General features: G+C 46.3%; 1 protein-coding gene across 2 annotated transcripts; it reads right to left on the reverse strand.

The window, feature by feature from the left end:
- Nucleotides 1–61021: 61021 nt before the first annotated feature.
- Nucleotides 61022–215695, reverse strand: ENSA (endosulfine alpha). 2 transcript variants are annotated; one of them, XM_069649735.1, is made up of 3 exons: nucleotides 215507–215695; nucleotides 115143–115268; nucleotides 61022–70082 (listed from the first exon to the last, which is right to left on the reverse strand). In XM_069649735.1, exons 1-3 carry the CDS (start codon nucleotides 215573–215575, stop codon nucleotides 69915–69917), a joined length of 363 nt encoding a protein of 120 aa, XP_069505836.1. In that variant the 5' UTR covers nucleotides 215576–215695; the 3' UTR covers nucleotides 61022–69914. The 2 variants fall into 2 exon arrangements, with proteins under 2 accessions (XP_069505836.1, XP_069505835.1); XM_069649734.1 differs by having other exon boundaries at nucleotides 61022–70085; nucleotides 215507–215673.
- Nucleotides 215696–288358: the final 72663 nt, after the last annotated feature.

Below are 288358 nucleotides of genomic sequence, written 5' to 3' on the forward strand. Positions count from 1 at the left end.
AATAGCCTCCCAACAAAGTAGTCCAGGTAAAGTAGTCCCAGGCCACCACACCCAAAACACTATACCGCATAGCTTAGTTCTTAGGAACCAAGCTATGCGAATGCTTCCATGTTAACTGCAGGCTTAATGAAAAGTAGTACCCCTTCAAACATGTTCTCCATAATGAATATGAGCCTGGCGCCTCAGGCGCCAGGAGTGACTCCAAGAGAGTCTTGGGAGTGGATGCAAGGCCTCCAAGGCCTTAATGGAACCCCGAACCCTGACCTTACCTGGCAAGTGGGCTTGCCAGTGGGGGTCTGGGGTAAGGGTCGTGACATTGCAGACCCATGCCAAGCTTTAGGCCCAATATGTTGGCTTTGATATTGAGAAACATCCTCTAACTGTTCCACAATAGTCCACGCTATTATAATGCCCAGAATCGATTATTGTAGTGCTTTATTGGTCGGGGCAAATAAGGGTTGCTTAAGAAAACTTAAAGTACTGCAAAATGATCCCGCCCTGATAGTGAAGAACATAATCCGGCACAAACCCATCTTGACACACAGGAGGGAACTACATTGGCTCCCAGTGAAAACCAGAATCCATTTTAAAGCCCTTACTATCATCCACAAATGTCTTTATGGTTACGCCCCTCAGTATATGTCATGACGCGCGCTCCATGGAAGCTATGGAGCCAATGGAAGGGCTGATCCCGTTCCTCCACCAGCGGTCTAGTCTCCCATGCACTGCACGTCACCGTCATGACGCATACAAATAGGCATCACACGTGGTAGTCGACGCGTTGCAACCTTGCTTTTCTCGCCAGGTTCGTACGCTAGTGCTCCTCTCTTTCTCCGCTTGTGAATTCCCGCTTGCTTCCTCTTGTCAGTCCGCAATGATTGCCCGCTCAGCTCCTAGCCCTTTATCTCTCATGGTGCTTCCTCCTCTCCTCTGTTCCTCCCGCTTGAGTAGCCCTTGTTCCTTCTCCCGCTCTAGTGCTTTTCTCTCCCTGTTTTGTGCGTACATCTACCATTGTACGCTCCTTCCCACCGCAGCCTTCTGCAGTCCTCTTCCTCCTTCCTCGGCTACTTCATCCATCCAAGCAGCGCTCAGGATACCCACGCTAGCCCGACTCCAGCAGTGTCTTCTGGGAATTGAAGTCCTCTCATCTACTTCAACGGAAAGCCTCCAGCCTTGACATCCGTAGTGCTGACTACATTCCAGCACACCAGGGTTTTTCAGCCACGCTTTTCCCTGGGTTTGGGGGCGGACTCCCTGAGGGCCCCCTCTGCCTTGCTGTCTGCCAGCAGGCAGGGTGGCTTCCAGTGGAGCTCGTCCCAAACTCAACAGGAAAGGACTGGACCTCTGGAGAGAAAGGAGAGCCATAGACACAGACGGTTCCTCAGAAGAACCCAGTACAGGTGAGGAGGAGGAGGAGGGAACCAAGGAGGGTATTTGTCAAGCACCCAATACTTCATCGCATGACAGTTTGCAACGCCAAAGGATGGCTAGCTTAGAGCAGTATCAAGAACTGGTCAATGCCATACAGGGGATAACTGCTGAGCTCCAAACCATGAAGGTAGAAAACACTGCTCTTAAGGCTGACAATGCCGTTCTGAGACAACAAATGATTCTGAGAGAAGAAGTTCGGGGACATCTCCCACCTATGCCTTTACCTTGTGGGAAGTATGAAGGGAACCCCATGAGGATTAAGGAATTCCTCAACGCCTGTAAGGTATACTTCACTTTTCGCCCAAAAATGTATGAATTCGACCAGGCAAAGGTTGGCTTCCTCGTCTCAAACCTTGGGGGAAACACTCTAGCATGGGCCACCCCGTTGGTTACAGAAGCTGACCCTGTGCTGAATGATTACAATGCCTTTGTACTACGATTCAGAGAACGCTTTGAAAGGACCGAAACTTTGTACGCTTCTTATGAAAACATACTAGACCTTAAACAGGGTCTTTCTGATGTACAAACCTATGCCTCGAACTTCCAGAGGATAGCTTTGGAGACAGGATGGCCTGACTCAGCTAAGCAAACTCTTTCGGAGAGGGCTACATGAAGACTTGAAGGATGAACTCTCTCGAGTAGCCAGACCCTCCTCCTTCCAAGAACTGGTAGCCCTGGCCCTCCAGATGGAATTTCGAATTTCCGAGGGACGAGCAGAAAGAAGAAAGACCAGACCCAATCCGCCTTCTACACCTTCCTCCTACTCGCCAACCGCTCCAGACAGATCTCTTCCCCAGACTGAAGAGCCCATGCAAATAGGTGCAGCGATGGGTCCCCTTAGTGCAGCAGAAAGAAAGAGACGAAAAGACCTAAGCTTGTGTATGTATTACGGTTCTGAGAAGCACCTTCTAAGAGACTGTCCGGACGTACCTCCCAGAAGATCGGGAAAAGAAAGACCCCGACCCTGAGCAGGGACACGGAAGGGGCTTTGCTTGCTAATCCCTGTGTTACAAGTCCACCTATAACATGTACCCCCTCAAACCAACTTATGGTCCTAAAGATCGTCCTGGAATGGACCTCAACCCAAGCAGTAGAGTGTCTAGCAATGCTTGACTGTGGTGCAGCTGGGAACTTTATGGACGACAGATGGGCCAGTAGATACGCCATTCCTAGGAGAGAAAAACCTCAACCCATACCCGTAGAAGGAGTGGATGGTACCCCCTTGTCTTCCGGTCTCATCCGACAAGAAACCACAGAAGTCATGGTTAAGATGAAGACTCACCATGAAACCCTGATATTTGATCTGATAAAGGCAGCCCACTTTCCAGTGATACTCGGGATACCCTGGTTAAGAAAGCACAATCCGGGAATTGACTGGGTAACTAACATTGTAGAGTTCAGGTCAGACCTTTGTATGCAGTCCTGTTTGAAAGAAGAAGGGCAACATTCACATCAGGGTGACACAGTGCCAGCGAGGAGTATTAACTCCATTCCTGTTACCTATCAAGAATTTACCGACATCTTTGCAGACACTCTTCCCAGACCTCTTCCTCCACATCGAGCCGAGGATTGTAAGATCGATCTTATACCTAATGCTGTGGTTCCATTTGGGAGAATGTATCTCTTATCCCTCCCGGAGAAGGAAGCATTAAGAGACTACCTAGCCAGCAATTTACAGAATGGCCTGATACAAGAATCAACTTCTTCGGCTGGAGCTTCTCTGTTCTTTATACCAAAAAGGGGAACCAAGGAAATCAGACCATGTATTGACTTCAGGGGCCTGAATAGCCAAACCATTCGAGATAGATACCCGATGCCTCTGATAAAGGAGATCATGGAAGCAGTACAAAAGGCAAAATGGTTTACCAAACTAGACCTCAGAGGGGCCTATCATCTCCTACGAATCAAACAAGGGGACGAATGTAAGACCACCTTTCGTACTCCATTAGGTCATTTCGAGTACAAGGTAATGCCCTTTGGGTTGGTTAATGCGCCAGCCCAGTTCCAGAGATTTATGGACAAAGTCTTCAGTGATCTTCTGTTTAAGTCCACGGTAGTCTACTTGGATGACATCTTGGTTTACTCTCACACTTTAGAACAACATCGTCTACACGTAAGGGAAGTGCTCAAGAGACTCCGAGACCACCACCTATTAGTCAAGCCAGAGAAATGTCTTTTCGAGGTTTCTACAGTTCCGTATCTGGGCTTTATTCTGTCAGAAGACCGCATTGAGATGGACCCTAACAAGACAGCATCTATTAACAATTGGCCTGTTCCCAGCTCAGTCAAGGACATCCAGAGGTTCTTGGGGCTGACAAATTTCTATCGGAAATTCATCACAGGCTTCTCCAACACAGTCCTACCTATAACAGCTTTGCTAAAGAAGGGGGTGAAGTTCCTTTGGACGCCAGAAGCAGATTCCGCTTTTCATCAGCTCAAACAAGCATTCACCTCTACACCTATCCTCAGGCAGCCTGATCAGTCTCAACCCTTTATCGTAGAAGCTGACGCCTCACAAGGGGCTATTGGGGCAGCTCTACTACAAAAGAAGGAGGATCAACTCGAACATCCCATTGCCTATTATTCCAGAACACACACCTCCAGTGAAAGAAACTATTCGGTGATTGAAAAGGAACTGTTAGCAATCAAACAGGCTTGTGAGGAGTGGCCTCATTTGTTGCAAGGAGCGAGATACCCGTTTCAAGTACGGACTGACCACAGGAACCTAAGTATTCTCCAACGGATGGAATGCAGGAACTCTCGTCATGCTCGTTGGGCTTATTACTTCTCCCAATTTGATTTCATACTCATATACCTACCTGGTAAAGACAATCACTTAGCTGATGCACTCTCCCGCAGCCACCAAGAAGGATGTCTGCTCAATCGGAAGAGATTCATAGGAACAGTAAATAAATATTTACAACAGGTTCTGGAAGCCCAAAAGACCACCTCTCTTCCAAGAGACCCCTCTCTAACCTACAAAGGGGAATACCTGTTTAAAGATGACTTGCTTTACCTGCCCACCCAAGATCTCCAGAACCAAGCTTATTTCGTGGTGCCATGATCTGCCCATGGCTGGTCACAAGGGACGTACTGCTACACTGGAACTACTGAAGAGGAATTTCTGGTGGCCAAAGATAAATAAGGACGTCGTGGAGTACGTCTCTTCCTGTCCGATATGTGATCAAAGCAAACACAGTACGGTTAAACCATTGGGGCTTCTACAACAAGATGAACTACCTGCCGGACCCTGGCAACATATATCTATGGATTTTATCGTTGAGTTACCCAAATCGGGAGGATGTTCAGCTATCATGGTAGTGGTCGACTCCTTCAGTAAGCTGGCTCATTTCATTCCCCTTAGAGGCACTCCTTCTGCCACTACCACAGCGGACGTATTCTTAAAGGAGATTGTCCGTCTCCATGGTCTACCATCCTCAATTGTGTCTGATAGAGGAACACAGTTCACCTCCAAGTTTTGGACAACCTTGTGTAAACAGTTGCATATTCAGAGAGCGTTGTCTTCTGGCTTTCACCCCGAAACAAACGGACAGACCGAACGAACGCCTCAACGCTACACTTGAACAGTTTCTAAGATGTTACTGCAACCAGACTCAGGACAACTGGTATCATCTCTTATCAGTTGCAGAATTCTCGTATAACACCAAACATACTGCAATAGGAATGAGTCCTTTCAAATGTACCTATGGGTATGAACCCAAACACATCCCATTTCCTACAGTCCAACCCACTAATGTCCCTACCATAGACCTACTACTGGACACTCTTAAACAAACTCATAAGTCTGCTCAAGAAACCCTGTTAGCCAGTCGCCAGACTTACAAGAGATGGGCTGACAAGAACAGAAGACCTAATCCCGATTGGAAGAAAGGAGACAATGTATGGTTGTCCACTAAATACCTCCCCAGGAGAGTCCACCCAGGTAAATTCACTCCGAGATATATTGGACCGTTTTCCATAAAACAACGGATCAATCCTGTGGCCTTTCGGTTAAACCTCCCGCACTCTCTTCGAAGAATACATCCAGTATTCCATACCTCGCTTTTTAAAGATTATAAACCTGATCCTTTTTCGAGAACCTCCAGAAGAAAGATACCCAGTGTGGATGATGACGCCCAAGAGTATGAGGTTTCACGCAATTTTGGACTCTCGTTACAAACACGGAGTCCTACAATACCTCATACTGTGGAAAGGATACCCTTGGACGGAAAGATCTTGGGAACCGGCCAAAAATCTACATGCCTCCAGACTCCTACGCATATTCCACAGACACCATCCAGGCAAGCCTGGAGGAAGGCCTTGGCGAAGGGGTTATACTGTCATGATGCGCGCTCCATGGAAGCTATGGAGCCAATGGAAGGGCTGTTCCCGTTCCTCCACCAGCGGTCTAGTCTCCCACGCACTGCACGTCACCGTCATGACGCATACAAAAAGGCGCACGCGGTAGTCGACGCGTTGCAACCTTGCTTTCCTCGCCAGGTTCGTACGCTAGTGCTCCTCTCTTTCTCCGCTTGTGAATTCCTGCTTGCTTCCTCTTGTCAGTCCGCAGTGATTGCCCGCTCAGCTCCTAGCCCTTTATCTCTCATGGTGCTTCCTCCTCTCCTCTGTTCCTCCCGCTTGAGTAGCCCTTGTTCCTTCTCCCGCTCTAGTGCTTTTCTCTCCCTGTTTTGTGCGTACATCTACCATTGTACGCTCCTTCCCACCCCAGCCTTCTGCAGTCCTCTTCCTCATTCCTCGGCTACTGTATCCATCCAAGCAGCGCTCAGTATACCCACGCTAGCCCGACTCCAGCAGTGTCTTCTGGGAATTGAAGTCCTCTCATCTACTTCAACGGAAAGCCTCCAGCCTTGACATCCGTAGTGCTGACTACATTCCAGCACACCAGGGTTTTTCAGCCACGCTTTTCCCTGGGTTTGGGGGCGGACTCCCTGAGGGCCCCCTCTGCCTTGCTGTCTGCCAGCAGGCAGGGTGGCTTCCAGTGGAGCTCGTCCCAAACTCAACAGGAAAGGACTGCACCTCTGGAGAGAAAGGAGAGCCATAGACACAGACGGTTCCTCAGAAGGACCCAGTACAGGTGAGGAGGAGGAGGGAACCAAGGAGGGTATTTGTCAAGCACCCAATACTTCATCGCATGACAGTATATTAAAGATTGTGTTACTGTACAAAAGTCTGCCAGAGTAACCCAGTCCGCTGACACCATTAGGATGACCTGCCCCAAGAGTAAGCGGGTCAAAGGGAATGGCTGTTCATTCCCAGTGCAAGATGCACAGGAATGGACTAAACTTCCAGCTGCCTTACGTACCATAAATGACCCCTTGAAATTTAGGAAACAATTGGAAACTGATTTGTTTGAATGATAATTTCTGGTTCTGGCTATGACTCTTCTCTTGATGCACCCTGATGCCTGCGGGCTCCAGCGCTATATAAATATATAAATAAATATACAGCAACTTAAAAGCGTGAAGCTTGTGTTGTGGTGCCATGGATACCCCAATGACTGACCTAAAGATCCTGGTCTACTGTTCCTCATCCAAATCCATCCCCAAGTCTACACACTGTTAAACCATATTCGCATAAATATTGTCCGATTATGAATATCGTCCTAAGCCATCCACATTTGAATTCAAACTTGCAGTTAATTAGAATTGACTTCAAACGCCATTTTTGAAAATATCCTCCATCTTGATTCTAACTTCTGCTCTCTGTTCAGAAATGATTAACGATGTTTTCAGCTGCCAGAGCAGAAACAACCTTTGAGCCTATGTCAACACTAGGGCTGGCAGAGCAGACTATTTGTCCTGTGCAGAGACCTTGTACTCAGAATGAACTCTCATTCAAAGTGTTATCTATGTCTACAAAACGCATCCTCCCTCAAACAGTGATATACAATGCATGTAAACTAATGCTATGAGTTTTTGAAGGAATCCTTTGTACATTTCTTGAAACAGGACTTACTCTGAAAGCTTAAGATCCACACAGCTGACTACACAAAGTTTACCAGTATGTTTAAGGAAGCTTGGAGTCAAACTGAACTTCAATTTAAAGTGTTGTCTGCATCAATAGCATCAGCCATATTCAAACATAAGAACTTGAATGGTAGACAAACTAAAACTTTGTGCCTTAGCCATAAGCTATTGAATTTGTTTCTTGAAACTAGGATCAATCTAAGCTGGAGAACCAACATCACCATTTAATATTGAAGGATGGGACAACATGTCAAAAGTACAAACCAATATTGTATATTTGTTATGTGAACTGGGCACAAACCCAAATTTGCAACCTATTAGTTTGGAGATGGGCTGGGCTATGACCAGGACTGTGTATAAATACTGCATGTTTTGTGATGACCAGTACTCTCACTCCTCACTGTGTCAGCTGGTACACACTTGAGGTGTTGGGAGCCAGATAGCTATCTGCTTTGATATTTGAATCTGTACAGAATAAGGTTATATTCATAACTTTTGACTTTGTGACTGGCGGATTCAATTGTTGGTGGTACTAAGCCTCGATATTCCTCGCTTGATCTTACACCACCATTGGCTTCTGCTACGAAGCAGTTCTGCAGTGACAATTTCCTGGTAAAGCATCAAGCTCAAGCCTCTCCCTGAGTCACAGCTAATCTGGATGTGTTCAAGCTGAGTGAGTTCCCTGCTCAGGTTATTACCCAAACACTTATCCATCATTACTCCCTTCATTTGTAGGTATAGGAACACAGAGAGAGCCCATGTTCAAGAGTTCTTGCAACTTCTGCATGGACCTAATCTCTCTACCCTTCCAAAACTGTCCTGCCCCTCTCCAAGCACGCCTCATATCAAACTGTAACGTGTCGAGATCCCGGAATTGTCCCTAATCGGAGGGGCACAAATGACACTCAAAGGTGAAGGCCAATGTCGGCAGCCATCTTGTGTCTGCCCCTTCTCGCCACAGATCCCAAGACATGCAAAAAAGGATGTAGGGGAATTATCTTACGTATCTTCTTTTTCAGGACCCACAATCACTCATTCAAGGTGACTGGGAAAAGCATTGCATTTTCATAGGGTACCCACTGTTTGGTGGTTGGGGGATCCAAGTGGTCAACCAGAACTCTCAATTGTGCAACTCAGAAATATGCTTGGAAATCTAGACAGGGTCGTGAAATATTTTGTAGGCACAGGGAACATTTGTAACAAATATAATAATCGTGGTATTTATTTATTTGTTTAAGCGCCGAAAGCCCACAGGCATCAGGGTGCTACACATAAACATGGACCAAGAAAGAGAAAAGGTGGGAGAAACAGGGCAAATGATTCAGTACAGGTCTGGAACCGATTTGGCACAAGTCAGGGGAGGCGAATAATAGTAAGTAGTTAATCTTGATCACCTTAAGACATGCTATCGATGAGAGAACCAACTTGTCCCATTTTGTCAGGTCCTTCTTTACGGACTCCCCAAAGGGGAGATAATTCTCTCTATATAAATCAGTGATTGGGTTTGCTATAGATACCCCATGATATTTAAGCTTACTCATGGCTAAGGCAAATGGGAACTTCATTGAGGCTGAGATCTTTCCCATGGGGACGAGAAGTGACTTGGATTCACCATGAAGCCAAAGCATGAACCATATATCCTCAATTCCTCTCTTATCAGGGGTAAAGTAGTCCTAGGTTCCCAAATATACACCATGAGGTCATTGGCAAAGAGGGCTAGTTTGTAGCTAGTCTCGTGGACCTGGATACCCTTTATCTCCTCTTTATCTCTCAGTTTGGCTGGCAGGGGTTCCATCTCCAGAGCAGAGAGAAGCAGTGACAGAAGACATCCCCACCTAGTCCCCCTCAGAAGTGGCATAGTGTCTGACATAATCCCATTGACTAGTACTTTAGCCTCGGGCAGAGTTTAATTTGCCAATCCAGCCCCCTCCCAATCCAAATTTTAACAGGACCCTCTGGTGAAATCCCAGTCGACCACCAATAATAATGAATCGGCTAGGTCCCTCGTTGGAAGCGCAAATAAATTAAAGAGTCTTCCATAGATTATACGCCCCTTACCTCCCTGAAACAAAAACCCTCTTGGTCAGAGTGTATTCATTTTGGCAAATAGTGGTGCAGTGTGAAAGCCAGGACCCTAGTTAAGACCTTTGCATTGATATTCAACAGGGATATTGGTCTGCAGGAGGAGCATACCATAGGCTCCTGAAGGCAAGTCCCCTTTAACGCACACTACAGAGTGAATACAACTCTGTAGGGAAATAGGCCGAGAGATAGCTTGCAAGTGTAACAAGGCTTTAATTGTACAGATTACAAAATATCAGCAAAGAACTCTGCTGCTCGAGAGCGCTCTGGCTCTCCTAGTACAAGCAGAAGCTTAAAAAGCGTCATCACATGCAGTACAAACTGGGACCCTACACATTGACCTGCTCCACAGGGGATGCCAGGCTACATACAATTGGTTGGTTCTTCCCCATCAATTAGGATCCACGTGGGTCAGCTGGGCTCATATTTGCAGTGAAGGTCGAGGCATTCATAAAACTTTATCTTGCTTTAAACTAAACAGGCTAATCCTGCTTACTATATCACTGTGGCATGCACCTGGGCAGCTTGGGGAGTTGGTGCCAGGGGGAAGGGAGGGTAAAATACAGTCATGCTGACCCACACATTCAGGGCTTCATTGATACTGCACCTCCCGCACTCAAGGTCTCCACCCTTGGTTTGATCTTTAATGTATCCCTCCTGTTACCTCGTGTTACAAAGCATGTATTTTATGCTAGGAGGGAAACAGTTGTGCATGCTTAGATCTTTTATGGACATTTGATTTGTGTTGGGCCAGGAGGGTAGCTTGCTTATCATGGAATGCAGAGGTATGGGGGTTGTGTCAGTGGTGTGGAGCTGACTGGGTGGGGGTTACAGGCCTGCTGGCAGCCTAGTGGTGATGAATGGATGCTGCACAGAGCCTGGTATTGTCTCATGCTCTTGCAGGGCGCATTCATCTGAATGATAATAAATTATTACAACAGTAAAAGGAAATGGGGGGAAGTGGATTCCCGTGGGAACTGATGGTGTGCATTTGCTCTATCGTGAGGGTGTTGGGCCTAGTAAAAACTTGTATTTCTTTCTATTGGTCTCCTACTGCCATACAGCTACAGTTCACGCAATATTGCTTTTGCACCGAGTTTCATAGTGTGGTTTTCTTCCCCCTTATACACTACCTCGTAGGGGATTCTCCTCACCTGAAAGCATGTAGGTGGGGTGGGATATACTCATTTCCATCCCAACAATCTGTGCCCTTGTTGGGTATAACCCCACTTAGTGGTTTAAAAAAATGAGGGGAATTTTTTGGGGGCCATAAGGAAGCTATTATAGAGCTTAGCCAGGAAGGAGGACACTGGGTTCAGGTAAGTCTTAGAAAAGACACTAGGAGATTTACCACCTTCAAGCTTTTGATTGCAGGAGCTTCCTCTCAATTGAAAAATAGGGCTTTCGAAGTGTGAGGATTGTTCCTCCAGCAACTTTGGGGGCGCGTGGGGGATATTGACTGCAAATAATTGGTCAGCACTACCTCCTGCCCCCTATTCCTCTCCCTATACAAACTGCCATAGTATGTATTCAGCAAAACAAGCAGAGATTTGAGGAGGGGCATTGGTCAGGCGATTGTTATGGCTCCTTCTCTGACTAATCCATCTGTTATTCGCCTGTGACCGCATGCAATTGTCCAGAATTGTTCCGCTCTGTCCCCTTTCTCATAGAAAGTTTGCTTCACCATTCGTAAAGATCGATACTCTCCTGCCAAACCCAGGTTGCCCTACTCTCTTCTTTTAGCTTGAATTGCCTGTGCTAATCCGTTTCAGCACCTCCAATGACCAATTGCCCTCGCTATGTCCTCCAGAAATCTGGCCTTTATCCTTGCCCCTTCCACTATGAGAAATCCCCTGAATTTGGCCTTGGAAGCCTCCCACACAATATTCAACTAAGCCTCCCCTGTATCGTTGGTTGCAAAGAACCGTTATATTTCTTGGTTCAGATCATCTGTGGAGGAACAGGACATTCAGTTTATTCCTCCTCACTTCCCTAGCCACATTGACCTCTTGGTCGGGAGTTCAGCCCCTTGACATTCAGTGTGGAAACAACACTACTATCCATGTCTCCACATTTGCAGTTGCCCTCCAAACAAGCAGCATGTTGCCTACACCCATTCCACCATAAAGGAAATAAGAATTGAACCAGTACGAACGCCCAGATGCTTGAGAATCTCCCCTTTATCACCTAATTGAACCAAACATAAAACGGATCCAACAATCATAACCAAAATACAACAGAAATTGTGGTGAGGAGTAGGTTTTCCCCTTCCTTTGAGATGCCTGGAAATGACCAGGCCACCTGGGGTGTGAGTTGCAGCTCCTCCAACACCTGCGTCGGATGTTCCCCTTCATTTTCCTCATCTTTCCTGGAGAAAAAACTTGACAACCACCCTAACACTTGCCTTGCTAGCGGAATGACAAGAATGAAATAGTCTCTCCCCTGCAACAACATCATTTCACCAGTTGGGAGACATCAGTTCAGGTCTTAAGCAACAGATGCGCTATATTTCTGAACTTCCAGACATCTTCATCTTGGCTCCCTTCCCTCTAGAGGCCTTCAGGAATTGTTCCTGCTTTTCCTGGTCCTTAATCATTGAGGTTGGCTCCAACTTCACGTTAAGATCCGAAAGAATCTTTGAAATATCCACGTCGGCGATCTTGTAGATGGTGCCTTTGAATTTGAAGGTGAGGGAAAACGTGAGGGATACCCCTTTCAGATAGCTAAATGGTCAGCAGTCTGCATGCCTTGCGCCTAGCAAGAGTGCCTCCCAAGATTTCCTGGAAGATCTGGATTTTGGAGTCAGCGTAAACAACAGAGATATTCCTCCTCGCCATAGCCATAGCCAGGATGTCCAGCTTATCTCTGTAATAGTGGCATTTCAACAGTACAGATCTGAGGCCCTTCCTCCCTCGCCCCCTCTCTATGTATCTGATCGAAAAGAAATTCTGTATTCTGCGTCGCCAAAAAGAAGATGCAGAAAGACTTTCATCTTGCGCTCCACGGCTGGTCCTTTTTCACCCTCCTCTTGTGTTAGGCAGGTCTCAAACTTTTTTATGCCTTTCACAGTCCTCCATATCATCCATCCTGAGGGTGAGATCTGTCCCTTTGTTCTACCTATTTAATACTCAAGTCTATGACCATTTCTGGGATATGACCCAATATTTTAATGTTTTCCAGGGCCTCCATTTTAACAACTTTCGCCTGAGGGTAGAGAGTGACGATTGCATGTCTGTTTAAAATATCTATTTTTGTGTGCCACTCACAATCCGCCTGGCCAGAGGACTCAATTGCAATGGCGCCCCAGAGCAAGGACCAGTGGTCCCTGGGCCCCTTAATTCACCTCCTCTCCTGCCCCACCGGGAGGGCACCCCGGCTTGCCACAGAGTCTCTGATTTCAGAATACATTGAGGAGAGGAAGTTGTATCAGAAAGTCACAGGGAGATCTACTCACCCAGGCCTTGCTGATTTCCTGCAGGGCCCAGCACACTCTCTCCTCCTCTAGCTTTGTTCCCGAGACAGGGCCACCACGACTTGCATCCCTCCAATCAGGGGTCTGCCACGTAGATCCTCACAGACTTCTGGCGGGCTCCAGTCACAAACCAGCAGGTTCCGCGTTGTCCATCCCCTCCTTATCAAGCGCCCCGCACTCAGCTCAGGTCCATCTCTGATGCAGTGTTGCTCCCACAGGCCCCTCGTCTTGTGAATTTTAAACTGTTCATATTTTGATGGGGTGAAGACAGCCCAGTCCAGTGTTACCAAATATGATTTTCATGAGTGTTATTTCACACCAACAGTCCCACTATGATGTGGGTAATGTGTCCTTTAGAAAAGACTTCAACCGTATCATTAAGGAAAGTCTTTTCAAAGGTGTATGGATGAATACCCACACAGAGTGGCTGTCCGCACAGCCATATTGGCTCTGCAAATATGTGCTTCATGTATATAATACTATGATCATCGTCATACAGCCCTGCATGCAACACAGTGATTGGAAATGGCAGGGATTATGTGAAAATCTGTTTGCCACCAATACCACAAATCCCTTATGAACTCCACTCTGCACTACTCCATTTAGTGAATAATTTTCAAAATTGCACAGACGTCATTAAACACACAGATAGTTTGTCTGTGTGGTTACCTCACCCAAGCAATTCTGCTAACCAAGGAAAATGAGCCCATGTCCAAGCTGAAAGTCACATCCATGGAGCTGTGTTTTCAAAACGCATGAGTGGCCACCCACATGCCTGTTCTACAGGTGACATCTAGTGGGACACGGCTCTATAGAGCTACAGAAACAGCTTTGGCTCTTAAGAGAGTGAGCGTAGATCCCTTTGCGAGAACTGCTTCCTGCCATAACTACCATTCTACGATGCGAGACCCCGCCCAGCAAGCACTGGATGCCTTGGGAAGACCACAATATGTCACAAAAGGGATCTATGGGATTATGTCGGAAAAACATTCTGCGGCCGAAAACGCAGAATTTTCTTTTTATTGTATTTTGCTGCATATGTATGTGGGGGAGATCCCCCCACATTTATTATTACCCTTTCCCAGCCACCACATACTTATGCAGTGAAATGCATACCTCGACATTTTCGGCCTCAGAATTATTTCCTTTATTATTCTGTGACGATTCCACAAAAAGTCTGTCTAAGTAGATGTACATTCTCCCACAAAAGTCTAAGTAGATGTACATTCTAGGTCGAACTTAAAAGACTTTTAAACATCGAGAAAATGCAGGATTTTGACTGCAGTGGAGGAATAATTGGAAAAGAAAGGCAAATAAGGTCCTTTTTGACAAGGAAATCTGGCAACTCTTCAAGGCACAGAGAGCGGACAGGTCCCAAGTAAACATTTGCCTGCGTCAAGGCCTGTCTGTGCCGCTTCTAAATGGCTTGACATGGGTGTATACGTTTTCCTGGAATTGGGGTGCCCACACCCACTCAGGGAACTTTGGAGTGGCAGTGGGTTCTGCCCAACAAGACCTTTGGTCACAAAGGAGCATTTTGCAGAACAATTGAAGGGTGAAATTGTATGTATGAATGTGCTGGGCTTTATATAAAGTACAAGCCTAGCTGTGAAACAATAACGCACTGTACAATGGGATTCAGTAATATGGATATAATTAGCAAAGCAAAAACTTGCTTATGGGATGATGGAGGGTGGGTGCCAAGGCCTACGTGCATAAGTAAAGGGGGGTTGGGAGGTATCCTCTCCCATCTCCCTCTACCCCATCACCCAGGTAGAAACAATGTACATAGTGTGTAAAAAAGATCAAGGAATATGCAGGTGAAGGTGAGGACGGCCGAATGGACCCTCCCCTCAAGTTATTTGCTAGAGCCCAAGGTTTCTGAGAGGTGTGGACATGAGAGATATGAAAACTGCACCCGCCCATTTCTCATTTCTTCTTGTGCAAGGGATAGCAGAGATCAAATGGATGACTCGCACAACCTTAAATTTTCTTTTTTTTTTTAAAGCAGATATTTCGCAGACAGTCCTTTAGAGGGAACACATGAACATTGCAATACTACAGATGTCAGTTCAGCAGGAGCATGTTGCTGCAACGTACCCTTCAAGTGACAATCAGAAAATTGTGCTCCAGAGAGAAGCACTGGATGGACAGTAGACACATTTTTCACTGAAATTGTGTCATTATAGTGTGCAACTTCAACACTTGGGAAACTTCACAATAGTATATCAAATGCCAGTACTGATTCCGCCAGTGTTAAATATGTCGAAGATTAATATTTTAATGCATATCATTGTTGCTGTGTTACATAACATGCCAGGTAACTATAAAGGCCAATCGTTCCGTTTAAACATTGCCTGGCCAAGTTCCAATTTTTTAAAAAATTGTATTCATTTGGTCTTTTAGCTATAAAAATAACTTTTGACCAAGAACAACTAAACAAATGAAATGTATAAAATATATCAACTACACAAATCATTTTTCCAATAGACTTCATAAAATTAATTCATAACAAAATTCATCACTGAATTCTGTCAATACACACAAACAATCAGTGCGGGGCAAGGGAGAAGATAGGAAGAGTGCAGTTAAAATACTATTAAATTGCACTCACCTATTTCCCCCCCCCCCCTTTTTTATATATAAATACATTACAAAAATGAGGCGTCAAGGGCCAAACTATCAAGGAAACCAACAATTGATGTGACAATAGAAATTGAATCCCCAGCTAGACAGGTCTTCCAGAAATTTGACCCACAGTCCTCATAAGAATGACAGCCCACCAAAAATCTCTGAAGGAAACAATACCTTTCACTTTCCAATGATGGGCAGAACATGAAGGGGGTAATTCATAGAATTTAGTGCACAAGTGGCGCACGCGGCTGGCGCACAGTGTGCGCGTGTGAATCTCTGCGCCAGCCGCATGCGCTAAAATCCATTTCCGCGCACAGCGTATTCATGGATTTTAGCTACCAAAACCAGCCATGGTGCACAGTGGCGCAGAGACCCTGCAGCAGCGCCAGTTACGCCCCCAAGAACGCCCGTTGCGCAGGGAAAAGCCATCAAAATCCCCAATCCAGCGCAAAGGGCTGCACTAACCCTGTACCAGCACGGCAAGCGGGGAACGTGTATTACTGGGGTTCGCGGGAAGATTCACACACGATTGGCCCTGTGCGAGTGGGGTATGTGTATTACTGGGGTTCGCGGGAAGTTTCGCAGCGATTAGCCCTGTGCGAGTGGGGTACGTGTATTACTGGGGTTCGCGAGAAGTTTCAAACGCGATTGGCCCTGTGCGAGTGGGGTACGTCTATTACTGGGGTTCGCGGGAAGTTTCACATGAAAGGGCCTGTGCGAGTGGGGTACGTGTATTACTGGGATTCGCAGGAAGTCTCACACACGATTTCAGCAGGGTACGTGTATTACGGGGGTGCGCGGGAAGTTTCACACGCGAAAGGGCCCTGTGCGAGTGGGGTACGTGTATTCCTGGGGTTCGCGTGAAGTTTTACACGCGAAAGGGCAACGCCCATGCACGATACATCACAGATGCGCTAAGAGCCTTTGGTCCAATGAAATCGCGTATGTGTGCTGACCCGCTTACGCGCTAAGGGCCTTTCCTCGAATTACACGCTGACGTGCAATTTATTCACGTGCCAAATCACGCCATATCAAGCTGGCCACGCATACACACCCAGAAGACCACGCTCCTGCCCTGAAGGCTATTTTCCTGCCCCCCCAGAGCCCTGAGCACACTCCCACCTGCTGCTGCCTGACTGTCTGCTGCCCACGTGCCCTGCTATTTGGTGCCTGCACATCAGCCATCTGCAGGGGTCCAGTTGCTGTGTCCACCCCTGCTGGAACAGAAGACTCCTGACTGAGATACCATCGCTCCACAGCCCAGCCCGAGGACCCAGTTGCCCACCCACTCCTGCCTCTGGGGTTGCCATGTCGGGCACATCTCCATCTGGCACCACTGGCAACCCCCAGCCAGAGAGGCAGAGGGCAACCAGCTTCACTGCCACCGAAGTTGGTGCCCTGGTGGAGCATGTCCTGGGGCATTATGATGCCCTCTTCGGAACATCACGCGCCAACAAGGAAGGACGGGAGAGGATCTGGGACGACGTAGTGGTTGCCATCAACGCGGAGGGGGTGGCAACCCGCGACATCAAGCACGTCAAGAAGCGCTGGTAGGACTGCTGGTCCAGGACCCTCCACAAGGCCCGGCGCCTCACGGAGGGGGGCTGGGCACGCATGAGTAACATCCAGAGGAGGGTCCTGGAACGCGTAGGCCCAGCGCTCCACGGCCATATCCTTCGGAGGCAGACCCGTCTGGAGTTGAGCGGTAAGTAGACAAGCATTGCTGTGTGAGACAGGGCATGTTGCAGTGTGTGGGTAGTCTGATGCTTGCCTCTGTGTGTGACATAGGCCATGTATGGATGTGTGTGTGCAGGGACATCATGGTCATGCATGTGAGACCAGTCATGTGTGAACCACATGGTTGGTGCATGTGTTTCAATGCAACATGGGGAGCTCTATGCGGAATGCACACATGAAAGCATGGCTGTCTGTTCCTGGACATGAAGGGGGGGAGGTGAGGAATGGGTGCCGATGTCATGTACATGTATGGTGCACATGTGTAGGTGGGTGTGTGTGCCTGAGAAGTGTGTGTGTGACTTTGATACGCCATGGATGCATGCGACTTTGAAGGCAACATCTTGGTTTACAGGGGTTTCCAATGGCGGAAGACGGTGTGGAGACATCCAGGTTGGTCGCCTCCACAGAGGAGGAGGAGCCCGCTACTGAGCCGCACATGGGGCCTGGTGGGGGGGTAGTACCACTGGTGCAAGTGGTGCAGTCCAGGGCCAGGAGGCAGCACAGGTCACCACAGAGGGGCCTGTGCATGTCGCTGTCCCTGACCCTGTGACTGCACCACCATGCACCAGCAGGGAGGCCCCGTCCCAGGCCCGTCTGCAGGTAGGGGAGAGTGCCATGTCATCTGCCTCTCCACTACCTGCGGACGAGGGGTCCCACGAACATATGGGCTCCATCCTGGTTGGTGTTGCGTTGCGCATGCGTGTCATTCGTGATGACGTGCGTTCTTCCTGGCCGGAGAACGCACGCCATCACAGTGAGCAGCGTCGTGACGTGGCACTGCTGGGAGGGGCCCTGGATGGTGGGTTCCTACATGTGTCACGCACTCTGGCGGACCTCTCCTCCTCTGTGGAGACTATGCGCCAGTCATTCTCCACACCGTCTTCCGGCCCAGATTCCGCCAGGGCCCCCTGTGGACCTGGCCCGACCAACACAGCCAGCTTGGTGGAGCTCACATCCCTGCCACAGTCGGGAGTCGGCGGCCCAGCAGGGGTGGACACCATAACTGGAGACCAGCTAATGGAGATTGTGCAGGCACCATCAGACACGGCACATGGACAGCAGGAGCAGGATCTAGGTGGGAGCAATGATGACTAGGGGCCATCAACATCGGAGGGGCAGGCATCAGCCAAAGGGCAGGCGGAACCAGGACTAGAAGTGTCTTCCGTGTGGCAGCGGTTAGGCCATGCAATAGATGCGGAGCGGCACCGGGCAGAAGAGGCACAGCTCACGATGGTCAGGGTGGAGAACTCCATGCGGAAGGCCCTCAGGCGCGCCGAGTGCCTTGAGGCAATTCGCAGGGAGTTGGAGGAGAACATGTCGTCCATGCGAAAACTTAGGGCCATGGAAGAGGACCGTCTCCACGACATTGAGCAGGCGTTCGATGATGCCCTGGCCCGGGACATCCAAAAGTGAGCCGTCGGACTAGCCCGCTGCCCTTGTAAAGTTTTTAGATTTAGGTTTCCTTTTCGTTTTCCTTTTATTTGTGGTCAATGGACAATGCCACACAAATTTGTATATAGTTATATTTTTAGGTAGTTTGTTAGGTAGGTTTCATTTGTTTGGTTGGGGTCATGGACCCTTTACATCCTTGGACAATGGATTGTATATAGTTTCATCATGTTTTCATTTTTGTTTTGTTTTTTTTGCATTATGGACATGGAGCAATGGATTTATTTTTTCCGGACAATGGATTGTAAATAGTTGGACTATGGATTGATTTCTCTTTTTTTTTTACTATGAACATGAAGCAATGGAGATTTTTTTTTACATTTCCTTTGGATTTGCGTTGTTGGAGGGTGACTTTGGACTGTTTTTCTTTAAAAAAATGTTGGATTGGTTATCATTTTCATTCAACCATCTTTTTCACATGCTTTTCATTTCATGTTTCCTATTTTGGTATGCTTTCATTTCATTTTTGATTTCATGTACATATTACATTTTCATTTTTTAGTTCCATGTGTGGGATTCACTCATTGGGTTGATGCATGTGAAAATGTGGGTTTACACAAGCAATGCCAACCAGTGTATGTGTGTGACGGACATGTGTTGATGTACATAGTTGACTTTTGGTTTGTGTCATGAGATCGGCATTTCACTGCTGGGAGTGCAGGGGACATGAGTGGGACATTAGTGGGGACCTGCTGGCAGGTGCCCCTCAGTGCTGGTGGGTGGGGTTGCAGGGGGACATGAGTGGGACATGAGTGGGGGCCTGCTGGCAGGTGCCCCGCAGTGCTGGGGGGTGGGGGTGCAGGGGGACATGAGTGGGGGCCTGCTGGCAGGTGCCCCTCAGTGCTGGGGGATGGAGTGCAGGGGGACATGAGTGGGGGCCTGCTGGCAGGTGCCCCTCAGTGCTGGGGGGTGGGGGTGCAGGGGGACATGAGTGGGACATGAGTGGGGGCCTGCTGGCAGGTGCCCCTCAGTGCAGGGGGGTGGGGGTGCAGGGGGACATGAGTTGGACATGAGTGGGGGCCTGCTGGCAGGTGCCCTGCACTGCTGGGGGGTGGGGGTGCAGGGGGACATGAGTGGGGGCCTGCTGGCAGGTGCCTCACAGTGCTGAGGGGTGGGGGTGCAGGGGGACATGAGTGGGGGCCTGCTGGCAGGTGCCCTGCACTGCTGAGGGGTGGGGGTGCAGGGGGACATGAGTGGGGGGCCTGCTGGCAGGTGCCCTGCACTGCTGGAGGGTGGGGGTGCAGGGGGACATGAGTTGGGGCCTGCTGGCAGGTGCCCCACAGTGTTGGGGGGCTGCAGGGGGACATGAGTGGGCCATGAGTGGGGGCCTGCTGGCAGGTGCCCCTCAGGGGTGGGGGTGGAGGGGGACATGAGTGGGGGCCTGCTGACAGGTGCCCCTCAGTGTTGGGGGGTGGGGATGCAGGGGGACATGAGTGGGGGCCTGCTGGCAGGTGCCCCACAGTGCTGGGGGATGGGGGTATTGGGGACATGAGTGGGGGCCTAACTAAAACAGTAGCTCACATGTGTGGGTGCAGCTACCTGGGCGCCAAGGGGAAAGACGAAAACGCGGCTAACCCCAAGTCTTTTCGGACAGCATAAATTGTAGAATTTTGCTCAAGTGCACACCATACAGATATGGGCCTAAGGTGTCCAAGCCACCAAGGGAAACAGGGAACCCCATACATTTCCAAAAATAGGACACCTGTGGAAATCCACAGGAGGTCTGACTTGTGCAAATCAGCCCAGAATTTATTACCCAGAAACCCTGGCGAAGTGCGAAATGTGTCAACAAAACCCCACAATTTCCGCAAATTTCACTCGGCTCAACCACCGAAACACGCCACCAACAACACATGGCCTAAATTCCTGCAGTCCCACAGGTGGCCGGAGGAAATGGTACCTAAGATGTGCTGGTGCAGCTACTTGGGCACCAAGGGGAAAGCCGAAAATGCAGCTAACTCCAAGTCATACGGACAGCAGAATTTGTGGAATTCTGTTCAAGCGCACACCATACAGACATGGGCCTAGGGTGTCGAAGCCACCAAGGAAAACAGGGAACCCCATGCATTTCCAAAAAGAGGACACCCGTGAAAATGCACAGAGGTCTCACGTGCGTGAAGCTGCCCAGAATGTATTACTCAGAACCCCTGACAAAGTGAAAGTCACCCACAAATGTATTGCCAACTCAGCCCCGAAATATCTAGCAGACAAATTTGCTAAAAAAAACCACATTCGATCGACCTACCTTACACACCCATTGTTTCAGGGTTCCTGGATGTAAGCTTAAAAAAAGCTGGAGGTAGGCAGCCAAATTGTGGAGCTCCTTACCTGTAGCCCCAAGATCAGCACCGTCACTCCACAGCTTCAGAACAAACGTTAACTCATGGATTGTCTCTCTGGATGTCTAACTCTGTATGACCACACCTCTCTTGTAAATATCTTAAATATAACCCTGTAATTTATAATGCCCAATGTTCATCTCAATAATGTGATGTATATATTTGGCTTGTTTCTGTCTCACCTGTATCTTTGTGACTCGTTTATATGTAACATGCAAATGCGCCCAGATACCTCTGGGTTAGGTGTGCTATGTAGATAAACAGCATTCGTCATAAACCGGTGGCTCATAGCACTGCAGAAGTGTCTAGAAGTGTCCTGTTGCCTGCAGGAGACCTTGCCTGGACGTTTTGTGCGCTGTGAATCCTTTGTGGCAAAAACTCACTGTTCTGGTGCTTTGGTATGCTCCTCACGGACTGTATATGCTCTTAGAAGCATTTGGACTCTGTACTTCACTCTATATGCTTCTACAATTCATTAACATAGTTTATTTCCTTTTTTTCCCCTTAAGTTAATTGGGCCCCGTCCCCTTGAACAGCACAACCTACTTAACAAGGCATGTGCGCGCACTGCGCAAGTGTCTAGAAGTGTCCTGTAAGCTGTTCGGGGTGAGCAACTCCAAAATGTATATGAATTGTTAACTCGAGACGCGCGAGGTACCGAGCTGTTAACCTGTATCGTCATCTGACGAAAGCGCGCCTTTAGTCTGGTTATTACTGTTCCACAAAGCCCCACTTCTGTCTTGAAATAGTACCAACTTGAACGGAAAGCAGTAACAGTCAACTGATACACTGCTATTCCGTGAATGTTTTGCAAATTGAATTACACGTCTTGTTACTCGCCGTGTGTTTTCAAAAGCTCCATCGCACACCGTTTGTATTCCAGCATTGCCGCAAATATTGAAAGGTGCATAAGTGTTAGTGCGATCTGGCTTCGCCTGGGTGACTATTGCCCATCCCTTCCCTCCCCTTTTCCTTACTAATACTGCAGAACTTGATGTCTGGCTGAAAGTATTGTACTGATGTACTCTTGCTGAGTCGTTTGAGAGAGGCGAGGATGGCAGAGTGTGCGTGTGGCTACGAGAGACAAGGTTGGTTACAGTAATGGTAGCCAACGGGGGTGGTGCGTCCATTGGGCTGTCCTAGACCTTTAGATTTAGTGTAGATGTTAGCCTCCCGTGAGGTTATACTCTCACTGATGCCGGGAAAACTCAGACCCGCACGAAAGCGATGGCCAGTCGTGGTAAGAAAACGCTATGGCTTACGCTCTCGCACAAATATGGGGGTGAATACCTCCTGCATTGAAGTTATCGGGACGCCAGTAACGGATGAAGTACAGATGGCACGGAAGGGTCCTCTTGATGCATATTTCCCTTCTAAAACACCAGCTGTTCCCAACAATCAGCCTTTGGCTGAAAATAAAACTTTGCCTGAACCAGCTACGAGTTCCACACCGTTGGATCTCAACAAAGATGCTGTGCTACAATTGTGCTATGTTCTACAAAATAGAGCATTGCCAACGTTACCCATTGGGAGAACAAGGATTCTTGTCCTGTTGTGGGCATGATGGCAGCACATACTGACTATTATGGATGCAGTAGTCGCAGTTATAGGGACAAGAGAGCAGAGTCTGGCTCTCCTGCCACATCCTACTACAGCCTCAACTGCCTCCCCTCCTTTAATTTTGGGTCTAGATTTTCCTATTTATACGCTTCCTTTAAGGCCAGCATGCACTCAGAGGCTAACCGCTGGCCCTAATATGCTTTACAAGACTAAGATCTCTACTGACACTGACCCTGATAATTACAGCATTCATGACACCTCGGACTCCCCACAAAGTATTGGCATACTGAAATTTGCTGTCAAAATACTTAAAACTTTGTGGGGCTATGCATGAAGATGTAAGAAACAGGCTCTGACCATAGCCACTTTTCATCATTTACTTAGTAGCTAGACGCCGTTGGGGGCTCAGCAACACTCGAACTCAATGGAGCCTCCTGTAAGTGGAAACGGGCACCCCACAGGTGGACCCCAACCATGGCAGATCCCAGTCCCAGGTGTGGTTGAGATTGGCGATTGTGATCCCCAGCAGGTCATTGAGTGTGGGTGTGGCGGGGTTATTGGCTAGCAAACTTTTTTCAATCTAGGAAACAGCTGCACTTGGCCAAAAGATTGCAAAGTAGGAATTAAAAATTGAAAAAGAACTTGGCCGTTTTTGAGGGTCAGAAAATATTTCTATGGATGCTCAGCCACTCAATTCCATACTACGACTGGATAAAAACATCCTCTCTAAGAAACAGTGTAAAAGAGTGGCTAGAACAAATCAAAGCTCAGCTCAGTCTGTGGGCACATTAACAAGTTAGTTAGTAGCAGAAGTACCTGAAAATCCCCAGGTGCCCCCTTCGCCCCTTCCCACCATTGTAGCATCAGTAAAACACCTTCTCAAAAGTCAGCTGTGCCACTCCCTAAGCAGCCGCAGACTATTGATAATGTGTCCCTGCTGTCTTGGACCCAAAAAAGTTTACGATTGCCCAAGGAAAGGATACCGGGAATGCACGCCCACGTAATTGGACTATGTTGATGATGCTGCTTAATAAAATTCTATCATTGAGAATCCAGAACACGGGAAACTTTTAATTTGTGGAACCACTCCAGCTTCAGCAGCCTAGGGTAACTAAGGTTCATTGCAGTTTGCCGGAGACAGCAACACTTATACGGTTCAATCAATTATCCTTAATGCACCTGGGATATGTATTAGATATCCTGGAGCAGGAGGAGGTGTTGCCTCGGGAGTGCACTGATTGCAAGTGCTCTCGTGGAGTTCCCAAAATATCAAATCATAAAACTGGCACAATGAGTGGGAACCTTGAGGATGCCCAAGGCTGGCAATGGTTGCAGCGCATAAGCCAAAAATGCCCCCCCCCCAGTGATACATTAAAGCACTTAGCTGGAACACTAGGGGTTTCAGCTATTGGCTCCAACAGGGTGGGATCCGAAGTCACCTTATAGCGTGTGATATATCTCACTTTTGACACAGCATTAGATGGCTATGTAGTATTTCAAAACGTCTGCACTTAAGGAAGATCGTGGACGCCCGTCAGGCAGGCTTATTATTAGTCAAAAAGGACTATAATCCCAGACCAATAGTACTGGGTCCTCCTGGTGGCAACATACTTGCAGTCAAAATCACTGTTCCTGCTGATGGAACATCGCAACAAAACATGTTGGTCATAAACATCTATTACCCGCCCCCCCCCCTCGGGCTGGATGTTGTCGAAGGACTGTTTGAAGCATTAGACTCAGTCCTGTCAGCTTGGTGCACTAATTCCGTCACAAGGAACAGTGATTTCGACTGCAAGTATGTTGCCACCAGGAGTACCTAGTGCTATTAGTCTGGGATTATAGTAGAGCATCGTCTCCATTTCCCACAAATGTCTCAATAATGTTGCACCTCAATACCTGAAAGACAAAATTATCCGCAAAACTTCCTCCAGACCTACTAGATCAGCCAACTCTTGCTGCATCATCACACCTCGCTTTAACCTGAAAAAGAGCTGGTCCTCTAGCTTCCCGGTTCAAACAGCCACAGCGTGGAATGCCCAACCACTCAACTTAAGAACTGACCAAACCTTCCACAGTTTAAGATCCAATACAACAAAATGGCTCCTTACAAACGTGTCTGCCTCCGCTGCCAGTGTTTGGTAACTTAGCCATTCCCTCCGACTGTCATTGACCTGTTATTTATTCATGTACTGTTCACCTTGGTCTATGCAAGTCACTGTTATATATCTCTGTAATTTTCATGCCTTGACCATATATTGTACATGTATTCTAAGTTGTCTTGTAATGCGTCCAGATACCTCAGGGTCCAGAGCGCTTTATAAATAATAAACAAACAAACCAATGCAGTACTTCTGTGCGTTGACTGGAATGCCAGATGTATTGACCAAGAAGAGGGAGCCAGATTTGAAAATGTGTTTGAACGATGTATCATGAAATCTGAAAGATCTAATAACAAGGTCAGGCAGTAGTTGGCATTCCTGGATGACTGGGACCTCACACTGTTAAATGGGCGCACCACAGGAGACCAGCCTGGCAGAGTTACCTGGTCCATGGGAGCCAAAGAGGCAACCTTGGATTATATGGCCGGGAATTTCAAGTTATTGGAACAAGTGAAATGGTTAAAAGTGCTTCTAAATGATCATAGTGATCACGCGATCCCCCTCTTGGAAATGAAATCCCTGGGTCACCCAGAGAAGGTCATCATCTGCAGGGGGGCCCATGGCAAACCAAGCAGGAAATCGGGGGGGGTGTGGGGGGGGAAATAATCACCAGGATATGTGCAGTTACTTTCCTTCACGTTATGGTTGATCGTACCAGCCTTGGAGGTAAAGACTCAACGGCTATCGAACTTTGGATTCACAATCTGGCCCACTCCATTGGCCAATCTGTGACAATTCCAGCACTGCATGGCAATGACAGGGAGAAGATGCCATTTGATGTAAACTTACGCAATGGCAAGCATAGGATACGTCGAGAGTTAAGAGCCCTAACTGCTCATGAACGTCAGCTGGGTTGCATATCCTCTGTACTGCCTGTGATAAAAAATTGCTAGGGCGAAATTTCGTGGGTGGTTAAAACCGTATTGCCAGTTCGAAAAGAGGAGGCTTGGCATTGATTTGTGCAGGCCACGGTCAAACAGGATTGCCGAAATATTTGGAAGATCCTGGCATCTGTTAGGGGCGATAAACTGGATAAGACCTTTTACCCGATTTCAGGGGTGGAATGGGTGGCACATATAACTGACAAATTTTACACTTCGAAACCCGCTTCTATGCTGGATAATTTTGTGGGACCTTGGCCCTTACCTATGAGCCATAGGAAGTTGTTGAACTTTATCATCAAGCTAAAGTCCTCCAGAGCTCTAGGTCCAAACGGCCTCGCCAATATAGTAGTCAAGATCGACCCTGACAACTGGGCCCAGATCCTCCTGCTCCTATTCTCTAGAGTGTGCAGAGCACGTATGAAACCAGCCTCCTGGCAGCAGACGGTCCTAATCCCGGTTTACAAAAAGGGTGTTCGAACTGTAATTACTAATTATCAACTGCTGTCCATGCTAGATGTCACGGGAAGAGAACTACAGTCATGGGCCGTCAACAACAAGGTTCTTAATTTAGCCCAGACTGGCTCTTGGCCTGTATCAGGCACTTAATATCAGGGTCTTGGACCATCTTATTCAGACAACTCGGAGCCGAAGGAATGTCACTTTGTACGTTGCCTTCATTGATTTTCGAAGTGCGTTCGATCAGGTTAACAGGAAAATGTTATGGGCTAAGCTCCGGGCCTTAAAATGCCCAGAATGGATCATACATATCCTGTTTCTCTTACATAGCAATAACAGTGCCAGAGTTAAGTTGGATCATGGGGGTGGAGTAGTCACAGACCCAGTTTCCATTTATATGGGAGTTAAACAAGGATGTGTCGCGGCCCCCCTACTATATAACTTGTATATAGCTGATCTTCCTACTTGGGGTACCAAACTGCCCATTAAGGATTGGCAAACGTCCCTTGGTGGGCATGTTATATGCGGCCAATCTGGTCTGGTTTGACCGCACTTTCAAAGGCATGAAGATCTTGCTTAATGAGCTCTCCAAATATGCCCTCGAAATGGGCTTGACCATCAATCTTGAAAAGACCAGCATTATGCTCGTCACCAGGAATACGGTAAATAAGAACAGGATGGACACAATTGGTACCATCGATTAGGCTGTGCCCTATCCATACCTGGGCTTGGCAATAAGTGTTTGTGCTGATTACGAGCTAATAATAGAAGAGGGAAGCAGCTCATACTCTAGATGTGTACATTTACTGGAGGATATGCAGGTTTTTCCCTTACAGCGGTTATCCTGCTCTACAAGCAATGCTTCACCCCATCGCTACTCTATGGCTTCGAGGCATTTGCAATGCAAGATTGCTCCTGGCTGATTAAATTGAAGGGACTGTTTTGGCGTGCTATGTTGGGCTTGGGCCCTTAGTGTTCAATGGAATACCTGTGCCTCGAACTTAGTCTTACATCTTTGGGAGGCATGGTGAGCCGGGCGAGAGGATGTTTCCATCTAAAGACTCTTTCTAACCCAGTTTGTGAGCTATTGGCAGCAGAGGGAAAGAGTATATAGGGCTTTCAACTTTGGCACAGTCAATGAGCAGCCTTTTGAAGGGATAGGTTGGTGTCTAAACTTAGTTAGAGGCACCCCACTTATCCATTTAAAGAAAGCTTTTGGAAGAAAAATTCAATAAGTGGGACTGGCGTTGCAATTACACCCATCTGGCTACCTGAAAAGGATATGATGCAGTATCTCATGTGGTCCACCGTTATAAAAAAAAATCAGCCTTCTCTGCTCCTATGCTCTGACCCGACTATAAGGACATTTATGCTGAAACTTCGAACCAACCAACTGTCGGTACAATCGATAACAGGATGACGAAGGGGCCTTTTGCCCAAGAATAGACATTGCCATATCCGTGCTGCCAAAGATAAGCCAGAATCTGCTAGGCACATCCTTACTCAGTGTGCCAAGCTGGGACACATATATATGACAAATCTGGGGAGCTTAGTGCATAGTTATGAGGCGATCCTTACTGTCTCTTTCTGGGATTATTGCCTAAACCCAGATCATAGTTCCATGCAAATTGCACTTCATCATGTGTGGTGTCATGTAGGACCTCTGCTGGTTGATTGAAGAGACCCACTCCTTGGGCCCTCTAGTCAGATAGCTGCAAAGGAAGTATGACGTTAAGCTAACGATTGGGCTGAAATGTATATTAAGAGCGAGTGGACAGTAATACATACATTAGAGTGTGGGGAATATTAAGGAGTCCGCTGTGCTACCATTTGGATAGTATACCAAAACCTATTTGGTTTGATTGATGCTCTGCTTACTGAGTTTGTAGTGAATTAAATAGTGTGACCATTGTGCATTTTTAATGTATTTTAAATATATTCAATACTTTTATTCGAGCACTCTGATGACATTCTTTGAAATATCGATAATAAATTAATATTTGAGCTTGGATCTAAATTTCAATATGACTTAACGTTCATGCTTATCTGTACATATGTATGTATATATTTCATATTTTAGATTGTATGTCTTGTACACCGAGCAGTGATTGCTTGTTTGATTACATTGTATGTAAAATTGATTTGTGTAAAGTTCTTGAGTGAACTAAATCACAATGAAGATTTATTATTATATTATAGCAAATAACTAGACCCTGTCCCTTTTGGAATGTCTCCTTGTTTAAGATCAGTTGCTGCAGCCACACTAGCAGTGAACAGTGTGAGAATATTATGATGGGATCTCGAGAGAAAGCCGCAGTACCACACTTGGTTTCCTCTCTCCTGTTAAAAAACAAAACTCAGCATATGCCCAGATCTCAAATGAGCAAATATGAAATCGTCCTTTTCAATTCCTCTATGACCACTTTGGTTCTTGCTGCTGAACCTGGCATCTTTGCACCCCACTCTCCCGGAGGGGGAGCTGCAACATACTGAACCTCATGATTGGGCAGCCATCAGCAATTGCTTATTGACAACACAAACTGATCTAACTGATGTACTCCCTTTTACTGGTATCAGAGTGGGAAATTGGTTGCGGGGTACATGGTTTGTGAGCCTTGGAAGGTGGTGGATAGCTACCTCACGTCCCTTCCACACAGGTTTGGGGGACTAGTGTCACGCACTAGGGCTTGCAGTCTAGCTACTGAACAATCATTCTGTACCAATTCCCAATACGCCGTTGGGGAAAGCCCGCAACATTGGTCAATTCTGGAAGCAGAGAGGGTTCCTGCTAAACAAGATGCGCTAAATCAAAATTGGCTAGTTTTTAAAGGGTCTCCTTGACGCCATCATGTTATCAAAAAAGATGGCCATCATTAAATCCCAATCGGGATTCCGACCAGGGCACATAATTGAAACAGCAACATTGCAGATGTTAGACGACATTATGGAGGATTTTAGATGAGGGGGTCCATTGCGTATTGGTTTTACTAGATTTGACAGAGGCATGTCATATAATTGATCATGTGGTCCTCCTCGATACTCTGTAGTAAAGAATGGGGATCAATGGCATGGTACTTAAATGGATCGAGTCCTCTAGTCAGCAGCAACAAATTTTAATTTAATAAAGTTACTCACCGTAGTAACCATCTTACTCCTATTCCATAGTTCCCTTTCCTCCATACTTTTGGGACATTCAGTCCAGTGGGACAGGACCAGAGCACTTTTGTAAAAAAAAAAAAAAGCCTCAAATTGAAAAATTTGTCCTCTTTTTACGCAGGGTACCACACGCGGCCTTAACCGTGCCCTTCTGAGCTCCGTCCGCGCATCGCCCTTCAGTCCTTTTCTTTCGCCAGGTCCGAGATCTTTAAGAAATAATAGAGGATACTTATTAGAGGGGACAGCGGGCGGGCATATGGAGGAAAGGGGACTAGGAGTAAGATAGTGACTATGGGTATACTCCTACTTCCCGTTCCCTTTCCTCCATACTTTTGGGAGATTACCAAGCACTCCTCACAGGAAAACGGGTGGATGGAACCCTCACTGAAAAAGGTTCTTAAGAGCAGCCTGACCAAATTGAGCATCGGCTCTGGAGCTCAGGTCTAAGCAGTAATGCTTACAAAAAAGCTGATTGGGGGGGGGGGGGGCCAACATAGCTGCTCTGGCAATGGTTTCCCAGGGAACATATTTCTAGAAGACAACAGCAGCCGCCTTGCCACACACAAGATGGGCATGAATTCCTTTTGGAGGCTGAAGGCCCCGAACAGTATACACCTCTGATATACAGGAAGCAATCGATCAGTAGATAGTTGCTTTCGAGGCCGGCTTCCCTTTTCGATCTCCGAAGGTCACAAAAAGCTGGGAAGAGTTCCTAAGGTTAAATGTTCTGTCCAAATAAAATTTAGGAGCTCGCCTGACATCCAAATTTTGCAATACCCTCTCAGCATCTGAGGCCGGGTCGGATAGAAAACGGGTAATGAAATAGACTGATTCAAATGAAAATCAGATACCACCTTTGGAAGGAAAGAAGGATTAGTCCAGAGGACAACCTTATCCTTATGAAAGGTGAGGAATGAATGTTCTACAGACAAGGCCTGAAGCTCACTCACACACCTTGCCGAAGTCACCACAATATGAAAAGTCATTTTCCACGAAAGAAACTTCAAATCAACTGTAGGGAATGGGCTCAAAAGGCTTATGGCATATGGCAATGAGGACCACATTCAGCTCCCACTTTGGATGCAGGTTGCGTACAGGTGGATAAAGATGCAATAGACCTGCAAAATGCCTTTTAATGACAGGGTTTGTCAATGAAAAGGAGCAGGCGTCCGTGGACAGGTAAGCAGCGATAGCGGATAAATACGTTCTACAAGACATGAATGCCTGAAGTTGCCAGATGAGAAACGAAAGACAGGACCGTGTCAATGGTAGCATTTTTGGGTCCAGCTGCTTAGCTAAACACCAGTCACAGAGCCGGGGCCACTTGCTCCTATACTTGTGGAAGGTTTTTTAGCCGCCTCGATAATACGCATATTATCCAAAGACAAGTTTAAACTTTCTAAGGATTTTAACTCGGGCACCAGGCAGCCAAGCTGATAGTGGGCAGGGGTGCCACATCTGCTGATCGCTCTGGTGAAGCAGGTCGGGAATCAGCAGAAGCCTGATCGGAGAGCACACTGACAGATGCTTAAGCTCCGAAAACCAGAATCTGGCTGGCCACCAAGGGGCTATGAACAGGAGAGTGCAATTCGTCATGTTCCTAAGCTTGCATAGCGCCCGGTGAATCAGAGGAAGAGGCGGGAAGGCGTAGGCCTTCATGTTGTGCCACGGTATCTCGAGAGCATCCCCCAGAGAAGAAGCTCAGAGTCCGGTCCTGGAAGCATAAAGAGGAAGTTTCCCGTTTGATGACGTCACAAAGAGGTCCACTTCTGGAGTGCCCCAATGAGGAAAAATATGTTCTTTTCCCACTCGTAGCTGACCACCGCTCGTCCGCTGAGAGAGTCCACAGTCACATTCAGTTGGCCCGGAATGTGCACTGCCAGAAGCCAAACACCATGCTGGATGGCCCATTCCCAAATCTGAAGGGGAGGTACCCCCTGCTTGGTGATGTAAAACATGGATACCGCATTGCCTGTGGGGATGCGGACCACTTTGTTACCAATAACTGGCTTGAAAGCTTTGAGCGCCAGGAAAATCGCCAGATGCTCCAGATTATTTATGTGATAATGTCAGTCTTGTGGCAACCATAGGTCGAAACTTGAAGATGACCTAACGTCGCGCCCCACCCCAAAAGGGAGTAGTCCATCGTAATGGCCGTTTGAGAGCAGAGCTCCTGAAAAGGAGCACCCAACGACAGATTGATGGAAGATGACCACCATAGGAGAGCTGTCATCATGCAGGGTGGAACCGGAATCTTTTTGGTGTCTAGGTCCACTGCCTGAAGCCAGGAGCTCCGAAGAGTCATCTGCGTGCGTCTCATCTTGAGACGCGCAAGGGGAAGAGCAAGCATGCACGAGGGCATGAGGCATAGCAGCCTCTGGAACCACCAGGCCGACATGCTCTGACTGAATGAAAACCTGACACGTGGCCAACAGATTCGCCATCCTGTCCACAGTCAGGTACACCCTGCAGTCGATCGTGCTCTAATAGAAACCCAGGTATATCAGGTCCTGAGAGATCATCTTGGAGGATTTCCGCCAGTTCACCGACAGCCCAAGGCAGAACAGGAGCTGGAGGAGAGACGGTGTAGTGAAAAAGGAGAACCCGCACCCCCCTGGGACTAGCCCTTAGTGCAAATAAATCACTCCTAAATCACCTTCCCACACATGAAGGTTATACGAAGCACGAGGAACTCAGTCTGGAAGAAAGCCAATCACACAGAATACATGATGCTATAGTGTCTAATGAGAACTAAGCAGCAATTTACAGTAATATGGGAATAAAAGTGCAAGCTGGATAATATCAATTGTCAGTCATAGATGAATATGCAATTATTATCTTACGCTCCTATAAAATGTAGACGACGGTACGATCAGATCACACCCGGGACCCTCGCCACTACAGGTGCCCGCACTCCTCGAGAGGGGGGGGGGGGGGGGGAGAGGAGGCCAAGCCCCCCACAGTCCTAAACCAGAGCGGGGATGTGATGCTAGGAGTCTCAGCCCAGATAGTCCACAGCTGGTCGTCCAGGCACTGTTCCTCTTCGTCCATGCGTCTCACCAACAGCCCAGGATGAGTCCCTCCCTCACTGGCCCAGGTATAGTTCTCTTATTAGGGGCTGCATGTCAATCATTATGACGTACCAGCTCTTCGAGAAGCTTCTAGAGTCACCTGTCCGGGCAGTAAACATGTTTTTCGCCTGGAAAGTTACAAGACTGGAAACAGCCAGTCTTGGCTCCCAGGCTTCGTGCACGTTGTTATGGGAAGGCCCGACATTCCTGCGTTATCAATGCACCTGACTCGCAGAGCGAAGACGAGCGAAGCTGTGCCTGGCTCCCAAGGGCTGCACAGAGCCTCTTGCAAATGCTAGATGTTTATGTCTTCATGAAGGGCCTTCGCAGTTAACCCCTTACAAGCATGTGGGCTCACCCAGTTCGAGGGGCCTGGCTGATTTCAGCATTTTCCTCCACGCTTCGAATAAGCTCTAATACACATAAGATAGCTCAATAGGTTAGTGCAAGTGCAGGTTACTGCAAGCGCCTAGAAGCTTATCACGACAGACGGAAGGTTGCTTGAGGCTTTCACTGGACAATGCCTGCACAGAAGCCAGTCGTCCAATACCCTGTAGCCGAAGAAAAGCTGCGATGTCCGACATAATCTTCACGAAGACACGCAGAGCTGGGCTGAGACCAAAAGAGCACTCGGAATGGGAAATGATCCTCTCCCAGGGAGAGCCGCAGATATTTCCGATGCGGGCGCCAAATCAGGATATGCATATAAGTGTCCTGAAGATCCACAACGCTGAGCCAGTCGCCCTTCCGAAGAGAGGACCTTATTTGGCAGGGCGTGATCATCTTGAATTTCTCTTGGGGAAGAAAGGTTGAGGATGGTGCGCAGGCCAGCCTGGTTGGGTTTAGGCACCATGAACAGACGAGAGTAGACACCCACCCCTCATTCCACTATAAGAACGGGTTCCACCGCCTGGAGGTCTAGAAGCTTCTGAACGTCTGCTCTGAGGGAGGGCGTCCCCGGCTGCTGAAAGGGAGGATTGAAGGGTGGAGTAGGGGAGGGGCAAGCGGATGCCCACCCAAGCCATGGACAAAACCCACTGGTCTTCGGTGATGGTTTGCCATGCCCCCAGATGAGACAACATTCATTCTCCAACCGGAGTCTCGTGCGAGTGCCAAAAAAGATCATAAGACTTTTCGGCAGAGAGACTACCTGTCCCTGAAGAGGAGGCTGAAGACCGAGAGAAAAATCGACCCCGTTGCTAGTTCCAACGATGGAAGCCACCTGACGGAGGATCAGCTCTGCGTAACCTGCGGTCCTAGAACCCTCTGAAACCTGAGGAGGACCGAGACTGGGATCCAGATCTCTGATCTTTGACTGGGGGCTTCACTAGAACCAACAGAGACTTGGCAGTTTGCATGCTCGCCTTAGTCTTTGTGAGCTTGTCATCCGTTGAGGAATGAAACAACTCTTTGCGGTCAAAAGGCAGGTCCAGAACTTTATCTTGGACCTCCTTTGTAAACTTCGTTGCATAAAGCCAAGCTTGACGAAGTGTCCACCCCCAACATGAGGCCTCGAGCTGAGGTATCAACATGGTGCACAGCAGCCTACAGCAAATCCAGCGCCAATACCCTGCCGTCTGACAAACCACCTTTAAAGTCTTCCAGCCTGTCCCCAGGAATGAACTAATGGAAATCCGCCAAATCCCTCCTCAGTTTCATATTCGCTGCCACCAAAATGAGCTCCGCGTTAGCCTGACACAATTGCAGCGCCGAGTTGGGAAAAATGTTCTTGCCCAAGGAATCGAGCAACTTGTCTCCCTTGGCCAGAACTTGAGCCGCAGCTGCAGAGGCCAGCTTGGATTGCAGAGTGGCGGCCGCTACCACCGTTGAGGAAGGAAGCGGATGTGACAACAAGGCTACTTCCTCAGAGGTGTGAAGCTAATGGGCGTCAATTCTCTTATTGATATGCAGCCCAGTGTGGGGTTTATCCCAGACCTTGCGGGCCTCAGCCAGAACGTCCCTCTGAAGGAACAGGCCGGTGCGCTCCTGCGGAGACAAGGTGAGCGCCCCCGAAAGCACCCCTTCCTGTGGAGCAGGTGCCTCAGGTACTGGTATGTCAAGCGGGGCTGGTCCTCAGTATGCTGATCTGCCTGGGGGTCATCCAGTACGTCAGGATCCGCTGGTTGCGATGCGACCAGCGCCAAATTGACATCTCATTCTGCTGGAGTCTTGTCAACCGGAGACAAAGGAGGCAGAGGCAGAAGAGTTGAAAGCGGCCCGGGAGGTAGAGGTCGTACCGCTGCTGGAGCGACAGTTGCTGTGACTGGAACTGTCGGGCAGGATGCGGCACCGGAGGGCAGATATCCCTAGAAAGACCTTTAAAGTACTCCCTCATGGGATCAGAGTTCATAAGACTCTGAAAGTCCTGAAAAAAGCATCCTCTGCCGAAACTTTAGGCACTGGAGTGGGCAGAGGCCGCACATGAGGGGCATACCCCCACTAACGTAAAGAGGAAGGCTGCCAAAAGGGCCGCCACCCACTGGGCCTACATAGACCAATGGGAAGAAGTAGGAGGAAGCGAGACTGTATGCGGTAATGGCATCCGAGCGCGCCACTCATAAGAGGGGCAGAATGGATACACACTATCCCGTGGAAAAGGTTGTCCACCAACAAGAAGGTTCCGAGCACCCACCGTCGATAGCGTGGGTGTGAGAGAAGAATCCAAAATGGCCACCGTAGACCACGTGGGAAGGCCCAGGCATTTTGTTAGCATCTGAGGAGAACTGCGCCACATGTATGGATGAGGTACACAACTCTACAGACTGGTCAGGGGACTTGATGGAAACTTTAGCCTTGACACAAGGATCCTCGGTAGAGCCAGTACTATGGTGCCTCAGATGTTTACTGGACATCCTGATGTGACCCCTTGAATTAGCCTCCAAAAGAGGAACCTCGGCAAAGCCGGTAACAGGAGTTACGGTCAGCGACCTCTCCCTGTGCCCCCTCAATAGAACCGGTAACACCAGAGCGCGGGAAGGTTGAGGAAGCCACCTCACAGACAAGACCTTAACGGGTCTCTCAGTTCTGTCGGTACACACCTTAGCCTCAACCTCGGAACAGAGTCCAATCTGTAAAGCTCCCTCGAGAGGGGCCTCGAACCGTGGTTCGGTTCAGAAAGCCTCAATGGAGGCCTCAGGGCGCACCCCGGTTTCTGTATGGGAAGCTCCAGACAAGGAGACCTTGGAGCGATACCCAAAGCTACAGCATGAATGGGCTGGCTATTAGCAATCCAGTGTCAGCAGCCCCTCATGGGAACCCTCTGAGAAAACCCTGGTATGCCCACTAGGCCTGCGAGGCACCTCAGGGGAAACCCTGGTAGCGGAGCTCTTGAAGCCCCTCCCGGACCTGGAGGATGTCTCATCTTTTCCTCCATGAAGAGTTGAAAATGCGGTGGAGGAACTCTAGAAGACCTCTTCCCACCGACGAAGACAACGCTAAAGTACCCGGACCAAAAGGGAGTCGCATTAGAAATATGAGTCCCAATGGTGATCCAGTCCCAGACACTCCAAACAGAAAGAATGGGGATCCGAAAAATCCCGATCCGACATAGACGGGGGACTACGCGACCACAGAACCGGAGCATGAGAGAAGGACAAAGGGAAAGAAGAAAAATTTCTTCCCGGTGATGCAAGTGCGCCCAGCCCCGACTGCGCGGAGAAAAGGACTGAAGGGTGATGCACGGGGCAGAGCTCAAGAGGGTGGAGTTACAGCCGCATGCGGTACCCCGTGTAAAAAAGAGAAGGATACATTTTTCAATTTGATGCTTTTTTACAAAAGTGCTCCAGTCCCGTCTCACTGGACGGAATGTCTCAAAAGTATGGAGGAAAGGGGACGGGACTTAGGAGTAAATCAGGAACGCTCACTGCTAATTTGAGTATCGCAGGTTTCAATTTGATAACCAACACATTTTAAGCTCTATATGGAGCCTCTAGGGAATATCATAGCTAAACAGAATACCTCAATGCACCAATATGCAGATGATACCCAGCTCTATTTAAAATTATCATCCAATGGAGATCTAAAGAATTGCCTACTGGAGGGTTGGATGTCCTCATTTGTAAACCTGAATATCCAAAAAACTGTATTTCTTTTACTTTTCCATACAAATCAAGAACCCGCTTTTATTAAAACGTTTCAGGGAGCAAGAATGTTAGGTGCCCCTTCTCAGTTTGCAACAGCTACAAAATCCTTAGGGTTTTATCAGGATACTGTGAAGCTGGAAATGCATCGGAGGGAGAGGGCCTCCATGTCCTTTACTGCCTTTTATCGTGTGTTCTGTTGTGTTTTCCGTGCAGGAGTTCATGTGGGACTCCTAGCGGTGCAGCTCTCTCTTTTGGCTTGGTGTACAGACCCATGGGATACCCTTATGGCACCAAAGGGTGGCGGTACAACCCTGTGCCCCTACTGTATCTTTTTGGGCACCTGTGTGTGGCCCACAGAGGAGGGTATGGGCTGGTAGCAGCTCCATGCTGAATTTGACAGGTGCTCGGAGTATCCTCCATTTTGGGATACCCAGGCCTTGCCATCGGAATCAGTTGATTCCTGATAGGAAACGAGATGGCCCCTGTGGCCCCTTGCTTTCTATTGCCCGTTACCTTGTTTTCCCAAAGTCTTGGGAAGCCCTGACTCTGCCCCTTCTCCCCGACTGGCTGCTGGGTGGAAGTTCCATATATGGTGGTGTTGTGAAGTCAGGCCAGACTGGCTGGAGCCTTCCCAGTGACTGTATGTTGTGGGTAAACCCTGTGGGAGGGACCTAGGTGAATGGAGTGTGTGACGAATACGCATTCTGTGTTGTGGAGGTCTAGTATCTGGTGTTTGACACGACTGAGACAGCCCTGCCCGAAACTGGTATGGAGTGTTAAACGGCTGGGTACTTGTCGCAATACACATACATTGTTGGGAGTGCCTGGAGAGAAGTGAATGACCTGAATGCACTATGCACCCGATTGGAAGCCTGCCTGCATGAATGCCCTTCTGACCGATTGGTTGCCTGAGTGTGTCCCAGCAGAATGAATGGGAGATCAACTAGTATATCTGGGGGCCTCTCACTGCTAGAATTCGTGTTCAGAAGCTGAAGAGAAACTGGAGTTGAAACTGAAACTTAACCTTGAAGCCCTGCTGGAAGAGAAGTCTTGATGCTGCTCTACTTCATCAATCTGAAAGCTGCTATGTCTTCAACGACTGACCCAGAGAGGACCTGGTAAGGCACCCTCTTCTACGAGGGACCATCGTGCACCAGCTGACCTTTGCCAAAGCTCCCTGGCAAAGCAAAAAACAAGGAAGTGTCCTGACAGGTTCAATAGACATTCATATAAATTAAATTAATGGTAGTCTCCTCAATATCAAGGGCATAACTCAGAGAGCGTGTATATTACTCAACTGATCGAAAGTCCTAACTTGAACTTCCTACTAAATGAAAAAGCTCCTAGATATGTATTTGTTATTAACATATCCACCTACATCCTCATTCTGGTCCTTTAGAGTCTAAGGATCCACAGAATTCCAATTCTGTTAGCAATAAAAAAGCTATTTTTTGTAAATTTCCTAACACAAAACGCAGTTAATACTGCTTATAGTACAGATAAAAAAAGTTCAACGGCAAACACAATATATACAAATTGAACATAAGAGTAACAGTATTGATATACACAATTTTCATACAAAATCAAAATACAATTATTCAATTGTATCAAAAATGTTCAACAAATAAGCACAATATGTATAGAATAGACCATTCACCTCCTCTTGGAGGTTGAAGCTAGACTTAATTTCTCAGTTCAGCTGTGGGCATTCTGTCAATTATTTTCCAATTGCAGGAATTGAATCTTGATGACTAAACTCGAGTTTAGTCATCAAGATCCAATTCCTGCCTTGACAGAGTAGGGAACTACCCTCTAGTATACTACCAAAGCTCCCTGGTAGACAGACCTACGACAGGCTGCCGACCGGAGACGGGGACCGCTGCGGAATCATAAGGAGAAGCGCCCGGACACTGTTGTCCATCATCGTCGCCGGCCGTAGCCGCTGTGCTCCCTTTGAATAAGTAACATTTCATCCAAGGATGCTCTCGCCTGCACCATCGAACGCTTTGTCCCGCCGGAGAAAGTCGAGGCAGCTGATGCGCCGAGGAGCATCCACCAGTGGGTTTCCCGCCATCTGATGACCGTAGAGACGCCAGATGACTCGGCGCCATTGCTGGGCCACAGTTCTGCACAATCTCTTTGCGGTCCTGAACTATCATCATCGAGGCGCCCCGCACACCTCTTACTTGCAGGACGCCAACGCTCTGTCATCACCGAGGACCACTAGGAACGAAGCTACCGCCTCGCCGTCCTTGTTCAGCCCTTTTTCCTCGTGGAATCTCGACGATCCGTGGCTCCTGTCTTAAAGAGAGCCGCTCAAGAAGGATTCGTCGATGACCCGATGACAAACTCTGCTATTCCAGATACATTGTGGTTGTAGAACTATTTTAGAAGGAAATAAGACTCTTTTGAACAATATATGGACTGTGCTTGTACGATATATCGTTATTTACAGGTTGCCTAGGTGGGGGGGGGGGAATCTCCACACAGAATTGTGCCTAGTTGGTAGGGGTCAATATTCTGCCAATTGTTCTAACCAACTGCTTTCCTCCTAGATCTATTGTTGGTTACTTTTATTCCTTGAACTGTGTGACATTTGACCAGAGTATAGTTGATGCACTTTATGAAGATCCGATAATAAATGTGGTACCACTTTAGAACTGCATATATTTGCCATTGTAGATTTTCTGAGCACAAAGTGAGTTATTGTAATAGTGTACATAACCCTTGAATATTAATTATATAAAGACTGTTTTAACTAATAGTGTGTGGACATTGCTTTGTGGGGGTTTGGGGACTACACTGTAATTAAGAACCAGCCTGCATCACCTCCTGAGAAGCTAGGCCTTGATTGGTCGTCCATTGCTACCTTATAGAGAATCTTGGCTGGGGTCCTCGGTGTCTCTCCTCTACCATATAGAGAGCAGAAGTACAGAACCCCCTCCAGTCTTTACAGATACACCTCTCTCATTCACTACACACATAAATGCTAAAGAAAAATCTGCACATTTTCAGCTATTTTCATTAAGAGCAGTCGCCCCAGAGTCTCATTTCCGTAGTTAGTCCAGTCAGTGGTAATTTCTCGGATCAACACAGGCAACTAACTCTTTGTTAACATGACTCCCAAAAAATATCCTGCTTCCATTTAAGACAGTTTTTAACGCAGCCACCCAGTTAATCTGTGGATCTCGAAAATGTTATCACAATTAGATTGCAATGGTTTCCTATTGATTTTAGGATGCATTTTAAACTGCTATGCATTGTGCACAAAGCACTTTATGCTCGATCCCCTGAGTATTTGGCATGACAACTAAGTCTCTTGTGGCCTAAGAGGGCTATGGAGCCAGGAGTGCTTGCAATTGAGGTCCCAGGATTTAAACGAAAAGATCTTTCTCAGGGGCGCCGTTAAACTTTGGAACTCACTTCCAAAAGTTATTTGACTGACTGAAAATGATCAAGTTTATGAAGAAAGTTGAAGTATGGTTGAAGTATGGTGCTGTGGACAGGCCTTTTAGATTTGCCAGCCTGTAGTTATAGGTTTCTATCAATTGAATGGCTCCTTTTTCTGAATGTTTTGATAGGTCATAAGTGTTGTATTTAAAATGTTTTAACCAGATTCCAGGCTATATAATTCTTTTAGGAAAGATGTATTTATTGATTGCTGCGTGGTTTTCACATTATGTACTTATTGTATATGTGTTTTGTAAATCGCTCTGATGCCCAAACCAGCCATGATCACGGTATGGAAAAAAATTGTAATAAATAAATGCGCTGCACACCAATCTCTAGATGATGAAATTAGTTGTGCGATAATTTTGCAGACCAACCAACTCAGAAGACAAATACATTCTCCCTGTTAAAAGTAATCCCATCCTTCTCAATGCAACACCCTGGAAGATTTAGCTCAAATGCAAGAAAATGGCCCCTTCAGTGAAGAGGATAATTGGATAAGGAAGGCGTGTCAATTACATGGCTCTCTGTGGCGAGATGATGAAAGCCAATTAGTGGCACCAAATATATTGTCCCATCTGGTCACGATGTAACACGGTCAGGCTCATTTGGGGAGCCGGGGGATGGTTAGGTCACTCTCAGAGGTTCCATAGATGCTGCTCCAGCTCCCCGTTATCCCGGTTGAGTTCTCTGGGTGGGTGGAAGCATACTGCATCTGCCCACAGGGCGGGGGTAACCGTTGTTAAAATTCTTGCCAGTGATTTTGTACCCAGAAATGGAGTGCCGGTTAGCCTCAACAGTGACAATGGTTCATTTCATGAATGGTGAAAGCACGTCTGTCTTCTTCAAATGACCAGCACAATTTACACTGCACACACCATTCCCAGTCAGCAGGAGCAGTTGAGAGACTGAATAGGGTGATTAAACACTGGGCTGAAAAATAGGGCTTGGTGCATAAAAGATATTGTATGGTCGACCTATGGGATAGCCTTTATCTCCACCTGTAAAGGTTGTTGATGAGAATAATAAGGTTACTCACCGTAGTGACCACCTTACTCCTAGTGCATAGTCCCCTTTCCTACATACTTATGGGACATTCCTCCATCCTTTGGGACGGGACCGGAGCACTTTGTAAAAAGCATCAAATTGAAAAAAAAGCTGTGTCCCTCCTCTCTTTTTACGCGGGGTACCGCACAAGGCCGTAACCCTGCCCTCCTTAGCTCCGCCCAGCGTCCATCAGTCCTTTTCTATCACATTTATGCAATAACAGAGGAACCTTATTAGAGGGGATGGCGGGCGGGCGCATGGAGGAAAGGGGACTATGGACTAGGCGTAAGGTGGTCACTACGGTGAGTAACCTTATTATACTCCTACGTCGCGTCCCTTTTCCTCCATACTTATGGGAGATTCCCAAGCACTCCTCACAGGAATTACGGGTGGATGGAAACTCCTTACTGAAAAAGGTTAAGCACAGTCTGGCAGAACTGAGCATCAGCTCTGGAGCTCAGATCCAAACACTAACGTTTACAAAATGCCGATGGGGATGTCCAAGTAGCCACTTTCGCGATGGTCTCCCAGGGGACATACTTTTGAAAGGCAACAGCAGCTGCGTTGCCCCGTACCAGGTGTGCGTGAATCCCTTTAGGGATTGGAGGCCCTGAGCAGTGTAAGACTCCATAATACAGGCAGCAACCCATCTGGAGATAGTCGCTTTGGAGGCCCGTTTACCCTGCGGATTACCAAAGGTCACCAATAGTTGAGAAGAACTCCTGGATTCAGATGTTCTGTCCAGATAACACGTAAGAGCTCTTCTAACATCCAGGCAATGCAAAACCCTTTCAGCTTCCGAAACCGAGTTTGCGAAGAAGAGGGGCAAGGAGATTGACTGATTTAGATGAAAATCAGAGACCACTTTTGGCAGGAAAGAAGGATTCGTCCTCAGGACATCCTTATGGAAGACCAAGAAGGGATGCTCCACCGATAAAGCCTGGAGCTCACTCGCACATCTTGCTGAAGTCACGGCGACCAAGGACACCTTCCACGAAAGGTGCTTAAGATATACCGTAGCCATTGGTCCGAAGGACTTATGGCACAAAGTCATAAGGACCACGTTCAGATCCCACGTCGGATGCAGTTTGCAGGTCTAATGCGTCTTTACCCTCCTGTTCGCAAAGTGCCTTTTAACAACTGTATTTGAAAGTGAAAAAGAGCACTGGTCCATTTTAAAAGTAGGTGGCAGCAGCCAAAAGATGAGTCCTGCATGAGAGGACATGAATGCCCGACTCTTCTAGGTGAGAGACAAAGGAGAGCACTGTGTCGATCGTAGCCACCCTGGGGTCCAATTGTTTAGCTAAGCACCAGTGGCAGAATCAAAGCCATTTGCTCCTGTATTGAGATCTCGTCGAGGGCTTCCTGAATAATGCGAATGTCATCAGCAGACAGGTTGAGTTGTTCTAAAGATCTGAACTCAGGCACCATGCCACCAAGCTGAACGATTGTGGGGTGGGGTGCCACAGCTGCCGATCACTCTGGTGAACCAGGGCGGGAACCAACGGAAGCCTGATCGGTGCACAGACAGATGCTGAAGCTCTGAAAACCAGAACCTGGCCAGCCACCACAGAGCTATGAGCAGAAGAGAACAGTTCATCGTTATCCTCAGTTTGCAAATTGCCCGATGAATCAGAGATGGAGGCGGAAAAGCATATGCCCTCATTGTGCCAGGGAACCTTGAGAGCATCCCCAAGAGAGGAGGCTCCCAGCCAGTTTCTGGAGGCATACAGGGGAAGCTTTCTGTTGGCCGACGTCGCAAAGTGGTCCACTTCTGAAGTGCCCCAGCACTGGAAGATTTGTAAGAGGACCTCCACTTTCAACTCCCACTCGTGGCTGACCATTGTTTGTCGGCTGAGGGCATCTGCAGTAACATTCAGCTGGCTCGGGATGTGCACAGCCAGATGCCATGCGGCACCGCCCATTCCCAAATCTGAATGGCAAGATCCTCAAGAGGAGGGGACTTGGTACCCCCCTGCTTGTTGATGTAAAATATGAACATCACATTGTCTGTGCGGACACGGACCACTTGGTTGGCAATGACTGGCCTGAACGCCTTGAGTGCCAGGAAGATCGCCAGGAGCTCCAGGTGATATATATGAAGGAGCTTGTCTTGGGGCAACCAGAGATCAGAAACTTGAAGAAAGTGTAACGTCGCACCCCACCCCAGAAGGGAAGAGTCCGTTGTGACTGTCACCAGCGGAGCGGGGTCCTGAAAAGCCGCGACCACCCACAGATTGCTGAGACGCGACCACCACAAAAGGTCCGCTCTCATGAAAGCTGGAATCAATATCATTTTGGAGTCCAGATCCACAGCTTGACGCCAAGAACCCCGAAGAGCCATCTGCGTCTGCCTCATCTTGAGCCGAGCAAGAGGAAGAGCCAAAACACACAAGGCCATGAGGCCCAGAAGCCTCTTGAACCACCAGGCCCACATGCTCCCCGACTGCGTTAAGACCGGACATGTGGCCGCCAGATCCGCCATTCTGTCCCCGGTCAGGTATACTTTGCAGTTAATCATGCTCCAACAAAAACTCCGGAAAATCAGGTCCTGAGAGACCGTCATGGAGGATTTCCATCAGTTTACCGACAGCCCGAGGTGGAACAGCAGCTGGAGGAGAGACTGAAGGTTGCTCGAGGCTTTCAAAGGACAAGGACTGCGTAGCAGCCAATCGTCCAAATACGGATTCACGTGGATACCTTGAAGCCGAAGATAAGCTGCGATAACAGACATCGTCTTCGTAAAGACACGCAGTGCCGAGCTGAGGCCAAAAGGGAGCACTCAGAACTGAAGTGCTCCTCTCCCACAGAAAACCGTAGGTACCCCCCGATGTGGATTCCAGACCATGATATGCATATACGCATCCTAGAGGTCCACCACGCTGAGCCAATCGCCCTTCTGCAGAGAGGACTTTATCTGACAGGGCTTGAATTTCTCTTGGGGTAGAGCGAGATTGAACTGGGAAAGGTCTAGGATGGTGCACAGGCCAGCCTGGTTGGATTTGGGCACCGTAAATAGCCGGTAATAGAAGCCCTCCCCTCGCTCCCCTAAGGGAACGGGTTCCACCGCCCTGAGATCCAGCAACTTCTGAATCTCGGCTCTGAGGGAGGGCGAGCCAGACTGCTGGAAGGGAGGATTGATGGGTGGGGAGAGCGGAAGTGGAAGCCCGCCTGAGCGACTGACCAGACCCACCGGTCCTTGGTGATGGTCTGCCATGCCTCCCGATGAGACGCAATGCGTCCTCCCACCGGGGTCTTGTGCGAGCGCAGAGAAACTTCATTTTGCTGGTTTTTCGGTGGCAGTGACACCTGAACCTGAAGGGGAGGCTGAGGAACGGGAGAAAAAACAACTCTGTTGCTGCCTTTGGCGGGAATTTCCCAATGGGGCATCAACCCTGCGGGACTTCGGTCCAGAAATCCCCTGAAACCAGAGAAAGGCCGAGGCTGTAAGGACGTTCTCTGTGCCCTGAAAGGCAGTTTCAACAGGACCGACAAAGACTTGGCAGTCTGAGTATTATCCTTAGTTTTGGTCAGTTCAACGTCAGTTGAGGAATGAAAAAGCTCCTTGCCGTCAAAGGGCAGGTCCAAAACCTTATCCTGTATCTCCTTAGAGAACTTGGTGGCGTGCAGCCAAGCCTGACGAGAGATGTCCACGCCAAGCATTGGGCCGCAGGGTTGACATGATGCGTCGCGGCCTCCAGCATGTCCTGCGCTAGGACCCTAGCATCAGACAAACCCGCTCTGAAATCCTCTAGCTTTTCGGTGAGAATAAAGTCCTCAATTTCCGACAGACCTTTCCACATTTTCATATTCGCCCCCGCTAACACCAGTTCTGCATTCGCTTGACGTAACTGCAGAGCTGAATTAGCGAAAATCCTCCTTCCCAAAGAGTCAAGAAGCTTGTCCTCTTTAGCCAGAACGTGTGTAGTCGTTGCAGAAGACAATGCAGCAGGTCTGGATTGTAAAGTGGCCGCAGCCACTACCGTGGAGGGCGGTGGACATGACACTAAAGCCACCTCTTCTGAAGAATGGAGCCTATAACGTGCGTCAATCTTCTTGTTGACAAACAGTCCAGAGTGTGGTTTTTTTCCCCCAAACTTTACAGACCTCGGCCAAAACGTCCTTTTGCAAGAACAAGCTACGCTCCGAAGGAGACAAGGTGAACACCCCTGAAAGCACACCCTCCTGCAGAGCGGGTGCCTTAGGTACTGGAACATCGAATAAACACATGTCCAGCACCCGGTCATGAAAGGCTCTGACAGAGCGGGCTGGTCATCGCTGTCCTGATCCTCTTGTGCGTCATCCAGCAGATCCGGTTCAGGCTGACTTGCACCAGGCACCAGTGTAGACTTGTCCAAGGGGGACAACAGAGGAAAGGGAGGAAGAGTTGGGGAGGTCCAGTCGGTAAGGGCGGCGCTGGCGGAACCACAGGTGCCGCAGCTGGCACCGGAGCAGGCGGGCATATCTCCCTAAACAAGCCTCGAAAATACTCCTTCTTGGGGTCCGAATGCATTAGTCTTTGAAACTTTCCGAAAAAGACGTCCTCTGACGATGATTAGGCGCGACTGGAGGAGGCCTCTCATGAGCGTGCTTTTACGGGAAGCTCCAGCCAAGGAGACCTCGAAGCAAGCTCCGTTACCCGCCGCCACAGTAGAGCTGGGCCCAAAAATAGTTCCCACGGGAGGGGCCTCAAATAGTAATCCGGTGTCGATAGGTCCCTTACCGAGACCCTTGGAGAAAACTCCGGTACACTTTGAGCCTAGAAGGCACCTCAGGTCAAGCCCCAGTAACAGAGCTTTTGACGTTCCTCCCGGACCGGGAAGACCCCAGGAAGGAGTCCCCCGGCCGGGGTGCACCAAAAAGTAAAGAACACACCAGGTGTTTTCTTTTCTTCAATGAAAGTAAGAAAATGCAATGAGGGAGTGTGCTGGACCAAACGACGTTGAAGCGCCCGGACCGAAAGGGAGACACAGTAAAAGTACGAATCCCACCGGTGGTCCAGACCCAAGCATTCTAAACAAAGAGGATGGGGGTCCGCCCTAGCGAAGCGTCGCTGACGAGAAGAACAAGTAGGAAAATCTAACTGAAACGGCGTCGACAGACTCGCGACCGCTAAGCCGGAGCAGGAGAGGACGACACTGAAAGGTAAAAAATCTTCAGAAGATGCAAGTGCATCCAGTCCGATCGAGCAGAGAAAAGGACTTATGGGCGATGTGCTGAGCGGAGCTAAGGAGGGCAGGGTTACGGCCTTGTGCGGTACCCCACGTAAAAAGAGAGGAAGGACACATTTTTGAAAAATGTGATGCTTTTTACAAAGTGCTCCGGTCCCATCCCAGAGGACGGAGGAATGTCCCATAAGTATGGAGGAAAGGGGACAGGACGTAGGAGTATCTGTATTTAACAGATGACAAGTAATTGAGGTATATTACACCCTTAATCTGTCAGTTTGATCCATAACCACGTCAAGGCAGCTCTGCCTAGACAACCATTTGTGCCCATTCAATCTCTGCAACCAGGGAGTTTGGTGCTATTGAAGATACAGAGGAAGTTGGCTTTGGACCCAATGTGGAAGGGGAAGCCTCAGGCTCTTTTAGTATCAAATTCAGGTGTCAAATTGAAAGGGCACATGACCCACTGTAGCGGGCTACACCACCTGTAAACTAAAAGTAAACATGTATTTCGTATGCATTTCTACTCTTCTGGTTTCCCTCCTGATTTACAATGTCTTGTTTTTCTACAAATCTGTAACAGAGCTATAACCTTTCAAATGTGGTAACCACCTTGGACATTCAGTCCTGGAGCTAGTATAAAAAGAGATTTGTTGTACACTTTCAGGGAGGAATCTGCAATATGAATGCTAGTTGGGAAAGTGAAGTAGATATGTGGCTAGGATTTCTCACAAGATATGCTGTGTGCCCCCATGGTGTTAACCACTATCCATGTGAGGCACACCCAAATTGTTTGTCTCACACCGACTAGCTTTGAGTATTAAACACTGAATTTCTGTCCACAAAATTAACTCCCACTCCAAATGTGTTACAAATGCATGCAACCACCATTAATACACCAACCCAACTTCGAAACTGTACCCCAAACCATCCGAGATCTCAGATTTAACTTCCTACTGTCACTCCGTTTTACACCGTTATCCATTGGTACAGATAGCAGACAAACACAATGATAGTGGTCAGAGAACAGTTGCTGAGTGGTAATGGGAGCAGGGTTAATGATATAGCGTCCCTGCTGCAAGAATTTCACTGTGTGGTTGTACTGGGAGAGTGCAGTAAAGAAGATCAGAGTGCAGCATAAGGAAATGATTATAATAATTCCAATTAACTGTACTGCTATTCACTAACCACTTTGAATCCTAGAAATAACACTGAAGTAACTAGGGTGAGCATGAATACCACACGGAAGACTCACAGAATAGACCATGTAGTCAAATAGTGTCTGTGCACATACATCTTTATCCTGAGAACAGGGAAATATTCTGCACACGCCAAAGCAAATGACCCTTGGACCACAATGGAGAGACTGAGGTCACCACCATATTATGCTCAAGGAATTATGTGGACCATTGTGAATAACGTACCTAGTGATTCAAGCATACAACACTTTGATCACAGATACCCATGTCAAATATAAAAATCTATCGTCATTCTTATAGTCACAAAATGTGCTTTGATTTTATGCAAAGCTGGTTGAACCCTCACTGGCACCTTTTGTCCCCTTCCACTTTCTCAAATGGGTATTTCAAGAATAGAATAGGTGTGTACCAGATGGGCCATCTTTGAATGTTAACCTTTCACCAAAAAACTATCAATTTTCTAGGTTTCGATAACATGCTTTGCTCAGGACAATAAGACAAATATGATGTTATTTTAATAGAAACAATATATACTGGAAGTGATTAGAAATTAAAGTAACATTTTAAAAAAGAGGTAGTTTACACTGATAGTAAACTAAACTTTCTTAAAAAAATAAAAACTCCTTTTGAAAAACAGCCCCATCCCCTCAAGATAGCAGTTTCTCTGGCCATGAGGTGGCCAGTGATGGATGTGGCGGCTTTAGCAAACACGGACCTTATGACTATCAGCCTTAGAGGACGAGAGTGCAAGACACAGCTACAAAAAGTCCTAAAGACAGCTGCGGCAATCCAACATCATGTTTCGTGTCATTATCTTCAAATATATCAATCTGGTTTTTGACCATGCTCTAGTACCAATGCTCAAGCTGTTTGATGATGCTCAGAGGATGACACACAAGGGCGACTCTTTCCCCTGGTCTTCCTGAATCATGGCTGACTTTTTCTCTGCCATGAAACACGTCAAAGCATACTCACAATGCAGGCACATGTTAATCAATGTGGTCCACAGTGCAGCAAGAGGTGAGGTTACATTTGTAGTGGGAGACTCTGTATAAGGGAAATATTATTCATTTGGACAGTACGTTAATATTCCAATTGGCATTCCCAATTCCGTTGGACTGTGGGCTGTAATTTAAAAGGAGCATTTCCTAAGTTTGTCAACGCCACCTTTTTATACTTTAGGTGACAATATTAATGTTCTTATTTCTTACCCACTTCCTCATTTAAAAAAACAAATCCATCTTTGTATGCGTATAGACTATCAGAATATAAAGCATCTAATCTGCGCTTACATGCATTAAAAACGTAATGTAATCAATCACCTGTTGCCTGTAGGTATATTGTATAGTTATGAAGTTTATGTCTGTGTCCACCAAGAGTATGTGAACATGCAGTGCATGGTTCAAACTTAATGTGCTCCAAATGTAAGGTGCATTGTGTCTGTATGTGATCGGCTGCTTTGTGGTTTGTGTTCACAACATGAGTGGGCCTGTGCATATTCCACCTATATGATCAGTGTGTTCGTTTCTGAGCACAACGTATGCGTTTGTTGGCTGTGCATATGTATATTACATAACTATGATTTGTATATTTGTGTTCAAACTGTGTGTATGCATGTTTGGAACACATGATCCGTGCTTACTTTAATACCGAACAATGTATGCGTGCATTGTCTATGTCCTACTTGCATAACATTTGTAATCTTGTTTGTTCTAAGCATGTTATGAGCGTATGCGAGGGATCTGTACATGTTCATAATATATTTGAATGTATATTACCTGCATGCTGTGTGCGATGTGCATACATGTTAAGCATGTGACAGTCATCGCATACTTGTGTATGTATGAGTGGAATAAGAGGTTGGAGTGTGCTCATTTTCCTTGCAATTTTGGGTGCTCAAGTTACACCCATGTGTATGGCGTGTGCCCATTGTGGCCCTTTATATTCCATGCATATTGTGGGTTTGTAAGTGTACTGGGCACATGCGCTTGTTGCCGATGGTGTGAATATTTACATGTCTGATCTGCAACCATGCATATTCACAACTTTTGTTTTTGTTAGTAAGTAACAGTGTGTGTGCGCGCGCCTATGCATCCGGAAATCAGAAAATACATAGGCTAACTTATACCACTTGTCTAAACTGAAATTATGTAGGTCTAAACATCTAGCTAACTGCATGTCCGAATATAACATTTCAAAACCTAATACCTCGAGTTTGGTCCATTCAGGTTTTGAAATGGTTTTCAGCATGCAGCCCTTAGCAGGCAAGGGCTAGGTGGGTTTGAAATAAAATAAAAACTACAGACAATTTCGAGCTATGCCTCCCCAAAGGCTGCTTTTCCTTGTAGTCTGCTGGAAAGCCAATGTAAAAAAAAACACCTATTTTCAACATTTTCCATTAAACTTAACCAGATTTGCTTGGAAATTTAGTACATTTTCATGGACAAAGTCCAAAGTTAAGAAAATTAGAAAACGTTGTCCTTCAAGTAAAGGTCATGTAATCCTAACTACAGCGACACCATGTCAGTGGAAAATCGCTGTTCAAGAAATGATATTGTTGCAACACAAGGTTATAGGTGAAAGTATCTAAAACAAAAGGATCGAATGCCTTTTTTTCGACACCAAAAGTGTGGGGAAAAAAAGTTTCAAATGCATTCTTTTTTAATGGGGGGGGGGGGGTTGCCCCCACCAAACCCCCCGTTTTCCTTTTAAAAAAACTTTTTTTTCGGTCCTTTTGGTTTTGTGAAAAATCAGATTTGATCCTTTATTTTCGATCCTTTGACCGGACACCGCAACACAACCCCACACATTTAGCATTTATGGTTTCTAAAGCAACCATTGCTCAGCCACCTTCCTAATTAACAGATTATAAATTCAGTCAGCGATGTGTTCTGGTTGGGACATCTCGCATACTGGATGTATGGAAAATTGGGTCTTCAAAGAAAATGTCTAGCGTCTTTGGCATATTTTTGTGTTGACCCTGCGCATCTTACTCAAATGGGCCACAACAAGTAATTTATTTTCTTTACTCTTTTTGTCATGTCATGTACATGCATTTAATTTATTGTATTATGTTGAAACATGTGGCGTCATGAACAGTAGAGGACAAATATCTGGTTGTTTTAAGGTGGCAGTGGCAGAATTAGATTGCTTGAGGAACCCTAACTGGCAAATTGGCAGGGCCATTTCAACCTGCTACTAAAAGAACCCTTAAAGTTTTTTGTGTGCTGTTCTATTAATGATATACACCATCATACGACAGTACAATGCCTTGTACCATAGTCGTACCCTCTTTGTCCGGGACATGGCCATTAGCCATGCCTGGGTGTCCCCCAGTGGGGTCACTAGACTGCGGCCATGCCCATAGGTCATTTTGCCCATGGAATGACCCTCGAGAACACACCATATAACTCCAGTTCATGACATTTTGCCAAGCCCTGGCGGTCCCTTGCAATACACCCCAATTAGCCACAAGTCTACCAAAAGCTCTGTAGGGCTTAAGAAGTAGCCAATGTGGGTTCAGAGGGTACCACTGGACACATGGCCCCCTGACTCATGCAGAGTTGCAACTGGAGTGTGGGTTTTGGGCATTTGTCCAACACTCTAATGGCCCTGATAATGCTGTAGGTTACTACTATACATCAGTTCACTGCAACCCCAGCAATAAAATAAATCTTTGCCATTTGGGGACATACTGTACCCCACTGACCTTAAGTATGGATAGAGAGCCGTCCAGGTGGATGCAATATGCTAATTTCATGTCAGAGATAGGTCTTGCTATACACTGAGAAAAGTCAACAAGTAACAAAAAAGGTGGCTGAAGAATGCTGTGGGCCTCAAACAAAATCAGACTATTTTTCAACTAGCCAATCTGGTTGCCCTACACTAAAAGTTAAGATGGTGCTGGTCCACTAAGTAGTGTCCACCGAAATTAGTCCCATTTATGAGCAGATAAACCCAGGCATCATTAATGGCTTTTTGGACAGAGTTAAGACAAACCGTAGGGCAAACGTGTGAGAAACAAGTCAAATGTATTTGATACCCAAGACCATGCCATTTTAATAAAGCGTCTGAAACAGGTGGAGGCTGTATCAGACTCTGCCTATCGTTTGTTTGAAGCTTTCTTGATTAACGGAATCTCTAGAGTGAAAATCAAGAAGCTCTGCTCGCCATCCCCTCAACTATTTCATGTTTATATTAAACCTATGCATGAGCTTTTGGAGGAGTCGGCAAAATTGTGCAGACTACACCCGGTTATTTTTCAAGTTGAAAGGGATCTTCAAAATAACCAGAGTATGATTCAATTGACTTTTCAGAAAAATCACATGCTAGTGTTCCAAGTAATTGGTTGGGGTTAAACCAAGAATAAACGGAGATACATGCATCTCATCGAAAAAAAAATGGGATCATCAATAAGTGACTCCTTTTGTGGAAATCTTCTTGCTTGACTGTCACATACACATTTCATATAAGGTTAAATCTCTCAGGATGATTATGGATGTTTCTTGGTCTGTGACACCACAAGTTAATAGTATCATTAGTTCTATGAACTATCTGAACTATCATTTATTGATTGCTAAGCAACAGAGATAATTGTTGTCCAAAAACACTGTACTACTAAACTCCGTAGAGACTATTACTTTTGTCAATTTTTTCGGTCCAATAGAACGATTATTGGGCCGAAAATGGGCAAAAGTAATAGTCTCTACTGAGATCTGACTAAATGAGACACCCACAAACTTCGAATTATTCAAACCTCGCAGCTAGACCCGTTTCTATGAGTTTGTAATAGGACCATAGTATGCCATTATGTGCAGATTACACAGGCTTCCACTGTGCACAGATCAAATTTAAACTATTAATATTGATCCACAAGTCGGTCTCGCGTTCTGCACCTCGTTATCTTAAAGATCGATTTATCCGATACGAACCCATGAGATATTTAAGATCCCAGAAATGGACCCTCTCAGTTGTAGATTTCAAAGGAAAACCTGTTTTGGCAGGTCTTGTGCAGTCCTAACCCAGGCTCTGGAATAAGCTTATTTTACATGTTAGAGAAATCCCAGATCTTTTACTTTTCAGAAAAAAAAGATTAAAACCCTTCTTTTTGATATATAGTTTGTAGTGTTTCATTTCTGCCGTTTGATTGTATTGAGGCGATCATCTGAGCGCTTAGAAACCATTTGGTGGTGGTCCCTTGAAATCTGGTTAAATGGAACTAAAAAAAAAAAAAACACCTTTTCATGACCAGACACTGTCACTTACCATATGTTCAGGATAAATCTGTCGAGTGGGTCGGGCTGTAGGTGAGTGCCCTATGAAACATTAATAGGATAACATGGAAAACCTGGAAGGTTGATCCTTTAAAATCTCTTGGACTTGCAAACCCCAGACCCCACCCCTCTCCCAGTCAGTGTTCACAAAGGATAGACCTCTGCTCTTCACCATCTATATCTCAGTCATTGCAAGACGTCTCATTGTATGGCTTCCTTTAGCACCGTTTTGCTGCTGACAAAACATGGTTCTCATTTGCCTCCTTCACCCCAACCATCTCAGAACAGATTACAAACTGTCTCACTGCAAATAGTCACTGGATGGCTCTCCACTGCTTAATCAACAGCGTAATATTTCTGCCAGGTTCCATGCTAGCCTTACCACCCACCCCCTCTCCTATCTCCTTGTTCAGCCACCTAAGGCTCACAATTCATCACTATCACTGCGCCTCACGTTAACCTCAACATTCTGAATAAAAAAGTTACTCACCTGTAGTGACCATCTTACTCATAGTCCCCTTTCCTACATACTTTTGGGACATTCCGTCCAGTGGGACGGGACCAGAGCACTTTTGTAAAAAAAAGCATCAAATTGAAAAATGTGTCGTCCTCTTTTTATGCAGGGTAATGCACGTGGCCGTAACCCCGCCCTCCTGAGCTGCGCATCGCCCTTCAGTCCTTTTCTATCGCCAGGTCCGAGACCTTTTAAGCAATACTAGAGGATACTTACTAGAGGGGACGGCGGGCAGGCGTATGGAGGAAAGGTGACTCTGAACTAGGAGTAAGATAGTCACTACGGTGAGTAACTTTGTTATACTCCTACGCCCCGTCCCCTTTCCTCCATACTTTTGGGAGATTACCAAGCACTCCTCACAGGAAGAGCGGGTGGATGGAACTCCCTTACTGAAAGAGGTTCTTAAGAAAAGCCTGGGCGAATTGAGCATCGGCTCTGGTGCTCAGGTCTAAGCAGTAATGCTTACCAAAAGCTGATGGGGGGAAAAACCCACGTAGCTGCCTTGGCAACGGTTCAACGTGCTTACAGAGCGACCAATAGATAGGAGGCAATGAGGGGGAAGCATAATCTTTCATGTTGACTCACAAGCTGCAAAGACGACCACCTCTGGCGTGCCCCATTGCTGGAAAAGTTGGAGATGATATTGCTGTTCATTCACACTCGTAACCGATGCCGACTGGCGACTGAATTAATATGTGGTCACATTGAGGTGACCCAGGATGTGTGGAGCCTGGAGCCAAACAATATACTGGATGGCCCAGCCCAAATTTGTATGGCAAGATACACGAGAGGAGAGTCTGCGTTGCCCTGCTTGTTGATGTAAAACCTTGCTTTAAGGGAGGTATTCAAAATGGCCAGCATGGCCCCCAGGAGGTTGGGCCCGCCATTATCATACACCAGGGGCGAACTGCGTCACAGGAGCAAGTAGAGCAATAGTCTCCCCAGAGGAGTCAGGGGTCCTGCGTGCCATCCTAGCCTTGAAACAAGGAACCTCAGCAGAGCCGGTACTGGCAGATCTAGAGTGTTTACTCAACACGTCAGGGGCTTTCTCAGAATTGGCCTCTAGTGGAGGATCCTCGTCAGAGCCAGTACTGGAAGTTCTGTGGTGCATGACCGCCTTCTTTCGCCGCCTCAACACACCTGGATTCAGCACGGCCGCGCACACGGAAATGCTAGGGATATACCTTACAGCCAGGACCCTCGATGAGGGTCTCAATTCTGTTGGTGACCGATTAAGCCCCAAGCAGGGGAACCTCAGGTTTAACCCTGGTCTTATAGCTACCTCAAGAGGGGCCTCGAGCCACGACTCAGTACAGTTAGCGCCAGATTGAGAAGCCTCAGGGCGAAACTGGTATCCAAAGCCACAGCAGAACTAGGGTCAGCCTTGGCCCCAAATAGTGAACCTTGGAAGACGATCTGGTATTGGCAGACAACTGCAGGGCCCCTCAGGAGTTTCTTGTGCGTCTCGCTGAGTCGAGACCAAAAGGAGTACCCAAATCTGAGGTTTTCTGCTCCCACAGAGAACCGCAGATATTTCATATGCGGGCTCCAAGCCAGGATGTGCATTTACGCATCCTGGAAGACCACCACATTGAGCCAACCACGCCTCTGAAATATCTGGCAGGGCGTGATCAACTTGAATCTCTCTCGGAAAGACCGAAGACAGTGCGCAGGCCAGCCTGGTTGAGCACTGTGAATGGACAGTAGTACTAGCTTCTCCCTTGCTCCATGAGGGGAACAGGTTCCACCGCTCTGAGGTATAGAAGTTTCTGTGCCTGTGCTCTGAGGGAGGGAACCCGATCTGTTGGAAAAGGGGTTTGAAGGGTTGGGTAGGAGGAAAGGGCAAGCGAAAACCCGCCTAAACGAACCCCACCAGTCTTCGGTTATGGTTTGCCATGCCTCCAGATGAGACGAGTTTCATCCTCCCACCGAAGTGTAGTGTAACTGACAAAATTATAATTTGGCGATTTGTCGGCAGGGAGATTACCTGTCCCTGTAAAGGAGGCTGATGGCCGAGAGAAAAACCAACCACCTTGCCGCTTAAGGCGGGGCTACCAACAGGAGTTTCAGATCGGCATGCACAGCGACCCTGAAGCCCCCTGATCCCAGTGAAGGACCGACTCTGGGACCCTGACTTTGGTGTACAAGAGGCCTTAGCTGAAGCTGTCGCCAGGACCAACAAACGGGTCTTTGTTGTCCAGATAGCTTGGAAAAGCTGCTCAGCCCCAAAAGGAACGCTCCCAGAACCAGTCATGAAAGTTGGTGTAAGGGAGGTATCCAAAATGGCCACCGTGGATCAAGGAGGTTGGGCCACCATTTCATCAACACCTGAAGAGAACTGTTTCATAGGAGAAAATGAGGCAACTGTCCCCCTCAGGGGAGTCAGGGGACTTAAACACTTAGCCTTGAAAGAAGTATCCTCGGCCGAGCTGGTGCTGACAGATCTAAGATGTTTAGTGGACAACCTAGGAACTGACCCAGAATTAGCCTCCAATGGAGGAATCTCGGCAGAGCCGGTACTGATGACCTGTTGCTGATCACCTTCTTTGCCCCCTCGACAGAATCGGTACCACCACAACCCTGAGCGTGGGACAGTCGAGGAATGTACCCTACAGACAGGACCCTTGGAGGATCCCTCGACTCCGTCGGTACTATATTTAGAGGAACCTTGGGTTTTAACCCGGGACATATAGCTCCCTCAAGAGGGGCCTTGAGCCGTGGCTCGATGTGACAAGCACCAGAAACAGAGACCTCAGGAAAAACTGAGGTGAACCTTAGCACCCAAATGGTGAACCTCAGAGCCATGTCCGGTTTTAACAGGTCCTCCGAGGGACCCTCAGAGAACACTCTGGTGCGCCTATTAGGCCCTTGCCTCAGGGGAATCCCTGGTAACAGAGCTACACAAGACCCTCCCAGTCATGGAATTCTCTCACCGAGCGGGGCTGCTCATCGCCGTCCTCATCCGCTTAAGGCTCATCCCAACGAGGCGGGAACAGAAGACTGGTCCTCCACACCTACCGCCTCAGGTTTTAAAAGAAAAACTAATCGGAGCGGCCGGGGTGGAATAGGAGTGAAAAGACGCTTGAAATACATCCTCATAGGGTCAGAGTGCATGAGCATCCTTCCCAAAAAAAAACTCATCCTCAACCGAGGGCTTAAGTGTCGAAGAGGAAGAAACCGCTCGTAAGGGAACTACCCCCACCGAACACAAGGAGGATGGTTGCCAGGAGGGTCCACCACCAGCCGGGTGCACATAGATCAGTGGAGCAAAAGCAGGAGGGAGTGAGACAGTATGAGGCAGCGGAGCCCAAGCACGCCGAACGGGTTACTATTGCTGTAAGGAATGCTCCCAGCACCAGATGCTGCAAACGTAGGTGTAAGGGAGGTATCCAAAATGGCCACCGTAGGCCACGCAGGTTGGGCCGCCATTTTGTCGCCACCTGATGAGAACTGCGTAGCTGAGGCAATTGCCTCCTCAGGAGAGTCAGGGGACTTAAGTAACACTTTAGCCTTACAAGGATCCTTGGCAGAGCCAGTACTGGGTGGTCTCGGATGTTAAGCCGACATCTTCGAACCAGACTCAAAATTAGCCTCCGAACCTCGGACAGGCCGGTGCCAGAGGGAATGCAGTCCAGGGACCTCCCCCCCCCCCCCCCCCCCCGACAGAACCAGTACCACCACAACCCTGAGCGTGGGACGGTTGAGGACAATACCTCACCGACAAGACCCTCTGAGAAGGCCTCTCAGATCTGTCCATGTAGACTTAAGCCTCCACAAGAGGAACCTTAGATCTCGACTGTTACGTAAAGCTCCCTTAAAAGGGGCCTCGAGTCGGGACTCAGTACAGACTTCAGCCTCCACAAGAGGAACCTCAGGTTTCCACCTGGTTACAGAGGTCACAGCTCCAGAAACTGAAACCTCAGGGTGAACATTGGTATCCCAGCACCCAGATACACTGGGCTCGATTTTAGCACCGTGATGGTGAACCTCAAACAATGACCGGTACTGGCAGGTCTGTCCGGACCCTCAGAGGAATCTCCGGTACACCCGTTAGGCCCTTGGGGCACCTCAGGGGAAACCTGGTGACAGAGCTACAAGAAAGGCCCTTAAAGTACTCCCTGATGGGGTCAGAGTGCATAAGTCTCTGAAACGTCCCGAAAAAAAAAGGCATACTGTGAAGAAGATTTAGACACTCAGGTGAGCAGAAGCCGCTCATAAGGGGCATATCCCCAAAAACGTAATGAGGAAGGCTGCCAGGAAGCGATACCGTATGCGGTAGCGGCATCCGAGCACAGCTGTCATAAGAAGGGCGGAACAGATTTGCACTAACCCGTGGAAACAGTTGTTCTACAAAAAGAAGGTTGCCAGCACCAGTCATCAGTAGTGCGGGTATAAGGGAAGAATCCAAAATGGCCACCGTAGATCACGAGGGAAGCGCCCCCCCCACCCCATGTTGTCCACACCTGAATAGAACTGCATCACATGTGTGAATGAGGCAGGTATCTCCACAGGATGGTCAGGGGACTTGATCAAAACTTTAGACTTGACACAAGGATCCTCGGCAAAGCCGGTACTGTGGGGCCTCTGATGTTTACTGGACATCCTGAAGGGGCCCCTTGAATTAGCCTCCAAGAGAAGAACCTCAGCAAAGCCGATAACAGAGGCGATACGGTCAGGATCCTCTCCCTGTGCCCCCTCAACAGAACCGGCATCACAGGAATGTTCAGGAATCCACCTCACAGACAAGACCTTCATGGGTCTCTCAGTTCTGTCGGTACAAACCTTAGTCTCAATGAGAGGAACCTCGGAACGGAGTCCGGTCTGTATAGCTCCGCCGAGAGGGGCCTTGAACCATGGTTCGATACAGAAAGCCTCAACAGAGGTCTCCGGGAGCACACCGGTGTCTGTATGGGAAACTCCAGACAAGGAGACCTCGGAGCAAACTCTGGTACCCAAAGCCTCAGCACAACTGGGCTAACTATTAGCATCTGATTGGTGAACCTCGGATCGTAATCCGGTGTTGGCAGGACCTTCGCGGGAACCCTCGGAGAAAACGCCTATTAGGCCTGCGAGGCACCTCAGGGTAAACCCTGGTAGCAGAGCTCTTGAAGCCCCTCCCAGACCTGAAGGACCCCGGGAAGGAGTCCCCCGGCTGGGGAGCCCTAAAAAATAAGGCACTTAACAGGCATCTCTTCTTTTCGTCTATGAAGAGCTGAAAATGCAGTGGAGGAACTTGTTGAAAGATCTCCTCCCACCGACGGAGACGACACTGAAGTGCCCGGACCGAAAAGAAGTTGCAGTAGAAACACGAGTCCCAACATGATCCAGTCCCAGACACTCCAAACAGAAAGAATGGGGATCCGCCCTAGCGAAGAAACGTTTGCAAGAGAAACAAGAGACAAATCCCAAACGATCCGGCATAGACGGAGGACTACGCGACCGCAGAACCAGAGCAGGAGGTAAGGACAATGGGAAACAAGAAAAATGTCTTCCCAGTGATGCAGGGGCGTCCAGCCCCGACCGCACGGAGAAAAGGACTGAAGGGTGATGCGCGGGCAGAGCTCAGGAGGGTGGGGTTACAGCCACGTGCAATACCCCGCGTAAAAAGAGAAGGACACATTTTTCAATTTGATGCATTTTTACAAAAGTGCTCCGGTCCCATCCCACTGGACGGAATGTCCCAAAAGTATGGAGGAAAGTGTACGGGACGTAAAAGTAAATGTATACACTCTAGTGCTCAGCAAACTCGACTACTGCTCAAGCCTATTTTTATTAGCCAGGCGAGTGGGTCCTTTGGAGCCTCAGTGCTCGCACATCCATTTTGGGCAAATTGGGAATAATGACCTGTGCCCCCAGGCACTAGGAGCCCCCCCCCCATCTAGCCTGCACTCCCTCACCCCGCTCCTGCTTCGCGATTCGAGCGCTCCCCGCCTTCCAGACCAACCCCCTGCCCTGATTGGTTCACCCAATGGCCAGAAGTGACCCTCCCAGCGCAGCCCACTGCGGCGCAGGGCCCAAGGCAAAGGGCCAGCTCCTACATTGGCAGCTCCAAGATGTGTCTGCAGGTGTCAGTAGGGGAAGCCAGCAGTCAACAGACACCAACAAAAACTAAGTGTGGCAAGGGTGTGGTGTAGAGCAATTACTCTACACCAGAAAGCCCCCGCCACGCTACCTTAACCTTCCCTTCCCATAACAGACTGCCATAGACTTAGCCCATGCATACTTAGAAAGTTTTGTGACCACCGGCCACATTTTATCCATGACAGTGTTTGATATGTTGCCTTGCACTGCATCCTAACACTAGTAGTCAATGTTGACAAGTGTCACACCTGGAGGGAAGTGTAGACGCTAGCCTGTGTCGGATCTAGATAGGTTTGTGAATGTCGGCATCTGCGTACTTTGATGGCATTAGGAAGGTTAACAAACACCACACTTGATAGAACTCTGAAAAAAATGATAGAAATATGAATGTTAGCATGCGCCGCACTTAGTTACAATTATTAGCTTTGGCCTGCCTCGCACCTAGATGGGATTATGAATGCTAGCACATGCCACACTTAGATGGAACTTGAATGCTAGCATGTGCCACACCTAGAATTGAGAACTTTAGCCTGCGCCGCATCTAGATAGTATTGTGAATGTTAGCTTGCGCCACATCTAGATAAGATTATGAATGTTAGCACCTGCCACACTTAGATGGAACTTGAATGCTAGCATGTGCCACACCTAGAATTGAGAACTTTAGCCTGCGCTGCATCTAGATCGTATTGTGAAGGTTGGCGAGTGCCACACCTAGACAGAACTATGAATGTTAGCATGTTAAATGTCATTTAACCCACTAACCAATATAAACTCAAACTCTCTGCATACTTATCTCACCCAAAAACTCACAACCATCTCGAGCACAACAAGCCGCACGCACTTCACCACACTGCAACAACACATAAGCCGCACCAACAGCATACGCGGACGGACACCGATCCAATACTCGCACCAAAGTTCAGCACCCAGTGTCTACCGAGTTGAAGCTGCCAACAGTACACCACTCCTCACTATCCTACTCCCTCTTCACCTCACTAACCCATCCCACCTTCTCGTTTACAGATCCACCAGAGCGCCTAGGAACCAATTCCGTTGGTGACTGTGCTCTATATAAGTACCCAAAACATAACATACTTGTAGAGCACCGAATGTCTGCAGGCATCAGGCCGCATAACATAAATCATACAATCGACTGACAAAGCAGAAAAAACACCACACACAAACGGCTGGGCAGTAGTACAAAAGAAAAGGAGCAGAAAAAGCAGAATAGTAGGACAGTACAACTACAGATAAATAGTGATACTGCACCAGTTGGCTACTTAAGTCAAAACAAATCTCAGGGCTGTAGGGGGAACATATCTGTTGTGAGGGTAATATTCTACTCTAGGTCATAGCTGCTCAAATTGACAACGCTGGTCTTCATTTAAATACAAAATAAAATTGACGTCAGGTTTTGGGATCCCACCCCCTAAACGGAGCCCTCCCTCCCTCCTTAAAAGAACCATGAAACCTTGCCCAAAAACAAAAATCAGCGCTCCCGTCTATATTTGTTGGGAACGGTGTAAAGACTCAAATGGTGCTAAAGTGATCTTAAAAAGTGAAGTCCATCTTCTAGCTACTGCATTACATCACCAACCCTGTAACACACACAATTTTAGAACATGTCTCCTTGTACATTGTATTCTCAAATTACATTTTACTCGGAGTGAACAATGGGTTTTTGCGCAGGCCATCGCATAATTACTATTGTGCAATATCAAATGTAGTTCTCATATCAGTACAGATGGTAAACATAAAATAAATGTCAAAAAACACTAGACTTTAAAAGATGATGTAAAAAAATTATATATATTTATATGCATTTAGGCATCATATCTATTTACAATGTGGCTGGGATAAACAGGAGAACTGTGGATACTGTACATTATTTGAATTGGAGTGCAAATGTGATAAAACGAAGGAGAACATTGGAAATGAAACATTTACAAAGCAGACACTTTACACTTCATACATTGTTTCCAGCAAATGAGAAGATTTTCCTTTGTTACAGTATGTGCAACAAAGAGTTAGTCTACAGAATAGGCCAGGTTCAACCCAATGCAAATGGCAGCAGTGCTTCATAACTCCCACAGTACAAGAACAAAGGCAGGGAGGCATGCTTGGAACGGTTGCCCTTCATAACAGAAACTTCTGAGACACTTACTGGCTTTTCCAAAATGTGACTGCCTCTCTCCCAGCCATAGATATAATCCAGATATGTTACCGACATTGCACCACCCATAACTTACTTTCAGAGACAATATAGGGGGGGGGGGGGGGCTGAAGAAAGCCATCTCATGACATTCTTGTTGTTTAAAGTATGGGTGCGAATTCAAGCATTTGAGGGGAAGATTACAATCTACCTATTTAATGTGATAACTAATTTTTTGGGGTATTCAGCGTTCAACTTGGAAAAGTTGACAGCACGTTTCCTGTAGTTCCCAACAAGGAAGGCATTTCAATGCATCTTCGTCACTGACGCTACAAGTGTAAAATCGTAGATCATTCAATCCATTTTAAGGACAACCTTGAGCCCACAATCATCAAGTTCTCTGAACCTGCCTCGTAGAGTGGAAAAATCCTCTGTATCCATGACCCTAAACACGCATATGGATGTGTGTGCGTATATAAATATTACACACACACACTTACTTTCAGGCACTTGCGTTTTCTGTGGAAGAGAGGACCATACAAAACTCACTAAAAACGGGCCTGCTTGTGTTATAAAACAGAAGCCTTTAGAACAGAGAAGTGTTGGGCTTGCTCCAGTAATGAGTATTCAGCGATATCAAGGGGCAATAAAAATAAAAACGATCCCTAAGAAACACTTTTTGTATTCATAGCAAGGTAGACCTTAATGTTTGAAAATGATGTTCGTTAGCAGCTTGAGAAGTGACACAAGTACAAATGAAGGAAGTCTGAATACTTATCCCAAAATCATTACTTTGAAATCACCAGACTGCAACAAAAGCCCAGAGGCCAGTTTTCATTTATCCCCATCTAAGTATTAAAAAATGTGTATTCTCCAAAGACCAGAGCGGTTAAATGAAAACATTTTAGTTGCTGTTGGACGTGAGGTAAGCTAGATCTACAGCTATGCAAGGCAAAAAAGTGTATTAAAAGAACACCTGCAAAATGGAAGACCATCTACTCTGGTGCAAGATGGACCTTCACTGACACTTCACAGAAATATTGACTTATGCGTCAAAAACTGGGGAAGCTGGTGATTCTAACACTTCACTGTTATACCCTGAGGGCCAGATTTACAAAACGTTTTCAATGGGATTGCGCCATTGTAAAATACGTTGGTAAAATCAGGCACTAATAATTTTGAATGTATCCCTTTGAACTGGAGAGAAAATTAAGGAGTTTACCCGAACTTACTCACCATTGTGAGGATCTGTGATAAAATTCTGCAAGCAAGGTGTAGAACATACAAATCCCAGTTTATGTTTCTTGGCCGCCAGTATTTTCTGTGATCATGCATATCATCTTGCAACAATGTATTTAGCAGTTCTGAATGCAGGGAATCGACCTACCACACCACCATCCTTTGCTTTAAAATCACAGTGCTGATGTAAAAAAGAACTTTCTTCTAAACTTTGTCAAAGGAACACTCTATTTTAACGAAGGGCTGGGAGAAATTCCAAAGGAAAAAATAAGTATGCAATGCTCGTGGTAGGGAGTTTGTCCAGTGGTTAAGTTGTTGGCAGTGAGACACAAGCCGAAGTTTGTCCCAGCTTCCTCCCTTGATCAATGAAAACATTGAGCACATTGGGAGGTAGAATATTTGTATTTGGCCTAAGTTGACATGGAAGTTTAAGGTACCTTGCTTGCTACCTTTTTTTATTAAATGAGTAGCTATATTGCAGGCACAATTCAAGTGCTGCTTTCAGACAACTAACTAGGTTTGTGTTACAGACCTTAGCAATACCACTGAAAAATCTGCAATATTACCACTTCGGGCGGAGGGGACAACCAATCGGCATGCTACGAAATGCAGGCTTAATTGGAAAATGTATATGCCTGCATTGCATGCTGGCAACTCCTACCTTGCCACTTCTTTAAAAAACAAAACAAAAAAAACGCTATTAAAAAGGAACGAAGCAGTCTGATCATACAAAGCATTTTCTTCTTTTCGTAAAGGGATTCTCAGAATCAATTTTCAGTACTCATCACCTTGCCGTAATGAAGAAGAACGAAGGACCAAAATTACATGTATTCGGCTGTGGAGAAGGAAGCATGATGCATGGTTAAGAGTTTTTTTTTTTTTTTAAACATTTTCTCACCAGAGTGCCCTGTTTTGTACTCGTGTGGGTCAGTGGCGATAATACACAGCTCTTATGTTGCTCCATTGCACACATATGCCATCCATTCCTCACTTTGTTCTTTGTATTTTGGGACATAGCCTTCTTCCAAGTACGATAATTGAGTACTACACAAGTAGCACTTCTATACAGTGATGCATACTGGCAAATAAGCTTTTATAACAAGGGCTATATAACAAGTTGTGTTCGTCCATTCCCCTCCTGAGGCAAGTGGGTGCATCTAATCTGCCCATTTGCCTCAACATACGGATCACAAACATTTATACACTGTCAATTTTCCTCCAGAGAAATTGAACAAGGTCCCTCTGGTTTACTCGTTTCTTATGCAAATAATGACCGCAAGGGCAATCCAATCTGCTGAATTTCCTAACACTACAAGACCAAGTCATTTCGGCATGCACATTTCTCTGAAGATAATTAGGTGGCTAATCTGGTCTATCCGTTTATGTAGATGGCATTCTTTCCTTTTACCTACCAACTGTGGCAAAGTACATGCTAGCCTCTGTAATGTTTGTGAAACCCAAGGTGCAAACAAGAAAAAGCTAGCAGGTTACTTCATATATTGAGCATGTCCGCAAAAAAGGTACAACCTGCACTGCCTGTAAATCGGCACAGGTACATATGTTGGCAATGCATCAATTTATGCCAATGTGATGCCCAGTTCCACGGATTCATGCATATGTGAAGTTTGTTAGTTCTCACTGCCGTCCAGCATGATATTCACTATTAAATACTTTTTGACTGGAGCATTTTTGTTGAAGGGGCTTTCCCCAAGTAATCCGCAGACGCCAATAACATCTTATTTAGTTTTCAAAACTTGCCCCCCTCAGACATGGTTTGTTCCCAAGTTAAACATATGGTTTAAATAGTGCTGGTGGGATGAAGGTGGTCATTTGACACCTCTAAATAGGGCAATTCCTCACAGGAACTATCCATCCTAATCATAATTTCCCTAGGAGTTTGGACAAGGCATCCATCTACTGCTCATTGTTCATAAAGTACAGCTGAACCACACAAAGGCGCTTAAAATAACATGCCCATCACTTGCCGCATGGCTTGTCTGTCGAATGATCGGCTGGGCTTCTTGCAGAATAAAAAGGTTTGTAACCACCAAGAAGCAATGCTACTATTTGCATTGGGTAGAGTTTGTTCCAACATTTTCAAAATAAAACCCAGGGCTGCAAAAAAAAAAAAAAAAAGAAAAAAGGGCCCTAGTCGGTCAGAAATGTAATATGTTTTGGCAGACACACTAAAAACTAGACAAGCGTTTACACAACAAATGCACCTTTAAGGGAGTACTGGTGACCCGTGATGCATTCCTTATGGACTATCAGGCAGGAAAAATCTTAATCCTGTAACACAAATGAGCCTCAGGCAGAGAACATCAACATGCGTGCATTCTGCATCTACGTCCATTAGTAAGGAGCAGTTGTCAAGAGGAAAAGCTAGTAACATTAAAATACAAACAAAACTAAAAAGGGAGGCTGCATTTAAGTCACGTTTTTGTTCCTTGCAATGTTAAAACTCAGGTAGAAAACATTTAAATTGAATTAAGTTGATCAACCCCTGAATTAGTGAGAGCAGGTTGTATTTTCAACCTGTGCTTGAAATGTCGAACACAGACCGATTTACAGGCCACAAGGTGCCACAGCTCACCAATGCTCTGCTGTTTTACATTTGTTTAGAGCCATTGCTGTTTGTTGTACAAGCCCGGATACACATTGTTTGATCATCAATAGTTCTTCCAGTATATTCGTCAATGTCAGACAAATCATGCCCTTTGAGAATCACAAGCAAGAACATATATATATAAAGAAACTGCTCACATACCAGTCATGTGCAAAATCATAGTGCAGTACATCTCGCTCACCTGTCCTGTATGAAAACAGTATCCAAAAAGGCAGCTGTCAAACCTCGCAGATTTATCTCATGCCTTGTATGGAGTGTTTCCTCTGGAATTATCCATGTACATCAGTTTATTTATAAAGGAGTTCAATAATTTGCCAAAATATTTTGTTTACATTGGGTATTCTACGTGGTTTAGGTTGTTACAGAACAAACATTACAATGCATCACTCTGTTCATGGAACACGTGTACAATATTTTCAATCTTTACAGTACATCGCTTCTCTCCAACACAAGCAGTCTTGTTGGTCATACTTTCTCTCAATCACAGAGTTGGCCCAGGTTAGTTTGGGTCCAGACAGTACCAAACACTGAGAACCTGTGCCAAGCATCTGAAAACCCGCCTCGTTAATGTAGCATTTGGGCTTTTTTGTTTTGCATTGGGTTGTTCAGCAATTCCCAAATCATACCACTGCCATCCAGAGCACCAGCCTTGAAGGTGTATAGTGAACAACAGACAAGTGAATGAGCGCTGAACATAAAACAAACTTCACTCCCACTGACATAAGAAAAGCTGTAATTTTAAGGGTTTCCAACACGGGGTGGACATTTTTAGAGAGAAGTCAAGAGGTTGAACTACAAGCTGTCCATTGTTAGAAGGTGTCTCATTTTTCCCTTTGCATAATATGTAGTGCATGGACTTTAGAATTAGGACAGAACTCGTCAACTGTGCATTCATTCCCTACCACACTGATGAAAATAGGACCTAGCAACGATCATCAGCACACCTGGTTAATCTTCAAATAAATAACTTACAATTGTGGCACTCGTCTGCGGAATTCTACTCAGTACTGTTACCATAGCATGTTCTTTCTGGTGCCAAAAGGGAGTGCCCATCTAAGTACTTTGTTCTGTACTGAATATAAATCTGCTCCTAAACTGCAAAACAGAATATTAACTACATCACGTTCACAACCTATTACGGTAAAAAAAATAAAAAATTCCTAAATCTACTTTGCAGAAGTACAAAAAACCCACTACTGAACAGCTCAGATAAAAGTAGTACACAAACAGCACCACTGTTTAGTGCAGCATGCACAAGCTCACCTTGCCCTAGTCGCAGGTGGAAAAATGGAAATCCACACCAAAACTGAACTGTGTCCAGGTTTACTCTAAAGACGGACATTTTCTAGCTCTGCAATGAATGTGATTTGGTATAGTTCCGAAGAAAGCACGCTGCCTCTGGGGAGGCTGCAACAAAAAAAAAACGTTAAAGTAGAGATTCATGAAGACAAGTTAGGAGTATACCTCAACCCTTGCACAAAATGATAGCGTCTTTTCTCCCAAAGATTACACAGCTTTTTTTGTACACATTTTCCCATCTGACATTGTTACAGTCTGGTGATCACCTGTGGATGTAATTAATTCAGTCTTCTTACTGCTTGCACATTAGAATCATATCTTCCCACAATAAAACAGAATCTAAAAAGGAAACACATGCTACAATAGCAACAGAGAACTGGCACATCACACAAGTTTACACATTGCTTTATCAATTATTTCACTGGAAAAAACCTTGGCTAATTCGTCGTACACTAGATGTCCGACCAGCAATGCTTGGAGACACCTTAGCACGCATTGGATAACTACATCAGCAGGAGGTGTAGCAATCTGCAGGGTTATTTCTGCAGGGTTATTTCTGCCATGCCTGCTCTCCAAAAGGTAACAAACTGCAACATTGGTGAAATTTGAATAAATATGGATTATTAAGCGGCTTTCAACTAGAAAGGATGAGGAAGATTATGGAAGACCATTTCTGGTAAATCTGTTACATGATCGCCCACATCATTTTGTGAACATTTAAACAATTTATTTTGTTTTCATATCAGGCAATAGTTACACTTCAGTGGGTGAGCATATGAGCATATTTGTGAAACCCCACGCGGTGAAGGCCACATCTCCACATACAGTAAACACACACATCCAACAGATACTACTGAATCACACGTTTTACCCTCAGCCTTGCATGAGAGTCTATTCTATGTTGTGCCTCAGAGTATGCTCCAGTTGCACTGCTGTGCCGTGGCCTTCTGCTCTATGCTCCTTGTGCACTATTGCGCAATGAAGACCAGTTTTTGGAAACCTTTGTGACCATATTTAACTAATTCCAAGGAAACCAATGAATTCACATCGTGGGATGGTTGGATTTCTTCATTCATTTTCCAAGCCCAAACAGGAATAGCGCGTTTGGTCAGTTTCAATTGGTTCAGCTTCGAGTTAAGGAGACTTGCTGTCACCCTTATACTACAGGTCAGGTCACAGTTATCAATACTCCACTCAATACGTGTGTGTTTTTTTTTAATGTTTTGTTCATTTCAGGTTATGCTGGGATAAAGACATTTTTGTGTGAATAACATCTTATCTGCAGCAAATTCTGTATTTGCCTAGCTTAACAAGTTGCCAAAGACCCAGAAATATTCTCCAAAATCTTGCTTTGGAATTTCAGAAATCTGAGTACTCTTTTTTGCAAAACAACAATGTGCTTTTTCCATGGATAGTTCCTGGCTTGCAGATGGTAAGGAATTGGTGCAGTCTGGGACGGAGTCTGATGTGCCAAGGACCAGTAAGTTTTCCTCTGCCATAAAGTTAGAGGCAAATGGAATATTCTCCTGTAGCAACAGTTTTGAACATGTTTGGAACCAAGTTGGTAAAAAAGCTTTGCTTTTGGCAGTTATTGCTATCACAACAGCTTTCTTTAAAGTTGGAGATTTCAAAATCATCAGCCCAGGTAGAAAGTCTGGAAAATGATCAGAAGGAATGGTCATCATAGCGCTGTCCAAAAGGCCATACAACTTTTTTTGGTTAACAATGTGCCCAAGAGTTTACAAAGCTAGCTCCATGTGGTACAAGGGCACCACAACAGCTTCTTGTGAGTATTGGGGTATTTCTGCTGAAAAGTGGAGGCCAAGTGATTTCAGCTATTGTATACCTCAAAGAGCATACGTATCAGTTTCTTTTTTTGAGCAAACACCAGATAGTCTCAAGTTTAAGAATACGTTAAAACAAAATTGCACTTTGTTTGTGAGCCTAGTATGAAAAAAGCAATAGCCTTTATAGGAAACCCAACAAATTAGGCTTGGTAAAGTTTTCCTACCAATTCTATACTCACAGAGGGGAAAAAATAGTATAGTTTTCAGAAAGAAAAGTTACTTTCTTTAAAAATTGCAAATTAAAAAAAGATGCAAAACAGATTGTTTTGCCTTCCCTGTGGTTGGGAGCCAAACCGATGGCAATCAGGAGCCACTATTTCATATAACTAAGTGGATTTCATAGTTATTCGGTCTTTAAAAGCTGCAGAAATTATACATTCTTCTGCAACAAGAATAGCAGAAATAGTAAATGATACAGAGAGGGAAGGATTTGTAAATTGTTATTTTGTTACCAAATGAATGGCAGCTTCAGTTTCGACATCACTGCAGAGAACGTTTCCCCAACCAGTTGAGCTGGCACATAAAAGCCATATGCAAGGTTTCATAATATAGTACAGCTAAAACCGTAGCAGAACATGTTACCAGTTCTTCGGAAGTTCTTCCCAATAACAGATACATTTGTGATCCATCAAGCACATAGCTGAAAGACAAAAATATGCTAGACACCTTCAGTCTTGTTTTTAAATTACAATAAACATATAAAACACGCCACTGCTTTCAAACCCAACCCAGCTCTTTCATATTTTATCAGTATTGGCTTGGTATCAGCAGTTAACTTTGTGCATTCGCAATGTACCATTATCCTGGTTAGCAATAGAAACTTTTTTATGGCCTTCTACCCCACAGAACTACACTCATCTGCTGGCCACTAAAACCTAAAACTCTTCTGTAAAATGCTGCTTGCCCCACAGAACCATAAAAATACGATTGTAATGCATAAGTCAAGAGCAGCAGCTCATTCTGGCTCTCAACGAACATCAGCTGCAGCTCTCCTCACTGGCAAATATCTGCTCCCACGGACCCTCCATAAACATCAACTATGCCAGAACGTCACTGAACATTCAACACAGACTGGACCTCAAACGCTCAGCTGGGCTGCACTTCGCTGAACGCCCAATGATCTGCCCTTGCTGCAGGTACACTGTCACTGGGCCACAATGAATGTCAGCTCAGGCAGGCCCTCAAACTGCAGATCAAGCAGGCATTCACTGGCCATCAGCTCAACCTGGTCAGTTAAAGGTTACACTCGCTGAAGAACTTCAACTCTAGCTGCACCCATTTAGAGCCAGAATGTTTTCAAACTTGTTGCCATGAGTTAATCATATGACAAGGCTGCACATTTGGAAACATAAGGATTCGTCAAACATGTTGACCAATTGTAAAAAAAAAAAAAATCTTGAGTACACGACATCCTGTTTGCTTAAAGTACGGTAAGTGTTGAAATAAGTGAAATCCGCCCATCCTAGCGCTAGGATATGCTGAAGTTCAACAGGTGTGTTTGGGCGTGCGAAGGTCGCACATTACCCCGCCAACTTGCTGGTTACAAGAGAGGACTTTCGTTGTGGAAGATCCTGCGGGGTTGGGATGTGGTCGCCTGTCACTAGGTTCTTGTCTTGCCCCGCGTTTGGCAGCTGCTTGTTCTTCATCTTGGCCTTCGCCATATTGTAATCGCCGGAATCAAAATACTTCTGCTGTAAAAGATGGGCAGAGGAAAGGCTAGTTTACCGTATAAACAACCAAATAAGGAACAGCACAAACAGCATTAAAGTTAAATTACATTGTGCAGGTCATCATGGGTAAGACTTGGGAGAGTGGGGGTTTGGAGGGATGGGAGGTAGAAAAACAAAATCGGAATAAATCCCAAATGACAGGCTTTAATGTGTAATAATTATCCAAACGCCCAATGATGAAACCACTTAGGTTGATGGCTTACCTTGTATCCTTGCAGAAACTGGATACCAATACAGGGTTCGAATTTGAGGAGAGCTGGGAGCTATCTAGCTACTGCTTGCAGCCTAGAAGTGACTGGTTAGCGTGTCACCAACAGCAACCAGGAGCTACTTTCGGCTCCCCAGGACGACTGATGCCGAAGACCTAGGTGAATTTAACTGTGGGTTTGGGGCAACCTATAAATATCAGGACACATCTACTTCACATTTAAAGATTAAAGGGTAATAATAAATGGAAAACATGATACAAGTTAGATATGTGGAACGCTATGTACTAGCTCCTCGTTCCCCATTGGTAGCTCCTGGTCACTGGTTAAATGAGGGATACCCAAAAGCTGCTTTTAGCTCCTGTTTTTACAAACTTAATTTCGAACCCTGCAACATCATTTAATTGTTCACGTTTGAGATGGTTTGTAAATTATTCCTTGATACTCATACATACGATGTGTAGCAGGGTGGACTTCAACCATCATTGACCCTAGGTACAAACTACCATGCCAATCTGCTCCCCCATACCCAATTGAGGAAACAATAGGAATTGGAAAAACGTTCTCCACTCTACAGATGAGTGGGGTTTGTAAAACTGATATTTAGGTTGGTCACTTACCTGGGATACTAGCAGTCCTTAATCCCACCCCCTTCTGTCAAAATAGATTGCCATGTATTTGTTTTTGTTGCCAATGCCATGATGAAGACACAAGTGGGTTCACAAAGGTTTGAAAATATGTTGAAACATTTTTAAACCCACCATACATAACTTTCTTGGTGTTGTGAAAAAAATGGTCAAATGCTCCACCCAGAAGCCGGTCAGGACAATACTGCACTAATGATCCCTAATAGGGCTGAAACAAGGTATGCAGTTGTCCTGGCAGATTTGACAATGTCTGTATTGGGTTGATTAAGCTATGTATAAAGTAGTACTGCCCTCTTAAACAAACACAATTTCCTGGAGAAAAAGGGTTGCATTTGAGCTAATTTGCATATTCACAATGCCTTGCTCTTGTGGCTCAGAACTGGAGGTGAACCTCTTGCGATGGCTACTAGGGGCGCTCTGCAGTGTGTGACTTGGCTGCAATGGATTTTCTCCATTTTCACATTTCAGGTGAAAGTTTTTTTTCCAAACCTTTTAAAAACTAGATTTTTGCAGTTTCCTTTTCTGCTTTTGAACCGTGGATTATAAATTAAAGTAATGTCTTTTTTTTTTAACCACACTGACTTTTTAAGGGTTTTATGAAGGAGCACTAGTGTAGTCCGAGACGTTTCTGGTGTCTGTTTTGGAATGCATATTACATGGCCTGCGGTAGCAGCCGTGCAGTTGCTCAACTCAGAATAAGCATTTGTTTTGGGCAGCTTATAACTTCAACCCCCCCGCCCCCCTGGACAAACCTGCACTAAACTTTGCAAAAGAAGCATATGGACTCCTCAGAATGATTCTGCAAAGTTTGGTGTGGCAAAAAGTAGTAAAAAAAACAACGTTTGTGATATCTGGGTCCGGTCCGCAGACTCACTCCCCTATTCGGTCCGCGGAAACCACCCTGGACCAATCAGGGCCCGGTGTGAGGTTTATGGACATCAGACGCACCTACTGATTGGATGGCGAGAAGCATGAGGTGCGTCATATTTTTTTAATATGTCACCATGTTGGATCTGTGGACATCCATACCCATTTCGTCCACCTAGCTCACCCAATGTCTCCCCCCCCCATTTCTAGTGTTATGTTAATGATACACAGGTTTCCTTAAACCTCCCTGAACTAATTTGTTATCCTTGTTTTTTATCTGTAATTGTCTGTTCGCCATTGAGGCATTGTGTGCGGCTAACCATCTGCGTCTCAATGCCAGTAAGACAGAGATCTTTCTTACTGCAACACCTGTGCCCCGTTTTTCTCATACCGTCTGGCCGCTGTCTTTGGGCCCTCTACTCTCACCATCCTCTGAGGCCAAGAACCTTGGGGTCATCTTTAAATCCTCTCTCGCCTTACACTTCAGAGTTTGTACAGAAATCCCATGATTTCAGCTTGACGACCTTACAGGCATTATATTATTCCTCACCATCCCCCAGAAGTTGAACGTCTGTTGAGCCCTAGTCCTGTGTAGGCTGGACTACTGCAACAGACTCTTCCTTAACCTCCCCCTTTGTTATCTATGCCCCATTTGGCTAATCTAGAATAGGGCTGCACGACTTATCCTTGGCCTCAAGCCCAGGGATTATATCGCTGCAGCCCTAAAACGTGTGCATCGGCTCCTGCTAATGGCAAGGTCTACAATATGTCAAAGTTGGTTTCCTTAAATACTGCCCTGCTAGAGCCCTTCGCTGCTGTAACTCCAATACTGTGCTTGAAAAACGCTTATTGAAACCGAGAGCAGGAGGCAAGCGTCTTTCTTCGACTGGTGCCTGTCTTTGGAACAGCCTTCCTGCTCCTCGTATACTTCAACTGGACTTCCATATGTTCTGTGAACTTATGGAAAAAAAACTCTGCTTTTGTGTTCCTATTTTACTTACTCCATTCCCTGCTAACTCCTACCATTGAGACTGGTCCCTTATGAACCTCACAGGTTCCAAGGCCCTATATCTAGTTGACACCAGTACACACCATCTTCCTCCCACCATGGTGGTCAAGAACTGCCACACCCAGGATTATATCTGGGTGCTAGAGGTAGTTATTTCCTCTATTTCATCTTCCTGATCCTCTTGATGGTTTTCTGAACGTTTGCACTTATTCCATTGTGTAGGCCATGCAGCTGGTGGTGGTGGTGGCGGCGGCGACTCCTGGGGAGAAGGGGTGGCAAAAACTGATCCCATTTTTGAAAATAAATAGCAGTTCTGTTAATATTCTTCCAAGAATGTCCCCTGTGCTAGACTGCAAATGGATAATCAGTAAAAATAGGTCTAGGAGCGGTGCTAGGGTAAATTCTGAACTTGAAACTTCATGCGTTAGCTAAAGTTGTTTGCGAAGCGCCAATATGATCGCGGACGCGTTCATGTGGCCATGACGTCAGACTTTCGCGAACATCGCCGAACACAAAAACCATTGGAAAAAGTTGCAAAAAGTTTGTAGAAGTGTTTTAAATGTTGGTATCAAGTGGGGAATGGCACAGTTTTAGAGGTCAAACTTTCTACATGGGCCGAAAATAATGTTATATTGAAGATAAGTACGATATTAGAAGTTGTAGCAAATTAGAGTGCACCGGTAAAAACCCATGAACTTAAAAAAGTTGTTAAAGGGACGTTATGGTTACAGGTAAAACCGAAAACCCCCAGAAATTCGCCAGTTATGGTAAGCTAGGCAACCATAACTCACGCCACCACTGTGCACTGCTAAGACTAACACCCATGACAAAGATGACATCACAAATGTCATTGATGGCATCACTGCTGACATCACATATCTAGGGAACTTGTTTTTGTTCACTAACATTTAGGCCAGGTGTTTTTGTCACGGACAGTCAGAATATGAAAATTAAAAAGGTGGCCACTGTATATTTTAAAACACTACCAGGCCAGTGGCCACTGTATATGTCTTTCAGGCGCACTAGCCAACTAGCCACGGCCTCCAGCCCTGGTCAGTTAGCACGGCCTTCATGATCACTGACCAGGGCCATATTGCACCCTTTGACTTGTTGCCCCCCAATAGGTTACACTCCAGACCCCACTGTAAAATTCCACTGTATTAATCAACATTTTTTAAACTCTTCCCCGACCCCCATAACCACAGTTATTTTCAGCAATTAACTACAAATAATCCTGACTGTTTCAAAAACCTTTGCGTTTTACAAGCGACACACTTTCTAAAATAACCTTGAATATGCCAAAAATAACCTTGAATTGCAAAAACGTTAGCTCTGAACTTGGTCCCCAGGCTTCACCACAACGCCCCAATTTCACATGGTGTTCTCTTTCCCACGTCCCACTTCTAGCCTGATGCCATTTCATCCCTTTTCCTCCTACAAAGGGCATTTTTAACTTTTCATATAACCTCAAATATTACCCCTAATATTCACGAATCCCTTACACATCGGGGAGAAAAAAGATGGCAGCTTTCTCATTTCTATAAAGCCTTGATGATGCAAAGCACCATGGGAGAGATCTTATAATTTTAGGAGAAGGAGACCCCTTGTCTCTGTGAAATATTAGTTTAAAGTACTGGATGCAAGAACCCTAAACCCCCCCCCCCCATCCCCCCCAGGAGCGCAACGCTTCATGGAAAAGTAGTTTAACTGGTCCAATTCTGTCCAGCGGTTTTCACTGTGCGTTCTGGCAAAAATTGTCTTTTATCTTTGGGAAAATTAATGGAGACTAGGCCAAGATATTTCATTGCATCTTAACTCTGATATTTCCCAAAATCTCCTTTCTGGGGGTGAGGGTCTGTGCACAATTCATTACAGTTAAACACAAGATTGCAGAATCTGGTTTGGAGGAGATACCAAGCAGCGAGAACGCCATCAGGTTAGATGTTTGAGATATGGATACAGCCAACCCTGTTTTGGGGATGGCGCAGCGAGATCATCCACTAGAAGTTCGATGTATTTCGTGACAGGATGCTCCATAGTAATCCATCTTTATGGCAGGACTTGTTGGGGCAGTAAAAGAAACCCACAACAGACCATCTGGTAAAAGTATCGCTTTTCAAATGATTTGCTGCACTATCCCGCCATTGGCCAATAAGCAAGGATCATAGCACGACAAGAATGTAGATGTTGGGGCAGAATTACATTTTTGAGGGTTCTGCTGTCCCATTTTTGGAGTCCCCTAAACACATTCCCCCTCCACTTCGTACACCACCACCCCGGGATTTCATGAATTTATGTGGCGACAGGGACTTCCGCTTAAATTCCTCTGCCACGGCAATCCTTTTGACCATGCTGTCCTATGGTAGCCCATACAGCTTCCAGGAAAGGGATGAACCACATGTTGGCACTAGTGCGTTTAGGTCACTTTGGGGGTGCGAATGCATTTTCTTAGTCCTGTTCTCAGCTATGGTTTGGGGAAACAGCTAGGCACGTCTAAAATGGCAGATGAAACATGGCCGACTCTGAGCCCAGCCATGCTCCTTTTATAGTGGTATGGGTTGGTGTAGACTGGTCCATGGCCCCAGCAAGCCCAAAGCAATAAGGGTAGACCTGAGCGTTTGGCAGTCTATTTGCCAAAACCTTTTTATCAGCCTTGTGTGATTGGAGGGAGGTCTTAGACTACAAGTGAAGGTCTAGGTTAGACCCTGGGCTTTCCTGATGTCTGCTGGCATATTTCCGGTTAATTTACCTGCATTTCTGAAAGACATTGTCACAAAGCTGTGCTGCTGAATTTTTAGGACCAGGCCAGGGTTGGCCATACTGGCTGGGCCTCGTGTCCTGTACCTTGCACCAGGTTCATCTTTGGCTGCTGGACATCCTTTCTAGGTTGTTCCTCATTTTCATCTATGTTTTCATTGAACGCGCTGGATGTCCCGTGCTGGGACTGTTTGAGCCTTTTTCCAATGTGTTACCATTTTAGCCTCATGGTTCTAGCGCCTTAAGGTATGAAGTTCATCAAGAAGCGCAGGAGGGCACCATTATTCCGTCTCTGCTCTTCGTCTGGGCCATCTTTGGTTGCATCCACTGTTTCCCCCGCCATGGGACCATTTTCTGCCGTCTGGCTGCTCAGTGTTGCCCTTTGAGCTAGATACGCTTGGTCAAGCTCCTATCCCTTCTTAGATGTTGCTCCTATCGCTGGTGGCTCACCCTCCTGAGAAGGCATATTCTTTTTGATTGGCAATCAAAATGAATACGACATTGGCAATGTCATGGCTGATCTAGGATGCAAGTGCCTGTGTCCCTAAGTCGCACTGCAAGGGAAGCTCTGCACTGACAGATTTGTTGTACTGTTCCGGAGCGAAGTCCACCAAAACTGTCAGAGTACTTATACCTTCATTTGTTGGACTTCAGAAACAGGGGTACCCTGGGTCCTGTGGTGGTGGGATTCTGCAGGTCCAAGTTTGCTATTGGTTTACACTGGCCCGAATCATGACTTGCTGCCTTCCTAGGTGTTATGGGTCTTGTACCTGGGACTAAAGTTCTTCAAGAAGGTGTGAGGGTGGGGGGTGAAACAGGGTTCTTCGAAAGGCCTCTGGGTTTGGTTGCACCACCTTTTTCCACACCTGTAGGGAAAAACACAGACTTACCCGACTTTATTCTAAACCGCAGTTCTGTCTGCTGGATTTACCACTCGATTGCTATGGGTTACTTTGCACAACTTTTCAACTCCACCCAAGTGACTTTGGAAGGTATTCACCTAAACATTAACATGTTATTGGGGCAATGTAGTTTTATACAACTGTATTGTAGCTTGCATCACAAATTTACTATACATTTTTAAGACTAGTTTAGACTCCTGCCTACTGAAATGTACTACATTTCTTTGTATAACTGCTGGTTACTTTTGTTTCAAATTTCTAGGAATGTAATAAGAGCGTATGGGTCTGGTATTGTGGGCCTCATTTCATCCTAACCTCTGGTGACTCTGGACATTGCTGGCAACGTGGTAACCCTGTTGCATCGATTTTTGTTATAAGTGTGTGTATGGTGTACATTTGTGTAATCAGTTCTGTATTAGAGTATTGAGACATTATTCTGAATATTCATGCGTTGGCGTTTGGGTACTGACCATGACTCTGTAAACGTGTTACTGTTATTTACGGTGCCCTTTTTATCCACACTCATTAACCTTCTATGTTCTGTGTATACCACCGGGCATTTAGATTGAGAGTGGGCAGTGTCACCCATGTCCCTTTATGGTTTATCTGTAAGGTCAAACAAGTACAATAGCCTATATGTGATCAAAGTGAATATTTGAGTATACCAGTGTAGTATATTATCTGGAGGTACTTTGTGTATTATCCGGAGGTACTTCTTGGAACTAACTGTACTTCACTACCAGCCTTCCTCCTTTCGCGAGTTCCTGCTCTGCCAAAGTTACCACTTTGAAGAGTTTGTTCTAACCTTTGTCTGGAATCCCAGCTTCACCTTCAGGTTAAATGATTTTACACCCTTTACGAGAGGGCTGAGAAAAAAACTCCCTCACAGAGCACCCAACTGGACACTTCCAATGATAGTGGAGAATAGTCTGAGCAAATCCTGCTGCAGGCAGAAACAACTTTTCTATCTCAATCAGCGATGACTTCTAGAGGCTGTCTGTGCCACATTGAGGTTGCTGCAAGTAGCTAATAAAATAGCATCAAGGGAAATAAAGAGCAATGAGGCAGGAGAAGGTTCGGAATTTCGAAGAGAAATCAAGGAAGCAGGGCCATCAACAGTCAGAAATTAGAGCACAGCACAAGAACTTATTATTATTTAAGAGGTACTAATATAGAACTAATCCCAGGCTTACCCGGCATTGCTCGCAGGCAGACAATTCCTGCTCCCTTCCTCAATATCCCTAATGGATAGGTTTTCCTTGCAGAGACTAGCTCTCAGGGGAAGAGTTGGAGATTGAGGGGATGGGCTAGGGAGTCATGCAAATGCCAGGGACTCCTCTCATCATTTCTCTGTTCTTCTCTGAGGAAAAGGTCATTAGGAATCTGGAGAGGATACCGCCCGTTGCGTGGCACGGCACAAAAAAACAAATGAGCACACTTTTGGTTATTCGCAAAAAAAGAGCTCCGGTCAACAGGAAATCTTGGTAATCCAAGGTACACAATGCCATTTTATTTCAATGACATTCATACATTTAAGTTTCCATGGCGCATACAAGCTGGCACTGAATGCTGATACACTGTACTTCTGATATAGTTGCAGATCGGTTAGACTAAGAAAATCAAATCTGCAATCTGTCCCATGAGATTTGAATCAAATTCGAGCTAGTCGGCACCAAACTCAAGCATGCCACGAAAATCATTTTAAGCAGATGTGGATTGAGTTTAGTTATTAAAAGACAAGCACGGTGAGAGGAATTTCCCTCATCATCAGATGGTGGGGGTGTGGGGGGGGGGGGGTGTAGTTAAGCATTGTTCCGATTAGGTCATCTTCTAATGTGCACCCTATAAACAAATCATCTATAGGCACCGCTGTCAGGAAACAAACCTTTAGAGCACTGGACTTTTAGGCTTGTTACACCCTTCCCCCCACCCCGAGCAAAATGTGGGCAGGCCGGACCACTCCAAAAATGCCAAATGGACAGTAAGTCCAAATGGCTATGAACGAGTGCCATAACCAAGCCCTATTCCCAGTATAGTCCCTGGGCTCCCCACCTGCTCCTATCACAGTCTCTGGGCTCCAACATCCCACTCCTACCCAGTCCATGGGTTCTCCCCACCACAGACCCTGGGCTCTCCCCACGCTGCTCCCACCAATATCCCATGGCTCCCGGCCATCCTGCTCCCAGCACAGTCCCTGGGCTCCCCCACCTTGCTCCGAGCACAGTCCCAGCGGTGGCTGGTGAATTCTTTAAGTGGAGGGGCATAAATATTTCCCCAGATAGGGGATTGTGATCAAGTGTAGCGAGGGAGCCCGAACCAATAAAGGGGGCTCTGGGGATTCCTCCTCCCCTCCAGGAATATTTTGAAACTAATGGGTTAAAATGTTGCACTTTATTGCATACTTTAAAAAACATTGGATAAAAAGCCAAACAGTTTGCAATTGGCACTGGGGGTGGGTACAAGGGGCAGGCATGACATTTATTTACTGGACATCTATGATAGTAAAAAGATGCCACCCTCCCCCCACAGTGCTTTACACAATGATGTGTATGCAAGGCGATGTGGGGGCCCAGGAGGAAAGCATGGTATTTCTGACTGGACATCACAGTACCAAAACATCTGTGTCCTCTGGGCTCCACAGCACCTAAGAAGGAGAGCTGATTTTGGCAGGTGGGTAGGGGGATTATGCAACAAAGTCATTTTGGAAATGCCTTTTTTGTACAAACCTCTCCAATTCCCACCCCTCCCTCCCACCACCGCCCCACCTCACCTCACCTCACCAAAATCAGCTCCACGGAACCACACACAAAAAAAAATGTATTGCACATACATCTCCTCCTCCCCGGAAGTTTCGTCCCCAGTGCTCCAGCTCCTGCATTATGAACAGGAATCGGGAAGCAAGAGCGGAAGTGGCTGCTGCTCCTCCAGGCTTCTCTATCCGTATGTGCGAGGCGGCACAGGAGCTCAACCTCCCACATACAGACATGCAGTTCCCCAGCCAGCATTTCCAATGATCTAGGCTCAGTGTGCGGCTGGGCAACTGAAATGTCAAAGGGAAACTATGTTTCCCTTTGACAGTTCAGCCAGCCCAGGAGCACTCCATCAGCTGGAAAAAGCAGCAGAGGGAGTGCTCAGTGTTTCACTTGGCTGGCTCCTCAGCCCTCCCATAATGGGTGAGGGGGCCACTGGATCAATGCCTCCTCGGCCATTATGGATGAGCCACCAGGCGTGGACTAGTCTATAGGGCAATGCCCGAACCAAAAAGGCTAGTATGGGCCAATTTTTGTTGTTCGAAATGGGTCTGTTTTGTTGCCAACTTGGGCCATTTTCATGAGTTACTTCTCTATGCAGCTAGTAGTTTTGACTATTGTTGCTGAATAAATATTCTTTAAATACCACAATTTGCTTACATTTTAACAAAAAACATCCCCTTGGGTACTGTTCAAACAGTCTGTCACTAAAGGAATGAACTGCCATTTGCTACTGTGGGACACTTTCATTGGTGCCCGAGAGTTTTATGCTCAGTCTGACCCTGTGAGCCACCGCTGCCCATTTCTCCAAAGTATTTTACAGTGGAGTCACGCGCCCCGCAGTTTAAAGACCTCTGCCTTAGAGCAACGTGTGGATGCAAATGTAATTCTTATATGATCAGACGAAATCACATGACCCCATTTATGCTACTTGCGTTGCCTTTTCTCCCACTATTTACAGTAAGCCATCTGAAGTATTGTCCTTTTTCCAGCTAAAAAGGATAGACTATTGCAATGGTCTATTGTTATTACAGCAGTTTTCTGTGTACCCTCTCTTATACTTGATGTACTAGTGACTGTGCACAATGACCGATGTACACAGGGACTATTGACATACTCTGGTTTGTAAATAGGAGTGCTATGTACTAATATGACCACAAAAAAAATCCCTCCTACATAACAGTTAAAACATGGAGGTCTTTATTCGATAAATAACGTAGGGTGATTTAATGTTGATGTCTCGTTTGTATGTACACACTATTGTATTGCAAACCATTCTTTCTGTATTTCCAATTATCTATTTAAAAGAATGTCTTAACCTTTTGTAATTCATCATCGATGCTATCCATATTTGCTATTGAATGTGTATAATGTTTGGATCACCATTAGAAGTATTCTTGCTAAAGACAAAACACAGCACCTGCCCCCATCACGATTGACCCAAGTATGAAACTTATCAGATCTAACCCAAACATGTTAACGCAGTTTGAATTCATCATCACATTCAGCCATTCTCCTTGATGGTGAGCCATATGATTGCGTGGCCATTACAGACAAAACTCCTCCATCTTAGGCAAGACCTGTTTGACACTCATTGCAAAATGCAGACTAAATATACTTTGTTGATGTATCTGCAGTTTGTTAAACCCAAGTAGTTGAGAACGGTAGACTACCCAATGTATACTGAGCAGCAGTAGCAACTAGTGGCACGGACACATACATGCAGGTAAGCTAGCAGAATGTTTATTTTTATTAATCTATAAAGCGCACCATAGCCCGTGGGCATCGAGGCGCTGTTAGAGAGTACAGTAGAATGCTTGCAAAATTTTGGGTACGGGTTATGCATAGTTACATGGGAACAGGAGGGGGGCGGGGGGGCAGCAAAGCGGACATATACATGGTTTTAGGTGAACAACCAAGTTTTGAGAGCTTTACAGAACGTGTAGTGAGAGGGTTCCGCTCCGAGAAGTTGGCAGGGAGTTCCAAAGTATGAGTGAAATAAAAGGGGAGCTAGCCCCACCTGCTTTGGCACGGTGACTTGCAGCATGAGACGATGGGAGTAGGGTGTTCTGGTGGGTTTGGATGAGCTTGCCTTAGTTACATTGTTGGCGAGGTAGGGTGGGCTGTGTTGGCAATGCACTTGTGAGTGATGGCTAGCGTTAAAGTATGGGTTCTCTGATGGGGAGCCAGTGGGCACTACGCCTTGCTGCGCTTATATGATCCTTTTTGAGAATGGTGAGGGCAGCTCCGAGTACATTATTCTGGACATTACAGTAGTCCATTTTTGACCCAATGATGGCTCTGGCAATAGTGAGGCAGTTCAGTGGGCAGGTATGGTTTTGCTGCATTAAGTAGTTTGGTTGCGTAGGCAGCAGAGGATATGTGATGGAGCTAACCTCACGGGACATAAAGAGGGTGGCGTCTAGGTGGACTCCTAAGGTTTTGACTGATGAGGATACAGCGATAAGTATGGTGAATGCAGTGCATTGGCTGTTGGTTTTGAGGATTTCTTGAGGTCCAACAAGTAGGATTTCGGTTTCGTCTCCATTGAGGCACAGCCAGTTGTCAGCCATCCAGGCCTGAATGGTAGGTGTATTGAGGGTATGGGTGTCGTAGTTATCGGTGGGAGGGGGGGGCTCAGGGAGGGGGAGGTGGTGGGGATTTAGTACTTGTGTGTCATCGGCATAGTTGGTGTAGGCTATGTCGTGGGGTCAAGGATGTTGAACAGAGGTCTTGTGAAGATGGTGTTAAGTGTGGGGGGGATGAACGAACCCTGTGATACGCTGCAGTGGATGGTGGCTGGGTAAGGCACAGGCCTGTTCTGAAAGAAACTCTCATTGCTCTTCCTTCTAGGAATGCGGCGATCCAGGCTGTGGCATTCAGTGAGAAGTGGGCAGAGGTAGTGAGGTGGTGGCAGAGAGTGTTGTGGTCCACCAAGTCAAAAGCAGCTAAAAAGTCTAGGAGTAGGAGAAGGGCCGGCTTACCCAAGTCCCTAATTTCGTCCAGCTGGTTTTTTCAATCAAGTAGTGCTGATTCCATGCCATGACCAGGTGGTCGAAAAAGCCAATTGTCGTAATCCTAGAATACGGTTAGTTTCGAGGAGTGTTGGACCTTTAGATAAGCTCTCTTGTCTAGAATGTTTAAGAAGGGGACAATTGTGATAGGCCTGTAGTTGTTGGGTGCAGTGGGGTCGAGAGAAGTTTTTTTTTTTGTGTTAATCTTGCCCCTACTCGTGCTTCCATAAGCTGTGAGGGGACAAGTCCTGAGGCAAATGTGACATTTATAAAGGCGGTGAAAGGGGAATGGTGGCTGCACATGCCTTAATAGTGGGTGGGCGGAATCCCTTTGCATTTTGAAAGTTTGAGGTTTTTCAATAGGCTAAGGACTTCAGGTTCAGAGACTTCTCTGAAAGTGAAAAGGGAGGGCATGGGGGTGGCGAGTTTGCTGTGTAGGTGGTCTATTTTTTTTTTTTAGCATGGCTGATTGGATGTTGGCACACCAGGCTTCATCTTTGGTTAATCATTGTGAAGGGGAACTGGAGCCTCAAGTTCCCTAAAGATAGCGAAGATTTCCCAGGTGTCCGATTTTGCTTTGGCAATCCTGGTGTTGAAGGAGGCGGCTTTGGCTAAGGAGATGTGTTTTTTTTGTTGTATTTGGCTGAAAGCTTGCTGAATTCTAGTTTCAGGGATTCAGATTTTTTTTTATTTTTGGCCAGGCGTTTGAGGGCGATAGGTTTACTGTTTCGCAATGCAAGTAGCTCTCGGGTATACCATGAGTTTGAGTGTCTGATGGGCTTCACTCTACGTGCTACTAGAGGGGCTCTAGCGTGGACTGCTTAGGTTAGTGTGGAGTTGTATAAGTCAGCGAAGACTTTGGGGTCCTTGGGGAATGGTGGTCTGAGTAGGGGTACTTCTAGGAATGGAAGAAGATTGTCTTTAGTTAGTTTGCGTGTGCTACGTGCAAGAGCATGAGGTAAGGGGGTGGTGACTTGTTTATGTTTCTGGGTTGGGGGGGATGGAGAAGAAGTTATTGTGATGCTCTGTCCATGGCCAGGGATCATTGGAACTTATGGACGGTGATCAGTTAAGATCAGCAATCCAATCCAGGGTGCAGCCTTTGAGGTGGGTGGGGTTGGCGACACATTGTGAAAATCCAAGTGTTTCTAGGGCCGTGGTGGGTTTATCGGCTTGTAGGTGTGCTGGATCATTGAGGCCTAGGTGCATGTCCCCTAACAGGATGATTTGTGAGGATATCTTAATGTTGTCCTCAAGGAGATGGAGGAGGTGATCATGGAAACTTGTTGTGGTACCTGGTGGAAGGTAGACAATGTGGAATATGATGGTGCAGGTGGGGGAGGTGGAAAGTTTGAGGGAAAGGATGTTGCTGTATGAGCGAGGTATTGAGCGGTCTGAAGGGCAGGGACTCATGCGGGCCACTCCTCCCCCTCTAGTATTCGGGCAGTCCTGTCGGTAGATGGTGTAGCCTGATGGGAGGGCTAAGTATAAGACTGGTCCGGAAGCTTTGTGGAGCCATGTCTCCGAGATGGCTAGGGAATGCAACACAATGATCACACAAACAAGATTTTGGACAGTTGTGGAAGCAAAGCAGCTTACAAATTCAGGTTCCCAGTTTAAAAAAAAAAAAAAAAAAAAAACGATATGTAGCAGGCTCTTTTAGACACCACATTAAGTTCCATAGTCTGCAGGCAATCATGAAGTACACCGCACACAAACCGGTTAAGAACGAGATTACACGTGGGTACGGGTTACCAGATGCTACTGCTAAACATGCTTCAGTATCCGATTCTCCGGCTGTATATATACAAACTAAAAACAAAGAGTAAGACACAAACTCCTCTATTCATGGCACTAGAGGAATTTCAGGCATCCAAGACGCAGCCAAAGAATGAGAAAAAGACTCTTGGTCACAAAGAAGTTACCATCTACACTCCGATTCCCTTTTGCGAGACACAGCTGGTAGCCTTGTCACACTAAAGGTATGGTTATCCTACTTGGCTCATATTGATCACAGACTCACCAAAGTGGAACAGAGATTGTGACTGGCACACTGAGGCAAGCCTAGTATGTTCCAGATTAGGCTGCCTTAGCACACAGCATATCATTTTTCAACAGAACAATGTTAATAAGCTTTTCAAGCGAAGCCAGGAGCACATTTACTGCCTTACAGTCACTTTGCCAACCCTCAAAAGGATTTCATTATGTGCAACAATTTTCAATACGCTCATGCATCAAATACCTGCTCAGGCTGGATTGATGCCTAGCTGCATCCTCGAGCAGACACTAGAAACGATGATCAACATACTAATCAAGGATGTATAGCACACTCGGGTACCTGTGAGCATAAACCGCGATAGAGGGACCAATTTCTCTGGACAACTGGTGAAGGAAACTGCACACAGCAAATCAGACAAAACACAAACTGCACTGTCCTATTGGGATTTTGCACTCATGGGTACAAGAGGCGCAACCTAAGAAGGACCTGAAGCACCTCAAGAGAGCATCTAGCATGTGGATTTTGTTCCAAGAAGGATGAGGTTGACTCCCAGGTAGTGGAGACCCTTTCAGATACTTGTGACTTAGCACCACCGTCAAGGATCAGGAGATGGCTTCCTGGGCTCATGCCACTTCACTGCTAGCTCTATGTGGCACCCAAGAATTAAGTGTGGGTTGTGGGTAGTTAATCTTATGGCAGAACCTTTGTACACAACTATTGCTCATGGGTTTGAATAATGGGATAAGCCAGGTCAAACTAGAATTCAGGGGACTGCAGTATACTATTTATTTATTAGGAAAGCAATGGAGTCTTGGCACACGCGCTTACAAAATTTAACACCGCGAACAGAGCGGAGGACATGGGTCCTTGACAATGCGGTGAGAGAATGTGACTTGAAGACTGGATGTTGCAGAGGAAGGCGAAAACAAACTAGGCACGAGGACCAGTCAGAATAACACAAACAGAATGGTGGAGGAAGTGCTAAATTAAGAACAGAGGGGTACGAGAAAAAGGCTGGGGGGTGGGGAGGTTGTCCCTAAGGGTAGAGAGAGAAGAAGGGTTCTAGGAAACAGGTTCTTCAGAAAGGATGGATTGGAGGTTGGATTTAAATAGTGGTAGAGTTGGAGTAGTACAGAGAAGGAGAGGAAGTGCATTCCAGAGGAGAGTGAGAGAGGAGAAACAAATCGAGCACAGAGGATGATCGGAACGAGCGAAAGGGAAAGTAGGGAGCGAGTTGAGCAGATAGTTAAGGTGAGGCAAGGTCACAGATATTTATACTCCACTCTTTGGTTCCTAGATAGCCAGCCAATTTGATGACGGAAAGGTAGAGGTAAAGCAAGGAAGGTTGAAAAGTGTGCAGAATGCGAAGTTGAGGACTTTGTCCAGCGGTGAAAACACATAGTTGTGAAGGCCATACTGGAGACTAGCACACTAGAAGGATCTAGAAAGGACTAAGGAGAAGATTATCGGTTTAGCAGTATTGAAAGGAAGAATTTTTCTGATATAGAGGAGTATTGCTGCAAAGGCAGATTTGGAAATGAAGAGCGAGAAGTTGTGAGGGGTTGAAGATGACACCAAGGTAACGAGTGGAAGCAGAGTAAGGAAGGTAGTCGGGAGAAGAGAAGAGGGGGACAGGAAGAGATAGTCTGTTTGAAGTTCTCTACTTCTCTTCCTAGCCAGTCTTAATGGAGCGTAGGATGAGCAAGTGAGACGCCATCCAATATTTGAAGGCAGAGAGACAGTTTGACATGTTTTACAACAGCTCGTCAGATGAGAAGGGAAAGGAGAAGATGATCCGAGTGTCGTCAGCGAAGAGCTGATATGAGAAGCCGTAAGAGGAGGAGATCAGAGTGCCAAGAGCTCAACTATAGAGAGTGATGAGAAGTGGCCCAAGGACCTACCCTTGGGGGAACTCCAACATGAAAGGTGGCGAGTGAGGAGGTAAGGCTGTTTGACAACTGAAAGTGTCTAGGGGCAAGGTATGTAGCAAACCAAACAACGTCATCTCTGATGCCAAAGAGATATAGTGTAGAAACACGGTCAGAATGGTTGACAGTATCGAAGGCAGCAGAGAAAGTTGAGAAGAATAAGAATCGATTCATGTTTCACATGACGTGGGGGAAGAGATTAAGTTGCTGACATTGAGGAGAGTTGCGCTCTAGGATATTGGAATAGTATGGTAGAAGAGAAAAAGGATGAAAATTGGCAGGACACTTAGGATCTGGACCAGGTTTCTTAAGGAGAGGGAGGATAGAAGCTGACTAGGATGAGGGGAAAAGTTGAATTATCAAGCAAGGAGTAAAAGCGGGACAAAATGTGTGGAGCAACACTGGGAGCTATGTGCTTCACAAGGTGCGGGGACAGTGGGTCAGTAGGGCACAGGAAGGGCAAGCCATGAGGAGTAGGGCAAACATTTAATCATGGTTGGTGGGGACAAAGGAAGACATAACAGGAGAGGAGGTTGGGAGTGGTGGAGACTAGTGAGCAGGAGGACGGGATACAAGATAGTAGCAAAGGTACTGCGACGAATGGTAGAAGTTTTAGAAGCAAAGTAGACAGTAAGATAATTAGCAGAAAGAGTGGAGGAGACAAAAGAAGGTCTAGGAGGTGTTGTTCCAATTTCTGAAGTACTGAGTTGGCATTGGTAGAAGGGGAGATACATTATGACCTGGCATGGGGATACATGGAATCTTTGAGGAACGGAGTATATAGGGTTGACTTGTTGCAGGAAATTATTCAATCACCTAGAAAAGGTAAAGGAGGGTCAAGCTGTCCATCCCGGTAATGCCCTACCCAATTGGTTACAGACAAGGGCTATACCAAGGCTCTGGCTGAAACGCAAATTCCCCTAACTGCATAACTCATCCATTCCCACTCCATGTCACAGCTAGCAGTAAGCCAACTGTCCCGGGTAAGATAACCTGGCCAAAGTCTTCTCAGGTCACTGATTTAGATTCATACCGAGTTATTTATTTTTCAGGGAAAGAAAGATGGAAAGGATGGTTACTTGGTTTAACAATGGAACTGTATATCTTTCTCCTTGTTGTCAGCCAATCGGAGAACCGGCGCACAGTGAACTTCACTGAAAGAGTGGGAATGGTAGCTGTATCATTATTGCGGCACAGTGGGACATTGACAATTATAATGGGCCATTCTGTTATTTAATACATTGATTATCCATGAAAAATGATAATAGTTTGGGAACACCATAGGCATGGTCTGTCAATGCAAACGCGTGTAATACATATTTTTTGTTGTTCACTTTTACAGGCTTCTGTCTCACCCGTTATCAATCCAGTAGAATTTTGAAATGCAACCACGTTATTAGCCAGGATATAGAAACTAGATTAGAGAAGTCAGATTATAGCTACACCATTGTAAATGCCTTACTAGGATCCATCACCTTTTCACTGCCTTTCTTGTTACATCTCAATTTAACAACTGTTCCCAAGGTGCAAAAATTAGTGTATCGCAGAAGAAATAATGAATGTTTCTGAAAAGTAAGCAGGATAAGGTGAATAGGGGTGGGGAGGGAAGGATTCTTATATGGATGTAACAAATGCTGCCCTTGCAGCTTGGAATATTTATAGGGGACAGTCTCTTAGTGAGCACTTGGGTCGCCAAGAAAAAAAAAAAAAACTGGAGTTATCACAGGGAAACCACTGACCAACAGACACAAATATTGGAGAACTCAGAATAATCTCCGCTCTGAACACGACAACAGAATTGCTGGGAAATCCCATCTGGCATGACAGCTCTCAGGGAGAAGCCCTAGAATGTGAATGTGTCGGTCCAGAAGTTAAGACTTCTTGAATGGACATCTACTGCGAATCAGTGAAGATGTGTACCATCATGCCTGGCCACGAGAGCTTAGAAAGATCTGGAATTCCTGCAGAGCTGTGAGGAAGTCCTGTAAATACAGCCGCTGAAGATGTCAAAGAATGACATACTCATTTCAAGCTTGGGGGCATATCGATTGAGACCGGACCCTGATAAATTAGATTCTGCTAGGTTCATGGACAGGATACACTGGGGACTGGGATTAAGCAGTCTGATGTTTGGAAAGTAAACGTTTCTGACAACCAGCCAGATTCCTGCTCAGTGTCCCTGTGATAACTCCAGATGTAGAGACAAATCAGGAAGCAGCAGATTTGGTCACTCGCTGCAATGTATCAGGAAGCTAGATCCAGGTAAAGTAATGTTGGTACGAAATAAGATCTGTTGGAAAGGGTGAGCTAATGGGACCTCTATAAAAGCAGTTGAACTGTTGAGGGCAATGACAGCAGTTTCAGGGTTAGTGGGAATCATGGACATGCACTTTTTGCTCAAGACTAGAACCAAGATGCATACCATCTTCTGACCGGTGGAGCGATCTAGGCTGGTAAAATTATGAAAAGCCAGTAAATAGGTTCAGATTATGGACTCAAATTCACAAATCCTTTAGACGTATTACTCCATTATTGAGGGGATTAATGAAAGATCTGTCCATGTAGACCGGGCTCCCATGAAATCCTTGACATTGTAACAGGGCAAGGAACAGTTTGAGGTGCGCTGCTGAAAATGTAATGCTTACATGATCAGTCCCATCAAACGATCTAGTCATGTTATCTGTGTTGCCTTTTTCCAAAACTAATTTAGAATAAGCTAAATTCTGAATATACTTTATTGCAATGGTGAATTATTATTAGTTTGATGTGTGTTTTGGGTGTTCATTCTTTTATCTAAAGTTACTGCATGGTTGACTAAAGATAGTAAATGCTGCTGAGACAGCCATTCTCTGCTGGGCACTGGCAGTATCACAATGCAGGCACATTACAGGGCAAGGACTTTGGTGGAAGAGAGTGGAAAATTACAGCCACGTGTGTCATGCAAGATCGCCATTATGTTCATCAGGAGGGAATTTGTCAGGCCTTATGTGATCAAAATAAAGGAGACATCTGCCTTGATGATGAAGGAGAATGGTTATCATGAACTGGACTGGGGAGCATGGCTCCTGTTAGGGACTGGACACTGTATTAAGATTCTCAAACAGTTTAGTTGCGTTTTATTCAGAGGCTTGTGACCTATATATACCCACACAGCAGTCTGGTGGATGGGACAGGTTGTTGCAGGATTGTTCCAGTGAAAATGGTGAGCTGGGTTTCTCAGACAATGGTTACATTTAGACACCCGTTGGAAGGATCACTCTAAAAATAACTACGCCGATCAGTGCAGGTCATTCACTTCCATGGCCTTCTCTTTGCGTTCCTCTCATTTGCAGGCAATGGACCTGTGTTGAGGCAGAATTCCATGTTTGGGAGTTCTGCAGCCCTTTTTAAATGGCACCCATGAACTTTGTTTACCACCATTTGGTTTTCAGGTGCTCCAACTTCATTTTGAGGTTAGAAGGACTTCTACTGAAGTTCCTTTTGCCCTTGCATCCCTCTGATTGCGTGGTCCTATGGTAACCCCTATGGCAAATAGGACAGGTGTGATTTTTAATCACTGTATGTGGCCCTACAGTGAGTACATCACTGTACATTGGTTTTATGGAGTAGGTTGGTGGAAGCTGAAATTTACTTTTAGCTTCTCCGGGGGCACAAGCCGATTTAATGCATTGGTATCCAAAACAACCTTATTGTCAGCCAATGGATACTAAAGTCCCAGTGTTTTATTTTTGTGCCATTCCTTCAACTTGAGAAACCACATGGCAGGCATAAAATGGCCATTCACACACCCAGGCTTACTCTGAGCCCAGCCCTGCACACCCTCCATTGTGTTTTGGATTGGGAAAGAGCAGATCCTAACTCGAGGCAGTGCATTACACATCCTGTGTGGGGGGGACCTGAAGGTTTGGCATTTTTAGGGCCAACCGGATTAGCTGGCCACCAAATCCTTTGTTTTAGGTGTCCCAGTATGTTATTGGTGGGCTGGTCCATGCATGTATGTTTATTTAGGGAAGGCCCTTATCCTGCCCAGTCTCCTCTCTGCTGGTTCACTTAAGAGTATTGTTACCCGCTACAAGATTTTTCACCTAGAAGCTGCTGCAATTTTGGGATAAGAAATAAAATCTTAACAGCCTCTCCTAGTAGGACGACACTTGGCAGCGTGGACCATAAATGTGAAGATTAAAGGTGGACAGTACCAATGAAAATTGCCTCCAGCAATAATAAAAGTAACTATCAGAGAAAACTGTCTGAACAAAAGCAACGCCTAATTTTCTTGACTAGAAGTCATGAGACCGTTTTGAATGAGTGCCCTGAATGGCACAATGTAACATAGCTGGTGTACGGACATGATTAAATGTCATGTGCAATTGGCTACAAAATACTGCGTTTAGAAGGGTTGTTTAGTCTGTACACTGGTATGCGTTTAAGCATGTATAAATGATAGATACAGTACTCCTTGACACATGGACATTTATAAATAAAAAAAAAAATGGTCCTCATTTATTAAGGGCCTAAAGCAAATTTTAGGTTTCTCACCGCAACAATTGGTTGGAGATCAACACGTACAACACCCCAAGCTGGCCGCTGAAATTGACGAAGTTCAAGAGTGCATGCACAATGGTACTAGGATACACCCGTTTATCACGTGATTCTATGTATGGAAACGGCTTTCGAATTTGCAAAGGGTTTCGGAGTACGAGTCAGACAAGGACAAACGACACGACAAAAAAAAAAAAAAATGCAAGCATATACATAGCACAACATGACCGCATGTGAGTAGACAGCATACTGAGAGTGGGGCAACTGTTTGTTGCAGATGAATGCGTATTGAACACTGAAGCTACATTTGGTCCATCTCTTTCAACAACGCAAGTCAGATGGAAAATAGCTGGATGTTGTTTTTGGTAGTTCATAACGTCCTGTTTGGAATGAGCAAGTACTGACAGTTGTAATACTGTATGATACAAAGAGTACTATTGTCTTAACCCAATTGAGATGGGTCAATAAAAAATAAGGAACACGTTACTTACCTGTAACTGTTGTTCTCCAGCATGGGTCTGGCATGGATTCACATGCTCATGAATATTCCCTGTCAGGTTGGGAATCCTCGGTAAAGAAAATAATCAGTTTCAGTTTCGTTTCTGAACTGTCTATTAGTAACCAATCACTGGTCTCTGGCTAATACTGCCCCCAGCCAATGACTGCCCTCTACCTAAGCCCCTCCTCCGTCAGCCACCTTCAGATTTGGTAGCACGTAAAGTGGCAGTAGGACCAAGAGAAGAGCCGCAGAAGGGTTGGAGGGAGGGTTTGCATGTGAATCCATGCCAGACCCATGCTGGAGAACAACAGCTACAGGTAAGTAACTTGTTCCTTCACCAGGATGGGGTCTGGCATGGATTCACATGCTCAAGAATACACAGCAGTACACACATGCACAACCACGGGAGGTGGCAAGGCTCAACATTAAGCAGATCAACAACCCAACATTAAGCATCTCTTGCCTCCTCACCAGGCTCACCTTCAAGCGAACAGGTTGCGCAGCACTGCCTGGCCGACTCTGGACTCCTCCCTGGAATCGCGGTTGACGCAGTAGAATCTCGTGAAGGTGGGCGTCGACCTCCACGTAGCAGCCCTGCAGATGTCCAGCAAGGGCACACCAGACAGGAACGCCGTGGTAGCAGCGATCGCTCTGGTTGAATGGGCTCTCAGACGGCCGGGCAACGGTTGGTTTGCCAACCAGTGACAGTGCATGATGCAGCCGGAGAGCCATCTGGAAATGGAAGCCTTCGAGAGGGCCTCCCCTTGGTTCACAGGTCCAAAGTTCACAAATAGCTGTGATATCTTCCGAAGGGTCTTCATGCAGTCCACATAGAACTTCAGCACTCTAGCCACGTCCAGCGAGTGCAAAGTTCTCTCGCCCGGCGACAAAGGAGACGGAAAGAAAACCGGTAACACCAAGGGGTCGTTGAGATGGAAGTCCAACGGCACCTTGGGCATGAAGGAGGGGTGCGTCCTCAGCACTACCCTGGTCTCGTGGAATGTCAGGTATGGAAGTTTACATCAGAGGGCCTGGATCTCTCCCACTCATCGTGCAGAGGTGATGACCACAAGAAACGCTGTCTTCCACGATAGGAACTTCCAACAATGCCGAATGCAGAGGCTCGAACGGCAGTCCCATGAGCCTGCTCAGCACCACGTTGAGCTCCCACGTCAGGGCCGGAGCCTTCACTGGCGGGAACGACTGGAACAGTCCTTTCATGAACTCCTTCACCAGGTGATGGGACCACAGAGATGATCACCCCAGAGTTCTGTTATAGCGGGAAATCGCCGCTAGATGGATCTAGATGTAGGCATGAGCTAGACCTGCCTTGGCCAGCGACAGTAGGTACGGCAGCACTTGAGGGGCCATAATCCGCAGAGGGTCAATCTTCTGTGCACAGCACCAGACAGAGAACCTCTTCCATTTGTGTCCATAGGACTTGAGGGTCGAGGACGCCCTGGCCTTTGCAAGCACCTCCTTGCAGTCTGCCGGGATATTATAACCTCCGAAATCTAGTGCTGCAGGAGCCAGGCCTGCAAGTTAAGCGACCCCGGGTCGTGGTGAGGGATGGCGCCTCCTTCTCTGGCGAGAAGATCCGCGTCTGTCGGAAGTTTGACTGGGGGCGGGGGAGAAGGGACGCTGACATGTCCAGAAGGTCTGGGAATCTGATCTGCCTCGGCCACGCCGGTGCAACAAGGATCATCCTGCACCGGGACCGTCTGAGTTGACTGATGAGTCGCAACGGTGGAAACGCATACAGGAACAGGCCGTCCCAGGGGAATGAGACGGTAACGCCCATGCTCCCCAGCTGGGGAAACCTGCTAGCGAACCTCCGGCACTTGGCGTTTGTCGCCATCATGAATAGGTCGATCTGGGGATTGTCCCATCGTCGGAATAGGAGATCCACTTTATCCTGCCAGAGTCCCACTCGTGGCACGAGCGCAGCTCCCTGCTGAGAGAGTCGGCAATGGTGTTCTTTATTCCCGGCAGATGGATGGGTACCAGAAACATCCCTTGGGCGACGGCCCAGTTCCACAGATCCTGGGCTTCCTTGGATAGGAATGGGGATCTGGTGCCCCCCCGCTTCCAGATCTAGAACATCGTGGTGGTGTCGTTGGTGAAGACCCTTACCACCTTGCCCTTGAGGGACGGAAGGAACAACCTGAGGGCCCAGAACACGGTTCGGAGCTCCAGGACATTGATGTGTAGTAACCTCTCATCCGGGAGCCAAAGGCCTCTTGCGTGAAGATCTCCGGTGTGCGCTCCCCATCCCTCCAGGGAGGCATCCGTCGTCACCATTTCCTGATGCGCCGGGGTCTGGAAGTCCATGTCTGCTGCCAGATGTGCGGGTGCCCCACTACCGGATCGCTTGGCAGAAAGTCTCGTTGAGTGAGATCATGTCTTCGAAGCTGCCCACCGCTTGCATCCAACAGGCGTCGAGGAACTCCTGCAGTGGTCGCATCCGCAGTCCTCATAGGCGCACAAGGACATCGTGCCGAGTAGGGACTTGATGGACCTCACCCTGGCCACGTCCATGGTCAACAGCCGTCTTACCTTGCCCAGGATGGCCTTTGTCCTTTCCTCCGACGGTGAAGCCAATCACGCCACTGTGTCCAGCCTGGCTCCCAGGAACAGGGCGACTTGTGATGGTACCAAGTGGGATTTCGCGAAGTTGATCGAGAATCCCAGATCCGTGAGCGGTTGGACGGTCTTCACTGTGTGATCGATGGCGAGTTCTCTTGACTTTGCTCGGACGAGCCAATCGTCCGGGTAGAGGTGGATCCCCTGCAGGTGCAGCCGCGTCGCCACTGGTTCTAGCCACTTGAAAACCCTGGGCGCCGACTTCAATCCGAAGGGAAGGGACTTGAACTGATAGTGTCGCCCTTGGATCACAAAAATCGCAGGAATTTTGATGTCCTTTTAGAATGGGGATGTGGAAGTAGGCATCCGCCAAGTCCAGCGACGATAGGAAGTCTTCCTCCAGCTGTCCCAGCACGTGCTGGAGGGGGGCCATCTGGAACTTCTGGGACTTGATGTACTTGTTTAGACGACAGAGGTCCAGGATGGGTCGCCAACCGCTGGTCTTCTTCCAGACGAGGAAGTATCGCAAGTACACTTGGAGCCCCGGAGCCTCTTTGGGACGAGCCCGATGGCACCCTTTCTTAGCATCGCCCGTACCTCCAGCAACAGTTGAGAGATATGGTTTTCCTTCCTGGCCACCTGTGGAATACGGGGGGGCCCTCTTGAAATTCCAGAGTGTGCCCGCGGGCCAGGGCATCCAGCACCCAACAGTCAGTGAAGATGGACTCCCACACGCTGACTAATTTTGCCAGCCAGCCTCCCACTGGGGTGCTCAGGTGGGGGGCCGACGCCACGGACGGTTCAATCCTGTTTCGTCGCGGCCTTGCCGCCATGGCAACGACAACAGGGGGATCCTCCTGTCTTGCCGCGTCCTCCGTCGGCCTCCTGCCACGAGGAGCGGGCCGCTTGGCGGTGCGACGAGGAACGGCCACTGAATCCTTTGGAGGCACCTTGGTTGCCTCCTGAGTTCCAAAAGGATGGCCGTCGTTGTTTAAGAACACCCAAGGCCAGAGTCGTCTCGGTGTCCGCCTTGATGGCCTGCAGTGACTCGTCCACTGTCTTGCCGAATAGGTTGTTCCCGTCGAAAGGCATGTCCAGAACCCTGGTCTGTACGTCCTGTCGGAAGTCGGTGGCCTTGAGCCAACCACACCAGCGAAGGCCAGTGTCGGCTATGTCCATGGCCACTGTAATGGCGTGGTGCGACGCCACTTCTTCCTGTACGATTTCCAGGGCCTCAGCCCTCTTGTCGTCCGGGAGGAAGTCCAGCAAGGGAGCGATCTTGAACCACAGCTCCCTGTCGTAGCGTGCCACGATCACGAAGGCGTTGGCCGCTTTAATCGTCGTTGCTGCTGACGAGATGACCCGTCGTCCCATGGCATCCAGCTTCTTCCCCTCGCTGTCCGGCGGGGATGTTGAAGTTGAGGCCGCCGCCCCTGCCACCTTCTTATTGGCTGGCGCGGAGGCCACTGAATCCGGGGACAGCTGTGCCCAGAGGCAGATAGGGGCAGAGTCAGGGACCCGGTACTTCTTCTCGTACCGGTCTCTCTTAGCAGGAGCCGTGGACGGATTCTTCAGGAGCGCCAGCCCCTCGGTCCCAGAGGTTGTCCAATAATGGGACTGAGAGGACAGTCTTCCTCTTGGCCTCCCGCCGTTGGTAGAGGAAACCTTCCTTCTTCTGTTCTTCGGGCCCGAGGAGCTAATGAAGGGAGATCCAGTCTGTCGTCACCACGGTCGTCGTCCGTCCCCGTGATCGCCGTCTCCGTTCCGGTCTCATCCCTTGGTGGAGGGGATGGGGGTGAAGGCTGGAAGGGGAATGGGGGGGAAGATGGACTAGTCTTTGCTTGTTAGGCGGGCTCCCCGACGGACCAGGCTCCGCTGGGTCATTGGTGGGGGGTAAGGGCATCCTTGTACTCATCTCCATGCACAGGTTCTGAATAGCCACCAAGATAGCTCCTGAGTTGTCCTGTGGTATGGACACCGGCTGCAACGGGACCGACTGCTGGAGTATGGGATCCTCCACAGCCGCATCTTCCTCGTCGGGGGCCCCCCCCCGTTGCTCTCCTCGTCGTGATTCTTCCCGTGGGCCCTGGATTCCTCAACTTCTTGTCCAGGATCCTTTGGACGCTCGCCAACTCATCCTCAGAGGTGGTATCCATGTCCGTTATGGCTACCATGCACCCCCTCTTTCTCCGCCTGGGGTTTCACGGGGGTCTTCTTTATAGGCAGAAAAGACGATTCCCTCCGGGGTGGCAGGGAAACTCTAGCCCCGGAAGCCATCTCCACTGGGGAAGCCTCCTAGGTTTCACCAGGGCCACCACAACTCCCTCAATTGAGGCCTTAGCCGCGTGAATCATGGCCTTCACGGCCTTGGGCGTGCCAGAGGCCTTCACCTTGGGGGTGGGGGAGGGTCACCGCCTCGTTCCCCCTCAGCTGTCTCCGTCAGGATCGACCGGGGCTTCTCCCGAAGCTTACCCGGGTTCTCAGACTTCCTCTTCACTGAGCCAGAGCGTTGGCTCGTGGTTGATGGCGTCAGTGATAATGCGCCCTGCCTGGCAACCAAGGAGCCCGACCGATCGGTGCTCCCAATGTCTGCGGACTCGCAGTGCTTTGCCTTTTGTTGGGCCCCCATCGCCGGAGCGCCCACAAAGGTCTTAGAAGACTGCTCGGACTTCTTCTCACCTGCTGCTGGGCTCTTCCCACCAGCCAGTTGGTGAGTCAGATATGACGATCGTTCATAGTCCGTTCGGACATATTCTTGCAAAACGCACAGTCCTTCTCCACATGCGTTTTGTCTTCGTGAAGGCAGTAGAGGCATCAAGAGTGCTCATCCTCGAAGACATTTTGTAATCCGCATCCAGGGCAGCTCCTGAAAAGCTTGGATCCGGGCATTGTGTTTCCTTTGTCCTGGGCCATGTCCACGTCGGGTAGGCCTCAAAGATCTTCTGGAATCCTCCAAGAAGTGAAAACTCGATGAAAATTCGCCCTTGAGGGGCATAGAAAATTCCGAAACGGGTCCCTGTTGATCGGAAGTAGAATCGGTGGAGCTTGAGGCTCGATTTACCGATAAAAAATGAGAATAAACTCGGAAAAAAAAAAAATTTAAAAAAAAAAAAAAAAAAAAAAAAAAATCGCTAAACGCAGTAAAAGCAACAAAAGCTCGAAAGCTATAGCACGACCACTCCCAACACTTGAACGTGCGGTAAATAACTCAAGATGGCTGCCAGAGGAGGGGCTTAGGTAGAGGGCAGTAATTGGCTGGGGGCAGTATGACCTAGAGACCAGTGATTGATTACTAGTAGAAAGACAGTACAGAAACGAAACAAACTGATTTTTTCTTACTGAGGATTCCCAGCCTGACGACGGGGAATATTCATGAGCATGTGAATCCATGCCAGACCCCATGCTAGAGAACAAAGAGCTGTATTTGTTTGTAGAGTTGAATGTTTGAGAAATGGATCCCCATAGTTGTTGCTATACGACCACAAGTAATGGTGGTAAGCAGATATATTGACCTTTTCATTTAAAATTAAGGAGCAATTATGTGGATGAACAGCTTGCAATTCATTGCCGTTTATGATACAGGAGTGACTGGCAAAAAAATGAATGTGGACACAATTTGACTCTAGAGAACTAATTCATCTCTATGGAAAGAAAGTGAAAAGGAGCCCTGAGATTACTGAGTCTGTTGCTTTATGTGTCATTTGATCAACTGTGATGTGCTGCATTATACTAAAGCGGTTTTGATGTAAATCCCCTGGAAGTTCCTAAATAAAATCTTCAGTGTTGTATATGGAACAAAACATGTCAGGTTAAACAGAACCCACATGATTTGGGATGCAAGGCCTATAGATCAGGTTGAGAGCTGAAACCTGTTGCCTTTATAAACAGTTGAACGTGCGGTCATTGTCCCTGGACACTATTGTATATATTCTTTGAATTGGCCAGTTTATTCTTTGAGTTGGCCGTTATGCTATCTGATGAAGTATAACAAAGTAACTCACTGCAGTGACTATCATACTTCTAGTGCATAGTCCCCTTTCCTCCATACTTTTGGGAGATCGGTCCTTGGTGACGGGACCGGAGCACTTTTTGAAGCATCCAAAAATTGTATTGTCCTTTTATTTTCACGCTTGGCCATTGCGAGTGGCTGTAGCCCGCCTTCCTGAGCACCACCCAGCACATCACCCTTCAGTCCTTTTCTATCAACAAAGTTGAAGGACAATATAGCCAAAAGAGGAAACTTTTTTCGAGGGGAAGGCAGGCGGGCGGGCGTGCGTATGGAGGAAAGGGGAATATGGACCAAGAGTACGATGGTAACTACGGTGAGTAACTTTGTTATACTCGTACATCCCGTCCCCTTTCCTCCATACTTTTGGGAGATTCACAAACACTGATTTATCGAAAAACGGGTGGATGGAAAATCCCCTTTCTGAAACAGATTTATAAGCACTGCCTGGCTAAACTGGGCATCTGCCCAGGAACTGAGATCAAGGCAATAGTGCTTACAAAAAGCCGAGGTGGAGGCCCATGTGGCCGCTTTGTCAATGGTTTCTCATCGAACACATTTATACAAAGCTACAGCCGCAGCTTTCCCCTCGAACTTAATGTGCGTGGATGCCTTTTGGGGCATGAAGACCTTCCAATGCGAAATAGAAGCTTTGGAGGCTGGGGTCCCTTTTGGATTCCCAAGGTAATAGACTTGTGAAGAGCTTCTGAAGTCGCTTGTCCTTTAAAAGAACAACTTGAACGCCCTTCCGGCATTGAAACAAGAAAACAGGCAAAGAGATCGACTTGTTAATGTGAAAATCATAAAATCTTTGGAAGAAAAGATGGATGTGCCACGGAGCACCACTTTATCCTTATGAAAGGTCAAAAAGGGATGCTGGATAGAAAGTCTGTAATTCACTTTCTTCTGGCCGATGTAACAGCTTTCAAAAAGAGACACTTTGCAGGTGAGGAACTTGAGCTATGTAATCGTCAGGGGTTCAAAGACGTTGTGACAGAGCGTTGAGGACTACATTGAGATCCTATTTAGGGAGAGGTGACTTGACCGGAGGAAAAAGATGAACAAGCCCAGCGAAATGTCATTTTATGATTGGATTTGTAACGTAAAGGAACAAGCATCTGTGACAAGGCAAGCACCAATGGCAGACAATTACTTTCTATATAACAATATGTGGATGACAGTGGCTGCCAGGTCGGAGATTAATGACAGGACACAGTCAATAGAAGCTTGAGGAGGATCAAGCTGCTTAGCAAGGCACCACTGGCAGAATCAAAGCCACTTGCTTTTGTATTGAGCTTGTGTCAAAGGTTTGCGTGTCACCCAAATTTTTCTTCTGAAAGACTAAACTGCACTAGGGAGTTGAACTCCGGAACCATGCTGCTAAGCTGAATGATTGTTTGGGAGGCATGCCACACCTGTTGACTGTTCTGATGCAGAAGATTGGGAATCTAAGGCAACCTGATTGGATTGTGTATTGACAGATGCTGAAGTTCTGAGAACTAAAACCTGGCTGGCCACCGCACAGCTACGAAGAGCAGTGGGCAATTGTTGGCACGTTTCAAGCGCACCCCGATTAATTAATGGCAGCAGAGGTAAGGCATATGCTCACATGTTGTCCCACAAAATCTTTAGAGCATCCCCCAAAGAAATGTGGACCTAGCCCCTCCCTGGAAGCATACTGTGGAAGCTTCTTGTTGGCTGAAGGTGCAAACAAGTCCACTGAGTGCCCCACTGTGAAATAAATTGGAGAGGAACCCATTTGTTCCTCTCTCACTCGTGGTTCTCCACAGACTGGCGCTAAGAGCATCTGCTGCAATATTGTTCCAACCCGGAATAGGAACTGCCAGTAGCCAGATATCGTTCTCCACAGCCCGAACCCAAAGTTGAATGGCTAGGTCTACAAGCTGCAGAGCCCTGTTACCTCCCAGTTTGTTCACATAGAACACCACCACCGAATTGTCTGCGCACTCGAACTACCTTGCTGAAGATGGAAGACCGAAAAGCTTTCAGCGCCAGAAAAATTGACAAGTGCTTGAGGTAATTGATATGGCACTTCCTATCTTGGGTTGATCACAGATCGAAAACCTCTAGGTGATCCAGAGTTGCACCCTAACCCAGAAGAGAGGAAGTGCCCTCTGTCGTCATTCTGACTTGAGGTCTCCCAAAAGGAGGCTCCCACAAAGATGTTGGTGGGTTTCGACCACTACTCGTGATCGGTTGATTTGAATCAACCAGGAGTCTGGATCTGTTGCTACAGACCAGTTCCCCCCGAGCACCAATTGCATAAGTCTCATCTTCAACCTCGCGAGAGGAAGGGCTAGAACACATGAAGCCATCAGGCACAGAACCTCTGAAACCACCATGCCGACCTGTGGGATGAGTTGAGGACCAGGAGGCAACTGACCGACAAAACTGACATCCTGTCCTCAGTCAGAAAAAGGACAGCCTTGATGGTATGCCAGCGAAAAACGAAGAAAATCAGGTCCAGATACGACTTTCGCCAGTTCAACAGTCCAAGCTGGAACAGTTGGAGGAATTGAAGATGATCGCTGCAGTTTTTGGCCAGTGACTCCGAAGTAGCCAGTTATCCAAATACGGATAGGCGTGGACTTCTCAGAGCCTGAGGAATGCTGCAATAATTGCCATCATTTTCATAAAAACCAGCAAGGCTGAGCTGAGACCAAAGGGGACGAATCAATACAAAACAAGGTCCGTCCCTACTGTGAAAAACCTGAAGGTGTCTCCTTAACTAGTCCCCAGGGATCTGTCATCCAGGAGGCCAGGACACGGCCTTCGCTACAGGATCAAGTTCCTGGGGGTGGACCAGTGAAGTAGGATCATCTGGTTGAGGGGGCCTTGGGAGTGGAAGCGGGACACCCCCCCGACGGGTGAAATGCGGTATCCTTCTTATAGCACCTTTTCCCCAGCAAGTCGGATACTCAGACACTGTACCCCCCCCCCCTTTCCGACACAAATCCTTTCGCATACCACAAACTAACACTTGGGCCGTTTACCTGACATGTCCCAACACAAGGGTCAGGCGAAATCAGGCAATTAACCAGAATCGCAAACCCCCAACGGCCCTTAACCTTCCCCACAGGGATAAAGGTGGAGCACGAGAGCACATGACGAGCAAGGCAGGAAGCACGACGAAATAGCTATCCAAGCACAGCAGTTCATGAGGAGGAGAAAGGCAGCAAGGACCGAAAGGGCAACAAGGAGAGAAGCGACCTTGCCCTTTCCGACCCAGACCCGCGAAGCCTCCCTGAAAGGAATCGTAAGACTGGGAACAATAGCCAGCGTACGTTGCAGCAGATGTCAACGGTACATGGAGCATGCATACACTGATAATCAGAACAGTAAGAGACGCTTGCTACCGTGGTAGCATACTTGACTCCAGAGACAAGGAAAGCCAAGCGGTTCATCACAGCCGGTGAGTCAAGGGGAGAGCCAATAAGAAACCAAACTGTGTTGAACGAAGTTGAAACGGGCAAAATAAGGAAAGTTCAAAGAACTGTTAACATTAAGGGAAAACCAGCTGGAGATAGGTCCGGCACCACGTGGGTGCTCATTCGACACACTCTGGTTGATGCAACGTTTGTTGAAACTACCAATAGCAGAGGGCCCTAGGAGAGCCAGAAGGAGAAGGTCAAAGTGGTCATACATGGGCATAGCAAAACCCCCTGTACAGTCAAAAGTCTTTGACCCACATGGAATCGAAAAGCTAAAGGAGGTACATCCCACATTGTGAGAAAATAGAAAGAATTGTGTGATTAGCAAGAGTGAACCTGACAGAGGGATGCCAATGAAAAGGTGAGAAGTGTGAAGTCCCAATGAACAGTGTGTTGACAAGAGTGAACCAGACAGAAGGAGGTCCACAGTGAACTGTTTAAAAAGACATTAAGACTTGTGAATGCGAAAGGTGAAATTGTTTTGAACACCAAGCCATAATGAACCTGACAGAGGGAGGCTAACATTCAAGAAGGGTGTGAGCCCGGAAGAGGGGGATCCAAGCATGAAAACCTGTCGGCCAATGATATGTGAACGCAAAAGGAGAAAACGTATAAATGAGAGCCGTAGTGAACCCAACAGAGGGAGGCCAACATTTGAAAAGGGATCTGAGCCCGGAGGTAAAAGCCAGCATCCCATTCAAAGCTGATATTCGAGAAGGGTCTGAGCCTGGAAGAGGGGGGTCACAGGGGTGAAGAATTATCATCCAAGTATAATCAGAAAGGAACTTTGGTTTATTATTTTGAATACACCAAGCCCTCAGAAGCAAGAGATCTAACCACCGAAGGTCCTGATATTATGAGGAACCTTTTGTGCATCAATATATACATGCGGAAAGGAACCTTTTTTGTTACTTTTGAATACATCAGGTCATCAGGTCCTCGGAAGTAAGAGACCTTTTTGTAGAAAAGAGACTTAACCACCGAAGATCCCAATAGCTGAAAATGGAACTATCGTCTCGTGCTGGGAAAGCTCGAGAGTGTGCTGTGCTCAGGAGTCCTGCTTTGTCCCATGCTCAAAACATGGGGAAGGGAGGCCCCAGGCTACCACATCCTGACTTATCATTTGTGAACACGTCTTTCTTTCTTGGGAACACCATCCCACACTCTTTTGTATTTAGTTGTAAGGATTGGTAATAGCTTGTTTTTAGTATAAGCCATTTTATTTGTCAAGACACCACTAGGACCGCCTTATTATTTGATGATCGCAGCTTGCGCCCATCTTTGATTTAGGTTTAGATTAGGTGTTTTTCCAACCTGCACAAACACTTTAATAAAACACCCTTGAACTGTGATCACTTGTGTCTGTCTTTACTGTTGCAACCATGAGTTCCTTACACAACCGAGAAAGAGGAATTTGCAGTGTTCGTGCCATATTGGAATATGCATATACACATCTTGGAGAGGGAGGATCTGATCTGCTTGGGCACAATATCTAACATTTTATTGATTTTGAATAAAAAACACATAACCAAATTAAAACACATTGCTTGACATGGCACCATACGGTCTGACAAGAAACTCATGACATCACCAAATATTATTGCTTTGAAATCAAAAGGAACCCACGATCATCTTTGCCCTGCTAGTAATCCGCCCCTTCAACAAGAACTCCCCCATATCATTCCCCCGCCCCCTCCCATTTACCCTAAATTTTCACGAATTTCCCCAGGCACCCCCACACATTTTACACGATTCTCTCAGGGCAATAGTCATGTCCACCTCTGCTGTCCATCTGCCAGTTTGTGGGTGTTCCTGTTACGCCCGCCCACCCTGCCCCCAGAGTGACGCAATGACCTTAATCTGCCCCCGGGTGATAGACAGGAGCAGCTTCTCATATCTGCTGAACCCCACCTTCCCAGATATCCCTAAAAGCACACATTTCGGGTCTCAGGGGACTTCCGATCACAGTATTACTGTTAGCCTATTGATGCACTTTCCCCAGAAGAGCTGCACCTGTGTACACTCCCACAATATGTGGAAAAGGGTGCCTGCGGACAAACCACATCCTAGGCAGTCATCACTCTTGACCATCCGCCACTTGTACAACATCGTCCAGGGGCAGTAGACCCGGTGCATTATCTAATATTGCACGAGGAGCAGTCTGGCTGATATGCCAATTTCCCTAGGGGCCATCAATACCTCCACACACTCTTCGGGATCCAGTGCTCCCACATCCCTTTCCCACCTACCATTTAGATGGGCTAGCTCCCAGGACCACAAAGGCGGACACCACTTGGTACAAGGTTGAGGTGACCTTGGTTTCTATTCATGCCGGAAGCAGATTGGCCTCTAAGGGAGAGTTTTTGTGCAACTCTCCTGCAAGTCTGTTAATTGCACTCTCACTGTGTGGGCTAACTGCATACATCTGAAACCCTTGCACCCCAGAGGCCAAACCTCTCCTATAATACCACAAACCAAAGGAGACTACCCTCTTGTATTACAGCCAGGGTGCAAATCCCCCATCCCTAGAAGCTCTGGGAGGTGCGCGTTATTCCAGCGAGGCTACTCGGAGTGGGTCGTTCACCACATGCAAGTGGGCCTCAGCCCATACCCGATGCAAGTGTCATCCTCGGAGTGCCAACCCGCCCCTCACTCTCCCATATACTACTTGCATAGGGGGCCTCCCCTACATGCAGCCCTGTTCTAATGCGATATGTGGCAGACCAGGGTCCCCGTGCAACCAGTCGCTCACCACCCCCAATTGGGCCGCCAAGTAATATTACTAACATGGCAGAACCCCCCCCCCCTCACACCGATTGCTGTAAAGTAACCAGAGCTAGGCATTCCCTTTTACCCCCCCTCCTCCTACAGACCACCAGCCTGTGAATCGGTAATATGGCATTCTGCACCATGTACAGGAATGTTGACAAGAAAACCATCTTAAGGAGGGCGACCCTGCCAAACAAATTCAGTGGCAGGGTCTGCCAGTGGGCAGTAGTGAGCTTAAACCTCCATCAGGTGCAAATTTAGTCCAAGAAAGTCGAGGTGACCACTCAATTGGATCCCCAAATATTTAAATCCCGACGTTGACACCCGATACGGGTAGGCCTGTGTAATTGCCCTTCCCCCCACCCTGCATGAGAAACGAGACTGACTTCTGCCTATTGACCTTGAAGCCACTGTATCCCTGGTATTCCAGCATGATTCATGTCACAATACCGCATGAGCCCGGTGGATCCCGCATTTAAATAAGTAGGTTGTCAGCATAGAGCGAGATCAGTTCTTCCCTGGTCTATTGCCATCGAAAAAAAACCATCCAGTCCAGGTTGGATCTCCGTTCCACTACCAATGTGAAAGGGGACACCTTTGTCTCATCCCCTGCCACAGGGGGAATGTTCGTGAAGAGACCCCATTAACCCTCACCTCCGCCATCGGCATATTGTATAACGTACGTACCCAACCGAAGTAATTCTCCCCGAAGCCTATACACCGCATTATGTCCCACAACAAACCCCAGCGCACCCAGTCGAATGACTGCTCAAAATTTACTGATAATGCCAGGGGGCCTACAATAGTGGAGGCCTGGTCTACAGCCATGATCACCCTCCAAATATTCATACGGGTAGATTTAGGTGGTAGAAATCCACAGTGGTCTGGGTGCACCAAGTGCCCGATAATCCCTAATAGGCGGTTAGCCAGAATCATCGCTAGCACCGTTGCTTCACCAATTATCAGCGAAACGGGCCTTTAGGAGGCACAAAGCTCTGGCGGTTTTCCTGGTTTTGGAAGCACCACTATGCGCGCTACCCTTAAATCCTCAGGCAGTATACCATCCCTCTTGCTTTGCTGGAATAGTCGATGCAACGGTCCCACCATCTCCCCAATCTCTTCCACACCTCTACTGGAAAACCATTCGGTCCTGGGGGCCTTCCCAGACTAGAGCTGGGATACAGCAGCAGCCACCTCCTCCTCGGATATGTCATCCTCCAGGCCCACCCTCTGTTGTGCCAACAGCTGCAGCAAGACCTTCCAGTCAATCCCCCTTGGTCCATCAACCCTGGGTGAACCCCGGATTCCCGTATAAAGCCTTATAATATGTCGCAAACGCTTGCGTGATCGCGGTTGCCTCTGAGCTATCTCCGCTGCCTTGGTGAGCTCCTCCACCGTATCCACCTGTATACTGGTTGGTTGCGGCCACGTTTCCTTCTTACCAGCCATGCCAACATCTCACCCGCCTTATCCCCCACTTCATAAATATGGCTCCTTCTGTGCTAATGTGCCTTTTTAGCGTTAACATGTTTCAGCACTTCCTGCGGCATCTGCCGCTGCCATAATGCTGTTCCAGTTCCTGAGTCAGCAAATTCACCCTCTGCTTCCTCCACCACCTCTACCCGCCAGTGTATGTTGCTTTCACCATGCCGCCACCCGAGAGATTGCATCACCCCCGCGGACCGCCTTAGAACCCTCCCAAACAATCAGGCTGTCACCAGAGCCCCCATTCATTCTGATGTACTCCAGTGCAGTTTGTGATAAAGCCTCTCAACTCCGGGAATCCCAAGTAATATGAATTTAGCCTTCATATGGGCAGCGGCGGTACACACCCACTCTTTAGTACCATATATAGTGGCGAGTAGTCAGAGATCCCCCTGGCAAGAAACGAGGCAGATAATAGTCTTTGGCTGTCCCCCTGCAGAATGAAGAAATAATCTGACATGGAGGAGTGAGCCCCTGAGAGAAATGAAAAACCTGTCTCCTTTGTGCAAACTCCTCCAAACATCCACCCACCCCATTGCTGTGGCAAAAGATCCCAGTTTGGTAGGTGCCTCCGGGTACCTGCTCCCCACGCAGGACCTGTCCAGTTCCGTGTCCAGGACGTCAGTCATATCTCCTCCCAGGACCCACACATCCACCTGTAGTATTAATTTCTGGAGGTCACTAAACAGCGTTAACAGCAGAGGTGCATACACGACCATCAAGCCCCAAGTGGCCCCCTCATAACTCGCCTTGGTTCAATACAAACCTCCCGCTGGGGTCGGACCATGTCTCAATGAGGGCAAAAAGGCATCCGCTTGTGTATTAGAACCATAGCGCCTCGTGAACCCAGCATGAAAGGCAGTCATATAATTAGATCTCGCAGAGAACCTGCAGTACGCCCCGCCAAATGCGTCTCTGTGGGCAAGCCGAAATCTGGCGAGTGCCTATTCAGAAACGGGAGGACAAGCTCTGCTTTATGCTGGAGCACAAACCATGGACATTCCACCTTAAAAACGTGACTTATCACGTGTCATTTCCCTTTCTTACTATCTGTCTGACCCCATTTCCCTGGGGCCCAAATGCACTTTGGAGGACCCATGATAAAGCCCCCGTCTTACTAGCCATTTCTTCCCCCCTTTTCTGCCAAGCAATGTGAACCAACCAACACCCAGCAACACCAGGCAACCACGTCCCCTGCCAAGCAATAAGAACCAACATTAACCAAGCTAGAATGTTCAACTCCCCAAACTCCAATTCTATCCCCCCCCCGCCAAATGAAACACCTATCACCCAAAGTGCCAACTCTGCACGGGATAACTACCTCAGACATGAATGGAGTGCTCACTGAGGCAGCACAATAAGAATAAACTCCCCCTCCAGGCACTAACCCGGACGTTCCACCAAAAGGAGGCCTATACTGCCGAAGTACATCTGTTTTTAGAGAGTGTATCTGTCCGTTGACTCATGTTCCGTGCCATCTACCAGCGCCAGTCTGCAGTCTTCCGCTCGCTCCGGGGAGTTGCCCCGGTCCTCTGTGGTGGTATAGTCCTGCAAATACAACAGGCTCAGGACGCCATATACTCCGACTCCTACTTCTGCGTCCCATTCCGTGCCGGGCGATGCAGTCAATGTTAGTCTCATACCACTCCAATGCTTCCCTCAGCGTTCCTTCACATATCGATGCACTTAAAGCTGCGAGGGGAAGAAACAGGCGTACTTAATGCCACATGAGCACAGCCTTCTCTTTGTGTCAAATGATTACTGAGCCTGCTGGACTTCCCTTGTGTAGTCTGAAAACCCCAATACGGGAGCCGTTGAATGTAAATGGACCAGTTGCATCTCTGTCACGAAGGTTGAGGAGCTTTGCAATCACTGTACGTGGTGTGCACCCGGGACTGGCCTGCCCATGGGTGTGCTCTTTCAATTGAAAAGAAGTTGGAAAGCTTCTTCCGAGCCATAAGGTCTGAAAGCTATTGCTCCAAAAAGGTTCCCTAGGCTTTCTCCAGCAGCCCTAAAATACGAATGTTGTTTCGGCGCAACCTCCCTTCACGGTCCTCCAGGGTCTTGAGCTTCTGCATCACCACAGATATGCTAGGCACAAAAGGCTGCAAGGGCACCTGCCCGCCTACTCTGAATTGGTCTATTTTGCATTGTTGAAACCCTTTCCTCCCTTTTTCTTTGGCCATGCTGTTGTGAGGTGCCTCCCCGGCTGAGGTACGCCCAGTCTCCCATGCCGATCACAGCTCAGGTACCGCTCACTGCCCCACCGCAATGTCTGCAGACTCTGCACCCGCTGCTGCTTGGGTGTTGCTCTCAACGCCAATTCAGGAGTGGGGCATGCAACCCAACTCCAAAGTTCTTTCGTTCATTTCAAGCAGTTCGGTGCCCTTTTAGAATGGCCCTGGGCGAACACCTTCTAGGTCTCCCTTTCTGCTGGCAAACCCGCAACCCCTCACCACCATGCAGCGGGCATAGGTCTTTACTCTTCCGGCGTTGGAGGGCCCACACCCCCTGCAGCATCTCAGTTGCAAAGTTCTTCTCATGCTTGTGCAGCCCTCACCTGGTGTGGCCAACCGGCGCACTAGGCATGGCGCCCCTTTGCACTGCACACCCAGGATGGTGAGGTACCATCATCCTGGGTGTTGGAATTGCAGAGTCCAGACATCCGTCCGGCAGCCTCTCCATTCTCCCCAACGCATGTCTCCACTTACACTTTCTCCGGGTGGGGAGTGGGATTGATGGGGGCTTCATGATCCCTCAAGGCGAGGAGAGAGCCAAAAAGCCAAAAATAAATAAATACATAATGGCGGATTAGCTTACATGTTAGTTGGCACTTGCTGGTGTCAAGAATAATAGAGGTCTGTGCATTTCGCATATTGAAGTATTTGCGTTTTTGTACGAACAATTAGCACTTTAAGTACATAGTAAGACACTGGTTAGAACACTCTTGGATCAATAGCACTTTTTGTGTAGATCAATATACAATTATGATATTTATTTAATGAATCATTACTCACTACACAGATGAGCAATAAATGTATTTGCAACTTTTAAGACAAAAAAAATCTGTGGAAGCCATTTCCATCACAACGATCGTGTGATGTACAATTACCCCGAATAGCTAGCAGCATTAGAGAGCACAACACTTTAGATTAAGTTGCTGCTCTCTTCTTTTTCTGAAACACTCATTCATTTGGGTTACTGTTGTAGCAGGAACTGTTTTTTCTGCACTATAGTATAAGTTATACAATTTAGCGCACCTGCGCTGTACTTCCGCAATTTGCATGACATTATTTGCGATTGTGAAGAATGGTAGGCGAAGCCCCTCTTTATCCCATTGGGGGTATTTATTAATACATAATTGCCATCAATAAACTGATGGATCATACATAGGAATTTAGTCCTCTAATATGGTAGCTGCATTTTACACAGATGCTATTGAGCGCTGAACAGCCAAAGAATCATGCGATATACAGGATGGAGTAGGCAGAGCTTGCCACTTGACCTGTTCTTCTAAAACATTTGGAAGCAACAACAAATGTAGATTTACTCTGCCTGAAGAAGCTCGAGTGACGAACGCGTGGTGTTTTCCATTCGGATGGGTGAGTCTGCAATCCATCTGGTCTGCCCAGATTGGTAACTCATTGTTTTTACCCAATTGGAGTGATGCACTTTTTATTCAAATAAAGATATTGTTACAAACTTAGTACGGTCTTAAGTGCTAGGGCATTTGTTGTATTTCCTTTGCGCGTTTAGTGAACGTAATATATATATATATATATATATATATATATATATATATATATATATATATATATATATATATATATATATATATATATATATATATATATATATATATATATGCTCTCCCCCGCTCCGCACTTGCCAGGCGCTGCTGCTCTGGCTGTCTGCATTACCTCTTGCGCGTCCCCACCTATGGCCAGCAGTCCCTGCCTAGGCCAGCTCCTTAATGCAGGTTATTGCAGCCATTGTCACTGTGTTTTGTAGGGCTGATTCGCACACCACAGGGCTCAGATCTGAAGCGCAAGCAATATGGCAGCCTCTTCTTTGCAGCAGTGCCTGGGAGGCGGAGGGAGTTGCCTCGGCAACATCCACGTTCTCCTGCTTCCCAGCTCAGATTTTTGCTGGGAAAGCTGCCGGCAGTTGCGGACGCCTCAATTTTCCCTATATCAGCTGCAATGATTCCAGCCAGGATATTATTCAGGATTCCGGCAGCCTCGCAGAGCACAGAGAGCTTGCGTCTACATCCTCTGTGGGGGCGTGATCATCTTGAATTTCTCATGGGGAAGGTAAAAGGTTGAAATTGGACAGATAGGTTGGGCTGGACACTGAACAGATGGGAATAAAACCCCTCCCCTTCTTCCGACAGACATGCTCCACTCCCCTGACGTGTAGGAACTTTTGCACCTCGGCCCAGAGAGGGAGCCCCTGCCTGTTGTAAAGGAGGATGAGAAGGCAGGGTTTCCGGAGGGGGCAGCCGAAAGCCTGCACCAGCAACCGACAAAACCCACTGGTCGTCGGTAATGGTCCTCCACATCTCCAAATAGGAAGAAATCCTCCCTCCCATTAGAGAATCGTGGGACCGATGAGACATAATTTGTCAGATCGGTGGCAAGGGCGCCTGCAGTAGAGGGGGAGGCTGAAGACGGGAGAAAACCCAGCCACCTCATCTCTCTTGCTTTCGTCGAGGCCCAGGTATATGTATAAATCATAATAGATCTTTTAATGGACGTTTTAAACAGGGTGATATTGTATTTTTTTTTAACCTTTAATGTGAAAACATTCTTATGCATGTATTTCACAATTTAAAAAAAATAGTTTGGGGCCGAGTAGGCGGTTTAGCCACTACTAATCTCTGTACTCCTGCAGAGCAGTAATCATTGCGTCACACCATTTTCTTTATATCTCTTCCTCATGGCCTCTTCGATCTACCCTCTGTAGGAATTTTCATTTTGTTTTGGTGCAACAACTTCAAAGTCTCTCTGCCAAGGAATTTGTATTCTTGTTTGGAACCTTCTAAAAGGTTATTCAAACATCTGGGTTTTCTTTTGAGCAACTGATTTTCCAGTCGAAACAGGGAGAGCCGAGAGACTGCCCTACTTTGAGCGCTTGCACAGCCGGAACCTCATAAGGTCAATTTCCAGATTTACCGACTTGAAGTTTACTATGCAACAACAACATTGCGTACACAATGACAGACTTTCCTAACCTCGAGACATGATTTATGGATGTTTGGAACTGTCACTCAGAATAATTGGAATTCCTGAGGATGCTTCACCGACACAGACGGTTTACACTGGATCTACTCCCTTGTAGTCAACACAAGTGAACTGGGACTTTTACTTCATTTAAGTGCCCGTTGGGATATACCATTCAAGATTCCACACCTCTATGACCACTTCAACTCTTCAAGTGTTATCTTGATACCACCGCTGGGTGGGCTGCGGGTGCCCTTTGGCCCTAGCTCACGCGTTCCCCTGAAGAAGTTCCTGTTACTAGTTTTAATAACTGAAGGAATGAAACATGTAGGGTTTCTATAGGTACAATTGAGAAGTATCTTGTGCAGTAACAAATATACATGAGGCACTCTATGTATATGTTGACTCAGGCATCCTAATTAGAGCCAATTTAGAGTCACTCTATAATAATGGTCTTTGATTCTAGATACCGTGTGGTTTGATGTATAATGAAGAGCAAAGTGATAAGTATTTGAAAATGTTTTTATGTTCACATGTACACTTTATTTCTTCTCTGACAATCTGTACTCACATACAGTCCAATTGCGAATTGCACATTGTCAGTTCTCTAGTGATGAGCACCTAGCACTTGTCACTTTTGTCCATTTTTATATGTTAGTTTTTATGCATCTGTTTTTATGCAAATTATGATTTTATTAAAATGTATCTCATTTTAAATGCCTTATTGGTGGAGTCAGGTTGAATTCTCCAGGATCTTTTATTTTCCCACACTTGAAGTGGTTCTGTTAGTGTGACTTTCCCAACTGTATCCAGCGAACTGTTTGCGTTAAACCTAACTTTAGCGTGGAGGCTTCATTTTGTGTCTGATTCAGATATGTCAGGTTTACCCCCCATCCCCACCCGCTTTAGCTATACCCGATTTCCCTCAGTTTTTCCTTTACTGCAAGCACACCACTGATCTTTTCTGGTAATAATCCACCATAGCCTGCAAAGCTGAAGCAGTAAAGCGGCTAGGAGCCCTTAAATGTCATCAGTTTTCTTGCAGGAAGCATGGCCAAGCAGTGTCCATCTTTTACTGGGCACTGAAGGAGAAATGTAATTTTTTCCTGCTTTTGCAAGTCTCTCCACTTTTTGCTGGTCTTTTATGGTAACCCGACTATTCTTGCCCCAAGTGAGTTCAATAGAAGAATTCACTGGGGATGTGATTCTAATTTTTGTGGCCCTTTGAGGGCCTTTCTGTAACCCAGAGGTGGAGCTACCACCAACGAGTTCTTTAGTCTCACTGGGTCCGTATCCTGACCAGGACAGTTGCTGGTTCTGGTTACCGGCAGTGTATTAGAGTGGCTTCATGAATAGTGTCCATATTGGCTCAAATTAAGCCTTTTCCTCCTGAAGGGTTGCAAAACATAGGCTCTACTGTGAAGGAAACAGTATTTGGTCACCATTGAGTGTGACTAGTCAGAGACCGGGAACGACTATGTGGGTCATTTTCAGCTATACGATTCAGGCAGGTACTCCCAAAGGAAAGCACAGGTTGCTTGGTAGTAATTGAAGGGGGTTGTATGCCTGGGGATCCTCTGGAATTCCACATCCACAGAATTTGCCTAAACGAATGCCCAAGAATGTTTGTATTGGCAGTATTTTTGGTGGTAGGGGTTATCCTCTCCTCCAATTTGCAACACTCTGCAGCAGGAACTTTACTAACAGCTGGGACTTAATCATGAAGCATCAAAAGAGGCTTGATCCGAGGACAAACAAAAGCTCTGCACCAGATTCCAAACTCAATGGCTAAGCTCTGTCCCTCTCCGGACCATAAAGGAACTATAGCAGATGCTATTCCCCCCCCCCCTTGAGCTATCTGGAATAGCAGGATCTGTTCCTGAGGAGGCATTTTGCAACTCTCAGTACTCGCTTGACCTCCTGAGACAAGCACCACATCCTCCAGAAATCTCAGTGTAACTGTAGCCTCAGCTGGAAAAACCATCTACGTAGTAAGACCCTGGCACCAATCTCCAGCATGGAGACTTCCAGTGACATGTTCTGCGGAACTTTCTTTGAACCGTGACCTGTAAAAGCCCCCCCACCCGAGATCTTTTGTTCTTCGGACGCTGAGTCACTAATCCTTTGCCTGCATTTCTTAAAGGGTGTGCATCCAACCTCAAATGGGCTCTGAAGCCAGATCTTCTGGGGTAAGAGTCTTCTGTGCGATAACATTCCAATCTGGCTGCAAATCATGAATGTCCCTACTGCTGCCCTAACGGGTTTACGCTGCAGGCTCTTCACTGGAATGGCTCAGTCTTCCTTCATATAATGATCGCATGTTGGTGACCCACTGACACACCGTTGGGGGTGTGTTCAGTTTTTCTGTGGCTGTAGGGCGCCAGTTCCGAGCAAGCGCATCCACGACCCTCCCTGCTGGTGACCTCATCACTTACTTCTGATATCTCCCATTGTGGGAACTGGTGAGGGGAAACTCTTGAACTGGCCTGTCTTCGGTGAGTCCTCAGTACCAAACTACTTTCAGAGCCCAGTGTACTTGCTGCCATAGGATAACATTAGCCTAGGTTTTGTATGGCCCCATAGACTTACATTCGGACTTGGGACAACTTAATACCTTTTGAACAGTCAGGATGGACTTCTGAGACTCCTTCGAACATTTAGTTGTCCTGTAAGACCGTTTTCTGCATTTGTAACCATCTTCTGGAAAGTTATTGTAATGTGTACTTACCTGCATCTTGTAGTTCATTCCTATAAACAACTTTATCATAAATATATGTTTTTTTCATATACACTGTGGACATTATTTCATAACTATCAAAAGTAATTACTGCACCTAAACCATCACTCAACGTTTGGAATGCTTCCTTGACTTCTCTGATCAAAATGTGGCATCGCAAGAATTAAGGGTGAGATGCAGAGCGTCAAAAGGTGAGAGACAGGGGAAACAGTAGTAAAGGGAAGGAAAGATGGAAAAAAAACATGGATTGGCTGTCAAGCAGGAAGTGCCAGGCAGCAACAGTAGGCCTGAGACGCTGAGCTGCAATGCTGGTAGAGTGAGAGACTTGATTTACGAATCACCCAATGTAACTCGGGAGGATTGCTCAGGAGCAACGCGCTCGTCTTGGAAGCAAGACACGGAGTACACAGGTTCGATCCCCAGGTCCGCACTTAGAAAACACCGGGTATTAAGCGAGTTATAAATGACCAATCATAATCAAATCCCGCCATTTGGAGAGTAAGGAAAGGAAAACAAAACCGGCTTAAAAGTAGTTTAGCAGGCTCAGCATCAGCCAAGTAAGGTGCAGGGTCCCAGATTAGAAACGGAGTACTGCTGAGCAAGGCAATATCGTCTATGCATTAATAACCTAGAGAGAGCAAAGTTTGCAGCAGTGCTACAGTGAGAGTACATTTACTTACAAGGTTAACTTTTGCACCAACCTTTTTTCATAGTGCGAAAACACGTGGTGATTCGAACATTGAGGGAACTCAAACATCAGTTTCTTTAGTGGATATGCAAATATGGTTGCAGCAGTTACATTAAGAGGAGGAAGAGGATTATAGGTCTCAAGAAAAACGATCAAGGTATAGAAAGAAGGCTCTCCTCAGAGATCATTGGCCACTAAGAAAACATGCAAAACCTTTTTGGACAAAATACCTTAACAAAATGGCTATTGTTAAAAACCCAGATATCACTGATGCGTGTGAAGATTGCATCTGCAATAGTGCGTGTTATGATCTCAGTAGTGAGGACAAGTGGACCCAAAAGGTCATTAACCCGACGGCTTTGAGGATTCAGCTTCTTCTCACGTTTGTCCTCAATTACTGGTCATACTTCCAGTCAGTTTTCATGGATTACAGTTGCATGATTCCCCTATACCACAGGAGGCAAATAAATTATCAAATATAACAAACTGTAGCCTATTATTCTGACAAGTATTCCCCGACCTGGATAAAGGGTAAGGACACAGGTTTTTCTATCACTATTACAAACAAGGCTACACAATAGTTATGACAGTTTAGTGCACTGGCAAATCTAGAACCCACATTAAAGCAATCTTTTCCACCAGGAAGGTGGAAAATTGAGTAAGCTGTAGGTCTGATTAAAAACACAAGACGCAAACATAGTGGTAAAATTCAAAACCTGTGCATCTTATCCAATCACAGCAGCTGTCCCAAACCTCTCCCTACAGGGGCTTTAAAATATATCCAGCCCAAGTCTTCAATAAATTGACTTTTTCAGATTTAAAGTGACCCACAAGAGAAAACCTGCAATGAGGAAAATTACATTATCCCTGCTTTGTACAACCTATGACTACAAGTTAGCTCCAGAAGTACTCAATGACAGTTCACATCCCTATTTGCAGAGTCGGTTAACAACACGTACCCCTTTTTGAAGTCTCTTCATCAAAAAATCAGACCCGCCTGGCTTTTGTCCCAAACTTGGATATTTGGCCTTCAACTTTTGCTCTTCTGCTTTTTCTGGGGGAACAGCTTCCTTCTCCTGTGTGTCCTGAAAAAAGAGATCATATCTTGGATTTAGAAAATTCTCTATCCGGAAATAGGCTGTCTGCACAATTCAACACCCTTATATTTTGTACCTTGGTTCTAAAATGTAATGAACATGCAAGAAAAGGACTTAACAAGCCTTAAACGCGTCTACTCATGAAAAGAAGAGTAGATCAGGTCATTGGCATGGGGTGTCAAAGGTAGAACGAGAAATTGTATTTAAGTAGCTACAACACAAGAAGAAACATAGGGGCAGGCCAGGCAATTCAAACGACTGAGATATAAAATGACCAGCCCAACGGATAAGGGGTGTATTGGCTACTTTTACTCCCTACAAATAGAGAAGTATTCCCAAAAAAATAAAAATGGGGAGTAAAAATACTCCCAACAAATACGAGGAAACAACACGTACATGTTCCGGTATTCTCAACCACACATCTCCAAGGATATGGTTGGACCAGTAGTGCACGTAGTACCACAGAAAGAAATCATTATTCGTGCCCGATTGTAAGAAGTAAACTTGCATCTTCGAATGTGCGCAAATCACTAGGTGCAAAGAAATAATTACATTCCAGTTACAACATAATTTTACTTGCCTATAAAATACTCCCTAAAAAAATAATTTTACTCCCAACTTTAATAAAATAGGGAGTAAAATACGCTCCCTTCCAAATCTTATCTGGAGCACCGACAATGACAAGAGTTAATTCAGGACCAAGTCGGAAGCTCATTTCAAGAATGCATGGGAAGGGTGAAAGGCAATGCAATCTCGTAGACCTTACTTGCTAGAAGGGATGCATCAAGATGCCAAATTCTTTGAAACGCAGTAAGATGGAAAAGAAACAACAGAATGGAAATGTACTTACTTGTAACAATAGTTTCCCAGGAAGGGCACAATTAATTAAGCGGTAACATCCTGCTTCTAGGCCAGACAAGGGACATTTCTTTTTAAATAAGAATTTTCTTTAAATACAAGACAAACCACATATTTGATTTTCATTTTGATCAAGAGTGGTTATTGCAAAATAAAAGGCCCGCCCCCCCCATCAGACTTTTGGTCAGACGACTCAAAGAATTCTCTGAACCTTAAAAGCAATTCTAGCTATTTCACACACACTGTACTCAAGACTGGACTTGAAACTAGAATCCTCTAAACTGGACAGTCAGGTAAAAGAAGAACTGATTATTTGTCTGTCTAGTTAATTAGCGTCTAAAGTCCAATGCTGTGCCAAACTGATGTTTCGCATAGCAGATATAAACTAACTGCGGATTCCTAAAGCAGCAAAAGCTCAAACACAGACACATGTCTTTTCATTGCACCCACAAGGTTCTGGAAGTCACTACCCTGCACTTAAGGAAGACCTCTAATTTTTATTTTGACAAGAAAAAATGTAGTTCTGAAATATCTTTGCCTGGGATTTGGGTCTTCTCTCTACTATTTTATAAAGTGTTTTAGGTTTTTTATTATGACCAGAAATAGATTTGTCTTGTTTGGTATGATTGTCTAGTGCTCTGTGAGCCATTTGGGGCAGAGTAGGGTTTCTACAAAGTAATTTAACAAAATATTAAATACATGGAGTCTTGTTTTCCACTCTTTCGCCCAGGTGGCCAGACCTCCAGAATGGAGAATCATCAGTAGGAAGTGGTAGATTCCAAAAGAAGCCTGGAGCCACTGAACAATTTTAGGATGAAGAGGACACCGAAGGAAGTTTGCTAAGTCGGGCCAGCAAAGGGGCATGCTCTCCCATGTTAGACTGAGGAGGTCAGCAAGGGGGCAGAGTAGAACCAGTAGAATACAGAGATGCGGAGTCAAGTGAAGTGAATGAGCCAGCTGGGTCTAAAGCCATGCCAGAGTAGAAAATACCAAACGCTGAAATAAAGCAAAGATTGAGAAGTCAACCAAAAGACTGACAAAGACAGCGAGAGTTAGCAACAGGAGCATGTTAGGGAGATTCATTATGTTTTTAGTTTATGGAGTCTTGCTTTCCTCCATACATTTTAAAAAGGCATTTGTGTTTCACTTTTGCAGCACATGGCACCTTTTGTGCAGTGTTGCTCGGAGCCCTTTGGGCTCTTCTTTCTAGAGGCTTTTATTTTCCTTAATAACTACTTGTCAAGGATAGAGATACTTTTTATCCGTCTTAGCCTTTCCTTTTTTGAGATCAGCACACACCACCCTAGGTAGAGTGCTGAGGGGTTACAAAGTATAACCTATTTCACTGCTCCTGTAACATTTCTGTTACAGTGCCAAGCATACATTTATGGCTGGTGGCAATGGACGCTTGCTACCGACATTTGTGCAGTGTTTTCTCGCAGGATGTCTCCACAGCTACGGGTATGCATACAATTGACAAAAAATGTTGGCTTCTTCCTTTTATCGATATTTCTTGTGTTATTGTCCTTTCTTGGTCCTTCTGCCAGCCTGGGTGGGGGAGGTCCAAGTTTGACTTTCGTCTTCGGAGGGAATCCTTTGTGAAGCTTGCTGAAGCTCCAGTATTTCTGCGATGACAGGGAACATGGGAGGATCCCGAAACTCTGCTGTCCTTTGTCTTCTAGTGTCATGATTTACAAATGTTACGAACGAGCTAAGGCAGGTGTACCACAGATTAGACCACTTCACTCACTGGGCGTACAGTGAATACGAAGTACACGGTTGCAAATACGGCAAAGGCTAGTGCCAAAGGACAAAGTTAGACATTTACTGTAGACAATATATTGTCATTGATAAATGCTGTGGGTTCAGCGGATAGCTTGGTTCGTGGCTTTAGCAAAAGCGATTAACAATACATGATAGATGCCTCTTCCTAACAGAATAGCAGCCTCTTGTCTTCAACAACTTAATGCCTTGAAAATACACATGATCTTGACATCATAGTAATAAGCTATGGATGTTCTTTGGGCAAAAAACACGCATTCATACACAATGTGAGATTAGCTTTCAAAAGACAGAATCAGTCACTAGCTATAAACTCACAGGCACTTGCCGTTAGGGTCAGCTAAAGGTGAACAGTTTTTCCCCTTTCAAACAGAAGAAAGCCAACCACAAGTGACAGCTTCCTATTTTAATATGGGATCGTAGGAGTTAAGAGATGCTTTTGCGCTGATAAGAAACCAAAGGCAGGAAACACAATACCAAAATAGGAATACACGGTTAGAGTGGCTAAATACGAGTGTAGCTGGTTCCCTCTGAAGAAAGGCATTCACTAGAATGAGGCTTTAAAGGGGTCAACAAGCGAATGACATGCTTTGCTCTTGTCCCTTCAGGAAGCACATTCATTGCAAGGTAACTAATCAAGAAGAAAAGACATCACCTAGTTCTCACATAGGTAAATAATGTGTGCACTGCAAAGCTAAACGCACAAGCAGGTGCAGACTGTAGACGTTCTTTCCAGGCCAAGGAAGGGACGCACATAGTACATGTAGGCTAAGTCACGCGTGTTAATATAAAAAGCACAACAGGCTAAGAGATTCGGCAGCAGGGAGCCACGAGATTGTGGGGGGCTGGGAAGAGCAGTCGATAGCAGGTCAGAGCAGCAAGCCCAGGAAACCGTGAGTTTCAAGTGTGTTGGTTGAACCTTTTTTGCGTATGCTAGACTGACAGCATGCTTTATTATGTCACTCCACTCCTGATCATACCATAGTATAGCTTAGCACACAACATGAACTCCATGATTGCTCAAGCTGGTATTTCAAAATGATGAATTGTACTTTATCTTTGTTAAATGAGAATCAGGTTTATAGCTTATGCAATAATGCTGTCTCTATATCTGACAATATGCTACGTTTTTACTGCTCTAATCATAGCAGATTTACTGATGATTAAATCTGGTAGAGATCAGAAATCAGATAAAATATATTGACTTGCTACCTTCCAGTGTCAGCTTTCTATTCTTGAGTAAGGCTTCAAAATAAGGTCTCTTGGAGTCAAAACAAACTACACAATATTCTCTGGCTGAATTTTGGTCAATTATGACAAGAGGTGCAAACACTCAGGGAAACTGTCAAAGTGCTAGGCCGGAACCCATGAGGCGCCTCATCACAATTTTAAGACTTTTGATTCTGTGCCCACGCCACACAGCACTACCTAGGGCCGAGGGGGGCGGGCAGGGAATCACGCCCTAAGGGGCAATTAAGTCACGGGTGTGCCTGAGAGAAACCAGTTCGCACTGGGGTGGCTGCCTGTCCTGATAGACAGCCACCCACCACTTTCTGTAAACTGAAGGAGTTTGCAGAGGATGAGTGTGGGTTCCTGATAAAAGGCGAGGAGCCTGAGGCAGAAGGCAAGTCGGCCACTGGAACAGAAGAACCAAAGAAGACAACCAGAGAGGTCTGCAGCACCTTCCAGCAACCAGAAAGAATAATGCTGTCCTGAACCCGTTCTCCAATCGACAGAGGAGCTCTGAAGAGGACGGTTCTTTCCCTTTGGCTGGTGGGACCAATCAGCCATAAAACGATATTCAAAAAGAGTCATCCTATGACTTGCTGAGACCATACGGGGCTGCAAATCACATACACTGGGACCGCCAACCCTATTGCACTGCATAGTCTTCTTGTGAACAAATCATCCCAGAACTTTGATGGACTCCTGCTGGACCTCCAGAGGCAAGTTCCTGTCCCCTCACAAGAGTGCAGGACCAAAGAATCAAGGTGGATTGACCAGGCAGAAATGTGCACTCTTGGAGTCTGTAGAAAGCCGCCAATACTGCAGCCCGATCTTTGGAGCACTAAGAATGCTTTCCTGGGATTCCTTGCTCTTGACTGCTGCTGCTGCTACATCCCTTTCAGAGTCCCCCCTTTCGTCCCCCACGACCAAGGAACAGGAGAATGGGTCCACTGCTGCGGCATCAAGCTGCATCTTCTTCATAACTCCTCCGGTACTGTTGGGCTCATGGTAGAACATACATTGAGTCATCCTGTCGCTGGAGTGCTGATTCCGTGTTTGCCCATACGTTCGCCAAGGCCTAATGTGTGTGACCCTCTGGGAGCCTTTTCCAAGGTCCCTGAAACCTTTTTGACCAACAAAAGTCCTTTACTTGTAATTGAAGAATCCTGTGGAACCTTGCCTTTTCTGCAACTGTGCCTCATCTGCTTTAGCTCCAATCTGACTTTGAAGAACTCATACCTATATAGGGATGGACTGCTAAAGTCTTAAGGCCTCAAGTAATACAAGTCTTTCAGAAGTATGGACCTGTTATTATAATTGGTTATTTATAATGCGCTTAATACCCAGCGGTTTCCAAACGCGGACCCAGAGATCGAACCTGTGTTGCTCTGTGTCGTCTTGCTTCCAAGGCGAGTGTTTTGACCCTGAGCTATCCTAAGGTGTTGCTTAACCTTTTTTTCCCTCTGAGTTGCTATAACAAGTGATTTTACTCACCTTTGAACTGTGTTCAATAGCATGTATAATTCTTAACTTCTGGTTTACTCACCTGGTGTATTGCTTGGATTTTAGATTATGTCGATTAGTTTAAAATGGCACTTACTTAACCAAGATTTAACTTTAACCTGGTGCATATCAAATTAATAACTATTTACTATAACTACAAGTGTTTACAAGTTTCCTGGGGCTTATACATTTAATGAGTTAATTATACTTACCTACAGCTCACATCTCCCTCCTAAAATAAGCTTGGCTGCTCTGCCACACCAACACCTTGAGTAGTACAGACATACTAGACGTTTCGGCCTGTATGCCAAGGGAACCGTTTTATAAAGTCTTCCCACAGGTAGACGTGCAAAGCTGATCTGCGTGTAGCGAAAACATGTGAGGAGTAGAAGCAGGGAGCATGCCCCCAAAAAGTAAACGCCCAGGAAATGGATGAACCTTTTCCGCAGGTACGAGCGAGAGAACAAAGACCCAACAGGTTGAAGCTGAGAAAACAGAGAGCCTAATCCAAAGGTCCAAACAAGAAAATGATTAACTGTTGAATGGAAGCAATCAAAATCCAAGTTTCCAATACCATTAAGGGACAGGTTGTGAAGAACTGTTGCCTTACAGAAAGTTAAATGTATAGTTCTAGCATGTTTGAAGGAGAAGTGTATTCTAAATAAAGTATTCAGGTTATTGACCACTAATTCCCCATATCTCTGAAGGAGAGGTAGTGAATATTGAAAAACAATTGTATTGTGAAATTTAAGCACAGAATCCCAGTAGCGCTAGTGGAGAGGAAGCATATTTTGAATACAAGAAAGTAAGCGTTTATTGCAGCGTAAAACTTGAAGCCCCAATTTCCACAACACCTGACTAACAAGACAGTAAACACAAGAACCAGTTCTTTGAACTGAACCAGAGTTCTGTAGGACCCTAAAACAGGGAAACATTGCTGACAGGGACCAGTCCAACATGCCATTTCAAGACTGCATGATCACCAAAACACAAATATAATGAATACTTCATTATAAATCTTGTGTAGCATCATAATTTCTCAAAAAGTGAATACTCGTAGCTACTTGCGCCTGTATCACTTGCAACTTTGAAGGTCTCTCCACCAACCAATCCATGAAGTATGGATGGATGGATGGATGTTAGAACCATAGTAAAAGGTTTGGACCATGGCCTAGCCTTCCAGCAGGTGAGAAGAGATGGACTTTCAAATGGTAATGGCCTTCTCCCACACGAACGACAAGTAACACTTGTACCTGGGTCATATTGGTATGTGGAATCATGTGTAAACTGACTGACGCATGGTTTTGCTCTAGACGTAGAAGCACAAGGAATTGGAATGCCAACAGTTGAAGCCTTTTTACCTAGATGAGCTCATTTAAGCATCAAGGGTACAAAAAAGGGAGCTGTCCTTAAACATCCTAATGTTCTACTATAGGAAAAGGAGGACCATTATTTGGGAAGGGAATGGACCGAAATTGTGACCCTATAAGAGACCCACATAGGAAAAAGATACAAACACAAAGTGAGACTCAAGGGGAAGCCCTATATAGTTCAATCCAATGCCCAGGGCAAAACAGGTGGAGTACCAATGGCTTTTAAAGAGCTGGCTGGGCTGCATGTTAGAGCAACCGAGGTAGAGAGAGAGCAGATACGGCGTTGTCCAATTCAGATGGGGGCGGGTGCAGTACACAGTGGCCTCCATTTATGCACCATAAACGAGCCAAGATGGGTTTTTGCAGGGGGGTGATGGCAAAATTGGAAAGGTTTACGGAAGGGCAGGTAATAATGGTGGGGGACTTCAAACCCTCGGGTGAATAGGTGTGTAAGTACACGCCAGAGCAAGGGGGCCAGACAAACTTAAAGCACAAATGGAAAACCTTGCATCGGTATACGACTGGAAAGAAATTCATAAGGCGGTCAATGGGTTCACGTTTTACTCGCGCGTGCACTGGTCCTTCTCTAGATTTTATTACATCTGGGTGTCCAGTATTCTGCTAGGTCAGATTGGGAAGCTGGAGATGGGGGCCATGGATTTTTCCGACTACGCACAATCCCATTATATCCGGAAAGGGAGGGGTCAGGGCTCTGGTAATTCGGGAGGAAATATGGGACAGGATGGGGGTGGGGGTAGGGGTAGGGGGAGGGGGAGGGTTCTTCAAACAACAGAGGTCCCAGGAACTGCAAGAGCACATAGTGTTGGATGCCTTCAAGGCGACCATAAGGGGCGAATTCATCGCAAAGAAAGCCTTGCTGGAAAAGCAATTGGGCTTCCTTCAGGCAGAGCTGGAAGCACAGCTACAAGGAGTGATGGCGAGAATGGTAAATGACAAGGGGGGGGGCCTTAGGAGTTCAGAGGCATCAGGGGACAGTTAGACCTACTCCAGACAAAACTACAAACAAAACACCTACTGTATATGTGACAGCGCTACTAAATAAAGGCAAACAACGCAGATAGTCTGCTAGCAAGGCAGGACAGGAAAAAGAAAGCATGGAGGGTAATTTGTCAAATCAAAACAGGGCAGGTGGTCCTTAGCTCCTCGACCAAAGAGAATGTCCAGACATCCACTGACTTCTGAGACCCTGTACTCCACTGATTCCCCAAAGGGGAAAGTCAAGAAGCCCATCTTCTTAAGTACCCGCTGGTGACAATTCCACCAGGGGAGAGGGAGATGTTGGAATGGGAAATAACGCAGGATTTAGTGTGGGTAGCGATTCCCTCACTTCCGATAAATTAAACCCGGGCCCCAGATGGGTAGAAACAAGACATTCAAAGAAGCATTAAATCCATTACGGACCTCGATCTTCAACTCTGAGACCTCGGACGTAACACCAAACATGGAGGGAGCAAAAGTAGTACTGTTCCCTAAACCCGACAAGGAAAAGACCCAATGTCGGTCCTACCGGGCGATAGCCCTGATTAACTTTGACGCAAAGACGATTATGAAAATATTAGCCACCAGGCTAACGAAGATTCTTCCCACAATGGTGCAGCCGGATCAAATCAGGCTTTGTTAAAGGTAGACAAACCTTTAAGGGTATGCCACCTTATAGAGAAGGCGAACAAGATGAGAACCCCTGCGATGGCGCTCGCCCTGGATGCTGAGAAGGCTTACCAGGCTTTTTTGTTTTACGGTGAAAGCCAGGGGGCTCGGCCCACGATTTTTGCGGTTGGGCAAACAAATAATCCCACGCCCACACTCAGGTAGGCTATCAATGGTCGCATATCTAAGGGGAAACTAGGTTTCACGGGGCACCAAGCAAGGATATCCGCTGTCGCAGATTTTGTATACGCTCTACCTCGAACCGCTACAGACACGTATCAGGGACAGCGTGGATATTAGGGGAATCCAATTTGGGGACCAGGAGCCCAAAATTGCCACGTTCGCTGATATGTTGCTCACACTCACAGAGCCGGCCAGATCCCTGGCAACCCTGGCCAAGAGCCTTCAGGAGTTTGGAAGGATGCCAGGACTGTAGGTCAGAACCCACAAATCAGAGCCGATGCATAGAGCAAGAAGGTGTATGTCGCCAACAAACGCTGCGTTAACGTGGCAGACCGGGCCTCCGTTATCTGGGGGTCAAGTTACAGATTCGTTGGACTCCCTATACCAGGCCAACTACATTAGTTGGAGGAACGCAGGTCTCCCTCGCTATCCTGGCTAGGGAGGATAAATGACATCAAAATGGTAGTTCTCCCCAGGGTTTTATATTATTTTCAAGCCCTACCCATAGCACTGCCCCAGAAATATTTTCTAATGTTGCATAGGATGGTCAGGGCCTTCATTTGGGGCCACTGCATCAGTGGATAAGGGAGGTTTTCAGGGCGCTAAACTTTCAGAAATATTACCAGGCGGCCCAACTGAGGGTGGTAAAGGAGTGGATCTCGGGGGAAATCAAGAATAGGTGTGGCAGAGGATGGATGGGGCAGTAGTGGGCAGGTCCCTATAGAAGTCCTGTGTTGTCCGAAGGGGATAGACTAAGCAATAAGTACCGTAGCAAAATTACAAACCTTGGTGGGCAGCACATGGAGCTCCTTGGTGCCATTTGTGGGCCTCATGACGTTCCCCCTCTCTGCTGACACCAGTATTTCAGAATCCACAATTTCATCTGGGGGAGAAGCGGGGGGCCTACGCCAGTTGGGAGGAGGCGGGTTGCCAGAAACTGAATGACATGACGAAAACCCAAGAGGTGGGGACCTTCCTTCAATGCAACACTATAAGACGCAATTTGGGTTGGGGGAAAAAGAAAGGTTCAAATACGTGCCTCCAACACATTGCAACTTGCTTATTCCCCGGGGCCAGTAGCCAATCAGGGAGCTCACCCCCTTCAAAAAGGTTTGTGACAATCAGGTCTGGGGAGCACCATATGAGATCAACTCTGTACAAGATATTCGCCAAGCTGCAAATATATCCCAGAGTGGGCATGTATGAAGCGTTGGGAGAGAGAACCGGGAGGCCCCATCCCGGAGGAGCAGTGGCGGGGACTGTGGAAAGGTATTCCGTCACTCACGAGGGACCTGCAAATCCAGAAGATGTGGGTAAAGAGTGGAAAATGACCCCAAAGACATAGATTCTACCCTCACAGCCCCATCAGCATAACCCTGCCGGTACCAGAGATATGCTGGTGGGGCTGTGGGGGAGAGGGTGCCTGGGAGCAAATCTGGTGGATACGTCCGGCCCTTGCACCATGCTAGGTCGAAGTCAAAAGGGTAATGAAAGTATCTTTGGTCAGCAAATTAACAGGAACTATGTATGATCATGGGAGATGTGCTAGAGGTATTAAATACGAAAGCTCAGCGCAAGGCATATGTGATCAGTTAGGCAGCGTTTTCCCTAAAAACAGAAATGGAAGGGAAAAAAAGAACAAAAATAAATAAAATAAACAATCTCCACCGATCACGAATGGATGCAAAAACATGCCACTATGCATCCTTGGAATGGGTAACTTATATAATCCAGGGAGACCTGGGGAGGTTCCAAGACGACTGGGACATGGTGCTGGGTTTTCTGCAGAAAGACTACCGCATAAACTGGTATCCAAAGAGAACCTGTGCCCTGGAACTGATGTGTCGTCAAGAAGCAAAAGTACCCTATTGGCATTGAAGGACAAAATATGGTTGCTGTCGGGGGTAGAATATTGAGGGTGGGGGTGGGTGGATTTGTTGTGTAACGCTATGAAAAAAAAAATAGGTCAAAATAAAAAATGTATTAGTGCTGGCATGCCTTAGAAAAATCACACAACAGCAAATGTACAAACAGATTTAAAGAGTCCATCCCTAGCCTCTGGGCAATTATTTAATCCATGTCATAAGCAGGTGTGGGGGACGTTCAGCATAAGACAAAAGGGAAACTGCATTTTGCTACGTTGAGCCTAAAACAGAGCAGTGAAGGCACACAGAGATGACAAACTGAAAAGACAGCATTTCACTTGCATTTGCCACATATCAATGCTATTTTCAAAGAGAAATAAGCGCATTAAGGGGGCCTGGCGTGTGACTGTCTAAAGCTAAATCCAGAAGCCTATCTTTCAATAAGTAACGGAAGTGTAATTAAGCGGACACAAAGAGAAACGTATAAAGAGTGGCATTTGCAAACACAGAAGCTGCTATCATTGAAACGTGTGCATTTGCAGCCTACAATAATGAACACATGGAGTCAAAATGTCTCTTGCCAGAGTAATGTGAACATATCATAATGGAAAAAAGGACATTGATGGCAAATGAACATAAAGCCTCATCTGTAATGAATTTGAGACATTCAAACACCAGACATTCAAACACCAGTTTCAGTTTCCTATAATATGGCTTCATTTTCTATTCAGAACACCCAAAAAGTTCCCAAGAAGGAATTTTATGGGGGCCTGCTCCAAGATGAGCAACAAGATGAGTCTAGCAGCGGGAGAATAAAGGCGGATGGGTCAAAATGGGATAATTTCAGGCCAAAGTCAACAAAGGCAGCAGATGCCCATTCGGTTAATTTACTTCTCATCAAAATTCGACCTTGGAAACTAATGCTACAACTTAAAATGGGGTTCCATCTCCAGAAAATGTCAGAAGACATAATTTCGGGAAGATAGTAGCTTAGTGATTCATGTAACTGGATGTAAAATTTGGTGATTCCGAGGTACAATTGCAAAGAAAATGCTGTTCAAACCTACAACCTCGCGCTGAAACTGGAGTCATTGTAAAAATAAATATGTATACATTGTTAGGTTTATTTGTAAATGAAAGCAAGCGATCATGTAGGACTTTTACAGTGCAAAAGCCGACGTATAAAAATGTAAATCCCAGTGGGTTGATTGATACTTCGCCTAATGTCAACCTCATGGCTCCGGGAGCCTATCCAAAGAGAGGTGCTAGGTCTGGGGGGGGAGAAGAGGACCCTAGGTGTCCAGTCAAAAACCAACACGCTGGCACCTCCTAAATATATTAAATTGGAGGATGTGGGGGGGCGTATTTAATCAATATATTGGGTCACACAATGGGAAATGAGCTGCTTAAAATCATCTGGATGGAACTATTGAAAAACTGCTGCAAAATTAATATTGCCTGGGAGACCAGCAAACAGACTCATGGCCTCATCAGGAGTTAAGTGGAGCAGTAAAAATGCGACAGTAACATTATCCCAATCCTGAGTTTTGGCTTTGAGCCGGAGGTGAATGCGCTGACTTTCTACATATTTTCGGTGCAATTACCGCCGCAGTAATAGCCCTGAAAATGCCCCATTGAATCCAATGGGGATTTACTGCGGTATCGCAACTTGTGATCCGGCGCAGGACCAAGTGGCAGTAACCCAACGGATTTACCGCCGGGTTACCGGCCACTCTTGATGAGGCCCAGAGGCTGAATCTTTGCAAGCAGAGCCAAATAGAGGGATGAATACTGGTGACTATCCATGACTCAAGTGCCTGACCAGACCCATATTTTTAACCAAGAGGGTCCAGAAATGCTGATGACTTTCCTGAGCACCAAAAGTAGAGACATTCTATACAAGTAATTTGTCCAACAGAACCAAGTGTGTTGGGGGTCGGTTTCAGTTAATACCTTACCCTTAATTGATGGGTGGGGGCAAACTGAGTAGCGCCTCAGCATTTCATTAAATATGAATGCAATGAATTGCCAAATTACATGGAGTAATTTTGTTGAAGTTCAAAATCAACAACATTGGTTCCAGTGTGAATAAAAACTATAACCCATAAAGTAATTGGGTATTCAAATTATTTTGCCAACCCCCCAAACTCCCTAAAAGAAGGGGTGCATAAAAACAAAAAATCCCTACCGATTGCCCTGAACTCTACATTAAGGCAGAAGTGTCCAAAATGATTAACTGTATAACTGGGTTTGTGTGCTGGGACAAAAAAAGTGTCTTCCCAAAGTTAAACTGAAAACCCCTCATTGTAAAGGTCTCTCTCCCGAGACCTTTCAACTATGTTTCCCACCTCTTTTTTAATATTCGGGGAGGGAGGGGTGTATACCCCCCCAAACCCCTCATTGTTATCCCCTCCCCCAACCACTGCCACTCTGTCCCATGGGATTTCAGCCCCAACCCCCTTCCCCCACCACACTCGGGGGTTCAGTCCTGTCTCAGCCCCCACTGACTCTCCCACCCCTAAACCAACACACACACCAACACACATGCACCCATGAACGTCCATCTCTCAGCCCCAGCACCCCAGCCCTCCACAACCCACGCACGCTCTCCTGATCCTGCGCTTCCCAGTGCTGCAGAGCCCGTCAGCCCCTGTGTGCACTCGTGTGCGGCAGTGGCGTGACAGTTCGCTTTAGAAAGACTGCTCTGTGTGGGTCTTTCTAAAGCAACCCTTCAGTGAAATGGGTTTCCAAAATACAGGAAAAGTGTCTGTCTGTTGTGCAATATGATTGTCAGATTTGCTAAAGGCGCAGCGCCAGTGGTTTACAAGTGATGCAGTTAAACCATACTGTAATACCTTGCTAAGCGCGCATGGAGATAACCATATAGATTGCTGCATGTGTGAAATTGTTTCTGCAAAGCAAAGTGTTGCAATTTATTTAAATTAAACTTCACATACAGAGAAGCATTTGTGCCAAGCTCATGATAATGTCCGGTTTCAATGTGCTAAATGTGATTAAAAGTGAAACTCATGCAAAGTCTATGGTGTAGTTAAATGATCTTATGTGTTAATGTGCCGCATCGTTTTGGCATTCCGGGATATTGTAGGTGATGTATTGAAATGTTAATTTGACCTGTATTCTATTTACTGGAGGCTTACAAGCAAAAACGCACATGTGGTTTAATCTCAGATCTTTTGTTACTGTGTATCCCCAAAAGGTGAATGATTTGTATAGATCTTTGTTTTGGTGCTAAGGAGAAGTGGTGTGTCATGTGAAGTAGTGTAAATATTACATTTTCCATAATGATTTATCCAAATATATTCCTTCTGCACACTGGTCGGGTTCTTGGCTTAACATTGCTAAAGGGTGACTGATTCACTAGTTCTAGAATAGTCACAGATAGTGCTAGACAGAAAACAGGGTTCGAAATTGAGGGGAGCTGGGAGCTATTTAGCTCCTGGTTGAAGCTTAATGAGCCCGATTAGTTTGACGCCAACAGCTACCAGGAGCTACTTTTGGCTCCCCTGGCCAATCGATGCCGAACATACACACCCATGTGAATTTAACTGTCTGCATGTGGAACAATCAATAAATACACATTAGGACACATCTTTACGACATTTAAAGTAAAAGTAGCAATATACAATGGACAAAAAGATATGTTTGCGTCGTATGTGGAAGTTAGATTTATGGAGCGCTATGTACTAGATCCTCGTTCCCCAATGGTAGCTCCTGGTTGCTGGTTAATGCTGGATATCCTGGAGCTGCTTTTAGCTCCTGCTTATCCAATTCTAATTTCGGGCCGTGGAATATCAAGGTCGATTTGTGTGGCGCTGTTTATGGCGGTGGAAAGTACTCCCCATATTACCAGGGATCCCATAAATATATTTATATATTTAAAACAAGTAAGCAAATGTACTTACCTACGAGATTTGTATTTATTTATTTGGAAAAAACAAAAAAAGATCCATCATAGGCCAATTTAGGATAAAGTCAACAGGTAAGAGTGGTTATGGTGCCAACTCTTCCTAGGTATAGGTATATACGTACAGGATCTCTGAAGAAAAGGAAGGCAGCCTCCAAACTAGGGAGTCGAAAGGACCCTATTGTATACTTTCTATAGCCAGTTTGTACACCATCTATAACCACATTCTACCATCAAAGACAAGGCCAATGGTTCATGCAGGTAAGGAATGTATGCCATGGGGAGAGTGGTTTGGTCCAAGGAAGCAAGCAACAAGGGTTTGCAAGCATTAGCAGGAGACCATCAATGAAGCAGAGTAGCAATTCCAGGTACATCGGAAAGACTCCCCCGCTGAAGTGAAGATGGCCCAGGAGCAGAGCTGCGTTTTGGGCTTGGGTTCGTCTAGTAGCCATTCCAGTCTGTGTAATGAACCATGGTCAGAGAAGGTACCTGTAGCGGGACTTCAGGATCCCCTATGAAGGAAGGCCTTTGCTTGGAGTCCCATGATCCTGGAGCAGGGCAGTTGATGCAACTGCCAGTGAGCAGCCTCAAGTTTAACCATCCAGTTCCTGCAAGCAATGTTGGGAAGACCAAGCACTTCAGATCAGTGAGCTTTTTCAGTGTGCGGGCCATGAACAGCAGCGCTATGAAGATGTTCCTCGAATGTGTAACAAAACACAGTGAGCAGCAGGTACAGCATCACTGTGACCAGGTTTAAGATGGGGTTACCTCCATGATGTGCAGACCTGGGCTGGAGCAGGAAAAGAGCTTATCATAGGAAAGAGAGGAGTGTGTCGAAAGAAGAGCAGGATGGAGAACCAGTTGTGCCCATTAGTTTAAGGGAGGTTGACACCAGTGTCAGGTTTCCCCTTGTTGAGAGAGGAAGAGCGTCACCTTAAAGGATTCAGTGCCGCCAAAGGCAGTTGCAGCAATGCCCCTCTTCGTGCTCCGGCTAATAGTTCCAGTGATCAACTAGTGAAGGGCTCCAAAATCCGCCCTCTCCCCGATAAATGCCTTGCTGGGGAAGCCAGAGCACACAAGGAAAGCTGCTCCATTGAAACTCTGAGGATATCCAATCCTGGAGAACCATCTCAGACACTGCGATGCTAGTCAAGGGGAGGTTGATGATTATGGGGTCAGACACTAACACAGCCCAAACTAGTTACACACAGTTCCTCTTCTCTAGCTCGCAGAGCATACGAAAAAGTAGGACCATATATGGCCATTTCAACCTTTGAACAGGAGGAAGACAGCCAAACAAAGGCAGTGGTTCAGAGAGACAGGGTGAAATGATCCAGGTCTCAGGTAAGATTATAAATCTTTATTGAAATGTACATGCAGCGCCCCACCGGCTTCTTGCGCAGTTCTCAGCTCTTTCTGTAACTGCCTTCAATTCTGCATCTTTCCTCATACATTCTACATTCCCATATTACATCACATAGAACGCGACATCTCCCTTTTTTTACAGCGTTGCAAACAAACACTATGTACATAAAGAGAATTAATTACAATAGAATAGAAATAAATAACTTGCGAAGCATTGGTATTTACAAAACCTACATTGTAGCACAGACATTTATATTGCAGCAGATTTTTACCCAACATAGGAACTAACAAAACTGCTTCACACTTAGGACTCTTAGGACAACTGCTAGGCTTTTCAACATAGTCTCTCATATACAAGAGTCTTCCAGAGACCCGTTTGGAACGTGGTCTTCAGCTTCATATAATTCTCACTAGTATGTTTTTCACCAACACAACTGTACACCCTGTTGACATTCCACACTCTCCAATCTGAGACTTTGACAGCTCCATGTACTCTCGCCATATCTTTCACAGGCGCAGACCAATTCAATCCTCCTTCTGTCCTGCCTTGGGGAAGTTTAATGTGCACCCAGTCCCCTTCCTCAACCACACGTTTCTTCGTGGCCTTCAAACATCAAAGCTAGCCTCATTACACATCTGCTTCGGACTGATCTACAATTAGTGAGGGAGAGCATCAATGTCCTTTTGGCATGCCCTGCCCAGCCAAGATGAACAAACTCTAGTATTGGGTTTTCTTCCTCTCTTCATCTCCAAAGGTGAAACCCCTGTCGTAGCATGAGGTGTAAACCTGTAGGGCACCACTGTGTCTTCGACAGCTTTCTTCCAACCTCCACCCTCCGAAATGGCAGACCTAATGCTATTGTTGACGACTATTAAACTTTTCAACCATACCATTGGTTTCTGGATGCTATACTGAACTAGTTCTTTGTTCTATGCCATTCCCTTTCAAGACATTCTCCAATTCCTCAGAAACAAGTTGAACACCATTGTCACAATGGTAGAGGGATACCCCTCTCTCCCGAAAATTTCATCCACAAATATAACAATATCCCTGGTACATATATTCTGTACCGAAGAGATCTCCACCCAACGGGACAGCATATCCACCAATACAATGCAATAATTCAATGTCCCATGACTCCTCACTGGTCCTACAATATCCAATCCCACTCGCTCCCAAGGCACTGACTGAATCACTGAATCAAAGTCATGGGTTTCGCACTCGCAACACACCCTTGCAGTGTCCTCATACACTGGACAGTCTCTGATTTGTCTCAACTTGCAAACCCATACCAGGCCACCAGTTGTCCTGCCTTATCAACTGCTTTGTTTTAGTCATGCGCTGATGACGTTGCCAATCAATGAGTGCTAATATTAATATAGAGGGCACTCTGGAAACCAGGTTACCACTGGGACTCATTAGTATATGGGTTAGCTGTTCTCAAGCAACGTTCCAATAGCAGCAGTACATTAATGAATAAATCTGTACATGGGACTGTAGCAAACACATCCACAAGAAAAAGAAAACATTTTCGGAAACGTGGTGTGAAGTATGGGAATGCTACTGTCAGGTCACCATGACAAAGGGGCTTGCAGTAATGCGGCAGACCAGGCCGAACGTCTCAAGCTGAGTCACCATGACAACCATACTTAAACGGGACCACGCGGAGCAGCTCCCTGCAACTACGAGCGAACACCGGTGAGCAGCATTTTGGAACAGCACTATGGACACGAGAGGCAAGTCTATTACGGTTCAATGCCTCTTATTAAGAGGCAGGTTAGCAAGCACCCGATGCGGATGCCTGTGTGTGTGTGTGTGTGTGTATATATATATATATATATATATATATATATATATATACACACACACACACACACACACACACACACACAGGAGACGTGCTGTATCGGCACACGATCAGCATTCTACCTCAGGCAGAGACACTTACACAAGGCGCATGACTCGTTGACATGAGCTTCATCTTTTATTCTTTCAGACATTTGTGAGGTTGTCACGACCCCTGCATAGATGCCAGGAATTGAGCAATAGACAAAAGCAGACTGGATGAAGAAACAGATTAATCAAGGTACAGCAGGTATGTACAGTGCTTTTCAATATGTGCTGTTCAACCCCAGCAGGGCCAGGGGAGCCCGGTTTAAAACAATGCCAAGCACATGAGATAGACAGTCTCACACCACGGACAACAACCAGTTAGAATGTAGACTTATGACCAGTGCACATAAAAACTCTTTGGGGGTGGTTCCCTTGCTCCCAAATGCACAAACTTACTTGATTCCTCCTTTTCTGTACCATTCCTCAGGATCACAGATTAGAATCATAAGATTGGGACGCGAGGTTCTCCATACTACTCCTTAGAGCAACAAGCCAAGCGCCCCATTGGAATTATACAGCAGGACTCTATGAACGCCCCCTACAATGTGACCAACACAGCTGGATGTGCCTCTTCATATGTCCGTCCGGACACAAGAATTAGGATAGAGCACCGGTAGGTAAGTCAACCACCAGCGCCCACAGGTTTTTTTGAATTAGGTTTTTTTAGTGCCTACGATTCCTAGGCACCTTAGATAGTAGTATTCCACTCATCCTTGGTATAGGTCTCTCTACAGGGTCCTCAAGACGGAGCCCTGACAAAGGCGGTAAACAAGTACTTGTAGACATCCAAAACGTGACATCTACTGGGAAAAATTTGATCTTGGGTTGATAGCCTCAAGACATTTAATTAGACCTGTTCCCTCTACATAATCTCTTCACGTTGGTTAAAAAAAAAAAAAACCCTGATAAACACCCGTTTACTACAGGGCTGAAGCATGACCCTAACAAACCCCATTATACTAATAGAGGCTAAACATAAGATCAATGAATAACGTTGATGAAATGTCATTAGGGGGCGTGGCTTGGCGCCGATGGCGAGCGGTAGCTGATCCGCCGAGCTCCGGCCGAGACGCCGTTTCCTGATCCTTTTTCTCCGGCTCGCGTGCGACCCCGACTTCTGAAAAGGAACGAGCGGTTGGGCGAAGCAGCCCTGCACCTGAATAGTTGTTGGGCCCACCAAATTGGACCCCCCTGAGACTCCGGTGGCCCTGAATCGGTTCTCCCCCCCTCCCGTTCTTACTGGATCCAAGATGGCGCCCCGCACAGCATAGCGGTGCCTGCGAGGGGTACCCCCTCCCCCAACGGATTCCAGGGCCCGGCGGGGAGAGGCAGCAGCAAAAGAGAGGCTCCGCTCTTCTAGAGACCACCTCTACGGACCACACCATCACACACGGGGGCAGACCACAGCTCACGGCCCGATATTTGGCCAGGTGAAGGGCCCCACCAGTGATCTCACAAGTGAACTAACTTTTGAGGCCTAAAACACCCGCAACCATCGCCCCAAGATGGCCGCCAAGAACAAGACCAGAGCCGCCACCATGGACTCCTTTGTTTCCACCAGGGCGAAGACCCCCACTCAATCCAAGGCCAGCTCCTCTGAAGTTGCCCAGTCGAGCGAAGAGGTGGCGGCCGATAACCACTCTCAGATACTTGATGCTATAGCCTCGCTAAAGACACATATAGACTCCAAGATCGACGAATTCAAAGTCGATATTCAACTGATCCGCCAAGACGCTCGCAACTTAACGGAGAGGGTCGCGACCGTTGAACAGTCGGCAGAGGAAGCCTCCACGGCCATCACAGCCATAAAGTCCGAAGTTGTCCTCCTGAAGAGGAAAGTCACCTTTTTGGAGGAAAAGGCGGAGGAGGCCGAAGGTCGGGCCAGACGGAGCAACATCAGGATCCTGGGGGTCCCGGAGGGGAACGAGGGAGTAAATACCACATCCTTCGTCGAAACCCTTCTGCTACAAGAAATAGGGGCCGGCAAATTGACCCAGGGATTCTCTGTCGAAAGGGCCCACAGATCCCTTCAGAGGCGCCCTCCCCCCGGATCGCACCCCAGACCCATAATCGCTAAGATACTGAACTTTCAGGACAGAGAAACTATCTTACGGCGATCCAGGGAGGGGGGCCCCATCGAGCGAGGAGACTCCAAAATCTCCATTTATCCGGACTACACGCAGAAGGTACAAAGAGAGCGGAACTCATTTGTCCCGATAAAAGCCCGGCTCCGACAACTGAACCTAAAATATAGACTACTTTATCCATCGCGCCTAAGGGTTGTCTACAAGGAGAGAGTGGTATTTCTCGAGAACCCAGATGCGGCCAACATGTGGCTTGAGGATAATAACCTGGCGGATGGCAAGGACAACTCACAGACTGAGACCTAACCCCCCAGCGACCCCCATGTAAGAAACATCGCACGTGAGACCGGAATACAGAAGATAATCCAACTACAGTTTTTTCACTTGGAAACGGCCTCGTTCGGCTCTGCCGCCAGGCCCTTGCCCCACCCCCAGCGTAGTATTTACCCGGTCTGGGCACCCGCCTGACCCAGCTCGCGCCCGACTCCCGGATGGGCTCCGACGGCTCGAGAGCGCCTGAGCACCGCGACAATGTTGTAGTTGCTGGGCGCACCAGTTTAAGTTTTGTTGTTAGTTTTATTAGTTGTACAGTCTTCATGCCTCTTTTGCCAACGCAGACCGAGATGGGTCTGGGACATGACACCGATGAACGAAATGCAGTGGTATCCCCCCTGCAGCCCACCCGAACAAGACTAAAGTGGAGTCGGACCCCAGAGTCCCACACCAAATCTGAAACTCGAACCGGATGGCGGCACAGCTTACTGTAATGACCTGGAATGTGCGGGGCATGGGCTCATACCTCAGGCGCAATCGTATACAGTCCTACCTCAGGAGGAAGAAAATCTCCATTGCACTCCTTCAAGAGACTCACCTCACGACGGAGGCCATGTCTAAAATTGCAGACCGATGGGCTGGGACTGTTAGAGGGTCCCCCTACTCTAAATACGCCAGAGGGGTGCTAATATGGATAAGCCCGGACGTCCCCTTCCAGATGGAGGGAAGTGAACAAGATAAAGAAGGGAGATTCACAGCGATTTGGGGCACATTGGAACAAACCCCAGTCTGCTTCATCAACTCTTACTTCCCTCATCACGGGATATCGGCGTACCTCGCCACATTGATAACGAAGCTGACTCGGTACCGGGACCGCACCTTCATATGGGGAGGGGACTTCAACTGTGTTGCTGACACGAGTGCAGACAGATCGCTGCCCCCCCCACGCCCGAGCAGCCTCACATCCGGTGCCTTGAGGGAAACTCTGGAGCAACTCAACTTAGTGGACATCTGGAGGGAACACCATCCGACCGACAGGTCCTACTCCCACTACTCAGCTCCACACGGAGTTCACACAAGAATCGACTATCTGTTCATCAATAAGGAACTTACCCCACACATAGCAACCACAGAATACCTGGGGCGGACGATCTCCGACCACTCCCCACTGACCATGTTATGGCAAATGAGAGGCCCCAGACCCCCGATCCCCATGTGGAGGATGCCGACCGCGGCACTTGCGGACCTCGAGTTCAGGGAAACCCTTGCCGAAAAATTGGAAGAATACTTGGAGAACAACATCGGTTCGGTCCCCTCCTGGGGCACATTATGGGAAGCAATGAAGGTGGTGACCAGAGGCGAAATCATATCGAGAGCCGGCGGAACTCGCAGGCAGTTGCGGAGAACCCTGGAAGCACAGGAAGCTGAGATCTCCCGACTGGAGTCCACATGCGACAACTCTATAGAGACCAAGCTGAAGGAAGCCCGCACAGAATGTCAGCAGGCAAGGGAAAGACTGGAAAAATTTGATTTCGCCACGCACACCGCCAGATCTCATAAAGAATCGGACAAACCGGGAAGACTACTAGCATGGCTCTGCAAACGGGAACACCCCAAACATCTCCCAGTGGAGATACGGGACGCTAATGGGTCATCCCACTCGACTCAGCAAGGGATCAATGAAGCCTTTGCTAAATTCTACACAGAACTGTATACCCACAAGACCCAGATTCCTGCTGCAGACATCATAGACACACTCGAGGAGATAGAACTTCCCCACATTTCGCTCGAGCAGAGAGAGGAGCTGGAAACCGAGATCACTCTTGAGGACGTTCAAGGGGCAATCAGGTCCCTCTCCAACAACAAAGCCCCTGGCAGTGACGGCCTCCCACCTGAGTTCTATAAAGCGTATGAGTCCATCCTTGCCCCAGTTCTCCACGAGGTCTACCAGGAGGCACACACGGATGGGATTCTCCCCAACACCATGAAGGAAACCATAATAGTCCCCATGCTCAAGCCACACAAATCGCCCACCGACTGTGAGTCCTATCGCCCTCTGGCTATGCTAAACTACGATGCCAAGATCCTCACATCCATATTGGCCCGCAAGCTAGCCAGGGTGGTGGGTTCCATCGTTCACGAAGATCAGAACGGATTCGTTCCTGGGCGCAACACCACTGCTAACCTCCGGAGGTTGCAGCATGTAATGGCCGAAACATATGACAGGGACGAGGACCTGGCGGTGTTGTCGCTCGACGCCATCAAGGCCTTCGACTCCATATACTGGGAGTGGATCAGGGAGGTCCTGAGAAGATTTGGCTTTGGAGGGGGCTTCATCAGGTGGGTTGAGGTCCTCTACAATTCCCCGACGGCGAGAGTAAGAACGGGAAGAGTGGTCTCAGCGGCTTGGGATATACAAAGGGGAACAAGGCAGGGCTGCCCGTTATCACCCATGCTGTACATACTGGGCCTGGAACCGATTGCATTATACTTCAGGCAGCAGCTTTTCGATGCTGGCATTAAGGTGGGCAATGCACACCACATAATATCCTTGTATGCAGACGACGTCCTTCTTTACCTAAGCTCCCCCGAAGTTAACGCGCCAACCGCGTTGGAGATACTGGACAACTATGCGAAGTACTCAGGGATCCGCTTTAGTAGGAATAAGTCCTCTGCCTTCCCCTTGGCGGGCTTACGCAACATTCCGGAAAACAATCTCCCAGAGATAGGAATAAGCTGGCAACTGGTCCAGTTCCGTTATTTGGGGATCAACATAAGCCACACCCCGCTACTCATGCATGAACACAACACCGAGGCCGCCATCACGAGTCTCCGAAGTTCTATAAAGTTTTGGTCCAAGCTCCCATTGGCCATGGTGGGCAGGGCAGCGATTGTCAAGATGATCGTACTCCCCCGATTCCTGTATTTCTTCGTAAACATTTGCCATTACATTAGACCGTCCTTCTTCAAGAAGCTGGAGGCCATCATCAGGGACTTCCTTTGGGGCCCACACAGGCATAAACTGTCGCTGTCCGTCCTCTCTCTCCCACACAAAGATGGCGGAATAAAGTTACCGGATCTCCAGTTGTACTACCTGGCTGCCCAGCTGAGTCACATAACGAGATGGCTCTCGGATGAGCCTTCAGCAGAGACCGAACTGCTGAGGCAACCCTTGGACAATGTGATCCCCAAGGAGATCCTATGGCACCCTACATGGCAACCCCCGGTCCCCTCCATGGTGATTGACCTGGGAAGAAAGATATGGGCCAGGTCCTGCTGCATCAGGCGAATACGACACCCATACTCTCCGGACAATCCCATCCTAGCAGACACCTGTCGAACGGCTGCAGACATCTCTACGGCAAGGAGGTGGGAAGAGGCCGGCATTTACACATGGAGCGACATGTATGAGGAGGGAGAATTCAGGGATTTCGAATCTCTTAAGGCTGCCGATGGAATTCCCCCGGGCCAGTTCCTCTGGTACCATCGCCTCAAACAAACTGCTAAGAAACAATGGACCGGATGGCCGGAGGAGCCCTCCCCTGACCCTCTGCTACAAGAGATGCATGACCTCTCGGACGGCTGGAGACCTGTCTCCAGGCTTTACAGCAGACTATGTGATAAAACCAACCCTAAATGCGAAGATCTGAGGACAAAATGGGAGGCGGACCTTGAGACCCCGATTTCAGATAAAGAATGGGAAAGAGCGCTGATATTTCCCAAAAAAGTATCCAGGAACACCAGGTTTGGCCAGATCCAATTGAACGTTCTTTACAGGACATACATGACCCCACATAGGGTTGCCTCCTTCAATAAGACATCCTCCCCTGCATGCCCCTGGTGCGGGAATGATAAAGCAGATGTGATTCACATGTTCTGGACCTGCACCAAGGCGATGGCACTGTGGTCCAAGGCCAAACAGACCTGCATGGACGCCGGAATGACAAGATACGAATGGACTCCTGGCGAGTGCCTCCTGGGGACCTACCCCAGACCTAGCAAATCCAAGCACGCTGTTAAATTAATGGACATCTCATGTATCCTGGCTAAAAGAACAATAGCGATGGCCTGGAAGACGCCGTCGGGCCCCAGGCAAGAGAGATGGCTCAAAGAACTCGAGAGATGGACAACAGCTGAAACCAGGGCCTGGCAGGAAGGAATCACGAACAGTGGCGAAACCGAAGGTGGCACTTTGGAATCATGGAAGGCCCTCCTCAGAGACATACGCTTCAGCGCTGACTACAAACCCCCCTGAAGTCCCACACCACTGCATTGACACTGCTCGGATGCCGGCATTGGTGGAACCACCCCTGTGTTTGACCCCTCTTGCTTCCTGAAACTTTGGGTCATTGCCCCTAACCCACCCGTCCACTGTAAGTTTGCTACAACACGAAGACTGTTGTTGATTTGTTTGTTCCCCCCCCCTTGTTTCCCCCTCACCGTCTCCTCCCCAGTTCAAACCAATGTTGATTTCTTGTTGTATTGCACGTTTTCTTTTTCTTTTTTCTATCAAAACCAATAAAATACGTTTTAAAAAAAAAAAAATGAAATGTCATTAGTTTCCCTCACTTAACCCTGGATAGGCCTGGTGACTTGTGGTAGAAAATAATGCCAAAGGCCCTTAGGATTCACACAAGTTAGTTTTTGGAATCAAAAGGTTAGGAGAGAAATCGACAGGGCTGGAGAAAAACGGCCTCAGAAAATATAACTTTTGAACCCTCGACCTCTAGGTACAAGCTTTATGGGCATCACATGAACTGTTATACATTATCTCAATGTGATTTCTTAGATTCATTATTGTATACCTTGGAACAAGTCTCAATGTGGGCTTCATTATTATTATTTGTGCATTAAGTGTTATGATTATTTGTCAATGCCAAATTTGGTTGATTTTATGATATTGCATTAATTATTAACTGAAAGTCAAAACAGGATTTTTGAATTCTTTAGGGTATTATTGACAAATCACACATTGAAATGTATACATCATTAGGATGTTGTATGAAATAACCGATGCATTTATATAGCCCCTCTCTCTAACTTTAGAAACCTCTTAAGGACAGGTGGATGGTACAGAGATTTATACCCGAGATCTTCAATTTAGGAAACCCAGCAGCATGACAAAAAAATAGCCCAAATTAATGGGTCCTTTTTCAATCATATTTTTCCTTGATAAAACAGAGGTATACCCACATGTTGATACGTTTACAATGGCCCAAGTACCTCTCGAAAATTAGGCAAACCCTAAACCTCTTTTTCTGTTATCACGTACGGCAACCTTGTTGCTTATGTTGCTTAGGGTAAGACATACAAGGGCAGAATCATGCCCAACTTTATTTACAGAACCTCTCCCCCTTAAAATGTACTTCAGACCGTACATATTAGAGGACCCGTCAGCTGTGCAGCCACTGATTTACACACAAAAAAAAAATATCACAAACAAAATAAAAATCACTCTTAGTTGCTGTTGGTCCTGCACCAAGTGTGGCTGACAACACAACACTTAGCTTCACAGAACAACATATACAAGATACTATCCAAGGCACATCATTTTTTGACCCTACGGGTAACAAATCAACCCTCAACTTGATCAATCAAAGGGGACGATATTCTAAAACTAAAAAAGAAGTGTTTCAGGACAGAACTATCAGCCCAGGAGCAGAGGATTCCCCCCCCCCACCAACTGTGGAAATTGCACAGAAGTGCATACAGATGAAAATACCAGCACCAGCATCCACAGCGCATGCTGTGGCCCATGAGAGTTCGGCCTCACCAAAATGGCCGCCCCCGTTGCCACAGCAACCTTCATCAACAATGAATGCTGCAACATCACCGCTGCGGCCCGAGCCCCTAATAGGTCTGTGGAGCCTGCCAGCCCCTCCCCGACTGCTTTAAAGGTAGTGGGAGGCGACCGACAGGCAAAGCCACAGGGCGAAGGCCCAGGGAAAAGGCCATGTCCAGAGCTCATGTCTGCTCGAGGGTGCGGCTGCGGACACAAGGTAAGAGCCCCTCCGCTACGTGGCCCCCGCACTACTAGCGAGCAGACTATCCCGCTTACGAGTCCGCACAGCAGCCCCGCCTGCCCGCGCTGCTCCCACATCCCGGCTCTGCAGACATGACTGCCTGTGCACAAGGCTAACCCTCCCCTCGGCGGCCTGGCATGTCCCGACCACCCTTTGGTGGACACCAACCCCCTTCCCGGCCTATCACCGTCACCCCGCCACTTCTACCTCATGGCCTCAAACCACCGATAAGGCCTCAAGCCACCAATAAGGCCTCCTGCACACCTACCCACCGAGGGAGGCAACACAGCATAGGAGCCTCTTCTCACGTAACACTGAGTGGGAATAATCTATGTCCCCCCCCTGCAGGCCATCAGCGCAAATCCCTATAAAAGAAATACAACCCGCAAAACCCGCAGGTATCAGCGCCACCATAACCGCCCCCTCCCCCCCCCCCCCCCCCGACTACTGCTACCATCGCCGACACTGCAAAGCATTATAAGTGCACCTCCACTACTGCTATTACGAACCATATTGTATGCCACACCATAACTGCCATCATGGACTCTATTGCTGTTCATGACATATTTGCAGCCACCAATACCAATGCTGCTGTACCTGTAAGCGCCCCCAGCACTGCCACTGTGGAACCTGGTACAGGCACCACCATTGCTAATGCTAAATGTAATGTGATGTGATGCGATGCGATACGATACGTGATGTAGCAAAGATCAACCTTATGTGTGCCCCCAGCACTGCCACTGCTAAGCAGGATGTATCCGCCGCCACCTCTCTCACCAAGACTGCCACCTTACTCTATTGCTGAACATGTCCTTTGCGCTACCACCAATGCTACCAAAACCACTACTGACCACACTGCCAGCCCTATTACTGTAGCTGGTACTACAAATACTGACTCTCCTATGGATTGTACCAAGGCGAGTGTTGTTACTAACAAGCCTACCGCAGCCACCCTCTCCCCCAACCCCCAACACGGGGAACCCAAGCAAGCCATCCACACTCAAGTGTGCCCTCATCAATGTGCAATCCCTCCCTGCGCACGCTCTAGATATTCATGACCTTCTCGGCAAATCAAACCTTGACCTACTATTGATTAGTGAGACGTGGCTCCACAAAGCCACAGGCCCAGAACTGGCCATTGCCCTGCCCGAGGGCTACACAATTTTCAGACAAGACCGGAAATCACAAAAGGGCGGCGGGGTTGCACTGATAGCAAAGCAATCCATCCCCATCAGAAGAATCCAGGGAGACCTTTCACACAACTGCGACTAAATGCTCATCAAAATCAACCCCTCGCCTAGCTGCAAGATCACCGTCCACGTCACCTACCGCCCACCAGGACCAGCGGGAGAATTCAAAGAAGCACTCCTACATGCCATCAGTGACAACCTCAAGAAAACCACCATGTCTATCCTCCTCGGTGACATGAACCTTGGTCTCAATGACCCCGCAGATGGGAATGCTGCCTCCAACAACGCCCTCGCAACACTTGGATTCAAACAAGAAATGTTAGAACCAACCCATAACGGTTGCATCCTGGATTGGATCGTCCAACATAACTGTCTGCCATCAACCCCAGTCATCTCTCCCATTCCGTGGGCGGACCACTCCATTATCCACTTCAATCTCAACTATGCCAGAACTCCTACCACCACTCAAGAAACACTGCCGCCCGCCCTCACCAGGAGCACCAAGCAACTCACCAAGAAAAGACTACTTCCACACCTTCAGGTCCCGAACTCAAACACCCATTCACCAACAACCCGGACACCCTCGCAGCAACCTACAATGCCATTATCCCCGAGGCCATAGACATACACAAAGGAAAGCCAAACCCACCAGAAAAACAAACTTATGGTTCACCCAGGATCTCCTAAAACTACGCTCACAAAAACAATTAGCTCTCGCATCATGGCAAACTAACCCTAGTGACACCACCAAACAAGCCTTTAAAAACCTTGCAAAACAATACAAATCCGCCATCATCACAGCCAAAGCTAACTCCTTTAATATCAGGATTGCCAAAGCTAAATCAGATCCAGAGAAATCTTTGCAATCTTCAGAGAATTGGGACTCCCCCACTCCCACCTCCAACCCCTTGAATAAAGACAAAGAATGGTGGAACGACATTCAAGAGGCCACGCTCAACACCCTACAGGAAAAAATCATCAGCCACCAAAAAGCCTTATTGCAACAACTATCTGACCTACACCAGAACACCCCATTCGAAATCCCAGCTTTTTAATTCCAGGAGATGACAGAAGAGGAAGTCCTAACCATACTCAATTCGATCAAACCCTCCAACTGCAAGGGTGATTCGTGTCCGGCGCAGCTCATCAAGGACAGCGCCCCGACATTGGTAACGTTCCTCACAGCCTTCATCAACGCTTTTTTCAAATCCAACCAAGTGCCATCCTGCCTCAAGGAAGCATGGGTGCGCCCACTGTTGCAAAAACCAACACTAGACCCAAAGTCACCAGGGAACTACAGGCCCATCACAACAGTTCCCTTCCTTCTAAAGATTTTGGACAAAGCTGCATACCTCCAAGTACAGAAATACCTTGAAGCTCATCACCTGCTTGGTCTCCGGCAATCCGGCTTCCGCCCTAACCATGGTACAGAAACCGCATTATTAGACCTTAAGAACAAAATCGATGACCTCAGATGTAGGCAGACCAGCTCTCCTACTTCTAGTCGACCTCTCTGCGGCTTACGACCTGGTCGACCATGAAACCCTCTGCCATAACCTCTCAACAGCGGGCAACTTTTCATCAGACGCCACTGCATGGCTCGCATCCTTCCTTAGGGGCAGAGAAATGAAAGTCTTCTCTGACCAAGCCTGCGCCCAAACGCATTTAATTAAGTGCGGTGTCCCGCAAGGGTCTTGCATATCTCCTACACTGTCATCACAAGGTCACTATTCAAATATCTCGATTCAATGGGCATCACATACACCAACTACGCGGACGATACACAAGTCCTCATCCCTCTTACGAAGCCGACCAAAGAACCCTTAACTCCATCTGCACCACCATCCAAACTTGGATGGCTGAAAACTGGCTCTGTCTCAACAGCGAAAAGACAGAACTACTTATCATCGGATCGCTGGTCACAATCAAAAAAATGGGATCCCAATATGACTCCTTCCTCATTGACAACTCCCGCATCTCGGTCTCCAAGTCAGTCAAAACCTTGGGAGTATGCCTGGACTCAAACCTCACCATGGATAGACAGGTGAATGCAATCTCCTCAGCAGCTGCCTACCACTCGAAACATATCACTGCTGCAAGGCCCTTCTTATCGCAGCAAAACTCACTCACCATCGCCAGAGCAATCATAGGTTCCTGCCTAGACTCCTGCAATGCACTACTACTAGGCACTTCAGAAAAAAACATCAAAAAACTTCAAACGGTGCAGAACAATGCCCTCAGAGCAGCCACCAGGGTTTCTAAAAGAGACCACATCACGACTAACAGGAAATCCGTCCACTGGCTACCCGTCAAGGAACGGATCCTTTTCAAATCACTGGCACTCGCCCACAAATGTCGCCACGACACAGCATCTCGCTACCTTGCACAAAGATTCTCTGGGCCCCCCTCAAATAGACCCACCAGATCCAGCCAAACCAACAGACTAACAATTCCAAAAAGCATTAGGACTAGAGCAGGCGGCGCTAGCTTCCCAGTCCTCGCAGCTACCAACTGGAACCTGTTACCCGCCTCTATCAGAGGCATCGAATCCCAACTGGTTTTCAGAAAAGCAATAAAAACCATGTTGGTCGTGTAAACCCCACTTTGGTACCAGATGTATGTACTTCTCATATGTCTGTGCTCTTCTTGCCAACTTTATAGCTAATGTAAGGCTACCATCCATGTCCGGGCTAATGTAAGTCACGCATCCTTGAACATGTACAGACTATTGTAACCTGCATTAACCTCACCCCTGTAACTAAGACATTTCCTTGAAACAGTGCCCCGATGCCCCCAGCCTGGTAGGCGCTTTACAAATGCAAAATTAAAAATAAATAAAACTCCATGGACACTTTCTCAAGTAATATCTGAAGGCAAACATAATACCTAGTGGCCTAATAGTATAGTAAGGAATGAACCATGCGTTTTCTGGAGGACAAAGTATGTCACAAACTTTAGTTACATTGCAACCAAATGCAGGGTCCATCAACACAGAGAGGGACAAGAAACTGGCGGAGGTGGGTCACCTTCTCCGGCTCGAGAAGCGGGTGTTCATCGGGCGATCAGTCCAGAAACCAGCAAGGACCTCTTCAATCTAACTTCCCGTACCCCCACCGCATTTGGTTTCTTTTTTTTGTGTTTTTTTTCCTTTAGGTGGAGGAGGCCCTAGAGGTACCACAGGAGGAGAACAGAGATGAGGAAGGTCAGGGCCAAGACCCCGCAGAAGGAGGCAGAGATATTGAACCAACATAAGGACCTGACAATAATACCAATTTTCAAAATAGCTGGGATTTAACTCTCACAAGCAGAAACCTCAGTTTTAACTAAAGGACTACCCTTTGTACCGACCAAGCAAACAGACTGGTATGACCTGGAAATGGAGGTCTGCCGTTTCCTTCTTCGAGGAACATTCAACGGAAGAAGGGGAACAAGACACAGGACTGCACACACCGTCGACCTTCACACCATTGGATAATCAAGTTCCGGGGACCTCCATACGTTTGAAAGATGCATCTTAAAGGATCTGGACAAATTGAAATCTCGAAATACAAGGACCCAGCATAACTTAACTAAGACCGAAAAAAATCCTCATTTCCTTATAAAACAAGAAGATCGTTATCAAGCCAGTGGACAAAGGGGGCGGCATAGTAATCATGTCAGACTCCCAGTACAAATAGATGGTGGTGGCAGTGCTTAGTGATAGAGAAAGCTACACAATTCTACCTAAAGACCCCACCAAGGAACTATGTCAAGAGATTAAAGAAACTGTCAACGATGCACTACAACGAGACTGGATCTCACAAAAGGAAGCCGATTTCCTCAGCAGAGTACAAGAAAGAACCCTGTGTTTTTATGCCTTACCAAAGATCCATAAGGACCCCCAGAACCCACCAGGAAGCCCTATTGTCACAGGCTGTGGCTCAATCCTGGAACCACTTTGCAAGTTTATAGACATCTTCCTGAAACAACAACTACTTACTTACGCGACACCACACACAATATCAAGATCTTTGAAAAGTTGGAATTTAACCCAAAGGAAAATGAGCTGGTGACCATGGACATCGAGTCCTTATACACCAGCATATCACAGGAAGCAGACATCGACTGCATGAGAGAATGGCTCACAAGTGACCCAATAAAGACCAGAGTCCCGACAAATTTCATTGTGGAACTCATGACCACTGCATTATGTAACAACTATGTGTTCAACAATCAGACATACTTACAGATCAAAGAACAGCCATGGGCGCAGCTTTTGCTCCGAGTCTTGCATTTCTTTATATGGCTAAATATGAAAATGTTCAAAAAAGCAGGGGTGAGGCGCGCACTCCAATTCCTGGCCAATATATTACCTGAACAAGTGTCCAAAAACAATCAAAGGGTTAAATGCCAAAGTGTCCAAAATAGTCACAGGGTTAAATCCCAATTACTACCCAATAGTTCACAGGGTTGATTCCCTTTTTTTCCACTGTTGTGCTCCTCCAACCGCTTTCGTATCTGCAATACTCATCAGAGAGGCTGAGTTGTCATTCAATTCAGGTGAAACCAATATAAATGCAGTTGTAGTCTCTAGGAATTATGGTAAATGTAGTGAACCCATTTACACATTTCAGGTGACCAGTGAAAGACTCCCCTCCAACACACACACACACACACACACACACACACACACACTACCCTTAGCAGGGGGAGGGGGGTAAACCATGATTATGGCTCTCCAGTGTAGGGCAAAATAACCCTGGTGCGGCAAACTCTGGAGTCCAGATCTCCACAAGCTAATGTTCAATCCAGTCAGTCACACACTGAACTGACACTGCTAGTAGACCCCTTAAAAGATCTCATACAAGCATCACCTGGTATAGGTGGATCCCAAGAGCAGATTGGTGTGTACAGGACCACTGCGTAATCAGTACAAAGTCCACCAGACACTAGTTGCGGGATCAGTTCAACACCTTCATCAACCCTGGCATCATATGCCTACATAGACACTAGCCCGCACATTGCCCACAACACCTAACATGAACGCCTTGTACCTGGGCCATGAGACCCCAGCAATATTTCCACAAGGAACCCAGATTCACCAATATCAACACAGTAATAAAAACGTGACCGTGATCCATCCCCGAGGAATATTTGGGGTAAAAACTAGTCCACAGCAACTCATGAGGAATACTACTGCCGGAAAACGGTCTGGACCATCCGTGCATATTCAACAAGGAATGTGCATCATAAATATTTGTTTATTGATTTGTATGGCGCGCCGAACCCAAGGGTAGCTGGGTGCAACAGAGTACAAGATACAAGGATACTTTAAGCTTGGTTACAGAGTAAGGCACAATGGTACATGACTAAAAAAACAATATTCAAATGAATTATCAAATCTAGTAAAGGAATATACATATGTACAGGCAGAGACAGGATGGAGTCGAGCTGGGTTCAGGGGCTCAAGTGGTAAAGTGTTTAGTCCTGAGGGTCTTTGGAGTGTAGCCATTTGAGGATATTGCGTCTGAAGCTGTAATAGGATTGATCTATTCTAATGTCAAGTGGGAGAGCATTCCAGTACTGGGCCGCCTTGACCGGGAAGCTATTGCCGCCTGGTTTTTTTTGCCTGAATCTTGGTATTTGTAGGCAGTAGGAGTTGGAAGCTAGGGAGTTTACCCGTTTCCTCAGCGTCAAGGTGGAGTCAAGGTAGAAGCCTAAAGCTTTCACTACTTTGGCTACCGTGATGATGTTGCCATCAATGTTGAATGCAGAGTAGTTTGGGCTGAATTTCTTAAGGTTGGCAGCAGAGCCGAGGAGCAAGATTTCAGTTTTGTCATCATTCAGGCGGAGACTGTGTGTGGCCATCCATGCCTGAATGATGAGATACATTTCATTTACCAAGGCCTTATAAGTTACAAAATTGCCCGAAAGGGGAATGAGGATGTGTGTGTTATCTACATAGTTAGTGTAGGTGAGACCCAGTCTGTCCAATTTGTCAAATAGGGGCTTGGTGAAGATCTTGTACATCGTCGGCGAGACGCAAGAACCTTGGGGTACGCCACAGACTATTTTGATAGGGTCTGCTGATGCCGATTTGGAGAAAAAAAACTCAGTTCGGTTCTCCAAAAATGGTTGGTCCCAGGCTATGGCCTCACTTGGAAAGTGGGCCGCCGATGCCAAGTGTTTGCACAGGACTGTGTGATCCACCAGGTCGAAGGCTGCCGACAGGTCGAGGAGGAGGAGTATGGCAGTGTTTCCCTTATCGCTGAGCTTGTCAATTTGAGTTTTAAGATCAATTAAGGCTGTTTCAGTGCCATGTAGTGGTCTAAACACAGATTGGTGGGCACGTAAGCTGGTTGGTTTCAAGAGAACGCTGAATTTGTAAATAAGCTAAACTGTCTATATCTTGAGAAGGAACAGCACCGTGGTGATGGGCCTGTAGATAGCGGGGCTAGAGGGGTCCAGGGTTTGCTTCTTGAGGAGCGGTAGAACCCACGACTCTCAAGTTGCTTGGTATGGTGTTGGTAGAAAAAGAGGCATTAATCATTTTAGTTATAAAGGGAGCTGGGTCCCTGGCTGCATCCTTAATTATTTGGGCTGGGCAGTTGTCGCCTTTACAGTTGGAAAGCTTAAGTGATGCAATGATCTTTCAGTTTCCTGGATGGAAACTTTGGGGAATTTGAAAGGAGCTGGGCTAGGTGTGACTATAGTGGAGCTGGTAGGTGGTGTCTCGTTAGGAGACAGGGAGGCTTTCTTTTAGAGATTTTAGTTTGAAGTGTTATAATTTTGTTAGGGCATGTTGGATGCTGGTGCACCATTGTTTGTCTTTAGGTGTATTGTCGGGTAGGGGGATTCCAGTTCCCTTAAGATAGCAAATAGTTCCTTGGTATTGGAGCTTGCGTAAATCTTTTTGTTGAACAGGTTTTTTTTTTTTTGTAAGTAGGATTTCTTGTTTGTAAATGTTAGCGGAATGCTTCAGTTGAAATTTGTGTTCTTAAGTACGGGTGTGTCGCCATTGAGATTCTAGTTTTCGTTTTTGCATTCCTAGTTCTTTTAGATGAGGGGTGAGCCAGGCATTGAGGTGAGCTGCTTGTTCACTTTCGCGTGATTTCAAAGGTGAAATGGTGTCTATGACTTTATCGTAGCGTTATTGTAGCTCTCCACAAGATGTTTGGGATCCCAGTTATTAGGAAGGGCATTGATGGTAGGGAGTAGGAGTGGCAGGAGGTTGTCAGGTGTGATTTTCTTTTAGATATGGTAGGTAGGGGAGGTGCCATGGCTTTATTTTTGGTAATCTGTTTGCCTAGAGGTAAAGAGAAGTTAATAAGGTTGTGGTCTGTCCATTGTTGGGGGGTAATTTTGTCGATCGTTGTATCGCAGTTCAAAGCGGTAACCCAGTCATGGGTCCTTTTGTCATGCGTTGGGGTGAGGACATTTTGGGTTAGGCCATGTTCAGCTAGCATGGTAGCTATAGATCCGGCTGGTTTGTCTTAAGGGCCATTGAATCCTAGGTTAAAATCTCCTAGTAATAGGAGTTGGAGTCTTTGGTGTCATTAGCTAGATAGGTCCTCCTCGAAGGTGCCGGTGGGGCCAGGTGGCCTATATATTAGATAGTTAAGGTGCAACAATTGGAGATGGGTAATTTAGCAGTGAGCTAAAGTCAGCAAGCAGCATTTTGGAACAGCACTACGGACACAAGAGGGAAGTCTATTATCGTTCAAGACCTCAAGAGGTAGAGTAGCAAGCACCCGATTAGGTGTGTCACGGTATTAGTTTTATGACGGTACGATAACCTTCTTGCAAAATGACGGTATATCATGGTTATCGCGGTATAGCAGGTGGAGTTAACCAATCTTAACAAATATTTTCTAAAAGGTCATAAATTGTCAGATTTATCATCACAAACAAAACCAGGCACCCAGAGCCAGAATTGGGCTTTTCAACATACTTTTCACTGAAATGCCACCCCTTGCTTCCACCAAACACAAACGTGTGGAGAGGAGGAGGGGGAGAGCCCTGTTGCGACTGGCAAAGCAAACTGAATAGCTTTTCTTACGTGGTCATTTATGCTTTTAGCTCCCCCACTGGCTACTGGTGAAGATGAACGGGTTGCCATATTTATAACAATCATGCCCCAGATCAATGGAGGCCGATGGTAGTATAAGCTTGTGCGCATACTCACACACGCACACATGCGTTCTTTACGTTACAGCCTTTAGTTTACTTGTGGGCCAAAAGGTGTTCAGTAATCAAGGACATGTCACCCTTTGGTATGGCAGCAGCGAATACCCACAGAGATGAGTGAATTTCGCAGTGTGACTTATTATATATTAATTCAATGATAGAACCAGGGACATCCCCCATTGTCATATGTTTAGCAAACATTATACATTATAAATATATAAACCCCAAAGCCGCCAACCCAAAGTAAACCCTTTTCCTTCTTGGCACTGTATTTATTCTTCCTACTGCTAACTTATTGATTTTGTGTCAGGCACGTGTAGTTTATGGAATGGCATTAAAAACTGCTCCAACTGAAACTACTTGGCAGATGGCACATCCAACAGTGCAAGACCAAGACTGCGCAGCACTTGCTTACTGCAGCTTTCCAAATCAGATTGAAAAGCACACTTAACGGTATAAACAATGTGACGGTTATTATTGTTCAATTGAGTGGTTCACGGTATCTTTAACGGTATACCGTTATATCCCTACACCCGATGGAGATGCCTGTGTGTGTATACACATGAAAATGCTCATTCGCACAGAGACAAACACAGGAGTCACGCTGTGTCGGCACACGATCAGCGTTCTACCTCAGGCAGAGGCACTTACACAAGGCGCATGACTCGCTTATACAAGCTTCATCTTTTATTCTTTCAGACATTAGGGCAGAGGTCACACCCCCTGCAGACACGCCAGGAATTGAGCAATAGACAAAAGCGGACTGGGTGAAGAAACATTGATTAATCAAGAAACAGCAGGTATGCACAGTGCTTTTCAATATGTGCTGTTCAACCCCAGTGGGGCCAGAGGAGCCCTGTTGAAAACAATGCCAAGCACATGAGATAGCCAGTCTCACACCACGGACAACAACCAGTTACAATGTAGACTTAGGACCACTGTAGGGGTGTCACGGTATTAGTTTTATGACGGTACGATAACCTTCTTGCCAAATGACAGTATATCATGGTTATCGCGGTATAGCAGGTGGAGTTAACTAATCTTAACAAATATTTTCTAAAAGGTCATAAATTGACAGATTTATCATCACAAACAAAACCAGGCACCCAGGGCCAGAATTGGGCTTTTCAACATACTTTCCACTGAAATGCCTTGCTTCCACCAAACACAAACACACGTGTGGAGAGGAGGAGGGGGGGGAGCCCTGCTGCAACTGGCAAAGCAAACTGAATAGCTTTTCTTAAGTGGTAATTTAGGCTTTATGCTCCCACACTGGCTACTGGTGAAGATGAACATGTTGCCATCTTGATAACCTGCATGCCACCGATCAATGGAGGCTGATGGTAGTATACGCTTGTGCGCATAAACACACACACACACACACGCACACACACGCACTCTCTTTACGTTACAGCCTTTAGTTTACTTGCGGGCCAAAAGGTGTTCAGTAATCACGGACATGTTACCCTTTGGTATGGCAGCAGGGAATACCCACAGAGAGGAGTGAATTTCGCAGTGTGACTTATTATATGTAAATTCAATGATAGACAAGGGAAATCCCCCATTGCCATATGTTTAGAGACCATTATCCATTAAAATATATAAACCCCAAAGCCGCCAACCCAAAGTAAACCCTTTTCCTTCTTGGCACTGTATCTATTCTTCCTATTGCTAACATATTGATTTTGTGTCAGGCACGTGTGGTTTATGGAATGGCATTAAAAACTGCTCCAACTGAAACTACTTGGCAGACGGCACATCCAACAGTGCAAGACCAAGAATGTGCAGCACTTGCTTACTGCAGCATTTCCAAATCAGATTGAAAAGCACACTTTACGGTATGAACGGTATAAACAATGTGACGGTTATTATTGTTCAATTAAGTGGTTCACGGTATCTTTAACGGTGTACCGTTATACTGTTATATCCCTAAGGACCAGTGCACATAAAAACTCTTTGGGGGTGGTTCCCTTGCTCCCAAATGCACATACTCACTTGAATCCTCCTTTTCTGTACCATTCCTCAGGATCACAGATTAGAATCCAAAGATGGGGACGTTATGTTCTCCATACTACTCCTTAGAGCAACAAGGCAAGCTCCCCATTGGAATTATACGGCAGGACTCTATGAACGCCCCCCTACAATGTGACCAACACAGCTGGATGTGCCTCTCCATATGTCCGTCCGGACACAAGAATTAGGGTAGAGCACTGGTAGGTAAGTCAACCACCAGTGCCCACAGGTTTTTTTAGTGCCTATGATTCCCAGGCACCTTACATAGTAGTATTCCACTCATCCTTGGTATATGTCTCTCCACAGGGTCCTCAACACGGAGCCCTTGCGAAGGCGGCAAACAAGTACCCGTAGACTGCTGAAACATGACATCTACTGGGAACAATTTGATCTGGAGTTGATAGCCCTAAGACATTTAATTAGACCTGTTCCCTCCACATAATCTCCTCACGTGGGCTAAAAAAAAGACCCTGATAAACACCTATTTTAACACAGGGCTGATGAATGACCCTGACAACCCCCGTTATACTAATAGAGGCTAAACACAAGTTCAATGAATAACGTTGACGAAATTTCATAAGTTTCTCTCACTTAACCCCGGATAAGCCTAGTGACTAGTGGTAGAAAATAATACCAAAGGCCCTTAGGATTCACACAAGTTGGTTTTTGGAACCAAAGGTTTAGGAGAAAAATAAACACGGCTGGAAAAAAAAAAACAGCCTTAGAAAATATTCATAACTGTTTTGAACCCTCTACCTCTATGTACAAGCTTTATGGGCATCACATGTATTGTTATACATTACCTCAATGTGATTTCTTTGATTCATTAATGAATACCTTGGAACAAGTCTCCAGGTCTACATGTGGACTTCATTATTATTATTATTTGTGGATTAAGTGTTATGATCGTCAATGCCAAATTTGGTTGATTTTATGATATTGCAATAATTATCATCAAATCTTTTTTGACTTTTCCAGTTTAATTCTTTAGGGGACTACTGAGACATGACACATTAGTCAAATGAATACATCATTAGGATGGTGTATGAAACAAACTATGCATTTACATAGCCCCTCTCTAACTTTAAAAACCCCACAGCATAAGGACAAGCGGATGGCAGACGTAGATTTATACCGGTTATCTTCAATTTAGGAGAACCAGCAGCATGGCAAAAAAATAGCCAAATGAATGGGCCCTTTCTTGAGAACACACAGAGGTACACCCACACGGTGATATGCTGAGGACCTTCATGTGCCATTTCCAAAGATTTTTTTCTTCCTCCAACCGGAGGGAACAACTTGTCACCCCTCAAAACCTTGAACAACTTGTCACCCCTCATTGAAGAAATATTTTACGGCATCAGGAATTACTCCTTTCCTAATCTCACTACCTTTGACACCACACAAATCGCTCCTTAACATCCGTCAATACCGAATCTGTCAACATTGCCTCCTGCCATTCTCCCTCCGACACTACCTCTTAAGTAGAACTTAGTCAACCTGGAAAGACAATCTGCTGCCTTATTTTTCACACCCGGCACATACTCTACTTAGCACAAGCACTGCGCGCTGAGAAGGAGCGCGTCCCGGCCGTGGCGCAAACCAGCAATTGCACAGCACACGTTTTCATGGTTTTTCAGAGGCACCTGTGGCGCAATGAACATCAAGCAGCGCCAGTAACGTCCTAACCCCCCAACACGCCCCTGTGCGCAGGAAAAAGCCAGTGTACTATCTAATACAGCGCAAGGCCTGCCATCCGTGGGCCAGCAGTCCCCCCCCATCGTAATCCCGTTAAAAATCAGAGCATACCCCCATCACACCAGACAAATCGCACGGAAAGGGCCACGCGTACCCAGTCTGCACCCCAGCGTAATCACATACCCCATTTGCACCAGAAAAATCATGTGCAAAGGCCTGCGCGTACCCCGGCCGCACCAGCCAAATCGCGTGGAAAGGCTGGCGCATGCAGGCATCAGCCGTGAACACACCACGCAGGCAGCCCACACTACATGGGCCCCGTCTCATGCCCCCAAACCTGAGACGGCAACCTGCAGGCAGACCCCGCCTCATGAGACAACCCCATCGCAAAACACTTTGGACCAATATACATCAAAGCAGCATATGTGAAATCAAATGCCACCACACGCTGCAAACTCCTGGTGCACCTCAACACCCATCCATCCATTGGTCATGCTCCCAAGTACATGCACCATGGCATCGGTATCCTAAAATCACACGTGTGCACACACATGAACAACATTGGTCAACAGCAGGGACACAGAACTGAGTCAAGGAAGAGTGAAACTTGCACTAAACCATCGAGACCAGACACCACTTTGATTCCAACGGGTAAATTATATTTAAAACAAATAAAATGAATTAAAAAAATAAACAGTATTAAAATAATACTCAGTAAAAACAACATAAAACCAGCATGAATTAAATTAAAAAACAAAAGAACGAGAAAACGGAAATAAAATGGATGTTGAAAATGAAAAACTCAAACATGTGGTCCATGTCCATTAATGCAAGTGCAAATAAAAACACAAATGAAAAGAAAACCATTCCTCCATGGTGAACTAAAATTGATCCGGGAAACAAACAACCAGGGTCCATTGTCCCAAAACATGTCTTAAAATTCTAAAATATTTACTTTAAAAAAGAACTTTGTACAGAATGTGGAGCAAAGTCCAGGAACTCAAAAAAAAAGTGAATAAATTAAACCTACACCTAAAGAACTATATACAATGGCAGCAGGCTAGTCCTCCTCGCCATGCTCCCGTACAGTCTCCACAGGGCATCATCGAACACTGCATCCACTTCGACTAGGCGGGCCTCCGCTTCCCCCTCGAGGGCTTGCAGAGACTCCACCATGCTCCTCGCAAACTCCCTGCAAGTCTCCTCGAGGACCTCCGCCCACCTCTCTACCCGACGCAGTGAATTCTCCGCCATGGCAAGCCGTGCCTCCTGTGCCCGCTACCACTCTGCCCCCATGTGCTGGCCCAAACGCTCCAACATGGAAGACATCCTTGTTGTAAGGTCCACATTTGCCTCCTGCCTGATGGCCGGTACCTGCCCCTCTGCTGTTGAAAGCCCCGAGTCCTGTCGCCTCCAACTCCGAGCTTGCTGCTGCCAATGTGCCCGGTGCCTGCGCATCAAGGACAGCCTCCGGGATGATGACAACCCCCGGGACTGTCGTGCACATGCCCTTCTACTTGGTGCCTGCTCTTCCTCCATTGCCATTGCTCCTCTTGCTGTGGTGACCACAACTGCCAATTCCACCCAGACTCCCGACTATGGCAGGGATGTGATCTCCACCAGCCTAGCCCACGGGGTTATGACAGATACACAGGGGGCCCTATCTGCAACGGAAGACGGGAGGGAGGACGACTGGTGCACAGAGGAGGCAGGCAAGGAGGGGGGTTACATAAGTGGCCAGCCCAGGGACCCATTGCGAGACCATGAACTGTGCTAGCCAGTTAATGAGATGACAGACCTCATCGTGATGACGTGCAAGCCCCCGATGAGAAGCCTGCACGTCATCACAGATGTTGCCTGTACGCGTTGTGAGAAGGCTAGCAACGGTTCCACCCGGTCCCAAATGGCTTCATCCGCAGGTATTGGTGTATTTGTTTGCGTGGATACACCCGCCACCTGCGGATGGGTCCGGCCTGAGGCATTACCACAGGTGCATACAGATGCAGTCACAGTGCCAGCAATTCACAAAGGCACCTCCACGGCGACTTGTGCTACCTGGTCCCCTGAGTCTGGACTGCAGCAGTCACACCTACATAATCACTCCCACCGGGCCCCATGGACTGGCCTGATGTGTTGTCGTCCTCCTCCTCCTCCTCCTCTCCAAACTGAATGCCTCCCCACAGTCATCCGCAGTGTCTTGCCCGTGTGGGCTCATCTGTTCCTCCCACTGCTGAGGAGTCTTCCATCACCTTCGCCCTCTTGGACCTACCCTCAGTAGCTGCGGCCGGTGACTCCGACGCGGCACCAGCCTCCTCGCTGTCGGAAGATGAAAGTACCTGGGAGGACAACCGGGCCTTGCGTCTGTGCCTGGTGGAGGCATCCCTGCTATCTTGCTCCACAGCACCTTCTCCGCCCTCTTCTCCGATCGTCGCGGTGGATGTGAAAACAGAGAACACAAACAATCAGTTGACTGAACATATGGGTGTGTGTTTTTGGCACAATGCAAATATACATCAGTGGCACGGTCTAAGGTCACAACCATCAACCCGTCCACTACACACCGGGAAGTGGCGTTCACACACAATCATGTATGTCATGCGCAACAGACATTCACATCCATGTACAAGGCACTGTGAGCACTTCAAAATCATGTTCCCACCTCTCATGCATCATGGGACTTCCACATCTCATTCACACACATCACCTGACAGTCATGCAACAGCCCATGCAGCTTTCACGTCAGAGTGCACATGAGGCCAATTTGGCTGCACGAGTCAATTGCACGTTCAAATGCCCATGTGTCATACATCCATAAGTGTTGGACAGTCACACACACACTTCCCTGCCACATGCACATGTACACCATGCATGCCCTTGATGTTGATGAAAGCACACCTGTGCAACACCACTCACATGCCCCAGTACAGAGACATGCATGCAAACATGTGCATGTTGCTACATGCTTGCACAAATCACGCATTGGAACCCAAACACCATTCCTGTCACACATGTTTGAACAGACATCGCATGCAGCACTGTCTGGGACATGTACACAGACATCTGTACAAGGGGCATGCCAGACAGGAGGCCAAGGTGTATACTCCAACCACACATCAACATGCAAATGCACCATGGTGTACGAGAACACATGGACACTTACCAGTCGACTCCAGATGGCGCTCCAAATCCCAGACCGCGATGGATAGAACCTCTCCAGGATCAGATAGTTTTTGATGTGGGTCCTGGCCTTGAAGCCCTCCCAGTGCTTGTGGACATGTGTGTGTAATCGTGGGGTGAGACTCCCTCCACCTTGATGGCACCCGCGATATCTGCCCAGAGGCTCCTGCGTCCTTCCTTGCCGACTTGTGATGCAGACCATCACAATGCCCCAGGACTTGCTCCACCAGTCAACTTGGCTGAGAAGGGGACAGCCCTCTGCCTTGCTGCTGGGGGCGGGAGGGGGGGGTTGCCACTTGCCGCCGTTTAAGTTGGGTCAGACATGGCAACCTCCGAGGCAGGTGTGGGTGGGCAAGGTGGACCTGGGGCTGGGCTCTGGAGCGGTGGTATGGCATGTCGTCGGAAGTCTTCGGGATCAGATGTGGTCACAGTGACAGGAGCACTGGAAATTGCTGTACAGCTGGCACCAAATTGCAGGGCACGTGGGCAGCAGGCACACAGAGTGGGCAGGCAGCAGCAGATGGCTTGTAGGAGGCAGCTTGGGGCACTCGAAGCAGGTAAATTGGCTGGTAGGCAGGAGTGTGGTTCTTCCGTATTACTCGCGTGGCCAGCCGGAAGTGACTGCATGTGCGGAACCAGCATGTTAGTGTGGATTTAGAGGAAAGGCCCTAAGCGCGTAACTTACGCGACACGCGTGGTGTTCAGGATCGGGATAAAGTAGTGCGTAGGAGAGTGTCACACGCTTGCCGAGTTATAGCGGACGGACGTGTGGACTTAGTTTCCACGCGATCTCTTCAATGCGTGCAAGCCTCTTTGGTGGGTGGATTGCCTCCACGCACACGTGTGTGTATTTGAGGCTGACAGTTGCGTATGTATTTTGCAATCTGTGGGTGCCCCTGTGTCACGTACCTCCTTATTTAACATCACTGTAGCTTACGTGTCCTTCGCGTACATATTTTTTGTGTTGCTGGATGCCACAGCTTACTGCGTTAGGTTTTTTTCTTTACACATGGTCTGCAGAGTGGTCGCGTACACGTTTTTAATCATATTTGGGGTGCCTGTGCCTTACGCAGCCTGTTCATTTTTCCCCCAGGCGTTACATTGAGCCATGCTGGGGCACACTTGTATGTTTGACATCACGTACACTGCCCCCTCACTCAAATTGCCCAGGACAAATAGATAGCTCAATCTCCCATTGCACCAATCCTTCTGTGCCATGACCGGGAGGGCAACTAGTGGGAAGGGAGGCAAAGGTGGCCTGGGTGGCGGAGGCGCCCGAGGTGGCAGAGGTGTCTGGCCTCGTGCAGGGCGAGCCATGCCCCCCCCCCACCCAACAGGGTCAAGAAGCTGCAGGGGCAGCTGTGGCAACCACCACCCAGCCTCCGGGTCCCTCAGCCATGCCTGTGGTGCTCCCCGCCACGGTCCACGGAGACACAGGGGCAGATGCTATCCATGCATCGAAGGGGAATGGAAATGCTGTGCAGCATCACCCAGGTACAGCCACCTGCAAGAGCACCTACAGTCACACCAGAGTGTGATGCCACAGCCCAGGCCACCAGTGTTCCAGCCCCTACTGACCCAAGTGGTCCCAGCCACTCGGGGTCTGCACAGCCTCGTAAGAAGGGAAAGCGTGCAGTAGGCAAACAGGCTCAATCCCAAGGCACGGCACAGGAGACCTGCACGTCGAGGAAGAGGAGCTTTAGTGATGAGGAGCTCCAGGTCCTCATGGACTTCGTACAGGTACACCAACATGACATGCTTGTGCAGGCAGGGAGCACACATGCGCCTGCCAGGCGTATGGTCCACTGGCAGTGTGTTGCCGACCTTATAAACACCTTTGGCCATGAGATGCACTCAGCTATTGACACAATGAAGCGTTGGCCAAATGTAAGATGGGTGCCAACTACGCCTCTACTCTGGTGACTGGAGGTGGGTTAACAAGAGAGGACGAAGAACTCACTCCAGAGGAGTAGATCATAGGTGCTATGATTAATAATAATAATGATTTAGCAATTATATATCACTACGAAGCCTCGGGCATCTGAGAGCTGCTTATTATTACCCAAGGTGTGTGGTGCAGATCCAAGGCATGGGAGACCTGCCAATCTATGAGGGAATATCTGGTAAGAGGTGATGCATGTGTGTCCAGGTCATGTGGACTAGCACGGCAACCCCAGGTGAGCTGCAGGGCCCCTTTGCCCCACTCTTGCCACCTTGTGGCCAGGCTTTTGCCCCCTTGCGGCCCCAGACCCCCTCACTCCCTGTGTTCCCCGGCTCCCCTCTTCCCCCTCCCTCTGCCCGCACCTCTCGCCCTGCGATTGGCCTCTAGGGCCTGGTACTGAGCGAGAGTCTGCAGCTGCACCTCTGAGAACGCCATTACCAGCACGGCGACCCCAGGTGAGCTGTAGGGCCCCTCTGCCCCACGCGTGCCACCTTGTGGTCAGGCTCGTGCCCCCTTGTGGCCCCAGACCCCCTCGCTCACTGTGTTCACCGGCTTTCAGTCCTCTGCCAGGCTGCACTGCGGCTAAGGGTCCCAAGGAAAAGGGCAGCTCCTGTACTGGCAGCTCCGAGATGTGACTCTGGGTGTCCGCAAAGGAAGCCAACAGACACCAACAAAACTAAGTGTGGCATGGGTGGGTTGCAGAGCCATTACTCTACACCAGAAAGCCCTTGCCACTCTACCTTACCTTCCATAGTGTAGACTGCCATAGACTTACACCAATCCAAATCCACTCATGGGTCAATTGTAAAAGTTGCATTCCATCACACACTGAAATACAAGCCACACCTACAGAGAATGATCAAGATTAGCCTGCATCACTTTTAGACAGCTTTAACAATGTTAGCATGTGCCACGCTTAGATGTCATCCTAACTTTAGCTTCCGTCACCTCTGAATAGAAATGTGAATGTCAGCATGTGCCACACTTAGATGTCATCCTTAACCTTGGCCTCCGGCGCGTCTGGACAGTATTGTGAATGCTGGCATGTGCCACACTTAGATGTAATCCATAATTCTAGCTTCCGTCACTTCTAGACGGGGTTGTGAATGTTAGCATGTGCTACACTTGAATGAAACTGAGGGATGAGAAATTACACACCTGGATGGAATAGCGAATGAAAGCGGGCATCAATGCCAACTGAATAATGCACTAACAACTTCAGCATACACCTCTCAAACTCTAACAAACACAACCGCAAGCCTAAATACAGCAACCCGCACAAACTTCACTACATTGCAACAACAAAACAAACCACACAGACTTGCACAACAGCACACGACGACTACAGACCATAAAACACCCCAAGCCCAGCCAAAGGACCCACCGGGCTGAGGCTGCCAACAGCACATCACTCCTCTCTTGCACCTTTCCAGCTTATTCCCACTAACTAACCCCCCCACCCTTTCTCCCTTTTCAGAGCCGCCAGAGCGCCAGGGGACCACTCCGGTGGTGATAGTGCACGGTACAAATCCTTTAACATTAACATGTGTATGTTGCTTGGATAAAGTGTGTTTGTTGTCTGGCAGTTCAGGCTGCATTGGCATGACTGCAATAGGTGAACCATGTCATGATGGACTGACACGTTTGTTGACCGGCACACCGCGACGAACCCCATCACCACACCTGCTCACTCCTTCCATGTCACTCTGTCCAGCCTCTCTTGGCCCTCTTCCTGCTCCAACCTGCGATGGCGGATAGCCTGTGACAATCTTGCACTCCACACTGGCCTTCTCTGTGCACATCTCGGACAGTTCTTCTTCATATACCTTTAGGAAACGAAGTAGACATATCTAAAAAGCTACAGGCAAAGGAACAATGGCTTATTTTCCTGTGCAACACAGCTGTCACTTGACTGAATGAAACGGTGGATTGGAATTGTTTTTACAATGATTAATAATGCCACGTTATGAAGGTTTCCTTATCACCCCTTGTGGTATTGGACTAGTTGGCCTGCTGAAATGGGTTGTCCTGAGGTGCGGGCACGGTGCCTTTAAGAAAATATTGGCTCGATATTTGCAGTAAATGTTTATAACTAGTGTATCAATTTCCGTGCTCATTGAGCATCATATCAGCTTTGATTTACTTCAAATAGCCTTGTGCCAATGCAAGATGTTTGTAAACACTTGCTCTTAAGAAACCTTTTAGGCCGAGGTTGTAAAGAATACTTTCAGTAAATGTTTGTAACTCGAGTAGTGATCTCCGTGCTCACTGAGAGTTATATTAGCCTCTACTTATTGTAAACAGCCCCGTGTCAAAGCAAGACGATTTTAACACTTACATTTAGGAAACACCTTTGGGCGGACATGATAAAGAATGGTGTTGGTTTTACAACGCCGACGGCTTTATTTTTTCGACAGAGCCCCCTTTTGTTGTAAAGTAATTAAGGTCAATTGAAGGCACGTGTGCTTTCTCAACGCTGCTTTTAAAAAGAGGTTGGCGAAGTGCCCCTCCCAACAGCAAGCAACCGAGGGAACGCGTACATGAGCACGGGAGACACAACAGAACGTTTTAGTAACTGCAAGTGTGAAGGGTATCAGTCGGGGCATGCTTATGTTTTGGGCTTGATGAATGTTTTTACCCTCATGAACTGCGGGCAACACAGCATCATTGTGATGTTAATACCGGTAATTGATGGATGTTTAGCCTGTATATTCTGCTGTGATACACGCAGCGCGTAACGGTGCATTGTTTTCTTTGCAGCCGCTTACGGAAGATCAATCGTGCGGGTTCTTGTAGGAGTGGAAATCAAGCGAATAGAATGGGCAGCTCCGGGCACGAGATTCAGTGAAATCAGTTGACCACTTTTTCGATTGAAGTCTATCATTTTACATGCAAGTGACTTCTCCCCCCTTTTAAATATACATCTCATGTCCTGTGCATTAGAACGTAGACAACATTGTTGTACTGCCGGTAGGCTGGATTTATAACTCGGGAAAGATTCAGAGTGACAGAATGATTGAGTATTAAAAAAGTAAAATAGGTGTCACAGGGAAAGGTGGATGGGCTGCCATAGTCCAATGTGGGTGGAGATTTACTTTCATGTTAGAGAGGGCATGAGAATGTACTTTAGCCTCCCACTGAGATGCCAAATTAAAAATGTGTCCATTTTGCAGCCGTCATTAAAGTTATTAATACAAAATGGATATGACAAAACGCTTTATCAGTAAATCAAAAGCAGTACGTATGGCAAGTAGGTTGATGTGCAGCACTTAGAGTTGTTTGTTTTTTCCAGAGCTGTAGTAAGAAGGTGGCGCCAGTGTGCGCGGTTGACTACATCGGTGGGCCGTTTGACTTTGGAAACGAGCCTACGATACCGTGGACTGTTTAAATCATTGAAGTTACCACGGTAAGTCTACCATAGGAGATTGGGCACTCTAACGGTGAGACTATATGTGAATAACAGCATTATTTACAGCTGTTTTTTTATGCTGTTCCCAATAGGGTCAAAGAGGAACATTTCCACACAATGTTTGAGAAGACCAAGAGAACCTGGTCATCGAATTTCCCCTGAAGAGATTCTGCCATTTGTCTTACATTGTTATAAGAACGAAACATGTCGGGCATTGCGGTTGCCCCATTAGTAGGCAACATTGGTTAAAATTAAATTAATGAGAACCTTTCATTTTAAAGGATTCGTTTAACAAGGGCACGAACCGGCTGGAGGGAGCAATTCAGAATTTGGGAGCTCTCCGTTTTTTGTATTCGACAGGTGTCTGCATAACTTTGTATGGTGACGAGAGTGTGGTTCATAGTGGTATGAGAAGTATGTGTGTAAAGGAAGCACGTTTGCACTTTGAGAGTGTTTTTGCAGTGTGTTATGAGTTTTAGGTTATCAATTGTTTATATAAAATGTTTATTATCATGAAATGTTTACACAGATTGTTTAATACATTTAAAAAAAATGATTATCTTAATAAAGTCATGTGCTGTAATATGCTAATTTTTTAGTGCTTCAGTGTATTTCTGGTTAACAAACATAGGTATTGTGAGTGAATATTGTATGTATGTCTCTGAGGGGGGTCACCCTGCCGGTTGCACCTCCCAAGGGGGATTCCTCCTTTTCTCTAATTCCCCTAGTAGCTCAGTATCTCCAGAGGACTTGTCATACTTATGGTGGAGTACTGCAACAGCCTATACCCAGATTTCTGTGCCTCTACTCTCTTCCCTCTGCAACTCCTCCTGACCTGGACAGTGGCGAGTGTCCTTTTGTCTTCGGTCCAGGTATTGTGTCTCTCTAGGACTGTGATGATGGCACTGGCGCCCAGTGGCTACGACTGTTTGTTGTCAATCACTCTGCATTGTCCACATGGCCTTATGGGTCCTGGTGCCGCAGTTCCTTCAACTCCATCTTCCCAATTTGCTTCCTTCTCATGGTATTTGATCATCTCTTTCCTACTCCCTCAGGGTCAGTTACTTCTCAGAGCAATTAGTTGGTGGTTAATGTCCATCTTCGGCTGGGACCTCCCTCTGCTACACCCTCCCTGCATCAATGGCACTGGAGGTGAACATTCTCTGGGTCTGGGGACATGATCCTTCCTCATGTGTTCTGCTTTCTCTGCCTCCTCTCCCCTGCTGGAGTCTTGGATGACAGAGAATGCACTAGTCACCTGCCCACATCATGATCTCCGACACGGGCCTCTGAGCCACCATTTGTACCCATGCACTGCCTCCCTGCCATACTCCACACTAGGCTGTTAAATGTATCCCTTCAACCCTCTAGCAGCTATTGACAGCTGATGTCTGCAAATACACTTCCACCAGCACACCGCATGATAACGTAGTTGTTTAATTGGTATGCCATTCCATGTACTGCCCACTCCCACTTCCAACCTCCGGTCTCACCTTCACCATGCTATGTGAGCTGACCTCATGGGATGGGTGTGTCTGGCTTCACTCTATTCCACCACCTTTGCATCGTTACACCATGTGACACGTGTGTGTATTGAGTTTGTGATTTTCCTGTCATGTCACATCCATTGTACATGGTTGTGGGACAGTAGTCAGGAAGTCCCATCTCATGCAGCATTACAGATCAGGCATGGCTATGGTACGTGGCATAAGTATTTTTGCATTGGTGATGTTGGTGGATGAACTGTGCCAGTCAGGTGCTCATGTGTGTAGCAGGTGCTATACACCATGCACTACAGGCTGCGCAGGTACAGGAGTCTGTGACATGGCAGATTGATGTGTTACAGGACGACATTGTGATGCATATGTGTGTGGTCTATGGTATTTACATGGCTCTTCAATTTTTTTCTGTCTGTCCACGTGCAGGTGATAAGGCACTGGATGCCGAGGAGGAGGTGGGTGAGGAACAGGATAGTGAGCCAGTGGAGGACGCGCTGTGGTAACCAAAGTTCCATTGGTGCTACAGGCCATCCTGGCTCAGACTGAGTCTGAGTATGCCTCCGAGGAAGCCTTAGGCTCTGGTGGTGAATCAGGTATGGATACCTCTGTGGTGTTTGAGGTGAGTGCATAGACTGAGTGCTGTTGCATCCCAAACATCTGGAGGGGGGCCAGGGGAAGGTTGCAGGGTCACGCTCCATAGTATGGACTCCTGGTCCTGGGGCAGCAGATTAAGGGAGGGATGCAGCCACAGACGAGTCATCACATCAAGGGCCAGGTACCCTTGGCCTACGCAGGCGTGGGGTCCGCCAATGCAGTGGCCGTGTGTTGGCTGGCAATACTGTGTGGGAGCAGTCCATGTATGCTGTTGCACAACAACAGGCTGCTTCACGTGAGATGTTGGCTCCGGGCATACCCCCAGCAAGACAGGTGGAGCACCAGCAGCAGGCATTGCGGTCCACATGCCGCTCACACAGGCTGAACATTGTGGCCAGCAACAGGAGCAGATGGGCGGAACGGAGGGCTCTGCGTGCATCCTTGGCTGCAGAGGGTCCGGCCAACAGGGAAGCCCGGAGGTCAGAGTATAGGTCCCTCGGGGTTACACTGACTGTACTCGAGGCATCCAGCAGTAGATCGTCTGAACAGCAGATGCAAATGATGACTTCATGGAGGAGCTGCATGCATACCGCGAGGTGATGCATGGAGACCTCTGGGACATCATGCTGCAGATGAAAGCATCTCACTCCCACATGGCCACTGCCATAGAGGACCAGACCAGGGCTATACAGGGTTATACTCCCTTCCCACTACCACATTCTGATGCAGCACCAGAGGGTGACGACAACAGCGACGGGTCTCCCACTCCAACATAGCCGTGCGGCCCATAAATCCATGGAGGGTTCTTTTTTAACATCCACACATGTGGGTGTTGACGTGCACCCTGCACCTTCGCCCTCCTGGGTGGGCCCCACAGCCCCCCCACCCCCGGTCCCATATGGGCATTTTTTTTTTTTATTAGTTTTTCTGTCTATTGTGAATGTATGTAATAGTGTGTTGCTTGGTGTGGCAGCTGAGGGCATACACTGTAGGTTCCAGCTGGTCCCAAAGAGGCTTGTCTCGTGTTGATGTTTGTGCCTTGGGTCCAGACACATATGCCACTCCTGCTTCCCCTTTCCATGGGCTTGCTAGGAGTGCAGCATGTGAAAGTAACTTACACAGTGGCATTGAGCTTTCATTCCATCTGTGGGCAGTCTCAGGTCCGACCTGTGTATACACCCCTAGTGGGATTGTCCAGTGCATGGTTGCCATCATTTTATGTATGTACATTGAGATGCATCCTTTGTTCATGTTCCATCTTCATGTATTGCCTTCACTGTCTCCATTGTTGTTAGCCTTCATGCTGTATGTGCTTCCCTGCCCCCCTTTGGTTAGCAGTGTCACACAAATTTAGAAGGGTGCACTTTAGTGGGTGGCATGTGCATGTCATGACACATTGAGGCACATGTGCATTTGGGTATGGTCACGTCAGTCAGATTAACTCTTGTTACCTGTGTTTCTGGTTTGTTGCACTGGCCAATTGATGTTCCTGTGTACATGATTATATTGATGAGTGAGTTATTTCTGGACTTTTTAGGTTGATAGTTGCATGCTTTGCGACAGTAGTGTTATGTGCTGGCCATTTATTTCTCTGTTTAGACATTGCATGCCACGGCATGGTGTCAAGCAGGTGACATGAAGTGTGGGAGGGTTTAGGTGACATACCGACATTTAGATGTGTACTTTGTCATGCCGTTTCTGGCATACTCATCTTCCATGTGTTCCTTTTGTGCACACCAGATTGAGATTTTTAGCACTAAGGGATGCACACAATGTAGCACTTCCGAGGACACATTCCCAGGGTGTTAAGGTTGGGACAGATGATAGTCCCTTTGTCATCCTGCACACTACTGGTGGCGCATAAATGAATGAATGTGCGCTCCACTATGCCCCTAGTTGAAATATGGGCTGCGTTGTATCTTACCTGGGGTGGTGTGGTGGGGTTCCGTATTGGCGTCATCATGTAGGTGCTCAGAGGGTAGGCACTATCAACTATACAGGTGATATGGGTTGTCAGTGGTGTGGTTTTGTCTGTGCGAGACATACATGCATGCATTTGCAGGGCCATTTGTACTCACCAATGAGCCATGTTGCCATGCCTCCCAGCTTCCAGGGCCCGCTGTAGGGGTGACATTCTGAATATGAAACTCTCATGGGTTGACTCCAGATAGTTGGCATATACAGAGGTGATGATTCTCTTGGCATCACATACAACCTGCACGTTGATGAAATGCCAGTGCTTGCGATTGCGATAGATGTGCTCTGTGGCCCTAGGTGGACGCATGCCCACATGGGTGCAATCGATGGCACCAATCACTTTAGGGAAGTGTGCCAACCCGTAAAAGTCCTGGACCACGGCCTGCCTTTCTGCTGTTCTGGGCATGTATATGTGCCTGCGGTCTGAGGGGTGTGCAGTCATGATTGCCAACACCTGCTGTAGGCAGCGTGACGGTGTGGCCTGTGAAATGCCTCCCACAATGGCAGTTGTCTGCCGAAATGACCCAGTGGCCAGAAAATGCAGCACATGGAGCACCTTTTCCAAGGGGTTCAGTGCTTGGGAGCACAGGATGGTGATGGGAGGTCATCTTCCCACTCCGTGACCAGGTCGAATACGATAGGAGGTGGAAGCCTATATCTGCCATAGACCTGGTCATCAGGCATCCCAAAAAAGCTTGTTCTGGGTAACAAAATGCATGCCCTGGCTATCCTCCTCCTCCTGCGGTGTCACGCGATCAGTGCTGCGAAAAATGGGACATTCATCGTAGCTGTATAGCGCGTTGGTTTTTCACCAGCTTTCCAGGATTTTCCCACTTTGCCAGATTGAGGAAAAGAGATGAAACAGTAACCAGGCCCATTTATCGGGGTTGCGTTTAATTACTATATTAGCAATCCCATCCGGCCCGGAAGGATTTCATTTTCTTTATTACCTGTAATATATCATGTTGGTCATAAGGGAAAGGGAGAACATTTTTCTTCCAATTCAAATCATAATTGATTTTATTACTATTTTTGGTGAAGAATAGACGGGGGATATATTCTACCCACATTATTTGACCAACACCATTTAGGTCTGTGCCCCTTTCCTCTAATAAGTATTGCTGATACAGGTACCAACATTTTTTTGAATCATGGGTCCTACTAAGAGCAAATACGATGAGCCAATTTGCGTTTTAAGTATTCTGTTTATTTGTTTTTATAATTGGTCCTAAGTGTCGTTTCTAACTGGTTCATCATTTTTTCCTGCATTTGCATAGTCCTCTTAATCTTCCTTATCTTATCATTCATCTCCTTTTTACGATTGTTTATCTGGCCATCAGAAACATTGTCATGTTTTCTCCCTGCCCTTTGTGTCACTTTCCAATTGCTATTATTTATCATACCCAACAAATTACTTATCACCTTAAGGCCATTTAAGTCAATTTCTTGTCCGTCCAGGGGCATATTATTAAACATATTATCAAATGTCTCCAAATTCCATTCTGTCCACATTAATCTATTTCCACCTAGCGAGCTTTGCATATTTAGAGACTTTCCCCTCTTGCCAATTAAGACGTGGTTTACTGGATAAGTTACATTTAGGTGCTTTGTGGTCACTCAAAAACGTTATCTATATGCTCGAAGCAGGTTATATACTTCTGAAGGTCTCTACTCACAAATACATAATCTAGTCGATAACTTACTTTTCCATTGGACCAGGTACTTTCTTTTGGTCTACTCTCATCCGGCTCTATGTAGTCCATACCCTGATCATGAAATTATTTTTAAGACTCCCCCCCCCTATTTTTCCCCAACCGGTACCATAGTCGATTTCCCTCTCCAATGCTTCGCATTTGTCCGTTTCTACTTTGGCTACATCACAATAGGCATTAAAGTCACCAACAACCAATCTGCCTTTGGGATCTCCTTCTTCCAACCTTCTATGGTGTTGGCAATCATTTCCCCTATAGCTGATATATTTAACCCCCAGGTCGAGAATAAACATTTATAAATAAATAGCTCTTCTGACAGGCCAAGATTACCTATAATGGCACTCATGACAGCTACCCCACTTATTATATTCTCTTAAGGTAATATGATGTTTTACTCCTATACAGAGTCCCGACCACTGGTCTCCCGTTTTCCACCTGTATAGCGCATTTCTTCAAGATGTTATAGCCATCAACAGACAGCTCTCCACTAACCCATTTTTCTTGTAATGCGAATACGTCACATTTCCCTATCATTTCAAAAACCCCCTTATCTAAAATAGAGTGGAAACCTCTACTATTCCATGACAGAATCTCTACTTTTTCCACTTTGTTCTCATTTCAGTGACCTTCTAGATAGTCCCCGTCTGGTACCCATTTCTCAAAATTGCCATCCGCCTTATATACTAGTTTTGCTATTCTGTAACAAGGGATTCAAATGCAGGATCTAGAAGCCATTTCCTATTTAGAAAGGCATTATCATCAAGATTTTAATGCCCTTTCCTAGACTACAGCTCCCTTCTGCATTTCTTTTCTTATCCCCTCTCGAACTTCACTAGTAGATTTATTTGAGTACATTGCCAGCCTTTCCATTTCTCTTCTATATATTTCTCTTTCTCTGGTATTCAGTTTGTCTACCACTTTATAAATGGGGATATCTAAGATTTTTACATCTGGGTCCTCTTCTCTTTCCTTCATATTATCATATTCCACATCTTCCACTCCTTCCTCCAATTCCCTCAATCATGCATTTTCTACTGACTGTGGTACTATTATTTCAAGGATTTCTGGGTGTTTCCCTAGCAGCAATTTGGCTATGCTTATTTCTTTGTTAACAGGATTTGAAGTGTCTTCCTTCCTAACCTTTTTATTTTATTATTTATTTATTTATTTTTAACTGGAACCGGATACCTGTATCCACACATTCAATATCATTAGAAAATGTCTCTGCTAATCCAATGCATTTTCTTTTGGTGACTTTCACCTTCGTTCCACCAGCCCTACTTCTAGTTCCCTTATTATTATTTCTTACGTCGAGCCTGCTTTTTTATCCCATAGGTATTGGGTTGCTTTTCGAAAATGCTGTTATCTTGTTCCCTATTTTCATTTATCTCCATCTCTACATTAGTAATTTCCACAATATCAGCTTCTGAGGAGTCTACCCTCCCCCTTTCTACCTCAGCTAAGCAGCAGAATTCACTCAATTACCCTGTGTCTTCTGGGGACATCTCTGTTGGAACAGGGCTATCAATTTCAAAGAGTGTCACGACTCGCTCCCTTCGCTCCCGTTCCCACCACTTGGGGTTTATTCCCTACTGGACCTTTCCTCCGAACCTTATGCTACAGTGCTGTGATGAATTGGGAGCGCTAAATCCCTATTTTCCAAGCTACTTCCCTTCCGGATCCATTCCAGGTTTTTGGCAGCCAGCATGCTTCTTTAACCAAATGACTATGCTTCCCAGAATGCCTGGCCCACTGCTCCACCTCCACCCTTGCAGGACAAGGTTGGGTGGAGGATAGGCAACACCTGTGGCTGCAGGTGCAGCAATCAGCACACCTGAGGCGTGTGCTCGTTAAGCAGCTTTAAAAGCCTCAGTCTTACTTCAGTCCAGCGCTGGTCATCGTTTGCAGTGTTCTTGTTGTGACTAGTCCCTTGTTCCTTGTTCCTTGCCTTTGTACCTAGTTCCTGTTTTCTTGTTCCTCCGCCCTGAATCTCGGATTCATGCGCTAATTGATTTCTGCTCCCTTGATTCCCTTTTTGTCTTCCTCTGTTTGCAGGCAGCATTTCTCAGTGCTTTCCCCTTTTAGATGCAGCCCAGTTTGTCTGTGTTCTATATTTCTTTGACTCTGTCCTTTGCTGCTGTAAACCCGTATGCCTTAGCCTTCCTCTTAGATTAGCTTCCTGTCTTTTCCTTAGAGGGGTAGGGAGAAGTTTGCATTGGTTATTTCGTTTTTCCCTGCTGCTGATCCTTACTTTCTATTGGGATCCATTCCATGTTTTCCATTGCACTTCTGCATTTATTTCCCATTTGATTATTAGGTGTGGTGTGCGGTTGTAGCTAGCTCCTGTGTGAATGCTTATGTTTTCCTCACTAATTTGTAAACACTATTCCAACTTAGGTATTTAGTTTTCCTCCCATTGCTGTTCTAGCCTTTCTGGGTCCCAGTTTCATCAACAGGATTCGTGGGCTAGCTGACATTCAAGAGGTTTATCTCGTCCTCGTGAGTACAGTTCTTTAGTTCCCTTATTTAATACCATCAAGAGTGTTAGTTCACAGATCCTGTCATTGCTTGCCCTCCACGTGGGTTTAGCGCTGTCAGTACCTGTAACAGCAATTGGGGGTAAGGCGCTTGCCGACTTTCCTCGCGGTCAGGTGCTTACCCCACATCCCTTTTCATATATTGGTTGTGATGTCACACTCTATTTGCACTCCTGGGTTCTAGCATACATGAGTCGTTCCTGTGTGCACGTAGTTTAATTCGAAGCTATTCACTGTGTGATTTAGTGCACATTTCCCTTGCCATATTCGCTGCCTTTGTACTCGCCTGACTAATCCTGACAAAGAGGTTATATTTAACAACTTCTTCCACACTCTTACTCAACCTTTTTTTATGGTCTACTACCTCCACTACCAGATTCCCAATACCTTCTTGTTCACTCAACATTTTTGCACAGATACCCAAAAGTATATCGACCGTAGAGGTGAAGGTGTCCATTTCCCCACTCCCAGTTGATAGAAGTATCTGCCTCATTTCAGGATCGTCCCATATACACTCTGTATCCTCAATTACCGTCTCCCCTTGGTCAAATTTCCCCAAATCCGGGGTGGCTGATCGGTCTATCCCGATCACATTATCCATATTGGGTACCTGTACATTGTTTTAATCCCCCTGTGATAGATTCAACCCCCAAGGTAAGCCCAGTGACTGACTAAAATCTTGGCATAAATTCAATAACAATTTATTGTCTATCATGGAGCTATTACTCGGTGCGGGGGGGGGGGTTAATTTCCTAGTTTTGGGTTTGATTTTTGTCCTGTTTTTGGAGGAAGCTGGAGATTTTAGGTTGCACTGTGCTTTAACTTCCAATATTTCTATTATTAGCTGATCCGCCGCCCCCCCCCCCCTTTATTCCTATTCCGGCATGGGCTAATATCCAGAGTGGAATTCCTTCATATCGAACAACTTCTATCCTTATGTTTTTTTGAGTTATATGACCTCAATTTTGGGCCCATAATTTTAAATTAGCGTAATGTTAGGGTAATACAGTAAATAGGGGTTCTTAACCCTACAGCTGGCAGTATAAAGTGCAAATACAATACAACTAATTGATAATCCTTTCGGATATAGAGTGCAAATATATAATATTCCAAACCCTCTAAAAACAATAAGAAATGAAAAAAAATACAGCACCAACAGTCAACAGTGCGGATCTCTCAATCCCTGTATTAATTCTAAACAATCTTCCTTTTCCCAATATAAGGTGCAAGTGCCTAGGCCTGGCCACAAATATAAAGAAATAAAATATAAAAATGTCTTACCACAGTTAAAAGCAAGTGTACCTTACAAGATATAAAATTGCAATATTACCACTGTTGAGACGGATTTCTGAACTCTGTCCTGGTGGCGCAGAAGTTCAGAAGGCCAACCTAATTACTTGGAACAGGGTAACCTCTGGACGAGCCAGACCAATCAAGGTAGCGATCGTGGCGGTCAAGACTAGGTCTTGAGAGGGGTGAGGGTGACTGAAAGCCTGCAATGAGCACACAAAGCAAGAACACTTACAAACTACTCCAAACAGTTATTATATTAAAAATATATACACATTTATTCCAAGGCCTTTAAAACAATGACCGTAGCGAGAAAATCACAATATAACGATAGTAAACCAACACATACCATATCAACACAATATATATACAAATACGACAGTCTCAAGCGTTATCTGCACGAAATGGGTAGTCCACCTAAAAGGGAAGGCAGTGCAAAATAATGCTTAGACCCAGTTCGCCTTCAGAGGCACCTAACTAGATGGAAGTCCGAGCCCTGCGAAGAGTGGAGCCTTGTGCTCAAAAGTACCTGCACACGCTGGTGCCAACGGGCAAAAGGGGAGTCTCTTCGAAGGAAGTCAGGCAGTTCAGTTTAGTGCACAAAAGAAGAAGAACAAGTTCCACGACTCAAGCGCAGCCACTACTGTGGGCAGAAGCAGAGCGCGAGTACGGAAAAGGGTGCTGTTTTGACACAGCGGGGAAAAGCAATGGGCTCCTGCAGGAGGGTGACCAGATCCTAGCTATGCTACTCACCGGTCCCCGATGCAAGCAGACCCAGGCTTCTCCGCGTCAGTTTCAGCAGCTGGCAGGTTCAGAAGAGCAGGGAACGCCTCGTCGTCGTGTTGAGTAAAAAGACGTCCCACTCGAAGAAACCTGCACAGTGAGTTACCACAGCAGGGCAACGGAGCGGCCGTGTGTATCTGAGCCAAATGTACACTACTCACTTCAGACCTGGGAACGCCAAGTGTACGAAGCGTGTGAGAGTGACAAGGACTCGAAATACTACACAACCTGGCGGCGGTTACAGAGCAAGACTCCCGTGTAAGCTGGTCAGTCAGCTGGATGGCCCAGAGACGCTTCTGAAGGCTTACTGGCAGGAGATGGTGAAGATGCCGAGAATAGCTGTTCCCGCTATTCCTAGGGTCGAAGTACCAGTACAGGCCTTCTGGTTCGATCAAAGGTGAAAAGGGTTTCACAAGGCGACAGCAGTGCAGAGGAGAAGTCCTTCAGCGGGTCACCAGCGATTCCTCGGTCCAGCCTCTTGGTTGCAGGATACTTGGCTCCTGTATTCCTTCGTTCGTGAGAACTCGGGAGATCAACATCGTAGTGGTGTTTCCAGCCCCCTCTTGTCCACGGTTCCCTTCGCGCCAAAACGGAGGGGACCCAATGGGAGATCCGCTCATCAACACTCACACCATTCGTGGACCAATCACGGACCACGGTGGTCCCAGGGATTCACACCACCCTAGACTCTCTGGCACCCAGGATGTGTATTGGGACCAGACAGCCAAGCCCACATCCTGGAGGCACACACAAGACATGTAGAAGCCCGCGAAAGCATCCGTGTTTCGCGGGAAAGTACATGCCCAAATAAGGAAGGCCCCGGGTCGGCTCGACCTGGGGAAGGTGAAGGGAGCAAGACGGTCAGCGGACAGGACAAAGGAGCCTTGTGGTCTGGCCATTTTGGGAGCCAGGCCACCATTTTGGGTTAAGCGCGAGAAACGCGCTTAAAACGCCAAAAGGAGCTCAAAACACAAGAAACGATCGCTGCCACCATTCCCGTCCCTGAATCTCTTGCACCGATCAGATACAATCCTAAACGAGTATCTAGGGCCTGTAGAAGGCTAGAGACCCAAGAGAGCTGTAACTTAGCTTACAGTGCCCTCTTGTGTCATGTTGCACGAAAGCCGCAACATGATAAAAGAAACTACGGGAAACAGCGTTCCCCGGTACTGACAGTCTTAAGGGCATGTCAGTTTCCCCGTAAGAAAGGAGCGAAAGCCCAGAGGAGTGCGGCAGAAGGCTGCACTTCTCTGGCAAAGTCGAGAACAAGGTGAAAAACAACAGCACAAGGTTTAGGGGTTGCCACATGGAAGGAAAATTACCTACAATTACGAAATCTTTCCTAACAACCACTTAGAGAATCAAGTCTCTTAAATTTTAGAGCTAACTGAGGTCAAACTTGTTGTATGGATGCTTTACAGTCCCGCTTAATCGAAGAACGATTTCATTGGCTTAAGCATTAGGTTATTTCGAGAAGTCCTGGAAGGGGGAAAGGCACACCTTGCAGCCCCCAACCTTTGTCTTCTCCAATCATACAGCATTAAATGTAACTTTTTAAATCTTGCTGACAGAGCTGGGAATTTCTGAAGGCTTTGGGAGCTGCCCTATTCCGACTCCCTCCCACCCCCCCCCCGACGTGTCAGTTTTACTCTTATTATGTGCCGACGTACCTGGCCGACTTCCTGATACAGTCTGTAGCAATCTATGTTCCTCTATGGCTATCTGGCACAGATATTCACATCCTTTTATAATTGCCTCTCCCAGCGAGCAGCCTAACAGCAGAGCAGCGCCCTTGTCTCTGCTGCGGGCTTAACGCTGCAAGAGCTTCCTGGATGGGTGTATTCTTGTCCCTTGGTGCAGGCACAGAGTTTTTCACCAGCTCCTTTTAGGTTAACTTTCTCCTCAGCAGCGCTTTCACATCCACATAACATACCAGCAGTTATACCATCAATGAGATATGTGCACTCCTCCAAATCTTCATATAACCACACAGTCAGCACTCTCAACCTTGTTCTACAACAAGGAGTGAAATGCCCTCCTTTGTTGCACTTCTTGCACTGGGCTTTGATGCCCGTATCCTTAGAACTGTTGGCGAAATGATACAAGCTATCACAGCGAAAACACCTTTTCACTTCTTCTTTATCTTTTTTTTCTTTGAACTTCCCCAATCTTTTGCACTCCTTTCTTGATTCATTGTTTCCTTTTGTCCAACGTGTTACCCTTGTATTGCTAAAACATCTATATCACTTGCACATCATCCTGTTTCTTTATGTCAGATTTCTTTTTTCTAACTCTTTCCACACATTTGTATGTTCTACTTCCTTTGCCACACTAATGACTTCATCAATAGAATGGTTACTTTTGGACGACATAGCTTCCCTCACACTTTCCCATCACTGCATTCTAGCATGAACTTGTCCTGCAGTCTTTCATTCAAAGTACCTCCAAATCCACAGGAGGCTGGCAAACCCTTAAGACCTGTAACATTGTGCCACAGATTCTGAATTGTGCTTTTTTCCTCTTGCCAAAATATATTTCTACTATGATGCTCACAGATTTATCAATGTTTATCAAGCATCTGTATGTACTTCTCATACTCCGAAAGATTCACACATTCCTCATCAGATAACTGGTTTGTTCTCAAATTGCTCTTGGCCATTTGTTAGGAAGAATTCTCATAAATGTGCTCATTCCTCTCTGCCTTAGAGACCCCCAGCTCTTTTGATGAACTTTGGGACTTTATACTTTAATTCTGTTTGAATTCTGTCTGTGTTTTCTTTGGTTATGGAGTATTAGAACACTCCATAGGCATCATCTTTTCATTTTTGTCACACAGCACCCTCAAGTGCAGGGGCACAGGGCAGACCTTTAGGCTTGCCCAAGATTTAAAAACCTTCTCTGGGATAAACTACTTTTTCCCGGAGAAAGTAAAGTGAAATTGACTTTACTAGTATTTTTAAATTTCAAGACCCAGCACACCCCACCTTACAATAGAGTGCTGGAAAGGGTTACTTAGTATGCCCCCGTGTCTAGATACTCAGGAAGCAGTCAAATGCTACCCTATCCCCTTAGAATAACTGGTGGCAGGGGGCGCTGTTGAGCAGCCTGGAAGATGGCTGCCTAGCTGATTAGCTGTGCGTACTACCGACGGAAGATCCGTACACAGCGGCGGTTCCTCAGCATATCTGTACCGATAATTGCTGCTGACTGTTGGTGGGAGTGTGGAGAGCATTCGCCCCAAAAACTGTGCTGTTTCAGTGTGCCGGCGTTGAGATCTTGCCCTTTGCTTCCCAGCTTGCGGCATGCTTACACAGGCGTATGAGACGTGGTACGCTGATGGCGTCTACTGGTATGGGGTTTCCCACCCCCCCCCCCGGGCTGGGCTGTGTCAGAGGTCGTGCGGACGGAGTGTTGTGGCCTGACGTGACTACCCCCGAGGTGCCGAAGACTGTCCACCCTGTTGGGGAGCTGAATTGAAGTGGCATCCACCCTGCGAGCTGCTCATCGTTGCTGGCTGGAGCGCAGGGGCCTACGCGGCCGCCCCCGGCTCTGCTGACTTGGATCGTCCGGCGAGCGGGAAGCCGCAAACTGACTCGTCATCTGGGACATCTGCTGTTGTCTGAGGCCTCTCCCGCGTACCGGCGCTGGGTTTGGCTGGGGTGCCCATCACCCCTGCGGCTTCCGCCCGAGTTGCGGGCTGTGCCGGTCTGGACTCCTGGCGGCCGCGGGCTGGTGGGCCTGCACGACCAAGTTGAAAGGTAGGCTGACCTGTGTGAGCATTGCCCCGTTGCTGCCTGCGGCCCTGATCCCAGCCACATCATTCTCCCCTCAGCCCGCGGGGCTGGGATGCCTCGCCTGCTCTCTGCTGCTCTAGCCCATCTCGTTGTGGGTCTCAGTGCTGCCTGATGTCGCACAGGACTGCATTCAGGATCCCCGAATAGCCCACGAGGACTCTTCATACACTGGCCTGCATGCTACCACTCCAAACCCCCCCACGCCCCTCCACATTCTCGCCACCCCCCCACCACCTACCTACCTGCGGGCCCTCCCCACTGGACTTCTGAAGTGCTGTTCAGTGCGAGTGAGCTGCGCCGGCCTGGGTCCTCTTGATTGCATTGGGGCTGGCCAATCACTCCTTCTGGACCAGATTTTACCCCGTGCCCGGGGACTCTACTGTGCAACACATGCCGCGTTGTGAGGGATAATCTGTGTTAGAGACACTACCGCACTACACGTTTGGAGCCTCCCTGCGCTGCAGCGACTTTCCATAATGCCCTACTGAGCACAGTCCATGGCACGCTGCCGGGCTCTACTTGGGCCCTTTCTCTGCCTCCAGGAACTCGAACTGGAGCTCTAGACTCCGAAAGAACCAACATCTCCCAAATATCTATAGGGCAGGGCCCCCTCACCTACTTGGCTTCACTGAATGCATTGCTCAAACCCTACTGTGCCTGGGCCCAGCGGCAGGGTTCATCTGTCTTCCCGTTCCCCCTCCTGCCACCGTAGGGCCGGAGCAGGATTAGGTGGAAAACCAACAATTGCTGCAATAGTGGCTTAGCCTCAGAGGTGACCCATTGATCTGTACAGCTGAGAAGCTACACCATCAGCAGCGACCTAGGATTCTATACCCGACAGCGACTCCGAGGTGTACCTCCCTAACCGGTCAACCAGTTCGAACCAGTGGAAGGTGCAAGAGCTGGCCCGGTGCTCGCATCTGACCCCACTCATAGTCCTGTGTATCGTTGGGCACACGCAGCGTCTTGCCACCTTTGCTGCAGAATTTGCTGCTTCTAGACGCAGGCATACCAGGTCCTGACCTGTCTCCTTTCTTCACCGCCGAAAGGGCACACCGTGCTCTAGCTCCGCATCCCAGACCTGGGGATTTCCCCAGGCCCATCATTGCATAAAATCTTAAGCTACAGGGACAGGGATCAGGTCCTTCGCATCGCAAGGGAAAACTGAGAACTTAGACTCGGCTCTCAAATTATTAGAATCTTCCCAGACTTCTCTGTAGGGGTCCAGCATTCATTGAAGTAAAGAAAATGCTCAGGGAACGGAACATTCATATGCAAAACTGCATCCTGCATGACTCAAGTTCACCTTCAGGGGAAGGCTCTTTTTTTTTCCACAGTCCCGGGTGAGGCGGTAAAATTAATTGAGGCGCAAATCCCGCTGAACAACCCTGCAGATGACCTCATGGAAAAACTGATCGGAATGTGGGCGCCGCCTGTGCTCTCTAGTCTCCTGGACATTATTATCCTGCAGTTCACGGGTCGATAGCGGTTTAATGAATCCCCACCTCCACTTGCACTATGACAGCGGATGATTGAAAGGAGGCTGGCGACCTTGCTACACTTCCTGGATAGGCAGTCCCTCTGTCCCCCCTTAACCTGGTATTGTAAGAGGATTCAATTCAACACTACAGCTAAGTCAACGCCTAGTCTATGATACTGAATGAAAACCCTTATTGATATATCTTTAGGTCCAGTTCATGCGTTCTGGATGACTACCCCTATATAACACCCCTCTCTTGGAATCCCCCTGACCCCACTGAGCCAAGAAGTAGTTCTGTTTTGCAAGTTTAAAAGGTTTATTTGATAATTTAAAATAGATATATATATCACGCTTTATAATAAATTAATAATTGAATAGCACACTTAATCTGATATGATAAAGATCAACAACGGAGAATCTGGCACTAGCACACTTCTTTATAATTACTAAGGAGTTGAGATGAAATGGATAAGGTAGCACACTGGTAAATAGGAACAAAAGAAGAAGGTGGTACAAAATGCTTTATAGAGTTCAAATGGATGCAAGGTTGAATGAATGAAATGCAGTATAGAAATACTCAATATGATTTCAACAAAACAATGTAATCACTTTTCTCTGGCAATTCCCTCCCCCCCCTTGATGCAAGGCAAGGAAATGGAAGGAAACACACAGTTCTCAGAAATGCAATCAAATGTGATTCAGTTCAATCCCAGCAAGCTTAGACTACAGAAGTTTGAAAACACAGGCCCAAATTGCTTTGATATGTGCTGGCAATGAATTAAAAAATATGCTGGAAACGCTTTTAATTCCCTTTCAGAGGTTCAGGGTGAGTGGTATCTAGTTAATATTAGTCCAGGCTCACACTAGCAATGATGCAGGGATAGTTAGCAGGTTAAACGAATTTCTGGCGAATGGAAAGCCAGCAGCAGCAGTTTTTTTTTACATGTGAAGAAATTGCAAATCGCGGTAAAATTCGCGGATGCGTGTTCCGCGATTGCGGTAAAACTATAAGGGGTAGGAATGCGGTTCTTGGTGCGATTCAAAGCTAAGATTCTAAGCTTTCAAATAAAAGTTATTGCAAGTCTCTAGCCCAAACGGTTGCGGAGATATGAGCAATTTAGTAAAGGTCGTTTTTGGGTTTGCAAATTTCAAAAGCTCAAAATGACAAGTGCAGCTTGCAACTAGAAATGACAGGTGACAGCTAGGAGGCAGTTCTACTTAGGTTAAATAGATTGAATTAGATGAATTTTAAACTAAGAGATTGGTTCTACACAGTTCTGCTGGGTACTCACACTATATTCTTGAATTAAATGGGCCTCATCACGGATCTGGTCAGGGTTTTAGACTGGGCTCGAGTCTCTCTCTGGGCACAGCACTGCTTTCTCTCTGGGTACAGCACTGCTTTCTCCCTCTGGTCTGGTCTCTAGTTCTGGATAGATTGAAGTCTTTAGTTTTGGATAGATTGAAGTCTCTGGAGGTTTGATGAAGGTAAGTATGGATTTTTCCGGCAGAGCGTCCCGCTGCAGATGGATTTGGAAGGTCCCTATCTGTCCTGTCTGTCTGCTTTTATGTGTTTAGAATGTGGGTGTGTTCTAGCATCACTGACCCTACCTCTCTCTCAGCTTCTAATTGGTCAAACTTCCATTTATCATTTGATTGGGGAATGAACTGTGAGTCAGCGTGATGTCATTTTACAGCCTGCAGAAAGTCCACTCCTCCTGTCAACTTACACACAAATCTAGATTTGAAACAAATACATATTTGCAGAGGTACATATTGTTTTAAAATCATATGCACCCATCATGCATTACAGGAGGTATACCCTGTTCCAAATCTGCTGTTTCTAGGAGCTTGCATTCACCAATGGCAACGTCTAGCACTTTTTAATGTGCTAAACAACATTGGATCTTCATTAAATTTTATACAACTGTTCCTCACATATCTACCCACATACCAATGCATTTTCGTTTGTCTAGCTGAAACAGGGAGTCTGTAATATTAATAAACAATGGGGTTTTGCCCCAGAACATCACACAAATTCGAGTTTAGTCTTGAATTAAAGGTACATTTTTTAAATTAAAGCTCTCAAAGTTATACATTTCTGTCATTTGATTACAAAGAGTTATCAGTGTTTTTGTAAAATATATATTTTACTTCCAATTCAGTCCTCAGAGTGTTGAGGTCCGCCTCCAAGACTTGGGTGGGTCAGTCCTCTGGGCAGGCAGGGCTTTGTTGACATTAAACAGACAAAATTAACATATTCCTTTCAGAGGAAAGGGTCCTTTGTGTGGTCTCTGGGAAGCTCCCAGCCAGTCTGCCTTCTATCAATCAAGAGGTCATGTGAGATTCTAACTCCTGGTGTGAAGCTCTTGAGGTGATAGGGTTTCCCAGGCTTCAGGCCTCTGGGAACAGCATGTGGCTAATTTTTAATTAAAATGCAGCCTTTGAAGTCAGCTGAGTCAAATCCCTTTGTCAGCAACTGCACTCAATTCTCCAGTCAGAGTTTAGACCGCTAGTGCCGCCTAGAGGATTTTGTTGGCACTGCATGCAACTTTGGGATTTTCTTGGATTAATGCATTCTAAACAGGAATGGTTCTTACATGGTAGTAAATCCTTGCTTAACATTGTTTTGATGGGGCTCCTTACAGTAAGATGGTTATGTGGAACCCCACAAAAAGGGTTGAATCTTTAAAGTGGTCCAATGAGTCACGGTTTCAGCAACTTTTTGACATCAGTAACAGTGGATTTTGTTAACAAAGACCTTTCTTTACACTGGTGGGTGGCAAGTTAGGTAACCATTTTGGTGTGCGCACAACTGCGCAGCTGTCCTGGATTCTGGGATGAAATGATGGGCGGCGACAGCGCATCCCCATCTTTACCCACTCCAATTATTTATTTTTGTTCTGGGGCAAAATGATGGGCAGCGACAGCTTAATCCCCATATTTACCCCGTCTAATGATTCCACATGGGTCAAAACAATGGTTTCAGACTACTGTGCGGGTAGTCCAATGGTGGTTTTAGGCAGCGTCCTTCTGTGCCCATAACATCGGCAAAAATGGGTGGCAGCCTATTCTTCCTGCATTTCCCGGTGCATTTTCTGGGAAGCTCTGGTCATCATGATGTTTTCATGTCAGTACTGCACAGTTTTGAGGTAGGGCTAGGATGCATGGGTAAATACATCCCACAAGCCCCCCTCTTGCGATGGCCATCCTATTTCACGAATGGGACTCGCAAGATCTGGGATGTTTCCTCATCTTCTTCCAATAGATGGCATAGTTCAGCATCTTTTCCTCCATCCGGTACTGATCGATCGGTTCTCCTCGCCGGTCCTGATGGGAAGATTGGGCGGTACCCCGAGCCCGTTGCGTCTCAGCTCCCGGTCTCCGGATCGTCCTCCTTGGCCCGTCTCAAGGTTTTCTTTCTCCTAGGACGACAAAGGAAGAGCGGCAATACCTATTCATAGACGTTTTTCCACCACCGTTGAGATAGTGGGGCAGCATATGCATCTCATCATCACGACACATTACCTTCTTATTTTGAAAAAACAACAGTATAACTAAGAGACAGTTTCATGCAAATCACAATATTTTAGAGACTAGATGTGGTATGTTTTATGATTGGAACTGAATTAGTCTGATACAGTACCCGCTAGGATTCCAGAGGATTCCTCCAGTTGTTGCAGAGTGTGCCTGGGATGGCAACATTTCAACTGGTTTATGTGGACCCACTTGTCTTCCCCCTCTGCCGAACCGCCTTTGGGGATGCGGATCTTGTAGGCCACAGGGGAGATCTTATCGACGATCTCAAAGGGTCCCTTCCATGTAGGCAAAAATTTGCGCTGCTTGGCCTGGTTCCTTTGGAAGTTGTATAGATAGACCCGGTCTCCCACCTGATATTCCTTCCTGGAAGTTTTCAGGTCATAATGGGTCTTCATGCTATCAGCTGATCTTTCTAGATTCCGCTGAGCATAAGCAAAAGCATGTTGGAGGTGTTTCCTTAAATTCTCTACATACTCATGAGTAGTGGAGGCATTTATCAGTGTCTGCTCTTGGGTCCTATAGAGCAAATGCTGAGGAAGCACCATCTTACGCCCAGTCATCAACTCAAATGGTGACATTTTGGTTGCAGATGAAGGGGTAGATCTGATAGCCATTAGGACCAGAGGTAATCGGATATCCCAACTTGGCCCAGAATCTGCCACAAACTTCTTTAATATGCTCACAATTGTCCGGTTATATCTCTCTACTGCCCCAGAAGAAGCTGGCCGATAAGCAATATGCAACTTCCTTTTGACCCCCAGTATCTCCCACATCTTTGTCATTACTTCACTGGTGAAGTGGCTACCTCTGTCTGACTCAATCCTTTGAGGTAGACCAAAACGGGAAAAGATGTGGTTAATCATCAAGGCAGCTGCAGTTTCTGCCTTGCAATTTGGGGCTGGGAGACATTCCACCCACTTGGTAAACAAGCATGTCACAGTCAACATGTACTTATTCCCCCTAGCCGAGCGAATCACAGGGCCTACAAAGTCGATTTGTAAATCTGACCATGGCAGTGTCATTCCCCTCTTTTGTAAAGGCGCCCGGTGTGTGAGGGATGATGGCTGAAATTGTGCACACACAAGGCAACCCTTCAGGTACTGGTCGAGGTCCTGCCCCATGTGTGGCCAGTATGCAACCTCTCTTAAGATTTCCAATGTTGTGTGAAACCCCCTATGACCGGCAGTGGCCGCATCATGGGCGTGACTTAACATCAGGCTTCGGAATGAGGTAGGAACCACCCACTGATCGTGGCCAGCTTTGGATTTCCTTACCAACAAACCGTCTTGGATCCGGAACATTTTGGGACATTTCATCAACACTCTTAGGTCCTCTTTCCCAATGTAATCGGTATCCGTCAGGGGAAAGTTCTCAGGGTCCTCAAGGTGCTGGTAAAATTTACCAATTATTGGATCCCCCTTCTGAGCAGTAATCAAATCAGCATCAGGGGTCTCCTTACTCCATTGTGCAATTGAGAGGTCGTTGTGAGCATTTGTCTGGGACCTAGTGATGGCAGTGACCTGGATTTCCCCCACCAGGGACTCAATCTCAATTAGATCCCCTTGGATGGCCCCGGTTTTGGCCAGCTGATCAGCTAAGTCATTTCCAGTTTTGTCTGGTCCCTCTACTTTGGAATGACCCTTGATCTTCTTCCAATAGATGGTCATCCCATTCGAGGTGACCAGATCATCAATGTTTTGGATCAACTTCCCATGTTTCAAGGGTTTGTTGTTAGCACATACCATGCCTCTGGTCTTCCAATTAACCAGGTGCTCCACGAACCCGTTCCGTACATAATCCGAATCTGTGATTATGACCAGTTCGTGGAGTTGATGCTGGACAGCAGTGAGGATGGCCTGATGCACAGCCATCAATTCTGCCACCTGACTACTTCGGGGACCAATTTTGTATCCAGCGGAGGGTTCTGGGGACTCATTCACCCATGCATTCCCTACGCCGGCCACCAGTTCTTTCTCCCCGTTGTTGTCGACATGGTAAGAGCATCCATCCACATACACAGTGGGCATTCCCTCACACTTGTCTTCTTCAAAGACTTTGTGGGGGGAATTAAGGTATGCCTCCATGTTGTCCTTTATTTTTAGACTTTCGTCCTCGAGACAGTTTTCTCTGGCACAATCATGCAAGTCAGCCAGACCTTGCGCGAGGGGACTCTTCTTGTTTTGGCCATATCTGACCTCCACAGGAAAGCCTTGCATTGACAGAATCCAGGAAGTAATTCGGGAATTACTCACATTTCCGGCCCGGATTCTGTCACTTTGGAGATATTGCAGAGGCTGGTGTGGAGTCTCCACTATGATGTGTTCCCCCTGGATAAACGGGCGGTAATTCTTCAATGCCCACACCGTTGCCAGGAGTGCCTTCTCACAATCGTTGAATTTTTCCTCCACAGAGGATAAAGTTTTGCTCGCATAGGAGATTACTTTATTGACCTTGTCATGCTTTTGGTATAATACTGCCGTCAAGCACGTATTAGAGAACCCTGTCTCCAGGAAGAACTCCTTGTTTCTGACAGGGTAAGCTAGGCAAGGCGCTTGTGAGAGGCTTCTTTTGAGTTGTTTTACTGCCTCGGCTTGTTCTGGACCCCATTCCCACTTGACCCCCCCCTTCAGGAGATGAATCAGGGGTCTAGTGATCTCTGCGTAGCCCTCAATGAACTTTCTGCTGTAATTAGTCAGTCCAAGGAGGCTCCTTAGTTCCCGCAGAGTTGTGGGGTCTTTCAGTTTCTGAAGTGCTTCCACTTTCTTTTCCTGGGGACAGAGACCCTGAGGAGTAATCTCATGCCCCAAGAAATTAACACGGGTTCTACACCACTGTGCTTTCTGAAAGGAAAGTTTTGCTCCGGCGGCCCTCAACTGTGTCAGAACAGAACGGATCTCTGCTATGTGTTCCTCCACAGATGAACTTTTGATGAGGACATCATCTACATAAGCCAGGTTACCCCTCGTACCCAGGTCGGGCATGGCCTTATGTAGGAAAATATTGAACTCATTACCGGAGTTAAGGTATCCGAAGGGAGTCCGGGTCCATGTGTACTGCTGGCCCCCAAAGGTAAAAGCCAGCTTGTATTGGTCCTCCCTACTGACAGGCACGGTCCAGTATCCATTGGTCAGGTCTATTGCAGTGAATACCTGTGACCCCTGAATCTGGGCCAGCCCTTGGTCAATGTAGGGAAGAGGCCATCGGGAAGTGTGGACCCGTTTGTTGAGCTCCCTGAGGTCAGCGCAGAGTCTCCACTGGCCGTTTGGCTTCAATATTCCCAGCACCGGATTATTGAAGGTGCTGTGGACTGGACGGATTATTCCCCGGGACTCAAGGTTCTTAATTATTTCAGTAAGGGACTCCATTGATGCGAGAGGCAAGCGATATTGCTTCACAAACACTGGAGTCATGCCAGGGTCCGTGGGGATTGTTGTGGTGTGGATGTCGGTGCGACCACAGTCATATGAGTCTACCGCAAAGAGATCTTGGAAATCCAAGAAAACTTGTTTCAACTTTTGCTTTTGTTCCAGAGTCACACAGGCATCAGCTAGGTTGACTCTCTCTTCCACCATCTGCCTGAAGCCTGGAAAGACTTCTGGTTTGGCTATCTCCGCGGCCTCCTCCAGCTGGGTGGAGAAGTCCCTGGTCAGAGTGCTGATTTGCACCGGAGGCTTCAGGTGGGAAAGGCAGCCCTCATGGACCTGGAAAATCACCTCATCCCTCCTGAAGTCACAGGTCACATCTTCCTTACCATAGGGGCAGGAAGTGTACACCAGGAAGTTCCCCCCATGCCGGGTAAAAATCCTGTCTGGTGTTGCGTTGTCATCACTGTCACTGTCAAAACAGTCCTTGGGGATGGGTCCTAACAGTTCATTTACAAGATCAATGGAGAAATGTCGGTCATCAACCGCCATTCCAATAATGGTGCCTGCGGCTAGAGTAATACTCTTTAAGTCGCTGTTATCCACCTCTATTAGAATGGGGTCATGTTCTATGTTGACTAATGGAGTCGGGTTTACCCCCAACCCTTGCTGTTGGAGAGAAGCATTTAGATGTATGTAAGCATCAGGGTTTTTCAACTCTTGTCCCCTTTTAACTTTCACTTCCAGGGAGAATTGTCGGGTCCTTTCTGGGATGGTGACTTCCTCTTTGATCTGAATTTCAACTGCATAAGGTAGCAATTGAGCTGACCTAAATGCTTTTTCTGGATCATCAAAGCCCATGGGATTATCCGCTAATCGGGACCAAGCTTTGAAGTTTATTAGGTCCAAACTAATGGCAAAGCGATTGAGAATGTCACTGCCTAAGTAAAAGGCGGCAGTGACGTCTCGCACGACCCAACAATTATGGACTATGCTCTTGTTGCCAATGGAGATTTTGAGCATACACCTGCTTGGCAGGAGATGTTTGGAGTCAGGTGCTTCCAGGTCCATTTCCCATTTGTCTATCAGTTTGAAGGTGGGAATGGCTGGATCTTTTGGGAGTTGGCGGAACATGGCTTCGCTGATGAAGCTCTTACCGTTGTTCACACACACTCGAGCGAGAACAGAGTCCTTCCCATCATTTAACTGAATAGGGATGAACAACTGCTCTCCAATTTGCGGAATATCAGCCAGGCTTTGAGCTGATTTCACATCTTTCTGGACTATAGGAGTGGGGGTTTCTGATTGTGGATAAGTATAGAATTTCAGAGTGTTTCCTTCCAGCGTGGAATACCACTTTAGACTGGAAGGAAGGTTGATTTTCAGAAATAGAGAGGACCCCCCATCACCCGTCTGTTGTCCTACTGCTATTACTGTCACGTCTGGAATTTGGCTATTCTGGAAGTGAAATTCTACTTGGTCAGATTTTTGTTCAACCATGTGGCATGTGCCGTTTAAACTAACATGGTTGACACTCTGTTTTAATTTTATGGGTCGGCTAGTCTGAGTCCAGAGGACCTTGTTTACGCAATCTATTAGGGGTGACAACCTTCTCAGGAGGTCATTCCCTAGTAAACAAGGGGTGCCCTCTGGGGTCACAACTATGACCGGGTGTTTCAACTTATGTCGCCCGATCTTAATGTCCAAGTCTGCCGTCCCCTCGACGGGAATTTCCTTCCCGTCAAAGTTCTGCAGTTGTCCAGGAAGAGAGGTGAGAGGAATTTGGTAATTCTCTCCCCTTCCTGCATTCAGTTCGTCAAAGGCCCTTCTGGACAGAAGGGTAGCTTGAGATCCAGTGTCCATCAGTGCTGAGATTGTACCCTGCCCCTGTACTTGTACCGGGGCATAATATCTTCCCTCCTTCTCCTCAAGGGGGCACAGATAATGTACATTTTTGGACAACTGGTGGGCTAATTTTCTGGTTTTGGACATCGCTAGCGAGGAGATTTGGGCAGAATTCTGTGGAGAGTCTTGGGAATCTGAAAGAAAAATTTTGCAACTGGAGATCAGAGCCATTGTGGGTTCCCCTGGCTCCGTTTCTGGGCCGCCCCCCCCTTTTTGGAGGCAGTCGCCAGGATGGGTTTGAACCAGGGGATTTTCTTGCTGTTGGTTCTGGGATGAGATGGTGGGCGGCGGTAGCTCAGTCTCCACATCTCCCCAGTCTGGATTTGCATCCCTAGGGACCCATTTTTCTTTGGGAGGAGTTCCCCCCTCTCTGAAGGAGAAGATCCTTTTCCCAGGATCCTCTGAGGATCCCTCTCCCTCAAATTGGAAGATCTGTACCTCCTCCTCAAACTGAGTCTGTTTGGGTCTTTTGTTTCTCCTACCCCCCCTCTGCTCCTTAGGAGGCAGACTTTCAGGGGCAAGAGATTTTGTTTCCGGTTCCTGGGTTTCCAGGGGCTGTTTACAAGTGAGGAAGGAAGCTTCCTCCAAGGCTTTACACCCCCCTTCCCTTTGTGCCTCCTCCCTGGGAACCGGTGATTTATCGGGGTGCTGCCCCCGTCATTGTTCTGGAGCACCAGGTCCAGAGTTGGGTGCGTTCTGCGCCGGCATGCTGATCTGAGGGTTCTGCTGTGCCCTCAGTATATGACCCATATCCCGCGCCATGTTTTGAACCTGGCGCTCTAACTGGGAAACCCGCTCAGGCTGATACGGGGCCCTGTTTTCTCCCCTGGGCTGATCCCGGGAAGGGTAGCTGTCCCTCCTCTGGTAGTACCCCTGGTTGGGAAGATTTTGGTACCCCTCCACCCTTGGCCTCCCCTCTCCCGGATTCAGTGGTCTGGGCTCAGGGAATTGAGGAAAGAAGGATGGATGATTTTGGGGTTGGAAGTCGGGTGGATATCTGGGGAAAAAGTTCTGCCCAGGGTTTGGTAAATTTCTGCCCTCCTGTGGGAAGTTTGGAGGGAAGTTCCCTGGGTTAGGTGCTTGTCTGGATCCCCCCCCTTGGGCTGGAGGAGTCCACACATAACCCAGGATGGGTCGATTTCCCTTGTAACGGGGACTTACATAATCAGGAGGGCGAGGGACCCCATTTGTGGGGCTGCCTCCTTGGCTCCCTGTCTGTGACTGACCCGAGGACCTCCTGGGCCTAGCATTATTAGGTGCAGGTAGGTTTTTAGGCCCCCCCATCTCCAGATCCAAAACGGGGGTGACCTTTACCTCTGCCACCTTGACAGCAGCAGGGGTGCTGTTGGCTTTGGGGTTTTTCTGGGCATTGCTTTTATTTTCTATGGGCTTCTGCACCTCATAGATCCGGGTAGCCTGTTCAATGACCCAGTCTAAAGATCTTTTCTCATGAAAATCTCTCACGAGCTGGGTCATTATATATTTGGGCAAGGCATGGAAAAATGTATTGACAAACTCTCTACTATCTGTGCGCACCCTTCTGGTGGTTTGCGCAAAAGCACGCTTTAACTCCTGCACAAATTCTCGTGGGGCCTGATCCTCCCCACATTGCAAATTGTAGGCCGCCTTGCGAGCCTCTTGAGGATTTCTGTGAACAGAAAAATGTTTCAGGATGGCCGCCTTATATGTGGACCATCTTAAATGATTTTGGTCCTCCAGCCCCGCAAAGAAACTGGAGTATTCCGGGGAGAATGTCCACTTTACATATTGAATACAGCTTTGGCTGTCCTTCAAATGGAAAGTCTCCATCATTTGTTCAAACAACTCTAAGTGCTCCCAAACAGAATACTTAGCGTTCTTATGGTAAGGCGTGATGACGCTCCTGATCGCCTTAATCTGCTTTAAGGGGTCCTTAAGCAAGGCCCTTTTTGCCTTATTGGCCTTTTTGGTTCGGGTAACCCTTGTCCATTCTTCCTCGGACTCAGAGGCACTGCTCCCAGAGGTTCCCGTCTGTTCTTCCAGGTTTTCCCGGATTCTGCGAGCCTGGGAATGGCTGGCAGAATGTGGGGACCTGGTCTCCTGTGTCCTGCGCAGTTCAGAGGAGTCTTCAGATTCCTCCTTGCTGCCAGGATTTGATGGGTACCCCCTCCACTGACCTAACTGGGCAGAGGTTTTCAGGATGCCCTTAATGGGCCTACTCTCCTGGGGTTCCCCATTGAACTGTACTGTACTTGGGTGCCCATACCCGGATGCCCACCCCTCCATTCCTGAGTGGTACTGGCCTATGAGCCCCATACTCTTAGCTGGATAGTAATCTGCCATCCCTGCGGCCCTGTGCTCATGTGCGCCAGGGGACATGGGGGTGGTAGAGTCCAGGGACTGGGGGAGATGAAGGCCCCTGGTGTTAGGGCTCCTGCGGTTATGGTCAGGAATCTCTCTTTCCCAGCGGACCTCATCTCTATCCGCCCCTGCTCCCTGTTGCAATGCAAGAGCCTGCATTTGTGCTTTCAGTTCCTCTGTTAAGGCCTTACTCGACTCTATCAGTTTCTCCTGCATCGCTACCTGTTGCTGGAGCCTATCATTGTGTTGACAGAGGGCCTCATTCTCCCTCTGTGCTTCCTGGTTGGTCCTGGAGAACTGGGCCAGTCTTTGCTGCAGGAGGTTTACCTCCTGGGCAATGTCCCTACTGGCCTGCTCCTTTCTTGCTAGAGCATCTTCCACCCTTCTGGTGTGCTCTACCAAGTTCTGGTTTTCTTTTTGGAGATCACCCAGCCCCTGGTGGGCCAGGTGATTTTCTTCCATTTTTCTTTTTAAATGGCAGACTTCCTGGCCTAAGGTGTCTCTTTCCTGACTAAGAGCCTGCATTTGTGCCGCCAGGTCGTCCCTTTGCCTTTGGAAGGCACCAGCTTTCTGGCGTTCTTCACCAAACTCTGCCTGGGTATCCAGGTCTTTCAAGATCAGCTTGTTGCTCTCTACCTTCACTCTATCTAGATGACTTTGCAGGGTGGCTACCTGCTCCGTGCATGCCCTGTTAAAGTCTAATTGTTGCTCCAGCTTTTTCTGGCTTTGCAGTAGGGAGTCCAAACCTTCTTGGTGTTCCTTCTGCAAGGCCAGAAATCTGGTATCCTGTTCTGACTTTTCCTTTTGCAGCACATCCATATCCTCCTTCATTTTAGTGATGTACAGTCTGCTGTCATTTTCTGACTCCTGGCTCCTCTGCAGCCTCTGCTCAGAAGAGTCCAGATCAGATTGGACCTTCTGTAATGCCATCTGTTGCCTATTTGCCAGATTTTGGCTTTCAGCACATCTATCCTGCATGTCTCCCATATATAGGTACAGGTATGCTGCTATCCTGGCAATCTTATTGTGTTCCTCTTTGGCTTTAGGAGCCATATATAGTTCACTCAGGGCCACATGTAAGGGACCCTGATCTCTATATATATCTGACCCTGTTTCAGTGACCTGTTGTGTGATGGCCTGCAACCACACATCCTGGCCCTGTTCGGTCCATTCACCTCTCACAAATAGCTTATGCAAGAGGTGCTCTCTGGCTATTTTCATGTCTACTAAGGTCGTCATTCTAGAGATTGGTCTCTGTCCTGACTTACAGAAGTTTGTATTTTATTTTTGCAGAACAGAACTTTTCTTGGAGTGTCCCTTTTGAGGAATGCTTCACAGCGTAATGCAGCGTGGTGATCCGACTGGATGTATGTATCCCGTCAGTTAGCACACTGTATTAATCTGCACAAATGGTAAATCTAACCCAACGTCCCGGACGAGCCCCCAATTTGTAAGAGGATTCAATTCAACACTACAGCTAAGTCAACGCCTAGTCTATGATACTGAATGAAAACCCTTATTGATATATCTTTAGGTCCAGTTCATGCGTTCTGGATGACTACCCCTATATAACACCCCTCTCTTGGAATCCCCCTGACCCCACTGAGCCAAGAAGTAGTTCTGTTTTGCAAGTTTAAAAGGTTTATTTGATAATTTAAAATAGATATATATATCACGCTTTATAATAAATTAATAATTGAATAGCACACTTAATCTGATATGATAAAGATCAACAACGGAGAATCTGGCACTAGCACACTTCTTTATAATTACTAAGGAGTTGAGATGAAATGGATAAGGTAGCACACTGGTAAATAGGAACAAAAGAAGAAGGTGGTACAAAATGCTTTATAGAGTTCAAATGGATGCAAGGTTGAATGAATGAAATGCAGTATAGAAATACTCAATATGATTTCAACAAAACAATGTAATCACTTTTCTCTGGCAATTCCCTCCCCCCCCTTGATGCAAGGCAAGGAAATGGAAGGAAACACACAGTTCTCAGAAATGCAATCAAATGTGATTCAGTTCAATCCCAGCAAGCTTAGACTACAGAAGTTTGAAAACACAGGCCCAAATTGCTTTGATATGTGCTGGCAATTAATTAAAAAATATGCTGGAAACGCTTTTAATTCCCTTTCAGAGGTTCAGGGTGAGTGGTATCTAGTTAATATTAGTCCAGGCTCACACTAGCAATGATGCAGGGATAGTTAGCAGGTTAAACGAATTTCTGGCGAATGGAAAGCCAGCAGCAGCAGTTTTTTTTTACATGTGAAGAAATTGCAAATCGCGGTAAAATTCGCGGATGCGTGTTCCGCGATTGCGGTAAAACTATAAGGGGTAGGAATGCGGTTCTTGGTGCGATTCAAAGCTAAGATTCTAAGCTTTCAAATAAAAGTTATTGCAAGTCTCTAGCCCAAACGGTTGCGGAGATATGAGCAATTTAGTAAAGGTCGTTTTTGGGTTTGCAAATTTCAAAAGCTCAAAATGACAAGTGCAGCTTGCAACTAGAAATGACAGGTGACAGCTAGGAGGCAGTTCTACTTAGGTTAAATAGATTGAATTAGATGAATTTTAAACTAAGAGATTGGTTCTACACAGTTCTGCTGGGTACTCACACTATATTCTTGAATTAAATGGGCCTCATCACGGATCTGGTCAGGGTTTTAGACTGGGCTCGAGTCTCTCTCTGGGCACAGCACTGCTTTCTCTCTGGGTACAGCACTGCTTTCTCCCTCTGGTCTGGTCTCTAGTTCTGGATAGATTGAAGTCTTTAGTTTTGGATAGATTGAAGTCTCTGGAGGTTTGATGAAGGTAAGTATGGATTTTTCCGGCAGAGCGTCCCGCTGCAGATGGATTTGGAAGGTCCCTATCTGTCCTGTCTGTCTGCTTTTATGTGTTTAGAATGTGGGTGTGTTCTAGCATCACTGACCCTACCTCTCTCTCAGCTTCTAATTGGTCAAACTTCCATTTATCATTTGATTGGGGAATGAACTGTGAGTCAGCGTGATGTCATTTTACAGCCTGCAGAAAGTCCACTCCTCCTGTCAACTTACACACAAATCTAGATTTGAAACAAATACATATTTGCAGAGGTACATATTGTTTTAAAATCATATGCACCCATCATGCATTACAGGAGGTATACCCTGTTCCAAATCTGCTGTTTCTAGGAGCTTGCATTCACCAATGGCAACGTCTAGCACTTTTTAATGTGCTAAACAACATTGGATCTTCATTAAATTTTATACAACTGTTCCTCACATATCTACCCACATACCAATGCATTTTCGTTTGTCTAGCTGAAACAGGGAGTCTGTAATATTAATAAACAATGGGGTTTTGCCCCAGAACATCACACAAATTCGAGTTTAGTCTTGAATTAAAGGTACATTTTTTAAATTAAAGCTCTCAAAGTTATACATTTCTGTCATTTGATTACAAAGAGTTATCAGTGTTTTTGTAAAATATATATTTTACTTCCAATTCAGTCCTCAGAGTGTTGAGGTCCGCCTCCAAGACTTGGGTGGGTCAGTCCTCTGGGCAGGCAGGGCTTTGTTGACATTAAACAGACAAAATTAACATATTCCTTTCAGAGGAAAGGGTCCTTTGTGTGGTCTCTGGGAAGCTCCCAGCCAGTCTGCCTTCTATCAATCAAGAGGTCATGTGAGATTCTAACTCCTGGTGTGAAGCTCTTGAGGTGATAGGGTTTCCCAGGCTTCAGGCCTCTGGGAACAGCATGTGGCTAATTTTTAATTAAAATGCAGCCTTTGAAGTCAGCTGAGTCAAATCCCTTTGTCAGCAACTGCACTCAATTCTCCAGTCAGAGTTTAGACCGCTAGTGCCGCCTAGAGGATTTTGTTGGCACTGCATGCAACTTTGGGATTTTCTTGGATTAATGCATTCTAAACAGGAATGGTTCTTACATGGTAGTAAATCCTTGCTTAACATTGTTTTGATGGGGCTCCTTACAGTAAGATGGTTATGTGGAACCCCACAAAAAGGGTTGAATCTTTAAAGTGGTCCAATGAGTCACGGTTTCAGCAACTTTTTGACATCAGTAACAGTGGATTTTGTTAACAAAGACCTTTCTTTACACTGGTGGGTGGCAAGTTAGGTAACCATTTTGGTGTGCGCACAACTGCGCAGCTGTCCTGGATTCTGGGATGAAATGATGGGCGGCGACAGCGCATCCCCATCTTTACCCACTCCAATTATTTATTTTTGTTCTGGGGCAAAATGATGGGCAGCGACAGCTTAATCCCCATATTTACCCCGTCTAATGATTCCACATGGGTCAAAACAATGGTTTCAGACTACTGTGCGGGTAGTCCAATGGTGGTTTTAGGCAGCGTCCTTCTGTGCCCATAACATCGGCAAAAATGGGTGGCAGCCTATTCTTCCTGCATTTCCCGGTGCATTTTCTGGGAAGCTCTGGTCATCATGATGTTTTCATGTCAGTACTGCACAGTTTTGAGGTAGGGCTAGGATGCATGGGTAAATACATCCCACAAGCATATAGGAACACATGCTGGAAATTGTCTCTATTATATAATGTACATTTTTTAGTTAACTGATACTGGACTGTATGCTTTGGATTGACGCCATGGCTTCTACGTAGTTGGTTGCACGGCAGCAGCGCTCCCCACTGCAGCGGCAACGATTGCTTGGGCAATTTGGTTATGTGCACGCCCCGTTGGGCCTGCATTACTGGGGGGCCGTGTTGGGGGTGGCCCTCCGGTGATTGGTCTAAAGGGGAGGGATGCTGCACTGCCGGTTGGAGGAGGGCGGTGAGGGAGGGCGTGGAGGGTAACGTTTCGCGAAGTTATGTTAAAAAATGCAGAAGTGGTAAGGCACGACACACACATCGGATGAGCGACAAAGGTACAGCAAGGACATGAGCGTACTGCCAAGGTATAATATATCTACTCTGTACTAAGTATTGCCTTCCTTTATGTGATACTTGAACTGTGTCTATGTCTATTGTATCTAATGCTCTTCTGATGGTGTTCTTTGCTGTTAACCTCTTAACTTTTTTTTTTTTTTTTTTTTTTTTTTTTTTAAATCAGGCCATTGGGGCACGGGATTAATTCTGCCTTTGGATCAATGTCCTTATGTCATCCGAGTCCTATTCAATTGCCCAGGCTCCACCCGATGGCATAGGTTCTGGGCCTCTTGGCGCTGATAAGGGGGCAAACAGGGCACAGAAATGGGATATCCACGAGGTCTGACTTTAGAGGTTTGCAAAGCCATTTGCAATTTGCCATTGTTATTGATGAGCCATTTGGTGTTAATCGATTTAACTGTTTTTAGCATTTGTTCAGCATCATGCTGTAGCAATTAGCCAAATTTTAAACTTTTGTTTTCTTTTAGGAATAGCGGCATGCCATTTTCATTCGATTTAATGATCTTTCTCAGGTCTGCTCGTAGTAGTTTCTTTACTTGCATTACTAGGATGTTAGTTAAGAGTTTATAGCTTTTCCAACTCCTGCCAGGTTGAGTTCAAATACATCCTTCTGACTGGCGTGATTCTGTAGCTACGACACTTCCCAGGGTTGCAATAAAGGTTAGTAAAATGATGCTCCCATGCTTCTGCAGGGATACAGCATTGTAATGATCTATCCCCAGTATCATTTCCCCCCCCCCCCCCCGAGATCAATTTACAGAAGGCTCCCTAGTCACCCACTCTTCATATGCTTTGCTAAGAAGCTTTCACCTCATAATGGCGTAAGCCTTCCTTTTTCCTGCAACAATTTTCTTATAAGGTTGGCTCTAATCAAAGAAGGGCCCGGTCAACATCTAGGACAACTGACAAAGGGGCCATTCTCTGGCGTTTAGCTTGGTGACACTCCTCGTCATATGATCTAGCTACATTTGCCTCTTTTTTCTTGACCTCTTACACCTTGCTAGTTATATGTGGGAAGAGGTGGTCTATAAAGGCAGCCATATTCAGAAAACCTTTTCTTCAGTTGTTTCTTCACTGCATATTTCTGAGATGTTACTCGCGATGGCACTATATAGTAAGGGTTTCATATCTTTATCCAAAAGCCGGTCCCATTTTCTTGAGCCTGCTCCTCTACCACTAGGGGCACCATCCTGGCTTTCACTGTGGTGCTCTGCAAGGGATGGCTATTCTGAGATGTACACATAGCGGCTTATGGTCGCTATCTGCTTTATTTACAACCTCAAAGCTGCATACCTTCTTCCAATCCTTTGCGGATACTAAAATGTAATCTATTAAAGTGCTACCAGTGGGGCCTGAAAAAAAGTAATTTAGCTGGTTTGTCATTCTTAAAAGAGACCATTACAGGCCCTTGGATCCAGGTTGTTCAAAGTGCAGATTGTGTCTATAGCTTGTGTGTACCCTCGTTGCTTTCAAAGCTTCTAGGGGTGGGTTATCCCAGGCACTATCCTATTCCTACCACAATCTGACTAGCTCTGGTATAGGCTCCAGCTGTAAGATTAAGTCTCCTCCCACTAATACAAAGTTCCAACTTGGCCAAACCACTCATTAGTTACCAGGTCATGTCATTTTCCTACAATATTTGGCCCGGATTTATGTTTTGGCGTATTGTATATATTAAACAAGAGGATGGAATTTCCACCCGGGGTCTGCACAACCAGATGTCGTCAATCTTGGGGGGGGGGAGAGTGACTTTTACCTGGTATTCCCCAGTTTAAAGACATATCCACCCAAATCGTCAACCCACTGTTCAGCCTTCCAATAGGCCTTTACTTTGCCAAGATATCAAAAGATTGAAATCCTGTAATGGAGTATGGCCCGATAGCCCAATTGAAATAGTATCAGATCGAAACTTGTGATTAATTCAATCCATTCCGGGCCATCTAAAGGCTTTGCGATTGCTGCAATGTTCCACAAAAGGATTTTACAAGCAAAGCCCGTTGCTGGGGTGATGCCCCTCAGCTCAAGTCAATCAGCTGCTTCCAGACCCCCACTCTCTGTAAAATTAGTCTTGCTCATTGTGCTCGATCCCCCTCTGATGCTACCCAGGGGAAATACCTGTCCTAAGTAATCTTCAGAGATTGAGCTGTGTGTCCATTTGCCACTAGGGAGTGCGGGCTGAGCCCAATCGTAGAGCCTGCCGGGGCATACGTACGAAAATCGATGCCCATCCACCAGTCCCAAGATTGTAAGAAGACTTGGCTATAATCACAAGGGCCACTTCTGCACTGACTCGCTTACACATGCCAATATCAGATCTTACGGTTGATAGGCAGCCCTTCACATAACTTATCTAGTGGAAGCATTTGCTCTTAAGAGAGCTGATCTTCCTAACAGTCCTTGCCCAGCCTTGGGACATTGAGCATTGTAAAGTTTGGGTAATTGATGTTGCACATTTTAGTGCCATCATGGCGCCGATTGTATTCCGGGTAGCAGTTGGCCACTGAATGTCCCCTTTGCGGTACACGGAGAAAGGATTGTTGCACGTCCAAACCTACATCCTGCATTATAGATGGAGCACAGTTACTACTCGTTACAAAAGATCTTAGGGCCGTGGGTATGGTCTGTGGCTTGTTTCTGGCAACTAGGGATGGAGTGGACTATATTGGGGATGTGGGCGAATATTCCTTCTCTCAATACTTGGACAGCTGCTAATTTTTTTAGTGGCTGACCCTGTGAATCATATCCCACTATGACTTCCCAAGCAACTGAGTTGTTTGTGGACGATTATGGGGGACAGGATTTCCCAAGGAGCTTAGCATTCGTGAATAGAACACCGACACTCTTATTTGTTGGATTTCACTATGGAGTTTGATTGTGTTCCCAATTGTGCCCACAATTACATTCTTAATATCATTAAGATACTCCCTTAAGTCAAGTCCTGACCATATCCGTAACATCTACAGAGAGAAGCTTCGATGCCAATGCTTTTTTCCCCCTTTAGGTTCATTTGCCTTTTACCTTAAAAGAATGTAACTTTTATTGTGGTCAGTCTTGGCCCTGGTGCGCTTGGTACTCTATGCCCTACTTCTCCTAAGAGACTTTTTCAGTTCAATCGGAGTGCTTTGATTTAGTGTACACACATTGTCTAATGGGCCATAGCTGTTGTGCAGGATCAGTGAAGGGTCCATTACAGGCTCTTCTAAATGTTTTTTGGTCCTCCAGCTCAATTGGCTTCGCACAGGAGAGGGCAGGCTTTCTCTCCTAGGGATACCACTCATGGACAAATAACTCAAGCATGTGCAATTCCAATATATTTGCTGTGTGACTTGTCCGTGCTTCCTTCCCCCCTCCCTATACTTCTTGGGAAAATGTCGGTTTTGACCCTCTCCAGCCCTGGTGTCTTTTGTCGACTTCAAAGGGAGAGAGAGGGCTCCCTACAAACCCTTCGGCAAGCTCGAAGAATTGGGCAAACGTGCCTGGCGAGGGTTTCTCTACTGGCACATGAAATAAGGATTCTCCAAGTTACTAATCGTACAATTAAATTACATTACAGGGCGTTGATTCAACCCTGGGTTAGGTTTTCATGCTCGGGTGTCTCAATCTCATGTAGGAGACCCTCATTTCCGAGATTATATTTAACTAATTTATCGGTTCAAACATTTAATTGTCTTGCCTCTACCATTTGGAGAGATAGGGGTAACAGCCTTTCTTTTAGATATTCTTTACAATGAAAGCGTAAAAGTAGAAAAACTAAACCAGGAAGTAAAAAGCGAGAGAATGTGTGCCAATTTACTCTGTTTTCACTAGATGCACTAACGCACTATTGTACTAACAATTACATTAAAAACTCAATATAAAATTCTGTGATGGTTAACAGCCGAACAAGCAGTATGCCCTTCGGAATGCTTAGTAAATATAGTATTAATTTACAAAATGTGTTCAAAAGGTTCAGTATAAAATTATATATCCTTCTGTAACCTTTGTCACCCCCCACTGAACACCTAGCTTAATCAATTACAAACTATTTAGAAGGGTTCAGTACAGGGTTATACGATCCTTGGCGTCCCCCACGGAGCAGCTGCTTCAGTCAGATGAAACTTGTACTGGCAGAGGCACATCCGATGGCTGGAGGGGCTGCCTGAGTACCTCCACCACCTCTCCCCCCATCCTGCAGTCAATGGCACTGAACATATATGGTTATTTTCACAAGAGGAGCCGTCCTCAGGCCCTCCCCACAACACTGCCGGTCACACCCCCAAGATTTTGCACCAGCCCCACAGGGACACAACGGCAGGTGCAAGAAAAACCAACAGCCGGCAGCCCACCTGGTTCTGATCAGCTTCAGTCAGTAGTTGTCTGTACTGCACGCCTCCCTCACCCGACGGAGGGGCAGCAAAAACAGCGTATGGAGCAATTTATTATTACCAGCCAAAGATCTTCAAAGACTTCTTCGAGATGGAACAAAACATGCAGCACTTGTTACCTTACTTGCTGGAACCGCGCTATATAGAACATTGGAAAGCAGAGCACGTCACCGGGAGCCAAGCACAGCCGTGCGGCCCTCAGCTACGGCGGCTCAAAACGATGAGTAGAGGATAAATAAATGAGAAGCACACACCACTCGCATGTCCGCAAACACTTTGAGGGATGCTAACAGCTGCCCTGTTGTCGCCCGCAGCTTTACCATAGTGGGGGAAGCAATCGTTAAGTGCAAAGCGGGTGGGGGGAGCAGGTTAGGAGTTTCCAATCAGCAGAACAGGCACCCTTCGGGACGCCAACACCTGCACCCTTGTCCCCTGTGGGTTTCCTTATTCTGTACTGTGCCTCTTTGAGCCAACACATTTAGCCCCCAGTATCCCAGATGGTGCGCATTCAACTTGGCACAGTTGGTCCAAGCATCAAAAAGCACTGCTCGGGCTAGACCATTAGGATGGGATGCACAGGGATTACTGGTGTTGTGGGAGCGATATCCTAGATGGCCCAGGCAAAGTTCAGACAATAGGTTTGGGCTGATAGGTTTGGGCTGGAATCCGCCCTGGCGGTGGACCTGGCTAATAGCAGAAGGGCCATACAGATCGTTCAACTGTGCAACAGGAATCTTCCCTTCCATGCAGAACCTTAAATACATTTGTTTTATTAAAGCTAAAAAAAATTTAAAAAAATATAGACTTTTCACAGGCCTACATAACTTTTACTTTCATGGGTTAAGGCAGGCAGTGTATTAAGACTAACTTGAATAGATGGGGATAGGTTAACATTAGTAGCTGTAAATACAAGAATGTTCACTTGCTTCCAGACTCCCAGTTCCCAGATTTAGCGCCAACTTGCATCCACCCCCAGAGCGCTCGCATTTACGCAGGTCATGAATGAGTAAAGTGACATTCTCTGACACAAAGAAACTTCGGAGCTTTCCACCAATTAACATTTAGTAGATTATACGCGTTTTCTCAACTGGAACCATTAGTATTACAGGCAATAGGAAGTGTCCGTTAATAGCGCCACCCTGTTAATAAGGAGCCACATAAGGCTTTCACTGTCTCACCTTTAAATAATGGTTAAAGATCAAAAATTCCACCATCACAAACCAATATTAGCTTACATCTGTATCACTACACTTTAGCAAATTGTAAAATTAAAAACTTGTGTTGGGCTCTGGAACAGTGATACAGGAAAGGACTGCCAAAGCACACAGTGAGACAACTTCATAACATGGGATTTCTTCTTTTTTAGGGATTTAGCCTCAATATGCCACTACTTCGTGTTGTTAAAGCACCTTCAGAGATATGCAATATCTTTGCTACATATAGCGGTATACTCTGCCTCAAAGCTTTAAACATTACTTTAACAATCATACATTCGTTCCACTGCAGCCAGTTTAAGGAAACCAGGATAGGGAGACATTGTGACATTTCCTTTCACTCTCTTACAGCACGGCATCCAGTCTCTCATTGGGCTTCGTGGGTAGAGAGCAAGAGGAGGTACCAGACCCACAAGACGTTGTGGTACTTTGGCCAGAAGGACCTTATGGCCTGGAGGTAGCCAAGCAGCTCTAGTGCAGACTAATCCTGGTGTGGGATTGAGGGTGAACTCTGGTACCAGATGCCACTCCCGTTTATGGGAGACATAAGCAGGTACTGCCAGCTATACTGGGAGACCGACTGTATGAAAAATCAGGTGTACGACGGTGGCATTTATGTCACTACCAACACTGCACTATTTCACGGATCCCTGGCCATGGCGCATATCTTCCCAATCCACCTGCAGAAAATAAGAAACAAAAAACTGGCAAAAATAAATAAATATATTTTTTAAAAAAACACAAATTAAGAAAGCCAACTGATCATCAGCATTAAGCACCACAATGAGAAGAGATATCTCGGCACAAGGGCCTATTGGACAAGATAACCACAGGACAGTCCACAGATTATGTTTTGTGACTTTTTTTAAAAAAAGCTCTGCGCAATGCTGCAGATCCTTTGCCCTTCTAGGCAGCAAGGCCACAGGGCAGAAGGACAGAATCATGAGGCGCACATTTCCACCTCAATATTCTACTGGAAGGGACTTCAGATTACTCCATCTCGGTTTGTCATGTTTGCAATGGATACTTGGGGCATAAGGATCCAATTCAGAAGAAAAGGAAAAATAAAATCAGGAAACCAAAATCTTGGTAATGCACTGAACGCATTATCTAAAACCATTTACTAGTTTCTTAATGCATAGAGAGTGCATCGCCCAGACACAACACAAGTACATAGACTTATATTAGCCGACATTTAGCAAAGATAGTGGAAAAGTCCTGGTTACCTTGCAAAAGAGGTTTTTGTTGAATCTTGTTAATAAAAGATTCTCACACTGGATGCATGGAGAAAGATCACTACATTGTCGGCTGATCACCTTTTAGACTATGTGTATACACTACGGGAAATAAAGAAACACTTTGAAACACTACATCCAGCTTGAGAATCATTTATTAATACGATACAACAAAAAACACAACTCTTTTGCAAGGTAACCAGGACTTTTCCACTATTCCCTTATAAGAGGTGTTGGGTTAACCTCTTCCCACCTGTGGCCTTGCACAGAATTATTACAACCAACAAACTAAATACCGAGTTCAGCACAGGAGTGTTCAATTCTAGAGCCCACCCTTCCTCTCTTCTCCAATTAGCAAAGATAGATTGTTTATTTGCACTTGCATGAAGTTTGTCTGTACACACAAAAGTACCATGTACTAATTTGTATTGGAACAAACAAATCTGATGCAGCCTAATCTGCAAAGCATACACTGGCATCTTGATAATTCTTGCCTTGAGCACCAATTTTTCCCAAGTGAATCAGAGAAACCCATAAGTAATTTAAGAAACTCGTGGTCACAGTAAGTGACAATATGGTCTGGTCTGCCCATAAGGCTGCTTGTGGGGCCTTACCACCTACTAAAAAAGGCACTATGGTGAAAATAACAGGTAAAACTAATTTTATTAGAGCATGGGAAAATTTGAAACAGAAGATATTTTTGGGCATTAGGAAATACCTGATGAAAAAGAAGAGAATGTGGCTTAAAGGTAAATCAGTAACTATATACAGGTATAAAGTGTATAAAGCAGGAAATAAGTCCGGCAGACATCTGGCATGGATGGATGGTGAAAGACAGGTCAAACAGAACCAAGAAAGCTCGTTTATTAACTTATGCTATCAGCAAAAACACTTTTTTCTGAAATAAGTTTAGCATATATGAAGACATGAATTCATTAAAGACCTTGCCATTACAAAATGTTTAAGTTCTGTGGCTTTGTTGAAGGAAAATAGTGCCATTTTAAAGCACCTAGGTAACAGTGTGAGATCTGCACGTGAAGGATGAACAACAAAAACAAAGCTTTCTTACGTTTATTAATATCACAGCTATGCAAAGTGTATAATGGGATGCTTGAAAAACAATGCTTTCAAGGTCAGTGCCATAAAAGGTTGTAAACGGTTGTAAACGATATGTATAATGCCCGATAAAGAGCACGTGGAATTTCTGAACATTTGAAAGACTTACTGTGGTAATTACTCTGGTAATAAAATAATTTTGAAAAATCCATTTAGACAAAAGGGTATAAAAAAAAAAAAACACCCAATAACGGATGGCCAAACAAGCTTTATTCTAGGATGTCAGCCAATATTTTAAAACTCAGTACTTAGCAAAGCAAGGTCATACCATGATAAATAAGATCCTGTTCACAACCAACCTGGGATGTGGAAAAAGGTATTCCACTAGCTGACCTGGGAGTGTGTATGAGTAGCTATTGCAACTGTAGGAATCTCTACCCAATTCACAAGGCCAATTCAGTATCATGGTTCACATGTTATTATGAAAAGTGATGGACAAAGCAGGAGAACAATCCCTAAAGAAAGTACACTTCAGAGATTGTCCTCGCTTATGGTTACCATTACATACCGTAGCACTGGCTAATAGACTATGTTTAAGGAAGGCAAGAAAGTGCAAACTTTAAACGTTGTGGGGTTGATACAAGTCTATACCCATCATCAGAACGAAATACATTTTAGATTTTGCTCGTTTTGAGGAAAGATTATTCTGCGGCCTCAGCATATTGATTAAAGTCCTCAGCAGCAAAAAAAATCTTATTAGTAATACTATACAATTGCATGACTGGAAACAAAGACTGGTGGCTCCCAAACAGTTGGGGATGTAATCAGTAAGTGGAGGATTTGCATTGGGTTGAAAATATTCCACTAGTAAAATATATATATATATATATATATATATATATATATATATATATATATATATATATATATATATATATATTTTAGTATCTAGAGGAGCATGCCTTCCACTTGATTTGTGGGACAGACTAAACTCCTAAAAATCTTCACACAACATAAGTTTGTTCTTTTATTTCAGCAGTATACCTTGCCATTTCACTAATGCTTTTTAAAGAGCCAAATGGGAAATTCCCCCCTATGGCCACCCCTACTGTTCTTCTTTTCACTTTTCCTTCCATGAGCTACTGGTGTCACTGCTTCAGACAACTGACATGCCGGATGAAAGGCGTATCCCCGACTTGAGCGGCGTACTCCACGGCCTCTACGGTTCCTTCGGGCCAGCCTTACTTGATAGCAGGAAGCTGTAATCAAATCTAGATAAACTTTCTGATCATTCAACCATGGACACCCTTGTCCAACACTGCTGAATGATTACCACTCAACACAACCTCTAATCTATGCACTCGGTTATCCCGTGTTGACCATCTTATGGAAGATGCCATGTACCAAACGCTGGATAGAAAAAGAATATTTACATTTCTAACACAAAATTAACTGGGATGGTGTATAAGGTTTGGAGACATAAAACTTTCTTGACCTGCATAATGTAATTCTTTTTTCAGTTTACTTTGATTAGAGATTTCAAGGCAGGGAGGTTTGGCAAGAGAGAATATGTGATTCCACTTACTCCTACGTCCCGTCCCCTTTCCTCCATACTTATGGGACATTCCTCCGTCCTGTGTGACGGGACCGGTTAACTTTGAAAAAGCATCAAAATGTTGCTAAAATTTTTGTCCTTCCTCACTTTCTGCGCGGGGCACAGCACGTGGCCGTAACCCTGCCCATCTCGGCTCTGCCCCGCGCATCGCCCATCTGTCCTCTCCTACGCTCGTTTTGGACTGGACGCACTTGCATCTGCAGAAGAATTTCTTCCTTTTGTCCCCCTCCTCTTGGGCTCTCGCTAGCGATTGCGTAATAGTCTGTCTATGTCGTTTAAATTAGACTTTCCAGATTGTTTCTCACCATTCCCGCTCTTGTGGCGACGCCAGAACTGTTGAGGTGGCAAGGAGTGGAAGTTCCCCCTTCACCAGCAGTGCCGAGTTCCTTCCTGTGAAGGCTAGTTTGGCTATTGGTATGTCGCAGAAACATTCCAAGCCACATAGTACCAGCTCAGCTGAGGTTCCTTGTGTAAAGGCTAAAATGAAGACCACTGATCCACCGACGGGGACCCCTGCCTCACTTCCACACGTGCCGCAGTTCCCCTCAGGTGACGGCAAAATGGCGGCCATTCCCGCCACGACCACAGTGGCCATTTTGGGTGCTTCTCCCACCACTACGCCATCAGCCTCAGGTGTGGGGAGCAGTTCTGTAGGTGAACTTGTGCGCATCCGTTTCGTCCAGTTTACAATTGTAACACTAGGATGCCCCTTCCACACAACATCTCGCTGCCGGTGGGTTCGACACCCTTGCTTTTTTAGGACACTTCTGGGGATGGGCCCGTTTGGCAACCCTCCCCTCTGCGTCCCTGGAATTATCCTCCTCATGAGAGGCCTCCTCCGGCAGCTACAAAGCAGTCTCCGGAGGACGCTTTCGGCAAATTTCAGACGCTCCTGCGTACCGACCCCATGAGGGAGTACTTCAAGGGTTTTAGGGAGATATGCCTGCCTGCGCCTCCGGCTCCACCCGCGCCTCCAGTGGTTCTGCCGGCGCCACCCTTGCCTACGGTGCCTCCCCCTACCCCTCCGCCCTTGCCTCCGTTGTCCCCGGTGGACAAGGCGGTTCCTGACGTAGTTCAGCAAGACCCTGACCTGTTGGATGATGTGCAGGGCGATCAGGACAGCAAAGACCAGCACTGCTCTATTCGAGCATTCGATGACCGGCTGCTGGACAAAATGTGTCTATTGGATGTCCCAGTGCCCGTGGCACCTGCTCCGCAGGAGGGTGTGCTTTCGGGGGCTTTCACCTTATCTACTTTGGAGCGTAGCGGCCTGTTCTTGCAGAAGGACTTTTTAGCCGAGGTCTGTAGAGTCTGGGAGAAGCCACACTCTGGACTTTTCGTCAATAACACGCGCTACAGGCTGCATTCTTCAGAAGAAGTGGCCCTAGCATCTTGTTCGCCCCGCTCCTCCACGGTGGTGGCTGCGGCCCCTTTACAGTCCAGGCCTGCAGCATCCTCTTCTACGACGGCTACTGGTCCTGGGAAAGGAGGACAAGCTCCTCGACTCCCTTGGGAGGACATTTTTTGTTAACTCGGCCCTGCAGCTCTGGCAGGCCAATGCAGAACTTGCGTTAGCGGGGGCAAATATGAAAATGTGGAAAGGTCTGTCGGAGTTCCAAGAATTCATTCCGGTCAAGAAGCTGGAGGACTTTAAGGCGGGATTGTCCGATGCCAGGGTCTTGGCCCAGGATCTGCTGGAGGCCGTGGCTCAACACGTCGACACTTCGGCTCGGGGCCTTATGCTGGGAGTTGATACCTCTCGACAGGCTTGGTTGCACGCCACCAAGTGCTCAAAGGAGGTGAAGGACAAGGTGTTGGACCTGCCGTTTGACGGTAAGGAGCTTTTCCATTCCTCAACGGATGGGGAGCTGACCAAAACCTAGGACAGCACCCAGACAGCTAAGTCCTTCTCCGTCCTGGTTAAAACTCCTTTTAGAACCCAAAGACCGTTGTCGCAAAGCCGGCCCTCCTCTGGTTTCAGAGGGTTTCCAGATCGGATATCCCACAGAGTGGATACCCCTTGGGGAATTCCCACCAGAAGCAGCAACGGACTCTGTTTTTCACCGGTTCCTCAGCCTCCACCTCAGGTTCAGGTGGTAACGCTACCGAAAAACCCGCCAAATGAGGGTTCTCCGCGCTCACACAAGACCCAGGTGGGAGGACGCATTGAATCTCATTGGGAGGCGTGGCAGACCATCACCGAGGACAGGTGGGTCTTGTCGCTCGGGTGGGCTTCTGCCTACCCTTACCCCCACCCCACCCTACAACCCTCCTTGCCAGCAGTTGGGATTGTCCTCCCTAAGAGCCGAGGTTCAGAAGCTGCTGGGCCTCAGAGCTGTGGAACCCGTTACCCTTGGGGAACAAGGGGAGGGATTCTACTCCCGGCTGTTTACGGTGCCCAAACCCAACCAAGCTGGCCTGCGCACCACATAGTATTCTGATCTGGAGATATCTTCGTTTCTCTGTGGGAGAGGAGCACTTCCAGTTTCGAGTGCTTCCTTTTGGTCTAAGCTTGGCGCCGCCTGTCTTCACGAAGATGATGTTGGTGTGGCCCATCTTCGTCTGCAGGATATCCATGTGTATCTGTATTTGGACGACTGGCTCTTTCGCAGCCGTTGCCCGTTAAAAGCTGCGTGCAATCTTCAGTCTCTCCTTCAGCTTCTGTTCCATCTTGGGCTGTCAGTGAACTGGCGGAAATCTTCCATGACGGTCTTGCAGGACTTTATTTTCCTGGGGTTTCACTGGAACACGATCGATTGCAGAGTGTACCTGACAGGTGACAGAATGGCAGATCTGTTAGCCACGCGTCAGATGTTTGCGCAGTCGGAGAGCATGTCGGCCTGGTGGTTCCAGAGGCTTCTGGGCCTCATGGCCACGTGTGTGTTGGCTCTTCCTCGCCTCAAGATGAGGCGGATTCAGATGGCTCTTCGGAGTTCTTGGCGTCACGCTGTGGATCCGGACTCCAAGTTGATAATGATTCCGGCTTCCATGAGAGCGGACCTGGAGTGGTGGTCGTCTCTCAGCAACCGGTCGGTGGGGGTGGGGTTTCAAGACCTAGCCCCTATGGTAACGGTCACGACGGACTCCTCCCTTCTAGGGTGGGGTGCGACCTTGGATCTTCTTCAGGTCTCGGATCTTTGGTCGCCTCAGGACAGGCTCCTCCACATAAATCATCTGGAGCTTCTAGCGATCTTCCTAGCGATCAAGGCGTTCAGACCGATCATTGCCAACAAAGTGGTCCGTATCCGCACAGACAACGTGGTGTCAATGTATTACATCAACAAGCAGGGGGGCACCAAGTCTGCCCCTCTCGTGGACCTGTCCATCCAGATTTGGAAGTGGGCCGTTCTTCATGGTGTCTGGCCAGTTGCAGTACACATTCCGGGCCAGCTGAATATCACAGCAGATGCCCTTAGTCGGCGGACAATGGTCATCTACGAGTGGGAATTGAAGGCGGAGATCCTCATGGATTTTCCTGCGTTGGGGCACTCCGGAAGTGGACCTCTTTGCGACAACAGCAAGCTTCCTCTGTACGTCTCCAGAAATGGGCTGAGAGCCTCCTCCCTGGGGGATGCTCTGGAGATTCCATGGCACAACATGAGGGCTTATGCTTTCCCGCCTCTGCCTCCGATTCATCGGACGATTTGCAAGCTGAAAGAACGCAGTGAATGGTTCTCTTCTACTCATAGTCCCGTGGTGGCCGGCCACGTTTTGGTTCTCAGAACTTCAACACCCGTCGGTGTACCCACCGATAAGGTTACCGGTGAGTACCGATCTTCGGCAGGCGGGGGGGGAAATCAACAGCTGTGGCACCTCTCCCCACAATCGTTCAGCTTGGTGCCCGAGTTCAGGTCCTTAGAATATCTCAACCTGTCTGCGGATAACATGCGCATTATTCAGGCAGCCAGGAAACCCTCAACTAGGTCTCAGTACAGAAGCAAATGGCTCAGGTTTTGTCATTGGTGTTTAAACAAACAACTGGACCCAAGGGCGGCTACAATTGACACCGTGCTGTCCTTTGTATACCACCAAGCAGAGTCGGGAATTCACGTTCTGTCATGCAGAACTTATCTTTCGGCGGTATCCGCCTATCTACTAGGGATGTAACGGTATACCGTTAAAGATACCGTGAACCACTTAATTGAACAATAATAACCGTCACATTGTTTATACCGTTCATACCGTTAAGTGTGCTTTTCAATCTGATTTGGAAAGGCTGCAGTAAGCAATTGCTGTGTAGTCTTGGTTTGGGGGGGGGGGGGGGGGGGTGTGTGTGTATATATATATATATATATATATGCACACACACACACACACACACTACCATCAGCCTCCATTGATCTGTGGCATGCAGGTTATCAAGATGGTAACATGTTCATCTTCACCAGTAGCCAGTGGGGAAGCAAAAAGCCTAAATGACCACTTAAGGAAAGCTGTTCAGTTTGCTTTGCCAGTTGCAGCAGGCCTCCATCCCACCCCCTCCTCGCCACACATGTGTTTGGTGGAAGCAAGGCATTTCAGTGGAAAGTATGTTGAAAAGCCCAATTCTGGCCCTGGGTGCCTGGTTTTGTTTGTGATGATACATCTGTCAATTTATGACCTTTTAGAAAATATTTGTTAAGATCAGTTAACTCCACCTGCTATACCGCGATAACCATGATATACCGTCATTTGGCAAGAAGGTTATTGTACCGTCATAAAATGAATACCGTGACACCCCTACCATCTACAGACCAATGTTCTTACTCTCTGTCTAATCCAGTGGTTAAGAGACATTTTGCAGGTTTGATACGCCTTTATCCCCCGGTTCGTAATCTGCACCCGTCGTGGGATCTGAATGTGGTCCTTACGGCGTGCCATAAACCCTTCGAGCCAATGGCCACGGTGGACCTTAAACACCTGTGCTGGAAGGTGTCTTTTTTGGTTGCCGTTACTTCTGCAAGGCGTGTGAGTGAGCTCCAGAATTTGTCGATGGAGCATCCCTTCTTGGTTTTTCACAAGGATATGGTGGTTCTACGGACAAACCCTTCTTTCCTGCCGAAGGTGGTCTCCGATTTCCACCTAAACCAGTCGATCTCCCTGCCGGTCTTTTTTCCGAACCCTGCTTCAGAAGCGGAAAGGGTTCTGCACAGTATGGATGTTAGAAGGGCTGTTAAGTTCTATCTGGACAGAACAACCGAATTTAGGAGCTCTTCTCAACTGTTTGTGACTTTTGGTAATTCACAAGGTAAGCAGGCCTCCAAGGCGACTATCTCCAGATGGATCGCTGCTTGTATTACGGAGTCTTACACTGTCCAAGGACTGCAGCCTCCTAAAGGTATTCATGCACACCTGGTGCGGGGCAAGGCAGCTGCAGTTGCCTTTCAGAAATATGTCCCCTGGGAGACCATTGCAAAGGCGGCTACTTGGGCCAACCCCATCAGCATTTTGTAAACATTATTGTTTAGACCCGAGCTCCAGATCGGATGCTCAGTTTGGCCAGGCTGTGCTGAAGAACCTTTTTCAGTAGGGTTTTTTTCCCCCATACACCCGCAGTTCCTGTAAGGAGTGCTTGGGAATCTAAGTATGGAGGAAAGGGGACGGGACATAGGAGTATAACCAGGTTACTCACCGTAGTGACCACCTTAATCCTAGTCCATAGTCCCCCTTCCTCCATACACCCGCCCGCCGTCCCCTCTAATAAGGTTCATCTGTTATTGCTAGGAGTATGTGTTTTAAGAATGTGTCATAGGACCATGTGTTGTAGCAATGCATGTATCGAAGCGCGAGCTGTAGTAGCATGCATCATAGAAGCTTGTGTATGTAGTAGGAGCAGGTGTAGTCGCTGCATGCGTCATAGGAGCGTGTGTCCCAAGAGTGTACCCTATTCCAAAGGCCTCAATCTTCCTATGCTTGATGAAGTAATCTGAAGATTACAAAAGCTTGCAAATAAATAACTTTGTTAGCCTAAGTTATCAACTTGTTTTTTTGTATATTACACACACACGGAAAAACCGTGAAATCAAATATTTCGGCTATCAAATAGGCAACTTGGAATAGCATATATATGTTGCTCTGTGGCACTACATAGAAATATGCCTCTCACCACAGTCCGTTCAATCCTCTACACTCAACTCAGAATCATATTACAAGGTGCAGGGAAATAAATGGAAAACCTACCTTCACAGAAGCAGCAGTAAAATGTAGCCCAGAGATGGTCTGCCATTGGGTTACAAGAAGAACAGAGGGAGTGGGAATGCTGTGGGCAGGGAAAGGAATGCAAGTCCATTAATGTAAAAAAAAAAAAAAAAAAGCGGAGGGGTTGCATCTGGTAGAGTTTGTTCAACACTAGCTTTGAGCTGATTACATATGCCATTCACTATATTGTTACGACTGTGGGGTCATGGGTTAGGGACACCCCCATAATGGAGATGGCACACCCCTCCCCAGAGGGATAGAGATTCAATGATCTTGTTGATAGTTGTCACAAGATTCCCAAATTCTCATATCATTTGGAAATGTGCTTTTTGAAAAAATGCCAGCATTTAGAATTCGCTCATCAATCTATTGGTTCTTTGCCAATCTTGGGTGGTAGTGGTATGCCCACTCAACTTCTTAAGATTATTTAAACCTCCACTTGTGTCCAGAATTGAGTAAGAATGGCTTGGCTTTTCTCAGTAACTGAATGAGGGCATTTCACTCTTTTCTTGTGGTTGGATAACTTACATTGCTTGGTGCAGGAATTAGCTTACTGAGGATTCTTGGTGAACTTGAAAGAAATACATGTAAACAGTTACTGCTCCTCAAAAAGAGAGACATGGCCCATTTATCAAACGAAGGTTTTCCAAAGTCAACACCAATAAAACATCTACTATGAAAGTGTTTTCACATGATCACTTGCAATATCCAGCTAAAAAGAGTGTTCAGACCAACCCAGTGGCATGGAAGTGTCTAACAGCAGCATACCCTTCATAACACAAATGAAATCTAGTGTGTGGCCTTACCATTGTGTAGGTCTTTAGCTATTTGACTTAAGTTTACATTAGACAGTGGCAGTTGTTAACAGACATGCATATTTGCTAATTCGTTATGATCAGGCCAATGAAGTCAACTAAAATGATCAAGTAACCATACTGCAATGACCACTATGGTACAAGGTCTACACAGGTAAACCTGTAGCTGTTCTCAACAGGGGGGGCCAATACATAAAAAGCAAAACAACATTGGATTGTAGTGGTTACTGGGAATTGTACTCGCAGGAGCTCACAATTAGTAATTAAGGGCACGTGGCAGGATGGTGTTTGAAATGTACCATTCAAGATTAAAGCTAGGCTGCTATTTTGTCTGGTGATGCTTATTTCAATAAGGCTATCTTGAGGCATCATGCAGGGCTGAAAAAGTGTTAGGTGCAATTTAGCTCCTGCTTTTAGCCTACAAGAGAACAGTTACCGTGAGTCCCTTTTAAATGTATCGGCCAAATGGTACCGCACAAAAATACCCACATGCCATTTTGCATTTTGAAATGTACTTTAGAACACATCTACATGTCAATTTACAGTCTAAAGATCATTTGATGGACAAAAAGATACATGGTGTGCATTGCATGTGGAATTTAGTAATTTAAGATTTGTAGTAAGCTATGTACTAACTTGTTCCCGAGGGGTATCTCATGCTTACTAGAGGCAAACATGCAAGTTGCAAGCTACTGGCCAGACATACAAAAAAAAGTCACCCTGCGGAATGCAGCCTTTCATCTGGGATCTGCAAGGTCGCCTTTTGTAACCAGCCTTCGGACACAGATCTGTATTAAAAAAAACATTGATGCAGGCTAAAATGACTGAAGGGAGAGTCCCCCCTATCCGATATGAAGTCCAGGTTTCTCACATATGGAAATTTGAACAGACTTTAGTCCATTTGAAAGTCCAAGGTTCTGGTCTCGCAACAATCTACTACGTGTTGTAGGCATTCAAAAGAGACAACAAATCATACTGAAGACGGTGGAACTCGTTTGGAAGTATTGTAGGGCTAATTTCTGGATATGGTCTGGACCCAAACATCAAAGGTTTTGGAGCAATAAGAGATAAGTCTCAACACTAATTCTAAGAGCCAGTTCAGTGATTTCGGAGACATCCTCCGACGGCAGATTGTGCTGAGGTGGTTCTTATTGGCACAAAACACCATAAGTCAGAGCAACCAATACACTAATTCACAAGTCAGCGAAGACATGTTTGTTCATTGGAAGTCAATTAGGCTACGCGTGGTCCCAGTTTTCATTTTGTACTGTTATAATACAGATGAACTCAAACAACTGGTTTCCTGATAGAAACAAGATGTGCAAGAGCAAGGATTCGAACTACTGAAACCAGGAGGCTAGCAGCACTTTCATTCCTACAGTTGTAATGAAGCCCTTTGACACTTCAAGAGACACCTGCACTTCAGCAAGGCTAACAGGAAAAGCACTCGCTCCAGTGACTACACTTTCCCGAAGAAAAATCCACCAACAAGTAGCTGCAGTAGGATAGGGCGTGTGTGCTTCTATAAATAAATGTGTAAATGACTGAACAAACAAAAAGGGGACTAACTATACACGTTACTGGGAAAGTTGGAAGAAACGCGTATGTTATGGTTCATTTATAATGTACTAAGCGCGGGCTCGGGATTCGAACCCGTGTTGCTCTGCCTTGTCTTGCTTCAAAGACAAACGTGTTGCCCCTGAGCTATCTTGCCTCCCCCTATGGAATTGGATGAGCATACTTAGTAGTCCTCGAAGTATGTTCCACCTAGCAAGTCTTTCCCATAACAAGTCGCTCACAACCCAAATCAAATGCCACAGTAAAATCTATAACTAATGTATAGCGGCAGGTTACCTTTTTTTGGTCCAGGTTCTAAAAAGGCACGACAGCCCACAGACTCAGTATGACAAATTGGAGTCTGCCCTGCAGGAGTGCAAGGATGCGTAGTGGCTAAAACGTCCACTCAGCCTTCACACTGCTCTAAACCAACAAGCCAACACAGCTAAGAGATATACCCCCTTTGCCTTTTGTGGTAAGGCTATGCTCTTAAGAGAGGTGTGAATGTGAATCAATAGCGAGCCAAACAGCAAAGCATACCAGTCCATAATGAAGCAAATGTCCAATGAACCTTCTCTAAAAATACATATACTTTTAAACACACCATCTGCAAAATAACTACATAGAAAACCGCTACACTAAGCCCATCCCGGAGAAAAGAACAGAGAATAAGCAAAGATAGCAATAGCATAATGCAGCACTCCGAATAATAAATCAGGGTTGAAAGGCAAGTAAAAACAACAAAAAAAAGAGATAATGACCCAAACAGTCTCTAGGACCCAAAACTGGAGAAAGGGGGTACTTAGTAGCTTTGTGTACTTCTTGGCAGCTCGACAACGTCGAACCAGGCTTGATGCTGTTGCGCAAATGGCAAACCAAGTTCGCATACTGTGTGTCATAGTTGATCCAAGCGTAGAGCGGGCATCAAGCCGGTCGAATACAGGACCTCAGGAGTTTGAATGCAGTACTCAAGTAATGCATGTAGGAATGTGTTCCAAGGTCAGTTTGAAGTAGAACCTGTTTGAGACAGGTGTATCTGCTGTTTAGGAATGATGAGTGTCGCTCCAGCAGTTCACGCGGATGTGACCATGATTTTCCAGTACGCGGTTCGTCTAGGAAATGGCTCAGCATCGAGCAGAATCAAATCGTTTGTTAACAGCCAGGAGGAAGTCAGCGAGCGACATCCCAGCAGTTTGAGAGCCGGCAATGAGCAGTTGAGAGTCTGGCAGTTTCCGGGGTCAGCAAGGTACGAGGCAGTGCCAAGGAGGTTTGATCGGTGCAAGCACGTCAGGTGAAACAGTTAGGGTGCAGCAGCTGCATTCCTGCCATAAGGGCAAGGTCCAGCCTTCTGGGTAGAATGCACATGCAGGCTCATTACGAGTATGGCAGTGTGTGAACAAATTGGCGGTAACAACATTACCGCCACTTTTTCCAATTCGCCGTACTATGAATATGGCCCTTGAGTGGGGAATTAACTCCAGCATATCTGCAAAATCGTAATTCCACCAATGAACTAAAATAAATGGTGATTAACTCTGCCACTGCCACTTGTAATCCAGCTGTAATTTCACCAGACCAAGTGGCAGTAATGGTAATTCCATTGAGCAGTATTCAAGCAGATTTACAGCCGGAATACCACCCAACTCGTAATGAGCCCCATAATCCTTCCACAGCTGAACTGGGCTACAGGGCCAACACACGTGTGATATCAAATTGGTTGGGGCCGCAATGATTATAAGCAGTGTCACGCACCATGCCCCAACTCAGGCCTAGCTTATAGCTAAAGGTTACCAAGCTACCTGTATAAGCTACTTATAGTTCTAGTACTGGGGGTGGCATATCTTAAAGGAGGCCCCTGTGCTGAAGAAACCTGGCTGTCACTGCAGCTATCAAATGGGAACCTGTGATCTCTGAACCAGCGTTGCACCACTGGTAGACCAGACACTGTAGATCAGAATACTGATGCCGCAGGGCACAGACACTATGCTTTCAGTGTGGAAATTAGTAAAGGCGAATCAGCAGGTGCTCCTTTTAGAGCTGAAATTACCCGCAGAATTTTATAAATTAATAAAAATTAAAAAGCCAGGGCTTCTAAACCTTTGCCAAATGGACACACACGCAAATCCACAATGTGACACATCACAGCCTGTAAAGGCCCTGCGCTCAAGCTGGAGCCAGCAAATTGCAACGTACAAAATACTCAAGACTTGTTATGCACCCTACTGTGACGGATACCCGACAGGGAAGCGGGGGTCTCTTTATGGAATAAAGTTGCACTTCGAAAATCGCAAAACCAGGCCGGGCCACCTACGTCCGTCATTCTTCTTATGCCAGCAAACCGATTACAATTCATTTGGTAATAATAGATTACGATTACACAAGGTAAAAACAATAGATTTATTTTATCGTTGGAAGTATACGCCGAATAAATATATAAATAGCTGATGGGCTTCATATCCACGACCATTACAGTCGTTTGTTAAATGATCTGTTGACAATAATAAATCAACCAATGATATTTTAGGGATTACTTTAAGCACACGCTGTCTGCCCGGAAACAACCAACCGGTATAACAACCGTACTATTACAAACGATTAGAGGGTGGAAGGCATGTAAACTGTCCAACCACGTTTCAGCTGATCGAGAAGGCGGAAGAGACGTTTTACCCAAGTGACAAGGCCGGCGTTGCCTATGGGCGAGTCAGCTGTTAGTCAAACAAAGCTCGACTCCTATTGGACTTGCTTGCCGCCAGCAACGAATCAGGCACGCCCGGATTGGGCGATCGCTCAGCTGTGTTTGCATGGGGAGTGATGTCGTAAGTATACGCGGGAAGGGGAGTTGGATCTGAACTTTACCTGTTTCTCTTCCCCTGCCTCCTCGTCTTCTGCGTGCGGCTCTGTCGTCTCTAGCTTGTCCGCTGACATCGTAATGTTTCCACGGGCTTAACCGAATGCTCTGTCAAACCAGCCTCTCTCCGTTCATCCAAAATGGCGGTGCAGACGTCATAGCGGAGGATCCCTCGGCGTGACTGTCAGTCTTGGCTAACCAATTAGGGACTGAAGGCTGACTAACGTTACATCATTACTGGCCAACTGCAGCAACGAAGAGGCGGGTTTTCTCCTTTCAGATTGACAGTCCTGTTGGCGAATTAGCGGATTTGTGTGCCCTATGAGCTCCCATCATGTCTCAAACGATTCAAAGATCCTCTATTTTTCGAGCACATTTTGAATTTTTTGTGTGTGATTATTGAAATATTTTAGAAGTGCAGTTATTTGATATAAAATGCAACAGTATCCATTATATCAAAAATAAACATTTCAGAACAAGGAAGTGAAATAGAATGTAAATGTTAAAGGTATTTGTACTGCGCACTGTCACCAACAGAGTTGGTCCCCAGGCGCTCTGGAGGATCTGTAAACAAGAAGGTGGGATGGGTTAGTAGGTGAAGCAGGCGTAGGATAGTGAGAGGAGTGGTGTTCTGTTGGCAGCTTCAACTCGGCATACACCGGGTGCTGAGCTTTGCTGCGGGTATCGGATCGATGTCAGTCCTCGTGTGCTGTTGTGCAGCTTATGTGTTGTTGCAGTGTTGTGAAGTCAGTGCGGGTTGTTGTGCGAGAGATGGTTGTGTGAGATTTTTGAGTGAGATAAGTCTGCAGAGATGCTGAGTTTTTTGTTAGTGGGTTATATGAAGTTTAACATGCTAACATTCAGAACTCTCTCCGAGTGTGGCGCTCGCTAATCCTCCCAATCTCATCAGGATGGGTGAAGGGGTTGCGTCTGGCAGGTTTTAGGCTTGTGTGAGGCTCTCCCTGTGCTGTTCTAACGCGCTCTGTAAGTGTTCTAATTCTGATGGAGTGAGTGTTGTGGGTTGGGTTTTAGTTGGTGCGATGCGCTCGCCGTTCTATTTTAGCGAGTTCTGTAGGTGTTCTAGTGCTGATAGATTGGTTAATGTGGGTTGGGTGTCTATTCTCCTCCTTGGGTGAAGGAGCAGGTGTTGCGGTCTCCTCTTACAAACTTTCTATCTAAATGTGTCTGCTGGGAGTTTGGATATGGTACGGCTGGGAGGTAGTGGATGAGTCATTTAAGGACTTTTCGTCCCTGTCTGGGTATGTGATCAGTCTATAGAGACCTCCTTTTGTGGCTGTTTCCCTTAATAACTTATGGTCTGTCGTGGGATCCGTTCTTTGGGTTCCGTGTATGTCCATTTTGGGAGTGGCCGAGGTTGGTGTTTTTATTCATCGTTGTTTAGAGGGTTGGGCATTCTAGTGTAGTATGGCTAGTAGTATTTCATTTGAACATTCATCTTAGAGTGGCAATAACATAACAATGGATAAATACTGGTTGTTTGGCCACATTGAAATTTGGACCAAAATTTGCGAATGAAGGCGTGATTGACAGAGAGAGGGCTAATCTATGTAGTGACTACGTTTTAGCCAGAAGTCAAAGGGGGCAGGAAGACATGACAACATTCAGAGCCACCTGGGAGGGAGATTTTCACAGGGAAATCCGGAGACCTACATTTCCCCATAGGAATGCATTGAGGCTAAAGTAATTTTTGGTGGGAGAATGTGAAAAAGAACAATTTTTCACTGAAAAATCAGGAGTCTCCCGCCTAAATCGGGAGGGTTGGCATGTATGTAGGAACGAAAGGTACACATTCGCTTTTCGGCGATATCCGTTATCGTTCCTTTACTTTACGTGACAGGGAGCACCATTCTAGGACAGAAGTGAAGGCAACCTTACTTTAAAAAAAATCTTTGCCTCTGCTGTTGTCTCGAACCTGGGGTCTGCTGGTAACAATTCACTATAATCTCTCATTGTGCTATGTTCACTGTGGTGGGTGACCCTCCCATGGGTATTGCCCTTTTAAGGTGGGCGGCGGTATGTGTGGCCCTCCCATGTGTATTGCCCTTTTAACAAGCTAATAAAAGGAGCAAATGCAGGCACGTGCCTCAGGCCGGCTGCAGACACCAGAAGGGAATGACTGAGTCTGTGTATCATTTAGGCCTGCAGGCCCACACCGTGTAAGCATGGATCTGCAGGCCATGATGCTGTGGGGCCTTTGTGCCAGCAAGGTAGCTAAGGTCTGCATGGTCTGGGTATGGCCTGCCCTGCCCCCACATAAGACCGGGTGCCCCCTAGCAATCCCATGAGGCACTGGGCCTCCAGGGTAATGGTGTCCCATAGCACCTCTGGGGCTGGCTTGGTGCCAATAGCCGCCCCGTAACATTCACTCTTTATTTTCACAGACTGCTTCAGACATAAATAACACCCATTCTCTAGCAGCCAAAAAGCCCAGTTTGGCCACCTGCTGCATTTGAATTGCTATAGGCACAGCAGTCTTTGCGTGTAATGAGAGGGATGTGTGGCTATATTCATGGGAATGTCCTTTTAGATGTGTGAATGGGCGGGCAAATGGAAAAGTGAGGATGCATAAAGCTGCATGCTGTGTGGGTAATGGTGGTAATTGTTTTCTTCGGCATTGATAGTACTGTTGTAAAACGCAGTGTTGTGGAGTGAAAGAAAGTAAGCACACAGGTACAAGGTTTGAATGGCAGGGTTCGGTGGCAGTGACAGTGAGTATGTGATCTGTGGGGTGGGTGGCAGAGGGGACATTGTTCCAATACTGTTTTGTTGCTATATTTCAACCCCTGGTTTTAGCACACACCTAGCTTTTCCCTGTCCTTTAAGTCTCCTGGGTGGACAATGGTGCTCATTTGAGATGCTCCACCAATATCATTCTTATAATTAAGAATGCTATTTGCTTGCAATGGCAATTGGCTACGCATGTGGCATATATTCTCTGAAGTACGTTTTATTTTCTCTGTTTTCCACCAAATCAACCGATGAGGGTTTTGTTATATTAGGAACAAGCCAGTCAGCAGTTAGGCTAAGGGAGTGACCGTGTTCAGCAGCTTGCTCATTGGAACGTTGCAGATTTGTACTCCTGTTGCGCACAGACCTGAGGACAGAGCCTACCTGAGAAGAGGTTCATTGCAGTACCCGTTAAGGTGCAGTAACGCCCAAGATTACTCTCACTTGCAGACGTAAGTTCTTGGGAATTATATCTAACACATCCCATCACTGCATATATGAGACGGCATATACGAGTAGGCATGTTTATTATGATGCAACCATAAAGAATATCAACATATATAACAACGCATGATGACTCTTACTTGCAGACCTAAGTTGTTGGGAATTATAACTTAACACATGCCATTGCGGTATATATGAGACATCATATACGAATAGGCATGTTTATTATGATGCAACTCTAAAGAATATCAACATGTAAAACAACACTTGTAGCACGAGCAAGCATCTACACGCACTAACATTCAATATTTGGATATTATTAGTTTAGGAACTCCGTAACTTTGAAGTTACAGTATCTCAGATATTGATTGTGTAATAACACTCGCGGCACGAGCAAGTATCTACACACATTAACATTAAGTTACAGTATCTCACATATTGATTGTGTAACAACACTCGCAGCACGAGCAAGCGGCTACACTCATTAACACTCAATATTTGGATATTATTAGTTTAGTGACTCCGTAACTTTAAGTTACAGTATCTCACATATTGATTGTGACAGTTACAATGTGCACGTAACAACACTAGCGGTATGAGCAAGCATCTACAAGCAATAATATTAAATAATTTAACATTATTAGTCTAGAGATTAATAATACCTTAAAGGTACAGTATGTCACATATTTATTGTGACAATTACACTGTACACATACATGGGTACATAGTAACTAAGGATTGACAGAGCAAATGTAAACAACATCTGTCTAGTGTGATGACATCAGCATAGCGTTATCACCCTATTTTAATTCCGGCCATCGCGTTTGGCTAGTTTACAGCCAGGACACACAGCAACAGATCGCCTGCGGATGGCCTGTTTGGCTATACAGCTAAATACAATGGGGAGAGGTGCATTTGGCTTGGAGGTGTTCTTGCTAGACATAAATAAAACATAGAGACAGATCTTAGTCTTGAGTGAGTTTATTATATATTTTTGATAGAATTTGGCCGCACTAGCAGATGATCTAGCTTCCTTGAACTATTCCGGATCTAAACAATTATTCCCATGGTGAGTAACTGTTATGACACAAAAGCTCAGTATAGTAGTGGTGGCTTGACACGTCGTGATGCAATTTAGGCTTTCTGACAATATACCCCACAAGAGTACAAAAGGACAGATTGAGGTGAGTATTTCCCAGAAATATGGTACACCCTGGTACTCCAACAGCAGACTGCAAAAAAGATTAACCAGATATTAACATGTGGGTTAAGGCAATGGACTCTCCAAAGCAAGATACTGAACAGATACTCACAAACAAGAAAATCAGACTCGGACTGAATAGTTCCAAGTTAGACTGGTGAGTACCTTGAAAACGAGGAAAATCACTGTTACCAGGAATACAGAAATAACAAGAAAGTAAGAAACAAATAGTCTTGTGCTTACCAAATGAGTGCCCTGGATAGGTGTTGCAGGAGAGTTGGAAATGGAATGACAGTCCGGGAAACACAATGTTTTTTTTTCCTATACCCGCCGCACGACGACGCATAAAGAGCTAATTGATCCAGGCGCCGTTGCACTGGTGTCCTTTGATCCTTGCGCTGATGCGCCAATGTCCTTTGGTCCTTGTGCCGATGCGCGACAGTCCTGAATGTTCCAAAAGTGTCTTTGACAGTTTCATAAAGAAGATATGAGATGTATGCAGTCCATGGTTTTTTCGATTGTAACGAAGAGCAGGTAAGACTTGTGAAATGAGATAACTGCAGTTCGTGGACGTTCAGTGTCTGGTATGAGCAGGTAAGACTTGAGGGATTAGACGATTGCAGTCTGTGGACGTTCCGGGTCTGGTATGAGCAGGTAAGACTTGAGGGATTAGACGATTGCAGTCCGTGGACGTTCCGGGTCTGGTATGAGCAGGTAAGACTTGAGGGATTAGACGAATGCAGTCCGTGGACTTTCCGGGTCTGATATGAGCAGGTAAGACGTGAGGGATTAGACGAGTGTAGTCCGTGGACGTTCCGGGTCGGGTTTGAGCAGGTAAGACTTGAGAGCAATGACAAGAAGGAAGCAAGGATGGTTACAAGGCAGGCCGGGGATTCAAGGAGCCAAGAAGACAAGGTACAAGGTACGTAGCTTTGAAAACAGACAAATTCAGAAGCGCCGCCGTGCACAGGGGCACGACTTAAGTACTGGTCACCTTACCGTACGCACAGGACGGCGCCGTAGGCCTGAGTGCCTACACAAATACCATGGCCACCAGCGTTTCCATGGCAACCCATAGCGTTCTGTAAAAGGACGCGCCGGAAAAGATGCAGCACGGTTCTGAGGCTTAGCAGACCACCTTGATTTGGAACCAAAAACATTTGCTCCCATGGGGTTACTAGGTAGGTTGTTATTGCACAAGGTCCGTCTATGTTTATCCAACGAGGCATTCAATGGAACCCTGACAGTAACCGGGTATTGACCCAATCACTTACCACTGACCAATTGTAATGCTCACCTGATTCCCACGGAGGCGCTGGTCCCGGCTGAACTGTTATAGTCTCTTCAATTGAGAAGCGTAGAGCTCGGATGACTCTCTGGACTGGGCTTCCTCTTATTGACCGTCTGGCTTGCAGGGTAAGGTTTCTGCAGGCGGAAGAAAAAAGGGTTAATGACCGTTTGGCTGGACTTCCTCCTCACTAATCGCCAACTCTCCGAAAGTCCAATGTCCTGGTGAGCTCTCACCTTAGGCGTATAAATGCTGGGCTCTCCATCCTGCGACTTATGCAGGGGTGCGTGGGTTCCAGTTACCTCACTGGAGGTCCTTAAAGTCTTTTGTGGCCTTCGAAGTGGCACAGGTGCTGAGATGCCAAAAGGTGATGCCGCCGTTACTGCACGAGCGGAAGCCAGTAGGTATAAAGAGTTTATAGTCTTGAAGAGATGGGCACCTTTAATGAAGTCTTTGCATTGTCTTTTTCAGGTGCCTGGATGCTGAGGGCGTGGTCACTGAGAGCGCGACACGTGCGGTTGTACGTAGATATGGGAATTTCAATGACACCTCAATAATGTCCCTTGTTTTCTGTTTTCAGGTCTTGAGATGTTGCGGGCGTTGTTCGTCCGTTGCCGTTGCACGTGCGAAGTACGTGAGTATAATGATCTGTGACCTTATTATAGCACCTCTAACAATGTTCTTTTCTTATTTGCAGGTGTCGGGACCTTGCGGGCGTTTTCCCAGTCGCGGATGCACTTGGGGAAACACGTAAGTGTTAGGCTTTCTTGCAGTCTTTAATGGCACTTAAATAATGTCTTTTCTTGTTTTCAGGTGCCGGGTTGCTGCGGTTGAAGAGATCGTAATACGCGCACAAAAGCAGGTAAGAAAAGTAAATGCGGCCGCCTTCACCCGATTCCTACTTAACAATGTTCTTTGTCTTTACAGGTGCCGTTAGGCTGTTGAAGAGAAGGCCGCAAAGAATCCGTGAAAGCACTGATGGATTACCTGATGGATCAGGTAAGCGAGCGCGGCTGCGAACGTGTTGCAACTTGCTAACCTTATGTTTCTGTTGCTTGCAGGTTCTGCCGGTGTCTGGATTCCTGGATGGTAAGTATAGTTCTTGTGTCTTTCTTCCACAGGTTGCTGAGCTGAAGCTGGAGATGTCACTGGGATGCTGGAGCTGACTCGGTGAGCGTCCTGCTGCAGATGCAGAATAACGCGAAGCACGTTTTCCCAATCGGGTGTGGTTTAAATAGTGTTGGAGTGATTGGGTGTCTTCTTCCTCAGCCTCTCCCAGGTAAAAGAGTTCCTGTGTTCCAGAGCTAAGGGATGGCACAGCCCCACCCAGGTAAGAAAGTAGTCCCAGTTCAGGGAATAGTTCCTCCCAGCAGAAGGCTGGGGACTTCATCCTGCCAGCATTTGCAAAGGTGAGTATGCAGCATGGTCTGCTACAGGTAGGTCCACCCAAGCGCCTTTGCAAGAATTATGAGCCCGGCGCCCCTGGCGCCGGGACTGAGGTTCCTTATGAGCCTGGCGCCAGATGCGCCAGGACATGGTCCAAAGGGCCCCAATAGGGGTTTGCTGGAGCCGGGGATGAGGGTCGTGAGTCTGCCTCCGGGGATGCTGGGCTTGACTTGGCTTCTCGGGAGCAGTGCTCATGACACCAATGTAGTCACGCTATGGTTTTACACTCACATGATAGGACAGGAGTAGTTTAGCCAGTGATTGTTACGTCTTTTAATTTAAAGATTTCACAACCTCCTGTGTGGTTGGGACACATTTTACAGTTCTAACTCTGGGATTTCCACACCTCCAGAGAGGTGAGCTTGTTTTAGTTTCTTGAACAATCTTTCAAGTGACAGAGCACATTATATCACGTTCATGGGTCCGTACGTAGGTTATAACGGTATGCTACTTATGCCTTTTGGAATTTAATTGAAGGGAATCTTACATTTTCTCTATAACTATTGGATCATTAGATTGCAATTATGAGGATTGTATGGACTATGGATTTGTTTATGGTCTGGGGATTCTAGAACTGTCAGCTCCAGAGATGGCATCTTGACTGCTGTGCTCCTGTGCCTGAACTTTTCCCCTGAAAATATACTATAATTCCTGGAAGATGTCAACCCCTGCTTCTCCAGATGCTAAAAGACAAAAAGGTAATATTAGAGAGAGCAGAGAGGATAAACTCTTTGATATGCTGAGCAAAATGACTTTGGACATTGGAGAGATAAAGGCAGCTCTTTTGAAGTCTGAAGAAAAACTTTCCACAGTTGCCAAAAGAGTTGATTCTGTTGAGGACCATTTGAATGTGGTGGATGAAAAAACTTTGAAGCTGCTGGATCAGATAAGAGAATTGAAAGTGATTAATGAGAAGATTGCCTTGAAGCTCTCAGCACAAGAAAATATTTCACGGAGGAATCGTTTTGCTGGCTTTCCAGAGAATGCAGAGAGAGGTAACACCATTGACTTCCTAAATTAGAACTTGCCTAAATTGCTGAATATAGATGCGGCTGTTTCATTGGAAATAGAGAGAGCTCATCGATCTCTTGGACCTAAACCAGCCCTGGGAGGAAGACCAAGACATATTATAGTTACATTTCTGAGGTTCCCTGTGAAGGAACTGGTGTTGAGGAAAGCTCGGGAGCTGAAAGATCTTGCCTGGGGAGGCAATAAAATAATGGTGTTTTGCTGACTTGAGTCAAGATGTAATGGATAAAAGGAAAACTTTTAATGGAGCAAAATTGAAAGCCCGAGAAAGAAATCTGAAATACTACATGATCTTTCCTGCAATTTTAAGTATAGTAGTGGAAGATCGAGTACATTCTTTTACTGAGAGCAAGTTGACAGAGGCTTTTCTAACTGACTTGGATTTGGACACAATGGAAGGTACATAGTCAGATTTGGAGCCCATTGCTGGGCTGAGGAAGAAAAAGGGAAGGCCAGATTCACAATAGACTGTGGCCATCTACAGTTGCTCTGTTGCACATTTTTTATTTGTTATTTTATTGTTTAATACATTGAAATTGCCTTTTCAATTGATGAAAATGGCCGCCGCCTGAACGCCGTTATTGCAACAGGTTTGGAATGTTCACATTATTGAATGTAAACCTTGTTTCCCTTAAAATGTCTGTGTTGTTGGTATTGAGGAAAGCACCTTGTTGCTTTCTCGCATTACGTGAGACGTAACGGAGAAGATTCTTCCTTCCTCGCATTTGGTCCCTGTTTGCCACGCCCCTTCGATTATCGTGAGGGATCCGCAGCGGTAAGAGTAAAAGTTGAAGCGGGATACACTGGAACCTCTGCGTGCCTACGCAGTCATGAGCAGCTACTGTGTGCATCATTACATTCAATTTCCTGCTAAAGGTGAAAGATGCGCCGATCAGGGGCTTCATGGTGTCCGCGGGTTCGTTCGGGAATGCAGAGTTTGCTGTTCCCGTTTGCTCCTCTGGACTTCTGTATATAAGCATGGTAAGCTTGCTGGCATGTTACCGCTGCCTCGGATCCTTTTGTGCTCTGGATTGTAACCCCCATACTTCCTTCTTGGTTTCAATTCCGAACGCTGAATGGGCTTGATGTTTGCTGTCTCCAGGGCCCGAACATCCTGATGTTGCCTTGCCGGATGTTCTGCCTCCACCAAATTTACATGTGTCGCTGTTCACTGCACCCCCCTGAATTTCCCGGCAGGATGCAGTTAAACGTTGGTACTCTTTTCCGAGGCAGAACCTCCCCCTTTGCCCCTGCTGGATACGCAAAGCCCCCACTCTATCCCACACTCAGAAATAGGAGAATGTACGGTGTTGTGAAATGCTTGGCGACTAGACCATGCCTGAGACGGTGAATTGAATACTGTTGTGCTGATAGTGCTATGACTTGCCGCACGAAACATGCCAAAAGGCTGCCTGGAACTTGGTACATTGGGACAGTGTTATGGGTTGGTGGCTGGGTGTGGGCCTGGAGCTGTGTTGTGTTTTTTTTTTGAGGATGCCAACTTTGGGATACATGCATTCTAATAACTGCGGCGTTGATAACTACTTGGGTGCCTGTGTGGTAGCAGCGGTTTGCGCCCAGCTCAATGAGCTTGTGTCCCTATTCTGTGCTGTTAAGGATTCTGCGACTGTTGTGAATGATGTTGTGCATATAAAATTGGGGAGGTTTTAATTTAATGTTAAAGGTGTTCAAATTTGGCTTTAGCTGCTTGCGGAGTCATCCTTTCTAGACTATATCACCCACCACTGCATATGTTCATTCATCCTTTGCACAAAATGGGGTTGGGAGAAAGAAGGGAAGTTTGATTTTGCAATGTCCTTGTCTTGATGCTTGGACATGGAGTTGTCTGAGGACTTTGCACTGCTGGGTGACTTTGGGACAAACGTCATCTGGTTGGTCCAGAGGGTCACGATTGATTCGGGGACACTTCATTTTGCTTTTGTAAGCTGCGATAGGAACTTGAACACAATGGTCTGCGATTCCCATAGTCCATGGGGGTGGCTCCTTGTTAACATCTGCAGTTGTTGCATGTTATTATATGTTTGACTCGTAAGGTCTATTAGGTTTGACCTATAATGCAGTCATTGCATGCATGATGTACTTGCTTCTGTACTTGTGACATTATGACTTAGTCAGAGTGGTTCTAGGATGATTCTTTCTGTGGTGAACTAGGGGGATGATGGATGGCTGAAGATTACTGTTCTGTTTTGTACGGGGGGAACTATTGTGACAGACGTGGAATCTGTATGTTAGGATGGGCCTTTAATTGTACTTGGAATGTGTTGTAATGCATTGGGTTTTGTATGTCTGGTAGGACATGGGGGTAATTTTTTCAACGCACTTGGGTGGATTTGCTGGTTTCTTTCGGTGAGAATATCACGTATTAGTGGTTAGAATAGTGTAGGCCTTGGGAGTGTGGTTATGGGGGGTGTGTACATATATGGTGTGTGTTCAGGAAGGTGGGGATTCGGGTTGGATATTAGAGATATCTGCTTTTCATAGCTACTTTTTCATAGTTGTGTGGTGAGTTGAATGGCTGTGTTTGGTGTGGAACTTTTCATTTTATGTATGCTCCATTAGCATAGATTTTTTGGCATTGGCATGAATAGATAGTAGGGATGTAGAGGTTTCATGATTCATATTAATATTGTAGGGACAATTCTCTTTGTTATATTTATGATACTTGGGCATGGAGTTTCGTTTCTGGTGTGTATAGTTCAGAATGTTGTACTAATTGTATATATTTATGCTTATTTTGAGACTGATGTTTATCGGTCTGTACATTTTGTGCAATGCTTATGCTGTATGTCTATTCGTCTGTATTTGTGTCTTTTGTTGTTGTTTCTATCCTTTCCTTTCTTCCTCCTTTCGTTTTTTGGAACCTTGCCTTTGACCTTGATGTAAACTATATTCATTGAACTTACCTGACTTGGGGTTATGGTTGCATTGACCTTTGTTTCATGGAATGTTAAGGGAATTGGTAATGCTGTGAAACGACGCAAGGTTTTGGTGCGATTGTGGAGAAGTAGAGCTGATGTGGTTTTCCTTCAAGAAACACATTTGGATGAACACACTGAAAAATACTTGACCAATTCCAAATACTCTAGGGTTGTCTCGAATTGTTATGACTCCAGATCTAGAGGGGTGAGTATATTGTTTAGAAAGGGTCTACTGATTAAAGTTGAAAAGACAGTCGCGGATGAGGAAAGTAGAATCCTATTGCTTGACATACTTCATGATGGGAAAAAAATGGTTCGGTATATGCACCGTGCTCACTGGTCATCATCAATTGGGCCTTTTGCTGGATGGTATGGAGGGTGAGTCATTTGTATTAGGTGGTGACTTTAATTTAGTAATGAATAGTAGGTTAGATCGAAAATAGGAATGCAGGTATTACAGTGAGAAGTTTAGTGAGGAATTGAGGGCATTTGTGTATAAATATAACCTTATAGATATATGTAGGGTACTTCATCACGATGAAGATGGATTCTCGTTTTATTCACCTGTTCATGATTCGTTCTCCAGAATTGATTATTTCTTTATTAGTGATACCTTGAGTAGTCAGACAGTGTCCACGTATATACTAGAGAGGGGTATTTCTGATCATGCTTTATTGGATCTGCAGTTAATTCTGGACAATGTTGGTGCCAAATCAAGGAGATGGAGAATGCAGGCTAACGCACTGAAGGATGACTTGGTTACCAAGGGTTTAGATACATTCATTGGAGATTACTTTGAGGAAAATGTAGGTACTGCTGGTATTAAGTCTGTCTGGGATTGTTTTAAGGCAGTCTTACGGGGAGAATTGATAAGTAGGTCTGCTCATGCAAAGAAGAATAATCAGAAAATGATTAGTGATCTGGAAACTGAGATCAAGACTTTACAGGGGATTGTTGCTAATGATGTTTCGGGTCAGAATAATCTGAAATTGCATAAATTAGAGGCGGAATTGAGGACTCATATACAAAACTTGGCAAGTAAAAGTGTGTTTTATTCGAAGCAGAGGTTTTGGGAATCTGGTGATCGGAATGGCAAATTATTGGCTCATAAGATTAGGGGGATGGTGGCTGATACATGTGTTTCTGCTATTCAAACTGATGGTGGCATTACTTTACATAGGAATGGAGACATCTGTGAATATTTCCGGCATTTTTATGAATCTTTGTATAGGGAGGACTGTGCCCCAACGGATGATAGGTTAGAATTGTTTTTTGAGAAAATTTCACTCTCTAAACTGGCTCTTGGGAAGCAGACTTTACTTGACTCTGCAATTGAGGTTTCTGAAGTTAGCGTGGCTATATCGCAAATGAAAGATGGAAAATCGCCAGGTCCTCATGGTATAGTCTCGGAATTTTATAAAAAATTTGAGGTTCAATTAGCACATGTTTTGTGTGAACTTTATAACGAATTTATAGCATCGGGAATGCTGTGTGAATCAATGAAAGAAGCATTGATAGTTGTGATCCCGAAACCTAATAAGGATCATACTAGGTGTGGAAATTACAGACCTATTTCAATGTTGAATGTTGATCTTAAAATGTTCACTAAACTTTGGGCCAACAGATTACAGTTGTGTGTGCGGGATCTGATTGATGGGTCTCAGGTGGGTTTCATTCCAAGGCGGTACGGCTATGACAATATCAGAACTGTGTTAAATGTGGTTGGTGAGTGTTTTGGAAAGGTCTCGAATGAAGTCATTGGGTTTTTTGATGCTGAGAAAGCCTTCGATAGGGTTAACTGGAAGTTTCTGGAATACACCTTAATGAAAATGGGCTTTGGCCCAATATTTATGTCAATGGTAGAGTATGTTCATAGAGATGTTAGGGCCCGGGAATTGGTGAATGGAGTTATTTCGGATTCATTTCAGTTATTGAGGGGCACGCAACAGGGTTGTCCGTTGTCCCCTTTTTTGTTTGATTTGGCGTTAGAACCACTTGCTACTTATATTAGACAATGTGAGGTTATTAAAGGTATTGTGGTTGGGAAAGTTGAAGTTAAAGTTTTATCGTATGCTGATGACATGCTTCTTATGTTGTCTAATCCTGAAGTGTGTGCTGAGGTAATTAAAAACATGTTTCAGGAAGTGGGTGATTTATCAGGACATAAAGTAAATTGGGATAAAACTGAGGTCTTTCCTTTGTCTAGCCACTGTGACTGTAATGTTTTGCGTTCGTGGAATTGTAAGTGGTTGCCAGGGGGGGTTAAATATTTGGGGATTCATATTATTATTGGGGATTTGAAGAAATTGCTACAATTTAATTTGGACTTGATTCAATTTGAGGCAGAGTGTAAGAGATAGGTACTTGTCTTTAGTGGCAATGATAGATAGTAGGATGGAAATGGCTGATGGTTCTATTGGACTGAAACCAGAGATTAGTAAGTTGTTGGAGGGTCAAGAATATGGTGTGCGTACTTATATGCAATTCATGCCTATTGATGTGAAACTCCATGTTGCGTGGTCTAGATTGCGAGAAATTTGGTCGGATGATGTTCAGGATGAAATTCCTAAAGTAGATTGGAGAAATATTCTGAAGGTTACTTTGAATTTGGGTCCTGAAATGGGTTTACGTTTGATCCGGCAGAAAGTTGTTGGGCGGTTGTATTGGACGCCAGTTAAGACGTTTAAATTGGGGCTACGGCCTAATGATTTGTGTTGGTGTTGTAATGTTGATAGGGGTACTTTGTTACATTTACTGTGGGATTGCTCGAGAGTGCAGGCGTTTTGGACGGAGGTTATCAATAGGATTGACTTGATTTTTGGTATTGTTTTGCGGAGATCGGCAGTGCATGTCATTTTGCTTTCCCATAAGGATAGAGGTGCAGGAGCTAGGAGGCATTCTTGCTGGATTGATCGGGCCATAATGATAGCGATTAAGTTAATACTCAGGGTTTGGAAATCAAGGAAGAAACCGAATGTCGAGGAATGGCAGACAGAATTGCATGTTTTGGCACAATTTGAAAAGGTTTAATTTCGTAATAAGGATAAGGAGGAGGATTACATGAAGCTATGGGGTCCGTTTCTGGCTCTTTATGATTGACATGAAGATTGGATTGCTTTGATAGGTATGGTATTCGAGGTAAGGTTGGTAGGGTTCCTCTACCCCCCTTATTTATATATTTTTTCTCTCTCCTCTTTTCTTGTGCCCATTTATAGTGTGTTTGTGTTGTCATTTATGTATTCCTGTTACTTTATTGATTGTGTTTCACTAGGGTTGGCTAATTAGTGATCTACAATATTATGATGTTTTTATTATTCTGTAAATTCATTTTTTTTTCTGTTTAATGTGAGACATTGTTGCTTTTACTGCTGTTACTTATGTTTTTTGGGGAAATTAATAAAGTGTTTTGGAAAAAAAAAAGAAGAAAAATATGGTCTAAGTGGATTCACTAGACAGAAAGTTATAAAGATCTAGAGAGCAAGAGTTTTATTGTGGAATTTCTAGATACAGACCACATGGAGACCACAGGACATGATTGTTATTCTGTTATTGAGTGGATTATAATTATTTGTCGATTGGAAATACTCCACTGAATCTGCTTATTTTACATTTCTTTAGAGTTGATGGAGAATACAGCCCCTGACGAAGAGATATGTGATCTCCAAATGCATTGGGCATGATATTGATATTTATATTTTATTTCTATTGCGCTCGTTCACAAGTGTTTCTTGCGCGACAAGGCAAGGGAAGGGAACAGAGGAGAACAAAACAACAATCTTACTAGGTCCAGTGACATTGAGAACGCGCATGTGCATGGGAGAGTGGGAGGGGAAAAGTGCATGGAAGGGGAAGTAGTGGAAAGTGCGGAGCAAAGGAGAAACAGATAAATAATAATAAATAAATAATAAAGGCAACAAACAGTGTTAGTGCAGCCAGCAATTGGCAAGCGCTGGGTTTAATGCAGCAGACAAGGTAGATCTGATAAGTGCAGGAAGAAAATAGGGGGGGTGTATGGGTACAGATACAGACCCCAGTGCAAGGGGTGGGCCGAAGGCAGTGCGAGCGGGTGGCAGGGTGAGCAGGTACCTGGGCCTGGAGGACACAGGGTGGCCAGGTGCACGGTGCCAAGAGAGAACAGATCAGCAGGGGAGAGGAGGAGCGAAGGCAGAGGCAAAGAGGAAGATCTTGAGGTGCTTCCAGAACCGGAGATGGTTCTCCTCAAGTTTTAGAGTGGCAGGAAGGCTGTTCCAGAGGGAGATCCAAGCCCCCAACTAGTTTCTTTGAAAAACGACTGACCCTGAGGGATTTAGAGGTAGAGGAGCGAAGAGCTCAAGAGGGGAGGTATTTGCGGAGGGATAGCAGAAGTTATTTTGGACCCAGGCCCCGGAAAGCCTTGTCGACAATTCAGAGGGTTTTGAATGTAATCTTGCACCCAATGGGAGCCAATGGAGAGATTTCAGAGCTGGAGTGATATGATCCCAGGGCTTTAGGCCAAGGACAAGTTTTGCAGTCCTGTTCTGGATTAGTTGAAGAGGGCGGAGAGTAGAGGTAGGTAGATTTAGAAAGAGGCTGTAACAATAGTCCCACCTAGAGAGAACCAGAGCTTGGGAGACTATGAGCTTCTGGGGGAAGGAGAGGAAAGGTAGAGTGCCTCTGAGCAGGTGCAGTAGGAAGTTTGACTTTTTAGAGACATCAGAGATGTGGGCGGAGAAGCAAAGTGTGGAGTCAAAGATGAATAAACCCCTTTGAAAAGCCAGTGAACTTTGTCTTTGCTGATATTTGGACACCAAGGACAACTTTTCTTGATAATTTGTTTTGAAGAATAACTGACTACAAAGAAGATGTTATTTTGAAATATTGTCGTTTATCTATCACATCTGTTGAGAAGTGTCACAAAACTTCAAAAAACTATTGCCTAAAACGTCTGGCTCTTGCTTTTGAGCCCAGGAAAGTGTGCGAGGGACGGGAGTTACCTAGTTGGGAACTTTATCTTGTGCTGCTTTCGTTTTTCACCCCCTGTGCCAGGGTGGACGTTTCTCCTTCGCACCTATAATTTGATTACACACAGTTATCTATATGCTCTAACTATCTTACTGTTTATATTATAAGGAGTGCATTGAGTAATATGTGAGATAGACAGTGCCTACGTGAGCCAGCTGACCTGTGAGACACCGCTCACTTTTTTGGCAAACACCAACCCAGGGTTGAATTGTATGTTTAGCTGTTTGACAAATCACTCGGGAGCCTTTGTTGACTTAGGTAGCTTTAGTAGGTTTGTGGTACATAGGTAAGTACATCAGGATACATGTAAGACAGGTTCTTAGGAGAGAAGCATCCACCGGTCCCCCTGTGCCAAGCTCAAGTTTCCAACTGACAATTTCAGGAACACAGGCACTCACATCATAACATTCCAACCAGAACACTCCATACCAAACATTCCAGACTCAGACATACACATATACAGGAAATAGCTTCATGGACAGAATAGGTAAAACTCAACACATCTCCCCCTTACATAAAAATACAATCAAGGGAAGAAACAGAAGGCAAAGTCGTTACTGAAAAATATATACCAGAAACAACTATCCTTGTAGATACTCATACAGCCAACCGTTCCAAGCATAAAGCTATTCCCTTCAAAGTCCTTAGTGCAGCTACCAAATAGCTAACCCACTTCCAAAACAATCAGCAGAACCATAACAGGCCTTTTATGGAACTCGCTACAAGGGAACCAGCCCACAATCCCGTGCACAAAAATTACCTACTCACATCACAACTATAACACTGCATCATCATTCGCCAACAACAAGTTGTGCTAACACAAACCCAGGGTTACACCCCACTATCTGCCTAAACTATACTATGGATGAAGTTCCTTGTTTTTAACCACTTTTTACGAACAATTTGTTTGTTTCCAGAACCATCAACAAGTCATTTGAAACTCGGGGACCACACACTTCCTAAGAAGGTCATTAAAAAAAGATAAAACGGGTCCTCTCTGAAATGTGGCCCCATGTTCCTCTGAAACAAAACAGTCACCCCAGAAATGGGCAGAAGCCCCATACACCCCATACCTAAGGATAGAAGACCCCATATAATATGAGGAACCTTCTGTGAATATTGTTCTTTGAGGTCATCCACTAATCGGCACTAGAGCAAGAATCAGCTTCCACACTGAAATAAGGTGGACCACCCCAAAAGTGTACAAAGGTCATTGCAACCAGAGAGGGAATCAAAGGGCCAGATATCTGAACGAGTAACGTGAAGCCCGACCGACTTTTAGGGTGGGATGATTACTTAGATGGAGGGCGACGAGGGCAGAAACATGAGTATAAAAAGGGGTGGCATGTAGACACCAGGGAGGTAACCGTGGTCCTTTATCCACGAGTCAAGTATAGTAGGTTAGGGAACCTGGAGCTGGTAGAAACCTGAGTGGAAACTCCGGTAGGTAGTGCACCTATTTGTCAATTGCTTGAATCAGGGCTCAAAATGTGAAAGATGTTTAGGTGGTCATGTCTCTTAAAGCGCAGGGGAATGGGGCTCGAAGTGTAGCGGCACTAAGGAGCAAGGGAGTGGGTACCTGAAGTATGAGAGGGTTGAGAAAACTGAAAGTGAACATGAGGCCATTATCTTAGAGGGAAAGGCAGAGAGGTGGTGGGGTTTGATCCTGATAGTCAGTAGTTGACACATGAGCTCTGCTTCAAACCTTGATAAGAAATATTGACAGCACTTGTTGTACATATGTGATGTTTATGTTCCTGGAGTAGTTACTATACCCAACAGATACATTGGACCTCATTATGACCCGGGCGGTAAGGGAATACCGGTACCGGTAAGGGCACTGGTGCCGGTAATCCCTTACCGCCCTATTCCGAGGTCCCTTTGCGGGTCCTCCCTTAACGCCTGGTTTCACCAGGCGTTAAGGATAGGACCCGCAAAGGGACTTTGGAGCTAATAACAGTACCGCAATTAGCGGTACCGTTATTAGCGCCTTCCCCATTCCCATTGAGCCCTGTGGGGGCTCAAATGGGAATGGGGAAGGGCCATGGTGAATGGGGAATTACCGCCCCCGCCAACCTTGGAATGGGGCGGTAATTGCTCCATTCACCATGGCGGAATCGGTAAGGTTTTGGAGGCAACCATGGCGCAAATAGCGCCATGGTTACCGCCTGGGTCGTAATGAGGCCCATTGCCTGAGACACAGTATGATGGAAACCTAAAGATGTTTGATAAACCAGGTCTCTATAAAAGCTTTCACAACTGCAGAATTGTTTTGCCCGGAGTGCCACAAGATGACTCACCAAGCAGTAAAATAATGGCCACTGTTTCAAAGTCTTTGGATACTTAAGAGCTTGCAATAGGCCCTGATTTGCCCAGCCAAGTGAAAGAATAGGAAGGAAGAACACTAATCTGCCAAAGTCGGAAGAGATGACTAATGAAAAGTAGGTTTGTGAGTAATAGAGATTCGAAGTGAATGAGGGGCAGCACTGGCTGCCTGTTCCATAATGAAATGGGTAAAATATGTTTCACTTCTTCAGACTTCAGGTTGAAAACAAGTAGTACAAAAGAATGGGTGTAATGAACCAGGTGGTTGTGGGAGCAAGGGTTCTGGTGGCCCACAGGCAGTGCTCCCTCGTTTTATGGCTCATTAAGAAGGGCAGTTTGAGGTTAGTATTAAAGGAGTGGAGAAGGTAACAAATATATTTTCCAATGCTCGTTTTAGGAGGGTCTGCTGATAGTTATTTGAGGGGAATGGATTAAAGTACAAACGCACAAGGTTACGTTTCAAATGATCAATGACCACCACCCAGCCACAGATAGGGCAGCTTGATACTTGTCGATGAAAATCCCATTTGAACAGAACGCACATTTTCTAATTTGTGTGTTTTGAAACTTTTGCTTCCCTTTTACTATTGCTAGTAGTTGCCCTTTTTTTGCTCCCTTCCATTCCGTTCCCTTATTCCTGGGACAATGTCACCTGTGCTCCCCAGCAGGGTCCTGACATGGAGATCCTCACTAAGCCCTGCTTGCAATTGATTTGCAGGATGGGGCTGGGAGAACGAGGGTTGGTGCAGTTTGACCCACACCATTTTTTTTTTAAACGTATTTTATTGTCATTTGTATTAAATGCATACAAATACAAGAAAATGAACTAAAACAATAAAGATAAACAACAACAGTCTTCAAGGGAACAGTTCCTCTTACTTGGGTAGGCATGGGTGCAGATGGGAGTTCTGACATCTCGGGAAGTGGGAGGGATCTCGGTCAAGGAGATCACCATGTCCGGGCGAGTGTGAGGGATCTTATATGGTAGAGTAATGGGGTTTATCAGGGGGGTTTATGGTCTGCACTGAAGTGTATATCTATCAGGAGGACCTTCCAAGAGTCCAGGGTGCCACTCGCAAAGTCTCCGTCAGAGGCGATTCCATCTTGCCAGGCTCTGGTTTCGGCTGCAGTCCATCTCTCTCGTTCTTTTAACCAGCGTTCATGTCTAGGGCCCCCTGGTGACTTCCATGCCATGGCTATAGTTCTTTTTGCAAGCATACATGAAATGTCCATCAACTTAACGACATGTTTGTATTTGCTTGGTCTGGGGTAGGCCCCTAATAAGCATTCCCCGGGTGTCCATTCGTATCTGCTTACCCCGGCGTCAGTGCAGGTTTGTTTGACTTTGGACCACAGCGCCATTGTCCTGGTGCAAGTCCAGAACATGTGGATCAGGTCAGCTTTGTAGTTTCCGCACCACGGGGAAGCCGGGGAGGCCTGTTTGCTGAAGGAGGCCACCCTGTGTGTGGTCATATATGTCCGATACAGGACGTTTAGTTGTATCTGCCCGAATCTGGAGTTTCTCGACACCTTCTTAGGGTATAGTAGCGTTCTGTCCCATTCCTTGACTGTAAGCGTAGTTTCAAGATCTGTTTCCCATTTCGCCTTCAGTGTCGCACTTTTGGGGTTGGGTTTATCAATGAGTCTCCTATAGAGTCGAGAGACCGGTTTCCAGCCATCCGTGAGGTCGTGCATCTCTTGTAACAGTGGGTCCGGGGTGGGTTCCTCCGGCCAGCTGCACCAGATCTTCTTGGCGGTTTGTTTGAGCCGATGATACCAGAGGAACTGGCCGCTTGATAGTCCCTCATTAGCCCGCAGCGATTCAAAATCCCTGAATTTGCCCTCCTCAAACATGTCTCCCCATGTGTAGATTCCGGAGTCCTTCCACCTCCTGGATGTGGAGAGATCCGATTCTGTTTTGCACACGTCAACCAGAATGGGGTTGTCTGGAGAGTAAGGGTGTTTCACCTGTCTGATGTAGCAGGTTCTGGTCCAGATCTGCCTGCCAAGTTCGACGATCAGGGGGGCATCTGGGGATTGTCGCAGAGGGTTCCAAAGAGTTTCCCTGGGGAATATTCTGAAGGGAGATTGTTTCAATAGCCCCAGCTCGGCTGAAGGTTCGTCGAAAAGCCACTTCGGCACGTGGCTAAGCTGTGCCGCAAGATAATACAACTGGAGGTCTGGGAGTTGTATTCCCCCCTCCTTATATGGGAGGGATAGGGTAGCCAAAGTCAATTTATGCCTGGTAGGTCCCCATAGGAAGTCCCTGATAAGTGCCTCTAATTTCTTAAAGAAGGGCGGTCTGACGTAGTGGCATATGTTGACGAAGAAGTACAGAAATTGGGGGAGGACTATCATCTTGACGATTGCTGCCCTGCCCACCATTGCAAGTGGGAGTCTAGACCAAAACCTCATGGATCTGCGAAGGCTGGTTATTGCTACCTCCGTGTTGTGCTCGTGTGTGAGCATCGGGGTGTGACTCACATTAATTCCTAGGTACACGAACGTGTTGAGTTGCCACTTTATCCCAATGTCCGGGAGGTCAGTTTCTTCTAAGCCTCTCAGGCTGGCCAAGGGAAAGGCAGAGGATTTCAGTCTACTGAATTTGATCCCGGAGTATTTCGCATAGTTGTCTAGTACATCCAATGTGATTGGTGCGTTGACCTGGGGATCGTTCAAGTATAAAAGGACATCGTCCGCGTACAGGGATATTATGTTATGCTCGTTGCTCACTTTGATGCCAGCGTCAAAGAATTGATTCCTAAAGTATACGGCAATCGGCTCAAGGCCCAATATGTATAGCATGGGCGACAGTGGGCACCCTTGTCTGGTGCCCCTTTGTATTTTCCAGGATTCAGACACCGTTCTGCCGGTTTTTACTCTTGCCATAGGAGAATTATAGAGTACTGTGATCCATCTGACAAAGCCCTCGCCAAACCCGAACCCCCTCAGCACCTCGATGAGCCACTCCCAGAAGATGGAATCAAAGGCCTTGATGGCATCGAGTGATAGTACTGCTAGGTCTTCCTCATTCTCATAGGTTTCGGCCATAATGTGTTGAAGCCTTCTCAGGTTGGCCGTGGTGTTGCGTCCTGGGACAAAGCCATTCTGGTCTTCGTGGATTAGGGACCCTACCACCCTAGCGAGTCTGTTGGCCAGTATAGTGGTGAGGATCTTACTATCATAATTTAACATGGCCAGAGAGCGATAAGAGTCACAGTCAGTGGGTGAGTTGTTTGGTTTGAGCATGGGAATAATTATTGTCTTTTTCATAGTGTTAGGTAAGACCCCGTTTTTGTAGGCCTCCAGGTAGACATCGTGGAGGATTGGGGTGAGGATGGATTTGTATGTTTTGTAAAATTCAGGCGGGAGGCCGTCACTTCCGGGAACCTTACAGGTGGCTAGCGATCGGATTGTACTAGTCACATCTTCTGCTGTGATTTCCATCTCGAGTGCCTCTCTCTGTTCGCTGGATATTTCGGGGAGGCCTATCTCATCTAGTGTTTCTTTGATTTCGTCTCTGTCTATTTGTGTTTCGTGGGAGTACAATCTAGAGTAGAATTTGGCAAAAGCTTCATTAATTCCCAGTTGTGTCTTGTGACTTGTCTCATTCTCGTCTAGTATCTCTGTTGGGAGGTGGCTGGGACTTTCACGCTTACACAGCCAGGCCAGCAGTCTGCCGGGTTTGTCGGATTCCTTATGAGACCTGGTAGTGTATGTCGCGAAGTCAAACTTCTCCAATCTGTCCCAGGAAGATTGGCACTTCTCGCGGGTTTCCTTCAACTTCGTTTCATCTTCCGGAGTAATATTTGAGGTGGATTCTAGACGGGAGATCTCTTTTTCATGTGCTTCGAGTTCAGACCTAAATTGCCTACGAGTGCCTCAAGCTTTTGATATTATTTCTCCTCTGGTCACCACCTTCATGGCTTCCCACAGTGTGCTCCAGGTAGATACTGAGCCTTTATTAATGTCAATGTATTCTTCTAGTTTTTCAGCGAGGTCTTCCCTGAACTCCGGGTCGGCGAGGGCTGCAGTGGGCATTCTCCACATGGGGATTGGTGGTCTAGGCCCAGTTAATTGCCAATGCATAATCAGTGGGGAGTGATCTGAGATTGATTTTCCTAAATATGCCGTGGTTTCTGCCAATGATATTTGTTCCCTGTCGATGAACAGATAGTCGATTCTCATGTGGATCTTATGCGGGGCTGAATAATAGGAATAGATCTTTTCAACAGGATGTTGTTCCTCCAAATATCTACCAAGTCGAGTTGTTGCAGTGTTTCTGTCAGAGCACATGTTGCAGGGTTACTTGGATGGGGGGTGGTGCAGACCTGTCCATAGAGCCATCCATGACGCAGTTGAAGTCTCCCCCATATAAAGGTCCTTTGAGCATATTGCCCTGAGGTGAGATGGTATCCCGTGTTGCGGGAAGTACGAATTAACTAGGCAGATTGGAGTCTGTTCGATGATGCCCCACATTATCACAAACCTTCCTTCTTTATCGGACTTGAATCCTTGCAATTGGAAGGGCACATTCGGGTTCACCCATGTGAACACCCCCGTTGAGTATTTGGAGTACGGGGAACCTCTCCCGGTCCCAGCCCATCGCTCTATTATTTTGGACATGGTGTCTTCCGTAAGATGCGTCTCTTGTAACATTGCGATTGAGACCTTTTTCCTGCGTAGATAGGATTGTATTCGATTTCGTCTCAGGTATGAGCCCATCCCTCTCACATTGCATGTCATTACCTTGAGTTGTGACGCCATCGGGTCAATGTTTTGAGGCTGGCTGGCAGCTCATCCTCTGGAGGCTGTAGTAATGCCAATCTTAGGTTATTAGGCCGTTGACGGGAGTAATCGGGTTCTTCTCCCCCCAAGTTGTGGCATACACCCTTCCTGTGTTTCTTCGGCGATAGTGGTATGAAGACTGTATAACTAACAAAACTGTTAACAAAACTCAAACTGGTGCGCCCAGCGACTACATGTTTGTTGTGGTGCTCGGGCGCTCTCGAGCCGTCCAGACCCATCCGGGTGTCGGGCGCGAGCTGAGTCGGGCAGGTGGCTGTCCCGACCCGGATTGTCTGCGGGGGATAGGGCTGGTGCCTGGCGGAGAGGCCTAACGAGGGCTGTTTCTATGTAGCTAACTGTTAGTTGGATTACCTTCTGGGGTCCGGTTGATTGTACTTTTGTGGTCATTTATGGCAGCGTGTGTCGTGTGCCGACGGTCTGAGAAACTCATTCTTCCATCTGGGGAGCATCTTTACCATCTGCAAGGTTGTTGTCTTCCAGCCACATGTTGGCGGCCGTTGGGTTTTCTAGGAATATGGCTCGTCCGTTGAAGATGACTTTCAGGCGTGATGGGTAGAGCAGCCTGTATTTCAGGTTCATTTGTCGGAGTCTTGCTTTTACTGGGACAAAAAAGTTCCTCTCCCTCTGCACTTTCTGAGTGTAATCGGGATAAATAGTTATTTTAGAGTTGCCACGTTTGATGGGGCCTTCTTCCCTGGAGTGGCGAAGGATAATCTCCCTATCTTGAAAGTTTAGGATTTTAGCAATTATTGGCCGTGGAAATGATCCAGGTGGGGGCCGCTTCTGGAGTGACCTGTGGGCCCTTTCGACTGCAAATCCTTGCAACAATTTCCCGGCCCCAATCTCCTGTTGTAGCAAGGATTCTATATAGGCTGTAGTGTTCGGGCCTTCGTTTCCCTCTGGTACTCCTAGGATCCTAATATTGCCCCATCTGGCCCGACCTTCGGCCTCCTCGGATCTCTCCTCTAGGATTGCCACTTTCTTCTCTAGGTCTGCAACCTTGGACTTCAAGACTGCCGTGGCTCCTGCCGTTTCTTCTAATGAAGTCTCGGTGTTTGTCACCCTCTCGGTTAATTTGCGGGCGTCCTGACGCATGAGTTGAATGTCCATTTTAAATTCGTCGATCTTAGAGTCTATGTGTGTCCTCAATGAAGAAATAGCCTCCAATATTTGGGAGTGGTTATCCGTGGTTTCCCCCACTTTCGTGTCGGTAATCTCTGGAGCACAAGAGCGAGCCAGTGTGGGGGTTTTTGGCTTGGCGGATACAAATGAGTCCATGGTGGCTGCTTTCGCTTTGTTCCTGGCGGCCATTTTGGAGTCTCGGTGATGCTGCCCCTGGGACACTTTAGATGATTTACCGGTGGGGGTATCAGCCGTCTTTCCGTTTATAGAGTAATGAGTGACGTTCCCAAGGTGTCAAAAGTCAATAAATCCGAATCTGCAGGGGGGTAGGGGTGCTATATCTGTGAAGTCGCCGAACTGCCCCTGCCTCTGAGCGAGAGATCTGGGGGCGCCGCAGTCGCGCTCTTGCAGCTGGTTCTCGATGTCCAGTGCCCCAGGGCAACGCTGGGGAGGAACCTCCGGTGGTAGTGTGCGCCCTCAGCGGGCCGTCCCCAGCGACGGATGAGCCTGCGTAGTGTACCACGGGTGTAGAGGTGCCACTGTGGCGGGCCTCGCCCAGTGGTAAGAAGCAGGATGGGGGCTCTCCCTTCCAATGTTCTGCATGCGATCGTGCTCCGTCGTGGTGTCTCTGCTCGATCTGGCCACCTTAGTCCCCGGATGCCGTTCGATGGCGGCTTCTTTCTCTGAGTTTCCGCTAAATGGCACCAGGCGCCATCTTGGATGCGAATGGGAGCAGGGGAGGGAGTATAATTCGAGGACAATTTCGCCGACCAGAGGGTCCGATTTCCCAGTTGGTCAAGCAGGTTGCGTTGGGGTCAGCTTCTCCCACCTTTGCATCAGCTTTTCGCGGTCGTAGGCACTTCTTATACCGGCAAAAAGGAACGAGAAACGGCGTCTCGGCCGGAACTCGGCTATTCAGCCTCTGTACACCATCGGCTCCAGGCCACGCCCCCTCTTGACCCACACCATTGGGTACGTTACAAACCACTCCAACACATGTTGCCTGGCCTTTGCCAACATGTTCCGTCGAATGTATGAGGTCCCTAGCATCTTGGTACACCCTTGCATTTACACGCTCCCTCTCACCACATTCTAGTACGTCGCACCTTGCCCCGCCATCACTCCCATTCATACATCTGCCTCATTGTCCCCATAGCACCCCAAAACTCCATCAACCCACAGCCCCCTCTCTGCCACCCAGCTCTATATTGCGCCCTCTCCGTCACCGATGCTTTCTTGGCATCACTGTCACTCACCTACTGTTTCTTCTTCATCAGATCTCCCTCTCTCTCTCGCCCAGGGCTCAAGTCGAGGGTACACGCGGGGGGACGGAGTCCACCCACTTTATTCAGAGGGTGGACTCAGTCCCCCCAGCTAACATGAGAAACATTGAATGACCTCTTTGAATTTATGAATTAAAGATGACCTCAGGGTCAAACTGCAGTCACCAGGTTTGTAGGCTGGACAGTTCACCACTGCACTATATAACCTGATGAAAAATAACAAACAACTAAAGGTGAAGTGTCGCATTTCGGTACTGCAAGTCCTAGGGAAAACATTTGTATTGGTTCTTGGAGTTAAAACATGCACACCTTTTAATGTTTTTAAAAACACTATTAGAGGAAAATATCCTATCTTGGTTTTGTGTGTGTTGATTTTACGAAAGGGAAATGCCATTCGTCCTGTGCAATTTGGGTGGTTATGCAAAGCCAATTTAATGAAATGTGCATATCACCTTGATATGCTAATTTCTGGTGACGTCGCATCCCACTGCGTTTGTTGACGAGCCCCCCGCCCCACTTTAATTTTTAGGAATTGACCCCTGCTCTCTCCCTCTGACTCCCCTGCACACACTGTCCAACACCTGCACTCTCCCTCCATCCCCTGCTTTCTCTGTATCTCTCACCGTCTCTCCTTAACTAGCTCTTTCCTTCCCACCTTCCATCACCCGTCTTGCTCTCATCTGTTATCTCTCCCCCTGTAGATGTGCCCCCCCAAGTGAGTGACAGCCTGGATTTGCTCTGTGCGCCATGATGCACAGTAATAATAAGACGGAGCTGGAGCGCTCTTTAAACACGTATTTATTCCTCAACTCCTGGCACGTACCGTTAACCGGCCCTTCCCTCCCACCGCTACTTGCCTCCCTGGTCACCTTTCTCCCTCCTTTTTATCGTCTGCTCTTCCCCATCCTTTCTGTCGCTTGACCTCTCACCATCGGTTTTGCTCTCTCTCTCCTCCTTCCTTTCTAATGCCTCTTCTCGCTTTCTCTCCCAACTTATGTTGCAACGCCCTGTCTCTCTCCCGCCCACCTCTCTCTTTTTCTTTATCTCTCTCCTGCACCCTTCTTTACTTTCAGCTTAACCTTACTTGCAGAGCATCACCCACATTTGACTTATTTTCACCCTGGCAGCAGTCCACATGCATGCATAATACCCCCCTGTAGCAATCATGCTTCCTGTCACCCGTTTGAACTCGTTCTTGCAGACGTCATCACACCACTGTTCTTGCCGCATTGCTGTTTCTCAAGTACTGTCACTCTTGCACACACGCTAGCTCCCCTAGTTTTTGCTCCTTCGCATGCCCCCTTCCCCTGCGTCTTTAACAGTGTTTAACGTTTTTACTAGAACCCAACCGTTTTTTTCCAAATGTATTTATAAACAAAACATGATTACATGACATAGAAGTGCCACCTGTGCAATAAGGGGACACATCGGGTGTGCATGGTTCCTCAGGGCCACCAAATAACGAATGGATAGGACTACGAGGACTGTTTCCAACGTGCATACATTTTATTAACCCTCTTCCGAGCCCATTTTTCCTCCGCGTCGCCTCTTCCACATACACCATTCCTCAGCTCCTCCTTACGTGTTATGTTATGTTAGAGTTTCTTATATAGCGCACGGTCGCCCAGAGGTATCATGGCGCTGGAGAGAAAAAAGAGGCCCCAGAGCAAAAACCAGCATAATTAGAAAAGATGTGTTTTTATGGTCTTCCTAAAGGCCAAATGGTTGTGAGTATTTTTCAGGTCAGCGAGCAGCTTATTCCACAGCTGTGCTGCTGTGAAGCCGAGCACGACGGAAAGATGGAACACACAGCAAGTCAGCCAACTCGGATCTCAAAGAACGCCTGGGAAGGTAGCAGGAGAATTTAGTACGCAAATATTCCACCCCTTGTCCATGCAGAGCGCATTGCACAATACAGAGTGCCTTAAATTCGATGCATCGGGACACCAGTAATCAATGCAGACGACGCAGAACCGGCGAGATATGGGCACAATAAATACGGTGATCCAGTCATCACCCGGGCTGTGAAGTTCTGAAGTCGCTAAAGACGGAGGATCAGCCCCCTGGGCTGAGCAAGATAAAGAGAGTTACAATAGTCCGGCTGACTGGATATCATTGTGACCACAACCAGTGGCCGCAAGGAAGATGGTATGAGATGGAGGACTTGTCTCAGAATTTTCAAATGAAAGAACCCAGACTGACAGACAGATGATACCTGGGTATCCATCGATAAGGTGGCCATCATGATAACTCCCAGATTCTTTACCTTTGCCATAGGAACAGGAAGGGAGCCCAGGGAAGACGGCCAAAAGGTCAAAATCCATAGTGAAGGGTCGGGAGGGGAACCCACCACCAGCACCTCCGTCTTGTCACCATTCAACTTTAGCCAATTAAGGCCCATCCACTCCCCCAAGGCTGTCAGGCACTGATGATAACACGACGATACCTCGGTCCGATCAAGATGCAGCCGGACCAGAATCTGGGTGTCGTAGGCATACAAATAGCTCCTGATGCTGAAGGAGTGGATGAGGCACACTAAGAGAATAGGTGACAAAGCGGAACCCTGGAGTACACCACACATGAGATAACGAAGGCGACTGATTACAGGTTACAAAATGACACCTCCCCATTTTTTAACAACAGGTCCATCTCACCCTAGTTCCACAATTAGCCGCACTAGTCTAATTCGGGTGTGCCTGGGACCAGCCTCTCTGGCCTGGTATGGGCTCGGCGGTGGTGAAGCTCTCGAAAACTCTGTCCATTCTCCATCAGACAGTTCACAGTTTCCTGGATAGGAGGCGTCAGATTCCTCTTCACTTCCTCACACACTTCTTATTCTCCACGCCTCTCCTTCACAACCCTAATGCACCTTGAAATGAGACACGTTCTGAGTAATTTTTCTTTCTTCACCTCCTGCCGTTATCATTCTTGTGGATCACTGTCAGGAATTCCAGAAGAAATGTTGAATCTTCTTTCCTCATCTGACATTCCCTCACAACTACTTGATCACCTATCTGTATGTCCAAATCTCTTGCAACTCTACGAACATCTGCATATCGTTTCATCTTCTGTTTCTCTTTCTCATCCCTGTCCCGCATCTGATGATCTGCAACCTGTTGATCCCTTGACCCCTGAGCCTGCGGGAGTCGAGTCTGCACCGTCCGCCCAAACATAATTTCAGCAGGACACATCCCTGTCATGCTGTGTGGTGTAGTCCGGTAGTCTCGGAGCAACTGATACAACTTCTGTTTGAACAGCGATCCGTGAAATGAGCAATCTGTAATGTTCTTTTTATATTGGCCACAAACCTTTCGACCATGCTATTGGCCTGAGGCCACAACAGTGTGATCTTACAGTGATTGAACCCTATTTATGCAGCAAAGTTTGTAAACTCTTGGCTTGTGAAAGGTGGGCAGTTATCACATTTGACAATCCATGGGATGCCGTATGCAGTGAAGATCTGATTCATTGTGGAAATGACGCATTGTGGAATTAGCCACAGTTGACTGTACAATTTGCAAATCTGGCAATCAGGAGTACTCATCCACTACCACTAGGGCACAGGTCCCATCTCTCACAAGTACAAAAACATCAATAGCCACTTCCCACACATCCGCTGGCAATGTCGCCATCTGCAGTGGGGTTGGATGCAATGCTGGAGCTATCACGCAGCACATGGGACAATTTTGCAGTGTATTCTCCACCTTAGTGTCCAGATTAGGGAACCACATCTTTTGTCGTAACATCCTCTTAGTTGAGACTATTCCTCAATGACCTTTGTGAGCCAGATCAATTGCTTGTTGTCTCAATGACATTTAGATCACCATTTTACAACTTTCTAACTGCAAGGTGATATTCTGTAACAGTTTATCCTGTACCAGTAATAAAGTGGTCACATCCTCCAGAACAGCAGCTCCTTTCTCTCGTGCCATCTCCTTTGCATGTTTCATTCTCCCCCTGGCTATGAAGGTGAGGGCTTCATCATTTTCCTACTCCCTCTGAAGAGTGGCCCAATCCAGTGGGAACGGTTTCATCTGATGAACAACATAGTTGATGAGTCAGCAATTGAAGGTTCAACTCCGGCTGACCCCATTTGTCATCCATTTGGTGGCATGTTTGCCAATGTACCGCTAGTGGCAGTGTTCCATCTTGGCTGCCGTCTAGGGACAGATGTTCGCGAATCCTAATCCTCAATTCGCGGATAGTGCTTCCAAAGTAAATTTTGCGACAAATACAGATAATGGCATAGACCACATATTTGGACTTGCAAGTAATGTTGTCTTGGACAGTTGTTGTTGTTCGATACATATCCTTAAATGTGTTGGTTGGTGTATGTACGTGCTTACACATTGTGCACATGCCACACTTCCTGAATCCAGGTGCAATTGTCTGTAGCCATATATTTGCTAAGGGTTTATCTTCCTCTGTCACCGTGATAGGTGTGACTTGAAGTCATGTGACACAACCCATGAGCCTTTGTATTTAGCAATGGGGCTTTATTGCCCCCATGACTTGGGTGGCACTTAGTACAAAAGTTCCACACATGGGCACTTTGTCTTCAGCAGGTCCTCTTCAGCAAACAAATGGTGCACAGTTCACAGTGACCCTGTGCGAACCACAATGGTATGACCGTGTGTAGGACGACTATCATCCAATCTGGCAACACAAGATGGGCACATTACAGACAACTTCCCCCTGTACACATTTGCCATAGTTGGTTAGCGGCATTGCATATACAGCGCTCTCAATGGGCACTAGCCATCTGTGACCTACTGCTGTTGCGTGCCACATCCTTCAATTAGAGTGGAGAGAGTGCAAAATACAGAGTTATAGCGGGTCATTCTGCCCCCATTATTGACACACGAAACATTGATTGCACAATTATACATCGTGCTCAAATTAGGGCTTTCGCTACTCGACGAGGAGTCCATTGGGAATTCTCAATTACGATGCATATTTATAAAGACATCATTGTGTGCAAGTGCGGTAACGACTAGATGCATTTTTCATGGTAAAACTATAGCCACAGGGTTGGAGACATGACTAATCACTGGAGAGCTACACTGCTCCAAGATGGCAGGTACGGCGGCTGCAGCACCCGATGGGGGTCGCGCATAGCCACGCCCACTGCATCAAACAATAAGGAGGCGTTTTAGCCTGGGCCGAGCCGGCAGAGTGTTCCGAGTCAGCTCAGCAACGCTAAGGACAGACGCAAGGAATACAACACGGCACCCACAGGTAAGCTCTGGGATAAGCACCGGCCACTCGATTGCTAACTGAGAGGTGGGACACATAATGCATTTATAGATGAAGTCATGGTGACACATACTCACTGTTCCTTTAGAACGGTGGATCCTCCCACACGGACAAGTACGCTCTGTCCGTGTTACTCGCACACCACCATCTCCCAGCCACTGAAGAGTTACTATCCGCAGGCAGAGTTAGGTGTACAAGCTCTCTGACTATGCATGCTACAGTACCTACTGGTTCACTACGAGGTGGTTACACCATCCAGGTCCATGCGATCGAACCAGTTTATATTGAAGGGGAGTTGGCACATATTTTGACCCTCATCCCCACACTCCTCGACGCTCCTCTGCCCACCCCACCTTTCTGTGTCACCTGAAAACAGGACATATAGAATGTCTTGGGAACAAGACGCTAGTAATCATATTGCTCAAACTAAAAAGGCAGCTGTACTTTGCTAAGATAGCCATGATAACAGTGTTAAGCATTTGGGAGTGACCCCCACCTTTTCCAGATAGTTGTTGGAGCTATGCCAATTCCAGAATAAAGTGGTCCGGAAGAAGACGACCCCACTACTTTTGGTCATCGAAACCGGTTGACCCCACAGATCATGAGATATATCATGATCAGGATGATGTTCGTTAAATGAATTTCGGATACATCATTAAACTATACATACTCTCCTGGAGGGAGTATTACTTTTAGGCTACCCCACATTTTTGGGATTTTCTAGCATCCCAGTTGGTGAATCAAGACTGAAGCAAATTCCCTGTGGCTGCATGCTTCATTTGAATACAGATGAGATATGATTTAATGTGAACGGTCTCAACCCACATTCGTTCCTTTGGATTTTTAATTGAGTATGATTCATTGATGTGATTAAGTGTTGATGAGGGACAGTTTCTCTCACTATCCCTATTCGATAGGCGACACACCACCGGCCCCCTAGGGAGAGCTTGCTCTAACAGGGTCAGGGTTTGCTTCTTGTGAGGGACAACCTGCATGTTTTATGATACCAGTACGGATGAGAATGCTACTTTGTGTGTAACATATTTACTCCTTTGCCCGTTATTTTGTTTTGAAAAACAGTAAGGGATAACGGCAGGAATTCAATTGAAGCTACTATAGCCTGAAGCTATTCCCTTGTTGTTTTTGGATGCCTGTGATGGCCCAGAACACACAACTCTTCAGGGCTGCTGTACTTGTAATGGCTCAGAATACACACCTCATCAAGGTACACACCTCATCAGGGTTGCTACACCTGTGATGGCTCAGAACAGACACATCTCATTTGGGTCGCTATGCTTGTAATGGCTCAGAAGAAGCGCATCCCATGAGGACTGCTATATGTGTAATGGCTCAGAACAGACATATCTCATCTGGGCTGCTATGCCTGGGATGGCCCAGAAAACACAACACTTCGCGATTTTGCGGGGTACACGAGGGCCTTTTCACACGATTTGGCCAGTGCGAGCGGGGAACGCGATTACGCGGGGTACGCAAGGGCCTTTTCACACAATGTGTCCGGCGCGAGCGGGGTACAGGATTTCATGCGGTACGCGAGAGCCTTTTCACAGAATTTGCACAGCGCGTGTGGGTACGTGATTTTGCGGGGGACGCAAGGGCCTTTTTACGCGATTTGGCCAGTGCGAGCGGGGAACGCGATTACGCGGGGTACGCAAGCGCTTTTTCACGCGGTTTGGCCGGCGCGCGGGGGAGACACAATTGTGTGGGGTACGCAATTTTGTGGGGTATGCAAGGGCCTTTTCATGCGATTTGGCTGGCGCAACTGGGGGATGCGATTTCGCGGGATACGCAAGGGCCTTTTCACGAGATTTGGCCGGTGCGAGCGGGGAACGTGATTATGCGGGGTACGCGAGGGCCTTTTAACGCGGTTTGGCCAGCGCACGCAGGGAACGTGAATTTCGCGGGGTATGCAAGGGCCTTTTCACGCAATTTGGCTGGTGTGACCGGGGCACACGATTTCACACGGTACGCAAGGGCCTTTTCATGCGATTTGGCCGGTGCGAGTGGGGAACTCGATTACGCGAGGGCTTTTTCACACGATTTGGCTGGCGCGAGTGGGGGACGTGATTTTGTGGGGTACACGAGGGGCTTTTCACGTGATTTGGTCTCCCCATCACCCGTAACCATGCCCTGCAGGCAGTCCACACCACAGCACCACAGCACCATGTTGCGCTTTGAAACACTTGTGTAAAGGCGTGTTATAAATGCCATATCAGATCAGATCAGCGGACCCCCCCCTACCAGGCAGCCCACACCCCAAGGGATCACCCTACACCCATGACCATGCCCCGCAAGCAGCCCACACCACAGAGGATCCCCTTATACTCATGACCATGCCCCGCAGGCAACCCACACCACAGGGGACCCCCCTACACCCATGACCATGCCCTGCAGGCAGCCCACAACACAGGGGACCCCCTTACACCCATGACGATGCCCCGCAGGCAGCCCACAACACAGGGGACCCCCTACACCCATGACCATGCCCCGCAGGGATCCCACAACACAGGGAACCCCCCTACACCCATGACCATGCCCCGCAGGCAGCCCACACCACAGGGGACCCCCCAACTCCCGTCATCATACCCTGCAGGCAGCCCATCACCCGTGACCATCCCCCACAGACAGCCCACATGGCACCATACACCGCAGGCAGGCCCCGCCTCATGTCCCCCCACCAGTGACGGCAACCTGCAGACAGGCCCCACCTCATGTGCCCCCACCAGTGACGGCAACCTGCAGGCAATAAGGAGGCGTTTTAGCCTGGGCCGAGCCGGCAGAGTGTTCCGAGTCAGCTCAGCAGGCCCCGACACACACTCCCCGAACACATTGACCCAACATGCATTCATGAATGAAATTTCCACCAAAAAGCACAGTACAACTCAACACCCATACATCGGTCATACTCCCTGGAACATGATCCATGCCATGTGAATCACAATACATCACATGCATGACTGCACACACATCACCAACATTGATGAACAGCAGGGGCACGTAACGTAGCAAGTGAAGAGTGACACATGCACCAAACCATTGAGAGCAGACACCACTTACATTTGAATGAATGAAAATGTGTTAAAACTTTAAAAACACACCAAATGAAAAATAAGGAATCCGAACATCAATAAAAAAGCAATAAGAAAGTGGTCCATGTCCAAAGTCAGTCCTCCTGTTCCAAATGTAAATCAGAAAATAAACAATTAATCCATGGTGAAATTAAAAAGAAAAAAAAACAATTTAGTCCAACTATATAAAAGGATGAAGGGTCCACGATTCCAAAAGTCAAAACAATATACCCCAAAAACCCTATAAAAATAAACTATGTACAAATCATGGAGCTAAGTCCATGAACTCCAAATAATACATAAATAAAGGAAACCTACCACTACAGAACTATATACAAGGGCAGCGGACTAGTCCTACGACTCACCGATGTTACCAAGAGTCTGGGCCAGGGCATCATCAAACTCTGTGTCAATATCTCGGAGGCGGGACTCAGCTCTATCCTCGAGGGCTTGCAGGGACTCTGTCATGCTCCTCTCAAACTCCCTGCGAGTCTCCTCGAAGAACTCTGCCCGCCTCTCTGCCCGATGCATGGAGTTCTCCGCCCTGGCCATGGTGAGTCATGCCATCCGTGCCCACCGCCGCTTTGCATCTATTTGCTGGCCCATCCACTGCCACACGGAAGACACACTTGTTCCTGGGTCCTCCTGCCCGTCAGCCGATGCCTGCCCCCGTGATGTTGTTGGCCCCGAGTCCTGATGCCTCATACCTTGAGCCCGCCTCTGCCAATGTGCCCTGTGTCTGCGCCACCACGACTGCCTCCGGGATGTTGACAACCCCCAGGGCAGTCGTACACATGCCCTGCTGGAAGGTGCCTGCACAACTTCAATTGCCAGTGGTCCTGTTGCTGGGGTGACCACCATTGCTGAACCTCCAACTTCCGAATTTGGCAGGGATGTGATCTCCACCAGACTGGCCGCGATGGCTGGGACAGGTCCACAGGGTGCCATGGTGACATCTGGGCCAGAAGACAGCAGGAAGGACGACTGGCGCATAGTGGAGGAAGAGGAGGAGGGGGTCGCAGCAGGGCACAGCACATGTAGCAAACCTGTGACATTAAGCTGTGTTCCCGAAATGTTGTTTCCTATGCCACATCACATATATTTCAATACACTAGTAATGGAAACTGAATGTTTGGAACAAAAACAAACTTCTTTTTTCTGAAGGTTTACAAGGTAAACTGAAGGATTCCTTGGCTCAGGGCGATCCTCGGCTTACTAGCTGGACTTACTAGTTGAGCTGCCAGAGGAACTCCGCAAGGAGGAGAACCACCTGGTCTTCAGGAAATTACTGAAGACCAGACTGTTCGAGTAAAACATCTGTGACCTTGGTTGGTTCTTTGTTGAATCTTTTTGTATGTGACAGCGCCTGGATGCCCAAGGGCTTTGGTGCTATAGAAATATAGTAACATAACATAACATGACAACTGATAGATTTGGCCTCACGGTTGGAACACTGACTGGCAGAAAGAAAGGGAGAAAAGGGAGATGGGAAATGTTTACTTCTGGACAAGGCCAGAGAGACAACACAGCGCAGCAGTGAGGTGATATCAATGCAAATCAGCAGTGTAAGGGGCACCTTTATTGCCGATAGAAAGAAAGAAGATATAGGAATAAACAATATTTGTATTGTTACAAAGATGGGCACTTTGTGCAAGATTGTACGCACACACCGAAACACACAGGATTTACAGATCAAAAAAAGGTAGAGTTAGTAAAAAAGAATATTGTTCCTCATCTCTAGCTCTCAGTGAATCGGCCAGGAAGGCTCAGTAAACATTGAGCATTTGACTTTGGCTAGGAAACTGGAAATACTGTGATGAAGAAAGCCAATATGGAACCAGTTCACACTGTAGGGGGTTCATCCTTGACCTCTGGACTCATACCATCGCAACCATTTCCATATCAACATTCTGCCTCCCTAGTTATGAGTAAGATATCAGCTTTGATTTGATGGCCGCTACATAATTTGGATTGATACTGGGAATGGCACAGTTTGCAAAGTAAAAACATCATGCATGTACAATCGCTAAAAAACAGCACTCTTCACACCTCACTGCTAAAGTCGTGCAGCCCTTTATTTAACAGTGAAGGACATGTCATAGGAGCCGTTGATCACACCTTAACATATGAGCTTGAAGACCATTTAATAGGTCTTCGAAAAAAAGACAGGCAGAGCCATTACCTCCATCCTCACGCCATACAATTGATCTTGAGGCCAATGCACAGTTACTGTGAAGCTGTATCTATATACCCTGATGGAGGATGAGAACCCGTACCTGTAGGAGTATCTAGATTAAATGCTAGGCAGCGGCTTCATTCATCACTCCAGGTCCCCTGCATCTTCGCTGTGATTTATTTGTACTTAAAACTGAGGGCCCACTAAGGCCATGCTTAGACTACCCTGCTATCAATAAAGTCACTATCAAAAACCAGTTTCCATTACCTTTAATACCTATTTTGCTTGATCAGTTTAAACCCGCCAAGAATTCTTTTTAATTCAAACTTCTCGTTGCTTAACATTTGGTATGAGTGAAAGAAGGACACAAATTGAAGACTTTGCTTTGGGTGGAATTCGGTCTTTTGGAGTACCAGGTTATTCCCTTTGGATTATGCAATGCCTCAGTCGCTTTTTTTTTGCATTGTATGGAGTAGATGTTGAGGGGCTACATAGATGTTTTTATGCTTATCTAAATTGACAACATCCAGATCTATTCCGGAACCAAAGAAAGACATGTCCAACACATCTAGCCACTGTTACCATGCTTGCAAGAACACCAACATTGCCAAATTGGAAAAATGTGTTTTTCACTCAGAAAGAGTAGAATACTGGGGATATGTATTGACCTCAAAGGGTATTGAGATCGATCAAACGAGGGGGAAAGCCGTTTTTGAATGACCATCTCAGCAACGCATAAATTATGTTTGAGTCATTTAGGTTTTTCAGATTTGTACAGGTAATTAAGTCTCAATTCTTCTGACAGACTCACACACATAATGAGGTTGTTGAGAAAATGAGTTCATTTTTTGTGACATGGTGAGGTGAAAAAGCATTGTGTTGCTTGAAAAAAGCATTTACAGAGCCCCATGCTACAGCATCCTGATCCATGTTCAGACAGGTGCGTCAAAACAGATTTTGGGAACAGTCATAGCCTAGAGTAACTTCGAGGGAGTTATGCATCCCATCAATGTCTTAACAAGTACATGAGTATATACACGAATGTAAAATATGTGCCTTCAGTAAACCAGAACATATAAAGACTGCAGGGCTCTTGTAACTGATTACAGCACCAAATATCCCATGGTCTCAAATCTCAATGGACTTTGTTGTTGAGCTCCCTGTGTCGCAAGGGTTTGATATCATTCGGGTGGTGGTTGTTTATCTCACCAAACAGGCACATTTTATACCATGTCGGGGATTTCCCAGTGCAGGGAGTTTGTCAGAACTATTCCTCCAACATATCGTGAAACTACATACTCACAACCACAGTGTCAGAGGAACACAATTTACTTCCAGATTTTGGGGAGGCCTTTGCAAAATGTTTGGAATTACTTTTAAGTTGTCGACCAATTTTCCTTCCTCAGTCGGAAGGGTAGAGGGAATTAATGAACCAGAATATGAACAGTAACTACTTTGTCTGCTATCCGAGACCTGTAATTCATGGGCTAACATCTTTTGGATAACTGGATTTCTATACACACTAGTGATCACTCATAGATTCGAATGTCCCTTAATTCCTCTACTTTTGGTTATCTTTCAAGGTTAACACCAGAGGTACTACCCAAAGTAACTGACATGCCTGCTCTACTTGAGCAATGATGAGTGATTGACAAACTATTGCGGAAGCCTCAGCATAAGTTGGAGGAAGTAGAAGCCTCTTATAAAAAAGGTACACTGATACCAAGCAATGCCAAGCACCTAAATACAAGATTGGAAACATTGTATGGTTATCCATGAAAAATCTGAATTTTCTTCAGGAGCTTGCAAAATCCTGCCTTGATTTATTGGACCATTTCCCATCACCAAATGTATTTCACCTATTGTAATGTGATTGACTCTTTCTTCTAATATGCATGAAAATCCAGTTTTTCATGTTGCATTGCTGAAACCAGCATTTTAGGCGGTTAAGAACAAAAGACTGTCTGCTATTCTGAAAGAGGGGCATGAAGAATACGAGCGGCAGTGCATAATGGATCCAAAGAGAAGGGGATGATGACTGATGTGGAATCTGGTTGAATGGACCTAAGAATAAGAGCTGGAAACTTGCAAAGTATGTGCATGCAGCACAATTGATTAAAAGGTACCTGGTGCCCTTGGTAGCAAGAGTACTGAGCATAGGGTTCTTTCACAACAAGGTGCACCAGGAGGCAGCCATCATGTTACTCAGGAGGTATTATGGATATTTTTACCATCGAAGATCTTAGCGCCCTTGGAAATGCTGCAGGACCTTCAGAGGAACTACAGTTTTAGAATTCCCGGTGAGCTGTTCACATGTCGAGCATTCCAGTTCAGCCTTCGCCTCACCCATGCCCATCGCCGGTAGTTGACTATTGTCAGAAGGTGCAGCGAGGCACAGGTGAGGCACAGGTGAGGCATTCAAATGCCTAAGGGGCGTTGTTACTTCCGATCTATGTGTGGCCCACTTTGCTTTTACTGATCTTCTTCCTGTTTCTACGAGTGCGCTGCTTGCACTGGGTGTCCACTCAGCCTGTCAGTGACTCGCTCCAGCTTCGGTGCAATGTCAGACCGCTAATTGTATTTCGTGAGGGATTACCTCATCCTTCATTTGAACATTCTGGGGCCCCAAACCGAGGGCTTCATGGCCTAAGAAAATTACTTGGAGAGATATCTAGTTTCTTGGGTGCATATCTGTTTTGGCATACATCTCCTTGCAATCAGTTTCTTTAGATTCAAGAGCGTTCCTGCTCCAAGGCATCTTGAGACTGTATTTTGATTAAACAGATGAGAGAATGGTTCTATGACGTAACAGGCCCCTTCCACCATTGTTCCAAAGATTGGAAGTACTGAACATAAACCTGCTTATTCGGCATGTATAAAGATGACTAATTGGAAGATTCCTTGTTCTATTGCCCATGTTTGTCTGCTCCACTCTATGGATGCGTTACCAACATCTGTATTTGACACTAGACTCCTGGCAAACTCCAATCATTTTGGGCCTTGGTGTGGTAGCAGTAAGCCAGTGTAAAATCCCTGACCTCTAACCTCAGCCAATTCCAAGCATGAGGTCATTAAATAACCTACTGAGGCACCTGCAGAGGTGTTAGTGATTGTGAAAGCAATGTGTGTTTCAAAATTCAATAATCACGAGAACACTGTTACTATTGTGCCCCACGAAAACCCTCTATCTACCCATATCCTCTTGTTATTGTCTTTCTGGCTTTCTCATTAACTCCTGCCTATTCACAACCTCTTGCTCTCCATTGGTTTCTTTCTAGTGACCTGTTACTCTGAATCTAGACATCCCAGCAAATCAAGGTTGTCGGGCTTTGTCATATGGCTTTTTTGGTTACATGAAGGGTTTGGATCTATCCCCTCGCCTTTTAATCTAAAATTATTTGATTTTCACCTAGGACTTTGTTCTTAAATTGCATTGCTTGGTCGCCTAGGACCTCATAACCTCCTAAAATGTATAAAATGTATTTCTTGGTCACCTAGGTCCCCATGATTTCTTCAGTTGCATTTCTTTTTCATCTAGGAACCCTTGATTTCTCCAATTGTATTTCTTGGTAGTATCGGCCCCTAGGATTTCTTAAATTCCTTTGCATGGTTGCCTAGACCCTTTTGGTTTCTTAAATTGAACTTCTTGATTACCTGAACCCTGTGCTCCCCCCTTCGCTCTGCCTATAACTCACTGCACACCATGTGACTGCCAATTCTTCTCCTCCGCTTTGTTGTTCTCTCACGCTCACTCTGCATGTCCTCCACCCACCCCCTCTCTTCATCACTCACCACCCAAATGCCACTCATACATCTCCTCCCTCTCTCATCCCTTCTACTCCAATCTTATTTAACCTCCACACTTCCCTGCATACACACCTGGAACTAAATCCTCTTCCTTTGCTCCCCCCATTGACCTCACCCTAGGTGTCTGGGATGCCCAGTCTTTCTGTTAAAAAAATGTCTTTCTATTTAGATTCTCATCACCTCAAACTCTCAGTGATGGCTATCATTGAAGCCTGGATTTCATATTGATCCTACCATGCTGGAAGCCCTTCACATTACTTTGCTTCGTTCTCTTACTCCCGGTCATCTCTCCAGAAAATGCAGGTTTGGTCTCATGATAAGCAACAACACATCTCTTCCTCTCTTTGATTGCACTCTCTCCTCCTTCGAGTATATCTCGGTCCAACTCCTCGCTCCTATGCCTCTTGCTTTCTTCTCTGATCTAGACCTCTTACTCGAAATGCTCTTAGCTGATTTTGATTCCATCATAATGGGTGATCTCATCCTCTCCAATATGACTAGGGCCCAACAGCTCCAACTGTCTCTGACAAATTAGTCAACCTATATAACCTTCCAACCCACACCTTAGGCTACTGTCTCGATCTTATATTCCTATCTTCCATCCTGGTCTCCTGTGCTCCCACAATTGACTGCTTCCCCTCTAACCACTCTCATATGCATTTCACACACACACCCACTCTCCCATGCCCCTCCCCCATTTACTACAAAATGTAAATTCAAGACTGACTCTATGTTCTCCTACCCCAACTAAGTCAACAACTTGCTTCAAGTTCTCTCTCCTCCACATGCTCACTTCATTAAATTCACCTTTATCAAATTCTGCTTTGTACTCTCTACACAGTCAATGATCACTATCGCGCCTGCTCCTTCAACCCAACCCCCACATGCGTCCTCAACCAGGGATCTCCCCTGCCATCCAGCTGCTGAGGACAACAACGTGTCACTGTTTATGTTATTGGTGCAATGACAGATCCCCTACTGTTCTCACTAGCTTCAAAGATTCTACTGGCCCTGATCAGCACTCTTGATGTAGCCAAATTCTCCTATTATACTAATCTTTTGTTGTCCCTCTGCTCACACACTTGTAAACTATCCATGTCCCTGCAGGCCATGCTTCCCGAGTAAGAACTACTCATTTCCCTCCTTTATCTCCGCAGATGGCTTTGAATGATACTTCTTCACTAAAACCACGAAAATATGTGACCCTTTGTCCACCCTTCTATAGAGGAGCAGGTGGGCATGCTTTCCCTAACTCCCACCCCATCACTGCCGTCATACTGGAACAGCAGGAGCAGGGCCCTATATGGGGCCCCATTTGTTATGCCTATACTGCATTGAGTATACGAGAGATGATATGCACTCAGACAATCGTATCAAATGTATCCTTGCACTAAGAGTGTGGAAGAATATTGTGTGGAAGGATGTTAGCACACACCATTGGACATCATGAAGCGTTGAGTGAAATCTGATGAGGACATAGTGATGTCATGAAGAAGATGTACGAAGACATACTGAAACAATATGAAAATACTTAAGAGTGATGATGTAACTGAAGTGACAAGAGAAACATGTACAAAATGATAAACGGGTCATATATGCAAAGAAGATAAAATAACTTGCTGACTAATAAGTGTAAATATGCAGCAACCAAGGTAGATAAGACATACAGAAAGAAGCATGCTATAGAGGCAAATGTAATGTGGCAAGGACGGCTATGATAGGAAAATGGACGTCGGCTCGTGTAAAGATTCAATTCAGCTACCTCAGCGACAGACGAGGGGTGCAGAGTCAGGAGGCACTGGAAAAGAGCTTTGTGTGCAAACGGAAGAGGAGTCTTTGTTGGCCTGGGATCAAGGATGCTATTTTTAAGGAATAGCAGCAAAGCACAAAGGGAGACAGATGGATAAGTCATGGACGTGACCCATATTTCTCTTAGATTAAAGAAGAAAGAAACATCTGCAAGAGCCACATATTGGACAATAAAAATGTTTAAAGCCTATAAAAGATAGAGTGAGCAAGTCTCTAGAGGCCAAGAGGAGCAATGACTCCCAGTATAATTGAATCAAATAGCAGTAAATAAGAGGTGAAATGGACACATTCGTGGTCTCTTCACACGTGATTCAGAAGTCAAAAACAAGGGCTATTAATTAAGCCTTGAATGAAGATAGTGATGTGCTCGCACTCCCTTGAATGTCCCAGAACAGAGAGCAGGTTACAAAGTCAACCACAGATGGAAAACCTTGGCTCATGGCTGGACTAATGAGAGATGATGGACTAATCGGGAAAGTGGGGAGTAGTCTGACGTGACTCAAGCACCTGGGTTTCGTTTCGCTTACATGCTCTGGGCCAAAAGTACAAGGTTGGGTGGGAATGTCAACCAATCAGTGGGTCTATGGGGCAACCTGCTATACAATGTTGCATAGACCAATCTGTTGCCATTGTGTTGACTATAATTAGTATTATACATATTTAGTGGTAGATCGAGGCATGCCTTACAGATAAGAGACAGACAATGGTGTACTAACCCATATGTATTCTATAAGTAGATATGTTCCCCTAATCAATCCCTCCTGTCAATAGTTTTTACAGTTTGCCACATAGAATGACACCGTAGGTGATGCATATTGGGGTATAAGACCTCTGTTTAATCAGTCTGATGTCTGCCAGTTTTACCCTGCTTTATTAAATGAAGAATAAAGTAGTACTTTGCCATATTCTTTGAGTCTGTCCATTTATTTGGTCTAAAATCTTTATTGGTAATTCCATCTAGCACTCCTCCCACTGCTCCCTATCCCATTCTCCATTCTTCTCCACACTCGCGCATCTCCCTCTCCCCCTCCACTGAACCTTTACCTATCATGCTCTGACAACCCTTTCTGGCCTCCAATTGATCCCTTTTCGCCACAAATTGTTAAGGAACTTGCACCCGTCACCTCCGCTCACCTCTCGGAATGATTACATGGATCTCTCTCAACTGCTATCCTCCCAGCCTGTTACAAAACAGCCAAAGCCAAAACTCACCTAAACACATATCTACTTACCCCAAGAACTCTTAGTTCTACAGAGATGCCTTGCTCCTTATCTTCCTCGAGAGGATTGTCTTTAACTGCACAGTCAACAATGTGAAGGTATGCTCATTGCTAACACTAGATCATTCCTCCCTCCTTCAAACTCTTTCCCTCCTTTGCTTCAAGTACATATTAGAAATACTGCCAAACTGGTACACTTACTTCCACTCGGTCTTCTGCCAGATTGTAAGTTGTAGATTGGTAGTTTAATTCACATTCATGTTGCCTCATCGCAACTTCAGCAGCACTGTACATTTTCTGGTGCTAATTCTGTTGCTGCCACTTTGTTTGACGGACACGGAATTACTGCCATCTTGGCCCCTGTACCAAATTCTGTCTTTAGGGGTCAGGTAAAGTGAAGAGATTTACCTCCAGCACAATGCTGGAGGCAAATCCTCCACTTTACCTCTATAAATTTACAGCAGCAGAATGACTGTTTATGCTATTGATGGGGCCACATGCAGATTCAGATCGGTTTACCACAATTGTAATTTTGCTGTTAATCTGTGGGACAGAGAGGCAGTGATAGTAAATGATTGGCATTCATTCCAACAAAATGTTTAGCAAACTCTTGATGAGGCCTTAAGTCCTGAACAACATGCATCGAGGGCTCAAGTTGAGGGTACACGTGGGTGGACTGAGTCCCCCCACTTTTTTCAGAGGGCACATTGATATGCTAATTTCTGGGGAAACCACATTCAAATGGTATGTTAATGAGTGCCCCCCAATTTTTCTTTTAGGAATTGACCCCTGCATGCATCACACAGTTCATAATAAAGAGCATGAAATGCCCTGATGTATCTGTATGTAGGTAGAGACAATGTAGGAGCTACAGATTAGAATTACATAATGCAAAGCCTAAATGAGAAAGACAAGTGGGCGCTCCCAAGAGGAATGACACTTTAAGGAAACATTAGTTTCCACAACTGAGGTTCCAAGTGGTGTAAGTTCTTCCGACATTAAACAGGGATTACATGGGACATCGACAGAGGGGACCTGACTAGATTAAACACATAGGGGTTCATTTCCAATCCCACATAGTGCTACAATGTTCGTAAAACCCGGCATAAAAGGTATGGTTTTACACTTGTTTTAGAATTTCGGGGGATTTAAAATCTTTTAGGAGATGGAGCAGGGGCCTGGAACAGAATTACAATCTCTGCCTCAGCTATCGTCTCCACCTGTCAAAGACAAATACATTTGCGCCAGTTTGTCATTTTCATCCTGGCGTAAATGCATGTTATGTTATTTTATAATGCTTCTTTTTGAGTGCAGCTGTCACCGTCTAGTCGGGATTCTGGTGCTGGGAGCTATATTATGTGCCTTATCTATGGAGCAAATAGAGACTTTGGGCCTCTTTACTAGTATGCAGGTAGCCATACCCTTAATAAGGGCATAGCTGCCTCAACACAGGGTTCCAGTACCGTGTTCTGTGATTGAGGAATTACTGGGTCATTCCAACCTTGGAGGACCCGGTAATTCCTCATACACAAAACCAATCCCCATTCCCATTGAGCCCCTTTAGGGCTCAATGGGAATGGGGGTGGAGCTAATAACGGGCCTGTTAATAACGAGCCCGTTATTAGCTCCTTGGTCCCCTCGCGGGACCCGGAAAGGACGTCTGGTTTTACCAGACGTCTGTTCCGGGTCCCGCTAGGGTACCTCGTAATCAGGCATTCCGTAATGAACAGTGCTGGTCCCGTACCAGCACCCTTCATTACGGGAGAGCAAGCCTCGTAATGAGGCCCTTCATCTTTTAAAAAACCAGTTCTTATGACTTTTGTCCATGTAGTAGTAACTGGGTTTTAGCTTTAATGGCACTCGACAAATGTTATCGGATGCGAGGAGTAGCAACAAAATAAGTTATATGTTGTGCTTCCCATATTTGAAATACGTTATCATGTTACGTAGTTGATTGCCCGGTTGGTGAAGGGCGGGATTTATTTGTACGAGCGAAAATGCATAGTTGCCATCGGCAACCTTGACATACACAATTTATGTATATTCCAAATTGGACAATTATTTTAATTTACCTGTCCTACCTACATTCTTTGTTTAGATTGTTATTGGGGATTATACCCCGTTACTACTACATGGACAAAAGTCATAAGAACTGGTTACATCAAATTTCGGGTAAGGACATGCACTAAGTTGTCAGTTTGTCCCAAGGGACCACTGAAGAATTTGGTTACATTATTCAATGAATTGAAGATCAATGATTACTAATGGGTTTTTCTTGCTTTCTTTTTGTTTTTTGTTTTTTCTGTATATCTAAACATAATAATGTATCATGATATGTTTGCCTATTTTGCTACACCCATGAATCCTTCCCTTTTGCCCATCCTTGTTTTTCTGTCTAATCTCTTTCATGCTATTATGCACATTATGTGGTCACGATATTTGAAAACTGGAATTATGTTATACTTTATAATGTCGTTCATATAAACTGTTCTTTGATTATGATATATTGTATGTTCTATATTATAATTTTGGGTAGCCCGGATTTGAAAAAGGCTCAGTGGAGCCGAAACATGTTATCATTTATGGGCTCAACGGTCATTGATGATTAATAAATCCTAATCTATGATTTAAACTCAACTTTATTGGTTGGCGCAGAGTCCTGTATTTTCATTAATTAATCTCTTCGGTGTATGGAACGGTTAGGCTTTTTACCGTCCTTATACAGTTGACCTGCGACTTCATTGACCGGATTTTGAAACTTTGTGCGTATAACCATTGGGATTGTAAGGAGTCGCCCGTGTGGAGCAAGTTTCTTCAAAGCCACAGTTTTTCAAAACAATATGTACTGAGATGATTTTGAGGCACTGGGGATGTTGTCGAATTTGCGCAGATGTAACAAATGTTCTGAATATGCTGGAGTCTGCCAATCTGATCCCATGGTGGGTCCAACAAAGCACTGTTTGCATAGTCAAGGTGTGACAGGACCAGAGAAAGTGTAGCCTGTTCTCTATGGGGGGAATTCAGGAATGGGAATGAGAATGTCCATTGAATCATTTTTAGATTAAAGAAGTCTTTCCAAACCCCTGTGGACGTATGTGAGCTCATCGAGAAGTCGTCATCTATGGGGACGCTCAGATTCCTGACCGTATTTTGAGATTCAGGTAGATTACCAACCTGCTGTCACCAGATGTCTGAAGGCCAACTAGAGGAAGGTCTTCCTACAACCAGGATTTCTCTTTTGTCTGGGTTCATCGTTAGGGAGCTTAAAGCCATCCAATCGTTGATCGCAATGAGTGTGTCTAGGAAAAATCCAGTACTGGCTTAGCTGTACCTAAATAGAATTTAAAAAGTAATTGGGTGTCCTCAGAGGAACGATTTGCTGTACCCATATGCTGTGACTTGCCAATATTAAATTGAATCGGGAAAGCAGAGAGCCATGTTGCATCTCACAAATAAGGGCAGTTCCTCTGATGTAAAAGTGGGTCATTCAGCAGATGCTAAAACTGACGTAGTCTAAAGAAATCCACTGTTAATGCCTCTCGCCATAGCCACAGAGACTGGTATGCATTTACACTTGTTTGCACTATGAAGGGCAACACATGAATGTAAATGTGGGTCTGCCTGGATCTGTTTATTTTTTGCACTTCATAATGCGAAAAAACTAAAATGTCATCGAGTGGGCTGCAGTGCATTTAAGGGCACAACATGGTGGTCCCTTTGGTGCACTACAATTTACACATTGAAGATAACGAGCCCCTCAGGGGATCATTTTTAATAATGGGCAAATCACAGAGTGGGACAGCAAATGTGTTCACATATGTAGGCAGTAGTCCCCTCCATTCAATTTTCAGCATACCTTGCAGAATGATTAGCTGCCCATACTGGATTCAAAGAGCTAATCTGTTACACAGCCCCATAAGGTCAAGACAGGCTTGCAATCCCATATCATAAACCCAAAGGAAGGCCTAGAACTGCTACAGCGAGGGCACTCTACAAACTTGCTTGCCACAAACCCATAAAAAGATAGTGGAGTTGGATAGGCCCTATGCAGGGATTTGTCATAAATTAGCCTGGGGCTCATATTCAAACACACCTCTTTTGAGTGCTGTCATATACTAACTCAGTCCTCATCTTTGCAAGGATTTTCTAGATCTGCTTCCCATCTACGCGTGACTCTCTAGGTCACCAAGGTTAGCTGTCTACAAGCTAATAATCCTTTTGCCACCCTTCCCGAAACTTCTTGCTTGAAGCCAGACGAGAGGCCCACAGGGCTGGCTCCCGCCTCACTGGGTAAGTGAATAAACGAGAAGAGTAGTGGTATTTCACTGTCGTCCTGAGGGCCTCCCACTTATCCTACACGTCTCATGCCTCTTCACAGTGACAGACCAGAGTCACGCTCCACTGGGTCTTCTTTCAGTGCTGATTCTGCTCCTTAAGTTGATCAGAGAATCGGAAAATGACCTGTGGATAACAGCTAGCAATGCAGCACATGCTTTAAACAGGCATCTATGAACATTCCAACCTTCACAGAAAGTCTGTAACAACATCACCTGGTTATCTTTAAATAAGTCTCCCATCGATGAATAGGAGCAGGACTTTTACCTTGGATCCTAGAGAAGCCCATACCTCACTCAGCATTTGGCCTGGGTCAGAGAAAGTCAGAGCCATGATTCGTCCAACTATAGTGACGTGATTTTTTTTATCGCCCCTATGACCAGAGCCTTTCCTTCAACCCACAGGGAGCACACTAAACCACCTCTGTAGGGGCTGTGGTAGGAATAGAGGTAGCGAAAACCATACAGCTGTCATTCTGCATCAAAGAGAAAGTAGACAATAAACCCCGACAGTGAGCTAGCCTCCCTCACTCATCCATGCAGGACTCATTTACTAATGTCATGAAATTTATAGTACGACTATTGTTAGACCACCGACAAATCAATTCCTTATCAAAACATGCATGATACTGTAGGACAATATGCAGCAATTTGCATAGATGTCCCACACTTAATTCACATGCCCAAATGTTCATGAATTAATTCTGAATAAAGAACACTCAATGAAGCTCTCACCCTATCCTACAAAGTGCATTTAAGACAAATAAGTAATAGAAAAACATTGCAACTATTCTTGCGACTACTGTGACTAATCTTTGAAGAACGTCACTCCTCCCCAAGAGGGAGCCCTTCCCTGTAAGGCTAGGGTGGTGCGGCCGATGACCAATATTTCTGCTAGGGGTGGTAACATGCAGGAGCACCTTTCAGGGCAGGACTCCCCGCTTGGGGATGATGATGTACATTCTAGGTCACACAACCCCGATTCTATTCTTTTCCCCATCACACAGCCCATACCTCCATCACAGGTCACTCTTTCCCACACCCACATGTTGCACTACATTCAAGGCAAACCTATGTAGTACTGTGATCTAGAAAATAAAACCAAAAGTACTAGGACGAGGAAGAACTAAGGAGACATAAAGATTACTGACTGTATTTATACTGGGACGAGGTGGCCCCGCAGAGGCAGGAAGATCCAATAATCAACAGAGTTAAAGGACTCTTGTAAACTGCATTGGAGGAACTGGACAAAGGAAAATCAGAGCAGGTAAGCCCAGCCGCAGGAGGACGCAGGTGCAGGCAATCCACAGCGTTTAAGAATCAAATCCTGCTGGTTTTGCAGCAGCAGAGGGACGTGAAGAATGCCCGTGAGCAGATGTGGGTTTTTTCCATTGGGTCTGTTGAGGCTGACCTAAGCTCATGACCGAGGGAAGGAAGAAAGTGGAGGTGTGTCCCGACACAGAGAGAAGCCTGTTGAGCCAATGAAGCTGATCCCTGTCTAAGGAAGCCCCGGTGATGTACCTAGAGCCCCGAAGAGGTAAGGGGAGGTACAGGAGAGATGGGACACAGGAGCTGGTGGGAGAGTCACCTGAACAGTTTTCAGTTGACCCGGCAAAACTGAAGCAATCATTGGGCCTACCCAGTGTCAGTCGTCCCTTCAGCTCCATCTTTTTCATGTCAGTGGCAGACAGAAATCCACTGACCGCGAGGGAAGGGTCAGGGACCCTACCATGAATCAGGGAAGGGTCTGGGACCAAAGAGTAGATACTGAAGGCATCAGAGGACATTTTTCTTGTCACAGTGGGAAAAAGAAAACCACTGACCAACAGAGAAATAGCAGATATTAAAAGCCTCAGAGGAGCTCTTCCTCTTCACAGTGAGAAAGAGAAATCCACTGACCATCAGAGAAGGGTCTGGGACTTATGATAAGATATCTTCCTCGTCAGAGTGGGAAAGAGAAAACCACTTACCACCAGCGAAGGGTCTGAGACCCAGAGCAAATATTGAAAGCATCGGAGGAGCTCTTCCGCGTCACAGTGGGAAAGAGAAAACCAATGACTACCAGAGAAGTGCCTAGGACCCAAGAGCAGATACTGAAAGCATAAGAGGAAATCTTCCGCATCACATTGGGAAAGAGAAAACCACTGACCACCAGAGAAAGGCCCAGGACCCAAAAGCAGATACTGAAAGCATCAGAGGAAATGTTTTTCGTCACAGTGGGAAACAGAAAACCACTGACCACCAGAGAAGGGTCTGCGACCATCAACAAGACTTGGGAGTTTGCTAACAATAGATCTGAGTGGCAAAGTGTGCAACACATCTGAAAGCAGTGAGCAAGAACTGTATTTAGCAATACCAGGAGAAGGAAGTCATTCTCCAGATAACAAATCAGGATTTTTGATAAAGACACCACGGGAAGTGAGTCATTCCCCCTGGTCTTGTGGTGAACTATATCATGCTATATTAGGCGAATGGAGTCATTCTGTTGGTATCAAAAGATGAGTGGTATGAAAGATGCCAGGGCAAGGGAGCCATTCCCCCTGGCATTGTTGTGACCTCTGCAAAGTCATACCAAGAGAAGAGAGGCATTTTCCTGGTCTGGAAAAGAGAGTTGAGCTAGAGTCGCCAGGAGAAGGGAGTCATTCCCCCTTGTTTTACTGGAAGTTGTACAGATCCATACCAGTAGAAGGGAGACATTCTCCTGGATGTGACATTGTGTAAAGACTGGCTGAAATCTGCAAGTCAGGGAAGGGAGTCATTGCCCCTTGTATTTTTGTTGTGAGAGAACATTCATTCTGAACACTATCAAACAATCAGTAGAAGGGAGCCTTTCTCCTTAAAGAAGGAACTTTCTGTTAGTTTACCTTTTAGTTTCTAGTATGAAGGATATAAATAGGTTGTGACACAGAATGGTGGAAATTACTTTAATGGACATTCTGATACGATCCTTTAGTATTAGAATGAACACTATAGCTTCTCAATGACTGAGAAGAAGAAGATGAACAGGAGTCCAAGGATCACTCTGGAGAAGCAGAGTGACCTCTCTAACTTCTCAATGAATGTGATTGGCCTAAAGCAACTCCCTTTTCTAACGTGGGAGTTTAAACACACCGCAGCTGACAGCACCAGAGAGAGCTATCCTCCAAGGAAGAATCTAGCAAACCATGCAACAGTGAAAGGGATGCAAGCCAGCAGGAGGTAAGCCGAGAGCAGAAGATGAGAAGACGAGCCGGGTCCAAGAAGCAAGGACTGATCGGGCTACTGCCATGTGAAACCTCTAGACATCCAGAGCACTGGGAAGCATTCATGAGAGAGGACACACCACCGGGGAGAAGCAGAGGTCAAGAGAGCGACTGCAGACCACAATGAAGCCCTGAATGCTACCGGAGCCTCAAGAGATGCAACAGATGCTCAGGAAATGCCAGTGCCTACCAGAGAGAAACATACAGGTACGTGGGTCACCCGAGTGGTGCTGGAGGTCCAGGGGAAGCAGGGGGTGAAGGCAGAAGCTGAATTAAGAGGACCTGGGACCCTGGGAATGAGGTACGATTCTGGAACACGCACCCATGTGAGAAAAGAAACAAAAACCAATTTGAATATTGTGAGTGTGGGACCAGCACCCAGATGAGAAACTGAAACTAAGCCACCAAATAAAATATTGCTAGTTGGGGACCCGCATCCAAAAAGAGACAGTCCACATTGGGACTGTTGCTTGGCAAGCAAGTAAACCAAGCAACTGTGAATATTAAGAATCTGGGACTCGATCCTAAGAGGGACAGTCCATGAGAAGACGAAGGCTTGGCAGGAGAGTATACCAAGCCGGATTGACTATTACAAGTCTGGGACTCGCACCCAAATAAGAGGTTCTTGAAAAGCTAACTGCTTAGCAGGAGAGTGAACAAAGCAGTTATATTGTGAGTCTAGGGCTTGCACCCAAAAGGGACAGTCCACGAGAGGACAATTGTTTGGCAAGGAAGAAACCAAACCATTTCTGAATACGGCAAATCTGGGACCCGCACCCCAAAATAAGTGAAGACTGCATTGTGCAACAAATCCTACATTTGGCAAAAGGAATATGCCAAGTTGCTGGGAAAAACAGGAGAAGCATAAGGAATATATTTTGTGAACTGCCTATTGACTTTTGTTTAAGAAAGTGCAGGCCATAAAGGCCTCAAAAGGAGGGAAACCGTATAAGAAGGGTTCTAGGGGAAAGGATTACGACCCTAACCTTGGAGTCCTACATTTGAACATGTCTTTATTTTTGCCACTAGTGATTACCCAAGAGACTGGGAATTGTTGTTGGTTGGATCTAAACAGAACTCTTTACTTTAGGAGGAGATCATCCTTGCACAGTTGGTTTAGGTTATTAGTGTTAGGGACAGAAGTAGGCTTTTTGAGACACGACAGTGACAGACTTTATAATTTGGAAATTCTGAACATCTCCTTAGTCTTCTTAGAGGCAGAAAAACTCCTGTTAGTTTTAGGGATAGAAAGGCTTTTTTCCAACCCTTTTTCATATAAATACAAATTTCTATCCAAAAATAAGTAACCATTGTGTCTGAGCCATACTTCTGCACCCTCACACTTCTCAAAGGAAATCTTATTCTCATCAATTCTCACTAAAAGCCTCATGAATTGAACTGCATTTTCAATACATACCCTTGTTCTCAATGTGATATTAAAAAAAGTGGGTAAAACCTTCTCTCATATCCACAACAGTCTTCTGTGATGGTAGAGCTGACTGGCCACTGGAGCTGGAGGAAGTCTGGTTGAGTTGTACACTACAAAAATCACAAACCCATCCACAAAATATCAAATCCAGTGCCACAAACCACATAAACAATCCACCATGGTATTCTAATGGCTATAACAAAGCCTTAACAGAGATCTATGTGGAATTGACCATGATGCACACATAAGCCAAATCTGACAAAGATAGCCCAATGAATGGGTTCAGCTGCTGTAGTTAAGGGCTTGGTGCTTCCTTATACAGCTCAGTAAAAATAGTTCTCTCAAAAAGTCAAAAGCTGGAGTTGTTGAGCCTCTATAGTCAAAAATCCAATTTAACACTGCAAAAGCTGCAAAAAGTCTGATAAGAAAAAAGGAGCATTTGGCCTCTACTTTCTCCATTATCCAAAATGGAGAAGGTTTGCTAGCTTGCTTTAGACTCTCAGCTCTGCCTCCAATCCAACTGCATCCAGTGGCAAATCCGTACAGCTCTTTCCATCCCTCCCAGATTCTCCCTTTATATAGCTTCTAGGTTGTTTATGCACATGCTCCAAGAAGGTTTATGAATATACTCAATGTGCGTCTGGTTTGTTTATGCATCAGCTCTGATACAGTTTATCAAAATGCTCCAGGCATATGCATAAACAATATTCCGCAAGTGCATTCAGCCTTGGCCAGAAACCACATGAAGCTACGGCCCGTAGTCCATTGTAGTTCATCAGAACATTGTTTTAATTTACTGGAACGTCAGGTACTATTTACATAAACAAAACAGCCATTAGATTGCACCCCAGATCTTAAGTTTACAGTATTCTCCCTTTGTACCAAAATAATGTATAACTTGGTTCAAAGCCAGGACTTCTCATAAGACCTTAAAGGATTGCATAATTATTTACTTGTAGAATATAATTTAAATGCAAAACTGCCTTGTGTTACTAAAAATTCTCCTATATATGTCTACCTATGTAAGCCGCATGTGAGTCCTAACAGTACGAAATATATAATAGGACTTCACGGTTTGTGAATAATGCTCAGAGCCCCTGAATTTATTTTCCCCTGTTCAGCTAGAACACATGACAATACTATGTTCATTAGAACCTTTTAGAATGTTCATTGTGCGCTCTCATTTGACAATCTGCAGGCTAAGTGAACTGGTATCGGCTGCAGATAATTCAATATTTCATCTTTCCTGCCTGCCAGATCCACAGCATACCTGGGAGACTTGCTCACACCAGCTCCATTTATTTCTCTCCAGCTCCTTTGCTCCCTGAAGTGCACTGCTCCGTTCCTCCATTTCACCCTCCATCTTCCTGCGCATCGCTGCTTCGTCCTACTCTCTGCCATCAGTGCCCTCCAATCTCCCCAGACCCCCTTTTCCCTGCAAACCTTTAAACACAGCTGCCCTTAGTTCTTGAAGTCTTGCAAGATGAGAACTTTCTCTATTCCCTGTTCAGGGATCACAGCCTTGGAAAGTGTGTGTTAATAATACACTAAAACCCCACTTTGCTGTGTCAGAAAATGTAAACAATCAAAACATATTATTATTGCTGTTATTTGGTAAAAGGTAAAAAGCAAATCACCCCCACCCTCCCCGGAGTGACAGAGCTACTAATAGTGTGCCAGGGGTACCAACAGCTTTATAGACACTTATCTCGGATAGCACCTGGTGTCATCATCCCTTGAACCTTGTTAAATGCCCTCAGCGTATAATTCAGTAATGCTTGGTATGGCCCCCAGACAAAGTCTATAAAGCTTAATTAGTACCCGGGGTAATACCTCCAACCAGTTGATATTCTAGGAACGTGGGCTTACACCAGCGGTATAAGCCTGCATTTCATTCCTCCATGGCTGCCTATCATTACACTACCCCAGCCACAATGTTTTTATGACCACTGCTTGCTCTGCCCCCTCTGCCCCATAATCCCCCTGTTCCACTGTAATACAACCCCATCTATTGACCCTCTTTATCTGTGCTGCTCTCTCCTCTTCCTGCGCTTTGCTCTGTCTGCTCCTGGGCTGATATGGAAACAGAAAAGGGACATGGTTTGTTTTCTATTTCCCTGGTGGTCATCTTTATATTCTTTGTATGCGAGATCAGCACACACGTGAAGTGTGAAGCAGATTTCCCATTAAAAACAACACCCAGTACCAGGCCTAGACTGGAAGGCCGTTACCACCACAATCCGCTCCAGACCTTGGTAGTTAATGCTACTTTGTAAAATTGGAATGTTGGCAGGCCATTGTAAGCAATGGGACAGCAGAGGGCATTAACCACTGTTACAAAGCTTAATGTATCACTCCCATTATTCTTCATCAATGCACAGTGTATTCCTTAGCCAACATTCTGCCAGTACAGTGCACACGGCCTCATTCCAAGCACTTTCTCCACCTGTTTCCTCTTGTTTTCAGCTAGTTGTTTGTTATTTATTGCCATATTATAATAGCATTACAGCCCTTAGGTCTATGCAGCAGCCCTATAACTTGTGTGTGGGCTGATGACACCAACAGCCCGCTTCCCATGGGCTCTCATACCTCAGTACCGTACATGGGAGCACCAATGGCTTAATCATCCTATTGGGCACATTCAGACTATGATCTTCCCACTAGGACACATGTCAAATCTGAATAACCAAATATAATTTTAGAGAAGCAGGTGCTTCCAAACGACCTTAACTCAGTAGGTAGTTTAAGGTTAAGTGGACCATCTCAGGTGTCCTACTTTAGAGTCTGGGAACCTTCTTGGCATGGTCTGATAAAGTAATCTCGATAACACCCTAATCATAGCCATTGAGAACTTGCGCTTGATTGATGACTGAAGGTCTGCCTTGAAGTTAATTCATTTGGTCAGTCTTTAAATCAAATAGCTTTTTTGGGAATAAGATTGCAGACTTACTAATGTTCTTTGTGCCTTTCTGTTGAATAATTAATCAATTTAGAAATAGAATTGCTGCTGGCAAACTAGCTTACCTGGCCTCTGCTAGCACATATTGCAATATAAAAGGAACAGTTGCTAAAGTCACGTGTCCATTTGTTGTATAATTCAAATTTTTTAGTTCATCACTTTTTATATTCATGTATTGTTCCAGGTTTAATAGTACTCAATCTGAATACATGACAATTTTTCCCATTTGTAGTTTTTTTCATTGGATTCCAATTTGAGTTTTAGGTACATGTGATGTGATGTTACAAGCTTTAAAAGTGATCTTCTGAATGTGATATTCATTGTAATATTTGTGCTGTAACATGTGAAATATGTTCTTTTCAAATGCTGACTAAAAAAAGTATTAGAAAAAAAGAATAGCTAGTTGGGTCGAATTTTAGAGGGTGTGATTAATGGTGTGCTTTGGGCTCCCTACTTAAACATCAAAGAGGGAAACAAAAATCCCAAAAGGGGAGAAGCACCATAGCAATGCAATTGGAATGTAAGGAGAAAAACAAGAAAAGGAAGAAATGAAGTGGAAAGACAGGAAGTAAAACAAGGGTAAACATAATAAATGAAAGAACGAATAATGCCTTCAATGCAAAACCAGTATTAATGAAAAGGTGTTATTTAGAAAGTGTAAATACAACGTTTTTTCATATAAAGATATTTTCACATGGAGCCATTTTTCATGTATCTGAAATTTGGAGGAAGGCAAAATGTATTTAGCTATTTAAGCTTCCTTATACCATATTTTAATTCAATGAATTGCTTTTTATGCCTTTATGTGATTTATTTTTGGGAACATATTTTGGTTGTAATTGTATTGTGACAGCCATGAAAGTTTAATAGATTTTTCCATAGTAAAGTTGTTCTTTAAAAATGTTCAAATAATGGAGTCAGCAAACACTTTTACTATTAACATCCATCGAAATGCGTCCAATCTCAGTGGTCACATTGAACATTAGGACAAAAATGTATAGACATTGGAAGAATTCAAAATGAAATAATAAAATAGTGGACGATTACAACCCTCAATAAATTCCTTGAACTAACCATTTTCTATGTGGACTGAGGATATGTATAGTTTCCCCAGATCATGACGAAGAAATGATGAGGGCCTGCCACAAACATAAGCAAAGGTTGAACTAATAATCATATAGCATACACCAATACAAAATGAATGTGAAGGTATAATTGATCAGAATTAAAAAGAAATGGAGTAATTAAACATAGCGGATAAAACATTAAAGCCTGATCAAACCATTGATGAAAGTCTAATTAAATTGGAAGATGCAATCACATTTAAGAAACATATAATAGAGACAAAAAAGATTGTTAAAATGGTAGAATGGTTGCATATCACAAACATACCACTGAACAGACAACATATATCACCAGTCCTAAGCAACACCCTGATCATCCTCATCTACATGAGATATTGAAACAAGAAGTTAACCATAAATGGGCAATCCACGGGCAACCCTTACCAATAATACTCATTTGACCTTCTATTTTATGGAAAATACTATAGCACAGGAAAGGCACTTGAAGATATTCCACATAAAGGGTAACTTTACCATGAACAACCAAAACCTTAACAAAAGAAAAGTGTTGAGGTCAAACAGAAAGAATACGAAAAACAACACATCTAAAGATGAAGAGCAAAGAAGGAGGTGCTGGTCAGGAGAGTGATCTAACTAGGTGAAAACCAAGTCCAACAGAAATCACCAACCTCCTCCAGACAACCTGAAAAGTCTCTATTAGTACAGGGATTATTATTATCTCCAGTGTTTACCTGTCACTTTGCTGAGGAATATTACACCGAAATATAAACCCCTCGCTGCAGAAGAACCTCTGCTGCAATTGCCAGAGAGAGGAATATGAGATTACAACCCCCCCCCCTCCTTAAGTAGGATCTTGAGCTGTACCTAGGAACAACTAATCAAAAAATGTAATGTGGACGCTTTTCACTGTAAAGAAGCACAACTGATGCTAAAATCCATCTTCACAACAAATATTGCAAAGCACTGATTGCAATCCTTATGGGACAGTAACTCATTACTTAAACTGGAAAACAAGCTGATATATAAAATTTAGAAGCCTAACAGAAGAAATAACCTCACTAAGAGTGAACAACAAGCACTAACCACTCTATCAAATGATCCACACCTGATCATTAAAGAAGCTGACAAATGGGGTGCTATTGCCCAATGAAGAGGCTTGATTACACAAAGTAAGTGAACAAACTACAAGATGCAAACTGCTATCCGGTTTTGCTAGAAAATATTCTACTGATGTTACAACTGGAAATAGATGAAGAAATTAGCAATTGGTAGGGTCAGGGACTAATTGACTCAAGTGAAAAAAATCATATATGAGTACCACCCATCGCTTTATGGCAACAGTCTACTGATAGCCCACGACAAATAAAATCAAATGCGATTTTCCACCATGCAGGTCAATTATTAGCTGCACTGCATTGCTCAATTATCAACTCTTACAATACATGTATACATACCTCTCATCCTTAGCCCTGGAACCTCCGACATATGTGCAAAATAGCCTCCATTTGAAAAAGAAGCAACTAGTTCTTTCTGAGTAAACAGTATCAGCATCTTAGCCCAAATCAAATAAATCAAAGATTTCGTGATACACAAAACTCAATTTTCAATAATCTCTTTCTATTTGAAAACCCTACTGAGTGAGAAAAAGAAGCACGGTTATGGGTGTTATGAACAGGCTATGTCGTGTTATTTATGGGAGAATATGTCTACGACTTGCCAGATGGATCTGCTATATTGAGGACATGTCCTTATTGTCAAATTGCTACTATTTACTGTCAAAATATGTAACAATTCATGCCAGATTGAATTGACTCTTTGCTATGATATAACAGACATCCACTTTCCTGATCTAGAACTTTACAACAAATATCACATAATCTACACCAGATTTGTAACGAAACCAATCCTAGCTAATTTCATATTTATGCCACAACCAAAAGTGTAGATGATACAGTGTCTTCAGTGTCAAATGTGACTGTAGTGAGTAATCGGTTTTCTAACAGGGGCACGGATTTAAGAAATGATCGGCCTCATTTCGAGTTTGGTGGTAGGTGGTAAAGTTGGCTGTAACTCTGTTACCGCCAACTTTACCACTATGCCAAATTACGATATTCAGCATGGAGAGGAGTATTTACCTCCAGAAAAATCCTGGAGGCAAATCCTCCAACTCACTGCTGAATTATCAGCAGAATCGGCAGAATTACCTCAGTAATTTCTGCCAAAAAAGCCACATTGAGTTCATTGGACTTAAATTAAATTGGGAATTACACCCGCACCATCACTTGTAATCCGGCAGACATTCCGTGGGACCAATTGGCAATAACGGTAATTCATTTGGGCAGTATTTCGTTCGATTTACCACCGGGATACCGCCCAACTCGACGTCTCCATCCCCTCTGATCTTCGGTTCCTCGATTCAAGACACTTTTTCAAGTGATCTGAGAGACCCAAATACTAGCTCCCTGAAATGTATCCAAGATGCAAAAATAGATCAAGGCATACTTTAAGGGTGTAGGAGAGAGATGCTGACACAGGGGGTGACATGCTACATACATAATTATTGAGATGTTAAAGAAAAACCTTTCTGGCCCTATCACTTTGAAGGGTTTCCCTGCCTCAACCAAAATGAAGTGTGTCAGAATGTCTGTCAAACAGTTACTATCCTGTGTAGCCTTTACATTTGCAATAAAGCAGCAATTTCACCACCAGCTACCCACCTTACCAACACAGAGGATTTAGGTTACCTACTAACCAGGTGAAAATAATTCTCACCTAATTTCACGTCTTACCACAGGCTCGGTATCAAAAACATATTTTAATAAGTATGTGACAATGCATGTAAATAATATAAAAAATCAGTCCACTAAAAAACATATTAACACTTATGGTAACAGGCGTTATAGAAAAGGCCACTTTAAGATATTATTGTGGCCAACACCTACTATGGCCAACGAGATATGACTTATGCACATATAGGGATATGTGATGTTAGTAACACGAGTGATTGATGGCAGCCATGTATACATTTTACACAACATGGAACGTATACACTTAATCGTGTTTCTGGGAGCGGCTTAGCACTTAGGTAAAATAATTCTTGATAGTGTTCTGCCGACACCCGTCTTCAGGACGCGTGTAACTAGTGAAACCAGGGCGGACTAGGCTAAATGCACAGGGCCCTGTGCATAGCCGTAACGACCTGGGGACAAAGGAGAAAATACTTTTTAAAACTCTGAAAAAGCCCTTATAGTAGTAAGAAGGTGGGGTTGTATAACGCACAATGAAGGGAGAGTAGAGGTCCTACTAACCTGTCTACAATTTCTTTATAGTGTGGAAGGCGAAGTGATTCTGGAATAATAGGTACGGTCTTAATTATGCGGCATTGGAATAAATCCATTACTAAGGGTCGAAAAACAAGCACATATGTTTTAAAGAGCTCACTTTTGTGTATCAGGTAGTTAATTAGCCTTTGGTTTACTTAAGGATTACCTTTCTTTTAGGGTAAGTCAGTCATCATGCTGGTAATTTGCGGAAGGAATGTCCCTCCATTGGCAACTGAATAGTATCACGCTTGCTGTAGAATAACTAGCAAGACTACATGGACCATGATGCATCAGTATCTCCTGTAGAAGTGAAGGGAGACGGGAGAGGTTCTGTCAATACATTCTAGATTAATCTAATGTGGGTAACTGAAACGCGGGATAAACCCTCCTTTTCTCATGTTACTTACTAAGGAACTCGAAGGAACCTCACGGTGCGAGTAAATCCCAACAGCGTTGTCCCATTAATCGCAGCAGATATCCGCTTTGTGGCGTGTTGAGTTTAAAGATACATGCGACGGATGGTTCTGAGGAAAGACCTCAGCGGGTGTGAAGCACTCCGTTAGTATGTTCCCCACAGCTGGCTGTGTTGCAGCTCACAGAGCACAAATTGCGGAATGTTTCACTATCCAGCGATCTCCTCTGTTGCACCCCGTATCAACTGGGAGCTTTGAAAACTGTCTACGTATGTTCACCCACCCAAGATGGTGCCTGAACAAACACATAAGCAAATTTAGTTACACCACCAATGCTGTGCTGAAAACTGTTTGTAACCCGGTCCGTTTTCAGTTTCCACAGCTCCTAGTTGATACGGTCTGTGACAGAGGAGATTGCTATGAAGTAAAACATTCCACGATTTGTGCTCTGTGAGCTGCAACACATGCAAGACGACATGGAGCCACACAGGTTCGATCCCCGGGTCCGCGTTTAGAAACCTCTGGGTATTAAGCGCGTTATAAATTACCTATCATATCCTTCATATCATATCAATAGAGTTTGCCATTCTTTCCAAGTGTAGTCAAACGTCCACTCTCTATTTGTGGTACTTTCTTTGTTTGGGTACCAGACCCTTCTCACACCAGACCCTTCTCACACTTATTTGGTCAGGGTCCCATACCCTTCTATTGCATTCAGTGGGCTTCGCCTCCCCACTGAATTGAGAAAGATTTCCTCCTTGACTCAGTTCCTTCTTGTTGGGGTCCTCAACTCTTCTCTGGTTGTCAGTGGTTTCGGGTTGTCACTAATGTGAGGAAGACTTCCTCAGATGTACACTCTGTAAACTTCAGTTCCTTTAACGTTGGGGTCCTCAACCCTTCTCTTATGAGTAGTGGATTTATCCCTGCCACTATGATGAGGACGTTCTCCTCTATTGCTTATCAGGATTTGGTTGGGGTCCTCAATGGCCAGTGGGCTTATTGATACGGTCACTGGGACAAGGAAAAATTCCTTGGATGCAGTTTCTTTGATGGTAGGGGCCCTCCACCCTTCCCAGGGGTAAGTGGGCTTATTGGTACGGCCACTGGGATGAGGAGTAATTCCTCCGATTCAGTATTCTTGATGGTAGGGGTCCTCGACCCTTCCCTGGTGGTCAATGGGATAATTAGTATGGCCACTGGGATGAGGAAGAGGATGGGCGCTACACTTTGGGCCTTCAAGCACCCCCTTGGCACTGTGGTTACCAAGGGGTTGAAAAGAGTTAGCCTTACCCTGCGTTACTTGTGCTGCTACGTCCCCTCCGGTTCTCCCCCACCAGTCGTTACCTTGATTTGGGTATAGGGGCATCACCAGGGCTTCCAGGGACAGCGGTCCTCCAGCTTGCTTCTATGGGCTATTCAGGCTGCCTTCTGCTGTCGGGTGGCAATTGGACTGACATATTTCCCCCCTCTCACCTTCCACATGCCCGGAAGCACTGGCCCGTTCCTGCGGTCCTGCCTGTGAGTTCATGCAGCTGACTGCCGGCCTTCTCTGTACTCTCCTTCCTCGGGTCTGCCAAACGAGCTTGAAACTCTGGCACCGGACAAGCTCTGCACTCCCAGCCTATCTTGGCTGGGCTTGCTTGAAAAGTTACCTAGTCCATTGTCAATATTTATACAATGTAGGAAGTTCTCATTCGATCCATTGTAAGTCATTTTTCTCTCCCTTGGTCCTAATCCTAATGCCTACGCAGGGTCCCCTCGGGCCAGTACTTCTATAAGTAGTGATGTTCATGGTTCCCATGTACTTCTTCATTGTGGTACTTGTGGTCACACTGAGGTCTTCTGTATTATAATAGTACATGTGTCTACTTTCTAAAAAGAGGTTAGCAGAGGAAAGAGGAGCTAGAGTATGTGTTGGTGCAATGGTGTTTACCGGCCATACCTCAGGTGGTCGTCCTTGTCCCAAGGAGGGGAGTTCCTCCCCATGCGGTCCTCCCGCACTGAACCACCGTTAGGGGGAATATTGGGTAGTGGCCGCGCCTCCCTAGCCTCATGGGAACGGCCTTCTTACTGGGGAGAAGTGATGAAACCTAGTGACTCGTCACAATACACAGATCATAAGTAGATCAAGACTCCGACATACCATCCAGGAGATAATGTTTGGTTAGCAGCTAAGTACTCACCTCGACACCTTGCACTGTCAAAATTGAGCACAAAGCATTTTGTTTCTTTTTGCATCAAGAGGCAGGTGAATATTGTGGCCTTTCGCCTTTGCCTATCTCCTGCTTGCAAGTACATCTAAACCATGTTCCACACCTCTCTGCTGAAACCATATGTCTATAGAATTGGGCAGAGGCTGCGTTCCCCACCACTGCCTCTCCATCGTGGTCGGCACCTGGAATATGAAGTCCATGATATCTGTGACTCCTGCTTTAGAAGAGGGCACTTGCAGTTTCATGTGAACAGGTGGACTGGAAAGGTTATTATCTTTGTGACCGAACCGGGGAGCCTGCTGTTTATGTTCATGCACCCAAGATCATCAAGAGGTTTCATTGCTGCCATTCCTGTAAACCAGGTGCTCCTGGTTTTGGCAGACATTGGCTCTCATTCCGAGTTTGGAGGTAAGTAACGTCCCTTACTGGCATGGCGCAAATAGCGTGTCTGTGCTGGCACCAGTCTGCTAATTAAGGACTATTACGACTTCGCGGGCACAAGCTTTGCACCATGGCGGTAAGGTAACCCCCCCTCCCTTTCCCTTTCCCCTTACCCTTCTCTCCTTCCCATTGGGGAAAAATTGCATTTTGACATTGGGAACGGCTCCTGATGTTTATTTTTGTTTTCGCTCTGGGTCTCTTAACGGAGTGAATATTAGTGTCAAGTATGCCCGCTGTTGTCTGGCTTGTTGTGGGGGTTGAGTTTGATTACCCACGGCCCGACTTTGTGCCGCGGCTGCCGCGATAGTGAGCCTCCGACCCCTGATCGCCCCCCCCTAGGGTGGCAACAACCGGTTTGTTGCGTTTCTGGGGGCCTTGCACCCCTGGGCAAGGTCGCGCAGCCGGGGGTGGGGGCTGTTCACAATGCTCCATTCAGTCCAGCACCTAAACAAAGGCTGGTACTGATACGGTCCTAACAAACTAGATAGAGTGAGGTGTTCTTGTTGTTGCCACCCCAACACATCTTCAGCATTAGGTAGCAACAATTTTTTTAATTGTTTGGTGCTGCCAATTCCTAGTGTTAATTGGCTACCCTTCTTTGGGCTCCTTTACAATTTCTAGTGCTTGCAGACACCTTGAGTGGGAGACACTGTTCACATCCAGTGTTTCTTTGGTGAAGAAGACAGGGACCATGTGTCGTTGGCTCAAAGCTCCTGAACTTACTGACCTATAGTATATCCGGCGGGGAGAAAACAACGCTTTGGTGGAAAAAGGTAAATCATGACGCAGTTACACTTAGAATGTGGGTTTGTGACACATGGGCGTGCTATAGGCACAAGTGCCTGGACCATAACCATGTTATCTGTAATAACTCAGACAACAAAGTCCTGATAGGATGTACATACATCTGTCATTTCAGACACATTAACACCACTACTGAGAAGGAACTTTAGCTTGGTCTGGGTCCTGCCAATAATACATGAAGAGACTAGATTTGAAGCCACCACACTTTGGGTGAGAAAACACAGTTTTTTTTAACTATTAACATGACTGTCAAATTGGGGAATAGCTACTTCAGCCACAACCCTTTGTTTCCTGGGCCATTCATGGGTCGGGCCAGAGGGACTGCAGTGTGGATTCGGGCTCTCTTGATTTTTTTATTTTTTTATTTTTTCAATTGTAGTGTCCTAATTTTTTTACTTTCTATTTCTGATTTTTTTTTATTCTAACTGAAGGGTGTTTTGCTGTATCTTCCCTTTCGGGAGAGGGGTGGGGGCTGGATGACGTCCCATGAGAGTCATTGCCATTTCCCTTCCAGAAACTTCACGGAGAGCAGTTTCGCCTTGCCTGACAAAAACACAAGTAGATCAACCCGACATTGGGACACGTCCAGAGTAACTATGGGCTGGCCCATGACAAGGCAGCATGTCAAGATTCACAATAGCTAAAATAAATGTTAAAGAAAGTATGAAGGAAACTATAGAGAAGGATTGTAAACTCTGTTTTCTCTCTATCTTTGTCTCTCTTTTCTTTTGCCGTTGGTCATCGGTAGAAGCGGCTTTCCGAGAGACATACTTTGGTCCACTGTAATTCGACATCTCGTGAAGCGAAAGAAACTAGCTTTTGAAAATTGAACAAAAATTCAATTCACATCAACTTGAGTTCTTAATTAAATTGTGTTTTTGTTTGTAATGTTTATGTCCTGATGAGGTGCACCTGACGGAAATTGTACAGACCATTCTGGCAGCCCGAAACTCGAGTCGACAACACCATAGAGCCTACTCCTCCCAGAGTTGGCTTTAACTTGGGTTACACAGACAAAATATGGGAATCAATATGTGTTCATGAGTAACCACTTTGGAACATTTACCCAGTGTTTTACTTTTAAAATATTGTTAATTAGGCACTTTTTGAGCAATTAAGATACTAACCTGAATGGATGGGATGTTCTGAGCTACAGAACAAAATTATCAGGATTGCGTTTTTTGCAGAAGTTACAGTGGTGTTTTTTTGGATGTATGGGGATAAAAGAGTATGTGAGGAATGATATGTGAGATACAAGCTTTTTTAGTTGGTGTGATAAAATGTTTGTTCTTGACAACTGGTTTTTATAGATGTGTTCTTAATGTATCTTGTAAATGGTTTTTATGATTAAAATATGATCAAATAAACTTAAAATAAATGAATTCTGACATGCTGTCTTGTGTCTAAAACATATACCCTTTAAATAGGGTTGCTGTCTTGGAAGGGATTATGCAGCTTTCTTACGCATAAATTGCACGAATTAATAATAGTAGGGTATGCACTTATCCACGGATAATTGCAGTTTTGTTTGGTAAGGTACCTAGCGCCATGCCGCAAAAGGCTCCCAAAAATCCCTTACCGGCATGATGCTAGGCACAGATTACACTTACTACATAGTGCAATGCGACATTAGCGGTGACTGTAAATAGCGGTGACCGTAATTAGCAAACACCGCTATTTACGGTCACCGCTAAATAACGGAACCGGAAATAACGTCATCGCACAGGAACGGGAAAGAGCACGGGCGGCCATCTTTAAAAACACAATCCATTGCCATCCTCAGCACACAGGGCCCCTGGGACACTGCTGATTGACTGAAAAGTACCCTCTACAAGCCAAGAATGCCTAAAGCTCTGAAGAAGGGATCTGCCCACCTCCGAAAGGAGAGATTTAACCAGGACGAACTGCAGATGCTTGTGGACACTTTGCATGAGCATGCAGCCACAGTCTTCAGCAGCAACATGAGGAGAGAGGCAGTGCTGCATAAAAAAGAGATCTGGGCACTTCTTGCCCAGAAGGTTAGCGCAGTGGGCAACACACCCCGCACGGTGAAGGATTGCCGTTGGCGGTGGGATGATCTGCGCCTAAGGGTGTGCAACATTTTATCTGTAAATCGTACCCAGGCCATGGACACTGAAGGGGGACCTAGTTCACCCATAAAGCTCACCCCATGGGAGGACACATGTGCAAGCATGATTGGGTCAGAATCGATTGAAGGCGTAGGTGATATGGAGTGTGGCGCCACGATATCTGCTGATGGAGGTGAGTGTCCAAAGTAACCACTGCTAAGCCAAATCTGATGAAAGTCAATGCCAATGTCTGTCCAAAGAGTCACGCCATGGTCGCCCACACACACACACTCCCTGCAAAGTAGGCCGAAGCAAGTGAGACACATGCTGATGCCTGCAGCAAGGCCATATCGTACATGACACATACCACACAAAGTAGGAAATTCCACGAGGCACACAGCGTGCATGACCAAAATAGTGAGCATGTCAGACAGCACTGTTCCTGGCCAACATGAGTGACTCTGACATATAGCTGCATTTACCACCCATGTATGAAATGATGTGCCCTTCCCAACACAAATGCCTCTTACCCAGAATTGTGTGGATGAGAAATGTTCCCAATGTATGTATGATGCCTATCCAAACATCACTCATGCTGTCCCTCTCTTACACCCCCACAGGCAGTGAGCATGACAGCGAAGAGCAGGACACCACCTCTGCACAGGCCACATCCAGTAAGAGGTCCCAGGAGGACGTCAACCGTCCGTCAACTTCCAGGGGACAAGCCAGGGGGCGCTGGGTCCCAGCAAGCAAGCCACAGCAGGGACACATAGCACCTGTCTCACCAAGGCCCATGGAGGGCACACCACCTCCACCCACTGTTCTGGCTTGAGACACCTGTCAGACATCCCATTCGGAGGAGTCCAGTGTGGCTGGGGAGGTGGCAGCCATGGCACCCCTCACAGTGGAAGACAGCCAGGATGACATCTGGGGTACCATTGAGGATGATACAATGGATGTTGCCCATACCACAACCCAAATTGCATCCCCCCCGGTATCTACGAGCGATACCGTTAACACCAACACCAACACCCCAGAGCACTTTTCCCATGACGACACCCAGGGACATATCAGTCCAGTATCCAGTGTTGGGGAGGATGAGCAGGCTGGGCATGCCAGCCACATACCCAGCACACCCACAGGTGCAGCAGCAGGACCACAGCGGGCTGACGTGCTCACTGCACTCATCCGAGAATTTGTAGAGGACAACCGTCAGGCCAGAGTTGAGTGGCGTACAGAGTTTTCAGCACTGGGCCGGTCCTTTACAGACAACACCAACCGCCTCTGTGAGGAGGTCTCGGGCCTCCGCAGGTGCTAGGGCGCATTGCTGAGGCCACACCATCCTCCAGCAGTTCAACCCAAACCAGCCCGCTCCGCCTGTCGGTCCGTGCACTGCGAAGACGGGACATGCCACCCCCTGGCTCTGGGAGTGCCGAGTGAATGTTATGGCAGCCTCATGTAGGCTTTGTGGTCTCAATGGGACTTGTGTGGGGAAGTTGTAGGGGGAGGGGGTGAGGGTGTGTGGGGGAGTTGTGAGGGGAGGGGGAGGAGGGGGAGGGGGAGTTGTAAGGGGAGGGGGAGGAGGGGGAGGGTGTGTGGGGGAGTTGAGGGGGAGGGGGGTGAGGGTGTGTGGGGGAAGGAGGAGGGGGTGAGGGTGTGTGGGGGAGTTGTGGGGGGAGCGGGAGGGGGGTGAGGGTGGTGGAGGGTTTTGACACTTACGTTAATATTGTTACATTCAATACACCAGTTGTGTGAAAAAGAAGACCTGAGTGGACATTAATCATTGCGCGTGTGTCATTTAATCATTCACAGTGCATACTGTACATGTACCCCCACACCCAGTGCCCTATGTCCAAACATTATGTCACCCTCTGCTGACATGTGTGTCAGAAATATTGTGCGATCAATGACTGCCGCACAGCAAGTCCCTCCTGTGCATCGGCACCGTGATGAGGTCCTGCCACATCTTCCTCCTCCCCTTCATCATCATCAGCTGGTAGCAGTTCCATGTCAGGGGGCAGGGGCACGTTCCGGCGGATGCACATATTGTGCAGCATGACACATGCCATGATGATCTTGGCCACCTTCTCATGCCTGTAGAGGAGTGCCGCACCCGACCGGCTGAGGCAGCAAAATCGTGCCTTCAACAGGCCAAAGGTCTGCTCGATGACCACACGTGTACGGGTATGGGAACGATTGTAGTCCTCCCCATGCCTGTTCTGTGGGTTTCGGACAGGGGTGAGGAGCCACGGCTTGAAGGGATAGCCACTATCACCTGTATGAGAGAAAAATGAAGGTAAATGTCAGGGTAATCATGAAGGACAGCTGTACTAGGCACACATGCCTGCAGTTTATGGTTGCCCATATGCGTATGTCCCTGGATGCATTGCCACCATTTACTGTCCCTCCATGTGTCCTGTGCCATGTTCTAATGGTGTGGGTTTCATCTTCAAGATGATGGTGTGTACTGACGTCTAGTTGCACATGCATGGTGTATGCATACAGCTGTGTGAGTGTCGAAATAGTGAGGTGTTGTGTCCAGTGAGTATTGGCAGTAGTCTGCGCAATATTGGGCAATCAGCATTGGCATTCCCATGGTGCCATGCAGCACTCCTGTGATTGTGCAGGCCCTGTGCCGGACTGTGGATTCCCTAGTAGGTTCAGTATGATGCACTCCCAGGGATGCTTGTCCTGTGTGGTCATATGCTGGAGACATCAACATGGTGCATATGCACTGCATGGTGCAGGATGACGTTACAGAGGGTGAGGGTCAACAATGGGTGGTGCACGTGTCGTGGGATGTGGGGTGGTGTCATGTTAGTCATGTCATGATAGGTGTGGACCTTATTTCATTCATATTGGATTTGTGTGTCTTGTACGGTATGTGATGGTTTGGGGCACAATGTTTGGTGATGTGTACATCGTGCAGTCTCATCAACATTGGCAGCATGGTGGTGTGTGCATCTCTTCCCCCCTTTTCAATGCCATGTGCCAGTTCTGCTACTTACCAAGCAGCCAGGCACGTCGTCCAGCATGTCGCTCCATGAAGCGTGGTAGCGTGGAGTTCCGCAGGACCAAAGAGTCATGAATTGATCCGGGATATCGGGCACAACAATGTGTGATGATCTTGCTGGCGTTGCATACCATTTGCACATTGATAGAGTGGTATTGATTGCGGTTGCGGTACACCACCTCCATAGCATGCGGGACCTCCAACTCCACGTGGGTGCAGTCGAGGGCACCTACATAATTTGGCATTGCTGCCAGTGCATGGAAGGAATCTTTTGTATCAAATATCTCCTGGGGGGTCCGTGGTAGGGATATGTAGGCTCTTGTGTGCTTGAGGAGGGCATCCAGCACTTGGTTCAGGATCCGGGAAAATAAGGGTTGTGATATGCCATGCATGTGCCCCACTGTGTGTTGGTAGGTGCCTGTGGCAAGGAAGTGGAGCACAGACACGACCTTCAGCACAGGGGTGGAGGGGTGGCAGTTCGTATTTCAATGAGGCTCACTATGTTGTTGTGTATCGGGTCCACTATGGTGGTGATGGTGTTCCGGTCCACACGGTACAGGGTTTGGATCTGCTCAGGGGTTAGGTTGAAGGGAGTGGCTCTGATGCGAGGGATTGGGGGCTGCCGGTGTGGTAACGGTGGCTGCACTGGTGGGGCATGCTGGGCCTGTCTCACCCTCCTTCTCCTCCTGCGTCTCCTCTGTGATGGCGGCTGTTGTTGTTTATGTTGAGGCATTGCAAGCAGGTCCTCCAGCTCCAGTAATGCTACTACTATTGGTATCATCTTGGTGTGGGAGGGGGTGTGGTGTGTGGGTGTGCTCCTTTTGTACTGGGCCTGACTCCATTGCCTCCACCTGTGCTGATTGTGTGCACCTGTGGCAGTTGGAAACACTGCTCAGGGCTCTTTACGCCAGGTCAGGTTTACTTTTTCCGCCTTCATGAGGCCGTTATTTGCATGTCCGCCTCACTTGTGATCTACTCCGGTTTACAGCATGCCGCTAATGTCGGCATGGTGGGTCGCGTGCGCGCCCCCGGCCTGCTATTAACGGCATCGTACTTTGCGATGCAGCTAATAGCGGTCTGGTTGGTCAGAATAGCCCGTAGCGGTAAGCTATGTCGGTAATCCTTTACCAGCATCGTTTTTCCCTTACCTCCAAACTCGGAATGAGGACCATTGTGCTGTGATGGCACAGCACAGCTTGCTCCGGCATTGGCGCAGAGGGTGCATTGCCAGGGCGCATAGGCGCCAAGAGGGGAGTATAGGGGGGCAATTACCACCCCTATTAAGGGAGACGTATTTTCATACTGTTGGCAGGGAATTGTTTAATGGTAAAGCCAACTGGAGTATGTTCTTATGTGGGGATACTGATATATTTTAGCATCACAGTTGTGGACATGATTTCTTATAGTATCATTACTGGCATTATGCGAAACACACTGTTCTCGAAAACACGGTTCTAGATCACAGATAGGGATAAACAGATTTCTTACTCTGTGAGAGTATCTATTCTATATACAAAAAGAAATCCTATTAGTTATTGAGGTATCACCCTTCACTCTTCCCACATCAAGTGGAAAAATGCAACAACAAAAAAATTATCACAAATTTTATTAATCATCAATTACCATATTCTCTTAAAAACACAATCATAAAAATGATCATAGTACATAAAACACATACAAAGTACTAAAACAACACAAGTAGAAACACCATAAGTGAATCGTAGTACAATACTTCTTCAAAGGATCAAACATGTGTACCCAACTGACACTTTGATTCCATTGCCTTTCTACTTTCACTTTATTCCCTATTAATATATCAAAACCCGACTTGTACAAGTTTCTGTCCTTTTTGAACACCAATGTAGGACATTCTTCAGGGGAATGTGTCTTGTGTCGAACTTTTAAAATCTTCTTTAGTTGCGGAGAGTACCCTGTTGGTCAAAAGGACACCCTATTAGTATTGGATTTGCAATATTAGTTTCTATTTCCATATAATCAAGCCCTTATCCCTAAAGGGGCTATAACAGTATGTTCATTATTACATACCTCCACTTCCTTACATTGACTCTCGGACCTTTACTGATTCTTGCTGCAGATTCCCAAATCTCTATTGGAATTCTTGCTCTTCTGCCTTTTGATTCTCAACTAGTGTACAATAGATGCGTTTCGTTTCTACCGCGCGCATATGAGGCTGGAGTCCTGATTGTGGCAGCCTCCTTAGCTGAACAAGATGTTTTGAAGCAGATCTATACCATATGTGGTTTTTTCTAGTAAGTAAGACTATGACTCTGTGGTATGGTGACTTTGGGATTATATGGATTGTTGCTATTCTTTTTTTTATTATCTGGGTGGGAATCCCCCCAACACAAATTGGTTCCGGCTCCCTCGCTACGCAACGTCACACTGGCATATTTGGGGGAAATATTGACACCCCTCCAATAAAAAAATTCATCAGCCGCCAATTGGGGTGTACAGCCAGAAACTGAAAACTGTGAACAATTTTGCAGGGGCAAAGTGAGATTCCTGCAACCATTGCTAAAGAACCAAGGAAGCAGTTGCCTCCTTTCCCCCTGTACCTGTCGTCTTTATGTGATCTTTCATCTGTTAAACAGACTTTCCTTGACAATCATTTTAAACTGAGATTAGAGGGATATCTCTTCTGTTGAACAAACTACTTTTGACAAGCTATTATTTAAAGCTGAGCTGGGAATATTATCTCTTCTGCTAATACCACCTTGAACTACACATTCTTTGAAGCTGTGCTGTGAGTGATGTCTGTTTGAAATAAAATAATGCAGTCTCTTGCTGACTGCAAGGGCATTTTTGCAACTGTTGAACATGAGTTAACTTTTTAGGATTTATATTAACCGGATGCAAACATTTTATTGCATTTAACCTACTTACCACATTGGTAAAATATAGATATTCTTAAACTAGTTGGGCCTGTTCACCATTATTTGGTGTGACACCACCCAGACCCACCATGTTGTGTATTTGCACCCCGGTTTGACCCCATAATAATTTATCATGATGCCACTGCTGCGACGTTTCTATTCCTTTCCCAAGATGGCGGCTGGAATCGCACTCATGCCCATTCTAAGATAGCAGCCAGCAGTGCACAGATGCCCATCCCAAGATGCCGTTCAGATGTACACAGCAACCTGTTTCAGGTTTCCGGTCGCTGCAGCTGACACGTCATGCTGTGGTCTTATCAGAACATCAGTGGCTGCCCGTGGTCTACCTTAGTTGGGGAAATTTCATTCTTGGTGCTATTTACCTGCTATTTCCTTGTGATCTGTCTTCTTTCTTGTGTTTTGTTTCCCTTGGTCTCTATCTTTTGATTTTTGGATCCAACGATTCCTGATCTTTTCATACCTTCTAGCTTCCCGCTTGGACCATGTTCCCAAATGAACCCTTCTTCTCTGCTGTACATTGCCCAGACTCTTCCTTAACCTCCTGTGTTCTTCATATCTGAAAGGAAAAAGGGTCTGCGCAGGCTGCAAGGCAGCTCAAGAGAGTGCTCCCATGCAAAAGCAGGTAAAAGACTACATTTCCCTTGAGCCTTTGCTTTCCGTTGTGCCAGAGGGGAGCAGGTGTGTCAGCTCATTCACGCTACTTAAGACACTCACCAGTCCGTGCTGCCTGTTGGTGATTGTTGGTGTGGCAGGCACGGTGTTCTAAACTTGATGGGTCCGACTTGATGGTCGTGCAGTTATAAAATGCCTCCGTCCCCAAGTACCGCTCGAGCAGAATATAAACACTGCCCGAGCAATCTTTGAGGCCACAGGAAGGAGTGTTGTCGTCAGCCTAGTATTGAGAACGCCGGAAGGACCCCTGAGCGCTATAAGGCAAAAGGTTATAATCAGGAATATACTCTATAATGGCAATGGGCAATTGATAGGAAGAGTTAAACAAGATGCAGTGACACCAGCTTACCTAATAGAGATGGAATGTAGGTAGAAAACCTACGCAGGGAAATCCACGGCAAGCTGGAATGGTGTAATAGGCACTCCTTCCCAGTACCTCGTGGAGTGTGGCAAGATCTGTAGCAAGGCTTGAAGCAATCCGAAGGTTGCAAAACAGAAGGGCAATCCAAGAGCAAGTCCAGAGTATAACAGGGGTCGGATGTCCAGAAAATCAGAGAGCACGCCAAAATCCAAGGGTAATCCAATAGCAAATCCGAAAAGAGTTCCAAGGTCGAAGCAAACAAGAGCAAGGGTAATGCGTGACAGTCCTCCGTAGAAGTTGAAGTAGCTGTGAAGCAAAGAGTCTTGTTTGCCGGCCTCTTTTGAAGGGGCGAGCGGTATCACGTGACGTATCACGTGACTGCTCGCGTACGTTGCATGGAGCGCAACGTGGCCAGTGATTGGAGCTGCCGGCACTTCCTGGTATTCTGACGTTGGCGGCTGTGCAAGAGGCGCCATGGCAGACGCCAACGCGGAAAAGGGCGAAACGAGGCAGATCCGCCCAACATGGTATTCCGCCTGCCGTGTTTTCCCTGCTGGTGGTGTGAACGGGAAATACTACGGCGAGAGGCGCCTGAGGA

The sequence above is a fragment of the Ambystoma mexicanum genome, chromosome 1p (genome assembly GCF_040938575.1).
Source record: "Ambystoma mexicanum isolate Mex_15411 chromosome 1p, UKY_AmexF1_1, whole genome shotgun sequence".
Lineage (NCBI taxonomy): Eukaryota > Metazoa > Chordata > Amphibia > Caudata > Ambystomatidae > Ambystoma > Ambystoma mexicanum.

Coding starts and splice junctions, on each gene's coding strand:
- ENSA (XM_069649734.1), bottom strand. CDS start 215,575: ATGTCAGCGGACAAGCTAGAGACGACAGAGCCGCACGCAGAAGACGAG. Junction 115,269..215,506: donor AGGCAGGGGAAGAGAAACAG/GTAAAGTTCAGA, acceptor CTCTTTTTTCAG/GACACACAGGAGAAGGAAGC. Junction 70,086..115,142: donor TGAAGAGACTTCAAAAAGGG/GTACGTGTTGTT, acceptor CATCTTTTACAG/CAGAAGTATTTTGATTCCGG.